Below are 288358 nucleotides of genomic sequence, written 5' to 3'. Positions count from 1 at the left end.
AGGACAGCCATGTGATGAACAAAAAGCAAGCAAGTGAACTGGTTATTCTAAAATGGTAACTGGGCTTCCCAGGTGACTCAGTGGTAAAGAATCCAGCTGAGTGACTGAGCAGTCATGCACAAGCTGGTAACTGATGAGTGTGACCCAATATCATACTTTTGAGTCCTCTCAAAAGAGTTAAGGGCTTCCCAGGTGGCTTGGTGGAGAAGGCAATGGCAACCCACTCTGGATGGAGGAGCCTGGTAGGCTACAGTCCATGGGGTCATGCAGAGATGGACACGACTGAACGACTTCACTTTCTCTTTTCACTTCCATGCGTTGGAGAAGGAAATGGCAACCCACTCCAGTATTCTTGCCTGGAGAATCCCAGGGACAGCAGAGTCTGGTGGGCTGCCGTCTCTGGGGTCACACAGAGTCAGACGCAAATGTTGTGACTTAGCAGCAGTAGCAGCAGCAGGTGGCTCGGCTGGCAAAGAATTCTCCTGCAATATGGAAGACCTAGTTTGATCCCTGAGTTGGGAAGATCCCTTGGAGAAGGGAAAGGCTACCCATTCCAGTATTCTGGCCTGGAGAATCCCATGGACTCTATAGTCCATGGCATCTCAAAGAGTCAGACACGACTGAACAACTTTCACTTTCAAAAGAATTATAGAAATTAACAATATAATCAAAGCCCAAGATGGAAAAATAAAAGGCATTTCAGTGATTCAACTTCCCCCAACATGGTCATGCCTCCCACAAGTCTGTATAATCATTAGAAATCTGACTATAGGGACTCCCCTGTTGGTCCAGTGTTAAGACTCCGAGCTCCCAGTGCAGGGGCCCCAGGTTCGATCCCTGATCAGGGAACTAGATCTTGTATGCTACAACTAAGGCCTGGGGCAGCCAAATAAATAAAATTGAAAAAAAATCTGACTATAGACTTGAAATTGTCATTGAGCTTCCCTCTCTAAAATACTACCTGACAACTTTATAATTCTAAAAGTGGTTTATTCCACTTGCTTGTAGGATTGCTTCAGGTTTGCTCTTCAATATGGCATTCGTGCTTGGTAAACATTAGAAAACTTGATTATAATTGGCTTCCCTGATGGCTCAGTTGGTCAAGAATCTGCCTGCAATGCAGAAGACCTGAGTTTGATTCCTGGGTCAGGAAGATCCACTGCAGAAGGGATGGGCTACCCTATACTGTTTTCCTGGGCTTCCTTTGTGGCTCAGCTGATAAAGACTCTTCCTGCAATGGGGGAGATCTGGCTTCAATCCCTGGGTTGGGAAGATCCCCTGGAGAAGAGAAAGGCTACCCACTCCAGTATTCTGGCCTGGAGAATTCCATAATTAGTCATCTCTTTTATTTTTTAGAAGTGCCAGGAATACATGCATATCTACAATTGTTGAATTGATATAGTTAGACCAGAGTTTTATAAATTAGCCTAGTCCTGTTTTGAAATGACAGTTAATTAGAGAAATGGTTGGAAATAATGAAGTCATGTTTTTTACATCCAAAGCAAATGTGGTTGAGTGGAAGTTACTCACTTTATTATCACCAAGTCCTAGATCCAGGCTTCAGGGAAGTAGCTTCACACAGTCTTAGTGATTGGCTTTGAGTGGATCTCTCCCATTACCGTAGTATCTTCCTCAGTGGCAAGGGCCACTTTGACTATTACAGTAGGAAGAAGAAGATGCTGCTTTGAGAAAGTTATTTCATACAATGTGACATAAATGAATAATGCAGCTAAATATCTAGTTTTCCTGCTAAAATTAAAATGTTAAAACAGCTGCACTGGAAACCATGTTCAGCCACTCATTTTCTGAATGGATAGAATCTTTGTCAAAAGTAGAAATGACTGGACTTCTCTGGTGGCATAGTGGATGGGAATCCACCTGCCAGTGCAGGGGATATGGGTTCTGAGATGCCTGGTTTGGGAAGATTCCACATGCCAAGGGGCAGCTAAGCCTGTGGGCCACAACTCCTGAGCCCGAGTACTGTACTACTGAAGCCCGTGTGCCTGTAGCCTGTGGACTGCAACAAGAGAAGCTACCATAATGAAAAGTAGCCCCCACCCACCACAATCCCATGCAGACAAAACCTTTTTTAAAAAGTAGAAATGACAAAATCCTGGAGAAAGCCTAACCTAGTGTAAGAGAAACTGGAAGGAAAGTGAAAGTTGCTCAGTCACTTGCGACCCCATGGACTGTCCAGTCCGTGGAATTCTCCAGGCCAGAATACTGGAGTGGGTAGCCATTCCTTTCTCCAGGGGATCTTAACAACCCACAGATCGAACTCAGGTCTCCCGCATTGCAGGTGGATTCTCTACCATTTGAGCCACCAGAGAATGGTGTATATTTTGGGAGTGAGGGTAGTTGGGGAGGGCTTCCAAAAACAGGAGAACTTTCACATTAGACAGAAGCAGGAACCTTAAGCTGCCCTTTAGGCAAGATATCTCCAGCTGTAAGAAGAGTCATTTCAATTATGAATGGCAAGAGCTGAACAGTGCCAAAGTTATTAGTAGAGAGATTCTTGCAATGTTTTTCTTTTTATAGATCCATAAAAGCAAACTTAATGTTTTGAGTTACCTGTTTTTAATTTGTGAAAAAAGGCAAGAAATGAAACAGTATAAACTTCTGAACTAGAAAGGGATGAAAGGGAACATTCCCTATCCAGTATGTGTATATATATTTTTTGATGGGGCAAAGGAAAATAAGGACACAAGAATCATAGCATTTGCTTGGAGTTGAAGTGGCAGGAAATAAAAATCTTACAACTAGTAGCAGAGGTTCTTTGGTCTGCATTTTCTTAGAATAGGAATACAAACAGATTCAGAGTTAAGGCTTGTAACAAAGTGTTCCTTTCTTAAGTGGACTTATTTTCAGAAATAACTGTTGAAGAACTGATAAATGAGGAGACTGTACAAAAATTGTTTATCCTTCCTTCATGGATTTTTTCCCCTGCATTTATACAGTTTCATTTTCTGGGTTTTTGTTTGCCATGGCCACTGACTTCTTAACTTGGCCTCTGACTTTCTTTTTAACATTCATTCCTCAGAGTTTTCTAATGTCTCAGTTCTCTACTCCCGGATCTGCCAGTCTGCATGGTGTTTTTCTAGCAGGTAGAGTAGGGCTTCCCTGGTGACTCAGTGGTAAAGAATCTGCCTGCCAATGCAGGAGACTTGGGTTAGATCCCTGGGTTGCAAACCAGTTGGATACAAGTTAGTGACTAAACAACAACAACAAAGAGGAAATAGAGTGACCATACTTCATTTATAGTGTTGTTTAGTTGCTAAGTTGCCTCTGACTCTTTACGGCCCCTTGGACTGCAGCATGCCAAGCTTTCCTATCCTTCACTATTTCCCGGAGTTTGCTCAAAGTCATGTCTGATTGAGTCAGTGATGCCTTCCAACCATCATTTAACTTAAAAATTGTTTCTCTTTCTTTGATAGTATTCCGTTTGCTTAAAGGGTCTTTTTTCTTTTGTTCTATCTCTCATACACTTGCTAAAATGCTCTTCATTCCATATGATACATCTCCTATATGAAAAAACATCCAGACTTCTCAGAATTATTCTCTTTTGATGTACACTTCATCCACCTGCTATAGGAATAATTATATTTTATCTTACTGTTTATTTTTTTGCTTATTGAATGACAGCATAATGTCCAATGCAATAAAAAAAGTGGCTCCTGCCATGGCTGTTTTTATTTTGCCTGGAAGATAGAAACTTATAGGATCAGGACAGAATTAGGGATGTTTGGGCTTCAAGTTGGTGAATACCTTTAGTCTATGTCCTGGAAAGAAAATAATTACCAAATCAAACAAAAATATTTAAATATTATATAAAACCCCCACTTTGTGTTAAAAATCATAATACCTAATAAGTGAATTACATTATTGTTTTACATAACCAAGAAGAGTTCAAAATACTCAGTGCAGCAGTGGAATAATAAAATTTTTCCAAATTTTGTCCCTTGTATACTTTTGCATAGCAAAGCTGAGTATTGTAAAGTTAGTTGTAAAGCCACAGACCAGGTTAAAAGGAACACAGCCATGTGAACACACATTCCTAATCAGCCATGTGTCCTGCCTTGGCTCTGTTACAATGAGCTATGTTCCTTAAGCAAGTCCCTTAACCTCTTTATGTCCCTGTTTCCTCTGGAGAAAACCAATGATCCAGACTGGGAACTTTCTAGTATTTTTTTTTTTTTTTTTTTTACTTTCTAGTATTTTTTATTCATGCTGCTGCTGCTGCTAAGTCACTTCGGTCGTGTCCAACTCTGTGTGACCCCATAGACAGCAGCCCACCAGGCTCCTCCATCCATGGGATTTGCCAGGCAAGAGTGCTGGAGTGGGGTGCCATTGCCTTCTCCAATTTTTTATTCATATGGTGTTCTATTAATCCTAAACAATTCACAAGGCAGACTATTAATGGATATATGGTCTTTATTGTCCTCTGACAATTCCTTCTTTTTTATTTTTTCATAATTGGGGGTGACTGTAGATACTTTGGTGAGAAAGGTCCTGACCAAATGAGTTTGTTTTGTTTGAACAATTTTAATTGAAAGGCATTGGTATAATATGCATATAACCATTAGGACAATTATTAGTGTTATAATTTCAGATCCAATACTGTGTATAATGCTTTGTAACCATCCTTGAGGGTCTAGCCCAGATAATTGATCAGACAGTTGTTCAGCTAGTTTCCAAATTAGTGGAAGAGGGAAGACTTTTAGAAAAGGTTTCAAAGATTTCTTTTTGTAGTAATTGTACATTCAGAGAGGCATTATCATGTATGTTTTGTAAATGAAATTTGATCCATTCCCTGTTGTAGGCACGATGATTGAATTCAACAGGAGTAACACAAAATTGAGTAGACCTCCAATCACATTTTAGTATTATTTGTTTTTGTAAATCTGTTAATTGATCTCCAACCCATTTGATGGCTGTTTTTAGTTCCTGTATTTCATCTTGAAATTCCTCATCTATCTGAGCCTGAGTGGCCCACATCGTATGAGCATCTTTAGTCCAATTTTGGAAAAAATTATGTGTTTGAATTGAAGTTTGTAAAGCAACACCAGTGAGGGCGGCAGTTGTGCAAATAGCTATTAATTCCCAAATGCCAAGAATCAGCCATCCAATGAATCATTTAGATCATCAGAGTATTTTAGTAAGTAACTGGGAAGCGAGCCCAGCCATGGGGCCTTCTTTCCAGGGCTGTTGGAGATTTACTGGGAACCATAAATTACGTTGAGATCGAAGAAATCAAAAGGTGCCAGAGTCCAGCTCCAGCAGCCAGGGAATCAGCCTGAAGGGATGGGTGGTGTCGGCGAGTCACAATGCAGCCTCTCATTTAGTTTTTTTGGACTTCATCTTTATTTCAAGGTTAAGATTCTCTTTTATACTTTTACAAAAGCATTAGGTCAGAGGTTTGACAGTTTCAGTTCCCCATGACCCAGATTTGTTGTCTCCATAAATCATTGTTGCCCCTCAAAAGGAGTTCCTGCCTCAGCGATTCTATCTACTTCTTCTCATGTGTCCTTGTGAATACATTGTAACTCATGCTAATGCCTGGGCTGCATACCACATTCCTCAATTTATTTCTTATCTTTCTAAATCGTGTTTGCCTCTAGTATCCTGAGCTCACTTTCTCTAAAAAGGCTTCTAACCTCTAATATCTCCAAAATTACTGATCTCTATAAGCTATAATAAAATATGCTAACATTACAACATTCCTTAAATCTTTAGCTTCTAACTATTTAAATTATTCCTAAGCCCCACCCAAATTCAGCAAACTCCTTTGCCATAAATATTTCCCTCACAAATAGGTTTCAGATAGCAATCCCTCCCATGGCCTCAAGCTGCGGCCTATGTGCTCATCCTGGAACACTCTTTTGTAAAGGTCCTTGAATGAATGTCAATGATTAACTTTATGAATTATTCTCTGAGCACAGCTGCAGAAGGCTTTGTGTCTTCTCATGCTCCTCTCAAGAACAATAAGCACCTTAATATTCTTTTCAGTCAACCCAGCCAAGGAGAGGGAAAAAAAGTCAGAATCACAAGGCCTAACTCCTTCATCCTGGGTCCGTGCCTGCGGGACAAGGAGAGGGTGTTGGGGCCACGCCTCCACTTTGTCAGTAATGCCTAATGTGGCTCCTGACAAAAAGGGATTCATTTCTTAAGGAAATAGAAGAGTTAAGACAGGTATATAATTTGCAATTTATAGAAGTTACAAAACATAAAATCTTGTTGAATTGTAAGTTTCCTATAGCTATAACAAAAGGAAGGGGAACACAGCTTGTATGAAATATGGCTGATTCCAATGAAAGGAATAATGACTAGAACTGCGACTAGTCTCTGTAAAATACTCAGTCCAAGTTACAAGATTTTTTGGTGCTCGTGGCAAGCTTCCAAATGTCTTATTGTTTAGGTTCAATCCATTTACTGAGGATGATTCAAGGGTGAGGGGGTGCCATTCCTCCATCAAGCCAGCCAAGAAGTCCTTGTTCATGGTAATATTCCATCATAATATTGGTAGTCTTCCATGATACTTGTGCAGCATAATCACATATAGTGCTATTAATATCATCTGAACAGTCAGATAACCACATACCATGGGGTCCCCAATTGACAATGTTGTAATTGGCCACAAACATTAATTTTCCTGATTTGGCTTGACACTTGTACCAATGAACAGGAATATACTTAAAGTTTTTATAAGTAAACCCTTTGCATAATGTTTTTTGTCCTTTTCCTAGAGTTTCGGTAGTGTTGACATGGTTCTCATAAAAAGAAAGGGCAGTAAATAATCCAAGCAATGTCCGAAAGTCCTTTTTTGGAGGCAGGACAAAAGCCCAAGTTTGTCAGCTACCATTTATGCATAATTCTGCTGGGCACATGCATAAAGGAAGGATTTCATAACCTAGAGAGATATTAATTAGTCTCTCTTTCTCCTCAGAGTGTGAGGGCCCTTTCATGCTCCAGGGAGAAGGCATATGTATGGAATCATTGGTTGATATGATCGGTCCCTTTTCTGTCCATTCTACAACCTGTAATAAAGGGGGGTTGTGTATATAAGCCCAATAAGTATGATTCATTAATTCAGCTTGAGCAGGGGAAAGAAAAGCAAGCAAAACAAGCATAGCAACAAAAATATTTTCTGGATTCTGAGGCATTGCCTGTTGAGAAACCAGATTTTTAGCTTGATTAGTAAGGGTTTTTATCTGTCCCCAAGAAGGGAGATCATAAGGTTGATACCACCAAGGACGGTGCTTTCTGGAGATCTTTACAGCCTCCATGGTTCGTATTGGAATTTCTTCCTCCTGGGGTTTTTGCTGTTTCATCTCTAGTTTGAATGCTGTGGGCCCCCTTAGGTCAAATCTTCCGAAGAGGAAGCCATGTGAGTTCGTTGGATCCATCTGGAGAAATACAAGCATACCCCTCTCCCTGTAAGATTAGTTTCCCAGATTTCCATTGATTAGTTAACCCATCTTGGTACCAAATGGGCAGCGGAAGAGATGTGACCTTCAGTTTCTTGAGATGTTTTTCTCCCTGCAGTAAGTTTAAAAAGTTTAAAACAAATAAAGCTGTATTAACAATAGTTATAGGTTTAGAGAATAGCTTATTTTGGAATCTAGTAAAGTCTGTTTTAGATAAGGAAGGTAGTAGTGTTCCTGTGTATTCTCTCCTTTTTAAATTAATTTTTTAATTTGTAGTTTCAGTGTGTGATGTGCTTGTTTGATTATATCTTGTGCTTGTGGATTAAAAGGAATACCTGTAACATATTTAATAGAAAATGATTGTAAAAATTGTTTGAAATAACTTGAAGTATAGGAAGGGTCATTGTCTGTTTTTATAAAACCAGAAGTTTTTATTATAGCAAAACAAGCTAATAGGTGAGTTTTAATGTATTGTGTAGCTTCACTGCGAAGAGGTGTGGCTCAGATAAAAGAAGAATTTATGTCGATACAGACGTGTAGGAGAGAAGAAGGAGAAAGTTTAGGGCAATGAGTTACATCTATTTGTCATAGTTTATTAGGTTGTAATCTCTGAGGATTAATACCTTGGGTAATGGGTCGAAGATGTAGGGGTCTACAAGTAGAGCAATTATTACTATATATATATATATTTTTTTTTCTTTTTTTCTTTTTTTTTAGCCTGGTGGTATGGGATTTTTTATAGCTGGTGTAGAGAGCCAGCATTGTTGTGTAACAGAGCATGCTGTTTTTCTGGAGTAGCAAAGGAAACAAATTTATCAGCCTATTCATTACCATGAGTCATAGGACCAGGAAGACAGGAATGTGCTCGAATATGTGTAATATAAACGGGAGAAGTGTGGCTTTTAATAATGGATTGCAGTTCGAAAAAAAGTTGTTGAATAATAGGTTGATTGGAGTTTATGGTGGAGGTTTCTATATTTTTTAATAAAAAAACTGAATATAAGGAATTAGAGACTATATTAATGGGGTAGGGATGTAGGCAAATAACTTTAATAAGGGCATATAATTTGTTTTGTTGAGCAGAATGGAATTTAGTGTAAAAGACTTTATATTCTTTGAGAGACCAGAATAAGGCTTTAGTGTTTTTAGTCTCATCTATGTAGAAAACTTTAGCTTGAGGTATAGGCTGTGGGCTGATAATGTGGGAAATAATAAATTCAGTATTTTTGAAGAAATTTCATAGCTTGTTAGAGGGATAATGAAATGAAAATTTCCCGAAATATTCTAGAAAAGCTAGTTGGAAATCGGTAGAAGTTTGTAATGTATTCTCAAATTGAGATTTATTAATAGGTATTACAATTTTATGGGGATTGGAGCCAATTAGAGTTTTAGTTCTAGTCTATTGATAATGATTAGAGCAATTAAATCAAGGTAAGGTATAAGTGAATTTATTTCTCTAAAATGGGTATAGATCCATTTTATTGGGTATTCTTATTGGGCAAGAAGTCTCATGGAAGAATGAAGAGAGGGGAATACAAATAATTTTAAAGGTAAATCTAGTCTAATGCAGGTAAGAACAAGTTTCTGTAGTTTGTTTTGCACTAAATAGAGTTTCTCTTGTACCTCTTGAGAAAGTGATTGAGGGCTATTTAGATTAGGATCGCCTTTCAAAGTATTAAATAGATTAATTAGTTGATAATTAGCAATGCTGAAAGAGGGCCTAATCTAATTTATATCACCTAAAAGTTTTTGAAAATCATTCAAGGTTAATAATTTATCAGTATGAATCTGTGTTAGTTGAGGAGTAATGTGTTGTCTACTAATAATAAACCCTAAGTAATGGTAAGGTATAGAGGTTTAGATTTTTTCAGGGGCAATGATTAATCCAAAGTTGTTTAAGCATTGTTGAGCTATATCAAACATGTGTTGAGTTTTTAAAACAGATGGAGCCGAAAATAATATATCATCTATATAATGAATAACAAGAAAGTCAGGAAATTGTTTTTTCATAGGCTCAAGGGCTTTAGTTATGTAGTACTGACACATGGTGGGAGAATTTATCATTTTTTGAGGCAGTATAGTCTATTGATATTGTTTATGAGGCCCGATGTGATTAGGAAAAGGGAGGGAGAAAGTGAATTTTTCTCAGTCTAAAGGGTGTAGAGGTATATTAAAAAAGCAATCTTGTAAATCAATGATAATAATGCATCAATCTTGAGGAATAGCGGTAGGCGATGGGATCTCCGGTTGTAATGTACCCATTGGTTTCACAGATGCATTAACTTTTCTAAGGTCTGTTAAGAGACACCATTTGTTAGATTTCTTTTTTATAACAAAAATAGGAGAGTTCCAAGGAGAGCAAGATTTCTCAATATGTTGTAATTCTAATTGTGCTTCCCTGGTGGCTCAGAGGTTAAACCGTCTGCCCGCAGTGTGGGAGACCTGGGTTCAATCCCTGGATTGGGAAGATCCCCTGGAGAAGGAAATGGCAACCCACTCCAATATTCTTGCCTGGAGAATCCCATGGATGGAGGAGCCTGGTGGGCTACAGTCCATGGGATCACAGTCAGATACGACTGAACGACTTCACTCACTCACTCATTCAAATTCTTTAGCAGCCTGTAATTTTTCTTTTGTAAGGGGCCATTGCTCTGTCCAAATAGGCTCGTCATTCTTTCAAGTTATTTTAATAATTGTTTTGTTTGTTAAATAAGCAGTGGCCCCTAGGAAAAATGTGGAATGTATATCTGAGTTTGTCATTGTATAAGTAAATCCCTTTTTATTAGATTAAGGGGTGTATCTATCACATAAGGTTGTAATGTAGCAGGCTGGCCTTCTGGTCCCTCATAAGGATAAATTTGAATACTTTGATAAACTTCTTGTATTTTGGTTTGAGAAACTCCTGTAATTTGGCAAGAAACTTTCAGTATAGGCCAAGATGTGGGCCGTAAGTGTTTTGAAATAATAGGGAGGTCAGATCCAGTATCGAGGAGACCAGAAAATCTTTTATCATTAATTTTGATATTTATATTTGGTCGGGTATATTCAGATACCAATGATATTCATAAGGATTGTTTTTGATCTGTATTACTTGACCCATCTGTCTGTATATCATGAGAGGAGTTAATAGCAGTATAAGGTCAAAGAAGTAATTGAGCAATTTTGTCCCCCTTTTTGAATTGCCATAGAATCTGAGATGACATCATAATTTGAATTTTTCCTTTATAATGTGAATCAATTACTCCAGGGTGAACAGTAATTCCTTTAGAAGTCAAACTAGATCAGCCAAGTAAAAGGCCGAAAGTTTGTGGAGGTAGGGGTCCAAAAAGTCCAGTAGGTATTTTAGAAGGGATTGTTTGACGGAAAAGGAGAAAATCATTTAGGGTTGATATATTGATGCCAGTACAGCTGGATGTTGAGGATTTGAGGGAAAAGATGGAGTTTGTCCCTGATTTTTGTTGAAAGGGACCCGGGGAGTCCTGTTTGAAGTTTCCCGAAATAAGTTTTCTTTCAACATCATATTTAGATTGGCAGTCTTTAGCCCAATGCATCTCTTTATGGCAGTGAGGGCAAAGTTTTGAAAACCTTTTATTATTTTTGTTTTTTCCTGTATGTTTCTTAGGGCAATCTCTTATATGGGTCTTATCCCCACAAGTAAAATAGCCTTCATTTCTCTTTTTAAAAGCAGCAGCCATTGTTTTAGCTAACATTTGCATTTTCTATGTCTTAGACCCAAGATTGTGGCAAGCCTTCAAATAATCAATAACAGTCCGGTCTCACATATTGGAGTGATAGCCCTTTGACATTCTTGATTTGCATTCTCAAATGCAAGCAGTTTTCCTAGTTGTATATTGGCTTCTTTTCCAATCACAGTATGGGAAATAGCAGTTTCTAGTCTAGCTAGAAAATCAGCATATGTTTCATTAGGTCCTTGTAATATCTTAGTGTAAGTACCTTTAGGTTCTCTTGAGGAGTAATTTGATCCCAGGCTTCAAGGGTAACTTCTTTCAATTATTTGTGCATTAAGGAGGGCATAGTATTGAGCTTCTATTGCCTCAAAGAACAGAGAAAGCTTCTGTCATAGATATCAAAAAGGGGCTAGAAAGAGTATTTGTCTCATTAGTTTAAGTGGAACCTTATATATTTTTCAATTAGTTGTTGAGACTAAGTAAAAAGAATACCTCAATGTTGTAAGAGTTCTGTTAGGCCCTTTCTCAAGACATTCATCTGGTGATAACTTTGGCACAAAATTAGCCAGGGAGAACAGTTTCCAGATAATGTCTCTGGGCAAGATATTTTGTTGTTGTGTAATCAGGGGTACAAGTGTTGAGATACAAGTTCTTAGGCAAGATTTATTATAATTATAATCATTAACATAGAGCCTAAGAAAAGCATTTCCATGAGTAAGACATTGTGCTGTGTAAATCATTAGTTCTGGACCAAAAGAAAGGTCAGTTTTCCAGCAAGATTCATTGTTGCATAGGGTTTAAGGAAAGCATGAGTGAGAATGTTTGTTTCCTCTTTATAGGGCCCTGGACTGTCTGCTTAAGTTTTGAGTCTTTGATTTCCTCCTGCTTTTAGGAGAATATGGTTGTCAGGGAAAGGGGTGGAGAAGTCATTCTGTAACCTCTTCCTGCTGGGAAGGGGCATAGGCCTTAAATTGTTGAGGCAATATATTCTCCTCATCTTTATATAGAGGGTCTCTGATCTAGGGGTCCTGAGTAATAGCTAGAGGAGGCAGTGGAAACTGCAGGAGCATGAATAATCATTTGTAACTTAAATGACTAAGCCATTTAGATATAAAAATCATTATATAGTTACAGATATAAAAAGCAAACAGCAAGAATAAGATGACTACAATTATTACAGTCAAGATAGTTTCCACCATTTGGAGATAAGCCTCTATTTGCTGATGTGAAACTGAACCGTCCCTGAACTTTAAACAAATGGTGAAGTAAAGTAGAGAAACAATGGGGTTTTCCAGCCGTTTGACCTGTGTCTTAGTACTTACCAGCCTCAATAGGTCCTGACCTCAATAGGTCCTGAGTCACTCCGTCCGAAATGCCACATATACCAGATCCCTGTTTGGGCGCCACTTGTTGCGGTCCTTTAATGGACTGGAACCGGGTGGTCCAGAGTCAACGATAAGAAAGCAAAAGAGAGAAAGAGGCTAGTATTCCCTGGGTTACGCAGAGAACCAGTAAAGCCCTAGGACAGGGCTTGTACCTAGGAGGAACAGGGGGTCCTCTCGAAGAGGTCTTGGAAGCCCGGGCAGGAAAGTGAGCTCAGCAGGTTTCTGCACGCCAGAGAATTAACCAGAGGGAGAGAGAGAAAGAAAGAATGACACGGGGACCCAAGTCTCTAGTGGAACGAGGGTATTTTATTAGCAGAAATGTAGGCTTATATATCTTTTGTAAAATGATTACTCAGCCATTACAAAGCCTGCTGCTGCTAAGTCGCTTCAACTGTGTCCGACTCTGTGCGACCCCAGAGACGGCAGCCCACCAGGCTCCCCCGTCCCTGGGATTCTCCAGACAAGAACACTGGAGTGGGTTGCCATTTCCTTCTCCAATGCAGGAAAGTGAAAAGTGAAAGTGAAGTCGCTCAGTCATGTCCGACTCTTTGTGATCCCATGGACTGCAGCCTACCAGGCTCCCCCATCCCTGGGATTTTCCAGGCAAGAGTACTGGAGCGGGGTGCCAGAAATCCCATCAATTGCAACAAAGTGGATAGTCTAATAGACACAAGGTCGCTGATGCTGAAAAGAGTCATTGAAGGGAGCTACTGAAAACAATCCAAGTAGGTACCCTTTCGCATGATCTCAGTCCTGAGAACTGTGTGTGGCTCTACTCATTCCCAGAATAGGGACTGCTAAGGAATAGAGAATCCTTGAGAAATGGCAGACAAAGGAAGAAAAGTGCAGCATATTGATTCCTTAAATTTGAATGTCCCCTGAACAATTTATATAACTAGGTCCTTCCCACACTCCCAGTGTTGCACCAGAATGGTGACAAGTGTAGAAAGAAGGTATTAAGAGCATTACAGATACTAGACCCTGTGACTCTGGGAATTTGAAGATGAAACAAACCATTCTTACATGGAACCCCGAGAAAACATTTTCTGAGACAGGCAGATAACTGTGTAAGTGCCAAAATTAATATTTGATTTTATATCTTGGGGAGCAAACTCCCATGAAGTGCGTTCTTTAGTGTAGCTCCATAAGATTTCTCTCTTACTATTACAAGTTTTAGTATTGTCTCTTGAAATCACTGCTATAATTTGCTAAATCATTCCACTATACTTAGACATTTAGATTTATTTCTATTGCTATAAATTATAGAACATTTAACATTTTATTTGTACTTATTTTTCCTTCTTTGGGGTTATGTCTATGCTAATTTCTAAGGAATAAAAATGTTAAATCAAAAAGAATGTGCATTTTAGAATTTATGTACATGATCACACAATTTGTGATAAGTTGAAACTTGACTATAATTATTTTGATTTCCAGGAAAGTGGTTTTTTATTTGTATCCAGTGGACACTGCACATTCTTATTTATTGCCAGTATGTTTATTCCTACACCAGCTTTCTGGGGTGCTCTGCTTGAGAATGGGAAAACAGGTTAAGAGCATTAAAACAATATTAAAAATCTCTTTACAAAAGTATTGGTGGTAGTTTAGTTGCTAAGTCGTGTCAGACTCCTGTCACCCCACAGACTGTAGCCCTCCAGGCTCCTCTGTCCATAGGATTCTCCAGCCTAAAATACTGCAGTGGGTTGCCATTTTCTTCTCCAGGAGAAATACAAAAAGGATTACATGCTCATTACAGGAATTAGAGAAACTATGAGAGCAGATCGGAGAGGGCGATGGCACCCTACTCCAGTACTCTTGCCTAGAAAGTCCATGGATGGAGGAGCCTGGTAGGCTGCAGTCCATGAGGTCACGAAGAGTCGGACACGACTGAACGACTTCACTTTCACTTTTCACTTTCCTGCATTGGAGAAGGAAATGGCAACCCACTCCAGTGTTCTTGCCTGGAGAATCCCAGGGACGGGGGAGCCTGGTGGGCTGCTGTCTCTGGGGTGGCACAGAGTCGGACACGACTGAAGCGACTTAGCAGTAGCAGCATGAAAGCAGATATAATAAAATAAAACCACTAATAATTTTACAACATGGTGATCATCACTAAGTATTTTGACATATTTTTGCTTTTTTGTACTGACTTTACTACAAATACTTCACTGCTGCTGCTGCTACTAAGTCACTTCAGTCGTGTCCGACTCTGTGCGATCCCATGAATCGCAGCACACCAGGCCTTCCTGTCCATCACCAACTCCCGGAGTTCACTCAGACTCACGTCCATCGAGTCAGTGATGCCATCCAGCCAACTCATCCTCTGTCGTCCCCTTCTCCTCCTGCCCCCAATCCCTCCCAGCATCCGAGTTTTTTCCAGTGAGTCAACTCTTCGAAGGAGGTGGCCAAAGTACTGTAGTTTCAGCTTTAGCATCATTCCTTCCAAAGAAATCCCAGGGCTGATCTCCTTCAGAATGGACTGGTTGGATCTCCTTGCAGTCCAAGGGACTCTCAAGAGTCTTCTCCAACACCACAGTTCAAAAGCATCAATTCTTCGGCGCTCAGCCTTCTTCACAATCAAACTCTTACATCCATACATGACTACTGGAAAAACCATAGCCTTGACTAGACAGACGTTTGTTGGCAAAGTAATGTCTCTGCTTTTCAATATGCTATCTAGGTTGGTCATAACTTTTCTTCCAAGGAGTAAGCGTCTTTTAATTTCATGGCTGCAGTCACCATCTGCAGTGATTTTGGAGCCCCCAAAAATACAGTCTGACACTGTTTCTACTGTTTCCCCATCTATTTCCCATGAAGTAATGGGACCAAATGCCATGATCTTCATTATCTGAATGTTGAGCTTTAAGCCAACTTTTTCACTCTCCACTTTCACCTTCATCAAGAGGCTTTCTAGTTCCTCTTCACTTTCTGCCATAAGGGTGGTGTCATCTGTGTATCTGAGGTTATTGATATTTCTCCCGGCAATCTTGATTCCAGCTTGTGCTCCTTACAGCCCAGGGTTTCTCATGATGTACTCTGCTTATTTAACATAAGCAGGGTGACAATATAGAGCCTTGACGTACTCCTTTTCCTATTTGGAACAAGTCTGTTGTTCCATGTCCAGTTCTACCTGTTGCTTCCTGACCTGCATACAAATTTTTCAAGAGTCAGGTCAGGTGGCCTAGTATTCCCATCTCTTTCAGAATTTTCCACAGTTTATTGTGATCCACACAGTCAAATGCTTTGGCATAGTCAATAAAGCAGAAATAGATGTTTTCTGGAACACTCTTGCTTTTTTGATGATCCAGCGGATGTTGGCAACTTGATCTCTGTGAAAAGAAGAGAAGGGAAAAGCAAAGGAGAAAAGGAAAGATATAAGCATCTGAATGCAGAGTTCCAAAGAATAGCAAGAAGAGATAAGAAAGCCTTTCTCAGCGATCAATGCAAAGAAATAGAGGAAAACAACAGAATGGGAAAGATTAGAGATCTCTTCAAGAAAATTAGAGATACCAAGGGAACATTTCATGCAAAGATGGGCTCAATAAAGGACAGAAATGGTATGGACCTCACAGAAGCAGAAGATATTAAGAAGAGGCGGCAAGAATACACAGAAGAACTGTACAAAAAAGATCTTCATGACCCAGATAATCACGATAGTGTGATCACTCACCTAGAGCCAGACATCCTGGAATGTGAAGTCAAGAGGGCCTTAGAAAGCATCACTATGAACAAAGCTAGTGGAGGCGATGGAATTCCAGTTGAGCTATTTCAAATCCTGAAAGATGATGTTGTAAAAGTGCTGCACTCAATATGCCAGCACATTTGGAAAACTCAGCAGTGGCCACAGGACTGGAAAAGGTCTGTTTTCATTCCAATCCCAAAGAAAGGCAATGTCAAAGAATGCTCAAACTACCACACCATTGCACTCATCTCACATGCTAGTAAAGTAATGCTGCAGGTCATGGGGTCACAAAGAGTTGGAGATGATTTAGAGGTTGAACAACAACCACAATCCTTTCCTTCCTTCCTTCTCTTTCCCATCCACTTTGAAAAGATGGTGCTGATGAATTTACTTTCAGGGCAGCAATGGAGAAGCAGACATAGAGAACAGACCTATGGACACAGGGGTGGGGGGTGGGGCAGAGGAGAAGGAGAGGGTGAGATGTATGGAGAGAGTAACATGGAAATTTACAATACCACATGTGAAATAGATAGCCGATGGTAATTTGCTGTATGACTCAGGGAACTCAAGCAGGGGCTCTGTGAGAATCTAGAAGGGTGGGATGGGAGAGAGATGGGAGGGAGGTTCAGAAGGGAGGGGACATGGGTGTACCTATGGATGATTCTTGATGTGTGGCAGAAAATGGCAAAATTCTGTAAAGGAATTATCCTTAAATTAAAAAATAAACTAAAAATATAATGAACTAGCTTATCTGAACAAGTTCAGTTTACATACCCAGATTTCGGATTTTTAATAAAACAAACAGACATATATGATGATCTCTTGTGATTTTAACTGCCCTCTTGTGGTCAAAGTCGATGATTGCCCTGATATAAGAATTGCTATATTGTCACCCTGCTTGTTTAAGTTATGCAGAGTACATCATGAGAAACACTGGGCTGGAAGAAGCACAAGCTGGAATCAAGATTGCCGGGAGAAATATCAATAACCTCAGATACACAGATGACACCACCCTTATGGCAGAAAGTGAAGAGGAACTAAAATGCCTCTTGATGAAAGTGAAAGTGGAGAGTGAAAAAGTTGTCTTAAAGCTCAACATTCAGAAAACGAAGATCATGGCATTTGGTCCCATTACTTCATGGGAAATAGATGGGGAAACAGTAGAAACAGTGTCAGACTTTATTTTCTGGGGCTCCAAAATCACTGCAGATGGTGACTGCAGCATGAAATTAAAAGACGCTTACTCCTTGGAAGAAAAGTTATGACCAACCTAGATAGCATATTGAAAAGCAGAGACATTACTTTGCCAACAGAGGTCCATCTAGTCAAGGCTATGGTTTTTCCTGTGGTCATGTATGGATGTGAGAGTTGGACTGTGAAGAAGGCTGAGCGCCGAAGAATTGATGCTTTTGAACTGTGGTGTTGGAGAAGACTCTTGAGAGTCCCTTGGACTGCAAGGAGATCCAACCAGTCCATTCTGAAGGAGATCAGCCCTGGGATTTCTTTGGAGGGAATGATGCTGAAGCTGAAACTACAGTACTTTGGCCACCTCATGCAAAGAGTTGACTCATTGGAAAAGACTCTGATGCTGGGAGGGATTGGGGGCAGGAGGAGAAGGGGACGACGGAGGATGAGATGGCTGGATGGCATCACTGACTCGATGGATGTGAGTCTGAGTGAACTCTGGGAGTTGGTGATGGACAAGGAGGCCTTGCGTGCTGGGATTCATGGGGTCACAAAGAGTCGGACACGACTGAGCGACTGAACTGAATGGAACTGAAGAATTGCTGAAGTACTCTGTCCAAGGTCATTCAGAGGGTATTGAGTTAAAGACTGCTCTTTCAGGTTTTTGCCTGTTTTATTTTTAAATGACCAATCCTGGGTAGAATCTGTTATCCAATCACTTATCTGGTTTCTAGAAAAATTCTTGTGTCGTTTTGACTTTACTCAGATCCCCGAATAGTGCATTTGTGGTGAATCATTCCCTTTGTCACCAGACATTTTCAAACAGAAATCTAGGATCATTTGATTAGTCAGACTGCTTGTACACTGTATTCAGGTCACTGCCAGTTATCAACTCTAGTCCTGAATGACAGTGACTAGAGTGAATTCACTAGAGTGAATAAGAACAAAAAACCTAACATTAAGTGGCAAGGAAAGTAAAAGTATCAGCAGTAGCACGTGTCAGTAATGAAGAAAAGAACAAAAGAGGATAAAACAGAAACACATCATATTTTTAATAGAAAGGTGACAGTTGATTACAGAAAATGAAGCTTTCCAAAAATTAAGAGAGACAGGAGAAGATGCAGGTAGAATCAAGTGCTAATCTTGGTATCATTTTGGAATGGTTCATAGTCACATGCACTATGTCATTTCACTGTATGGCACAGGGACTTTCCTGGTGGTCCACTGCTTAAGACTCTGTCCTCCCAATGCAGAGGGCCCAGGTTTGATTCCTGGCTGGGGAACTAAGATCCCACATGTCATTCGGATGGCCAAAAGGTAAAAAAAAAGTGCATCTGGTAGATGGCACAGAATTATCATAAAGCCCCTGATGTAGTGCTAGGTCCCCAGGCTTTTTCTGTCCTTAATAAACGAATGTCATCTAATCCCCTACCCCATTTGGAAAGACAAAGCCATGCTGTCCATTTTTCTGTTTAAGTGCCTTCTGTGTTGGGTTATCCAAGTCAGGAAATCTTAGTGTTCTGCAGAGAACACTAGACTGGAAGTCAAGAGCTTTTTCACTATTTGCCTGAAATGTAGCAATGATGTATTTGGAATTTTAGCTAGCTCTTCTGTTCTGTGTCTCCCTCCCAGGCCTACATCTGGCATTCAACATTCCTAAAACTTATTTTCATTAGAGGGCATTTCATCTGAATCGCTTTTTATACTCTGTGTCCTTACGTACATCACGTGGCTGCTGCCAATGCAGCATTTCCTAAAAGAGTGCCTCACCATTGTTTCTGAGATTGGTTGCCAACCAGGTCTTCAAGCTAACACATTTTTGACCTGACTAGGAGTTGTTCAGGGAGGGTTTCAAACAACAACCAGAATTCCAGTTCCTTTTTCAATTGACTCACTGCCTAAAACACTGAGAGATTAAAGCTGTTTAATGGGAAGGTCAATGGGAAAGCAGCCAAGTTCATACATGAAGAAGGAATGTTGACTGCCTGACAGCTATTGTGTAAAACGCTGTGTCAGACTTGTTTCCCAAGATGGCTGCCCGTCTCCCATCAAACATGATCTTTAAAAACAAAGAAGCAAATGCCTTCATTGAGTATAGCTGATGAACCATGAACTACACCTATTTGAAGTGTATATAATAATGAACCACAGGCTCTTTTGTCCTTGCCACTCCCTCATCAAGAACTAGAGTCCATTTTCCCTACTCTTCATTCTGGACTGAATATTTATGGCACTCACCTTTCTTTGTCTCCTCATCATTTATTGAGTTTGTGTACACATGTCTTGTCGGAGAAGGCAATGGCACTCCACTCCAGTACTCTTGCCTGGAAAATCCCAAGGACGGAGGAGCCTGGTAGGCTGCAGTCCATGGGGTTGCTAAGAGTCGGACACGACTGAGTGACTTCACTTTCACTTTCACTTTTCACTTTCATGCACTGGAGAAGGAAATGGTAACCCACTCCAGTGTTCTTGCCTGGAGAATCCCAGGTTTTGGGGAGCCTGGTGGGCTACCGTCTATGGGGTTCCACAGAGTCGGACACGACTGAAGCGACTTAGCAGCAGCAGCAGCAGAGGAAGGAGCCAGAGCAGTAGGAGAAAATTCAGATAATATGGTATCATGAAAATAAAGGAAAACCAAGGCATGAAAATTTAAGAGGTATAAAAATGAATAAAGATTTTTACAAATTTGGGCAATTGTAAAATTTGTTTATTTTCAGTTTGGGTCAGATTTAATGAAGGATTATTTACATATAGAAACTTAGTCCTTTAGTATATAGTTCTGTGTCACTCAGTTGTGTTTGACTCTCATGCAACCCCATGGACTGTAGCTTGCCAGTTCTCCACTGTCTCTGGGATTCTCCAGGCTAGAACGCTGGAGTGGGTAGTATTCCCTTCTCCAGGGGAGCTTCCTGACCCAAGGAGTGAATCCAGGTCTCCTGCATTGCAGGAGGATTCTTTACCTTCTGAGCCATGAGAGTTCTTTTAATTTTTAATTCTTCTAGGGTTAATTATTACTATTTATTATTTTGGTAAAATACTATAAACTTTCCTGAAACAGGAAATTCCTTGCTTGGAATATTGCTCTACCAAGTCAGAACCTTCTTCTCCTCAGGGGTGGAATACACACTGTTCTGAGTACCACACTGAACTGCAAGACCAAATGGAGTTCTAGTCCTGTTTTTACACTGGATAGTTTATTGAACTCTATTTGAACTCTTATGGTATGCTAGGCTGTGTTATCTAATTTAACACTTCCAATTACCTCACCAAGTGGGTCTTATTATTGCCCCCACTTTAGAGATGGAGTACCCAGAGGTTAGGTCACCTACTGGGGACTCACAGCTAAGCGCAGCAAGAAAATCTGAACTCAGGTGTTCTGGGCCCAGGGCCCCAGCTTTTCTTCACCACTATGCAGCATTGCCTCTTTCGTGTGCTTCTGATGAAGTCACCTTTGCTTCTAACCTAAGCTACAGCTTCCTGAGCACTAACACTGGGATAAGTAGATTTTCATGAGAAGAAGCCTTAGAAAGAACACTGAAGAGTTCAAGACTCGCATGATGATTGAGAATGTCTGGAGTTAGAATGCCAGGGTTCAAATCCTGAGTTCTCTGGTTTACTTAAGATTGCAAAGCCTCACTTTTACATCCTTAAAATGTGGATACTAGTAGTATCTGCTCATAGGATTACTGTGAAAGTGCAGAAAGAAAGCTGTGTAATATGTTCATGACAGGGCAGGATGCAAGGTGAGCAAGGATAAGTGTTAGAGCACCTCCCTTTTCCCCACCCTTAGTAATAATAATAAAACAATAACAATGATAATAATCACTCTTCCCAAGATGTGTTAAGGGAAACAGTTATAAGTCTGCTACTGATATGAATGATGTAGGGAAGAAATTTATCAATCTTTAGACAATACAGCTACTAGATTATCTTTGTAAAGATTCTGTGAGGAACAGAGCTGCTATGACTTTAATACAGATTCTACAGCTTTTCAATACTTATTTCATCATGTAGTTTCTATAGTTAAGAGGAAGAGAGAAAAAAGGTGGAAGGAAAGAAGAAAGGGAAATCAAAGACAAGAAGGCAGGGAAGCCGGAGACAGGAAAATGCACAATATTTTTTCACCTTTTACAAGTTGCTGCATAAAAGTGAGGCTCTCCTGGAGGCTTTCCTGTTTAGAGATGTAATCATTTTCCATTTATACTCGCACCTTCTTCCCCTGTTTTGCTTCCCATAGTGGGAAACATTTCTTATACGCAATTTAGCTTCCTCATTTATCTTGCTTTTTATCTTTCTCCTCACTCTAGAGCATAAGCTCTCTGTTGTTCAGTTGTTCAGTTGCTAAGTCTGTCTGACTCTGTGATGTCAGGCTTCCCTGTCCTTCACTGTCTCTCGGATTTTGCTCAGATTCATGTCCACTGAGACAGTGATCATATCTAACCATCTCATCCCGTCACGCGCTTCTCCTGCTCTCAATCTTTCCCAACATCTGGGTCCTTTCCGATGAGTCTGCTCTTATATCAGGTGGCCAAAGTATTGGAGCGTCAGCTTCAACATCAGTCCTTCCAATGAATATTCAGGGTTGATTTCCTTTAGGATTGACTGGTTTGATCTCCTTGCAATCCAAGGGACTCTCAAGAGTCTTCTCCAGCACTACCATTGGAAAGCATCAATTCTTTGGCGCTCAGCCTTCTTTATGGTCCGACTCTCACATTCGTACACAAGTACTGGAAAAACCATAGCTTTGACTAGACAGACCTTTGCTTGCAAAGTGATGTCTCTTCTTTTTAATATGCTGTCTAGGTTTGTCATAGCTTAAGCGCTTTAATTAAGCTCTCTGAAGGTGGGGATTTTTGTCTGTTTTACTTCCTAGTGGGCCAGAGTGTAGTTGCTCAATAAATAATGGTTGAATGATTGATGGACATGAAACAGAAAGCAAAAGCATTTGCAATTGGAGACAAAATAGGGATGATGAGCTAGAAGGCTTGAACCAATTTTATAAAATGTTAATTTCCTATAACAGTTACGGTATGACTGAAGAACTTACCTGTCTTCCCTTGGCATCCCACAAGTCTCCTTCTTGTATTTGCACTCTATCCAAATAAATTACACAAGAGTACATTTAGCTGCACTTTGCCTGAGTCCCACACCTTCTGAGGACATTTCTTTTGCTTAAATATTAACCTGCTTCAAGTACAGGAAGCCCAATTACTGGATATGACCAATTTTTTCTTCTCAGAATCTGAGCCCAACTATGTTTTGACATAACTCTTTTTACTAGTTTTTAATCAGAAACTAATCAGAATACACAAAGTGAAAAACATAACAAAACACTTTAAAAACTATCATTATCCACAAAGTTATAATTTGTTTCTTATTTTTAGCTGAACTTGATAGTTTAGGTAATTTTTTCATTTTGAAAAATGACCTGAAGAATAAAATACATTGATAATAACTGTCAACATCTGAAAATTAAAATCTTGATCCTTTAATGTTGTTCCAGAAAGGTCTCCAGCTCATTGTCCAGTGAAAATAATGGCTCATTTATTTTCCTGCTAAATTTCTCTCTGTGGGGATTCTGATGTCTCTGCCATCCTGCATTTTTTAAAAGGATACTTGAAGGACATCTTTTAAGACAGTCAGTCCACAAACATAAAGCCAGTATAGAGGAATTAAAGAAAAAAAACTGGAATCCAAATGCAGGCTTTACTATTTTTTAAACCGTTTTTTTCTAAATTGTAAATCAAATTGACTCAGTGAACCCTTTAAATGAAAGTCAATTTTTTATTGCCTAAGGGGTTGTATCTCCTCTTGGCCGCCACCCCTAACCTCGGACTCTGGGTAGCTCCTCTTGGCTGCCACCCCTGACCTCGGACATGGGGTAGCTCCTCCAGGCCGCCACCCCTAACCTTGGACGTTGGGTAGCTCCTCTCGGCTGTTCCTGCGCCATCGCAGCCTGGCACTCTCGGCTGCTGCCCCTGACCTCGGACGTGGGGTAACTCCTCTTGGCCGCCTCCCAATTGCCAACATCCGCTGCATCATCGAAAAAGCAAGAGAGTTCCAGAAAAACATCTATTTCTGCTTTATTGACTATGCCAAAGCCTTTGACTGTGTGGATCCCAATAAACTGTGGAAAATTCTGAAAGAGATGGGAATACCAGACCACCTGACCTGCCTCTTGAAAAATTTGTACTCAGGTCAGGAAGCAACAGTTAGAACTGGACATGGAACAACAGACTGGTTCCAAATAGAAAAAGGAGTACGTCAAGGCTGTATATTGTCACCCTGCTTATTTAACTTCTATGCAGAGTACATCATGAGAAATGCTGGACTGGAAGAAGCACAAGCTGGAATCAAGATTGCCGGGAGAAATATCAATAACCTCAGATATGCAGATGACACCACCCTTACGGCAGAAAGTGAAGAAGAACTAAAAAGCCTCTTGATGAAGGTGAAAGAGGAGAGTGAAAAAGTTGGCTTAAAACTCAACATTCAGAAAACGAAGATCATGGCATCTGGTCCTATCACTTCATGGGAAATAAATGGGGAAACAGTGGAAACAATGTCAGACTTCATTTTTTTGGGCTCCAAAATCACTGCAGATGGTGACTGCAGCATGAAATTAAAAGACGCTTACTCCTTGAAAGGAAAGTTCTGACCAACCTAGATAGCATATTGAAAAGCAGAGACGTTACTTTGCCAACAGAGGTCCATCTAGTCAAGGCTATGGTTTTTCCTGTGGTCATGTATGGATGTGAGAGTTTGACTGTGAAGGCTTGAGCACCGAAGAATTGATGCTTTTGAACTGTGGTGTTGGAGAAGACTCTTGAGAGTCTCTTGGACTGCAAGGAGATCCAACCAGTCCATTCTGAAGGAGATCAGCCCTGGGATTTCTTTGGAAGGAATGAGGGTAAAGCTGAAACTCCAGTACTTTGGCCACCTCATGTGCACAGTTGACTCATTGGAAAAGACTCTGATGCCGGGAAGGATTGAGGGCAGGAGGAGAAGGGGACGACAGAGGATGAGATGACTGGATGGCATCACTGACTCGATGGACGTGAGTCTGAGTGAACTCCAGGAGTTGGTGATGGACAGGGAGGCCTGGTGTGCTTCGATTCATGGAGTCGCAAAGAGTCAGACACGACTGAGCGACTGAACTGAACTGAAGGGGTTGTATAAACTTCCATTGATTTTGCTGCAATTTTCTCCTTCCTTGACCCAACTGGGTAAAATCTGCCATTTATCTGTAAAGGATTAAGAATTTTATCTAGTGGAAGAAGAGTTTTTGCATGTTCTAATTCAGAGCCAGTTAATTTATTTTATCTGCTCTATAGTATTTTATTGCACAATACCACATTTTATTCTGCCCTTTTAATATTTAAACTGTGGTTTCTAGGTTTTTCTGATAACAATGCTGTAATGAGTGTTCTTGCATAGGCTCCTTATTTACATGTGGGGATTTCTTTATGGTAGATACGCAGAAGTGGAATTGTTACCATACTGTATGTATATTTTAGAATCCTAACAAATTAGCCTTCAAGGTATATATTCCCCTTCTGCAATCTTGCCCAATTATAACAGTGCCAAACTTAAAAAATTTTTCCCAATGTGTATAAATAATGTTGTTTTAATTTGTATGTTTCTGATTACTAAACAGGCTAGGTAACTCCTGTGTTTACCAACCACTTATATTTCCTTTAGTTGTTTCATGTCTTTTGTCGATTTTTCTATTGATTTGTCTTATTCATGGTGATTTATAGCCTTTAAAAGATATATTCAAACACTAATATTTTTAAAATTGAAATACAGTTGATTTACAATGCTGTGTTAATTTCTGCTGTACACAGTGATTCAGTTATATATAGTTTATATATATGTGTGTGTGTGTATCTATCTATCTTTTTATATATGGTAAAAGGCATGGCAACCCACTCCAGTATTCTTGCCTGGTGAATCCCATGGACAGAGGAGCCTGACGGGCTACAGTCCCTAGGGTTGCAAAGAGTGGGACATGACTGAAGCGACTAAGCAGGCAGGCACACACACACACACACACACACACACACACACATATATATGTTCTTTTTCATTATAGTTTATCCCAATAGGTTGGATACAGTTCCTTGTGCTGTACAGTAGGACCTTGTTGTTTATCCATTCTATGCATGTAACAGCTACATCTGCTAACCCCGAACTCCCACTCCATCCCTCTCCCATCCCATCTCCCTTGGCAACCACAAGTCTGTTCTCTGTTAGAGACGAATACTTGTTTATTTGAATTAAAAGTATCCTCTCCCAGTATGTCTTTTGTTTACCTAAAAATTTTTTGACCCTTGTTTGTAAGTTAGCTAGGTATATATTTTTAGATTTGAAGATATTTTCTCTCAATATTTTGAGATATTTTGTTATCTTCTGGCTTCAAGTACTGTTTTTGAGTAATCTGTTCCTTCTAATATATGTTCTTTGTCTTTGTTTTCTGAATTTCACTCTGATATGCCTAACATTGGATTTTTTTTGTGTGTTTTTACTATACTGAAGTATATAAAGTATAAAAATTGTCATTTCAACCATTATTTAAATGCATAATTCAGTAGCTTTAAGTATATATGCAATGTTGTATAATCATCACCACTATTTTATCTCCAAATCCTTTTTGCCACTCTTAAGAGAAGCGTTGTACCCATTAAGCAATAGCTCCCCAGTCTTCCACCTATCCCCTGTCCCTGGTATCCTCTAGTCTACTTTCTGTTTCTAAGACATCTTCTCTTTTAGATATTTCATATAAGTGGAATCATACAATATTTGTCCTTTTGTTTCTGGCTTATTTCACTTAGCATAATGTTTTCAAGTTTCATCCATGTTGTAGAAATGTCAGAACCATATCCCTTTTTTATGGCCAAATAATTTTCCACTGTAGGTACATACCACCTTTTATATATCCCTTCACCATCTGTTGATAGATTTTTGATTACCAGCTTATTGTGACTAATGGTGCTGTGAACAATGGCATACAAGTATCCATCTGATTGAGTTTTCTTTTCCAATTCTTTGGAGGTATATTCTTAGGAGTGGAACTGTCAAATCATATAGTAATTTTATGTTTAACTTTTTGAGGCTCCACCACACTTTTTCACAGAGGCTGCACCATTTTACATTCCTGGTAGCTGCACAAAGGCTATAATTTCTCTACATCCTTGACAACACTTGTTAATTTTTAAAACAATTATAGCCATTTTTGTAGATATAAAGTGGTATCTCATTATGGTCTCAATTTGTGTTTCTCTAATCAGTAATAGTATCAGGGTTCCTTCAGGTCAGTCAGTTCAGTCACTCAGTCATGTCTGACTTTTTGCGATCCCATGGACTGCAGCACACCAGGCTTCCCTGTCCATCACCAATTCCTGGAGCTTGCTTAAACTCATGTCCATCGAATTGGTGATGTCATCCAACCATCTCATTCTCTGTTGTCCCCTTCTCCTTCTGCCTTTAAAATCTTTCCCAGCATCAGGGTCTTTCCCAATGAGTCAGTTCTTTGCATCAGGTGGCCAAAGTATTGGAGTTTCAGCTTCAGCATCAGTCCTTTCAGTGAATATTCAGGACTGATTTCCTTTAGGATGGACTGGTCTGATCTCCTTGCAGTCCAAGGGACTCTCAAGAGTCTTGTCCAATACCACAGTTCAAAAGCATCCATTCTTTGGTGCTTAGCTTTCTTTATAATCCAACTCTCACATCCATACATAACTACTGGAAAAACCATAGCTTTGACTAGATGGACCTTTGTCGGCAAAGTAATGTCTCTGCTTTTTAATATGCTGTCTAGGTTGGTCATAGCTTTTCTTCCAAGGAGTAAGCATCTTTGAATTTCATGGCTGCAGTCACCATCTGCAGTGATTTTGGAGTTCCAAACATAGTCTCTTACTGTTTGCTTTGTTTCTCTATTTGCCATGAAGTGATATGACCGGATGCCATGATCAAAGTTTTCTGAATGTTGAGTTTTAAGCCAGTTTTTTCATTCTCCTCTTCCACTTTCATCAAGAGGCTCTTTAGTTCTTCTTCCCTTTTTGCCATAAGGGTGGTGTCATCTGTGTATCTGAGGTTATTGATATATCTCCTGGAAATTTTGATTCCAGCTTGTGCTTCATTCAGCCCGGCATTTCACATGATATACGTCACATTTAAGTTAAATAAGCAGAGTGACAATATGCAGCCTTGAGGTACTTCTTTCCCTATTTTGAACTAGTCTGTTTTTCCATGTCCAGTTCTAACTGCTGCTTCTTGACCTGCATACAGATTTCTCAGGAGGCAGGTAAGGTAGTCTTGGTAGTCCCATCTCTTCAAGAATTTCCCACAGTTTGTTGTTCTTTCAGGTACTTATATGTCATTTATATATCTTTGGAGAAATACCTATTCAAGTGCTTTGACATATTTTAACAAGTCTTCTAGGTGATTCTGATGCACACTAAGCTTTTAAAAATCAAGTGACTAGAAACTAATAAACTACTACCACAAATAATGTATTAACATAATCAGAACCAACTGGAATAAAGGTGTTAGTTTTTTTTTGAAAAAATATTTATTTATTTGTGCTGAGTCTTAGTTGTGGCACACGGGATCTAGTTCCTTGATCAGGGTTTGAACCTGGGTCCCCTGCATTGGGAGCTCATTGTCTTAAGCACTGGAGCACCAGGGAAGTTCCAAGTGTTAGTTTTTTGTTGTAAGACTATTTAATAGATCACAGTGAATATGTGCTATTCAGTTTTCAAAAGCTTGTCTCTTGTCTTCTTAAGTAGACAAAGGCTGAGGAGAAATAGATAAACATTTGGGGAAAGGAAGAGGAGAAATCGAATAAGTGGTGGATAAACAGAAACAAGAGCAGGAAAATACTTTCCACAAAACCAGATATGTGGAGTATTTAAAACCCAATGAGGATTATGAAGTAAGATGTCTTTAATTGTACTTTATATAGTAAGTATTCTTTTTTCTTGTACAGAAGGGCAGGTACTGAATTCAAGGACTTCTCTGTAGCTCAAATGGTTAAGAATTTGCCTGGGATTCAGGAAACCAGGGTTTGATCCTGGGCTGGAATATCCTCTGGAGAATGGAATGGCAATCCACTCCAGTATTTTTGCCTGGAGAATTCCATGGACAGAGAAGCCTGGCAGGCTATAATTCGTGGGGTCGCAAAGAGTCGGACATGGCTGAGCGACTAACACATACCTTGAAGTGAAGTGAAGTTGCTCAGTTGTGTCCGACTCTTTGTGACCCCATGAGCTACAGCCTACCATGCTCTTCCATCCATGGCATTTTCCAGGCAAGAGTACTGGAGTGGGCTGCCATTTCCTTTCCAGAGGATCTTCCCGACCCAGGGATCAAACCCCGGTCTCCCGCTAGGTAGGCAGACGCTTTACCATCTGACCCATCGGGGAAGTCCAATAGTAAATATGCTCATGTGATTCAATAGTCAAATAATTTTAAATGGTACTCACTAAGTGGTCTCTTCCTATCCTTGAGAACTTCTGCCTACTTTTTCCTGTTCCTGTAGGTAGGTAAGTGCTTCCCCTTTTGACCGTGCTGGGTCTTCATTGTTATGCATAGGCGCTCAGGCTTAGTTGCCTGGTGGCATGTGGGATCCTAGTTCTCTGACTAGGGATCGAACTCGTTTCCCCTACATTGGAAGGTGGATTCTTAACCACTGGACCATTGGGCAAGTCCCAGGTAAATACATTTTTAGTAGCTTTTTTTTTCCCTTTCTGGTGGACATCATTCGAGTCTTAGTTTATGTAAGCGCAAAAAAAAAGGACACTTTATTTCCTTCCCCTCCCATTATTTAAGAGCCTGTTTTATGTACCCTGTCCTTTGCTCTATTGTTTTCTCATAACAGTATAATCCTGGAGATATTTCTGTATTGATATGTAGAGTGCTTTTTCATTCTATTTCCAGCCACATATTTTGCCATCGTTTAGATGTTTCCTAATATATTCTGAATTCTTGTGACCACTTTCATACAGTAAACTGTTATACCCTCACCTCCCAGTATTAACTTTTGATTTTTCAGTGGCGTTTACATGAATATAAAAGACATTTATTCTTCAGAGGTAGATCAAGTATTCTTTCTCTTTGAATTCCTGCCATAATCATGCAATCAACCTCTGACCTCTCTATCTCTTTTACTGTCATGTCTCCAAATACTTTTACAGAAAGAATAAATAGTTCACGAAATTTGATGTTGTCAAGGTATATCATTCTTTAAAAGTCTGCTGAATTTTAATTCCATGATTCCCAACCAGTAGGCTGGTGGCAGATCTATTTTCAATTATAATTAGATCTTTTCTTCAGGATAAAGAACACGATGTAAAAATTCATGACTCAAGAGCGTCCAGGTCTCTCTGGTTACGAAAATAATGTCCAAAATCCTCTTACAATGAAAGGAAAAGTGAATCGAATTATAAAAGAATTCATACAGAGTGCCTGGTAATTACCAGAATATCAGAATTTGAATGTAGTATGTCAAAACTTGAGAAGGTCATTGTATCTGGAGTCCATCCTAGTAATAAATAGTTTGCAATATTTATCATGTAGTATTACAATAAGCCAAATATGAATCTGTTTGTTTTATTCTTCAATGTAATTTCTCTAAGGAAAGAATTCCAATGTATTCAATTTTGCATCATAGCATGGAATATACTGCCTGACACGCTGGAATGAATGAATAAATGTTTCTTGAGTGAGTCTGCTTGGTCCAAGGAGATACAGTGATTGATTTGCAACAAGCATACCCTTCAAGTACATTTGCAGTCATGACTTCCATAAGAACAAAGGACTAGACTAAGTGATAGAATTTATTATAATCCTGTTAGTTTATTTCCTTTAGTCATACATAGCATATTGAAAAGCAGAGATATTACTTTGCCAACAAAGGTCCATCTAGTCAAGGCTATGGTTTTTCCAGTGGTCATGTATGGATGTGAGAGTTGGACCGTGAAGAAAGCTGAGTGCCAAAGAATTGATGCTTTTGAACTGTGGTGTTGGAGAAGACTCTTGAGAGTCCCTTGGACTGCAAAGAGATCCAACCAGTCCATTCTGAAGGAGATCAGCCCTGGGATTTCTTTGGAAGGAATGATGCTAAAGCTGAAACTCCAGTACTTTGGCCACCTCATGTGAACAGTTGACTTATTGGAAAAGACTCTGATGCTGGGAGGGATTGGGGGCAGGAGGAGAAGGGAACGACAGAGGAATAGATGGCTGGATGGCATCACTGACTCGATGGACATGAGTCTGGGTGAACTCCAGGAGTTGGTGATGGACAGGGAGGCCTGGTGTGCTTCGATTCATGGGGTTGCAAAGAGTTGGACATGACTGAGCGACTGAACTGAGGAGAAGGCAATGGCACCCCACTCCAGTATTCTTGCCTAGAGAATCCCGTGGACAGAGGAGCCTGGTGGGCTGCTGTCCGTAGGGTTGCACAGAATCAGACATGACTGAAGTGACTTACCATGCATGCATGCATTGGAGAAGGAAGTGGCAAACCACTCCAGTATTCTTGCTTGGAGAATCCCAGGGACAGAGGAGCCTGGTGGGCTGCCATCTATGGGGTTGCACAGAGTTGGACATGACTGAAGTGACTTAGCAGCAGCAGCAGTCATACCCCTAATTTCTTTTATATTTCATGACTTAGTTTGATCTAATTATAACATTTATTCAGCTCTGAAATGTTGTTTTCTTGGCCTTGTTGTCTGGTGTGGGTTGGAGAGGCAGAATGGTTTGAGGTTATGAGTGTAGACTTGGAAGCCAGACTTCTTGATATTGAATTCTGGTTTAGCCATTTACTCCCTGAATAACTTGGGGAAATTACACCTCTCTGTGCCTCAGTGTCCTCACTTGCTATGAAAGTGAAAGTGTTAGTCACTCAGTTGTGTCCCCAACTCTTTGTGACCCCGTGGACTGTAGCCCACTAGGCTCCTCTGTCCATGGGATTCTCCAGGCAAGAATACTTGAGTGGGCTGCCATTTCCTCCTCCAGGGGATTTTCCAAACCCTGGTATCCTGCATTGCAGGCAGATTTGTTTATTGTCTGAGCCACCAGGGAAGCCTCAATTGTTATAATAATACCTATTTCATAGGGTTGATATATTAATACCTATGAAGTGCTTAGAGTAGAATCTAGCACAAAGGTGATTAACTTCCTTAAAGATTTTTTTGATGTGGACCATTTTAAAAGTCTTTATTGAATTCGTTATAATATTGCTTCTGTTTGATATTTTTTGGCTAAGAGGCACATATGATCTTAGCTCCCTAACTAGGGATCGGACCCACACCCCACTGCATTGGAAGGCAAAGTTAACCACTGATAGCCAGGGAAGTTCCAGGGTGATAGCTTTTAGCTTTTACTTTTGCCTAGCCTGGAGACAAAGCTAAGGGTGCTTGAACTTCAAAGACCTTCACAGTTCTTTGTTTATAGCATCCAGGCTCTGTCAGACTCAACCAAATGAAGGCTAGGACACCTAGGACTTTCCAGGGACCTTCTCTTCAAACTGTGGAAGCTTCTACTCCTCCATCCACATGATGGATGATTTAATGCATATGAGTATCTCCTTGAGTTTGTATTCATCCTTTGATTCTGGCTCAAAGTTCCAAAAAAAGAGATGTTTCAATGTAACACTCTTATTTAGGCTTTGAGCCCTATGTATTCTTTCTTCTAGGAAAACTCACTTCTCTTTGAATCACCTCTTCAGTATTTTCAATCTGTCATCCTTCACTGAATCTGATACCCAAGGTTAACTAACTGATCACATATATTGATCAATGGCAGATTTGGTTCTCAGGACACATAACTTTCAATTCAAATCAAGTCCCAATTAATATGCTGCCTCCCTATGTTGGACAGTCAACTTTCTATTTCATTACTTCCCTTTAATGTGGAGTCTTTCTTTCTCCAGACAGCCTTTTGTTCTCTCATAAATCCACTCTTTGGCTTTTTCTTAGAGTCCTGCCATAACCAAACACACTTTAAATGCTCCTAGTATATAATCCAATACTTTCTTCTTTTCCCGGCAACCTTTAAATGAAGCCTACTCAGACTACCATCTCTGTAATGTTTCTCATTTTTGAAGTCCCTTAACCCTTGACTTTTTAAACAGTAACTGTATTTATTTATTTTTGGCTGTGCTGGGTCTGTATTGCTGCACAAAGGCTTTCTCTAGTTGTGGTGAGTGGGGGCTACTCTCTACTTGCAGTGTGTGGGCTTCTCGTTGCGGTGGCTTCTCTTGTTGCAGAGCATGGGCTCTAGTGTGTGCAGACTTCAGTAGCTGCAGCGTGTGGGCTCAGCAGCTGCAGCTCCTGAGTGCTAGAGCACACACTCAATAGTTGTTGCACATGGGCTTAGTTGCTCCACAGGATGTGGTATCTTTCCTGATCGGGGATCAAATCCTTGTCTCCAGCATTGGCAGGTGGATTCTTTACCACTGAGCCAGCACGGAAACCCCTTTCTATGAGTTTTTATCTCAGGAGTCCATGGGAATCACATGGAAGTGTAATAAACATTTATTGAGTAAATGAGAAAACAGTGATAGAGACCAGAAAAAAAAAAAAAAAAAGGTTTATTCAACAAGCCTTCAGAGATGTTAAAAATTGTCTTTCTTCCACGGAGATCTGAGTCTGTGGAACAGGGAATCCAGCAAAGCAGTTTTCATTGACATGGTCTTTAAGCATTTCCAGTATCTGTGATAGTGGAAAGGACAGAAAGTTCAGATGGACATGGGTTTCTGGAGCAGTGGAAATTCCTTCCCTGAGATCTGGGTGGCATATTGCCAGAGAAAATCCAGTTAGTATAGTGGAAATGAGATTCATTACTTAAAATGATTCAACTTGCAGTTCTATGAACCGTCTGAGATTTGACTATCAGGGGCCCCTTTTCAATAAAGGTTTTTTTTTTAACAATAAGTTGCACCTTGAGCAGTATGATATCCATGAAAAATATTTAGCCAGAATTTTATGGAGGAGATTTGAGGGGAGACAAAGTGGTTCTCATTCCATCTGGAAGGAGGTTTGCTTACCTTTGCTGCAAGGAGCACTGTACTCAGCAACTGCAAACTCATCTGAATAAAAACAAAAACAGTCAAACAAAGTGAGAGGGAAAGCAAACATCGATGGGATATAGGTTAGTGAGAGAATCTTTATTGTGGGAAGAATTGTATCAGAAACACCAGCATCATTCATTTGATGTGTTCTCACTGCCTTGTGTCTTCAAATACTTTATACTTTATGTTATGCTTTCCTTTACCCTAAACTCTTGAAGGGCAGCAGTTTAGATATCATACTTATTTAAATTTCATATTGTCCTATAGTTGATTTTAACTGAAGAAAAAAGAACTAGATATCCTACAGGTGCTTTGTATTAGGAATAGTACAATTATACAATAGGTAATTTCTACAATGTTTGTGTAGAAGATAAAGACAGGAGAATCAGACTTGGTGGAGACAAAATGAACTGATGAGAGCAGTTAGTTTAATGAACTGGCCCAACACATCTTTCAAATATAAATCTCTGATCAAGAATTTAATTTCTGTGTGAACGTTGCTCTCACTCACCTGTCTCATAATAGTCATAGACTTTCACTATGGCAGGTTTCAGATCCCTTACTGGGATGTCTTGCAGAACTGTGAAGGTCAAGGTCAGGGTCTCATTTGTCACCTATAAAGCAAAAAGGAATTAAATGACCCTCCAGGGAGCTTCCGTCTCTCTTCTTTGAGTGAGTTTAAGTATTCACCTCTTTTGGGGAAAAACTTTTTGTCAACTAACAGGGTCCTTAAATTGGGTTAAAAGCTCTCAAAGTAGATGAAAACTTCCCCAAACTGTTTCTTAAATAGCTAAAACTATTCATACACTCCCATTAATATGAGTTCATGGCTCTGTTTATTGGGGTGAATGATGTATGCTTTTTATTGTTTGAATACCTATGTTTATTTTTAAGTATCAGAATTCAATATTTTCAGTTCTCTATCATGCAGAAATACTTGTTAACTCAAAATACGTGTATATATATATATATGGCTGAGTCCTTTCGCTTTTCACCTGAAGCTGACACAACATTGTTAATTGGCTCATGTATGCGTGCTAAGTTGCTTCAGTTGTGTCTGACTCTTTGCGACCCTATAGACTACAGCCCACCAGGCTTCTCTATCCATGGGATTTTCCAGGCAAGAATACTGGAGTGGGTTGCCATGCTCTCCTCCAGGGGATCTTCCTGAACCAGAGATTGAACTCTTGTCTGTTATGTCTTCTGCATTGGCAGGTAGGTTTTTTACCACTGAGCCACCTGGGAAGCCCAACTGGCTATACCCCTGTATAAAATAAAAAGTTTAAAAAAAAAGGAATATAAAAGGCAGATCGCTGCAGACTTAAGGTTCATAAAATTGTAAGCTATAATATCCATCAATATGGGAACAAATAAACTATGTAACACACAACTACAAAACCAGATTGGTTTATTGATGGACTGATCTTATATTTTATGGTCTAAGTCCTTCCTGAGATTGGTATTACCCTTTTGTCTTACTGATGTGATGTTGAAATGTGTGTGTGCTGAGTCATGTCCAACCCTTAGCGACGCCAAGGACTATAGCCCACCAGGCTCCTCTGTCCATGGGATTTCTCAGGCAAGAATACTGGAGTCGGTTGCCATTTACTTCTCCAGGGGATCTTCCTGACCCGGGGATCAAACCCTTGTCTCTTAAGTCTCCTGCATTGGCAGGTGGATTCTTTACCATTGGTGTCACCTGGTATATGATATTATGTTGATTATGTTGATATAATAATTGACTAACCCCAATGGTTGCTTCCTTCTATTATGCAGTATTTGCAAAATAACTTGTGCACATAAGTCAGCACCTTTTGTGGAGAATTTCTTGCTTTTGGGGGGTCCTAGAAATATTCATATCCCAATATTATATATAAGTCATTTCTTCCCATAGTCCCAGATGAAATATAAATAGAGGAGAGGAGAATATTTATTGGAACTAATGTTAGAATTCTCAAATTTTTAGTATGGAGATGATGTCTCCAAAAATGTCTTATCTGTATATTTTGCAACTAGACTGGCAGGGCACTCACCTTATCCAGATAAATCAAAACATGGTTGTTGCTAACTTCTGTTCGGCTCACGTTAGATCTTTCTAGCTGAAGAAAATTAAGACATTGTAAATGTTAATAAACAGGTGAAAACCCTGGGGAACCAGATAAAAGAATGTTTATTACCAAACTAAGCCTGAGGGTGAAATTTCTTGAAATGCTTTTTATAAGCAAAGACAATAATGTGGCAAAATTAAAGAGGAAAGGTAATTGGGATGCAGGGTTTAATATTAGTATGATACAGGACCTATGTATAAAGTTGATTTATTTGAGGAACAGGGAACAAAAAAGCTTAGAAATTACCCATATCTCAAGGTTCAATTCACATTCCATTCCTTTATGGAGGCTTTTTTTTTTCTTTACTTTTTCTTATTCTCAGTTTTCTCTGTACTTCTGCAATAGTTCTACTTTGTTAATCTTTTTCATATTTTTTCACTGGTTCATGTGCTTATGCTTTATTTTCTGAAGATTCTAAGCTCCGTTAAAGTAAGAGCCTGCCAACACTTTTTTTCCTAGTAGATGGGGCTCCTACCATAGTGCTGTTCATGACAGGAGACAGACTGCTGCTGTGTCACTAAAGCAGTGGACAGGAAGGATGCTGGAGCTGGCATCCAGCATCCAGGTCTGCCCAGGAAGCTCAGAAGACTAAATTAATATGATCCCTAATAGCTGCCACCCCAGTATGATCCATGGTGGAATAACAGTCTCAAAATTGTCTGAGTTGACCACTGAAGTTAGTAGTGAAAGACTAGTTAATGATAACAATGCTTCATAAAACTAGAAGAAAAGGAGAAAGTTTTACAGACCATTTGTTTTTCATGGGTGGCAGTTTTGGGTTATTAGTACTTAAAATTAATATTTCAAATTAATATCTTAATGGAAATGTGACCAAAAAATCCATCACAAAATTTTGAGACCCATTAAAGCAAAGTTTAATGGGAAAACAAACAACTCCCCATACAAACATACTAAATTATATTTCTGCATTTGGTGAAAGTAATGTCTTTGGTAGGAGTTGATTTAATAGTATTTTATATTAATGTCTTAGTCTAGAGATATATAAAACATTAAATAAAATAGAGTCTCCTTGGCTTATTGTAAACCTACCATTTTCACTGTTGGTTTCAAGGGAATGAAGCCAGATACCATCTTCACGTCAACAATTGCCATATTGGAGGCTGGACGGCTTCCAATATAACTAAAAATCCAGGGAAGAAAGGAGTTAGGATTTTCTGTGTCATTAAATATTCTTTTTCTATGTCCATTAAGCACATAAGAGTCCTGAAAGGTACCAGAAATCTTCCTAAATTTCTTATCAAGGAGCTAAAAAAACTGGCTGTGCATTAGAATCTTCAGGGGAGACTGTTGAAGCCACAGAGACCAGGCCTTACTCCAGACCAGATGAATCAGAATTGCATGGGTGTGACCTCTGAGCATCTGCCTTTTAAGAAAGCTCTATAAGTGCTGTATAGTTGGGCAGTTCAGTTCAGTCGCTCAGTCATGTCTGACTCTTTGTGACCCCATGGACTGTACCATGCCAGGCCTTCCTATCCATCACCAACTCCCGTCCAACACCATACTCAAACTCATGTCCATCGAGTTGGTGATGCCATCCAACCATCTCATCCTCTGCCGTCCCCTTCTCCTCCCACCTTCAGTCTTTCTCAGCATCAGGGTCTTTTCATATGAGTCAGTTCTTCATATCAGGTGGCCAAAGTATTGGAGTTTCAGCTTCAGCAACAGTCCTTCCAATGACTATTCAATACTGATTTCCTTTAGGATGGACTGTTGGATCTCCTTGCAGTCCAAGGGACTCTCAAGAGTCTTTTCCAACACCACAGTTCAAAAGCATAGATGGGCATGAGATTGCTAATCTATCCAGTTATTTGTTACATGTACTTTGTCTTTTTTCCTGAATAATATCCCCAACCAGGTTATAATATTCTTGTTGTTCAGTCACTAAGTCGGGTCTGACTCTTTGTATCCCATAGACTACAGGATGCCAGGCTCCCTTGTCCTTCCTATCTGCCAGAGTTTGCTCATAATATCTTGTGGACAGATACAAATAGCCCAGTAGTTATTTGAAAATGGCTGCATATGTATATATTTCCCCCAGATTGATTATTTTATATATAATCTGAGATTTAATTATCACCAGTAGGAATTTTAACTAGAGAGTCACTACTCCCTTCTATTCATACTTTGCAAGAGGTCTCCACCTTTGTCCTGGATAAAGCAAGAATAATATCGGATTTCATGACAATAGAATGAAATCAGGATGAATCATTATATTAGAATAAAATCAGGAATTCAGGTTAGAGGCAAGGGGTAATGTTCTTTATGTAATTATTATTGAGGGGGTTAATAAGCTGTAAATAAGGAGATTAGACATTAAGAGATCCTGCAGTGGGGGATATACAATGTAAACTTCATCACTGAGAAATTCTGTGTCAACATGGGAACAGGTTGCTTTTTCAATAAATGCAGAACAGACATTCACCGTCATGCTGCTCTGCTTAATGCGGAGTTCTAGTGAGAAGATTGGCTGTTATACCCAGAACTACATGATGCAGTCAGAGGTCTTACCTGACACTCAGTGAGATCTGGAAGCTGGTGTGGGCTTTGGGTCCATCACAAGTTTGGGGCAGAGTCTGCACCTCCAAAGCAAATGGGAACTCGTCTTTTTTCGGGAGAATATTGTATTTCAAAGATGTCTGTGGAACAGAGAAAAATCTGTGATTTTTCCTTCTCCAGGACTCCTCCCAGATACCTCAACCCTTTCTCTCATTTGCGCCATCGTTCACTGAGTTACGACTTTTCATTGACCGTGGTGACTCTGGATCTTCTGTGCCCAGAATCTCACCTGGAGGTAAACACATCCTTCTCCTGTGACTGACATGCTGTACTCTCCAGGCACCTCTGGCAATGAAACCTGCTGTAGTAACAGGCGGTTGCTGTTTTCCACTTGGAATTTTGTGGAAAATGTCCCTGAAGACTGGATGGTCACCTGTGCAGCCTTCCTAGCGCCGGTGAAAGTGGCTGCTCCGTATCTGGACAAGGCGTGGAGAGCTACCACTGTGTCCTGGAAGAGACAGGTGAGAGGACCCACTTAGGCATGACAGCCCTTGAAAGACCCATAAGTCCATGTTGTTAATAGTGAAAGTCACTCAGTCATGTCTGACTCTTTGCGACCCCATGGACTGTAGCCCGCCAGGCTCCTCTGTCCATGGAATTCTCCAGGCAAGAATACTGCAGTAGTTAGCCTTTCCCTTCTCCAGGGTATCTTCCTAACCCAGGGATTGAACCCAGGTCTCCCGCATTGCAGGCAGATTCTTTACTGTCTGAGCCACCAGGGAAGCCCAAGAATACTGGAGTGGGTAGCCTATCCCTTCTCCTGGGGAACTTCCCAACCCAGGGATAGAACCAGGGTCTCCTGCATTGCAGGAGGATTCTTTACCAGCTGCATTACCAGGGAAACCCAAAATCCATGTTAGTTGCCACAAAAGGAGCTTCGGTTTCCTATTTCCTGTTCCCCTCACTACTTTAGTAGTAGAATCCTCATTTTAAGATTGATTATAATCCTTACATAGATGACAGAACCATATCCTTTGCGTATCTACCTTGGACTGTATGGTTCTGTCATGTATCTATCCTTATTTCTCACCATCCTTGAATACTAATAACATTTTTCCTCATTTCAAATTATTCTTATCTTCATTTTCTTCTTCTTATACATGTTTGTATCTCGTTCAAACATTTTGCTACCTGAAGGTGAAGTGAAAGGTTCTGGCTAAGCACGGACCTGGGTGGAGGAGAAGCCCCCCTGGCAATTCTGCTGCTTTGAGATCCACTTCACGATGCTCGTGGCACGTTTGAGGTCCTCTGGGTTCGGGGCCGGCTGGGCCGTGACGTGAGCAAGGATCACGTAGGCCGTCATCTCCACCTCCGCAGACGGAGCCCTGGGTTGGTAAATGTCCTCCGTGAGCACCCTGGGTTTCTGAGGTCGTGTCCAGTGGATGGTATTATCTGGATGTGAGAAAAAGATTTTTTCATGTGGTATGTAAGTGACCACATACTCATGTTCAACTTCAAGTAAAAGTACAGGAGCCAGACCTGCAGTGAGGGTTTCCTTCCAATGATAGTCTGTTAAACCTTATCTGGATGCTTTTCCTTATGGGACAAGCTGAACTTAACTTCTCATAGAACTTGGGCTAAGGCGGTCATGTTGTTGGAGTCCAAAGCCTACAGCCATCCAAGTTGTGAAATGGTTGCTGCAGTTGTATTGGTGGAAGAAATAGCCGACCAAGTTCTCTGATTGGTTGTAGTAATTTCCTGTATCTGATGTTATTCTAACCTTGTCTAGGGTTTGTTCCCGGAGAAGGCAATGGCAACCCACTCCAATACTCTTGCCTGGAAAATCCCATGGACAGAGGAACCTGGTAGGCTGCAGTCCATGGGGTTGCCAAGAGTTGGACACAACTGAGCGACTTTACTTTCACTTTTCACTTTCATGCATTGGAGAAGGAAATGGCAACCCACGCCAGTGTTCTTGCCTGGAGAATCCCAGGGACAGAGGAACCTGTTGGGCTGCCGTCTATGGGGTCGCACAGAGTTGGACACGACTGAAGTGACTTAGGAGCAGCAGGGTTTGTTCAGTTTTCTATAAAGCCTGTCTTTGGAGATTGCTTATGAGGATCACAAATCACATGAGATAATGGAGTTTTCACTGATTAGATTAAAAAAGTAGAGTAATTCTCAAAATACCAAACGCTGACAGGGTGTGAAATAACAGGTTCTGATTTATACTGCTGTGGGAAGTAAACAGCTCTTTGGAGAGTATTTGGCAGTAATCCAGCAAAGGGGAAAATGTACTGAGCTCACGAATCCACCGGTTATGCTTTCCAAGTTCAAGTTAGACAAACTCAGGTACTACCCCCTCAAGGAGAATATGAGTATTCATTGCATCATGGTTTGCCACAGAAGTAAATAAACAAGAAAAGATCCATGAGAAGAGACACTCTATATAAGTTACGACCTTTCAGTATATTGTAATGTATTATGCTAGTCAATCTAATAACACGGACCATAGCCTTGTCTAACTCAGTGAAACTAAGCCATGCCCTGTGGGGCCACCCAAGATGGGTGGGTCATGGTGGAGAGGTCTGACAGAATGTGGTCCACTGGAGAAGGAAATGGAAAACCACTTCAGTATTCTTGCCTTGAGAACCCCATAAACAGTATGAAAAGGCAAAATGATAGGATACTGAAAGAGGAACTCCCCAGGTCAGTAGGTGCCCAATATGCTACTGGAGATCAGTGGAGGAATAACTCAGAAAGAATGAAGGGACGGAGCCAAAGCAAAAACAATACCCAGCTGTGGATGTGACTGGTGATAGAAGCAAGGTCCGATGCTGTAAAGAGCAATATCGCATAGGAACCTGGAATGTCAGGTCCATGAATGAAGGGAAATTGGAAGTGGTCAAACAGGAGATGGCAAGAGTGAATGTCGACATTCTAGGAATCAGTGAACTAAAATGGACTGGAATGGGTGAATTTAACTCTGATGACCATTATATCTACTACTGCAGGCAGGAATCCCTCAGAAGAAATAGAGTAGCCATCACGGTCAACAAAAGAGTCCGAAATGCAGTACTTGGATGCAATCTCAAAACGATAGAATGATCTCTGTTCGTTTCCAAGGCAAACCATTCAATATCACAGTAATCCAAGTCTGTGCCCCAACGAGTAACGCTGAAGAAGCTGAAGTTGAATGGTTCTATGAAGACCTACAAGACCTTTTAAAACTAACACCCAAAAAAGATGTCCTTTTCATTATAGCGGACTGGAATGCAAAAGTAGGAAGTCAAGAAACACCTGGAGTAACAGGCAAATTTGGCCTTGGAATACGGAATGAAGCAGGGCAAAGGCTAATAGAGTTTTGCCAAGAAAATGCACTGGTCATAACAAACACCCTCTTCCAACAACACAAGAGAAGACTCTACACATGGACATTACCAGATGGTCAATACCGAAATCAGACTGATTATATTCTTTGCAGCCAAAGATGGAGAAGCTCTACACAGTCAACAAAAACAAGACCAGGAGCTGACTGTGGCTCAGATCATGAATTCCTTATTACCAAATTGAGACTTAAATTGAAGAAAGTAGGGAAAACCACTAGACCATTCAGGTATGACCTAAATCAAATCCCTTATGATTATACAGTGGAAGTGAGAAATAGATTTAAGGGCCTAGATCTGATAGATAGAGTGCCTGATGAACTATGGATGGAGGTTCATGACATTTTACAGGAGAAAGGGATCAAGACCATCCCCATGGAAAAGAAATGCAAAAAAGCAAAATGGCTGTCTGGGGAGGCCTTGCAAATAGCTGTGAAAAGAAGAGAAGCGACAAGCACAGGAGAAAAGGAAAGATATAAGCATCTGAATGCAGAGTTCCAAAGAACAGCAAGAAGAGATAAGAAAGCCTTCCTCAGCAATCAATGCAAAGAAATAGAGGAAAACAACAGAATGGGGAAGACTAGAGATCTCTTCAAGAAAATCAGAGATACCAAGGGAACATTTCATGGAAAGATGGGCTTGATAAAGGACAGAAATGGTACGGACCTCACAGAAGCAGAAGATATTAAGAAGAGGCGGCAAGAATACACAGAAGAACTGTACAAAAAAGATCTTCATGACCAAGATAATCACGATGGTGTGATCACTGACCTAGAGCCAGATATCCTGGAATGTGAAGTCAAGTGGGCCTTAGAAAGCATCACTATGAACAAAACTAGTGCAGGTGATGGAATTCCAGTTATTTCAAATCCTGAAAGATGATGCTGTGAAAGTGCTGCACTCAATATGCTAGCACATTTGGAAAACTCAGCAGTGGCCACAGGACTGGAAAAGGTCAGTTTTCATTCCAATCCCAAAGAAAGGCAATGCCAAAGAATGCTCAAACTACCGCACAATTGTACTCATCTCACACGCTAGTAAAGTAACGCTCAAAATTCTCCAAGCCAGGCTTTAGCAATATGTGAACTGTGAACTTCCAGATGTTCAAGCTGGTTTTAGAAAAGGCAGAGGAACCGGAGATCAAATTGCCAACATCCACTGGATCACTGAAAAAGCAAGAGAGTTCCAGAAAAACATCCATTTCTGCTTTATTGACTATGCCAAAGCCTTTGACTGTGTGGATCACAATAAACTGTGGAAAATTCTGAAAGCAATGGGAATACCCAGATTACCTGACCTGCCTCTTGAGAAACCTATATGCAGTTAGAACTGGACATGGAACAACAGACTGGTTCCAAATAGGAAAAGGAGTACGTCAAGGCTGTATATTGTCACCCTGCTTATTATTTAACTTCTATGCAGAGTACATCATGAGAAATGCTGGGCTGGAAGAAGCACAAGCTGGAATCAAGATTGCCGGGAGAAATATCAGTAACCTCACATATGCAAGTTGTGGCTTTCTTTGTGGCCTAAACGGTAAAGCGTCTGCCCACAATGCTGGAGACCTGGGTTCAATCCCTGGGTTGGGAAGTTCCCCTGGAGAAGGAAATGGCAGCCCTCTCCAGTATTCTTGCCTGGAAAATCCAAGGATGGAGGAGCCCTGTACACTACAGTTGCAAAGAGTCGGACATGACTGAGCGACTTCACTTCACTTCAGATACGCAGACTACACCATCCTTATGGCAGAAAGTGATGAGGAACTAAAAAGCCTCTTGATGAAAGTGAAAGTGGAGAGTGAAAAATTTGGCTTAAAGCTCAACATTCAGAAAACTAAGATCATGGCATCTGGTCCCATCACTTCATGGGAAATAGATGGGGAAACAGTGGAAACAGTGTCAGACTGTATTTTTGGGGCTCCAAAATCACTGCAGATGGTGATTGCAGCCATGAAATTAAAAGACGCTTACTCCTTGGAAGGAAAGTTCTGACCAACCTAGATAGCATATTGAAAAGAGAGACATTACTTTGCCAACAATGGTCCATCTAGTCAAGGCTATGGTTTTTGCAGTGGTCATGTATGGATGTGAGAGTTGGACTGTGAAGAAGGCTGAGCACCAAAGAATAGATGTTTTTGAAGTGTGGTGTTGGAGAATACTCTTGAGGGTCCCTTGGATTTCAAGGAGATTCAACCAGTCCATTCTAAAGGAGATCAGGGCTGGGTGTTCATTGGAAAGACTGACGCTAAAGCTGAAACTCCAATACTTTGGCCACCTGATGCGAAGAGTTGACTCATTGGAAAAGACTCTGATGCTGGGAGGGATTGGGGGCAGGAGGAGAAGGGGACGACAGAGGATGAGATGGCTGGATGGCATCACCGACTTGATGGACATGAGTTTGTGAACTCCAGGAGTTGGTGATGAACAGGGAGGCCTGGCCTGCTGCAGTTCATGGGGTTGCAAAGAGTCGGACATGACCGAATGACTGAACTGAACTGAATGTATTATGCAGCAGTGAAAATTAACACACCCGTACAAGGGACTCCTTTCAGCCTAACATTGAACTTAAAATACAAAAGGTAAGCAGACAGACAAGGATCAAGTAGAAATACTTAGAAGGATGATAGCTCTTATCTAAAGATGAAAAATGTAAACATTCTGAATATTATTTAGGATTACACATGCAATAAAAAGATAAATCTATGGAGATTGTAATGACAAATTCTAGATCAACTACTTTTTAGAGTAGGAGTGGTACCCTGAGGGTTTTTCCAGCATTGGTAATATTCTGTTTCTTAAGCTGAAAGGGAGGTATTAAAGGTATTTGCTAATTGTTCTTTACACATTTTTGTATATCTGAAATGTTTCTCAGTGCATTATAAGAGTAAACAACTAATAGCACTGTCAAGGGAGAAAAGAAGGATATGTTTTATTGGATATCTTATTATTTGCATTTTATTTTTACTTCTTCTACCTCTCATATAGACCATTACATATACAGAAATATTGTGTGGATAATGAATAGACTTGTCCAACATCATCAGTTTTGTGAAATGAGCATAAAACACTAGAATTTATTCATGGGATTACTTCCTTCAGTCTTATGTTTAAAATGATATGATACACTGGGTGTGGGTGGGGCATATATTGAGAACTGATATCTTAACCAATAGCTAATACTTGTACAGCACTTGCTCTAGGCCATATACTTTTTTAGCACTAGTCTTCAGAGGCCAAGCTTCTTACTATTACAGTCTACTGCCTTTTAATCTTTGGATGTGTAACTTGAGTAAGAAACTTCGAGTCTATAATGATATAGAGGGACTTCGTTGCTGGCCCAGTGGTTAAGACTGAGCCTTTCAATGCAAGTGGTGTGGGTTCGATCCCTGGTCAGGGAACTAGGATCCCACATACTGCATAGTGTGGCCGAAAATTAAAAAATAAACAAAATGTAAATATAAGATATAGTTAAAGAAGAGAGGGAAAGGGATCCTGAGAGGTAGTCATGGGAGACCTTTGGTGTGGAATTCTTGATCCCGAGAATATGGGATGGGAGAAAGTTCTCGGGTGTGCTCTCACCTTCCTTCACGGCTTCCTCATACAGTGACGTCAGTACCTCTGTCCTCCTTTCCTGGTTACCCGCCAGGGCAAAGGCATAGGCCAACAGTGCCTTGGTGTAGACGTGGCTGCCTTGGGATCCTTCCTTGGCTGACTTCCAGGCTGAGTCCAGGCAGAACAGGGCATTGCGGACGACAGGGTGCTGGCGAGAGAGAACAGGAAGGGGGTGCGCTGTGTGAATAGGGAGGTTGGGGCCCCCAGGTAAAAACGGACCACAGCACAGAGGTCAGGTTGTTCAGCATTTATCCCTCTAGCCTCATTCTTAGGGAGGGAGAGAATAGTATTTTTTAATCTGTTAGTCTACATTCATAGTGCAAGAATATAATCCATATCTTTAGAATTTTAGATTCTATGTGTGTGTGATGCTGGTGGTGAGGTTGCTAGGGAAGAAATAGACAAGGGCCATCACTGGGAAAGTGTAAATGTATCTTAGTGGTTTGATCAAATTCTCTAATGATCTGGGAAGCACTGGCATTGCGTAGTGGGAAAGCTGAGTAAGGTGACATTTCAGACAACATGTCAGCAGTTTCATGGCATCCAGAGCAATGCTTTAGCCAGGACACGTACTGTAACAGGGAGAGGCATCTCTAGAAGGGCGATGGTGATGTAGGCAGAGAGGGTCACTTCATCGTCCACCCCACCCTGTAAACATGAGACAGAGAGAGATTTGAGTAAGAAGGACATTTATAGTGATCCAGCTTACCTTAGGAAACAAGAAAAATCTCAAATAAACAATTTAATCTTATGCCTGAAGCAACTAGAACAAGAAGAACAAACAAAACCCAAAGTGTGTAGAAGGAAAGAAATCATAAAGATCAGAGCAGAAATAAATGAAATAGAAACTAAAAATTAAAAAAAGGGTCAGTGAAACTAAAAGCTGATTCTTTGAAAAGACAGACAAAATTGATAAACCTTTCACTTGACTCGTCATGAAAAAAATAAAAGGGAGCGGGCCTAAATCAATAAAATCAGATGGGAAAAAAGGAGAAGTTACAACCGACACTACAGACATACAGAGGAGTACAAGAGAGCGCTATCAGCAACTGTATGTCAATAAAATGGACAATCTAGAAGAAGTGGACAAATTCCTAGAAGGTGCCATCTCCCAAGAAATTGAACCAGGAAGGAATAGAAAGTTTGAACAGACCAATTACCAGTACTGAACTTGACTCAGTACTGGTCAAGTTCTGAGTCGTTTAAAACTCCCAATTTAAAAACTCCCAATAACTAATTGAGTTTTTAAAATAATTTAAAAACTCCCAATAACTTCTGAGAATGCTCTTCATCAGCTCCTTGTATTCTGTTGTCAAGGGATTTGTCCTAATCCATATTTATCACCGTGGGGCAAAGTATCACATTCACCCTAAGTTCCATCCCCTCTTTCTGGTGCTGCTATCCAGGTTTTATTTTCATCTGATTTCCTTAAGGAATCCTTAGGTTATCACTTCCTCTCCTTATCCTTGTGGACAGTATACTGGACAAACAAAAACTAGCTCTGGGAACACTTCACCTTGATGGCATTGTTAAGCAGAGTCCCAGTACTCCTGAAACAGCCATTGCTCTTCTGCTTTTGGGCCAGCCAGGTGAGAGCTTCAGTAATATGTGCTTCATCAATGAAGATATAGCCTCGAGCCTGGGCAAAACTCTTCAGTACAAAGGCCGTGAGCCTGTGGGGGAGAGGAAGTGGTGATCACATCTATGTTGGTACAGTGGTTTCATAACCACTTCACAGCAGCAGCCTGCACAGGACACGTCTCATACACTGATGTGAGTCATCTAATAGACATACTTGTGTACTCAGAGCTTCCATTGCCTTTACTTGATGAATCTGCTGGATTTAGTACGGTTGACTCTTGAACAACATGGTTTGAACTGCATGAGTCCACTTACTCAATGGTTTTTTTGTTTGTTTTTTTAACAAATACGTACTGCAGTACTACATGATCCCCATTTGGTTGAATCTGTGGATGGACAACTGGGTTACAGAGGGCCAACTGTAGAGTGACAGTGTAGAATTTTCTACTGCTGAAGGTCAGCACCCATAACCTGCATGTTTTTCAAGGGTCAGCTGTACTCCTAATGTTACTTCTTTTTTTTTTTCTGTTTGATTAAGGCTTTAAATCTTTAGTGATTTTCCTTTGTAGATGGTAGAATTTTCTCATATACAGCTCTTACATGTGGTACCTTTTGACACTGTTTTGCCTGAGGTATCTCTTTTTTTGATTTTTTTTTGATGTGGGCCATTTTAAAGGTCTTTATTGAGTTTGTTACAATATTGCTTCTGTTTTATAAGGCTTGTGGGATCTTAGCTGCCCAACCAGAGATCGAACCTACACTGCCTGTGTTAGAAGGCAGTCTTCACCTCTGGACCACTGGGGATGTTCCTACCTTAGGGATTTTAAAATAATGTTTGATATCACTGGGACCATCTCATTTCTTTCCTCACTATTAGTTCGCTAGTGATCAAAATGAATCTGATCTAAAAAACATAATCTGAAGTTAACACAGTTTATTTGGAAGTTATGTGATATGGTCACTGGCTATCTCATTTAAAAAGTCATGGTTATGGAGGCTGTTTTAAAAAAATAGCTATTTCAGAAAGAATACCTTGGTGTATTATGAACAGGATGAATTCTGGGGACAAGTCTAACATATGTGTATTCAAATCTCAGCTTTTTTGCTTGTTGCCTTGCTAGTCTTGTATATTTATCCAGTATAACTATAGGCTTAATGATAATATCTGATAGGGTTACTGGGAATATAATTTTGATTATATATGTAAGAGAGCTGACACAAAAATAGAAGCTTGAAAAAGCTTTCTTTCCCTTACCAAGTATTGCCCTCACTGTTGCCACGATGCTCCCCAAAGGTGCTGTAAGAGCCATCGAAGTGCTTGTAGAGCAGCTGTCTCTGGTAACCTGGAGTGAAAGGTTCATAAGCAACATGAAAGATTGTACATTGCATGCCCAGACAAATCATCAAAACGCCCTGGCATCTTGTGCTATTCCCTAAATTTTGCTGCAATATGTTGGATGGTTCTGAGTCCTAAACATTTTATTGGAGGTTGGACACTGGATAGGTCCCATGAAATTGACCGTCATAGTAGTCTTATTATTGTAAATATCCTAGAATGATACATTTACATATCATAGAATGGATAAGTAACTCAAGCCTACTGGATAATCCAGTCTGTTATTAAAATAACACTGCAAAGTTTTCATGCACTTATTCAGTCACTCACCAGTGTTGAGGTAGAGGATAGCCTTGGACTTGAGCTCTGCAGTCAGCTGCTGTGTCTCATTTAGATAATCCAGAACATAGATGTTAGGGGCAAAGCGGGCCATATTCTGTTCTCCACAACCATAGGGCATTTGGAGGAGATTTTGGGTGTTTCTCATGGCAGAGCCTAATATGTCTCCTAGGAAATGGGAGAGATGGGAAGTCATAAAATTTATAGATTATGATGTATCAGAATCATTAGGAACAAATGAATAATTAGCTAAGGTAAAGAAAGGAGGATTTTTAGGAAGGGTGGGTCTTTTAAGAATAGAAGTATGATTAAAAGCAATAAATAAGTCCAAAGGAGAAGAGAACAAAGAAGTTAAAATTAGCTGTTATTTTCAGAAAATATTTATGGAAAAAATAGTAGCTATTGTCTAATACCGTTCACTAGTCCCCTATAGTCCCCTAGAGCTGGAGACTCACCTAAAACTGAGAAGGAGGCTCGGGCAGATTCTTCCACCACATTTGGTGGCAGCTTCAGAGATAATGATTCAGACACCTTGGCACCTAGAGAAACAAATCAGCCATGATGAAAATGACTTCTACTGTGCATCTTCTTAAAGATCTCCAAGACCCAGAAGCCAGAACTATGCCTTGAACCTAAACTTCTTCTGAAAAGTTGTCCCTTTTTTAATATTCCAGTTTTTTAATATCTTCAACATACATGAATGGGATTCTGAGATTTCTAGAATCTTTCCTTTCCCGGCCTCTTTGTATGTGAAATTGTAGCCAAAAGAAGGCTACACATTGACAAGAACCTGACACATCGTAATTCTGTGTAATTCCCCACAAGGGAAGCCCAAAATCTGTTTTTTTGGGGCTTTCCTGATAGCTCAATTGGTAGAGAATCCTCCTGCAATGCATGAGACCCTGGTTGGATTCCTGGGTCGGGAAGATCCGCTGGAGAAGGGATAGGCTACCCACTCCAGTGTTTTTGGGCTTCCCTTGTGGCTCAGCTGGTTAAGAATCTGCCTGCAATGCAGGAGACCTGGGTTCAATCCCTGGGTTGGGAAGATCCCCTGGAAAAGGGAAAGGCTACCCACTCCAATATTCTAGCCTGGAGAATTCCACGGACTGTGTAGTCCATAGGGGTGCAAAGAGTCGAACACAACTCAGTGAGTTTCATTAAGACCAAACCATGGCCAGAATATCTTGGTGGTGGTTTCAGCTGTCACTCAAAAGTTCCTGAATTCTACCTTAATGCTCAGTCTTTACTTCCATCAAATTTCACCAGATATAAAGACAGTATTTTTATGGAAACCCTAGACATGGGGCAGGGGGTGAAGATGAACAGTATTTGACTCACTGAAAAGAAATTAATAGTTGCTGATAAGCATACATTTGCTGGCCTTTTAATTGGTGAATGACATGAAGAAGAAAAGAAAAAATTGTAGTATTTATCATCATACTGAATCCCATCTTTATAGACTAATAATGAAACTTTGTCAAAGGGCACAAAGTATCAGTCATACAAGATGAGTAAATTCAAGAGGTCTATTGTAAAGCATAGTGCCTAGAGTTAATACTGTATTGTATACCTGCTGCTGCTGCTGCTAAATCGCTTCAGTCATGTCGGACTCTGTGCGACCCCAAAGATGGCAGCCCACCAGGCTCCCCCATCCCTGAGGTTCTCCAGGCAAGAATACTGGAGTGGGTTGCCATTTCCTCCTCCAATGCATGAAAGTGAAATCTAAACATTTGCTAATAGGATATATCTTATATTACAAAAACATAATAATAAGAGAGTGAGAGGAAACTGTTGAAAGTGATGGATAAGTTTATGGTATAGATTGTGGTGACAGTTTCACAAGTGTATACTTCCTCCAAACTCATTAAGTAGGATATATCAATTATGTATATACTATCAGTTATATTAATTACATAGTCATGTAGTTAAATTTAATCCTGTAGTTAAATATATAATTGTGTGCTAAATATAGTTATATTAATTATATATTACTTGTATATGAATTCTCTTACATTCAAAAAACTTTTTGTAAGAAAACATGACATAAGCAAAGCAAAAAGACAAATTACCAGGTCGGGCGGGGTCGTGGGCGTCGGCAGCAGTGTCGGTGGCGGCGGCGGGTGGGAAATGGCGGAGTACTTGGCCTCCATCTTCGGCACCGAGAAAGACAAAGTCAACTGTTCATTTAAAAAAAAAAAAAAAGACAAATTACCAAATGAAAGGAAATATTTACAAATTACTCAATAGATATGTATACAACTGAATCCAAAAAACCCCAAACTACTCCAACATATTGAAAATGGTCAAGGATATGAAAGCAATTCATAAGTGTGCAAAAATAAAGTCATCCTAATTTTCAGCTAGAGAAATGTAAATTAAAGCAACAATGCTTTTTTTTTTCATCCACATTTTTGGTCAAAATTTAAAAACTTTGATGGTAACAAATGCTGGTGATCATGCAGGAAAATATAAACTGGTGGAAATAGAAGCATATTTAGGTAATAGACTTTGTTTAGTTCTATTAAGACTAAGAATATACATTACTGGCTCTTAATTAGGAATTTCACATTTTGGTATCTACCTTAAGCATCTATCTATCTAGTCCAGCAAATAGTTGGAAAAACCAATTTGGGAAATGCTATAAAACCAAGCAGAACTGTGATAGTTTGAAATTAAAAGGAATTATCTAAATCTATAATTTAACATGGAGAGTTTTCTAAGCTAAAAGTCCTTGAGTGAAAAAGAAAGCAAGTTATATGATTAAACTTATCCATTTATGTAAATCACACATACAGAAACAAATTTATCAATGTGTTATTTAAAAATGCACATTGATAATCATTAAAGTATTGAAAAAGATTTCAAAGTGATGACAATAGCCTTTAATATGAGGTTTTGGTTCTTTTTAAGGAGAAAGTATTTTTTGCATTATGTGAGTAATTAAAATTAATTTTAATAAAACTCTGATGATTATCCCTAGACACATGAGAGAGAAATCAAAATGAAAAGCTCAGAAATAGAGGAAAATCTATGATGGATTTGGTAGTAAGCAGTAAGTTCACTTAAATGTATAAACAAGGCTAAATAATAAGGCAATTATGTTTTTTAGAATACATTTCATTTATTAATATATTAAGTCTTGACATGACAAAAAATAAAGGGAAGTGAGTATGAAGAGAAAGGCAAGAAATGATGTTGATTAGACATTAGTTTGAGATAAGAACACATTGCATTGATAAATTTCTTATGTACTAAGTTTCTATAAATGTTTTTATTTAAACTAGGGAATTCTCCACAAGGATAAAGCTATATCTTTTACTGTAAGCTTCTTTAGTTCCTCCTTGGAATGACTGATAGGATGTCAGAATCGACACCAAAAAAATATTGACAGGACAAATGGTACAGGCTATGGAAACCTTTTCTCAGGAAGTACCGTAGCCTCATTCTCTAATGTGGTTAGCTATGCAAAACTCGGTGTTGCAGTGGCTTGAATTCAGCAATTCAGCTACTTGTATTGTATTGTATATTATAATTGTATTATATATATGCATCCCATGTTGTATTAGTAAATATCCAAGAAAATATCCCCTTTGGCAATATTCGTTTTGAATCTACCCACTTTCTATTAAAACCTATAACCACATCATACACTAGTCAGAAGGTCATTTTGATAGTTGCATAGGTGCTTAAGAAATAAAGACTCAGAATTCATGGGATAAGAATAGTCCCCTGATCAAATTACTTGGCCTCTTTAAGAAGCAGTGTCCTCACTTACCAAATGGGTTGATGGTTCTTCGGGTCTTACCTCATAGGGACAGTGTAGGAAGGGTTTATATAAAATACTTTGAACTTCAAATATTATACTCTAGTCAATGTCATTTTAATTATGATGAATGAGTCTTACCTGATGGACAAAGCAGGGAGTTGAATATTACTTCCTTCTCTAGTCCTTCAGGCTTTAGGTGGAAAGAAAAAAAGTTAGAAATGAGAGACTTTCAGGACATAGGGGAACTAAAGGTTTCTTCATGAAGAAAAGTATTGGAACTGATTTTCAAATGTATTATATAAACAAATTGTTTAAGTGTAAGCAAAAGCCTCTTGATGAAAGTGAAAGAGGAGAGTGAAAAAGTTGGCTTAAAGCTCAACATTCAGAAAACTAAGATCATGGCATCTGGTCCCATCACTTCACGGCAAATAGATGGGGAAACAGTGGAAACAGTATCAGACTTTATTTTTTGGGGCTCCAGAGTCACTGCAGATGGTGATTCAGTTCAGTTCAGTTCAGTCACTCAGTTGTGTCCGACTCTTTGCGACCCCATGAATTGCAACACGCCAGGCCTCCGTGTCCATCACCAACTCCTGGAGTTCACCCAAACTCATGTCCATTGAGTTGGTGATGCCATCCAGCCATCTCATCCTCTGTCATCCTCTTCTCCTCCTGCCCCCAATCCCTCCCAGCATCAGAGTCTTTTCCAATGAGTCAACTCTTCGCATGAGGTGGCCAAAGTACTGGAGTTTCAGCTTTAGCATCATTCCTTCCAAAGAAATCCCTGGGCTGATCTCCTTCAGAATGGACTGGTTGGATCTCCTTGCAGTCCAAGGGACTCTCAAGAGTCTTCTCCAACACTACTGTTCAAATGCATCACTTCTTCAGCGTTCAGCTGATTGCAGCCATGAAATTAAAAGATGCTTACTCCTTGGAAGGAAAGTTATGACCAACCTAGATAGCATATTCAAAAGCAGAGACATTACTTTACCAACAAAGGTCCGTCTAGTCAAGGCTATGGTTTTTCCAGTGATCATGTATGGATGTGAAAGTTGGACTGTGAAGAAAGTTGAGCACTGAAGAATTGATGCTTTTGAACTGTGGTGTTGGAGAAGACTCTTGAGAGTCCCTTGGACTGCAAGGAGATCCAACCAGTCCATTCTAAAGGAGATCAGTTCTGGGTGTTCTTTGGAAGGAATGATGCTAAAACTGAAACTCCAGTACTTCGGCCACCTCATGCAAAGAATTGACTCATTGGAAAAGACTCTGATGCTGGGAGGGATTGGGGGCAGGAAGAGAAGGGGACGACAGAGGATGAGATGGCTGGATGGCATCACCAACTCAATGGACATGAGTTTGGGTGAACTCCGGGAGTTAGTGATGGACACGGAGGCCTGGTGTGCTGCAATACATGGGGTCGCAAAGAGTCGGACATGACTGAGCGACTGAACTGAACTGAACTGAAGCAATATATGAAGGAGACAAATTGATAGATGGGAAAGGGAGGGGAATTATAAAGTTAAATCAAGAGAGGTAAAGATGAGAGAGAGAGAGACAAAGAGAGAATCATATTGTGAAATATCACATGATCATATATTATTTAGTCCTTCTTACCCAAAATCAGGAACTCCAACTGGATTCACCACTGTTTTTCCTGACTCATTGTGACCCATCCAAAAAAAAAAGCAGGCTTACTTACTTCAACCAACAGGGGCTTGATGATTGTGTCTTTCCTTCCATGCTCAGGGACCACAGGCACTTCACTCCCACATAGCTCTTGAGACTCCACTGCCTCTGCACTCACTGTGAAATTCACATTCCCTAGAAAATGGGGACCAGTAGAGATGAGCCCCATCTCTGTCTTCTTCAGTGACTCCAAACCCCAAGGTTTATACATGTTTAATGCTATGTGACTTTTTATTTTGGTTTATAAAAATATAGGAACAGGAATGTAAGTAGCATAGACTAGAGGCTAATGATACTGAGAATCCAAGGTAGAGATGGAGGTGAGGGAAAGGGGGTATCCTTCTAGACATCCTAGAATGAAAGAGAGAAAAACATTCTACCATCTGGTGGAGAGGGGGCACATTCTTTGCTTGGATATAAGGATCCCATATATACATACAATCTTTAGGTACAGAATTGCCTATGAGAGGCTGTCTCTCACCTAAGGACTTTGGAGTTACCGCCCAGGACACAGTCTGCCGGCCATTCCCACAGATGCAATAAGTCTCTTGTTCCTTTTCTGGAACAGCTAGGAATGCAGGAGAGGCTTCTAGTTGCACACTGACCTGAAACCATGGGTGAGATAAAGAGACAAATGAACCAGAGGAAAAGGGAACCAAAGAGGGAATGGCTTAAAATAAAGCACATTGGGGGATTAAGTAGATTTCAGGTTGCCTAACACTGAAGATAATATAAATGAGGACTGTGCATCTTATGGGTGGATCTGACACCTAAATCTTAGTATTTAGGAGTAATCTGCTCTTTCACGTGGTAGGAGCAGAGTTGAAGAAAAGTCATGATAGTAGGTTTGTTGCCTGTGGAAGCTCTACTCCTTTGGCTTAGGATTTTTTTTTAAAATTTATTTTTAATTGGAGGATAATTGTTTTACAGTGTTGTGTTAGTTTCTGCCGTACAACAATGTGAATGAGCCTTAAGTGGAATCCCCTTCCTCCTGAACCTCCTTCCCACTCTCTTGGCTTAGGATCTCAACCACACCTTCAGGTCTCCCAGCAGAGTATATAAGATTTATAAACAGTTATGGTGAGATTTAAAAATTAAGTTTAATATAATTAATCATATATGAAAAGTTAAATATTAATATATAGGAATGCATAGGTTGAAATCTTTGAGAACAGAAGACATGAGGATTATGATAAGGTCAGAACCTTGTCTTACATTGTCATTTGGTATTTGGAGCTATCAAAAACTGCGGTCATATAATACCTGAATATTTCTGACAGTATTCTCTCCTGGTGAGCCCATCTTATAAATAGGAAGTTTGTCAATATTCCCAGGAATGCAGTTTTTAATTTATTGGATGGTTATCCTGTGTTCAATTTAAGAAAGAGAGGTCATTACCCGGATGCATTTGGGAAGGTAGTTTAACACTGTGGCCTTGAGTGTGAAGGCCTCTCCACGGATCACAGAGTAGGGCATTGTAAGCTCCACAAAGAAGGGCTGGAAGACTCGGAGAGAGGCGGTCGGAGAGAGACCAAGTCCGGTGTCTCTGGACAGGCAGAGGGCCCCTGCCTTCCATTCAGTGATGGTATCAGGGACTGTTACTTCTACTTCATGCACACCTGAAGAGCTGGGGACGATGGCCATGTGAAAAACAAAAAGCAGGCAGTTAAAATACAGGCCTTGTTGTTGTGTTTAGTTGCTAAGTTGTGTTCAACTCTTTGAGACTCTATGGACTATAGCCCACCAGGCTCCTCTGCCATGGGATTCTCCAGGCAAAAGCACTGGCGTGGGTTGCCATTCCCTTCCTCAGGGGATCTTCCTGACTCAGGGATTGAACCTGTGTCTCCTATACTGGCAGGCAGATTCTTTACACTGAGCCACCAGGGAAGCCCCAGTACAGGCATACCTCGTTTTATTGTGCTTTACTTTATTGTGCTTTACAGTTCTGTGTTTTTAAACAAATTGTGGCTATCCTGTGTCAAACAAGTCTATTGGTGTCATTTTTCTACCAGCATTTGCTCACTTCAGGTCTCTGAAGTAATTCTCTCAATATTTCAAACTTTTACATTATTATTATATTTGTTATGGATCTGTGATCATTAATTTTTGGTGTTACTATTTTACTTGTTTTGGGGTACCATAAACTGTACCCATATAAGACAGCAAACTTAATAGATAAATGCTGTGTGTGTCTGACTGCTCCACTGACCAGCCATTCCCCCAACTCTCTTACTCTTTTCAGGCTTCTGTATTCCCTGAGATATAACAATACTGAAATTAGGCCAATTAATAATCCTAGGATGGCCTGTAAGTGTTCAATGAAAGGAAGAATTGCACACCTCTCACTTTAATAAACCAAAAGCTAGAAATAGGGTTTCCTTGGTTTTCCAGTGGCTAAGAATTCACCTGCCAATGCAGGGGGCCCATGAGTTTGATCCTAGTCTGGGAAGATCCCACATACCCCAGGGCAACTAAGCCAGTGCGCAACTACTTAAGCCTATGTTCTAGAGCCCATGTTCCACAACAAGAGTAGCCATTGCAATAAGAAGCCCACACATCACAACAAAGAGTAGCCTCCACTCGCTGCAACTAGAGAAAACCTGCATGCAGCAATAAAGACCCAGTACAGCCGAAAATAAATAAATGCAATTTTTAAAAAAGCTAGAAATGATTAAGCTTTGTGGGGAATTCAAGTTGGAAGCTAGGCCTCTTGCACCAGTTAGCCAAGTTATGAATGCTCGGGAAAGTTCTTAAAGGAAATTAAAAGTACTACTTGGGTAAACACTTAGATGATAAGATAGAACATCAGCCTTACTGCTTGACAGAGAAAATTTGAGTGATTTAGAGAGAAGACCAAACCAGCCACAACATTTCCTGAAACCAAAGCCTGATCCAGAGCAAGGCCCCAACTCTCTTTGGTTTAACTCTCTTCAATTCTTTGTGGGGTGAGAGAGGTAAGGGAGCTGCAGAAGAATTTGAAGCTGGCAGAGAATGGTTTATGAGGCTTAAGGAAAGAAGTTAACTCTATAACATAAAAGCTCAAGGTGATGTAGCAAGTGCTGATATAGAAGCTGCTGCAAGTTATCCAGAAGATAATTACTGAAGGTGACCACACTAAATGACAGATTTTTAAATGTAGATGAGACAGCCCTATATTATAAGAACATGCCAACTAGGACTTTCATAGTTGGAGAGGAAAAGTCAATGTCTGACTTAAAATCTTCAAAGGATGGGCAGACTCCCTAGTTAGGGGCTAATGCAGGTGGTGACTTGAAGTTGAAACCAATGCTCATTTATCATTCTGGAAATCTTGGGGCCCTTCAGAATTATGCTAAATCCACTCTGCCTGTGCTCTATAAATGGAACAACAGAGCCTGTATGATAGAACATCTGTTTACAACATGGTTTACTGAATATTTTAAGCCCACTGTTGAGACCCACTGCTTAGAAAGAAAAGATCCCTTTCAAAATACTACTGCTCATTGACAATGTACCTGGTCTCTCAAGAGCTCTGATGGAGATGCTCAATGAGATTAATGTTGTCATCATGCCTGCTAACACAATAATCATTGAAGTCCATGGATCAAGAAGTAGTTTTGACTTCCAAGTCTCATTCTTTAAGGAATATACGTTGTAAGGCTTTAGCTGCCATATATGGTTGAGTCCTCTATGGATCTGGGCAAAGTCAATTGAAAACCTCTTGGAAAGGCTTCACCATTCTAGGTGCTATTGAGAACATTCATGATTCATAGGAAGAGGTCATACTATTAACACTAACAAGAGAGTGAAAAAAGTGGATTCCAACTCTCATGGATGACTTTGAGGGGTTAAGACTTCAGTGGAGGAAATAACTGCAGATGTGGTGTAAATAGCAAGAGAACCAGAATTAGAAGTGCAGCCTGAAGATATGACCAAATTGCTGCAATCTCATGTTAAAACTTGAATGGATAAGGAGTTGCTTTTTATGGATGAGCAAAGAAAGTAGTTTCCTGAGATGGAGACTACTCCTGTGGAAGATACTGTAAATTGTTGAAATGACAACAAAAGAGTTAGAATATTACATAAACTTAGTTGCCAAAGCCATGGCAGAGTTTGAGAGGACTGACTCCAATTTTGAAAGACATTCTACAATGGGTAAATGCTATCAGACAGCATTGCAGGCTACAGAGAAATTGCCTGTGCATAGCAAGGAAGACCCAGCAGAGTCAATAATGAATAATAAAATGAATGAAAAGTGAAAATAAAGTAAATAAAAAATAAGTAATTTAAAAGAAGTTGCTTACCTTACAACCACCAAGTCCCAGATCCATGTCTCAGGGAAGTACTTTCGTACAGTCTCTGTGGGAGGCTCTGAAGTATCATCAAAATGCACAAAATCACGATTTCTTCCCATTTCAGCTCTGACTGTGGAGGAAACAGTAACAGTATCTATAAAGATAAAGCTTATGAGAGATTGTAATAAGTGCAACAAAAGAAATAGGGTGATGAAAAAGATAGGAACTGGGAAAGGACACTTGGGTTAAGGGAAAGCTTCTTGGAGGAGGTGATATTTTTAGGTGAATTCTGAAGTATTACAATAAGCTGTAAGTGAGCTGGGGGAAGCGAGTCCCAGTCAGAGAACAGTGAGACCCAGAAGCAGAAAGAGTCTTGGATAGTCTGTGAAAGGAGACCTAGAAGCAGAAAGGACGCTCTGCAGCTACTGCATGTTGTTCTAAGTGGTGAGGGTTATGACTTGAGATCTGGATTTGGTCTGCTCCTCTGCACGAGCAAAGAAAAACCATACTCAGACATTATGACAGTGTCTTTGAGAAATAGTTTATAGGAGTGAGAGGATCAAGAATTTTAAAAGTTCTTCATTCCCCAATTTTTATCCATCCTATATATAATAGTTTGCATCTACTAACCCTAAACTCCCAGTTCACCCCTCTCCAACCCTTCCTTCCCTCTTGGCAACCCAAGTCTGCTCTCTATGACTTGAATCACAAGTTCTTTTTGGTTAATTTCATCACATTTTACCTTTTTTAAAGAATTATTTTATTTGGTTCAATATATTAGGCAATTAATTAATTTTTTACCTGGAGAAGCTAATAGTGTGTGATGCTGTATTCTATGTTCTTCAGGCTGTGGACATATCTTGGGTTTATGAATCTTTGAGTTGGTAAATGCCTTCAAGCCCATATCCTGTAAAGGAAATCATAACTGAATCAGTACATCCATATTTTATACCCATTCTTCTTTTCATAGAATTAAACAAATAATCCAACTAGGTTAATACTAATTTTTATTTTAATTAAAAAATTTTAATGTTCACATAGTAGAAAGGAAATTGATAAACAGATAATTTTATTCTGGCTTTAAACCTCTTTCAAAGGTAATTATTTTACATATATGATATTTATAAATATCACAAGGCAATGAATTTCGGTAAAAAGACAAAACAAAATTTGCTTAATAGTCCCAGAAGTTCCAGTCCTAGTTATGTTGCTCTTGCAGATCTGCTACTATTAGTAGATGTTGGAGAAGTTACTTGACCTCTCTATGTTCCATTGCCCTCAACTATGATATGGAAGCATTAAAATAAATATTCTTCCTATGGATAATATTTTGTGAACCTTAAGAAGTGACCATCAGCAGTATAAGGGACTTACCTGCAGGAAGCTATACATATCTTTTTCATTTGTATTTGATACTGGGAAATACATGATTCCATTGATATAGACATTGTCATGACTGATGCAGTCTTCATTGTCTTCCTCCTGTTGACTTACACTTGAGGGGAAACTGCTGAGGTCCTTGACTGGTAGCAGGTTATAAACCTGTACAAATGCAAAGGACAAAAGGACAAAATTAAGGACTTCCGTGGAGGCCCAGTGGTTAAGAGTCCATGCTTCCAAGGCAGGGGGCTCTAGAGTTTGATCCCTGGTTGGGGAGCTAAGATCCCACATGCTGTGCAGTATGGGGTGGGGGGCACCATCTCCCCACAAAAGGATTAAACAATTAAAAAAAAAAAAAGGCCAAAATTATTTGTGGCTTATTTTTCTTAAGTTCAAGGAGAAAAGAAAAGACTAATCACTGCCAAACTTTCTTTGAGTGGCTCTGTTGCTTAGACAATTTATAGAGAAGATGATTTTGAAGATGTTTAACAGTGTTAGGGGGAAAAAAACCCCAAAACATTCCTATCTAAATACCCAAAGATCATAATCCTTTGTTACATAATTCAGAGACAAACCCTAGACTCTATGTTGGAATGAAATAAAATTTAATTAAGAGAAATTGAGGTTTGCTGTACTTGAGAGATTGTGTAACACTTTGGGATGAGAGAATTAAGTAATAGTTTTTTTCTCTACCTGGTGGTTAGCAACAGACTCAGTGTATAACAAAGTAATGGATGCATGTTCCAAACAGGCACATGGATAAGCCTGTATCCTCTATATAGGTCAGGATGGTATTTTCTTAGTATTAATGATGGGAACAAAATGCTCCATATCTTTATAAAATACATAAACTTTTATTGTAGAATACTGAAAATGATACTTTGAAGAATAAAACAAACATGAAAATCCTGACAAAATTGTTGACAAGACTAAATTAGCAAAGTGAGTAGCACAATGAAATGAAACACTTTCTCAAGGGCAGCTCCCTCTTAGCATCTCTGTCTCCTTGCTCTGCTTTATTTTTCTTGAAAGCGTATAATGTAATTATTGTCTATCTCATCTACAAAAATGTAAGATCCATGACTGCATAGATTTTTTACTTTCTAGTAGTTCACTATTGAGATCCCCAGAATTTAGGCACACAGTAGGCACATCCAGAACTCAGTAGGCACTAAATAAGTATGTGTGGACTGAATGACTTATGCTACTGCTGCTGTTGCTGCTAAGTCGCTTCAGTCGTGTCTGACTCTGTGCGACCCTATAGAAGGCAGCCCACCAGGCTCCCCTTCGCTGCAGGCATTTCAATACTGAAACATTATCACAGATTGAGAGGAACTCTTGTTCTAACCCAGGTCTGCTCCTAAATACCTGAAAGCGCCTGGTTTATTATTAACAAACTAGTAGAATCTTCTGCCTTATCTATCCACTGAGGTTGTTGTAATTTAAAAAAATTTTGAGAACTATGAAATTATGTTATATAAGCTTAACACAGTAATTTAATTTGCCCACATATTTCTTGCTTCCACTATGCATTTAAAATTTCCTTTAGAAGTATCTTAAGATTTTTAATTAAATACCGTTGGAAGGACCAAAAAGTCCTTTACTTATAAGTTTCTCTTGTAGGGAAGAAAAAACATAACTTTCCCTTTATAAAATTTTGATAGTAAAAAAACCTTCAGTAAGAGGTATTCCAATTGGCCTCATTGAAAATTTGAAGAAATGGGCAAACTACTATTAGGACATATTAAGTAGTTTCTTGTTATTACACTCAGCACATTCTTTTGTTATTTTTCCTATTAGCCCAATATTTTATTTCATTTAATTTATTTATCTATGTATTATTTTCTTTTTTAGTATTTATTTGGCTGCATTGGGTCTTAGTTGCGCATGAGGGAATCTAGTTTCCTGACCAGGGATCAAACCCCAGACCCCTGCTTTGGGAGGTTGGAGTTTAGCCACTGGACCACCAGGGAAGTCCCCTAACTCAATATTTTAAAAGGTTTCACTTATTAATGTCGTTTGTCACACAGCAATTAATTTTTCCTAATTTGTATTCATCAGAGAAAATATAGCTCTTCCTTCAGAAACTGTGTTCATCTTGGAAAATGCAATGTTACAACAGATACAATTCTTTTTTTTAAATTTAAATTTATTTATTTTAATTGGAGGCTAATTACAATATTGTATTGGTTCTGCCACACATCAACATGAATCCGCCACGGGTGTACACGTGTTCCCCATTCCGAACCCCCCTCCCACCTCCCTCCCCGTACCATCCCTCCGGGTCATCCCAGTGCACTAGCCCCAAGGATCCTGTGATACAATTCTTATAAAAATTTGATATTTCATTTAGCCTGTGCAGTCTTAGTGCCCGTATATGTACCACTTATGTTAAGACTTTTTGAAATATTGAAACTAGTTTGAAAATTCTTATTATTGGGTTCATAAAGCTCTTCAATATCAGGGATTTTGGATGGTACATCATTTATACCTATATATTCATATGTATTATCTTCCTTACCAAAAAAAAAAAAGGTGCACATGAAAGAGCTCAAAATGATTAACTCCTAGATAAATATAAGTTTAATAGAACCCACCCCACTCTCCTTGCTCTGAGTTGCCCGTGGGGCCCTTCCTGGCCCCTGGGGCTCACAGAACTCACCGTGGCTGCTGAGAGCTCAGCTTCGGGCCTCATGAGCAGCACACTTTGGTCCACGGCGCGGAGGGCGCAGAGGGACTGAGGGGAAGCGGTGACTCGAAGGTGGGCCTGGGAGGCCGGGAAACTTTGTCCGGGGCTGAAGTTCAAACCCACCTGTGGAATTGGGGACAAAGTCAGAAGAAGAAATTTCCTGATTGATCCATGGATTCACCAGCCTTTCCTGGCTGTTCCTCAAATTTGGTGCAAAATCACTTTGACTTTGTTGATGTTTGGCGCCACGTGAGTCTTGAGGCCTTTGATTCCCTATGTGTCACTCTGATATTCATCAGTTGAGCCATTATAGTGATATCTATTTTTATAAGTTATTAAATTTGAGACTCCACTGTCCACCTTTGATACATGATGAGGTGTTCATTAACTGTGGCTAGAATGCAAATGGTTCTAGACACTCTTGTATTTTTCTTTGGCTCTTTTGTAGTCTTAAAACTTGGTTGCATATTTCCCAACACTTCACCATAAAAGAAGGGAACAAGGTACTGTGAACTGGGTAAGAGATAATGCATGGGGATTTTGTGCTAGGAGTCAAGTGACATGGCTTCTTTCTTTCTTTTTTTAAATTGTGGTATAGTTCCTTTACAATGTTGTGTTAGAGTCTGTTGTGCAATGAAGTGAATCACCTATATGTATACATATATCCCTTCCCTCGTGTACCTCCCTCCCATCCTCCTCCTCCAACACCCATCCTGGTCATCACAGAGCACCAAGCTGAGCTCTCTACCTTACAGAAGCTTCCCACTATCTGTTTTACACATGCTAGTGCGTATACATCAATCCTAATCTCCCAATTCATCCCACCCTCATTACCCCCTCCTTGTTCACACATCTGTCCTCTACATCTGCAAATCTCTATTCTTGCCCTGCAAATAGTTCATCTGTACCATTTTCCTAGATTTCAAAAATATGTGTTAATATATGATATTTGTTTTTCTCTTGACGTGGCTTCTTAGTGTGATCTGCCATTACCTTGCTGAAAATTTCTGGAGAATTCATTTAACCCCTTTGACCCCAATGCGCAAGTGTAGAAAATAATTGATAGTGATAGTAACTTCTAGTTTTAAATGTTGAAAATTTTACCATATAAAACACTCACCTTGTTGTCCAGACAGTGTTCAACTTCATATCTTGCAGAATCCCCTACCACTTCTCCGTCAGGTAAAATGGCATAGATGAGCAGCCTAGCGACAGGAGCAATGTCTGACTCCACGGGGACTGACATGGAAAAATGGCCTTGCACTGGAGCACAGAGACAATAAGGAAGTGATCATGGGTGAGAATTCAAGGCTAAAATAATGCTTTTCTGTTGTATCAGTACAAAGTCATTTTAGAAGCCTGGTTTGGCTAATGACTATTAGTAACGTTATTTAGTCGCTAAGTCCTGTCTGACTCACTGCAACCCCATGAACTTGGTCCCACCAGGCTTCTCTGTCCATGGGAGTTCCCAGGCAAGAATACTGGAGGGGGTTGATATTTCCTTCTCCAGGGGATCTTCCTGACCCTGGGATTGAAAACAAGTCTCCTGTTTGGCAGGTGATTTCTTTACCACAGAGTCACCAGGGAAGCCCAGTAGATGTACCAGATATAAGAAATAGTAGATGCAATAAATGGATGACTACCTCTAAGAACTCTGGCTTAAAAAAACTTTATCAAAGTCTTCTCGTCTCTGAAAATCACAAGATGATTTCTCCCCAGGTTTAAGCTTGAGTTAAGCTTGAGTTCATCTGTATAAAATTCTGATGTTATCTAAGGATGTGGAGACATCTGCTTGGCTTCCATTTGATCTAGACTTCACAGTGGAGAAGGAAATAGAACTTGAAGTTGTGAGATATAATAGTAAGAGTTTAATGCATTGTGTTTACCCTTATATCCTCTAACTTTCTATGAACCAAATATTCTATTTTTTCTTCTTAAGAGGAGTACTGAGCTCCTTTGAAAGTTGTTTTTTGACACATACATAGATTTGTTTGGAGAAGGCAATGGCACCCCACTCCAGTACTCCTGCCTAGAAAATCCCATGGATGGAGGAGCCTGGAAAGCTGCAGTCCATGGGGTCGCTGAGGGTCAGACATGACTGAGTGACTTCACTTTCACTTTTCACTTTCATGCATTGGAGAAGGAAATGGCAACCCACTCCAGTGTTCTTGCCTGGAGAATCCCAGGGACGGGGAAGCCTGCTGGGCTGCCATCTATGGGGTCGCACAGAGTTGGACACAACTGAAGTGGTTTAGCTTAGCAAATAGATTTGTTAGAAGTTACATTAAGCTTCTCTAAGTCTACTGTAGCGCTTCTACGTTGCTACAAAGAAGCAACAAAAGAGTAGTTCACTGATAATTTTCTAGTAAGGGATCTTTTAGATTCCCTTGGGCTGCCGTCTATGGGGTCGCACAGAGTCGGACACGACTGCAGCGACTTAGCCACTTTATGTAAGCGAAAAGTTCAGAGATTATATTGTTTCATATATGTTCCTGTGGAAAGACCAATTCAATGTTGGAAAAACTCAATTTATCTCTTCATAAGTCATAAATATCTTCAAAAGGGAAATATAATGTGAAAATATAAATAACTCAGCACAGGACCCAATATATAAGAGACACTGCAAAGTTTTAGCTTCTTTCCATTGTCTAAAACAATTTTGAAATGTCGTTTTGAGAAGGTTCATGAGTATTTATTTTGGGAAATTTGGAATAAGCATAGATTATGAACCAACTCAACATTTTAAATCTGAACAGATTAACCTGAAGGAAAAGAAAATATTTGATAAAGGGTTTTTTAATCGCTTTCCCCTTTCAATTTTTTTTTTTCTTTTAAAGATTTTTTTTTTGGGGATGCTTACCATTTTTGATGTCTTTATTGAGTATGTTACAATATTGCTTTTGTTTTATGCTTTGGTTTTTTTTGGCCATGAGGCATGTGGAATCTTTGTTCCCTGATCAGGGATGAAACCTAAACCCTCCACATTGGAAGCATGGAGTCTTAACCACTAGACTGCCAGATAAGTCTCCCTTTTCAGCTTTTTTCTGAGGGTAAGATGAACAGTCTCTCTCTATTTGAGACTATTCCTGGTATTTTTGCAGCATAAGGCTGCATGTGACAGAGGAAGGCAAGCATGAGGAATTATAGAAATACTCACTGTCTCCCTGCTCCACGGGCAGTGTGTGAGTCCCAGATCGGACAATGCCTCCTTTTGCCATTATCTGCAAACAAGGAAATGAAAAGGGATTTAATTTGCCTGAAAGAGCTCTTAGCTGAAGTTCTTGCCCTCCATGTAATATGCCTGTTTCATTAAGCCACTACTGGCAATAATTAGATTGGAGAGAAGTCAAACTTTCAAAAGGAACGTGCATAAGAGGTCAAAGAAGTGATATGTAAAAGTGGAAGTTGCTCAGTCATGTCCGACTCTATGAGACCCCATGGACTGTAGCCTGCCAGACTTCTCTCTCCATGGAATTCTCCAGGCAAGAAGACTGGAGTGGGTTGCCATGCCCTCCTCCAGGGGATCTTCCTGACCTAGGGATCAAACCTGGGTCTCCCGCATTGCAGACAGATTCTTTACCATCTGAGCCTTCAGGGAAGGAATGTAAAGAGCTTCATAAATGCTTGCCCACACAGTGCTTTTATCTACAGACAGTGAAGGTGGCCCTCCTTCTCACCAGGTAATAGAACACGAGCTCCTTTAGATCCTTTAGGACCTGTCCCTTCAGCACATAATGTGCTTGGACTGTCTGAGTTTTGCCACAGGGCAGTTCACGAGGCAAGGGCTCCAGGTAGACAAAGCTGTTGCTTTGGGAGAACACAAGATTAGCACTGTGATAAGCGTCTTGATGCTCTTCTGACAGCCACTGGTAGCCGTAACAGGGGCTGTGATCCTTGTATTTGACCTGATGAATTAGAAAACCAGTATTAGCTTATAGATTATATATCAGAGAGAATGGCAGTGTGCTCACAGAATTGGTTTAGTTTAGTATCCTACCTTAACTAGTGTACCCAGAAATCTTTTGCTCCACACTAAAAAGTGAGAGAGAAGTGTCCCTTATTTTGTTTTATCTATATTGCAGACCCTTTACATGGCAGAGGCTTCCTGGGTTGGTATTTATACTTCTGAAGAGCATATGAGGAGGCATCCTTGACTCTGATTAGCTCCCTTGCGTTTCTGTAGCCACTTTATGTATTCAGACAGAGATACTGGAGCTATGAAACCTCACTGAGGAGACTAACTGATTCTCAGAAACTGAAGAATTGCATTTCGGAGAGGAGATGCCTCATTTAGGATGGGTTTCAAATGGATACTATGAATAAATGTAATATTGCAAACTTAGACGTCTGAGAACACTTTCTGTAACTAGCATTTGTTCAAGAGTTGAGTTTATGTTTGTTTATGTTCAGTCACTCAGTCATGTCTGACTCTTTGTGACCCCATGGACTGCAGCACGCCAGGCCTCCCTGTCCTTCACCATCTCCCAGAGCTTGCTCAAACTCATGTCTATCGAGTCAGTGATGCCATCCAACCATCTCATCCTCTGTCGTCCCCTTCTCCTCCTGCCTTCAATCTTTCCCAGCATCAGGGTCTTTTCCAATGAGTTGGCTCTTCATATCAGGTGGCCAAAGTATTGGAGCTTCAGCTTCAGCACCAGTCCTTCCAGTGAATATTCAGGGTTGATTTCCTTTAGGATGGACTGGTTTGATTTCTTTGCTGTCCAGGGGACTCTCAAGAGTCTTCTATAGCACCACAATTTGAAAGCATCAATTCTTTGAGTGAAGTAATTGATGCCTGCCTCTCCCAGGCTGTCTTAGGCTCCATGTGTCGAAACCCCACCCCCCACCGCCACCACTTTAACCACAACTCTGTGCTGCCTCCTTTTTAATAAACTGTTTCAAAATTGACCTAAAATTAGTTTCTAATTTCTCATTTTTTCCCTGTCTTCTTTAAGACTAAACACAACTTGGAAATGCCATCACTTTCGGTTGCAACCCTTTTTCCTAAGACTTCTTCATGTCATTGGTAACTTCCTTACAAACTTACCCTGATACTGAGGGAGGTGCCCTTGATTTTGGTGGTGGTGATGGAGAACTGTGCCAGGCCGTGCTCATCAGTGGTGGTGTTAGAGTTGTGGTTGGCTTCATTTGCTGTGATGAAGATGACTTTATTTGGCATGGGGACACCTTTCCCGTCCACTAGGAGCACCTGAAGATTAAAAGCTGTAGATCAGTTTTGTGGCTAATATCCAATAGGCAGCAAACATTCATTTTAGCACAGATATTTATTGTGTCCAATATGTTGAAGGTGGTTCCAGGCATTGAGGCTACAGCAGTGAACAAAACAAAGTTCCTTCTGTCTTTGAGCATCCAGTCCAGGAAAAGAGATAGCTGCTAAATAAATGTGTAAGTAATGGGTTTCCCTGGTAGCTAGGCTTCCCTGGTGGTTCAGTGGCAAACAGCCCGCCTGCTAATGAAGAAGACGTGGGTTCGATTCCTGGGTCAGGAAGATCCCCTGGAGAAGAAAATGGCAACCCACTCCAGTATTCTTGCCTGGAGAATTCCATGGACAGAGGAGCCTGGTGCACTATAGTCCATGGGGTCACAGAGTCATACACGACTGAGAAACTAACACTTTCAATTTCAACAAAATCTGAGTTTGCCAATGAAATGTCAGTTGCATGTATGAAGACCAGAACACCAAAATTCTTTCTCTTTTGATTAGAAATGGGACTAATGGGATAGTTATTTAGCAGGAATAAAATCTCAAAAAGTACAATATATCTCTGAGAAATCTGAAAAAGTGAACTTTCATTTTAGGAAGTGACCAAAGTTTCTGAACATGTGTGCTGTCATAACAAAATCAAAACATTCTAAAATTTATTCCACCACTCCTCTATAGCCTGATCCTTCTGTTTTTTACACTCTCCACAGCTGACACAACGTTTCTATTGAAGACGAGATGCATGGTGATTATACTTGGAGGTACATATGACTGTCATCTTAGACTTCCGTAGTCTGAAAACTCCATTAGTATTTTTACATATAATAGAAAAATAACAGGAGAAGTTTTTTTTTTTTTTGTAGATTTGAGAGAAAGAATTTGTATCTTTAAAATCTGGTGAAAGTGAAAGTATTAGTCACTCAGTCATGTCTGACTCTTTGCAACCCCATGGATTGTAGCCCGCCAGGCTCCTCTGTCCATGAAATTCTCTAGGCAAGAATACTGGAGTGGGTTGCCATTCTCTTTTCCAGAGTATATTCCTGATCCAGAGATCAAACCCGGTTCTCTTGCATTGCAGGCAGATGCTTTATCTTCTGAGCCACCTAAGCAAATATTTTATAATATTTCATAACTCCAGGGGATCTTCCCAACCCAGGGATTGAACCTGGGTCTCTTGCATCTCCTACATTGGCAGGTAGATTCTTTACCACTGGCACCACCTGGAAGGGTAAACCTTAAATAGCAGTATTTTATCCCTCTATGTAGTGTTTTTAAAATATACTTGCTATTATAGAAAGAGTAATATAAATACAAAATCCATGAAAGAAACAACAGGTACAGTGATTGCCATGTGCTCAGTCATGTCCAACTCTTTGCAACTCCATGGACTGTAGCCTGGCAGGCTCCTCTGTCCATGGGATTCTCTAGGCAGGAATACTGGAGTGGGTTGTTATTTTCTCCTCCAGGGAATCTTCCTGACTCAGAAATCTAACCCCGATCTCCTTCTGCATTGCAGGTGGATTCTTTACCTGCTGAGCCATCGGAAAACAGTAGAACCTCTTATATTTCAAAATAAAAATAAAAGCCACCTACCCATCATTTCCATACAAAATTAATGTTGGAAAGATAATGTAATTGGCCAGCATGAATTTTGAGATGCTTATGGAAAAATATAAAAATCTGAGACTGTATGGTAAGCCATGGGAAAGAGTTTGAATGGTAACACACAGGGCTGTTTTAAAAACCTTCTAATTTTAGCGTGGTTTTTATAGATTTGATATACAAATTTACCAAGGAACAAATCTATTTTATGCAGTTTTATACCTTTGACTAGGGGCTTCCCAGATGGTGCTAGTGGTAAAGAACCCCCCTGCCAGTGCAGGAGACATAAGAGATGTAGGTTCGATCCCTGGGTTGGGAAGATCCCATGGAGGAGGGCATGGCAATCCACTCTAGTATTCTTGTCTGGAGAATCCCCATGGAGAGAGGAGCCTGGCAGGTTACAGTCCATAAGGTCTCAAAGAATTGGACACAACTGAAGCGACTGAGCACACACTCACGCATGATTTTGATTATACTGATCAATGGATAATACCAGCCAAATGTGGTTTTAGCAGAATATGTTGTGTGTATTAGGGGAGACTATGGTTTGACACGTGAATTGAAAAATACTTCACCTTCCCCGTGAAAGGAATTCCTCGTCTAAGGTTCGAGTCCACTGTGACAAATGAGAGTTTGGTGATGGTTGTTGTTATTTCAGTGGCCCCCTTTCCAGTTAATTCCACCTCTGGAAAAGACGGAAAAAATACATTCTCATTTGGAAGGATTTTCTCCCTGAACTTACACCACCACCTCCCTTTCATAATTTGGCAAAGGAACTAAATCAGTGTCCGTTGTTCTTTTCCCATACCCAGGAGGTATACACACCTGTTCCTTCTTCTTGGATCTTGGCTTCCACTTCGATTTTCATTTCAAACTCTTGTCTCTTCATCTGGAAGATCTTGGTGTTTACTTGCTGAGAGAAGCAGCCCTCATTGTTCAGCTAGGAGGGGATGAAATAAAACACATAAACGTAAGACTAGACAAATGAGTGGTCAGGCAGTCTGGAGGGATTTTTTTTTTTTTTTCGAGGCAACAAGACTTAGGAACTTTGCATAATAAAAACACAATAAATATTCTCTAGGAATTAATTATTATTACATCTCACAACAGTCTCTGCCTTATAACTGACAGGTGTATTCCTTAGTACCTGATAACCTCTAGAATGAATGAGGTATAGAAATTTAAACCGTTAAAATTGGAGTTTGATCCCTGGGTCAGGAAGATGCCCTGGAGAAGGAAATGGCAACTCAGTTCAGGACCCTTGCCAGGGAAATCCCATGGACAGAGAAGCCTGGTGGGCTATAGTCCATGGGGTTCCGAGAGTCAGACTCAACTGAGAAACCAAACAATAACAACAATCTTACTGCAGGAGGCAGCTAACTCTTCACTGAAATCTGGCTTCCCTTAGTTTACAGCTGTGGCTGGGAGGTAGCTGCCCATGTGGGGACTGTATTTCCTCCCTTCCTGACATCTAGGTGGGGCCATGTGACAAGCTCTTGCTCAAAGAAAGAGGGAAGAACTGAAGCCCTTCTCAGCCAAGGTGGTTAAGATGGGTATATTCTGTCTCCTTCCTTCCTGCAGATACTCAAAGGGGTTTTAGATACCAGGTTCTGGGTCCCTGGTGCACAAAGAATACCTACAATTGACAAGAAATAATTCCTATTAGGCTAAGTCACTGATTTTTATCAATAAAAACTACTATAGCTAGCATAGAATTATTTTATAGATTGGTCTGTTCTTGCTTGAATTGTCACCATGCTATAACTCACTACTTGTCAATGGTGCTTAGGCTGTTAGTCCTTAGGAGTGGCTTCCCACGTACCTGTCCACTGAACTTCTCACAGACAGCATTGGATTCTTCACCATAACAATTAGAAGGGTTCCTGTACTTTCTGCACATGTTCATAGTCACACGTCCTGGGACAGGCTTCCCATAAGTGTATCTGTCATAAAAGCATTGCCACAAGGATCAAATCAGACATTGAACACCCTCATTTTTGACCTGTTTATATTTCCCCTTTAGCTATAGCATATTTTTACTCTATGTATTTCCTTCTAACTTCTGCAGGGCTCATGTAGTGTTGAGGGCAAGTAAACTAACTGGTTTGAGCTCCCTAACATACATACAGCAAATTCGCACTGGCTATCTATTTTATATATGGTAATGTAATTGTTTCCATGCTGCTCTCTCAATTTGTCCCACCCTCTCCTTCTCCCACTGGGTCCACAAGTCTGTTAAAACCTTCTCTTTTAGAAATTTACAGTGCAGTGTGCTGAAATTTACTACCATCTTCTTTTACCATGTCTTTTTCCCCCCTGATATCTAATTTTCAGTTTCATCTTTTAAAAAATATTTTTCTTATTGTCAAAGCTACACCAGATCTTAAGAGAAACAACCATACCAACAAAACAAAGATAAGCAATGAGTGGTTTCAATTCTACATGGGAATATAAACTATTAACATGATGGTGTCTTTCCTTCTGTCATCCTCTTTCTATGGGCAGCTATCTCTGTTTATGTTGAATTTTACTTGTTTACTTTTTACAAAAACTGTGGTGTTTAAACAGTGGTGTTGGAGAAGACTCTTGAGAGTCCCTTGGACTGCAAGGAGATCCAACCAGTCTATCCTAAAGGAAATCAGTCCTGAATATTCATTGGAAGGACTGATGTTGAAGCTGAAACTCCAATACTTTGGCCACCTGATGTGAAGAGTTGACTCATTGGAAAAGACCCTGATGCTGGGAAAGATTGAAGGCAGGAAGAGAAGGGGACAACAGAGGATGAAATGGTTGGATGGCATCACCGACTCAATGGACATGAGTTTGAGTAAACTCTGGGAGTGGGTGATGGACAGGGAGGCCTGGCATACTGCAGTCCATGGGGTTGCAGAGTTGGACACGACTGAGCGACTGAACTGAGCTTTTTACAAAAATGGGATCGTGCCATAAATATGTCATTGGTAATTGCTGTGGTTTTGAGAGTGTTTTCTTCCCAATTTAAATATCCTCAGGACTTCCCAGATGGTATAGTGGTTAAGAATCCACTTTCTAGACATACAGATGGCTAACAAATACATGAAAATATGCTCAACATTGCTCATTATTAGAGAAATGCAACTCAGAACTACAGTGAGGTATCACCTCATTTTGGTCAGAATGGCCATCATCACAAAATCTACAAACAATAAAAGCTGGAGAGGGTATAGGGAAAAGGGAACCCTCTTCCACTGTTGGTGGAAATGAAAATTGATACAGCCACTATGGAGAACATTATGGAGATTCCTCAAAAAACTAGTTATAAAACTATCATGTGACCCAACAATCCCACTACAAGGCATATAACCTGAGGAAACCACAAATGAAAAAGACACGTATACCCAGTGTTCACTGCAGCACCATTTACAATAGCCAGGACACGGAAGCAACCTAGATGTCCATCGGCAGATGAATGGGTAAAAAATCTGTGGTGCATATATACAATTCAATATTACTCAGCCATAAAAAGGAACACATTTGAGTTTTATATATATCCTTTTCCTATTATACAGAGTGAAGTAAGTCAGGAAGAGAAAAATAAATATCACATGTTAATGCATATATACAAAATCTAGAAAGGTGCTACTGATAAACCTATTTGCAGGGCAACAAAGGAGATGCAGGCATAGAGAACAGATTTGTGGACCTAGTTGGGGAAGGAGAGTGTGGGACAAATTGAGAGAGTAGCATGGCAACAATTACATTACCATATATAAAATAGATAGCCAGTGGGAATTTGCTGTATGACTTAGAGAGCTCAAACTAGTACTCTGACAACCTAGAGGGGTGGGATGGGGTGGGAGGTGGAAGGGAGATTCAAGAGGGAGGAGACACATGTAAACTGATGGCTGATTTATGCTGATGTATGGCAAAAACCAGCATAATTTGTATAGCAATTATTCTCCAGTTAAAAATAAGTAAATTAAAAAAATAGAATCTGCTTTCTAATGCAGGCAGGGTTCCCTGGTCAGGGAACTAAAATCCCACATGCCTCAGGGCAGCTAAACCTGTATGCCACAACTACAGAAACCTGCAACGAAGGCCCAGTGCAGCCAAAATTAAAAAAAAAAAAATCCTCTATCTCTGTATTTGTAAGAGTATTGGTTCATTAGCTCTGTGGATCAGGAGCTTGGTGGCCTTCCTCTGAGAGAGTGCTGGAAGGGACTGAAGAGGGACCCAGCTAAACAGCTGCTGCTGCTGCTGCTAAGTCGCTTCAGTCATGTCCAACTCTGTGCAATCCCATAGACAGCAGCCCACCAGGCTCCCCCGTCCCTGGGACTCTCTAGGCAAGAACACTGGAGTGGGTTGCCATTTCCTTCTCCAATGCATGAAAGTGAAAAGTGAAAGTGAAGTCGCTCAGTCGAGCCTGACTCTCAGCAACCCCATGGACGTAGCCCACCAGGCTCCTCCGTCCATGGCTCCTCCGTCCATGGGATTTTCCAGGCAAGAGTACTGGAGTGGGGTGCCATTGCCTTCTCCGGCGAAACAGCTAGTATATTACAAGTGTGGTCTTTAGGCGGGACTTGTTTCTTCACTGCCTGTTCTTTCTGTTACTGCTGCTGCTGGGCTGGCTACTGGAGATGGGAGCATAAGATCCTAGTAACATTAATTCTCAAGGTTGGAAAAGCCTGACTGAGAGACCATGTCCAGTCTCATCAGTGACAATGGCAGTGCCAAGAAGTATGTGACCTGCCTTAGGTAGATGGATGAGTTAGATGAGATTTCTGTAACACGCTTATCTTTACAAATTCTGAATCTAAGTTATTTTTCCACTATGTCTGCAAGGTCAGGTAAATGATCTGTTGATGATTGACTTTCCTGTACAACCTGGTAGAGTGAAAGTCACTTCCCTTCAACACTCTGTTATTTGTGTGCATGTGTGCGCGAGTAGCTTTATTACTTTCAGAATCAACCCTACTAGCATAGCTTCTCTAGAAACAGTTGCCTATCCCATGATAGTTACAATAATTCTGGTAAGGACAGGAAAGAAATTAAGAAGGAAAATAGAAAAGCAACAGGAAAGTTCTAGAGATGGGAATGTTCCCATGTATTTAAGGTGTTTGTGAAGCACTCCTCATAGACAAACTAGCAAGATATCCCAAAGGGTGAGTCTCTTTTAAATAATACACCCACCCCAAAAGAAGATTTTTGGAAAGTATAAACTCACAGGCCGCACACGGACACTTGCACCTCTTCTTCCAAGATGGTGATTATCTTTGGCATTCTTACTTGTACTTCAAACTTAGGAAGCACTGTTGATTGGAGAAAAGGAAGTTGATGATTGGCTTTCAACTTTTGGGGAATTGGCATTTCCAGATTCTCAATAATAATTCCCTGATAATATTTTAGGGCCCTGAAAAGGTAGCCCTCTTCTCCAGTATATTCACCTTCCTTTCAACTGGAGATCTTGGTTAAAGGACTGTGATGGATCAATGTAATCCTGGTGAATTATGGGAGACCCCACTAGACTATGAATGTTTTACATTTTTTAAGGTTAAAATTGTTACAAAAAAGGCTATATGGCATCCTATTCACAAATCCCTGATAGTCCTCACTGGATTTAGATATAATTTGGTCCACTCCAAGTCTAATCTCACCCATGGGAAATAGGAGGATTCCAAAGAAACTTGAATTCTAGGCCTTAGAAGTTCAAATATGAAAAAAAGAACTGCTTGGTGATTTTTCTTAATGGCATACCGAATTCCTCCACGGTGAAGGGGTGCTCTGCAGTCCCACCTGATCCCTTCTGTACCACCACCTTATAGGAGCCCTGAAAGGGCTCTGATGAGAGGGGGAAGGTCAACTGCTGGAGGCCATTCTCTACCTCGAGGTTCTGCCACTGTGCGATGCGATTTCCTTTGGGGTCCTACAGGCACAATAATCGTAATTTACAAAAGAGCCTAGGGTGTTAGACAGTACAGGAAATCAATGGGGACTCCGATGTTATCCACAAAGAGGAATTCTGATGTTATCCACAAAGAGGGGTGGGAGGAGATGACTTGGAACAAACCAGTGTTACATGAATTTGAAGGCTTCTCCCTTAATGATAAATTTCTGAAATACTGTAAGAATCTCTTAAATAAGAACATTTCCCCTAAGTTTATTATAATTATGGAATGTTTCACGTTGCTTACCTCAACATATACTAGTGGAACCTGAAAGACAAAAGGATAGTCAGCAGTTTAGAACTGTTCTCACATAGCCTCAATTCTGATTTATAAGCAAAATAGTTTTATGCAGATTAGTTTTATCTGTAGTAAAACACAGAAAAATTCTAGATTAAGTTTTGTAGAAGTTTAATCCATTACAAGGAATTAATGAGTAATGTTAAGTACTTACTGGACTGTCAGCAACAAATGCATGTGTGCCATTCATTAGGAATGGTATTTACTAATATTACTTAAATGCTTATAGCACCCCAGTGAAGAACATTCCTTTGTTATGCTATTTTACAGATTGAGAAATAAACACCAATGAAACAATGAGTAAACATGTTCAGATCCAAATATTAGGTGGACCACAGAATTCTTAAGTAGTTCTAAGAATAAGAAGGAGTGGGAATAAATCCTCTACTATTAATGCATATTCATTTTAAAAACTTGGGGCTGGTGCACTGGGACGACCCAGAGGGCTGGTATGGGGAGGGAGGAGGGAGGAGGGTTCAGGATGGGGAGCACATGTATGCCTGTGGTGGATTCATTTTGATGTTTGGCAAAGCTAATACAATTATGTAAGGTTTAAAAATAAAATAAAATTAATTAAAAAAAAACACAAAAAACTGATATTTATTAAGTGCCTACCAGGTGCCGTGTATAATCCTAGTGTAAAGAACCCACCTACCAATGCAGGAGATGTAAGAGATGTGGGTTCGAGCCCTGGAGGAGGGCATGGCAACCCACTCCAGTATTCTTGCCTGGAGAATGGCATGGACAAAAGAGCCTGGCAGGCTATAGTTCATGGGGTCTCATAGAGTCGGACACTACTGAAGTGACTTAGTATGCACATTAAGTGCCTACCAAGTGCTGTGTATCATCCTAGGTGCTATAAATACAGCAATCCACAAAAGAGCAATAGATCTGTGTCTCATGGAGCTTGCATTCTAATAGGGATGGATATATGAAAAACAGACATATATGCAATATATATTTTTGATATGTATAGATATACATTTGATATATATGTTTGGTGTATGAGATACACATATTTGACATATATATTTAAGTTATATATATATATATATATATATATGTTTGAAGTAGTGTCAAGAAATGAAAATAAAGCAGAGTTCAGCTGACAGAGTTATGGAAGAAGTGTTTAATTTTAGATAGAAAAGTGTAAGTAGAAACCAGGAGACCCATTTCAAGGCTACTGCAATAGTGTCATTTAGAGGTGATATTGGTGAGAACAAAATTGTAGCAATTCAGGTGGTAAAGCACAGTCTGGATACATTTTAAGCTAACATGATTTTCTGATAAAATAGGATGTGGCTGTAAGAGAAAAAGATGAAGGATTATGCCTTAATCTTTTGCTTTAGGAGCCAGAAGGAAAAAATTGCTCCCTCCCCGCCAGTCCTCCCTGCTCCTTCCGCCAACCCCCTCCCCCATTCCCACCCCATTCCCCAGCAGAGATGGATTTAATCAGGATCAGCAGGGAATTGCAACCCCTCCATGGCCTGGGAAAGCTAGTGTTTTTAAGAGGGGAAAAGGAAGTTGGGAGGGGGAGGGACTATAGTAAACAGAGTCTGTGGCTTTTAATTGAAAAGTGTCTCTTTCCAAGATTAAAAAAAAATGTGGTTGAGGACTAGATTTGGGAGAGAAAAATTAAGACTTTGGTTTCTTGTCTACATCAAAATTGAGCGTTAGTCTTGAGGAACAAACATCGATTATACTCTCCTTCCCTTATAGGAGAGGTTTTGGTAGGTGTGTTTAGAAAAATTTTGGATCTTTGAAAAGTTATTTAAACCTAAGTTTTTTGACAGTTTATTTATTTAGTGTATCTTTCTAGTTTGCCTAACTGAGAATTTTTCAAAGAGTAAGTTTAATTGTGTGACAGTCAAGTACCAGTAACAAGAAAGAATCAACAACTCTCTTGACCCAGGGTACTGTTTTAAATGAGGATTTTGCACAATGGCCATGCCAGAAAATATTGTTATCAGCAGATTCTTCCTTTCTCTGGCCCTCCTCCAACACCAAAAACAGACTCCAAGCCTGTTTATACAGATAATAATAATTCTAGATAGATATTAGGAGACTTACCAACTCATTCAGGGGGTGAAAGCTTTCGTCCAACAAGACAATACGAAATTTCACTGAAATAGAAATATTTTCCGTGAGGCCCAGAAACCTTAGGCCAGGTCCGTAGGTTAGTAAGACAAGCTATTAAGGAACCAGAATTCCTTTGACTGGGAAACATGCAAGAGAGGAAGATCTTTCTTTTGGGAAGTTGTCCTGACTACAGGCCTCTGTACCTGTCTGCTCTGGTTTATAGATGGGTTTGTCTGTCTGGACAAAGACCAGGCTCTCCTCGTTTTTAACCAACACTGTGGTCCGCTTCTTGAATTCTTGGGTTGGTCCTTTCACTTGGATGGTAAGGAACATTACCTCTTGACTGGTTGGAGATCTTGGGAGCTGAAATAGAAGACAGACCCTGAAAACCCACTCATTTCCCAAGTTTCCTCTCCAAGTCCCTCTCCTACTTCTCCCTAGGGGTCTTGCCCCTTTTAATTTCACTGGCCCATTCTCATCGGAGAAAGCTGTCATGGACAGAAATTCATGGACAGGATGACCTCTGTCACTTGTGAATGGGAAGACAGAACAAAAGGTGGAGGAAAACATAACAGTGAGTGAGGTCATAAATGAGATTCACATCTCCTTGTAGATCAGCCAGAACAGTTTTTAAAAAATATTTTTGCTCAATTTATTGTTTTTAATTTTTATTTATATTGGAGTATAGTTGATCAACAATTTTGTGTTAGTTTCGGGTGTACAGCAAAGTGATTCAGTTATTCATATACATGTATCTATTCTTTTTCAAGTTCTTTTTCCATTTAGGTTATTGCAGGATATTGAGCAGACTTCCCTATGCTATATAGTAGATCCTTATTGGTTATCTATTTTAAATATGGCAGTGTGTACATGTCAGTCTCAAACTCCCAATCTATCCCTCTGCCGGTAAGTCTGTGAGTCTGTTTCTGTTTTGAAAATACGTTTATTTGTATGATTTTTTTTTAAGATTCCACATGTAAGCGATATTATATGATATTTGTCTTCCTCTGTCTGACTTTCTTCACTTACGCTATGAGAAAGGAAACTGCAATATTTTATTGGCTGGATGCTGTAAGGATTCTATACAACTCTGAAGAGATACTGGCTGTACATTCATGGTGATTTCCACAGTTTCACGCTTAGAAAGAGTATGGGATGATGTGTTCTGTGTTCCAGTCAGCCCACCACTGGGGCTTATGTTGAACATTGGCCTAGTATGTTTTATTAGTCTTTTTTCCATTTTCATTTTAAGGAGAAGTCACACTTTCCCTTTGTCTAGTTTTTACTGTTTTTTTTTGTTTTGTTTTGTTAAGAGGAATTTTCTTCAATCATTAAGCTCATTTTAATATCTCTATAAATATTTGTCTACCGTGGTTGGAAATTCACATGTGGCTTCTTAATTTCTACACTTGGTCGTTACATTTAGATTCCTTCGTGAAGTCCATGCCAGCCTCGCAAAGTCTTATCTTAACTGAATTCTAGATCCCTGTGCTCCTGACCCATAGAAACAAGTGTATTAATTCAAACTGTCATACTCACAGTGAAGGAGACACAGTGGAATAAGTCCTTCTCTGCCACCACGTCAGTGAAGAGGCTCCTGTTCTCTCTGACGGACTCCAAGGAGGCGCTGACGGTCACCGTCTCATTCAGGTGGCTCAGAAGGAGGCAGCCCTTCTCAGGGGTCTCCGTATGGAGCAGGGAGGGGACCAGCACCATGTATTGCCTGGGGTTGGGGGAGTCCAGTTAAAGGAGAGTGTAGGAGGTGAGGCATTGTTATCAGCAGCACTATTTTCTGCTGTAATTTTTGTTACTATCCTTAGTTCTATGCCAAGAGAAGACATATTGATAAGCAGGAAATTGATCCCTGCCACTGAAAGGCATGCAAGAGAATTATTCTCCTTTCCATAGTCAGTGCCATGTCAGTGAACATTTTACTTGAAGTGAGCCTTAATGAGGAGAACATTTGCAGGCATATCTCATGCTGAGGAACTCAAATCTGAATTCAAATAAAGACATGATAATTATACTTAGTCAAGCTGTCAATCTTTTTTACATTAGGATTACTGAGGAAAGCAAGCAATTCTCATGTGAGACATTACAAAAGCCAATCCACTTATAGAACTTTTTGTTGAATACATAGCAAGCCTGTAAAAATGGAATGGCATGTTCTTGCTTTCCACTTTATGGATATGGAACCTGAGGCTTAAAGAAAGTCATTAGTTTAAAGTCTCAGTGTGTTAAGCAACTAATGACATCTTGGTGTGTTACCTAACCCTGAATGTTTGTACATTAAATATTTGTCTTTCAACTCATGGCTGGACAAAAATGGTGTACTCAAGGATGGTCTTCTAAAGATTGAATTTGGAGTCCTGGTAACTCATGAGCAGAAAAGAAACTTTCCCAATACCCTCATATATAATTTTATTGACTCTCAAATTTTCAAACATTTTTGCTCACAATATCCCTAACATAATTCTTAGACACTATGCACTCCTTACATATACTCAGGTAAACATCTATTTTTTTCCCCACAAGTTTAAGTAATAGCAAAATATATTATTTTTGATGATACTTTAAAATAAAACTTACATTACTTTTTTTTTTTGCTACCTGGATATAACTCAGTTGGTAGAGAATCTGCCTGCAATTCAGAAGACCTGGGTTTGATTCCTGGGTTGGCAAGATCCTCTGGAGAAGGAAATGGGAACCCACTCCAGTATTCTAGCCTGGAGAATCCCATGGACAGAGGAGCCTGACTGGCTGCAGACCATGAGGTCACAAGAATCAGACACGACTTAGAGACTAAAGCAAACCACCACCACCACATTACTTTTTTCTAACTTTCTCATGGAATCTTAAATATCATATTGATAAGATATTCAATATGATCTATTTAAAAAATACATCAAAATGTTCTTTTTGTAATGATCAGAAATTTAGCAGCTTTCTCCTTTTCCCTCTTGAGCTTGAATTTTCATGTCACCATACAGAAGTCTGTCCTAACATTTCTATGCTTTAAAATATTTTATGAATCACTCTAGTGTCTTTATTTTGTATGGACATACATATGCATATGTATGTGTGATGTGTGTGCATATGTACTGTTTGCATATGTACATGTATGCATGTACTGTTATGTGTGGGTATATAAATTGAATTTTAACTCTTAAATTTAATGTGATCATAAAGTTGTAAGTGTTAAACATTTTCTTCTGAATTGTTTTCAAAAGCCTTAGTAGTATACAACAGATCAAAACAAAATAAATATATTACAAGCTATGATTCATATATTTTACATATTAATATAAAATCAAAACACTTTTGAAGCACATCTTTGATGAAAATGATGAACTGTTCTTAAATATTCATGGACAGATATTCCTCACTGCAAGAATTAAACAAAGGTCTACCATGAACTCTGTTGCTAGTTTTGGTTTGTGTATATGCAGTGCTGTGAAAAATTGTTCACATAAAAGTAAATAAATTATATCATTTTTTTATCAGCTCTTGTAACTTCTGCATTACGTGCCAAAAATCACAGTGCCCTATTATCAAGAGTTGCTTCTTATCATCTATCAACTGGTATTTCCCTTAAATCCTCCTTCAATTCTGTTGAAACAAAGAATTCATCACCACACTATCTGCAAAATGATTTTCTCTTCTGTCATTTGAGTCTTTTGTTTTCTCAACATCAACATCAGTTTTTCAAATTGCTCCTTTATTTGGAACTCTAGAGACTTTTATATTCCAGAACAATGTTCCATGGTAACAACTAATTGAGGGAGGTTTGTCTCTTTTAAAGTGGAAGATGGGAAATTAAAAAAGGGGAGGTAAGCAAGGGTAGATAGCATGGTCTCAAGCTGATCAGCATGAGTGTGAGGATCTAAAAGCTGATTCTTTTCAAAGTATCAATTTCCAGTGCCCTTTAGAACCTCTTTGTATATCCCCAGAGAATTTAGAGATTCAGAGATCCAGGAAGTTGGAGAGAAATGTTTAAGAATAAGTAAAGATTTGTAAAATCTCATTATTGAAAGAGACCTTAAAGATAAGGAGATGACAGTTCCATAGGGGGGACAAATAAATGAATGGTAAGCATTTAAAATAAAGGAAAGGACTCTTCAAGTTTATGTTTTATGTGAAACTCACGGTTTTCCAGAGACTGAAGCATCTGACGGCAGCAAGAGCAGAAGAAGAAGAGTAAGACTTTGATAAAGGAGTTTGTTCTTCCCCATGCTGCAGGGAGAAGGGACCGGAGGAGACCAGACTGTGTTGCACCTTTCTCCCTGCAGTTGGTCTGGTCCCAGACTTTCCTCAGAGCAAGTAGGCTTTATGCTGCTCTCTGTGTAAACAGGAAGTTCCACCCACACAAGGTGTCTAAACAAAGTAGAGGTCTCTGAACATTCTCTGGAAGGGTCATTGCTCTAAGGGACTTAATTACAGTCAAGGTTAATTCCTGGCAAGCTAAATAGGATTCCGGGAGGGATACAATCCACATTCCCATTAGTGCTCATTTTCCCTGGGTTTTCCCGTAAAGCAGCTAATCGGCTTTTCAATCCCTTCTCTCTCTTGCTCCCTCCTTCTGCTTCCTCATAGTGCCTTTTAAGGCTTTCCTCTCATCTCTTGCATGAATAGCTGGCAGGGGAAGCTATAATTTAAGCAACACTGGAAGGCTCAAAATAGATATTTCACTACAAGTCCGTCTCCTGCAAGTCCTCCATCAGATATGTCTACCTCAGATATTGAAGCAGTTTCAGAATTTAGTTGTCCTCTATGGAAATGACAATGGATTAAAAGAATACCTTTTTGTCTGGAAGATATTGCTGGATTGCAGATAAAGAGCTAGGTTCTGGAAGAATGATAACAGAAATATTTCCCTGTATTAAGTAAGTGAAAAGATGAAAGGAGAAGTAGCAGGACCTCAAAAACAAGTTTGATTTACTCTGCCCAAGAAAGACCTTAATTGCCTTTACCATCTACTTACGTGAACATGAACACATTTTGTTCCTGCCTTCTAAATATGCAACTCCCCTCCAGTCTATATTATCCTTCCATCCATCCATCCATCCATCCATCCACTCATTCATTCATTGATCCAATTGATTGATTGTTTTGTAAGTTTTATTGAGCCCAATTGGTCTAGGATCATACAAAATCATGGAGATGGAATGGTCAAATATGTAGAAACAGATTGCACATTCTTGAGGGTATGAAAGCAGACAAATAAGCAATAAAAAAACAGTAGCCAGACATTATTATTGGAGAAGTTCAGGTGCTCTGGGAGCACAGGATTGGGGCACACAATTTAAACTTGGGTCTTGGAAAGGAAATCAAAGGGAAAGAAAAAAGCAAATTAAGCACCCACCCACACTTGTGGGTGGTGGCTAGCCAGGGGAAAGAGGAGGTGCAAAGTGCATTCGAAGCACATAAGGAATGACATAAACAAAGACACAGGAGGTGATAACCATCATGACACATTCATGATAAACATCATGACAGTAAAATGAAAAATTTTTGGAATGGAGAAAATGCTTGTCCACTTAGAAAAGTGGTGAAGTAAGCTTGCTTCAAATAAAAAAGAAACTTGCTGGCAGTACTAGGGTACTTGGGGGGTAATCAGTGAAATGACTTCCCCAGATTTATTTCTTGAAAAGATCACACTCACTGAAATTTAAGAGAGTGATGGGAAGGAGACAATCCAGGAAGCAGGGTGGGAGTTGGCACAATTATATGGATGAGAAATGATGGTATTTGAGCTAGGGTTGGGGTTTCCCAAGTGGCTCTAGTGGTAAAGAAACACCTGCCAAGGCAGGAGACATAAGAGATGTGGATGCGATCCCTGGATTGGGAAGATCCCTGGAGAAGGGCATGACAACCCACTCCAGTATTCTTGCCTGGAGAATCCCCACGGACAGAGGAGCCTGGTGGGCTACAGTCCATGGGGTCACAAAAAGCTGGACACAACTGAAGTGACTTATGCATGCATACATGCATTTATAATGATATTGGTTAGAGGTTGACAGATTAATATCATATTTAAGAGCTAAAATTACAGTACACAGTGAACACATGAATGTGGTGGGTAAAGGACAATGTGCCTTCCAATTTTCCTGGCTATTAACTGAATGACTTGTGTTGCTTTTAAGTGATTGAGTGAAACACAGGACACAGGCTGAGAACAGAACGAGAACAGAGGGCTGAGAGTTGGGAAGATAGAGTCTCGTTTTAGAAAGTGCTTGTGCTTTAAGTAATAACATTTGTAGGGAGTTTTACATTAGCTTTTGAACTGTGGTGTTGGAGAAGACGCTTGAGAGTCCCTTGAACAGCAAGGAGATCCAACCAGTCCATCCTATTGGAAATCAGTCCTGAATATCCATTGGAAGGACTGATGCTGAAGCTGAAACTCCAATACTTTGGCCACCTGATGCAAAGAACTGACTCATTTGAAAAGACCCTGATGCTGGGAAAGATTGAAGGCGGGAGGAGAAGGGGACGACAAAAGATGAGATGGTTGGATAGCATCACTGACTTAATGGACATGAGTGTGAGTAAACTCTGGGAGTTGGTGATGGGCAGGGGGGCCTGGTGTGCTGCAGTTCATGGGGTCGCAAAGTGTCAGACACGACTGAGCGACTGAACTGAACTGAACTAATATTAGCATCTAGAACTTAGAGCATTGTTGTCTAGAAGAAATGTAAGGTAAGCCTAAGTAATTTTACATTTCCCATATTGAAAAACAAAAAGCAGCAGATTAAATTAAATTAATTTTATTTTTATACTGATTTTTATCATTTTTATTTTTAAATGAATTTTTATTGGAGTATAGTTGCTTTACAATGTTTTGTTGTATTCTACTGTAGAGCGAAATGAATCAGCCATATATATACATGTATCCCCTTCCTTTTGGACTTTCTTACCATTTAGGTCACTGCAGTGAATTAAGCAGAGTTCCCTGTGCTGTACAGTATGTTCTCATTAGTTATATATTTTTAAATTAATTTAATAATACCATTTATTTACCTCAGTATTGCCCAAATATTATCATTTGATCATTATAAAAATTGTTAATGAGATACTCTAAATTTGTTTTTCATACTAAGTCTTTAAAATCTAAGGTGGATTCTACACTTACAAGAAATAGCAATTTAGAATAGCCACATTCAAATGTTCAACAGCCCATGAGGCTACTGGTTACCATATTAGACAGCAAGCTTAAAGAAACGTTTTTCAAATTGTGGATCACCATCTAAAATGAATTATAATATCATGATCAGTGAGTCATGACCAAGATTTTTAAAAACGTAATAGAATACAATAAAATAGAAAGCACAGTGTACCAAACAGAATACGTGAAACTATTGAGTTTGGAAATATTTATTTCACTGTTGTGCACTAGAAACTTTGGTCATGTCCTATTACCCCTTCTCTGACTCTACCTTTATTACTCAAACATCTGAGTTCTTGCTGGGCATAAACTACCTCACTGAAAACTTTTATTTCCTAGTCTTCTCCTTGGAGGCTGGGTATGGTATACGGCTAAATTCTGGCAACTGGAGTGTAAGTGCAAGTTCGGTATGCAACTTTCAATTCATGACTTCGAAGGGTTAGGTTCTGTCCTTCCCTTTTCTCCCTTACTACTGTCTGGAACGTGGACACGTTGATGATAGTCAGATCTTTCATTGCAGGTGATAAGATGGAAGCCATGTGTCAAGGGAGGCAGAACAAAAAACAAGACATCGACTGAGCCTCTGAGTCATCCAAAGGCCATTTTAGCTGGCACTTTCATGTAAGAGAAAAACATTTTCTCTTATTTAAAGGCCTTTGTGTTTTGAGATATCTTTGTTCAAGCTAAAACTTGTATCTTAACTCATATAATTTCTCTTTTCTCATTACAATCTCTATCATCTCTAAGTGTCCTGAGTCACAGTGTAAAAGTTACATTGTGAAATGTGATTTCATTGTTACCTTGCAAACTGCCTAATGAAAATATACAAAATTTCTTATTGTAGGTTAGAGTTAAAGCAATCTGAACACCACCAGTTAATGGAGATCTGGCCTATTTATTACAGATTAATAATTTATCAATTTATAGGGAGACTTGATGCCATGGAAATAGATAATATGGGATGAAAATAGAAAAGAGTCCACAACAGACCTCCGAGAAACACTAGTATCTAGGCGATGGACATCTAAGTGGAACTGGAAAGGCCAGAGAGAAAGAGAAACATGGGAGAGAGTGGGATTTCTGAGCCCAAAGAAGAGACATTTTAAGAAAATAGTTGAGAAGGTTTTTACTAGTCAGAGTGATTGGGGTTTTATAATGAAATATCAAGGCTTGTGATTGGGCTTCCCTGGTGGCTCAGATGGTAAAGAATCTGCCCGCAACGTGGGAGACCTGGGTTTGATCCCTGGGTCAGGAAGATCCCCTGGAGAAGGAAATGGCAACCCACTCCAGTATTCTTGCCTGGAGAATCCCACGGACAGAGGAGCCTGGAGGGCTACAGCCCTGGGGTCTCAAAGAGTCAAACACAGTGAGTGACTAACACTTTCATTTTCTCTTGTGAAATGACTCTGTGCTATTACACACATATGCGCACACACACACGTTCTTTATTCACCAAAGGAAAAGAAACCCTGCAATATATTCCCTATCGAGTCTCATATTCAAAAACAAACTACATAGAGTTAAAGACAAAAATATAAAGCACAAATATTTAAATTAGGAAAAACATGTAAGAGAATAATTTTACCATTTTGGGGGGTACAAAAAGACTTCTTAATCAGAAAATAAAATCCCAAGACAAAGTAAAGTATAAGCAGCAGAGTTCCTACAAGTAACAATGATACAATACATCACTAGTAATCATACATTTGGAAAAGAAAAAAAGATATGCAATGCTGTCTATCAGACTGGGAAATTCTTTTAAAGGCGTGGGAAAAATGCAGTCTTGGGCACTGCTGGTAGAAGATAATTGGCAAAGTCATTTTAAAAAGGTAATATGACAGGATGTATAAAAGCTTTAAATGTGTACACTCCTTGACATAGCAAATTTACAGTACAAGTTAATCATACAAAACAATAAAGTAACTGAAAAAAAAATCAAGTAACTGAATTTTAAAAAAATGAGCAAAAGGTAAGCATGTACAGTTGACTGTTAAGAGTAGGTTGAGAGGTCTTGGCACTGTTGAAGATCATTTTATCATATACATGAGGAGTTTCTTTCTGGGCTCTCTATTCTCTTCCATTGATCTATTTGTCCATCTTTATGCCAGTACCACTGTATTTTGGTTACTTCAACTTTGTAATGTTTTGAAAATAAGAAGTGAGAACCCTCCAGCTTTATTCTTTTTCAGAATTGTTTGGCCATTCAGGGTCCTTCAAGATTCCACATGAATTTTAGTGTGGGTTTTCTTTCAAAAGTATGATTTTACTATACCATACATTTTCCCCTTAAAGTATACATGGTATTGAAGATGCTTTTCATGTCAGCATAAGGATGTATATTAAAAGAGATATATTCTCTTGAATAATTACCTTATATGTACATGCTGTGATTAATCAATACCATAAAGATAACTAATCAGTTTTTTGTTTTCTAGATATTGCATCAATGAACATGCTTGTCTTGGCAAAGTAGTCCATATGGTAAATTGTTCGAAGTAGAAATATTGGATCAAAAGGGCAGGCTGGGATGGTTTCACAAGGGGAAGGATTTTGTTACTGTTGTATCCCCAGTGCTTAGAACAGGGTCTGGTGTGTATGAGGTGCTAAATAAATAGGAAACAAACAGTAAACCCAACAAGCAAACAAATAAGCAAATAGATAAGATAACTCTTGACCTATGTGTCAAAAATTGAGAAGATATTTGCCAAACTATGATAGACAATGCTCATTGGCTTAACTACTCACACAGCGTCTTTCTCCCTAACCATCTTCAAACTATGGGTAGCTGTTTGATCTAGTCTGGCCAGTGACATATAAATGGAAAACTTCTGGGTGGGGCTTGTAGAAAACTTTTGGTTTCTTAACAAAAAGAAAAAGTTTCAGAAGACACAGCAATGAACGTTTTTATTTATTCTTTCTGCATGCAAATTGAATGTAACACTTAAAGTTTCAATGACCGTCTTGAGTTGACAAAGCAACGAACAGGATGATCAAGGTCTGCGTGCTAAGCAGGTCCAAACGATAGAAAGGGCCTTGGTCTCTGTCAGTATTATTGGGTAATTGTGTCAACCTTGGAATGTCAACCTATGGACTTCTTCCCTATTTGTTCAGCAATTGCTAGTTGCTTTTCTGTTATTTATTGCCAGAGAAATCCCTAGCTGATTCACAGACAGGTGCAAAATGCATTTTAAAAATATAGAGAAAATTAGAACTTAAAGTAACATTGCAACAGTGGGGAGAGGATGAAAAATGTGGATTTTAAGTGTATTGGACATGACAATTACTAGTTTAATATTGATGAACGTACGAAAAGAAAAGTTACAGTACTCCTTTTTACCTTGTTTGATGCAATATTGATATAAAGGACACAATTATTTAATATATTACTTAAAGAAAAAGCTCTTCCAATTAAATTATGTAAAATATGTCATGATATGAAAAGATGTGTATGTTACAATCACTGAATGCCAGAAATAGCTAATAATTGTAGGTACTATATGTTAGGCATTGTGTTAAGTACTTCATTTCATTTATTTTGCTCAAAAATGTATAAACTAGTTATGGACTTTTCCATTTTGGAGATGATAAATAGAGAATGACTCTAGGTTTCTCACTGGGGCTCTCGTGGGTGATCTTGCTAATAAGAGACAGGAAATTGTCAGGTAGAATCTCAGGTGTGTTTGTTGGCTTTGAGGCTTTCTTGTGAAATTCAGGGAAGCTGTTCAGTAGGGAGTTGGGGGTAAATTTCAGAAGTGAAGGAAAAAAAAAGAGATTGATTAGTTGGCTCCTTCGTCTGTTCAGTTAATATTTAAGCCTACTATGAACCAGGCTCTGTATTAAGTACTGGGGATATTGTGAAGCAAAGCAGTCAAGTGGAGAAGATGGATATTATTTAGTCAGTCCACATATATTCTAATGCATATTTTGTACCAGACACTGTCCTGTGGTTAACAAAAACCATATGTTTCTGCCATTGGGGAGTTTACATTCCTTTGCATCGAAATTAAGAAGGTGACTGGTGAAACACATGTGACCATGCCAACAGATCCACTTTAAATTCACGACTGCAGACTTGGGTGCAAACACAGTCTCCATGCAGTGCAGCTGCCTTGCTCAAGTGATTTTATTTCCTCACTCTCCCAGTCATCGTTTCTATAAACAATGCCCTTTCTCTCTTTTCTCTCTACTGATGACATAGCTTCTTATTTCACTGAAAGAATAGAAATGATCACAAGTATAATTCTGATCATCTGTCTCCAATTCTGAAATGGCCAGCTCGTCTGCATCTGCACCCATGGACTCTGCATTCTCTTGTGTTGCACCAGATAAACTTGTGTGCATCTAAATGCAAACCACCATTAAAAAAAATTTTTTTTTTCTTAGTGTAACTTACTTTTTTCACATACTCAAAAACTTTTTTTACTAAATTGATTTACCTCTCTCTGTGCTGTGCTTAATCACTCAGTCGTGTTTAACTCTTTGCAACCCCATGGACTGTGGCCTGCTAGGCTCTTCTCTCTGTGGGATTCTCCAGGTAAGAATACTGGAGTGGGTTGCCATGCCCTCCTCCAGGGGATCTTCCCAACCCAGGGATCGAACCCATGTCTCCCATATTGCAGGCGGATTCTTTACTGTCTGAGCTACCAGGGAAGCCCTTGGCTCTCTCTACTATACCATAAAAATCTCTCCTCTCAACCTCATTATTCTCATCAGCATATAAATATATATTTCACCTGTGAAAAAAACAAAATCTTTGACTATACATATCCTTCTACCAATCCTCCTTCCCCCACTATTTTTTGGTTCCTTTTCCCACAAATCTCCTATCAATATTTGTCCAAACTTACTACTTCCACTTCTTCTTCTCTCATTATTTCATTAACCCACTCCTAAGGCTTTATCTCCATCTGTCAGTTACCAGCGATCTCCATGTTGCCAATTTCAGTGGTTAATTCTCAGTTCTCATTTTATTATGTCTTTCAGAAGCAACTGACTTAGCTGCTCACTCTGTTCTTGAAATTCTTCTGGAAGTCATTTCTTACTTGAATTTCAACACCCTGCCCTTATTTGATTCTGTCAATCATTTTCAGAATCCTTTATTATTTGTTTTCCTGACACTTAAACATTGCCGTGTCTCAAAGTCCAGTCTTCTAACTTAATCTCTTTTCAAGTCATATTGTCTCTAAAGAGTCGCTTTTTGTCCTAGAGTTTTAAATGCTGTATTTAGAGAGTATTTAAACTCTCATTCTCAAACAATTTCTCATTGCAAAGCATCTATCCCTGATTGCTCCCTTCTGATTGAAAATTGTATTTATAACTGCTTCCTCTGACTCTCTACTGAAGTCTTACCGGCACCTCAAATTCAACACAGGATTAAGCATCTGATTCCTCTTCCCTTCCTGGGACTTTTCCTCTAAGTGGTATCTCCATTAAACCGATTGCTTGGGCCAAAAATCTGTGGATTCATCCTTGGTTTCTTTTTTTCTGCTATTTCCAATGTTAAGTTTAACAACAATCAGAATATATCTTTAGTATGCTGATGTCATTTCATCTACCACCGTCTAGTCTAGACCACCACCATCCTTTGTCAGTCCCATGCAAGACTAGTTTAACTTGTCTTCTTGATTCTCCCACTGTTCTCTGACAATTCACTGTCTCACACAAAAGTAAAAATAGATCCTTTAAAAGAAAAATCTATTTATGTCACCCCCTGGGAAACTCCTCTGACAGCTCCGCATGATCCTGAAAATAAATAAATCCAGATTTTTTACCAAAGCCTAGAAGATGTCCAGGACTTGGTGATTCCCTCCCATGTTCTGATCTCATTTTTATGGCTTCACCCATCCTGTTCACTCTGCTGAAGTCATGCTGGTCTCTTTCCTGTTCCTGGAATACACAAAGTCTTTTTGCTTCAGGGCCATGTACTCCCTGTTTGCTCTTCTTGGGGCACTTGGAATATACATATGGCTTTCTCTTATAATTCATTTCTCTGTTCCACCTCACAAAGGCCTTTCTTGACCATTCTACCAGAATAGCAATCCTCCACATATTGTCCTCTGTTTCCTTATGCTGCTTTTTATTGTTCCTAGCGTATTTCATTTGGAGAAGGCAATGGCACCCCACTCCAGTACTCTTGCCTGGAAAATCCCACGGGCAGAGGAGCCTGGAAGGCTTTAGTCTATGGGATCGTGAAGAGTCGGACACGACTGAGCGACTTCACTTTCATTTTTCACTTTCATGCACTGGAGAACGAAATGGCAACCCACTCCAGTGTTCTTGCCTGGAGAATCCCAGGGACGGGGGAGCCTGCTGGGCTGCCGTCTATGGGGTCGCACAGAGTCGGACACGACTGAAGTGACTTAGCAGTAGCAGCAGTAACAGCATATTTCATTACACACATATATGTGATCATATGACATTACATAAAAATATAAATGACCCCTGGTGGCTCAGATGATAGAGAATCTGCCTGCAATGCAGGAGACTCAGGTTTGATCCCTGGGTTGGGACGATCCCCTGGAGAAGAGAATGGCAACCCATTCCAGTATTCTTGCCTGGAGAATCCCATGGAGAGCATGGACAGAAGAGCCTGGTGAGCTACAGTCTATGGGGTTGCAAACAGTTGGACACAACTGAGCAACTAACACAGAGTGTACATATGACAAAATATATTACATGTAACCATATGATGCTATGTATATGTACATACAATTTTTACAGTATATATACATATTAATGCCCAGAACAGTGCCCATTTGTTCATATTAGGTGCTCAATAAATAACTGTTGAAAGAACAAATGACTAAAATTAATATGTAAAAGAATACTATGTTGGCAAATATTGGCCTTTATTTTCAGTTTTTCAAAAGTGATTCCAGTGTTCATAAAGTTGTCTTTTGCAGTACTGTTATTTACAAAATTGATAAGCATTCCTTTTAAAAAATTATTTTTATTTATTTATTATTTTTTGTTGTGCTGGGTGTTGGTTGCAGTGCAAAGGCTCTTTGCTGCTGGGAGGGTTTTCTCTAGTGGGGAGTTGGGGCTGCTCTCTAGTTGCAGCTCACGGGCTTAGTTGCTCCATGACATGTGGAATCTTCCTGGATCAGGGATCAAACCCAAGTCTCCTGCATTGGCAGATGGATTCTCAACCACTGGACCACCAGGCAAGTCCCTGATAAGCACTCCTTTTGTGACAGAACATGAAGAGCTGAAAAGGCTAAATATTAAAGACTTAATGTGTTCTCAGTTCAGTTCAGTTGCTCAGTTGTGTCTGACTCTTGCAACCCCATGAATCGCAGCACGCCAGGCCTCCATGTCCATCACCAGCTCCTGGAGTTCACCCAAACTCATGTCCATTGAATCAGTGATGCCATCCAGCCATCTCATCCTCCGTCGTCCCCTTCTCCTCCTGCCCCCAATCCCTCCTAGCATCAGAGTCTTTTCCAATGAGTCAACTCTTTGCATGAGGTGGCCAAAGTACTGGAGTTTCAGCTTTAGCATCATTCCTTCCAAAGAAATCCCAGGGCTGATCTCCTTCAGAATGGACTGGTTGGATCTCCTCGCAGTCCAAGGGACTCTGAAGAGTCTTCCCCAACACCACAGTTCAAAAGCATCAGTTCTTTGGCACTCAGCTTTCTTAACAGTCCAACTCTCACATCCATACATGACTACTGGAAAAACCATAGCCTTGACTAGACGGACCTTTGTTGGCAAAGTAATGTCTCTGCTTTTGAATATGCTATTTAGGTTGGTCATAACTTTCCTTCCAAGGAGTAAGCATTTTTTAATTTCATGGCTGCAGTCACCATCTGCAGTGATTTTGGAGCCCCCCAAAACAAAGTCTGACACTGTTTCCAATGTTTCCCCATCTATTTGCCATGAAGTGATGGGACCAGATGCCATGATCTTAGTTTTCTGAATATTGAGCTTTAAGCCAACTTTTTCACTCTCCTCTTTCACTTTCATCAAGAGGCTTTTTAGTTCCTCTTCACTTTCTGCCATAAGGATGGTGTCATCTGCATATCTGAGGTTATTGATATTCCTCCTGGCAATCTTGATTCCAGCTTGCGCTTCTTCCAGCCCAGTGTTTCTCATGATGTATTCTGCATATAAGTTAAATAAGCAGGGTGACAATAAACAGCCTTGACGTAACCCTTTTCCTATTTGGAAACAGTCTGTTGTTCCATGTCCAGTTCTAACCGTGGCTTCCTGACCTGCATATAGGTTTCTCAAGAGGCAGGTCATTTTCCAAGTTAAAATGTATTTATTAACATTCTAGTATAGTAATTTGACAGTGAATTAAGCTATGAATTTACTCACAACTGTGTAACTCACATTTCTCTATTTTTAAAAATGTATTTATTTATTTATTTGGCTGTGCTGTTAGCTGTGACATGTGGGATTCAGTTCTGTAACCTGGGATTGAGACCAGACCCCCTGCATTGGGAGTCGTAGCCACTGGGCCACCAGGGAAGTCCCTCTCTATTTTTTTAAAGGCACTTTCTACCCTCCTCTGCCTTTGTCAGTGGTGTTGCCCAGTGCCATTACTGTCACTGCTCTTGTTGCATCCAGGATTGTGGGTACCTTGCTGCTCCAGTGTCACCGGCAGCACCACCTGGGGCACCAGGATGACAGGTGCCTATGCCTCGTCCAAGGCCTCCTGGGGCATAGGCTCTGGTGCTGTGTGCTGTGTGTGTGGGGAATCCAGAATCATGAGTGTCTCTACCATGACCGGAGTTGTTGGGTCATGGATGCTGCCACTGTGTGTGTCAAAGGTGGAGTTACAGGTACCTCTGTGGCTGGAGGGAGAGGATCTCAGGCCCTGCTGCCATGCTGTTCAGTTCCCTGTGGCCATGGGCGCATCTGCACCCAGAAGGTCAGTGTCATGTGCACTTCTCCTGATGCTACCAGCTTGTGTGGGGCTGTGGGCTCAGCCACCAAGTCTGGTGATCCAGAATGGCAGGCACGGCTTCCAGTGGTCTCCTGGCTTTGCCTCCTCTATGTGCCCCAGCCCACCCACCTTTAACGTACAGATGTGTGAAATCCTCTGATGTCCTGGTGTATTGGATGGAGGCACCTTTGCTGAGTTGCAGATGTTTTCCTGGTGGTAGACTGAAGGGGAGCGATAAAGAGAGCATCTCAACCACCATGATGCTGATGTCACACCAAAAAGATTATTCTTGCAGTGGTGGGAGACAATGGTGCTTCAGATTAGGATTTAGAAGGAGATAGGGAGAGCATATTTAGCTAAGTGATGATAATGCCATTGCCAAGACAGTTCATACGTGAGGAGAGGAAAAGTGAGGAGGCGGCAAGAGTTTGACGTGGTTGTAAGACATCCAGGTAGAGGTATCCAGAAGGCATGTACATCTTCAGATGGGATATCCCAGGGTGGTGCTGTGTTCTTATTATAACCCTGTCAGGTAGCACATGGTTAAGTTTCTTTCATTTGGGGCAATGTTAAATCCAATCACTTGATTAAGGTGTTATGTGCCATACTTCTTGTCTGTGAGTTTATGTTTTGCCTTGTAACTAATATTTTATGGGGATACTATCAGACTGTATAAACGTCCTGCTGTGTGCTTAGTCGCTCAGTCATGTCCGACTCTTTGCCACCTACCTACCTACTTCTCAGGGACAGAGAAGCCTGGCAGGCTATAGTCCATTGGGTCACCAATAGTTGGACACAATTGAGCAACTAACACACACATACCTACTTCTCATCAAAATTTCAATGTGTTTGTTTCTGCCAGAAGAGTCATGTTTTCCTCTTTTGTATAATGGGTTATAATCTATTATTTCATTGTTTATTTTGATGCTCAAATAGTCTCAGATTTGGCGAGTAAAAATCCATTTAAGCTGACTCCTGGGTCCTATTGGCATGTCCTCAATTAATCTTGGGCAACTACTTATCTTCTGACCCAAGATATTTCAAGCTTATCTTATAATTTTCCTTTACTATGTTTTTTTTTTTTTTTTTCTTTTAGCGAATGGCATTAGAAATCAAGAATTGGGATGTAGGTATGCCCTTTATTTTTAGGGTGCCCCTACTCCTAGACTTTCTTAGCAAAAGAGCTATGGAGTTATGCATGTTTAAACATACATACACATGTAGATAAATTGATACATACTCTGTTAGGCTTCTGATGCCCCACACGTAGACTAACCCTCCATAAGGACACCCACCTCATCTTGCTCCAACTCTAATATCACAGGAGTGATATTTATTCTTTCTCAATCCGTGTAATTTTAATTTCCTTTTATTGTCTTATTGCATTAGCCAGAACTTCTAATATGCTATTGAGCCAGGCTACTTTCTTTGTGAACATTCTTTTCATCCTTTTAGGAGCTGTACACCGTACTATCTACTATCTTAACTCTCTTCAACTCAGTGTGACATGTCTTACCTATCTCTATCTACTGGTGTTGGGCTGACTTATTCAGAAAACAATGGAAGAGGTAGAGACATGATTTTCACTGGCCAATCCAATACTTCTTTAGTGGTTTGCTACATTTTTCAAATTTACTTTAGGAACCAGTGCTGCTTATAAAATAAACACAATTAAGGAAAAATAAACAGACAAGTCTAGACAGATAAATAGGATTATCTTGCTAAAATGCTATTTATTCTGTGAGGATAAATTCCTTCAGGGGTTGCTTAATTAGTATTATATCTAGTTAAAATAAATAGATAGGTCTGTTTGTAGCTTGTCTTCTCATTTTCTTGACAGAGTCTTTCACAGAGCAGATTTTTAATCATAATGAAGTTTAGCTTATCAATTATTTCTTTCATGGATAATGCCTTTGCTTTGTTATCAAAAAAGGTCATCAATATAACTAATGTCACCTAGATTTTCTTCTGTGTTGTCTTCTAGGGTTTTGAAGTTTTGTATTTTACATTTAGGTCTATGATACATTTTGAGTTAATTTTCTTTGAAAAGTGTGTAGATTCCTTCATTTTCTTTTTTTTTTTTGCATGTGGATGTCCAGTTGTTCTAGCATCATATGTGTTTATTTTGTTAAGTTTATACCTAATTATTTCATTTTGGTGGGGTTGTTAATGTAAATGGTATTGTGCTTTTAAATTCTAAAGTTTACTTGTTCATTTCTGGTGTATAGGAAAGCAATTGACTTTTTATATTAACTTTGTATCCTGCAACCTTCTTATTACTGCTGTATGTAGTGATCTGAAAGAAATAACAACAACAACAACAAAAAAACTCCCATGACTAATATCACAGGAGTGATATTTATTCTTTCTCAATCTGTGTAATTTTAATTTCCTTTTATTGTCTTATTGCATTAGTTAGAACTTCTAATATGATATTGGAAAAAAGTGATAAGAGGGAATATACTTCCTTTGTTTCTCTTAGTGGGAAAATTTTAGTTTTGCACCAGTAAGTGTGATATAAGTTGTAAGTTTCTAGTAAATTTTTTTTTTTTTTTATCATGTTGAGGAAGTTCTCCTCTGTTTCTGTTTTGCTGAGTGGTTTTGTTTTTTAGGGCTTCCCTGATAGCTCAGTTGGTAAAGAATCTGCCTGCAATGCAGGAGACCCTGGTTTGATTCCTGGGTCAGGAAGATCTGGAGAAGGGATAGACTACCCACTCCAGTATTCTTGGGCTTCCCTTGTGTCTCAGCTGGTAAAGACTCTGCCTGCAATGAGGGAGACATGGGTTCAATCCTTAGGTTGGGAAGATCCCCTGGAGAAGGGAAAGGCTGCCCATTCCAGTATTCTAGTCTAGAGAATTCCATGGATAGTCCATGGGGTTGCAAAGAGTTGGACACAACTGAGCGACTTTCACTTTTGTTTTTTTTATCACGAATGGGTGTTGGATTTTATTAACTGCTTTTTTCTGTATCTACTGATACCATGTAATATCAATTTCTTCTTTAGCCTATTGATGTAATGGGTTACACTAATTGATTTTCAAATATTTAACCAGATTTGCATAACTGTGATAAATTCCACTTGGTTATTGTGTATAATTCTTTTATACACTGTTGGATATGATCTACTATTTTTTTTTAAAGATTTTTGCACTTATGCCCATAAGAAATATTGTTCTGTAGTTTTATTTTATCGTATTGCCTTGGTACAGTTTTAGTATTATGTTAATCCTGGGCTTATAAATTGAGTTAGAAAATATTTCCTTGTCTATCTTTTGAAAGAGACTGAAGATAATTGGGATAACTCTTTCCTTAGATGTTTGATAAATTCACCAGTGAACCTATCTGGGCCTGATGGTTTCTGTTTTGCAAGGTTATTAATTATTGATTCAATATCTTCAATAGATATAGGTCAGTTTGAATTGTCTATTTCTCCTTGTAGGAGTTTTGGGAAAAGTGGCCTTTCAAGAAGTTAGTCTATTTCATTTAGATTATTAAATTTGTGGGCAATGCATTGTTCATAGTATTCCTTTGTTATCCTTTTACTGTCCTTATAATCTAGCAATTCCATTCCTGAGTATTTATCTATTGAAAACAAAACCACTAATTTGAAAAGATATATGCTCCCCTATGTTCATTGCAGTATTATATACAATAGCCAAGATATGGAAGCAACCCAAGTGTCCATTGACAGGTGATTGGATAAAGAAAATGTGACATACAAATACAAAGGAATATTACTCAGCCACATTAAAGAATGAAATATTACTATTTACAACAACATGGATGTACCTGGAGGATATTATGCTAAGTGGAATGTGTCAAACAGAGAAAGACAAATGCCATATAATTTCACTTACATGTGGAATTTAAAAAAAGAGAGAAGTGAACAAACATAAGAAAACTGAAACAAATTCATTGATACAGAGAGCAAACAAGTGGTTGCTAGGGGAGGGGAGTAGGGGGAATTAGTGAAGCAAGTGTGGGAGATTAAGAGGCACAAACTTCTAGTGAGAAAAGAAATGAGTCTTGTGGATGAAATGTACAACATTTATGGGGAATATAGTCAATAATATTGTAATATTTTTTTATGGTGACAGATGGCAAGTAGACTTATTGTGGTGATCATTTTGTATAGAAATATCAAATCACCGTGTTGTGTGTCTGGAACCAACATAGCATTGTAGGTCAATTGCACTTCAATCACAAAAAGAAATATAACATTGCTTTACTTGCTTTGTGCGTTTATGCTAAGTTGCTTCAGTTGTGTTTGACCCTTTGCTACCGTGCAGATCCTAGCCCACCAGGCTTCTCTGTCTGGGATTCTCCTGGCAAGAATACTGGAGTGGGTTGCCGTGCCCTCCTCCAGGGGATTTTCCTGACCCAGGGATCGAACCTGTGTCTCTTAAGTCTCCTACGTTGGCAGGCAGGCTCTTTACCACTAGTGCCATTTGGGAATTGAATTAAATCTGACTCTGCTTTCATTCTTCTAAAATTCTTAATGAGACTTAATCTTCATTTTTATTAGAGCCTTCCCCACACTGGGGTTTGTCAAACAGAATATTTGGGAAGCTGCTTTTGTCTTTGCATGAAACTGGTTACTCCTCATATGACCACGCCATTGTCCAGCCCTTCAGCCATTTTGAAGCCTGGCTACTTGGCTGCTTCTATGCTCTATCTGGACGCGGGAATATTTCCTGAGACTGAGAGCTCTGTGGTCCAGAATGTGCCTCACACAGCTACTTAGCTCAGAGGTCCTGTCTATTACCCTGAGTGCAATGATGGAGGTGACCCAGTGCCCACTCCCCTGGGTCCCATGAGCTCCACTCACGTCCTGGTTTTGATTTCTTTCTGCCAGTGGGGCTTCTCTCTCTCTCTTTTATAAAAAAAAAGAAAGATTTTGATTTTGTATTGGGATATAGCCGATTAACAATGCTGTGATAGTTTCAGGTGAACAGCAAAGGGACTCAGTCACACATATACATATATCCATTCTCCTGCAAACTCCCTTCCCATCCTGGCTGCAGTGGGGCTTCGCTTTAACGTCTCTGCAAAAGACTTCTTTTTCTTCTTCCTCAGGAGCACCTCGAGTGATTTGCCCAAGTGCCAGGGCTTTTGCATAGTATCTTTAAGCAACCTCTGCTTCTAAGCTTGAAAATTCTTAAGGAGAAAGGCCACAAGGACGTGGCTACACTTGGAAATAGGGAAGGGGAAAAAAAAAAAAAACCATAGGATAAGAATCAGCACAGATTACAATCTTTTCAAATCCTTTGCAGTCGTGAAACCAAAATAGTCTTTAACATTTTCGTAAATTATTCTTCCACATTAAGAAGGGAAAAATGCTGGGAAAACAGAGGTATTTTGCTTACTTTGGGAAAAGAAATGTGAACTTGTATAGTTTCAGTTAAGATTTGTCCATGTAACTGTTTGGGGGGAAAAAGAAAAAAAAAAAAAGATAAAGGAAAGGGGAAAAGCAGGCTCATCTTGTTATTATTTGAGAAATTCCTGTTTTCATATATATAGTTCCATAACCTCGTATTATTGAATAAAAATTAGTGTAGAGACTTCTGCTGATCTGTGTGATTTTCTTGTACAATAGTTAAAATGACCCTTCTTCCAATTTCTTCTTTGGTTCTTGTTTGGAAGTGCTGTTACTGTCCCACACACATATCTTTCCTGCTTCTGCAAGCAAACATATGGTTCTGGAAATCTGGAATTTTAATCCCAGGATTCAATAAAGAGCACTAGTATTGAAACCTAACTGTTCCGCCCCACCACCCCCGCCCCCACCACCTGGGGAGTAGTGATATGTTGGGAGAATGTGACTATCTTTGCTTCCTGTTTCTACCATTTCTACCATTCCTTATGAAAAAATACATGAGCAATCTTTCACCTTATGAGAAAGGGATCAAAATGCGTAGTAATAAGTGGTATTAAACACATCATTTGAGGAAAAAGACCAGAACACAGCTTCTTCTCTCTTTGGAAAATATGAAGACGAAATTTAAAAAGTGGTCTGGATTAGGGAGAGAATTCTTAGACTTCTAACTGCCCTGCCCTCTTACCCTGTCTCTTGTCGGCCTATGTATTCTCTATGATTGAGAAATCCCTTGTTTCAAACAAAATTCTTTCTTACATTCTAATTCAGATCTTTTGGATCATTTTCAGAGATTTCTTTCACGTTTCCCATTGTGAAATTCTGTGTCTTGTGATTATGGTCTACAATAAGGCTAAGTAGAACAGTTTCTCATGCTGCTGCTGGCTTTTTCTCTGCAACAGTTTAGAAAAAAAAATGAGATGTATAGAAACATCTCTGAGATGTTTAAAATACCATGCAAATATAAAATTATATCAATATTTTATTTTCCTACCAAAAAAGAAAGAGAAAGAGAAGACCTCACATAAAAATAAAAAATGAATGGACAAAATTCCTTCACAAGTATATTGTGTAGGTTAAGAATTCTCTGACCAAAAGGCCTGCAATGGAAACAAAACTGAGTTTCTGAATCAAGTGAAACTTCTCTCCTTTCCTTTGCTTAATGGGTCATTTAAAGGATGCTGAAAACAGAGATGGGCTTCCCCCGTGGCTCAGCGGTAAAAAAATCCACCTGCAATGTAGGAGCCACAGGAGACTCGGGTTCGATCCCTGGGTCAGGAAGATCCCCTGGAGGAGGGCATGGCAAACCACTCCAGTATTCTTGCCTGAAGAATCCCATGGACAGAGGAGCCTGGTGGGCTACAGTCCAAAGGATCGCAAAGAGTCAGACACAACTGAAGTGATTTAGCACGCATGCACGAAAATAGAAACCCACAGTAGGGCTGAAAAGGAGACACAACCAGCTCAGGTTGATAGATGATTCTTGCAAATTAAATGCAATTAACGAGGAATTATACATACATAAGGATGAAACAGCAGGGGGTGTGGCAGCCCAGAACACTGAGATGTAGACAGTGAAGCCATTATTTTGAAGGGAAATAGATTCTAATCATGGTTTTCTCTTTCTGGTGCCCAGCTCCCATTCTGAAGCTATCCAGGAGCCCACCAACAGTTGCCTCTTTAGAAGAAAATATCTCTTATCTAAAAAATCCCAGTGGATTTAGGAGATCTGTGTCAGGAACTTGGGTCAAAGGGCAAAACTTCAAATAAAACATGCTCTAAGTACTCTTATCACTTAGGAAATTCCAAGGGGATTTTTAGGAGTGCTATGCTGGGAACCAGGGGTAGACAGATAGACACATAGGCAGACAGACACACATATATAAAATGTCACCTATCTTAATGGGGTTTTTTTAATGTGGATTTTAGAATCAGCATCTCTGATCCTAATGGTTTTTGAGCTAAGATTACATAAAATGTAAATAAATTTAGGGAGTATTGACATTTGACATTTTCATGATGCTGACTTTTAACCTATCCAAAAATATAGGATGCTTTATTAAATAACATTTGTTCAAGTCCTTTTTTTGTGTTCTTCATTACTATTTAAATTTTTTTCTTATATATATTTTAAACATTTCTTTCACATTTATTCCTGGGTATCATGAGAAAAATCAAACCCAAAATAAAAATCAAAGTACAGAATCAATGTACTTTGGGATAAAAATAAAGTCAAAGTTTTGACTGTAGCATCCAACATTAAGGTTCAGAACTAAATAAAGTTATGCCTAGCAGTTACTTTTGAATAGAAAAAAATGATTTCTGAGAAATTTAAGGGTATTCCTCTCTGACTGTATTTGCTAGACAACAGGAATTCTAATAATCTAGTTCATAGGAGCCTTGTAGGTGACCTAAGGAAGAGATATGCCTTTTGGAGAGGTTTGTGGGTATTGGTTTTGTCTCATGGAATAAATCTCATTAAAAGTAATATGTAACCATGACATTTAAAAGAATTGTACTAACAGAAGCACTTCCAGATGGGACTTCAAAGGACAGAGATGGTTCAAAGGGAAAAGGAGATTTCAGAGCCCTCAAACATCTACAGACTAGAAGAAGACTGAGAGCATATCTCAGCTGAAAACATATGCCTTTTCTCATGGGAAATAAAGGATGAATTAGAGTGTAGAGTGGATTCCAGAGTCACAGAGAACCACTCTGAGGAAGCAAGACAACCCTAATCAGAGAACTGGTGACAACTGCCTGGTCAGATTTCAGAGTGCTATGGACCATGAACTGGAGTGGCCTCCCGTGCTCCACCTTTTTGAATAGAAGTATCTGTCACAGTTGTCCTGGGATTGTCCCCAGAGTGGTGGTAGATAACTAACATTTCTGTTTAGTTCACAGAAGCAGCATGAGAAACTGTTCTACTTAGCCTTATTGTAGACCATAATCACAAGTGTAGTGAGAACTACACTAAAGGAACTGAAATTGAGCAGATGACCCCCAAGGAGTCTCATCTATAGCTGGACCTAATTTAGATGCTGGATTTCAAGCCTGAGGCTGATGTCATCATATGACAAGACATCAAGTGTTGGAGGGGAACATGGATGAGTTTTTTTTTTTTTAACATGGAAGCAAGATGCAAATCAGTGGGGGGCTTATGGAAGATTATGAAAGCTTAGTGGTTAGAGATTGTTCCTTAATAAACCATGCCTTTCAGTATTCTCAGGCTTATGTGGGTCCCTCTCCTTGCCCTATGCCTTGCTTTTGAAAAAGGGTAGTGACGGAAGTGGTACTATGTGACTTCCAAAGCTAGGCACAAGAAGCTCTTCAGGTTCTGCCCCATTCCCTAGAATGCTTATTAATACATGGGACACAGTCTCCTGGAATCCCACTCCAAGTCCTGAGCCATTTGGAGAGGACATGTGCCAACACTCTGGGCAGCATTTCTAGATGAGCCACCAGGTGATGGCCAGCACGAACTGCATGCCATCTGAGGAGCCATCTTGGATACCCAGTCCAGTTGAATCTTCAGAGGACCAAAGCCCTAGCCAACATCTGACTTCAACTGCAAGAGAGAACCAAAGCAAATAATGCCCTGTTGGGTGAACCTGGTCAAACCGTAAAACCATGAGAGAAAAATGATAAAGTATTGTTTTAATTCATTACACTCTGGGTAGATAACTGGAACACATAGCAACACAGCACACATACCCACACACACATGACTTGTAGCAGAGACTGGCTAGTGTTGCACTGAGTTTCTTTCCTTTTCCTCCTGAATACACAGAAAGACTGTCTCATCATGCAACTGAGTTCTGGCTAATGGAGCATAAGTAAATGTCATGTATGTCATATCCAGGTTTGCTGTATTAAAACTTCCTGTGGGCACCTTTATATCACTGTTTGATGGATAAGTATTTGGAAGTGACACACATGAAAATGACAAAGTTAGGTTATTGTGCTTTGTCACTGAGTTTTAGGGTTTATTGTTTTAGCAGCTAATGTAAAATCAACTAAATACACAGCTGTAACAAATTGGCAGTCCATACATGAGATTGATATTTAATTTTCTTTTTTGTGTGATTCTTATGATATTAAACTTAAAATAATTTATATAGGTATTCTTTTTCTGCTCTCTAAATATTGTTTTTAGGATTGGGATTATCATTTCCTTGAAAGTATGATGAAATTTTTCTGTAAAATATTGTTATGCTGTCTTTTGTAAGTGAAGGATTATTTTTTACTCCTAATTCACTTTCATTTCTGGTTTATTCAATTTTTCAAAATATTCTGTCCTCACTTTTGATAATTTGTATAATTTTTGTTCTTCTCAGTTCAGTTCAGTTCAGTCGCTCAGTCGTGTCCGACTCTTTGTGACCCCATGAATTGCAGCGCGCCAGGCCTCCCTGTCCATCACCAACTCCTGGAGTTCACCCAAACTCATGTCCATCGAGTCAGTGATGCCATCCAGCCATCTTATCCTCTGTCGTCCCCTTCTCCTCCTGCCCCCAATCCCTCCCAGCATCAGAGTCTTTTCCAATGAGTCAACTCTTCACATGAGGTGGCCAAAGTACTGGAGTTTCAGCTTTAGCATCATTCCTTCCAAAGAAATCCCAGGGCTGATCTCCTTCAGAATGGACTGGTTGGATCTCCTTGCAGTCCAAGGGACTCTAAACATTATATTTTTCATTGAGGCTTTCAAAATTTACCATTTATATGTTTTATTAATCTTTAGAATACAGACTTTTGTTTTCTTGATTCTGTCATTTTGTTGACTTTCATTTTATTAACTTCTGTTCTTCACAATTCGCTGTCAACACTCTTTATATATTGCTTTCCCCCCCATTTTTCTAGCTCATTTCATTCATATAACAACCTTTCCTAATTTTTTAATTCATATAATGTTTAGGTTTTATAAAATGTACTTCCATGTGTACTAGATATTTAAACAAATAAATCAGGTATTTTGACATAAAATGTTTTAATTCTTGTTCAGTTCTAAATGTTTTGTAACTTTCATTGTTACTTCCTTTTAATTTTAAAGTTTTTATGATGGAGCATTTCAAACATACATAAAATTAAACAAAATAATAAATGAATCCAAATATATACACAATGTTATTATTTTTATAATATGTTTTTAATAGGCTTTTATCCTGCTCTCCTGACATAGGTTCCACTCAGAAAAATAGTAGTCTTTAAAAGTAGTGGTAGTAGTAATAGTTTTTAAAAGCATCATTTGAACAGAAATGCTAAAGTTACCCTCAAAAATAATCCTAATGATTGGCTACCAGTCACCCATGACCACATTGAAAATCTTTCTGGTTTATAATTTATCTGCAAGGCATCTTTTATATGTAAAGTGAGAAATCACCAATCCCGTGTAAATTTTAATCGGGAATATTTTTTGTAAATATATAAAACTCTCCATGTATATATGTACACATATTCTTTATCTGTTTATCTAACTGTTCTAAATATACTAAAAGTCTATACCCACAATATTGTATTAATATAATGAACCACTAGACTCTCAATACCCAGTTCTAACATCCAAGGACATCTACGTGAACTCTTGCCTTAGCTATACCATATCCACATTCCATCTACATTCACCTCCTAACCACCTCACCTTTCCCATTATCATTTTGAAGCAAAACTCCAAAATATTTCAACATATATTTCCAGAAGGAAAGGATTATTTTTAAACTAAAACATGCTACATTATGGTACATAAACATTTAACAAAATTTTTTAATATCATCCGTATTTAAATATTCAGCCAGTGCAGATTTATAATTCTTTATTAAAATGTCATGTTTTTTTATTGGAGTAAATTGCTCTACAGTGTTGCATTAGTTTTTGTTGTACAACAACATGGATCAGCCAAATGTGTACATATAACCCCTCCCTCTTGAGCCTCCCTCCCACGCCCCCATCCCACCCCTCCAGGTCATCACAGATGTCATTATGTTTTAAAAGATGTCTTTGAAATCATTATCAAAATTAGGCCTATACATTGTGATTGATTAATTGATTGATATGCCTTTTAAATCTTTCTAATTTTATAGGTGGTCTCTGCTTCTGATTCTGAGACAATTTATTTGTTGGAGAAATCAAATTGTCAGTTTTCCATGGTATGAATTGTGCAAATTATATGCCTGTGATATAATTTAACACGTTCCTTACCTTCTGTGTACATATAATCTGCAATATGAGTTTAATTACTCCCAACTGTACATTTTAAATATTTTTATAGTCCATACCTTTCACCTGAAAGAATGATTCTGTGAGGGTGGGGTCTGAGGTTTGTCATGCTTCCTAATGACTACTTATTGTGTTTATGACTATTATTGACCCCATGAAAAACATGACTTCAAGAATATAGAATAAGTGAAATAAAAAATATAATACTTTCTTATAATTTTAAGGTATCTTAAGGATTGAAAGGGTAGCAATAACTAGGAAAGGCAAAGCAAAGATATAAGGGAGAGACTGAAATAAAAAAACAGATTATTGAGGAAGAGATGTTGGGTGAGACTTACGGTTCCACAGAATCTGAGGCGCTGGTAGCAAACTGAATGATGAGAAGTAGCAGGAGACATGAGTGAAGAAGTCTGCCTTCCCCCATAGTGAGGGACAAACCGCAGGCACCGTGTCGTGCCCAGCTCCTGCCCTCAGCCTGGTCCTTGAGACCTTTCAAATTTAGCAGACTTTATATGCTATTTGCAGACAAGCTCCACCTAGTGCCTCCAAATGGAGTTCATGGTTGGACACAGATTTCCCGAAAGGGTTGATGCTCTCAGCGATTGCTTCATTAGTCTCAAGGCTAAACTCTGTCTGACAGGCTCTGAGTCATTTCCAGACAATAAAAATTTATGTTCCAGGGAGAATTAACCTTCTTTAACTTTGACAGCAAAGCTCCGGAGGAGGAACTTTCAACCCATCCTTCTTCAACTCCTTCAAAATTCTTGCAAGTAGGTGTCAAAGAAAGCTACCTTTGAAGGTCAAGGGATGTGTCATTATGCCAGTAACTCATTCAATGACTTTAGGGGGACTTCTTGACAGAGGATTGAGTAAGCAGCTCTGGAGAAAGTAATTCAAAAGAAATGCTTGTGCTTGACTAAAATTGCAGGTGTTCTCCCCGTCTTCTCCATCCCCCTCACTTCATCACGACCCACCCATCTACCACTCTCTTCTAGCCTTCCTCAAGCTGCAGCCAAGCCCTGCTCCCAACATACTTCCCCTGTATCACTAACACTGTGGATCCACCCCACCCTCAACATTTTTCTGCAGACTTGCTAGGGCTGGGCAGTAGACACAGTTCACACAGGGCACCTCTTGATCACCTGGTGCTGGTGGCCAGAGGGACTAACCTCCCCGGGCCTCACAGGTCTGTAATGGTTGGAAAGATAGTTCTAGGCAGGCTGTCACACCCAGGGCATTGCGCAGACAGCAGAAAAAAAACTACCCGTAGTCTGCCTGTGAAAAAGACATTTACTTGTCCCGGAGCTTCAACCTTAGGGACAGGCTTCAGCACTGCCGCTCATCTAGGGGCTGCAGACGCACTTGTAGGGAATATAGGCAGGAAGATGCAGTCTTTGCACCCTCCCATTGTTGCATTGTCCCCTGACCTTGCCATGGCTTGCTGGGATCTTCCAGCAATGAGCTTATAAACTCAGAGGAAGGCTTAGTTCTGGCAACTATTGCCCAGAAACACTCCCGGATCTCCTGGTCTGGAGGTCAGCAGGGATTGCAGACCCACAGGACTGTATGTACTTTAACAGCTGTTGCCTGAGGATCTGGCTTTCGATCTGTCTGAAACTAGGCACTGACTCTGGGAGCAAGCTTTCTGGAACACTGACAGGTCTTAAAACACCCTCAACAACTGGGACCCGTCAAGAATAAATCAGCCTGCTTAACACACTGATTTGAGACAACCAAGAGCTAGGGTGAGGATAAATGATGTTTCACTTCATACGCAGGACACTCTTTCAATGGGAAAGTGGGCTGTTTTACTTAGCATGCAGACTCAAACACAGAGAGTCAAGCAAAATGAGGAAACAGGGGAAGATGCTTCAGATGAAAGAACAAAACAAAACTTCAGGAAAAAAACTTAACAAAATGGAGATACCTATGGCTGATTCATGTTGATGCATGACAAAAATCATCACAATATTGTAAAGTAATTATCCTCTGATTAAAATAAATAAATAAAATTTTAAAAATGGAGATATGTAAATTATCTGGAAAAAAAAGTTCAAAAGAATAGTTGAAAAATGCTCACTGAACTTGAGGAAGAATGGATGAACACAGCGAGAGCTTCAGCAAAGATAAATAAGAAAGTGCTGAACAGAAGTCATAGAGCTGAAGAATATAATAACTGAACTGAAAATAGGCTCAAGAGGTTCAACGGAAGATGAAGTGGAGCAGAAGACAGGATCAGTGACCTGAAAGAGCAGTGGAACTCATCCAAATAGAGCAGCAAACAGAAAAAAGAATGTCGAAAGAGTGGAGGCAGGTAAAGAGTTCCTATGGGACAACATCAAGCAGAATGACACTCACATTAAAGGAGTCCCAAAAGGAGAAGACAGAAAGAGCTTGAAAACTTGAGAAATAATGGCTGAAAACGTCCCTAACAAAGGGGAAGAAACAGATATTCAGGTACAGGAAGCACAAAGAGTTCCTTACGAGAGGAACCAAAGAGATCTCTATCAAGGCATGTTATAATTAAAATCAAAAGTTGAAGAGATAATCTTCAAAACAGCAAGAGAGAGAAAGAAAAAAAAAGACCTTGTTACATACAAGGGAACTTCCATCGGACTATCAGCTGAGTTTTCAGCAGAAACTTTGCAGGTCAGAAGGGAGTAGCAAGATATACTTAAAGTTGTGAAGGAAAAAACTCACTAAGAATCTCTACCCAGCAAGGCCACCATTTAGAACTGAAGGAGAGAGAAAAAGTTTTCCATAGAAGCAAAAGCTAAAGGAGTTTATCACCACAAAACCAGCTTTACAGGAAATGGGTTTCTTTAAGCTGAAAATATACTAATAACTTGAAAACGTATGTAAGTAAAAATCTAACTGGTAAAGGCAAGTAAATAGTAAAGATAGTGGTTAACTGTGGTTATTTGTACTAGTACAAGACAGGTTTTCTAGGACATGTTTAACTTTAAAAGCAAATATACTTCATGAAAAAGAATGCTTCGCCTAAGATCAAGCAGAATAAGAATTACTAGGATTGAATGAACAAGGAGGGAAATTAAAATGTGGATATTTATTTAGAATATGATAAGTCTTTATCCCCCTGGAGGAGGAAACAGCAACCCACTCCAGTATTGTTGCCTGAAAAATTCCATGGACAGAGGAGCCTGGTAGGCTACAGTCCAAAAGCATTGCAAAGAGTTAGACACAAGTGAGCAACTCAACACACACACACACACACACACATACACACAAAGGTATTTTTTAAATGTATTTTTAACAAATATTGGGGAAAGTTCTTCCTCTTTCTTTTAAAAAAAACTTTATTTATTTTTGGCCGTGCTATGTGGGCTTCTCTTTAGTTTCAGTGAGTAGGGGCTACTCTTCTGCTTGAGATGCTCAGACTTCTCTTGTTGCAGAGCACAGGCTCTCAGGCATGTAGGCTTCAGTAGTTGCGGCTCCAAGGTTTTAGAACACAGGCTCAGCAGTTGTGGCACGCAGGCTTGGTTGTTCCTCAGCGTGTGAGATCTTCCCGGACCAGGAACTGAACCCGCGTCTCCTGCATTGGCAGGCGGATTCTTTACCTCTGAGCCACCAGGGAAGCCCTTCCCCTTTTTGCTCTATATCTAGCACCCAATTTAGTAGATTCTGTTTCTGTATGTAGATGGAGACAAAGCCTTTAAAAATGGTATCTGATTTGCACTAACTCTCTTAAAATTCAGAACAAAAACTTACTGAAAAAGTAAAAATATATCCATAATTTTCATGGCAACATAGTTAATTGCATTAGTTTAATAAGAATATGTCTTTTTAAAAAATCTAGACATAATTTAGACAGACTGATTGTGTAATTAAGGCCTACCAGAAAAATAATTTTTGAAAATAATTCTTATTTAATCAGTCATGACAACCTCACAATAGAGAAATATGGGTGGAGTCAATATTTACAAAGTCCTCAAAGGAAACTGACATGGTGTATGACATATAGGGTGCCAGGCTCATACACAAAGAAAATTGTTTCCTGGCAGGCCAAGGATCTTGGGAATTTGGGCGGGGGAGGCTTCTAGAGGAGAGGAATTCCTCTGACTTTGTAGTTACTGCAGGTAATAACACAAGTTTTCAGTTCAGTCGTTCAGTCGTGTCCAGCTCTTTGTGACCCAGTGGACTGCAGCATGCCAGGCTTCCCTGTCCATCAGTAACTTCTGGAGCTTGCGCAAACTCATGTCCATAGAGTCAGTGATGCCATCCAACCATCTCATTCTCTGTTGTTCCCTTCTCCTCCTGCCTTCAATCTTTCTCAGCAGAAGAGTCTTTTCCAGTGAGTCAGTTCTGCGCATCAGGTGGCCAAAATATTGGAGCTTCAGTTTCAGCATCAGTCCTTCCAATGAAAATTCAGTACTGATTTCCTTTAGGATTGACTGGTTTGATCTCCTTGCAGTCCAAGGGATTCTTGAAAGTCTTCTCCAACATCACAGTTCAAGAGCATCAGTTTTCCGTGCTCAGCCTTCTTTATGGTCCAACTCTCACACCCATATATGACTACTAGAAAAACCATAGCTTTGACTAGACGGACCTTTGTCAACAAAGAAATGTCTCTACTTTTTAATATGCTTTTAATCTGTTTTTAAATACGTCATAGCTTTTCTTTCTTCCAAGGAGCAAGAGTCTTTTAATTTCATGGCTGCAGTCACCATCTGCAGTGATTTTAGAGCCCAAGAAAATAAACTCTGTCACTGTTTTCAAATTCTAGAGGTTCTTAAAAGTTTAAACCAAAACACTAATTTGAAAAGATATATCCACCTTCATGTTCACTTCAGCATTATTTACAATAGCTAAATTATGGATTCAATCTAAATGTCCATTGATAGATAAATGGCTAAAGAATGGCATATTACTTGGCTAAAAGAAAAAATGAAATCTTGCCATTTTGACAACATGAGTGAACTTAGATGTATTATGCTAAGTGGAATAAATCAGACAGAGAAAGACAAACACTGTATGATCTTGTATGTGTGTGTTTGTTGTTCAGTTGTGTCCAACTCTTTGTGACCCCGTGGACTTAAGCCTACGAGGCTCCTCTGTCCATGGATATTCTCCTGGCAAGAATACTGGAGTGGGTTGCCAATTCCTTCTCCAGGGCATCTTCCTGACCCAGGAATCAAACCCAGGTCTCCCACATTGCAGGCAGATTCTTTATTGTCTGAGCCACCAGGGCCAATCCAGCTTGTATGAGGAATCTAAAAACTCATAAATACAGAGAGGAAACTGGTGGTTGCCAGAAGGGTGGGTGGGGGGTTGGGTGAAACAGGTGAAGGAGGTTAAGAGGTACAAAACTGGTTATAAAATAAATGTCATGGGGACGTAATACATAGCATAAGGAACGTAGTCAATAATACTGTAATAATTTTGTATGGTAACAGATGGTTATGAGACTTACTGTGGTGATCATTTTATATTTAAATGCCAAATCATTATGATGTATACCCGAAACTAACATAATATTGCACATCAATTATACTTCAATTAAAAAAGGAAGATTTTCAGCAATACTTCTGCTTTGTATTAAATACTAATAAACGTTCTTTGAAAGGCTGTACTAGAACAGATTAAAATTTATAAATCAGTCTGTTTACCCACATTTGCATTGAAGTCTAGCAATATTCATGACTCATAGATTTATTAATTTATATCATGAATTATTTTATTTTCTGGAGTGGGTTGCCATTTCCTCTTCCATGGGATTTTCCTGACCCAGGGATCGAACCCGTGTCTCCTTCGTGTCCTGTATTAGCAGATGAATTCTTACCACTGAGTCACCTGGGAAGCTGGCAAATTTTACCTCAAGTCCTAATAAATAACCAAAATTCCTTCTTCTTATTTCTCTGACTTTGGAAAAGTATGAAAATCTGTTTTATGTGTTTGTGAAACAGTAAGCAATTCAAGTCAGGTTTGAGTGAAAATGGTCTTTCTGGCTCATTTTCTCTACTGGTATGTCCTAAAACCTTTGCATTATTCCATTTCTCCTCTATCTCTCTGCTTGAGGGAATATGCTCACTCAGCACTGACCCATTTTTTTCACTGTCTACTATATTCCCAGAACTGTGTTCGGTGAACAGGTGGCAGACATGATTAAGATACAGGTCTGGCTTTCAAAGAGCTCTGACTGTACAGAAGATGGGGAAAAAACAATTTTTTAAGGTGTGGAATTGTACAAGTCAAAAGAGAGATATTTGTGCTAAACCATCAGAAGCATGAAAAGAGAACAGTTCTAAACAAATGACTCTACCAGAAATCAGAAAGATCAGAAAAAAAAAAACTTGCTTTCTTTTTCCTGCCATGGCCTAAAAGATGGACTACCTATAATACAACTCTGAAATAATTCTCCTTTTAAAAACCTTTCAGTGGTTTTCATAAAAAAATGACAATTATTGTTCTAGTCTTTACTTATTTTGTAATTTTATTTTTGCCCTTATCTTTTAATTTGTCTATTTGTATACATTTTATCAGGTTTCCCAGATGGCGCTAGTGGTAAAGAACCCACCTGCCAATGCAAAAGACATAAGAGATGAGGGTTCGATCCCTGGGTCGAGAAGATCCCCTGGAGGAGGGCATGGTAACCTACTCTAGTATTCTTGGCTGGGAAATCCCATGGACAGAGGAACCTGGCAGGCTAGGGTCCACAGGGTTGCAAAGAGTCAGACATGACTGAGGGAACTTAAGCACACATGCATGCATACATTTTATTATTCTTTCAACTTATTTTTGCTATTTATGCCCATGAAATTAATCTTTAATTTTCATTTTGTAGTTCAGTCCAAATTCAGAAATTAAGTCCGAATTAGAATTCACAAGTGAATTCAGAAAATGTGTCTGACTAAGGAAGCCTAAATATTGTAAAAAAAATTGACATTCATAATCATTATACATTTATTTGTATTCAGTGAATCTCCAGACAATACCCAATGTGACTATAGGGATAATTCACATCATAAAAAAATTTCAAAATTTTACCTGGAATAAATGATAAGCTTAGTATTGCAAAGAAAAGGTGAGAACTGAACAGCTGAATAATTACAACATTTCATTTAGCCACATTGATTCAAATATTTTAGCATGTATGAAAGAATAAACTGGTTAATCAGTGAAATAGAATAAATCATTTAGAAACAAATCTAAAATATATATTTTAATTTGTGATAAATGAGTCATTCTTATTAGCAGGGAAATATTGAATTGGTTAATAAATGATAATGGGACTATTAGAAGGCTACATAAGTGAGAAAAAAGTCAATTTAGATATCAACTCATATAGCACACAATAGACAACAAAACAACTTGAGATGGAATTAAATGTAAAAATTCAAACCAGGACTTTTGCTTCCACACATGCAGGATTTCTTCAGCACAAAGGTCTCTCTAATGCAATCCCTTTGTAAGTCACACCCCTTTTCCCATTTCCCTAGCACCCATAACCCCTGGAAACCATTCATTTATCTTCCATTTCCATGGTTTTGCCATTTCAAGAATGTTTTATGAAAGGAGTCATACAGTGTGCCTTTGGAAATTGTATTTCTTTTCACTCAGTGTAAAGTTTTTGAGATCCATCCAAGTTGTTGTTTGTATCAGTGCTTTGTCTGTCTTTATTAGTGAGTAGTATTCCATGGTATGGATGTACCACAGCTAGTTTGATGGACATTTTGGTTGTTTCCAATATTTAGAAATATTGTTTTCTTTCCCCCATCTTCTGGGAAAGCAGATTTTGGAATTTAATTTTTAATTATCTGCAGATTTTTTGGTGTACCTCTTTGTGTAGTTTTTCTGTATTTTTAAAAACACTATAGGGACTTCCCTGGGGTCCAGTGGTTAACATACTGTGCTTCCACTGCATGGGGCAAGGGTTAGATCCCTGGTTGGGGAACTAAGATCCTGCATGCTATGTGGAGTGGCCAAAAAAAAAAAAAGAAACCAACAAAACACTGTGGAGAATAGATACATAAGAAGGAAAATATAATATTGATAAAAAGAGTTATAAATGTCATAAATTTATTCAACATACAAATTTAGCATACTTCCAATTCCTGTCCCTTCTTTCTCCCACTGGCCTCTCTTCTAATAAGTCTTTGTTCTTTGTTTCTGGAGCAGTTCATCTGATGAGGTCCACAAGTTACCATCTTCAATCATTTCCATGTTCAGATTCTAAACAGTAAAGAAAAGATAGAAATATTAGGAAAATTTTGTGATCTAATAAATGAATAATTTTTCATATTTTAATGATAAATATTTGAACTTAGTATGCTTATTTATTTTTATTGATAAGGCTGTTCTCAGTTTTTCCATGTTTTAAAGTGGAGAGTGGAAAGTCCCATAGCAAGTGTTGTATTGTCAAGATGAACCCTGTCAATCAGCCAAAAGGAACATCTTATAGATCACATCTCTTGTGCAGTATTATATGGACAATTTTAGAGTGAAAAGTTGCCTGACTTTAACTTGTGTAAGTTTAGAAACATCTCAGAAAGGCCATGGGTGATAAATATATCACCACTGAGCACAGAAATGTAAACTAAATATTAAATGATTTAGCTTTTATATGTGGCAAATATGTGATTCATCCTCAAACAAGTCAACCTAGATACATGTAATTATATTTTACTTACATTTTTTCCTACTGTGAAAGTCTATAATACATCTGAGATAGTTCAATTCATAAATGATTCACCAAGGAGTTTTATAATATGGTAAGGGAATGCTCAAGAAGCAGCTTTACTCAAACAACAAATGCTTATTTATTTTCTTTTCATTGGCATCAGATTTTACTGTCTATACTTTACCAGCACTGCAGGGAACACTGTACTCTTCAATGGTGAATTCCTCTGAAATGCAAAAAGAATGAGACAGAGTGAAGACAGACATGCAGTAATAGGCACATGAGTAGTTAACTGTAAATAAATTGTGTAAGTTATGAAAGAAAGTATAAAGCATAGTTATAGAGCCAATAAAAGGACTTCTTTTGTACTAAGCTACTTGGGATTGTTTGGTGGGAAGTAACAGAAAGTTGGGCTTGGATACAAAGTTCATAAATGGATAACTGTCTTTCTGTAGGACACTGTATAGCTCTTTTTCACAATTATGTTTTTCTTATTGGAGTTGTACCTTCTGCTGTGAACCTTTTCTTTTCTAAGAAAGAGTTAAGTTGGAACACCACCAGCATGCTAAGATGCTGGTAAGTTTCTAGTTCAGAGTCATGAGCAAATCAAAGAATTTCCTGATATATTACAAAGTTTCCCCAAATTTGTGACTCTCCAAGGCCCAGGTGAAAAATAGATCAAATTTTGGGTCTCATAGCACACATTAGTACTGAGAAGTATTTTTTTTTAAGTTATTGCTGCTTTTCTTTCCTTTCTAGAATAATTCAGTGTAGAACAAACAACTTCATAGGAGAATTTAGAAAGAAATGATCCCCTTATTGCTTTATGATCAGTTTATAAGAATGACTCTAATACTTGTTTGGGGACAAGTATTATGAATAAGATTATCCTGTGATCATAAACTCACTCTTTCTTCCAGTGAGAGATTGTGGAGTTTTCTTTCAGTTATGGTGACACTATCCTAGGTTAGTCATCTTTTTCCTTTCAAGGCTTGGCATGTCTGACTCTCACTCACCTGTCTCATAGTAATCATATGCCTTTATAGTGGCTGGTTTTAAATTCTTTACTGCGATGTCTTGTTCCACTGAGAAGAAGAAACTCAGGATATGATGGGTCAGCTGGAGAGACAGGAAAACTGAATTAGAATCAAAGATTAACTTTGTCTCTCTTTCTTTAAGATATTATCAAACACTGTACTTATGCTATTCTCTGTACCAAAACCTATGGAGAGAACGAGATGGCTTCGGACTTGTATAATACATTCAAGGACAGATAAAAGAAGGGCAAGAAGACAATTCTACAGACAGTTAAATGTAGTAAATGAAGCCTGTTGACTTGGCCAGGATTCATTTTCCTCTATAGCTTTTTTCTCCCCTTTCGTAAATGAAATACCAGGGAGTTTTATAATACAGGCTTCCCTAGAGGCTCAGATGGTAAAGAATCTGCCTTACAATGTGGGAGACCCGGCTTCAATCCCTGGGTCAGGAAGATTCCTCTGGAGAAGGGAATGGCAACCCACTCCGGTATTCTTCCCTGAAGAATAGTTAGTTAGTCACGACTGAGTGACTAACACTTATACCAGAGACTTTTGTAATATGGTAAGCTGTATATGTGAAGTACGTTCTTTGGAACCTGGGTTGGCTTGTTTGTTAGAACCTCTAATGGCTCTCCTGGATCTAGCAGAGTCACAGAGAATCTTACCTCTTCAAAGTAAATCAGGACATGGTTGGTGCTCACTTCAGTCCTCTGAATCTGAGCCATTTCCTGGAGCTGTAGACGCAGAGGATACACCAAAGGGTATGAGATGAGGGACTTTCAGGCTGAGATAGTCTTCAGATATTTATGTTCTAAATGGCTTCTCAGAGACATCACACTCTAATTTGATCTCCTCAAGAATAATAGCAATAGTAATAAAAATAACATTGACTCAACACCCTCCCTATCTATTATCTACATATAGAGACAGGGAATTATCTTCTAACTATATTTAAAAAAAAAGGGGGGGGGGAGGTTAAAAGACATTTCTCCCCGTCTTTTGAGTCTAGCATAATTTTGATACCAGAAGCCAGTAAGAATAGTGTAAGAAACAAAAAATATAGCCCAGTGTTGGTCACTGGGATGACGTCAGTCACTCGGAGAAGGGGACGGCAGAGGATGAGATGGTTGGATGGCATCACTGACTCAATGGACATGAGTTTGGGTAAACTCCAGGAGTTGGTGATGGACAGGGAGGCCTGGCATGCTGCTGTTCATGGGGTCGCAAAGCGTCGGACACGACTGAGTGACTGAGCTGAACTGAGTGTCAGTCATGATATTAAAAAAAAAAACAAAACACAACCATCTATAAGCAAATAGAATCCAGAAATCTATTTTAAAAAATAAACACAACGAGCAGGTCCAGTTAGTCCTAAGAATGTAAAGTTGCTTCAGAATTTAAAAGACCAATGTGATTTATTATACTAATTAAAAATAAAATCACTGTCATCTAAAATACAGAAAAAGATTTGAACTAAAGCACAGGGCCCATTTGCTACAATAACTTTTGTAAATTATAATTGGAAACTTCCTTGAACCAATAAGGAAAATGATCAAAACTCTAAAGCAAACATTTGTTCAATGATAAAGAGATAAAAAACTTTCTCTTAATTTAAAAATGGAGAATATATGTACATACATGCATATGATGTAGTCTCCCTTTTCCTTTTTATACATAATGGAAAGATAATTCAATGAACTGTGCATTCCTAGAAGTCTCAAGGTTAAACGTTATTAACCATGTTTATGATTTATATCTTATAGTTGAGACCATATAACTAGGATGCTCACTGTTCGAATAATGGAAACACACACTAGAGACACAAGTTTGAGAGACCTCTTGAAGAACTGAATCAAAAAAATAAAATTTACAGCATTTATTTGCCATGACTTTGCTATCTGTGAGGGATTTAGGGCTTACCTTTCTCACCGATGATTTCACAGGTATGAAGCCTGATACCATCTTCACATCAACAATGACCATGTTGGAGCTGGGTCGTTCCCCAGTGTAACTATGAAGTCAAGGTGTACGGACAAGGCAGTCAAACAAAATCCTTTGGACTTCATTCAAGACAGAAGTCTCTCCTTTTTTATTTCTAGTGTTTCCTATCCCTGGATACCATTCAACTTCACCATCTACTCTATTTTCTTCTGTTATAGTTGTCTGGGGGGCTGCCCAGGTGGCACTAGTGGTAAAGAATCTGCCAGCCAATGCAGCCAATGTTTGATCCCTGGCTTGGCAACAAGACCCACCTCGGGTAGGAAGGAAGTGGCAACCTACTCCAGTATTCTTGCCTGGAAAACTCCATGGACAGAGGAGCCTGGTGGGCTACAATCCATGGGGTTGCAAAAGAGTGGGACATGACTAACAACTGAGCATGTAGTTGTTTGGAAAACTCATAAGAAGTCATACTCTGCAGGTATAGTGACATCATATTCTCAACATTACGGCTTTTTGGCTAAGAGTGAAGAAAATTTTCTTTTGAATAAATATTGCAAGAATTTCTTATTCATTATGTATGACCCTGGACAGTGAAGATCCTCTGCATCAGAAAATCAGTTTCACCATACTCTATCTATTCTAAAAGTCAGGTATCAATTTACAATTTACCTAATATTGACGTGAATCTGGACTTTCCTGTGAGTGCTGACTCCATCACAGTTTTTGGGAAGAGTTTCAACTTTCAGAGTAAAGGGAGCTTTTCCTTCTTTCTTGGGTAGGATATTATATCTCAAGGATGTCTAAAATGAATGGGGAGAAAAAAAAGCCTTTATTTTTGCACTCAATCTATTGCTTCTAGGTAATTTATATTTCCCCTTGGTACACGTTTCTTTCTCTGTTTTGGACTTCAGATCTACTTCTTGAGACTTGATCTCCCATTTGTGACACTTCTGGAACCCTGGCAAGTCTCACCTGGATGTACACACATCCCGACCCTGTCACGGCTGTGCTGTACTTCCCCGGGATCTCTGGCAAAGCCACCTCCTGCAGCAGTAGACGTTTGGCTTCATCTACTTGGAATTCTTCAGAGAAGGTCCCTGCAGACTTGACGGTGACAGTAGCTGCTTTCTCCCCTTTAATAAAAGTTGCTGCTCCATATTTGGAGAGTGCCTGAAGAGCCACCACTGTATCCTGAAAAAAGATGGGTGCAGAAATTATAGGAGAGGAAGGTGGCCAAATCATACTGGATATAAACCATATCCATGCTACTCTCAGAGTTATCTAGTCATAAACACTGTTCATTCACTGAATTTCAAGTCTATTCAGAGCTCGTTATTCATCATGAACTATTCTAGGTTCTTTGTGTGTGTTAGTCACTCCATCATGTCCTACCCTGAGATCCTATGGACTGTAGCCCACAAGGCTTCTCTGTCCATGGAATTCTCTAGGCAAGAATACTGGAGTGGATAGCTATTCCCTTCTCCAGGGGATCTTCCCAACCCAGGGATTGACTCCAGGTCTCCCACATTGCAGGCAGATTCTTTACCATTTGAGCCATCTGGAAACCCTTAGGTACTTTGGGGAAATGCAGTTTCCTCATTCAAGTAGTTTACAATATATGTATGGGACTAAGACTCAAATAGTTGACATAAGGTAGAACACATTTCAATAATCTATACAGTTCTGTGTATTTCTACGAGCTTCACAGGTGGCAGAGTGGTAAATAATCTGCCTGCCAATGCAGGAGATGCAAGAGACTTGGGTTTGATCCTTGGGTCAGGAAGATCCCTGAAGGAGGAAATGGCAACCTACTCCAGTATTCTTGCCTGGAGAATCCCAAAGACAGAGGAGTCTCATGGGCTACAGTCCATGGGGTCACAAAGAGTCAGACATGACTGAGCATGGACACATGTAATATATACATTTCTATAACAATATTTGTTGGGAAAATTCAGAGAAAGGAGGAGTTGGAGCTAGTATACATAATAAGAGAAGGCTGTGAAGAAGATGAGAAATAAGATTATCTGTGAATAGTGAGAAAGACTTATGCAGACAGAAAAGAGGCATCAGGCAGTAATACGGAAGGACATATTGGAAGTTAAGACCTGGAGAAGAGTGAGCCAATTTCAGGAAAAGTGAAGAGATCAGCCTTATTAGACAAGATTATTCATGTTTACCGAGGAGAGGAAATAGTTAGGGCAAATTAATTTTAGGCTTTGGATGAAAAATGCCACAAAGCATGTGGGATCTTAGTTCCCCCACAAACCAGGGATGGAACCTGAGCCCCCTGCAGTGGAAGCACAGAGTCTGGACCACCAGGAAAGACCCTAAAGGAAGTAATCATATGAAAACACTGCTTTAGGAAGATTGGTTACTTTATAGAAGAGGATCCACTAAGAAGAGAAAATATGAGAGATTGTATAGAGGACAGAGAAATAATCCAAGTGTAAAATAATGAGGCTGAAACCTTTTTGGTAATGCAAGAATAAAATATAAATTAGAAACACTATTCACTTACTCAACTCTTAGAATATGGTTGAGTCTACATAGGTATTAGTACATTTATTTTTCTTCCTAGAGTCTTTTCACAGACCTGAGTGGAGGAGAAGCCCCCATTGGGGTTCTGTTGCTTGGTGAGCCATTTTACAATCTGTGTAGCCACAGACAGATCTTCTGAAGATGGGGCAGGCTGGGCAGTAAGATGGGCAAGGAGGCAGTAAGATGTCATCTCCACGTCAACAGAAGGAGCCCGGTGTGGACTGTAGAGTTCATTAACTTCTTGAGGCTTTCTAGGACGTTGCCAGTGGATTGAGTCCTCTTAGAAATAAAAAAGGATATCATCTTCAGCTTAGAGAACATTTTCAAAAATCTAATTCATGAATGATCCCTGTAATTACAGCTCACCCAGTGAATGGACATACATGAAGTGAAGTGAAAGCCTCTCAGTCATTTCTGAATTTTTGTGACCCTATGGACTATACAGTCCATGGAATTCTCCAGGCGAGAATACTGGAGTCAGTAGCCTTTCCTTTCTCCAGGGGATCTCTCCAACCCCAGGGATTGAACCCAGGTCTCCCACATTGCAGGCAGATTCTTTACCAGCTGAGCCTCCAGGGAAGCCCAAGATTACTAGAGTGGGTAGTCTTTCCTTTCTCCAGTGGATCTTCCCGACCTAGGAATTGAACCGGGGTCTCCTGCATTGTGGGCAGATTCTTTACCAACTGAGCTATCAGGGAAGCCCAGACATACATGAAGTGAAAGTATTATGTAATCACCAATAAACCTAATCTTTGCCAAGAAAGTACATTGAGGTTCCAGTAAATCACCTCGTATCTTTATTACATCCTTGTGTGATATTAGAAACTGGACTGTTTCGAGGCTTATAATGTGTGAATTGATAAAATCATCCATGTTACCTAGAGATGTTAGGTCAGTAATAATTAATCTTCTTATAATAATAAAATGGATATAATATAATATAAGCATGATGTGAAAGTGAAAAGTGAAAGTTGTTCAGTCATTTCCAACTCTGCAACCCCATGGACTGATTATATACAGTTCATGGATTTCTCCAGGTGAGAACACTGGAGTGGGTAGCCATTCCCTTCTCCAGTGGATCTTCCCAAACCAGGGATAGAACCCAGGTCTCCTGCATTGCAGGCAGATACAAGCTGAGCCACCAGGGAAGCCCAAGAATACTGGAGTGGGTAGCCTATCCCTTCTCCAGGGGATCTTCCTGACCCAGGAATTGAACCGGGGTCTCCTGCATTGCAGGTAGATTCTTTACCAGCTGAGCTACCAGGGAAGCCCAAAATAGATGTGAATAAAATAGGGTCTCTCCCTTTGATCATTGGTGATTTTTGGAAGTCAATTCTTACCTTCTTTTACAGCCTCTTTGTGTAGTGACTCAAGCAGTTCGTTTCGTTTGGCTTGGTCTCCTGCTAGTGCGAAGGCATAGGCCAATAACGCCTTGGTATAGACAAAACTTCCTTGGGCCTCTGAGGCAGATTGCCAGGCCCTTTCCAGGCAGAAGAGAGCATTGCGGACAATTGAGTGCTATAAAGAAGATAAAGACCCTGCTTCTGTTTTCCCTTGTTCCAGCCATTTACTTATTTATTTAATTGGGGGGGTGAGCAGGGAGGGTATAGCTGCTTTACAATGTGTTAGTTTCTGCTGTACAGCTAAGTGAACCAGCTCTCTGTATACATATATCCTCTCCCTTTTGGATTTCCTTCCCATTTAGATCACCACAGAGCACTGAGTAGAGTTCCCTGTGCTATACAGCAGGTTCCCATTAGTTATCTATTTTATACATAGTAGTGTGTATATGTCAATCCACATCTCCCACTTCATCCCACCTCCACCTTTCCCCTTTGGTATCCATGTGTTCTCATTTTCCACATCAATCCTGTTTCTGCCTTGCAAAGAGATTCATCTGTACCACTTTTCTAGATTCCACATATATGCATTAATATATGAAATTTGTTTTTCTGTTTCTGACTTACTGAAAATGAAGGAAGACCTTAGGCTAGCTGAACCAGGCTAATGAACTGTCCCCTGGCTAGCCACAGATATAATGCCCCAATGTGCTTGCACAACACCACAGTCCTGACCAGAGGGTAATTTTCTTTGCAGCTTCCCAAGGGATCTATCGTCCTTTATGCGCCAGTGAAATATACTAATATTAAATAATGTGAAAATAACAACTCATTTTCCTCAGAGATTCATAGCTCCACGAGTTTCATCCTTACATTAGAGGGAAGTACAGGTTGGGAGTGGCGGTACATACGGTGACAAGCAGTGGCATCTCCAGTAGAGCGATGGTGATATAGGCAGAGAGCGTTACCTCATCATCGACCCCACCCTGTAGGATCAGAGGCAGAGACACTCAAACACTCCAGTAGCCATCACCCAGAGTCAGCTAACTCTAACTTCCCCCTTGGTTAATCTTCACCAGAATGTATCTTTTCTAGGGCAATATTATTGTTTCCTCTGCTTCCTCCTTCACCCCCAAATTCTGAAATCTGTCCCAAATAACTTTCCCTCATTTTTAGTGACATAGTGGAGTTTTTTGGACATGCTATTTTCTTAACCATAAGAAACACCTAATTTATCGTTAGGTTTCAAAAGCTTTTGCTTCTGCTGTCCTTCTCAAAGTTATATCACCAGGACTTGAGGAATCCATAGGAGCATCACAACTCATACATTTCACTCTTCTCAGGGACCAGAACAAATTTAAAGGCATCACCTTAATAGCATTGTTTAGCAATGATCCAGAGCGCTGGAAACAACCATTTTCCTTCTGCTTCCGTGAGAGCCAGGTAAGGGAGTCTGTGATGTGCGAGTCCTCCACAAAGATGTGTGACTGGGCTTGAGAAAAAGACTTGAGCACAAATGCAGTAAGCCTGTTCAGCAAAGAAGAGAAGGAGACCTGCGGATCATCTCCTTTTGAAAGCTCACTGTGTGTCACTGCCTCCAGATAGCTTCACAGTTCCGTGGAGAAAATTGGTGGCGAGATGACCCTTGAATACTGAATATACTCTTATTTGTCCAACAAACTTCTGAATCTATTTAAAAATCTCTCAACTTTATTGGTTTCTCCAGAGTTGATACTTTTTTTCTCATAAAATGTTTTTTGGAGACTCCAAGCCTTCACCCAAATTGCCATTTTCTGAATGATTTTACTACATCACAGTGTCTTTCTGTTCTTCGCCTCCTCTCCTTCTTGAATGCACAATATAGAAACTTCTTCCTCTCTCATTTCACGTTGTGACACCTTATGCCTTATATTTCTGCTTGAGGGGACCCTAATTTTACTATTATCTATTGTACTATCTGCCTGCAATGCAGGAGACACAGGTTCTATCCTTGGGTCTGGAAGATCCCCTGGAGAAGGAAATGGCAACCCACTCCAGTATTCTTGCCTGGGAAATCCCATGGACAGAGAAGCCAGGTGGGCTACAGTCCATGGGGTCCCAAAAGAGTCAGACATGACTTAGCGACTAAACAACAACTGTACTATCAGAACTGTACTATCAGAACATTTCATACATGAAATGGTGAGAACTTCTGCTAGCAATGATGTGCATGTGGGTTTTAAAAGGATAACAAATTTCTACACAGTAAGTCCAGGTATCAGATAAGAGCTATTTCCAGTTATCTGAAACATCTTGGATCTACAGAGAACATATGGAAATAATTATCTTACCAAGTGTTTCCCTGACTTCTACCATCACGATCCCCAAAGGTGCTGTAAGAACCATCACTGTGCTTATAGTTCAACTGTCTTTGGTAACCTGAAGAAGAAGAATGTTTGCATAGATTTAGGAAATAACAGAGACACTGGAGAAGGAATCAGGCTTTTCCTTAAAACTCATTGAGAAATCACAGGGAAGCTACTATTTTACTACAAAGTCTCCAAGATTTGATGATGCCATTTAATTCTGTGGTTGTATTGTGAAACATCTTGTTGGATGTCACAGCAAAGGTAATTACTAAATCTTAATTGAAGGGACGTAGATTTGAGTTCAATGGAGGAGATATTTAGGAAATCAACTAATGTTTTTCCTTTGGGGGTAATCTCTCACCACTGATGAGGTAGCTGATGGCTTTGGACTTGATCTTCTCAGTGAGCTGTCCTGTCTCATTTAGATAGTTCAGAACGTAGATGTTAGGGGTGAAAAGGACCATATTCTGTTCTCCACAACCATAGGGCATCCGAAGAAGATTCTGAAGATTTTGCATTGCAGAGCCTAGTATATCACCTGAGGAATGAAATACAGAAAAAAAATTTAGAGGAACTCAGTTGATTGATGTTAGGGTAGGAAAATAAATGACTAGCTAAGTGAGAAGCCAAATCATGTATAAAGGGGAGGATCAGAAAGCATAAGAGGTGAAGAAAAACAAGAATAGAAAGAGAAATGTGGGAACAATAAAGTAGATGTTCAAAGATGGGAAAAATAGTAAAAGACCAAAATGGCAGGATATACCTTTCTGATGAGTCACACATCTGGTAAAAAAGGATTAGTTTCATCTCTAGTAGAAAGCATCATTATCTAGCCAATATCTTGAAGGTGAGAGCACAAAGAGATGACTCTCCTTACTCTTTAGAGTATATCAAGGTTTAAGATGTAGCACAGCATCGATTCAGCCCCTCTTTCCCACTAATACACAGTGTGGTTCTTGGTGCTTTCTCTCAGTCCAATGCCTAGACACAGGGACTTCATTAGGAAGTGATGATGAGACCCCATGTACTAGAGTTAAAGGGATGGACAGATGCTTCTTTTGGGATGGGAGACTCACCCAAAACTGAATATGTCGCCCTGGCAGAACCTTCAACCACATTTGAAGGAAGTTTTAATGACAACTTTTCAGATCCTCCAGTTTCTAATGAAACAAGACAAATACACATAAGGGAGGGAAAAATGAGAGAAATGTTCTAGCTCTGTTTGCATTTTTTCCCGTCTCTATGATCAAGATCCAACATCACGTTTTTATTAGTTATTATTTAATTTTTTTGATGCAATCCAAGTTTCTGCTACAGCCACAATTCATCTCACAGTGAAGTTCATATTAATCATATATATTTGTGCTAAATCTCTATAGATCTCTGTATAAGCATATACCTTGTTATACTTATTTCCTTCTTTTTATTGTTTATCTTAACTTACACTATAGCTAGTGGTTGTAAAAAAATCATATTTACTCCATAAATATGTATTAAGTGTGTGCTATGTACCAGATTCTGTATTAAGTGCAGTGATATAGCAATTTTTGGAAGACATTTCCTGACATCATAATAAGTTCATTTTGATGGGAGTAATAAAATAACAAATTTTTAGTATGCTAGATACTGATAAGTTCTATACAAAAAATAAAGCAGAGTGTTTATATGAGTGAGCTAGTGAGGCAAGGTAAACTAGGAAGTGTAGGGTGTGGGGATAAAGTTGCCATCTAAATACTCATTGATTAAAAAATCAGGTACTTCCCTGGTGGTTCAGTGGCTAAGACTCCATGCTCTCAAATCAGGGGGCCTGGGTTCAATCCCTGGTCAGGGAACTAGATCCACATGCCCCAATTAAGACCTGGTATAGCCAAAATCAGAAAGGAACAGGGAATGTTAGGTCTGTGAATTAAGGTAAATTAGAAATGGTCAAACAGGAGATGACAAGAGTCAACATTGACATTTTAGGAATCAATGAATTAAAATGGACTGGAATGGGCAAATTTAATTCAGATGACCATTGTATCTACTACTGTGGGCAAGAATCCCTTAGAAGAAATGGAGTAGCCTTCATAGTCAACAAGAGTCCAAAATGCAGTACTTGGGTGCAATCTCAAAAATAACAGAATGATCTCTGTTCATTTCCAAGGGAAGCCATTCAGTATTACAGTAATCCAAGTCTATGCCCCAATCAGTAATGCTGAGGAAGCTGAAGTTGAATGGTTCTCTGAAGACCTACCTACTAACACTCAATAAAGATGTCTTTTTCATCATAGGGGACTAGAATACAAAAGTAGGAAGTCAAGAGATACCTGGAGTAACAGGCAAATTTGGCCTTGGAGTACAAAATGAAGCAGGACAAAGGCTAAGTTTTGCCAAGAAATTGCACTGGTCATAAAAAACACCCTCTTCCAACAACACAAGAGAAGACTCTACACATGGACATCACCAGATGGTCAATGCCGAAATCAGATTGATTATATTATTTGCAGCCAAAGATGAAGAAGCTCTATATAGTCAGCAAAATAAGACCAGGAGCTGACTGTGGTTCAGATCATGAACTCTTTATTGCAAAATTCAGACTTAAATTGAAGAAAGTAGGGAAAGCCACTAGACCATTCAGGTATGATATAATTCCTTACAATTATACAGTGGAACTGACAAATAAATTCCAGGGATTAGATCTGATAGACAGAGTGCCTGAAGAACTATGGACAGAGGTTTGTGACATTGTACAGGAGACAGGGAGCAAGACCATCCCTAAGAAAAAGAAATGCAAAAAGGCAAGATGGCTGTCTGAGGAGGCCTTACAAATAGCTGAGAAAAGAAGCAAAAGACAAAGGAGAAAATGAAAGCTATACCCATTTGAATACAGAGTTCCAAAGAATAGCAAGGAGAGATAAGAAAGCCTTCCTCAGTGATCAATGCAAAGAAATAGAGGAAAACAACAGAACGGGAAAGATTAAAGATCTCTTCAAGAAAATTACAAGGGAACATTTCATGGAAAGATGGGCACAATAAAAGACAGAAATGGTATGGACCTAACAGAAGCAGAAGATATTAAGAAAAGATGGCAAGAATACACAGAAGAACTATACAAAAAAGATCTTCATGACCCAACTGCAATGGTGTGATCACTGACCTAGAGCCAGACATCCTGGAATGTGAAGTCAAGTGGGCCTTAGGAAGCATCACTGTGAACAAAGCTAGTAGAGGTAATGCGATTCCAGTTGAGCTATTTCAGATCGTAAAAGATGATGCTGTGAAAGTGCTGCACTGAATATGCTAGAAAATTTAGAAAACTCAGTAGTGGCCACAGGACTGGAAAAGGCCAGTTTTCACTCCAATCCCAAAGAAAAGCAGTGCCAATGAATGTTCAAACTACTGCACAATTGCACTCATCTCACACACTAGCAAAGTAATGCTCCAAATTCTCCAAGCCAGGCTTCAACAGTACATGAACCATGAGCTTCACATCTTCAAGCTGGATTTAGAAAAGGGAGAGGAACCGGAGGTCAAATTGTCAACATCTATTCTATCATTGAAAAAGCAAGAGAATACCAGAAAAATATCTACTTCTGCTTTATTAATTATGCCACAATCTTTGACTGTGGGATCACAACAAACTGTGGAAAATTCTGAAAGAGATGGGAATACCAGACCACCTTACCTGCCTCTTGAGAAATATCTATGCAGGTCAAGAAGCAACAGTTTGAACTGGACATGGAAGAACAGACTGGTTCCAAATTGGGAAAGGAGTATGTCAAGGCTGAAAATTGTCACCCTGCTTATATGCAGAGTACATCATGCAAAATGCTGGGCTGGATGAAACACTACTTGGAATCAATATTGCAGGGAGAACTATCAATAACCTCAGATACGCAGATGACACCACCCTTATGGCAGAAAATGAAGAAGAATTAAAGAGCCTCTTGATGAAAGTGAAAAGGGAGAGTGAAAAAGCTGGCTTAAAACTCAACATTCAAAAAACAAAGATCATGGTATCTGGTCCCGTCACTTCATGGCAAATAGATGGGCAAACAATGGAGACAGTGAGACACTTTATATTTTTGGGCTCCAAAATCACTGCAGATGGTGGCCGCAGCCCTGAAATTAAAAGGCACTTGCTCTTTGGAAGAAAAACTAAGACCAACCTAGGCAGCATATTAAAAAGCAGAGACATTACTTTGCCAGTAAAGGTCTGTCTAGTCAAAGCTATAGTTTTTTCAGTAGTCATGTATGGATGTGAGAGTTGGACCATAAAGAAAGCTGAGTGCCGAAGAATTGATGGTTTTGAACTTTGGTGTTGGAGAAAAGCCTTGAGAGTCCCTTGGACTGCAAGGAGATCCAACCAGTCCATGCTAAAGGAAATCAGTCCTGAATATTCATTGGAAGGAGTGATGCCGAAGCTGAAACTGCAATACTTTGGCCAACTGATGCAAAGAACTGACTTGTTCAAAAAGACCCTGATGCTAGGAACGATTGAAGGCAGGAGGAGAAGGGGATGACAGAGGATGAGATGGTTGGATGGCATCACCGACTCAATGGACATGAGTTTGAGCAAACTCTGGGAGTTGGTGATGGACAGGGAAGCCTGGTAGGCTGCAGTCCATGGGGTCACAAAGAGTCAGACATGACTGAGTGACTGAACTGAACTGAATAGCCAAAATAAATAAATATATAAATAGTTTTAAAAAATCATAAGTGATGAAGACTAAGTAAATCAGGGAGTAAAAAAGCAACAGTTAGAACTGGACATGGAACAACAGACTGGTTCCAAATAGGAAAAGGAGTACATCAAGGCTGTATATTGTCACCCTGCTTATTTAACTTAAATGCAGAGTACATCATGAGAAATGCTGGACTGGAAGAAACACAAACTGGAATCAAGATTGCTGGGAGAAATATCAATAACCTCAGATATGCATATGACACCACCCTTATGGCAGAAAGTGAAGAGTAACTAAAAAGCCTCCTGATGAAAGTGAAAGTGGAAAGTGAAAAAGTTGGCTTAAAGCTCAACATTCAGAAAATGAAGATCATGGCATCTGGTCCCATCACTTCATGGGAAATAGATGGGGAAACAGTGGAAACAGTGTCAGACTTTATTTTTCTGGGCTCCAAAATTACTGCAGATGGTGACTGCAGCCATGAAATTAAAAGACGCTTACTTCTTGGAAGGAAAGTTATGACCAACCTAGATAGCATATTGAAAAGCAGAGACATTACTTTGTCAACAAAGGTTCGTCTAGTCAAGGCTATGGTTTTTCCTGTGGTCATGTATGGATGTGAGAGTTGGACTGTGAAGAAGGCTGAGCTCCAAAGAATTGATGCTTTTGAAGTGTGGTGTTGGAGAAGACTCTTGAGAGTCCCTTGGACTGCAAGGAGATCCAACCAGTCCATTCTGAAGGAGATCAGCCCTGGGGTTTCTTTGGAAGGAATGATGCTAAAGCTGAAACTCCAGTACTTTGGCCACCTCATGCGAAGAGTTGACTCATTGGAAAAGAGTATGATGCTGGGAGGGATTGGGGGCAGGAGGAGAAGGGGACGACAGAGGAAGAGATGGCTGGATGGCATCACTGACTTGATGGACGTGAGTCTGAGTGAACTCCGGGAGTTGGTGATGGACAGGAAGGCCTGGCATGCTGCAATTCATGGGGTCGCAAAGAGTCGAACATGACTGAGCAACTGATCTGATCTGATCTGATATGAAGGGAAGAGACTTGCTGGAAGAAGGAACAAAACATGAAAAGACACCAAAGATGATAGCATGCTGGATGTGTTCCAAGATCAGATTAGGAGACCAGTGTGATTAGACTAGGAAGAGCAGGGTGAGTGGAGGACAGGGTAAGAAGGTATGAAGTCTCAAGGGTAGAAAGGCTTTGTAGGTGAGGTTGGAGACATGCTCTAACTTTGAGGGACATGGGAGACTCTTGGAAGATTCTGAACAGAGGAGGGACATGGTGTGAAATATGCTTTGCAATGATTCTCTTGCTATAGAAGAACAAGGGAAGATGACCAGGAGACCAGGTAGGAGGTGGCTGAGATGATCCAAGAGAGAAAGGTCTAGAGCAGGAGTGGACATGATGAGAAGTGGGAAAATTCTGAATAATATTTAAAGGTAGAAACAACTAGATTTGGAATTGAATGGGTGTGGAGTAAAAGAGAAAGAATATAATTAAAGGACAACTCCAAAATTTTTATCTCCAGCAAGCAGAAGAATAGGATTTCCATCACAGCAGCAGCGTCTGAGATGAAGAAAACTGTAGGAGAAGCAGCGAGTCCTGCAGGGGTTCAGTTTTGAGGAAGCTAGTTTTGAGAAACCTCTTAGACCTCCAAGCCTGCAAGTGGAGATGATAAGTGAACAGTTGAATACATGAGTCTCAGTTCAGGAAAGAGGTATGGACCAAAGATATATACATTTTGTCATCTCTGGTACAAAGTTATTAAAGTTCTGTGACTAGCTGAGATTATTAGGGGATACTTAAATAGAGAAGAGAGGCCATTTGTACACTAAGCATTGTTCTCAAGATGATTTTAGATAGGGCAGAGTTGAACATTTTAATAGTCATTTTCTAAATGAATGGATGAAAATTTAGATGGTAATTTTAAGGGTTCATTAAAGATTGTTTTTCTCTATATGTTAGTGACCTAAAATTCTTCAAATAATTTGTTTAAACAAAAACATGAATACACTTAAACTATTAACTGAATAACCAAGAATACCAGTGCCACAAAGATATTTCAATATTTGGAAAATTGTGTAGGAAGAAGTTTGGGAAGCAAGGTGTATTGGAAAGAATCCTGTCCGATAGTCATCAGCTTTAGTCCTCATTATTGGCCAAGAATTTTTAGGTGAATCTCTTTAACTTTTCGATGCCCTCATCAGGAAAAGATTGTTCTCCATCAAATGTTCTTTGATTTGCACATGGGATAATATACGTCTTTCCTTTTTTTTTTTCCACCAGAGAAAACGTGCCTCCAAGGGCATTTCACATCATATACTTTGGCAAGTGGCTTAACATAAAAATTTTATCTATTTCTGACACTTACCTGATGCACAGAGAAGTGTGTTGAAAGTTTCTTCTCTTTCTATTCCTTCAGGCTTTGTATTGAAAGAAGAAAATTAAGAAGAAAAGTTATCTGTATACATATGGAATCTAGAAAAATGGTACTGATGACCCTATTTACAGGGAAGGAATAGAGAACAAACTTGTGGATACAGGGAGGAAGGAGAGGGTGGGGCGAATTGAGAGAGTAGTTTTGACATATATATATATTACTGTGTGTGAAATAGATAGCTAGTGAGAAGCTGCTGTATAGCATAGGGAGCTCAGCTCAGTGCTCTGTAATGACTTAGAGGGATGGGATTTGGGAGGTGAGTGGAAGGGAGGATTCAGAAGGAGGGGATACATGTATACATATAGCTGATTCACACTGTTGTACAGTAGAAGCTAATACAACATTGTAAAGCAATTATTCTTCAATTAAAAAATGAATTAAAAAAAAGAGAAGTTATAATGTATCCGAGAAGAAGCAATCACTTTAGAAGAGAAAATGTTAGTGAAAGCTTGAGTTGTGGACATATTCATATTCATGGGAATGAAATGTCACTGCCACATACATGTTAGATAATGCGATTTCCATAATAAAGCTTCTGAGACTCAGAGAGATTAGACCTTCATACCTCAACTAGTAAAGGCTTGATAACGGTGTCCTTCTGTCCAATTTCTGGGAAGTGAGGCACCTTATTGCCACATAGTTCCTGAGACCGCAAGGCTTCTGCAGTAGCTGTGAAATTCACCTCTCCTGGGGAATAAAATTCTTAAGGAGTTAAACAGTGATCCTATATTGAATGGTTTCTTCTTTTTAAGCCTCTCCAATATATATAATTGTTTTCCTTCCATTGATCATTGTCAAAAGAGGAGAGAAAAGCATGCATCTGAGTGGGAGTGGAAAGCAATCATTACAACAAAAGAAGTAGGATTTGTGAACACCATTATCACTCACCCAGTGACTTTGGGGTCACAGCCCAGGACACGGTTCTCTGCTTGTTTCCACAGACACACTGAGATTCTTCATTCTTCTCTACTGGGATGGCCAAGAAGGCAGAAGAGGCCTCCAGCTGTATGCTCACCTGTCCCCCATTCCCACCCACAAGTTGGACAAAGAACACAGGGAAAAGGTCAGTAATGGGGTGTCAGGGCGGGGGGAGGGAAAGACGCTTAAAGGGACAATGCATACTAATGAGAGGCTTTGAGAAGCTGTTCAGTCAAGGTAAATCCTGTCAGTATTTTGTAGTTTAGATGTTTGCCATAAGGACATTGAAAAACTGATGGGAATCAGGATAAATACTCAGGATTTAGGCTTGTGCCAACACAAGGAAGAAATATTTTTCTTTTGTTAGAGTGAAAAAATAATCAGGTGGGAGTAATATCTGAATTCAGGAATACACAAACAGAATACAGTCCTGGATGACTATAACCTTACCACCTTGGATCTGCTGGGGAGCTTTGTTCTTAGCACTTGAAAGTGGAAGTCTTATTCACTCAGTCGTGTCTGACTCTTTGTGACTCCCTGGACTGTAGCCCACCAGGCTCCTCTGTCCTTGGAGATTCTCCAGGCGAGAATACTGGAGTGGGTTGACATTACCTTCTCCAGGGGATCGTCCCAACCCAGGGATTGAACCCAGGTCTCCCACACTGCAGACAGATTCTTTACTATCTGAGCCACTAGGGAAGCCTGGATGGTTGTAACCTTACCACCTTGGACCTGTTGGGGAGCTTTGTTCTTAGCACCTATTCTAGTCCAAAATTAGGCCACATCGTATTCAATTATGATTTACTAGGAGATGACCTGGGAGAGATTTAGGAAATGCATGGTGTGTTCCTTCCTCCTAGCTTCACTTACATCCAGACAAGTGCCCTTACCCGAATGCAATGGGACAGATAGTTGAACACAGTGGCTTTGAGTGTGAAGGCTTCTCCTCGAACCACAGAATAGGGAAGAGTGAGTTCCAGGAAGAAGGGCTGGAAGGCTGTGAGAGAGATGGTGGGTGAGAGTCCAAGCCCTGCTGTTCCAGACAAGCAGAGGGCACTGGCCTTCCACTCCGTGATGGTGTCAGGGACCTTGATTGCCAACTCATGTTTGCCCCACATACTAGAGAGGGGAAAAAAGAAGACGAGAGTAAATGAATTCCTTTTCTTAAAAGCATGGACCACAGCTGACTCTAGAGCATGACACTTTAGAAACCCAGTGTGATAAATGCTAAACTCGATATAAAGTTTGGTGCTCCTAGAGAGGTTTCTGATTTTTTTTTTTTTTTTTCTTTTTAGGGTCAAGGGTGGCTTTCTATTGTTTTATCTCAGGACCAAATTAGAAAAACAAAATTGCATTGTTTAGCTATGAGATAAATGAACTATGAATCTACACATCTATCAGAAAAGAGTGGGGCAGAACAGAAAGGACTGGGAGCCCTACGATTACACCAGAATCGTAGAGGAGGATTCAAATTCTCAGTTCCAAGCAGCACACAACTTACTCGAGTGGTATCAACTCCCAGATCCAGGTCTCAGGGAAATACTTCCGGATTGTTTCTTTCACTTTCATGGCTGAAGAGTCTTCTCTCGAACTCGATGGATAAACTCCCCTTGCATCTATACCTGCTAGAGGAGTGGCCATTCCATGTATGGGGCCTGGTAGGCTTCGTGAACTTGCTAGACCTGGAGCTGTGGAGAGACAACAAGAGGGCTTAATGTAAGCCTGAGTTTTATCATCAATTTCTCAGAGCTGCCTTATGTATCAAGTAGAACAAGACCACATGCTCAGGGAATGTCTTTTATTAGAACAATTTACCCTACCACCTTCGTACTTTGTTTACTCATCTATTTGTCTTATTGGAAGGTTAATCCTGCTGCTTCATCAAATAGTTTAGAGGCAAATGTATTTTTCTCTAGAAATGAAAACAAATGTAACTCTCCCTAAGCTGATTTTTCAACTGGTGAAAGGAAGAATAAAGAGTAGTTTAACACCCCTATACCGCTCAGATGGTAAAGAATCCGCCTGCAATGTGGGAGACCTGAGTTTGATCCCTGGGTCGGGAAGACCCCCTGGAGGAGGGCACGGCAACCCACTCCAGTATTCTTGCCTGGAAAATCCCCATGGACAGAGGAGCCTGGCAGGCTACAGTCTATGGGGTCGCAAAGAGTCAGACATGACTAAGTGACTAAGAACAGCACAGCACATACTGCTTATGGGCTTCCCGGGTGTCACTAGTGGTAAAGAACCTGCCTGCCAATGTAGGAGCCATAAGAGACATGAGTTCAATCCCTGGGTCAGGAAGATCCCGTGGAGGCGGGCATGGCAACCCACTTCAATATTCAAGAATTCCATGGACAGAGGAGCCTGGCAGGCTACAGTTTATAGGCTCACAGAGTTGGACACGACTGAAGCGACGTAGCTCAGCACACAGCACAGGGGGAAACAGGATTTGTAGGCATCTCAGCATGGCTAGAGAAATGTCTCTGTTAGCAGCAGAAGAGAAAATAGAATCTTTTTGACTTTTCCTCTTTTCTATGTATACTTGAGATACACAAGGAGACTAACAGTATGTCTTCCAAAAGCTGAATTATTTTATTCTATTATTCAATTTGTCAGAATCACTGATTTCCATAAAAGAACGACAGAGGCAAATAATATCCATGTAATCGTTCACATTTCTCAGATCCCTTGCAGGTAGGGCACTGTGATTTGTGCCACTTCCACAGCTGGCTGTAAAGTCATGTGCATATCTACTCCTTCTCCCCCAAGATAGTAACCTTGAAAGGCATGCTGGAGATGGAGTCACAAGAGGAAAGCTGAATGAATCTCTTGACAATGATTGGTCAGTGTTCTGACCAATGGAGGTGTTTTGAACAGCTCCTGGCCTCACAAGAAGTTTTTGTGAGAGCATTAAAATAAACTGTTAGGTGCTTAGACTCTGAGATGTGGGGGTTTGTTTGCTAAGATGGTATAATTTATCTTATCTTGACTAATTCAGATACTGAAGGCACAGTAGATAAAGAGGATTTAAAGTACCAAGACTGTATTTAATTTTGATCAGAGAGAGATAGAGAAATTATAATGTTTCATTTTTTTTTTCTAGAGAAAAAAGTTGTTTGAGGAAATTTTACCAAGAAATTGCTGCAGAGTCATAACAGTCAGTACTTAAAAAAATGGCTTTTTATCCCAACCTAGCAAAACGTTACTTTTCTTCTATTATTTTAGCGGATAAATAACTTTCACCCTTACCTCCATAGTTCATAGACATTCCTGGATATGGAAGCGGCTGACAAAAATGTGGCTTGTGGATTTTTGAGTTGGTAAAAATATTTAATCCTACAGACTGGAAGAAAAATAATTATTAAAGCATATTGGCAATCCAGTCTGGAGACTGGGATATTTTCTTACATCTGTATTATATACCCTTAGTATTATACATAGAACTCATAGGATTATCGTGAAAATTCCACCCAATGGAGAAGAGAGGTATTTTATAAAAATGAAAATGGGGTCACAGAGAGTTCAGATCATCCAGTTGATGAATGGGAGTTGGGATTAGAATCTACTTCTGATTCCTATTTCTGAATTTTGTCTCCTATATGCTTAGTGCCCCTTTAATTATCTTTTGCCTCCAAGAAACTGAGTGTTTCAGCTTTGGATGTTTTTCTTCCCTTCCTCCCCCTGCCTCAAACCACACATTAACTTTGTTGCAGAGAATAGTTTTCCGTTTCTTTTCATTTGAAATTGTAGGGTTGCATATTGGAGATTTTTCTTCATAGTCATTATACTTTGCTTTGTTTTTATTGGGAAATATGCCTTTGCCTGAATATCTGTGTTCAACTCATCCCTTTTGTGATTTATCCTTTCGTTTTTTTCTTTCTCAGTTTTAAGTATACTGAAAGTCTGCATGCAAAACACCCATTCAGACATCCACAGTAGCTTGATTCCTTGATTCCTGCTACAGACTTCCTCTTCAATATTAGTCACAGTTAAATACTACTTGCTGTGCTCTAGAGTGCTCGGGAAGCTGTGGGACTCTGAGGCACCGTTGTCAGTGGTGCCAGTGGTATGGAACAGGGAGAAAGAAGTCAGAAAGAAACATTTAACAGTTAATAAAGAGCCTTCTTTTTCTCCCTCCACCACCAACTGATTCCGGAGGCTCCAGAAAAGGGAGGTTTAAACTGCTCTCAGCTAAGCTGCAGACCTCCACAGCAGTAGGACACATGGCTTCCTCAAGGTATAGCGAGTGTTTTCAGTCCTTTTTGGTGGAGCTAAGATTTAATCTCACAACCCGGAAAAACTTCCCTTTCATAATTCTGCCTAACTGCAGTTAAAGATACACATTTGCTCTAATGTACCTAAGGCATGCTAATGTTTCTACTCCAAGTTTTGCAAATTCTTCTCTATGAACAGCTACTTTCAATTCACCTGAAATTTTACTGCACTGAAACTGTTGGCCGCAGTATTTTACTTTATGTATTCAGTCATTTGCTGATTCATTTATTGTGAAATGACTGTTACAGTGGTTGCCAACAGAGTATTCACTTTTTTTAAGGATGTCAGAGGCTCCGTGGGAAATGTTTGCTTTGTTTTTCTCACATATTGGAACCTCTGAGAATCACTGAGAGGATATATGATGGTGACAACTAGCTTTGGGATCAACTTGGTTAAAGTTGTGGGCCCTAAAAGTATACCCCTTGCTCTTAAAGTGCCAGAGAAATTCATGACTGACTGTCTGTGTGTGTACAAAGTTCTCCATGCCTCTGACCTTTCAATATTTTTCTGTTAATCATAGCTTTGTCTTTTGGTGGTTGAGAGGAAGATCAGATTCTAGAGCTCTTCTCCATCTTGATGATGAGGTAGAGATCAATTTAGGTTGTGTTTTTAGGAAAAGGAATTACCTCAAAGATACTGTAAGCATCGTCATCACTGATGAACTGCTTTGGAATGTAAATGATTCCATTGTGAGTTATGTCTTCCGCGTTGATGCATTTTTCCCCATCTTCGTTCATGGGGCCTCTATATCCCATGCTAAAGATTCTCTTTACCGATAGCAAATCATACACCTGCAAAGTAGAACAAAGGAAAAACTGTTATTTATTTTATAAAGTGAGATAATGTTCAATCTGGAGTTTAAGAGATCTTGGTGTTTATTTAACACTCCCATAGCAACATTGTAAAACATGACACAGAAATCATGGAGCGATATCAAAGGTTATGGATCCCAATCCTGTTGTTGTATGAAAGAAAATAATGTATAAAGAAATCAAATTCATTGATGAAAGACTCAGAGGTCATTTAGCTTGAGTAAGTCTAAAACTCAAGTTACTTTGTCTCCCAGCCCAAATGCCTACTTTTTTTTTTTGAATTTATCTTTTGAATTTTATTTATACTTATTGGTGTATAATTGCTTTACAATGTGGTGTTAGCTTCTGCTATACAACAAAGCGAATCAGCTATATATATACATGTATCCCCTCCCTCTTGGAACATCCTCCCACCTCACGTCCCATCCCACCCCTCTAGGTCATAGCAGAGCACCAAGCTGGGCTTCCTCTGCTTTACAATAGGTTCCTGCTAACCAACTATTTTACACATGGTAATGTATATATGTCAGTCCTAATTTCCCAATTTGTCCCACTTTCCCTTTCCCCACCCTGTGTCTATATGTCATTCTCTCTATCTTCGTCTCTATTCCTGCCCTGGAAATAAGTTCATCAGTTCCATTTGTCCAGATTCTACATATATGTGTTAAGATATTTGGTTTTCTCTTTCTGACATACTGCACTCTGTTTGACAGACCCTAGGTCCAACTTTTAAAAGAAAGCAAAAAGATAGAGAGTACAGAGAAGCATTATGAAACAATAGAAGTCCTTCATATCCATCACCTAGAAACAACCTCTGTAAATACTTAATATATTTCCTTTTCCCACTTTATGTGATTACATTCTTACCAAGTGTTTTTTTTTTTTTTTTTCCCCACTCTACTGCTTTAGGACCAAGTTTAACTCAGGAGGAAACTAGATGCAAACGTAACCTAGAAATAAATTCATTCTAGTTCAGTTTTTGCCCAGTGCGTGCATGCTAAGTTGTTTCAGTGGTGTCGGATTCTTTGTGACCCTATGGACTGTAGCCCACCAGGCTCTTCTGTCCATGGGATTCTCCAGGCAAGAATACTGGAGTGGGTTGCTGTGCCCTCCTCCAAGGGATCTTCCCATTCCAGGGATAGAAGCCGCATCTCTTATGTCTTCTACATTGGCAGGCAGGTTCTTTACCTGGGAAGCCTCATAATAAGGCCACCTGCTCAGTCGTACAGTATTCAGGCTGTTAAAGACACACTGACTCCATGCGGACCTGTTGTCATCTCTTATCTAAGCTGCTACCATAGCCTCCTATTTCCGCGCTTTCATTCTTGCTCCCATACTCTGAACAGCAAACAGGATCTTCATAACTAGGTAAATCTAAATCGTTGCTCTCCTGCTTTAAACTCCTCACTGATATATCACTGCCTTTGCTGTCAATTCAATTCCTGGGTTGGGAGGATCCCCTGGAGAAGGAAATGGCAACCCACTCCAGTACTCTTGCTTGGAAAATCCCATGGACGGAGGATCCTGGTAGGCTACAGTCCATGGGATCACAAAAGAGTTAGACACGACTGAGCAACTTCACTTTCACGTTTCACTTTGCTGTCAATGCCTAATTCCACTCCAAGTTCACAGTCCTCCTCATGATCTTCCTGACTTTTCATTCCACCTACTGCCTCTACCATCCTTTTCTCTCACCACTTTATGTAAGGTCATTACCATTTCCTTTGGAAACACTGTTGTTCTGGCCTCAGGACTTTCATGCTGCTTTCATTCTTTGCATTCCCTGCCCCTGCCCCTGTTATCTGACGATGCAAGAAGATATCCCCAATCACTACATTAAAACTTGTTCAACTGTTTTCTTCATCTCAACATCCTGTTTATTCCTTAAATGATACTTACCAACACTTAGAACTACTATATGTTGATATGTTTTTGTTGCTTGCTTGCTTAACACATGAGACTATGAATCTAAAATGGTCAAAGACCACATCTATTTTTCACCATTAGAACTCTTATTCTCAGAGCACTATGCTGTAGTCAAGATGCCATGGATATTTGTTAAATAAATAAATGGACAATGAAGACTGTAAAACTACTGAACTCTTACAAGTTTTTCATTATAAGAAACGTCTCTTTTTTTTTTTTTTTTTTTTAGCTGTGCTGCGCAGCATATGGGATCTTAATTCCCGGAGCAGGGATCTGAGATCCCCGCAGTAGAAGCAGAGTCTGATCTATGGGACCACCAGGGAAGTCCCAAGAAACATGTTTAAAAGACAAGTTTGATTGGAATCTCTTTTGTCCATACTTAAAACAAATAAGTGCCTGGACTTTGGAGAAGATTTAAAAATTTGACATTTCACATACTATCTGGAATTGTAGTGTGTTAGACATAGCATTGAATAAAATTTGGTTCAAGTTCTACCTTTAAAATATATTTTTTGGTGCATTGTTTCTATAGTTGCTTAATCTAACTCTGCTGTGTTTTCTTAGTTCATAAAATGAAGGTAATAATGCTCTCCTTAAGGAATTATTCATTTCTTTACTCATTAAAAATGTGTTGAGCATCTTTTACATGTGAGGACTGTGTAAGGCACAGGTGAGCAAGACTGCTCAGTCTTTGATACATTGTAGCAGACAATGAAGTGAGATTATCTGTGGAAAGCATCTTGTGCAATGTCTTTTTCAGAAACAAGTAGAATTCAAACTCTTATGTGACTTAGTGCACTATTCCTGACACTCTAAAGAACTTGTCCTTTGCAGGTATAATTTTCAGCTTCCAGAAATGGTCATATCATGTGTGCATTTTCTGATATCCAAGACTGAGATGGGACTCACTGACTGAGGTGAGAACTCAGCTTCAGGCTTCATTAGTAGGACACTCTTGTCCACGGCTCGGAGGCCACAGAGAGAGTAAGGAGCGGCTGTGATCTTCAGGCTGGTGTTTGAGGCTGGGAGGCCTTGGGCTGAGGAGAAGCTCAGATTTACCTGTAAGGAGGATATAATTATAGCAATGAATTTTCCAATTGTTTCAATCTTAAGACACTCTTCTACCCCAGGCTTCCCATGTGGTGCTAGTGATCAAGAATCTACCTGCAATGCAGGTAAGAGATTTGGGTTTGATCCCTGGACCAGAAAGATCCCCTGGAGGAGGGCATGGCAACCCACGCCAGTATTCATGCCTGGAGAATCCCATGGACAGAGGAGCCTGGTGGGCTATGGTCCATAGGGTCACAAAGAGTTGGATATGAGTGAAGCAATTTAGCACACAGCACACACCCCAGGAAAGTCCCTAGAATATATTTTGAATTCCTCATGAATTTTCAGATAAAACAAGAGACTTGCAAGAAATCGTGCCAATGGCCACCTGCTTTGAACTTCTCCATTAGACTGCTCAGGTTTTGTTATCATTCTCTGCTGTTAGAGATCCTTTGGCAGAAAGTTTTAGAAGCACTACCTGACAGTCTTTTAATGAACATAAGTTCCTTATTTTCCATGCTTCAAAAAGAGGCGATGAAGAAAAGGACTGGGCTTAAACAAAACACCCACCTTATTGGCAAAACAGTTTTCAATGTCGAGCTCCTCAGTATCTGCGATAACTTCTCCATTAGGTAAAATGGTATAAACAAGTAACTGGGCTATAGGAGCAATGTCCGATTCCACTCGGAAGGAGAAGGAAAATACCCCTTTTACTACAAAGTAAAGAAAGTTCAAGATAATAGATTAGGAAGAGGGAAGAGCTTCAGTTTTATAAAGAGGAGCCTCTCAAATTATTTTACTTATTTACATGTGGAGTGTACTAAAGTTACAAAAAGACTTGCCTTTATGCCATTGTGCTTGCAGTGAAAGTGAAAGTGTTAGTTTCTCAGTCATGTCTGACTATGTGACTCCGTGGACTGTAGCCCTCCAGGCTCCTCTGTCCATGGAATTCTTCAGGCAAGACTACTGGAGTGGGTTGCCATTCCCTTTTCCAGGGGATTTTCCCCACCTAGGGATTGAACGTGGATCTCCTGCATTGCAGGCAGATTCTATGCAGTAGTATTCAGTAAACATATGCTGAACCACTGATATTAATATTTTCCTTAAAGATGTAGATTACATTGTTAATTTCCTCTGCTTAAGAAGGAAAGAACATTTAGTAAGTCTCTATTTTTAAATAAAAAAAAAAGACATTAAGAAGTCAAGAGAGAAGAACTTCTAGACATCTTTAATGATCTCTATGATCAAGTCAGCACAAGTTTTGTCATATGAATGTGCTTAGTCGCTCAGTCATGTCCAGGAAAGCCTGTCATATGCATGAGGGGAAGTCAAAGAATGCTACACAATCTTTACCTTCTGGCCATTTACAATAGAGCAGAGATACAGGTTCAATTGGTAAAGAATTGGCCTGCAATGTAGGAGACCCTGGTTCAATTCATGGGTCGGGAAGATTTCCTGGAGAGGGGATAGGCTACCCACTCCAGTATTCTTGGGCATCCCTAGTGGCTCAACTGGTAAAGAATCTGCCTGCAATGTGGGAGACCTGGGTTCAACCCCTGAGTTGGGAAGACACCCTGAATGAGGGCATGACAACCCATTCCAGTACTCTTGCCTGGAGAATCTCCATGGACAGAGGAACCTGGCAGGCTACAGTCCCTGGGATTGAAAAGAGTCGGACATGACTGAGTGACAAAGCACAAGCAGAGGTACACATAATCATGTACAAAATATAGTATGCCTCTGATTTTTTAATGCATCTATTTTAGTTGTTTTCTGTGTGAATTACATAGTGTTTAATTCACGCACCTTTAATCTTGTTCTGTCTGATCTTTGTAGCTTAAATTTATTTTAAAGCTGTTGTCCTATACATCTATAGAATATTTGAGGGCAACTTGTGGCAAAATACACAAAACAGCAGGGTTAAAATAAATGTGAACTAGTGGCTGATTCATGTTGTTGTATGGCAGAAACCAATACGCCATTGTAAAGCAATTATCCTCGAATTAAAAATAAATTTAGAAAATGAATTAGTAAAAAAAAAATTGAAGTAGTAAAACTAAAACCATATGGAATTGAATTTCTGAAGCAGGGTTAAACATAAGCAGGAATTAATTATTAAGAGGCCATAACAAATGATTAAACAAGAGTACTTAAATATAACAGTTTCCCAGAAATCCAAGACAAATGGAAAAACAACCATTTACATAGCTATTGTTAAAATAAAGTATGCTTTATCTTACGGAAAGAGACACTTCCTTCTCCCCATTTCACCTCTCAAGATACTTATGTAGGATTTGCCTGGAGGGTCCCATGGACAGAGGAGCCTGGTGGGCTGCAGTCCATAGGGTCACTGGGAGTCAGACGCGACTGAGTGACTTCACTTTTACTTTTCACTTTCATGCATTGGAGAAGGAAATGGCAACCCACTCAAGTCTTCTTGCCTGGAGAATCCCAGGGACGGGGGAGCCTGGTGGGCTGCCTTCTATGGAGTCACACAGAGTCAGACACGACTGAAGCGATTTAGCTGTAGCAGCAGTGAAAGTTAAAGTCTCTCAGTTATGTCCGACTCTCTGCGACCCCATGGACTATACAGTTTATGAAATTCTCCAGGCCAGAATACTGAGAGGGTAGCTTTTCCCTTCTCTAGGGGATTTTCCTAACCCAGGGATCAAACTTAGGTCTCCTGCATTGCAGGCAGATTCTTTACCAGCTGAGCCACAAGGGAAGCAGGAACTAATTTTGAAGAAATTTCCTCATGAGGAAATTTGGTTTTTGATACGCTATTGGGAACAAACTTACCTGCTCTAGAAAAACCAATATAATGTTCAGTCCCATAAAAATCCATGATAAATGGAAAATTAGAGGGACTGTTCCATATTTGAGTACCTGAATTAAATTTTTTTAAGCAATAAAAAAATTTAGTAAGAGAGATTTTTATCTAGATAAGACATTTTATGGACCTAAGGAGAATCTATGGTGAGCAGGGTTTAGAGTGGTATGTCTTCATTATGGCCTTGGTTGTCTCATGCTGCTGGGAAAATGGATAGACTAGAAAAAAAAAGCTTTCATTTAGTGATACAGTTAGTAGAAATTTAATAACAAATGAATTTGAAATTCAAAGAATCACAAGATTTTAAGCACAATCTAAAAGTCATGATTAATTATAAAGGTCTTTTTAATCCAGCTTTTTATGATTAGTTCAACAAAGGTGGTGAATAGTAGAGTTAGGAGATTAAATAAAAATCAATCTTCATTTGGAAAGTTTTGAAGAATGTTGAAGTGCAATGCTGGCTTTATGTTGTGTTGAACTGCTTGAATAAAAAGAGATAAAGGACCACTAGAGAAATAGAGTGAAAATTCTTGGCACAGTAGTTTATCTTAAGCAAGTTGAGACTTTTTTTTTTGGCTAGCAATTTTTCTACTTTACAAAATAAAGAAATAGTACTTAGTTCTAAGTTCTTCCATTAGAATTTTTAATAAAGCATGGGATTTATTTAAACACATAAGCAGAAGAGTGTACAAAAAATATAGCATCTTGAGGGCAATGACCATGTTTTATTAATGTTTTTATGCAAAGCTCCTATTATGAGCTATATCAAGATAGAAAGATAGACTCTCTTGAAGTATAGTTTTAATGGGGAAACTTTTTTCCCCAAAAATTTAACAGTTGTAAATCATAAAGAAATATCTTAACTTTCATTTATGAATTAGTTTAAAAATATGTATTGCATACCCACTGTGTGTCAGGTACTATTGTGAGAAATGGTGTGTCAAAAATAAAAGACAAATATGTTCTAATCTTTATAATATGTATTCTTTATTTTTCTTGAAAATATTCACTCACCTTGGGTGAATGGACTTTTTAATCTTTCCAAATATGCTTTTGTTAATAAAAATTGCTTTAGTAAACTGATAGCCTATAATTCAAATGAACAGGAAAAAAGGGACGCTACTTATGAGATTTAGTCTGGGGATATGTAACAAAGAGACTGAACATACGTATCTTTGGTAATAGAGTCTTTCTTGAAAAGTTAATTAACAGATATCAATGGATATTTATGATTCAAGAAAACCCAGAAGGAAAGTATGATCTAAAAGAGAGAGGCAGGAATACAAGCGAGAGCCTTGAAGATGGTGTGTTGCTAGCATTTAAGACAGAAGAGGCCATAAACTAAGGAACGCAGGTCTTTAGAAGCCGCAAAAGGTGAGGAAACAGGTAATCCTCTAGAGTTCCAGAAGGAATTTCATTCTGCTGACACCTTGATGTTAGCCCAGTAAGACTTCTTTCTACAGAACTACAAGATAGTAAATTTGTGTGGTTTTTAGCCAGCCAGCTTCCTACAGAAGCAATAAGAAACTAATACAAAATCATACAGAGTAAAATATTTCTTTGGTGATTATTTTCATTTTTCAGTTATTTTCTGAATTAAAAAAATTTAATAATAAAATGAATATATTTTACTTTAGAAATAAAATTTAAAATATAGAAACACTATAAAAAGGATTTTAAAAAGTACTAAAATGAATCTAGTATTCTTATTTTTAAAATTAGCTTCCCCATCTTTGGTTGATGGAAGAAAGTTGGTAGCCATTTGCTCTGATGTAAGAAATAGCTAAAGTGTTTAGGGCAATTTAAGAGAAAAAAAATAAGAAATCCTGAAAATACTTACACTCTCCTTGTTTAATGGATAACACATGGGTTTCTGATTGAGCGATGCTTCCTCTTGCTTTGATCTGAAGACAGAGGGAAATACGTTTATTATCATTTTAAAGGGTAGTCATTAAACTTACATATTTATAATATACAAATAACATATTTATAATTTACAAACAACAAGAATCTTACTACTTCAACCCCAAAGTTACTTTTGTTTACTAAATTTCTCTTCCAATATTTTCCAATTTGTGTAGTTTAAGTAATAAACTTCAAACAATATACTTTAAATAACAAACATGTAATTTTACAATGTTTTAGAATTTTCTTACTATTTACTACTTATCTTAGATATTGATATTTTAAATTTACATATTCTTTCAACATTTATTTTAAGCATCTATTATATGCAAAGCAATATATAGTGAAGGGAGGTATAAAATATTGGAGAAGGCAATGGCACCCCACTCCAGTACTCTTGCTTGGAAAATCCCATGGACAGAGGAGCCTGTTAGGCTGCAATCCATGGGGTCGCTAAGAGTCGGACACGATTGAGTGACTTCACTTTCACTTTTCGCTTTCATGCATTGGAGAAGGAAATGGCAACCCACTCCAGTGTTCTTGCTGGAGAATCCCAGGGACGGGGGAGCCTGGTGGGCTGCCGTCTCTGGGGTCGCACAGAGTTGGACATGACTGAAGTGACTTAGCATTGCATAGCATTATCTATTGCTGCCTTTATTTAAAAAAAAAAAAAAAAAACAGAAAAAAATTAAAAGTACTTACACTCTCCATGTGTCTGGTACTGAACTAAATAATTTTAAGATTTTTCTTTTTTTCTGGCAATAACTCTAAGTTGTTATTATTCAGTTGCTCAGTTGTGTCTGACTATTTGCAACCCCACGAACTGCAGCACACCGGGCTTCCCTGTCCTTCACCATCTCACAGAGTTTGCTCAAACTCACGTCCATTAAGTCGATGATGCCATCCAACCATCTCATCCTCTGTTGCCCTCTTTTCCTCCTGCCCTCAGTCTTTCCCAGCATCAAGGTTTTTTGCAATGAGTCAGCTCTTTGCATCAGGTGGCCAAAGTATAGGAGCCTCAGCTTCAGCATCAGTCTTTCCAATCAATATTCAGGGTTGATTTCCTTTAGGACTGACCAATTTGATCTCCATGCTGTCTAAGGGACTTTTCAAGAGTCTTCTCTAGCACCATAGCTAGAAGGCATCAATTCATTGGCGCTTAGCTTTCTTTATGGTCCACCTCTCAAATCCGTACATGACTACTGGAAAAACTAGAGCTTTGACTATATGCACCTTTGTAGGCAAAGTGATGTCTCTGCTTTTTAATACACGGTCTAAGTTTGTCATAGCTTTTCTTCCAGGAGCAAGCGTCTTTTAATTTCATGGCTGCAGTCACCATCTGCAGTGATTTTGGAGCCCAAGAAAATAAAGCCTGTCACTGTTTCCATTATTTCCCCATCTATTTGCCATGAAGTGATGGGACTGGATGCCATGATTTTAGTTTTTTGAATGTTGAGTTTTAAGCCAGCTTTTTCACTCTCCTCTTTCAGCTTCATCAAGAGGTTCTTTAGTTTCTCTTTGCTTTCTTCCATTAGGGTAGTGTCATTTGAATATCTGAGGTTGTTGATATTTCTCTCAACAATCTTGATTCCAGCTTGTACTTCATCCATGCTGGCACTTCACATGATGCACTCTGCATAGAAGTTAAATGAGCAGGGTGACAATATACGGCCTTGACATACTCTTTTTCCAATTTTGAACCAGTCCATTGTTTCATGTCCAGTTCTAACTGCTGCTTCTTGACCTGCATACAGGTTTCTCAGGAGGCAGATAAGCTGATCTTGTATTCCCATCTCTTTCAGAATTTTCCACAGTTTGTTGTGGAAAACTGTGTCAAAGACTTTGGTGTAGTCAGTGAAGCATAAGTATTCAAGAAAATTAAATACACTAAAAAGCCTCTTGAAAGTGAAAGAGGAGAGTGAAAAAGTTGGCTTAAAGCTCAACATTTAGAAAACGAAGATCATGGCATCTGGTCCCATCACTTCATGGGAAATAGATGGGGAAACAGTGGAGACAGTGTCAGACTTTATTTTGGGGGGCTCCAAAATCACTGCAGATGGTGACTGCAGCCATGAAATTAAAAGACACTTACTCCTTGGAAGGAAAGTTATGACCAACCTAGATAGCATATCGAAAAGCAGAGACATTACTTTGCCAACAAAGATCCATCTAGTCAAGGCTATGGTTTTTCCAGTGGTCATGTATGGATGTGAGAGTTGGACTGTGAAGAATGCTGAGCGCCGAAGAATTGATGCTTTTGAAGTGTGGTGTTGGAGAAGACTCTTGAGAGTCCCTTGGACTGCAAGGAGATCCAACCAGTCCATTCTGAAGGAGATCAGCCCTGGGATTTCTTTGGAAGGAATGATGCTAAAGCTGAAACTCCAGTACTTTGGCCACCTCATGTGAAGAGCTGACACATTGGAAAAGATTCTGATGCCGGGAGGGATTGGGGGCAGGAGGAGAAGGGAACGACAGAGGATGAGAAGGCTGGATGGCATCACTGACTCGATGGACGTGAGTATGAGTGAACTCCAGGAGTTGGTGATGGACAGGGAGGCCTGGTGTGCTGTGATTCATGGGGTCGAAAAGAGTCGGACATGACTGAGTGATTGAACTGAACTGAACTGAACTGAAGGTAGAATTTCATGCAAAGATGGGCACAATAAAGGAAAGAAATGGTGTGAATCTAACAGAAGTAGAGGATAAGAAGAAGTGGCAAGAATATACAGAAAGTGAAAGGAAAGGAAAGTGAAGTTGCTCAGTCGTGTCTGATTCTTTGCAACCCCATGGACTATAGCATACAAGACTCCTCTGTCCATGGGATTTTCCAGGCAAGGGTACTGGAGTGGGTTGCCATTTCCTTCTCCAGACGATCTTCCCGACCCAGGGGTCGAACCTGGGTCTCCCACATTGCAGGCAGATGTTTTATCGTCTGAGCCACCAGGAAAGCCTCTAGAACATACAGAAGAACTGTATAAAAAAGGACTTCAGTTCAGTTCAGCTCAGTTGCTCAGTCGTGTCCGACTCTTTGCAACTCCATGAACTGCAGCACACCAGGCCTTCCTGTCCATCACCAACTCCCAAAGTTTACCCAAACTCATGTCCATTGAGTCGGTGATGCTATTCAACCATCTCATCCTCTGTCGTCCCCTTCTCCTCCTGCCTGACCTTGATAACCACGATGGTGTAATCCTTCACCTAGAATCAGACAACCTGGAGTGTGAAGTCAAGTGGGACTTAGGATGCGTTACTATGAACAAAGCTAGTGGAGGTGATGAAATTCCAGCTGAGCTATTTTAAATCCAAAAGATGATGCTGTGAAAGTGCTGCACTCAATATGCCAGCAAATTTGGAAAACTCAGCAGTGGCCACAGGACTGGAAAAGGTCAGTTTTCATTCCAATCCCAAAGAAAGGCAATGCCAAAGAATGCTCAAACTACACCACACAGTTGCACTCATTACACATGCTAGCAAGGTTATTCTCAAAATCCTTCAAGCAAGACTTCAGCAGTATGTGAACTGAGAACTTCCAGATGGTCAAGCTGGATTTAGAAAAGGCAGAGGAACCAGACATCAAATTGCCAACATCCACTGGATCATTGAAAAAGCAAGAGAATTCCAGAAATACATCTACTTCTGCTTCATTGACTACGTTAAAGCATAAATACTATCTTCAGTATTCAGGTGAAATGATTGACATTATTCTTTACAGATGAGATAAAGTAAATTACCTGAGGTCACATAACTAGGAAGCAATAAAACTAGGATTCTAACTTACTGTCAATTATTCTACTTTTTTTAGAATTACAAAAATACTATATATAGTTTATGTTCCTATACAGAATTTTCTACACATAAGGTTTTTTTTTTTTTTGTTCAAAAGTCTTACTTGGGTAACTACCAGCTTTGAATATTTCTAATTTTTTGACATAAATAGGTATACTGACCCCAAAAGTATCATACCAATTTATAATATGCCTGTCAATGTACTTTTCCCTATAGTCACACACAAGTTCTTCAACTTGTAAATTATTTAGAACTTTTATAGAAGTAAAAGTCTACTGCTTTATTTTTAAAATTTTCATTTCTCCCAATTAAGGTAAAATTCAACATTTTTTTCCTAAAGATTGTTTATACATTTTATTTCCTATTGACTGTTTTGATTTTTATCTTTTGTCTGTTGATCTACTGAGTTCTATGATAAAACATTCTTTTTGACTAATATGTCACCTAAGTGCTTTCCTCTTCTGTTAAATAATTTTCCAATGGAACTCAGAAAAAAAAATGAAAAAAACAAAGTTTCAGGGGAGACTAGAACATGAATGAAAAATTAAGGGATTAATTTGTTAGGAAGCAACTTCTTTTCACTCATAAACACAGAAATTATATCGATATAAAGGGCATTATTTAGATACAAATTCTATCTTTTTAGTTGGAACTTCCCTGGTGGCTCAGTGGAAAAGAATCTACTTGCAGGCAGGAGACCTGGGTTCGATCCTGAATTGGGAAGATCCCCTGGAGAAGGACATGGCAACCCATTCCATTATTCTTACCTGGGAAATCCCAGTCACAGAGAGTCAGACATGACTTATCAACTAAATAGCAATCTTTTAGGGTTTATATAATTAGGAAGAGCTACAGTGGCTTTTAGTCTTACCAAATAATAAAAGGTTAATTCCCTTTCATCTGTCAGAATCTGTCCATTCAGGATGTAGTGCACCCGAATCTCCTGTGTTTTCCCACAGATCACAGTATCAGCCACAGGTTCAAGCTGAATGTAACTCTTGCTTGGGGAGAAAATATGACTTGCAGTGTGCGTTGCTGGTATGTGAGATTCTTCAAGCCACCTGCTATCAAAACAGTGGCTATTCTGTTTGTAAATGACCTAATGGATAGAATAAAGGTCTTAAGTAAGTTATTTTTATTAACATTTTATATATATATATATATAAACATTTTATATATATATATAAACATTATATATATATATATAAACATTTTATATATATGTAAAGTCACTCTGTCATTAGCTGAAGATTTTTTAAGACCCATGCTTACTTGATTTCATTATAGGCTGCCTTCCAAAATAAAATATAATCTATAAACAACTTTCCGTTAAGTTTATTTAAAGCTACACTGTATGAATTTAGTCACATTCACTCATAATTAAGATCAATAACTTTTTCTTAATACCCTTATGGTTGTACATTGCATAAGGACATTAGAATATTTCACACAAAATGAAAATAGTGGTTTACCAAAGAAACAACTAAAATCTAGTTTGTAATAAAGCTATAAAAATGTTGGATTTTCAAGGGACTATCAAGATGGTTTAATAAATGTCTCCTGAAACTAGATCATGTCATAAAGTCTAAAATGAAAGCTTTCTGAGAGAACTTTTTGTGTCTTATTTTGTATTTAGATTTCCACTTACCCCAACTGAAATGAAAGAAGATGTGAAGTTACTGGTATCAATGGAAAAGTTCACCAAACCGTGCTCATTTGTAGTAAATCTGGCACTATACTGAAACATATCCACATTGACCACTACAGTCTCATTGGGGATTGGCTGATCCTTCTCATTGACTAGAAGAACCTAGAAGTAGAAAAGAGAAATAAGAAAGTGAAAGCTGATTTCAGGTGGTATATCGCAATAACATTTTCCACTCTATTGTGTTCACTTCTTGGCCATTGTCATCTAATGAAGATCTTAGAATATAAAAGTAAGATTTGTTTTCTGGGCTGTAAAATATTTTTCTTTTTGATGTTTTTGTTTAGATAACTTATGAGTGTTTAATTGAGAACTGCCAACAGTAGATTCATGGTGTTACCTTCCCCAGTTTTCTTCATCTTTGTTGTTCTGTATCTCATTATAAGGCTTCTTTTTGTGTTTGTTGTCACTGTTTAGTTTCTCAGTTGTGTACTACCTTTTGCGACCCCATGGACTGTAACCTGCCAGGCTCCTCTGTCCATGGGATCTCCTGGAGTGGGTTACCATTTCCTTCTCCAGGGAATTTTCCCGACTCAGGGATCAAACCTAGGTCTCCTGCTTGGCAGGTAGAGTCTTTACTGCTGAGCCACCAGTGAAGCCCTATATAAGGTATTTGCCTTTTAAGTTTTTATAATTTCTTTACTCACTCTAAATAAATGTTTGTTTTTATAATAAATTTTGCTTTTGTATAACAAAAGAATTTTGATGAATTTAAAAGATAAGTTTTGATATAAAAATTGGTTTTCCTAGAAGTCATATGCCCCCAAATATGTTTAGATTGAAAAGAAACTTTACCTGCCCAAAGAAAGGAAGCCCACGTCTGTAATGTGAATGCACTTTCGTAAATTTCAGTTTGCTTAAGGTGTTTGTGATTTCACTTGATCCATGTCCGGTTAATTCCAACCCTGAAGAATAATTCAGAGAAGTTGAACTGTTCTATATGTTCTATTCACCTCACCTCCTATCCCATCCCAGCTTCACTCCATTATAACAAAAAAACGTCCATATACTCTTATTCTTTCATTGAGATCTATAATTCCTCAATTCTCTGGCTTCACAAATATCCTGCTTGTTCCATCCATGTTCTTGAGGAGATTTTCTCCTCATTTCCTCAGAGATCTTGCTCTGTCTTGCTCCTCCCCAGCAACCATCTGGGAACAACTTCATTCTTCACACTGGCCTAAAAATATTCTTAAATTTCTGTCACAAACCCCTTCCCCAGCAAAAGCCTTCTTTTCAGCACATGGCAAGAAGTATAGCCAATACCCAGGGCTTTTTCATTCAGTGAAGTGTGATCTGTATATTATCTCCATTATCTAAAGCCTTCCTCCTGTCAAAAGAAACTATTTTTTCATTCCCCGCAACTCTAACCCTATGTGTGTTCAATCACCTAGTCATGTCCAGCTCTTTGTGATCCCATGGGCTGTGGCCTGCCAGGCTCCTCTGTCCTTGGGATTCTCCAGGCAAGAATACCAGAGTGGGTTGCCATTTCCTTCTCTAATCCTATGTCTTCTAGTTTTATTCTACCTATTTACCTAATCTTCTGACTGTAGTTGTTTCAGTTTTTGAGCCCCTCCTTGTCCACCTCTAGCCTCAATTTAGCAATGATAATTAACTTACTTTCAGAACACTTGCTTTTTCTCTTAGGACGATCTGAATACAGTAAGAATGGTTTCAGATTTACATTTCGAATCCTGATTTTGCTCAGACTTTTCTTTTGAAATTGTCCATTGAGTGAATCAACTGACATTTTGATATTCCAAGCTATGATGAATTGTCTTAGACAAATCCTCATCACCATAATTCTTTCTCATCTTTTCTTTATCTTGGTTAATGATATTTCCATTTCCCAGACCCCCAAAATTGTAGTCTTTGGGGTCTTTTTGGATAGTATTCTGATTTAACACATTGTAATATATTTTTCATCTAGCCTGTCCTTTTCATGCCTGCTAAAATTAACTTTTTTTTCCTGTTCTTATATATTTTTTTAAATTGAAATAACAATAAAAAAATAAAAGTGACTATTTTAATCAAACTTTTACTTTACAAATATAAAAATATAACCAAAGCCCTCTTTTGCATTGTATAATTATAATATATGCCATGTTCTTTTCTCTGAGTAGTCTAAGTAGTGTATGTTCTATATAAAACTACTAAATGGCAATTGGAAAATATTCAATAGCTTGAGGGGAAAAAACTAAAAAATTTTACTCAAATGTTTCAAATCACATTTAGGATTGACATCCCTTTGAAGAAAAGTGAAATTTGTGTTTTTCTCTATGTAATGAAAACATGATTTTTAAAAAGTGGATAATATTCAAAATAGCATTATGATAATTCTGGGTATGAACTCATACTTTTAATAGCATTAACAGATTTTTTTTTTTTTACTTTTTATCATTGCCTTCCCTTGTAATTAGCATTGTATGGTTCAGTTGCTTTTTTTTTTATATTTAAGGGTTCTGTTAAGTTAGCATTTTATTTGGAATTAACAATTATTTTATTTATATGATAGTTTTTTTGGAATTAACTTAAAAAATAGTTTATTAGGTCATTCTCCTTAAATATAGCTGAAGATATCCAATGCTTTCATAATAAAGTCTAATCTCTCTAGTATACAATTTACTTTTCTAAACACCTTAGCACCAACCTACTTTTAAAGATTCCTTTGGGACTGAAGACATTTGTTTTATGCTTATTATGCTTTTCTGGTGAACTGTTTCAAAGTGGGCTTCCCTGGTGGCTCAGACGGTAAAGCCTCTGCCTGCAGTGCGGGAGACCCGGGTTCGATCTCTGGGTTGGGAAGATCCCCTGGAGAAGGAAATGGCAACCCACTCCAGTATTCTTGCCTGGAAAATTCCATGGACTGAGAGGCACCTTAGAGCCTGGTAGGCTACAGTCCCTGGGGTTGCAAAGAGTTGGGCAGGACTGAGCGACTTCACTTTGACTGTTTCGAAATACAATCCATTCTATTCAAATCTGCTCAAATGCTACCTTTTAGAAGTTTTTTTTTTTTTTGGTCTATATTAGAATAACCTATCTCTTTTCACACTCATTGTGCCCTTATTTATTAACACTTCCTGTGAAAACTTTATGGTGCATGCCAAGTCGCTTCAGTCATGTCTGACTCCTTGCAACCCTATGGACCATAGCCCGCCAAGTTCCTCTGTTGATCCAGGCAAGAGTCCTGGAGTGGGTTACCATGCCCTCCTCCAGGGGATCTGGTAGGGGGTTTCTTTATCACTAGTGCTACCTGGGAAGCCTCCAAATTTTATTATGGTTATATATAATACATAGATACATATATACATAGCCATTTATATGTATAATTTCTTTTTAGATTCCTAATTCCTTGAGGGGAGAGACCATATCACTAACACAGTCCCCAGAAACTAGAAAGTATTTTACATGGATTGAATATTTGATAAATGTTCAACAAGTTAATACACATTTAATAATGATACAAACCTGTTCCCTCCTCTCTGACCTTGGCTTCCACTTGTAATGTCCTCTCATATCCTTTTTGTTTCAGCTGAAGTGATTTAGCATTTACTAGTTGTGTGAAACAACCTTCATCATCTGCCTGAAAAGAAAGGAAGAGAAATCCTGGGTTCTCTGATTTGTGATTTAAAAGAGTCAGTTTTCAACCAATGACGATTTTGTGTTGGCCACAGAAGAAAATTTACAAATGTTTTGTTCACTTTTTGGGTTCTTATCTTTTCCCCCAGGTGATACAAAATTTGTTCACTAATCATTTCATCAAATCATTGCCAACCTTTGCTTTCTCCCCTTGCTTCTGAAAGCCTATCCCATTTCTGTCATATTAAACTTTCCTTCCTATGTGGCGCTAGTGATAAAGAACCTGCCTGCCAATGCAGGAGACACAGGAGATGCAGGTTCAATTACTGGATTGGTAAGATCCCCTGGAGGAGGTCATGGCAACTGACTCCAATATTCTTGCCTGGGAAAGCCCTTGGACAGAGGAGCCTGGTGGGCTATAGTCCATAGAGTCGGAAAGAGTTGGACACGACTAATGCAATGTATGACCAACTGAGAGAGTCATTTCCTAGGCAGGTTGATAGGGAGTCTAGGGGTCCCCAAGGAGAGAGGGGTCTGGAATTCTCAAGGAGGAAGAAAGAACAAACTTTTTTCTTTCTCCACATTCCTTAGGATTATATAACAATAATGTATCCTGCCTAAGGACAGTCTCTGGATTAAACCTTCTGTTATCTTAAAATGTAAATTATGGGAGTAGGTCTGGTGAGGTCTTTACAACCTCCAGACATTCTTTGGATTCACTGGAGAGTATATAACTTCATTGCTAACACTAGCAAGTGGCTACTCTTTTTGCCCGCTTCTGATGCCTATGTCAGAAGCTTTCTCTATCTCCTTTATACTTTAATAAAACTTTATTACACAAAAGCTCTGAGCGATCAAGACTTGTCTCTGGCCCCGGATTGAAGTCTTCTCCTCCAGGGGCCAAGAATCCCAGTGTCTTCGCGTGATTCAACAACAACCTTTCACAACCTAGATAGCATATTAAAAAGCAGAGACATTACTTTGCCAACAAAGGTCCGTCTAGTCAAGGCTATGGTTTTTCCAGTAGTCATGTATGGATGTGAGAGTAGGACTGTGAAGAAAGCTGAGCGCTGAAGAATTGATGCTTTTGAACTATGGTGTTGGAGAAGACTCTTGAGAGTCCCTTGGACTGCGAGGAGACCCAACCAGTCCATTCTAAAGGAGATCAGTCCTGGGTGTTCATTGGAAGGACTGATGCTAAAGCTGAAACTCCAGGACTTTGGCCACCTCATGTGAAGAGTTGACTCATTGGAAAAGACTCTGATGCTGGGAGAGATTGGGGGCAGGAGGAGAAGGGGACGACAGAGGATGAGATGGCTGGATGGCATCACCCACTCGATGGACATGAGTTTGAGTGAACTCCGGGAGTTGGTGATGGACAGGGAGGCCTGGTGTGCTGTGATTCATGGGGTGGCAAAGAGTCGGACACGACTGAGTGACTGAACTGAACTGAACTGAAGGCAATGTAGCTCAGTGTTTCCCAACATGCCATGGTATTTTGTGATTTTATCTCTTTGTGTACGTTGTTCCTTAAATATCTTTTCTTGCTTCCACTCTCATTGTGGCCAACAGTTACAGCTCTTCTAAACACAACTCAGACATACTATGTTCTAAGAATCCTCTGTAATGATCTCCACCTAAATATTGACTGTAGTTGTTCAGTGGGTCAGTTGTGTCTGACTCTTTTGCCACCCCACAGACTGTAGATCGCCAGTCTTCTCTGTCCATGGGATTCTCCAGGCAAGAATGCCGGGTTGCATTTCCTTCTCCAGGGGATCTTCCTGACCCAAGATCGAACCCACATCTCCTGCATTGCAGGCAGATTCTTTACTGCTGAGTCATCAGGGCAGCCTAAATATTGACTAGGGATTGTTAACTGTGTTTTCTTGATATCTAGGACATTAATGAAAGCACATATATTTATTGACTAGATGATTCATTTTAGAAATTAGATTTCTAAACTAAACATTGGGATCCATATTATAATAAAGATTTGTTTTCATTTTTTACTTGTTTACATGATATTTATTGCATAGTAAAATTTAGTCACACTTAATTTGGGCTTCCCTGGTGGCTCAGATGGTAAATAGTCTGCCTGCAATGCAGGAGACCAAGGTTCCATCCCCGGGTCCAGAAGATTCCCTGGAGAAGGGAATGGTTACCCATTCCAGTATTCTTGCCTGGAAATATTTATTGCACAACTTTAATCAATTTAATTTACTTATATACAGATGTCATGACTCATTTGAAAATGAAAATGAATCTTAGTCTCCCTGATTTGATAAAGATTTTGACAGCTATATTTCTCTCATGTTTATCTTGCTTATCAGTATTCATCTTGACCTTCATCATCATGTTCACCACCTTAGCCTTTCATTCTGCAACTTAGATAACTTGCTTTTCCACACCTGACAATGTCTGCTCACACTGCCTCACCCTGACCTTTTTTGTACTCTTCCTCTGAAATTAGTAATTCATACATTTCATTTCTTTTTTTTTTTAACATTTCATTTCTTAATACATGTCCTGCTGCTGTTTCCTTTACATCTTTGATGTAATCAAGGACTCTCATCCATCTTTTCACTTGGTCCCCCTCTCTTCAACCTGATGCTGATCTCATAGACTCCCACATGCAGGTTAGATTCCACAGTGTCATTTGATTCTCCACTGGCCCAATTCTTAACATTTGCCATATTTTTCTTCTCTTTTCTGTTTGATTAAAGTCAACTTTGGAGACTTCCACATCCTTTTATGCCTGGACACCTGGCATTTTGATTGCTATCAGAAGGAAATTGCAAAACTGGCAATCCATGAGCCCTGTCTTCAAGTGGGTTTTTATTATTGCCAGGCAATCTTAAAATATTTCCCTTATTCCACAGTTTTCCTAGGTGACTAATTCAAATACTACTCTCATATCGCATGGTATTATGTTGCATTGTATTGTGTTCTTTATTGTATTATCAGTTGCAAGAAAGCAAGATCTGGTGTTAGTGTCCTGGGGAGAGTAGTTTCCATATACCTGTTGACTGAATTCTTCACAGATGCTTTTTGGATATTTTCCATTACAGGAAGAACTGTACTGTAAATATTTTCTGCATACATTAATCGTCACCAGGCCACGGACAGGCTTTCCATATGTGTATCTGTAACAATAAAGTGGTCATACAAAAAGATATTTAACATAAATAACTTACATTTCCTACACATGATTTGATCCATTCATCTTACTCATCTACAGCAATTGCATTTCCTTTCATAGCATTAGCACTTTAGAAGTACTTATTCTGAAACTGTCTTATCTATACCTCTAAAAGAAAATACTTATGAGTACTGAATTGTTTTTTGAAACACCTCCAAATGGAAAAGTAACAGTGTGGTTTTTCTCAGATCTTACCTTCCTCTCAGTTGAGGTTTGACTATAAAACTGCCTATTTCCTTCTTTCTCTGCTGTCATATTATCTAGGTTATGATTCTAACTTTGTCAGCACCTCCAAAGTTGTCTTAGGGAAAGAAATTAGGGAAATATAGAGAGTGTATTTCTTTTGTTTGTTTGCTGGTTTTATTTTTTAAGATTTTTGTTGTTGTTGTTGTGGACTTAAAAATCTTTCCCGAATTTGTTATAATATTGCTTCTGTTGTTTGTTTTTTTTTGGCAGCAAAACATGTGGGATCTTATCTCCCTAACCAGGGATTGAATCTGCACCCCCTGCCTTGGAAGGCAAATTTTTAGCCACTGGACCATCAAGGAAGTCCCAAGAGTGTATTTCTAAGTCCTCCCTAACTTTTATATGTTTTAAGAGGATAAGTGAGGAATTAAATGGGAAAGCGCTAGCTACAGAACAAAAATATTACAAATGAACTGTATCATGATAGTCGCTGCTGCTGCTGCTAAGTTGCTTCAGTCGTGTCCAACTCTCTGTGACCCCGTAGATGGAAGCCCACCAGGCTCCCCCGTCCCTGGGATTCTCCAGGCAAGAACACTGGAGTGGGTTGCCATTTCCTTCTCCAATGCATGAAAGTGAAAAGTGAAAGGGAAGTTGGATTCTGCCAAATCTGATGGAAGGATGTGATGTATGGCCTGAATATTATGTCACCTTGAAATTCATGTTGAAATTCTAAATCCCAAAGGATGATAGTTTAGGAGGTGAGGGTTTTGGGAGGAGGGTGAAGTTTTCATGAATGGGTGAGTGCCTTCATAAAAGAGGCTCCAGAGAGATCTCTTGTCCCTCCTCCCATGTGAGGACACAAGAAGATGCTCTGAACCAGAAAGAGGACCTTCACCAGAATGTGACCATGCAGGCACTTGATCTTGGATTTCCCAGCCTCTGGGACTGTGAACAGGAGGAGAAGGGGCCGACAGAGGACGAGGTTGTTGGATGGCATCACTGAATCAGTGGACATGAGTTCTAGCAAGCTGTGGGAGACGGTGAAGGACAGGGAAGCCTGGTGTCTGCAGTCCATGGGGTCACAAAGAGTTGGACACGACTGAGTGATAGAACAACAGTAGAACTGTGAACAGTGCAGTTCTGTTGTTAATAAGCTCCTCAGTCTGTGGTATTTTGTTATGATGGCCTGAACAGACTAAGGCGTGATGTGAAGCTGAACTCAGTCTATTGTTTCTTAAAGTATGCTTTCTGGACAACCTCCATGGACATTCCCTGAGACATGCAGTGAGATTCAGAGTACCAAATCCTTCCTCAGATTTAGAGGTGGGGCCAAGGAATCTACATTTGAAATAAGCACCTCCATAGATTCTGATGCATACTTAAATTTGAGACCCTGTCCAAACTGTTAAGTAGGTGAAGTTCGGTCTCAGAAACCCCAAGCTTCCTCTTTTTAGTGTCTCCTCCCCTTCAAATTTCTATACGTGCTGATAAAGTAATACATTATTTACTAAATTTAGTCACTTTGTTGAATCTTCTCTTTAAATCTGAAGCAAAAGGCTTTCTCCCTGATGAAAAAATGTGAAGCATCAAAGCTGGTGAGAAGGAGGAAAACACATGTTTTTCATGTTGTTTTTAAAAGCAAGCAGTAAATCCAACCTCCTTGATGTAACTGGAGGGGACTTTACTGCCCAAAGGCAATCATGGAAGAAATAAATAGCATGCACTTTGTTTATTTCTTTTTTAAAATTTCATTTTATTAAACCAGAGTATAGTTGTTTTACAATATTGTGTTAGTTTCTGCTGTACAACAAAGTGAGTCAGCTATACAGAAACATATATCCCCTCTTTTTTGGATTTCCTTACCATTTAGGTTACCACAGAGCAGTGAGTAGAGTTTCCTGCACTAACCAGCATGTTCTCATTAGTTATCTATTTTATGCATAGTATCAGTAGTGTGTACATGTCAATCCCAATCTCCCAATTCATCCCACACCCCTTTCCCCTTTTGGTGTCCCTACATTTGTTCTCTATGTCTGTATCTCTATTTCTACCTTGCAAAAAAGTTAAATGACATGCATTTTTAATTCTATATTAATATATCCAGCATTTAAGATAGAGGGTCTGCTTAACTTCTTTCTAGCTTCCCAGAGTTTAAAAAATGCGGGACAATACAAAATAGGAGATAATAAGACATAGAATAACATGGAAGCTATGGGCTCCAGAATTAGATGGTTTGGGTTCACTTTAGCCCAGTGTCTGGGATATAGAAATGCTTCATGGAGCTATATGTATTTTTTTTGTTACTTGCCGAGGCAATATAGAATTATGGAGAAAGGTTCAGGGTCTGGAGCCAGACTGTTGGATTTAAATTCCAATCTGCCATTTATTGTCTGCAGGAACTTGAACGAGTTAGTTTATTCTTTATATGTCATAGTTTCCTCATTTGTAAAATGAGAATTATTATCCTCGTCTCACAAGGTTAGTGTAAGAACAAAAACACAAATAAGTGCAAGGCACTTTGAACATTGCCTGGCATATTTTAAATGCTCAGTTAATAATTTTACTAACAGTAGTAAACATATTGCATGCTATCACCCCTGCTCCTTGGTCTAAGCTCAGACAGTTGGAGAGACTCGTTCCTTCTTTAATTAAAACAGTTGGAAGGTCAGTAATCGTTACGTGCAATACAAACAGGATAGGGAAATAGAAATAAGATAAAAAATGTAACTCACAGGCTGCAGACAGAAACCTCAAATTCATCCTCTAGGAAACTAATCTTCTTGGGCATTTTCACTTGGACCTCAAATTTGGGCAAAACTGTTATCAATAAAAGAAAAAAAAAAAAAAAAACAAGTGTGAGAGCAGGCAGAAAGTCTTGCAAGAGTATTAGTAATGATTCTATTACAGAATCTTGTAACAAAGAGTCACATGAAGTGATTTCAATTACAATAAGGAGCAGCAGGTCACTACTGGCAAAAAAGAGATGCCATTCATACCCATCGGCAGTTAGCACCATGGTAACTTAGGCTGGTATTATAGTTCCTAGACTCTCCTCAGAATTTGTCCAGCATTTCAAAGGTGAGAGGGAAACAGCTCCATTAGTCTCTGAAGGTCACCATGATTAGACAATATTGCATAGGAACCTGGAATGTCAGGTCCATGAATCAAGGCAAATTGGAAGTGTCAAACAAGAGATGGCAAGAGTGAATGTCGACATTCTAGGAATCAGTGAACTGAAATGGACTGGAATGGGTGAATTTAACTCAGATGACCATTATATCTACTACTGCAGGCAGGAATCCCTCAGAAGAAATGGAGTGGCCATCATGGTCAACAAAAGAGTCCGAAATGCAGTACTTAGATGCAATCTCAAAAACGACAGAATGATCTCTGTTCGTTTCCAAGGCAAACCATTCAATATCACAGTAATCCAAGTCTATGCCCCAACCAGTAACGTGGAAGAAGCTGAAGTTGAACGGTTCTATGAAGACCTACAAGACCTTTTAGAACTAACACCCAAAAAAGATGTCCTTTTCATTATAGGGGACTGGAATGCAAAAGTAGGAAGTCAAGAAACACTTGGAGTAACAGGCAAATTTGGCCTTGGAATACGGAATGAAGCAGGGTAAAGACTAATAGAGTTTTGCCAAGAAAATGCACTGGTCATAACAAACACCCTCTTCCAACAACACAAGAGAAGACCTTACAGAAGGACATCACCAGATGGTCAACACCGAAATCAGATTGATTATATTCTTTGCAGCCAAGATGGAGAAGCTCTATACAGTCAGCAAAAACAAGACCAGGAGCTGACTGTGGCTCAGACCATGAACTCCTAATTGCCAAATTCAGACTTAAATTGAAGAAAGTAGGGAAAACCACTAGACCATTCAGGTATGACCTAAATCAAATCCCTTATGATTATACAGTGGAAGTGAGAAATAGATTTAAGGGCCTAGATCTGATCGATAGAGTGCCTGATGAACTATGGATGGAGGTTCGTGACATTGTACAGGAGACAGGGATCAAGACCATCCCCATGGAAAAGAAATGCAAAAAATCAAAATGGCTGTCTGGGGAAGCCTTACAAACAGCTGTGAAAAGAAGAGAAGTGAAAAGCAAAGGAGAAAAGGAAAGATATAAATATCTGAATGCAGAGTTCCAAAGAATAGCAAGAAGAGATAGGAAAGCCTTCAGCGATCAATGCAAAGAAATAGAGGAAAACAACAGAATGGGAAAGACTAGGGATCTCTTCAAGAAAATCAGAGATACCAAGGGAACATTTCATGCAAAGATGGGCTCGATAAAGGACAGAAATGGTATGGACCTAACAGAAGCAGAAGATATTAAGATGAGATGGCAAGAATACACAGAAGAACTGTACAAAAAAGATCTTCACAACCCAGATAATCATGATGGTGTGATCACTGACCTAGAGCCAGACATCCTTGAATGTGAAGTCAAGTGGGCCTTAGAAAGCATCACTATGAACAAAGCTAGTGGAGGTGATGGAATTCCAGTTGAGCTATTCCAAATCCTGAAAGATGATGCTGTGAAAGTGCTGCACTCAATATGCCAGCACATTTGGAAAACTCAGCAGTGGCCACAGGACTGGAAAAGGTCAGTTTTCATTCCAATCCCAAAGAAAGGCAATGCCAAAGAATGTTCAAACTACCACACAATTGCACTCATCTCACACTCTAGTAAAGTAATGCTCAAAATTCTCCAAGCCAGGCTTCAGCAATATGTGAACCGTGAACTTCCTGATGTTCAAGCTGGTTTTAGAAAAGGCAGAGGAACCGGAGATCAAATTGCCAACATCCACTGGATCATGGAAAAAGCAAGAGAGTTCCAGAAAAACATCTATTTCTGCTTTATTGACTATGCCAAAGCCTTTGACTGTGTGGATCACAATAAACTGTGGAAAATTCTGAAAGACATGGGAATACCAGACCACCTGATCTGCCTCTTGAGAAATTTGTATGCAGATCAGGAAGCAACAGTTAGAACTGGACATGGAACAACAGACTGGTTCCAAATAGGAAAAGGAGTTCATCAAGGCTGTATATTGTCACCCTGTTTATTTAACTTATATGCAGAGTACATCATGAGAAAGGCTGGACTGGAAGAAACACAAGCTGGAATCAAGATTGCTGGGAGAAATATCAATAACCTCAGATATGCAGATGACACTACCCTTATGGCAGAAAGTGAAGAGGAACTAAAAAGCCTCTTGATGAAAGTGAAAATGGAGAATGAAAAAGTTGGCTTAAAGCTCAACATTCAGAAAACGAAGATCATGGCATCCGGTCCCATCACTTCATGGGAAATAGATGGGGAAACAGTGGAAACAGTGCCAGACTTTATTTTTTTGGGCTCCAAAATCACTGCAGATGGTGACTGCAGTCATGAAATTAAAAGATGTTTACTCCTTGGAAGGAAAGTTATGACCAACCTAGATAGCATATTGAAAAGCAGAGACATTACTTTGCCAACAAAGATTCATCTAGTCAAGGCTATGGTTTTTCCTGTGGTCATGTATGGATGTGAGAGTTGGACTGTGAAGAAGGCTAAGTGCCGAAGAATTGATGCTTTTGAACTGTGGTGTTGGAGAAGACTCTTGAGAGTCCCTTGGACTGCAAGGAGATCCAACCAGTCCATTCTGAAGGAGATCAGCCCTGGGATTTCTTTGGAAGGAATGATGCTAAAGCTGAAACTCCAGTACTTTGGCCACCTCATGCGAAGAGTTGACTCATTGCAAAACACTCTGATGCTGGGAGGGACTGGGGGCAAGAGGAGAAGGGGACGACAGAGGATGAGATGGCTGGATGGCATCACTGACTTGATGGACGTGAGTCTGAGTGAACTCCAGGAGTTGGTGATTGACAGGGAGGCCTGGCATGCTGCGATTCATGGGGTGGCAAAGAGTTGGACATGTATGAGTCACTGATCTGATCTGATGATTAGACATGGTCACAGGTACAGATGGGCCAGAAACTTTCAGTTTGTCCTTATTTTTTTCTCTGTCTGTTCTAGCTCTTCTTCCCAACTTCTAACCCTGCTGACTCACAGAGACCCTGGGCCCACTACCAGACACCTGGTTATAGAAATACAAAGTGGGAGGAGGGAGAGCTAACATCCTCCCATTGATTCTTCTGCCAGTTTCCCTCAGTGGTCCACTCTGGAATCTGAATGTGCCCTTGTAAGTTCTGATCTGTACATCCTCAACCTTGCTTCAGGAGGCCTGGTTAGTGATTTCCTCAGATCCACCAACTCCTCCTGCGGGACTCTGACTTTTCCAGCCTCTCCCACACAGTTGTATATAAGGTTAGTCGTTCCTATAGTTAATCCTTGTTCCATAATTCTCATGGCAGTTCTGGTGAGACTGGAGAATCCTGTTTTTGTGATAAGTCTCCTATTCATGGCAAACAGATGGAGAAAACGTGGAAATAGTGGCAGATTTTATATTTTTGGGCTTCAAAATCACTTCAGATGGTGACTATAGCCATGAAATTAAAAGCTGCTTGCTCCTTGGAAGAAAAGCTATGAAAAACCTAGATAGTGTATTAAAAAGCAGAGACATCACTTTGCTGACAAAGGCCTGTATAGTCAAAGCTATGGTATTTCCAGTAGTCATGTATGGGTTTGAGAGTTGGACCATAAAGAAGGCTGAGCATGGAAGCACTGATGCTTTCAAACTGTGGTATTAGAGAAGACTCTTGAGAGTCCCTTGGACAGCAAGGAGATCAAATCAGTCTGTCCTAAAAGAAATCAAACCTGAATATTCATTGGAAGGACTGATGCTGAAGCTGAAACTGCAATGCTTTGTCTACCTGATGTGAAGAGCTGACTCATTGGAAAAGGCTGTGATGCTGGGAAAGATTGAGGACAGGAGGATAAGAGCAGGCATAGGATGAGATAGTTGGATGGCATGACTGACTCCATGGACTTGAGTCTGAGTGAGCTCCAGGAGATAGTGAAGGACAGGGAAGCCTGGCATGCTGCAGTCCATTGGGTTACAAAGAGTTGGACATGACTTAGCAGTAGAACAACAACAACTCCTTATCCACAGCATGATGTATTTAACTTACATTAGAAATTCTACATAATTGATAACTAATAAGATGGTTTCAATGTCTGAGAACTATTATTAGCGTAAATTACATGTAGGTTACAGACAGCAAGGATGCAATCCCAGAAAATACATCCTGTTATAAGATATAGATCAAGAGATGCATGTAGATAACACAATATATTGGTTAATAATTTATGTTTGAATAGGGTCAGTTGGAACTATTAAAATCTCTTATGCTTCTTGGCTCCATGATTTTGGTAAATTTTTCACTTCTCTAGTATCAATACACTCATTTGTAAAATAGAGATGGTATAGTATCTGCCTCAGAGGGCTATTGTAAGGATTTAATGAGATAGTGCATGAAGTGTTTGGCAAATATTTAGATAAATAAAAATTCTTGCTACTTTTTGATTGATATATGCTAGATTTTTGCTTGTCACTACATATAAAAATGATCCAATCTTGTATTCTTTAATGTCATACATGTGTTTGACGTGTGTAGAATTCTTACCGTATTCATCCACTTCAAAAGAGTGCTCTATTCTTTTCCCAGGCTCCTTCAGCAGTACCACCTTGTAGGGACCCAGTGCGGGCTCCACTGAGAGTGGGAAAGAGAGCTGACTGAGTCCCCCTTGCAATTTGAAACTGGGCCATTGGAAAATCCGGTTCCTTTTGGGGTTCTATATGTAAAAGCATCACAAGTATATTGAAGCAATTGAAATATATAGTTTTGAGTAGAACAGCTTTTCAGGGAGGATGACATGGGAAGCAGGCTAATTAGCTGGTTGGTAAATTGGCACCAGAGGTATTAGCAAAGGTTTCTAAGAATTCTAGACTAGAAAAGGGCAACTTGCCCAGCTGAGATATGACAGGTGATAGTACCTCTTTTTGTGATTATGCATACTATCTCAGTCAGAAATATTGGAAGAGCCACTACGTTGCATCATCTCAGGGTATTTTGTTATTTCATTGACATCTTATCCACTCTCCCCAGGATTTATGAGAGACAGGGAAAACAGTATTTATTTAGTTCTGAAGAAGTGGCAGTGGGGAAGGAGAAAGTGGAAAGAGGAAAGTTAATATAACTCACAGTGAGGCCTCATCCCAAGAGAGAGACACAAGATATTACCTACCTCAATATAAACCACCAGGAACTGAAAAGAAAACAAATAGGGTGAATGTGAGACAGAGTATAGAAAGACAAAACTGTGACACCAGCATTAAAACAGTATTTGGACCAGAAGGAAGTTGAGCCTATTCAGTTCTTGTCTGGATGAGGAAATGTGGCCCTGTTTGAGTCATAACACTTCATATGTTCGGTCTGGGACATAGTCTCTGAAGAAATGATGGGGGCTTCCCTGATGGCTCAGTGGTAAAGAATCCACCCGCCAGTGAAGGCGACAGTTTCAATCCCTTATTTGGGAAGATCCTACATGCTCTGAGGCAACTAAACCTGTGTGCACCAACTACTGAGTCTGTGCTCTAGAGCCTGGGAACCATAACTACTAAGCGCATGCACCTTAAAGCCTGTGCTCTGCAACAAGAGAAGCACCGCAATGAGACGCCTGTGCACTGCGGCTAGAGAGCAGCCCCCGCTCTCCACAACTAGAGAAAAGTCTGAGCAGCAGCAAAGACCTAGCATAACCAAACATGGATAAATTTTTTTTTTTAAGAGATGGAAAAAAAATTCTTAAAAAAAAGAACAAACAGAAAAGAAATCATGATTTCCTTTTATGAAGTAATGTAACCTAGATTTGTGTAAAAAGGTCCAAATAATGAGTTTTATTTGGCAGCTGACTTGCATCTGTGAGAAATTCTCCATTTCTCTTAAGAGAGATATCAAATGCATTTATTTTCTTTTGTTCATTTAGAATAATTGAGTCTTTAAGGAGATAATTTCAACCGAATATTTAATTAACTTTAAGAATGTAGTTGATGAACTTATCTCCCTTATCCTCCAGTAGCCATATGCTTTGGAGAACTTTCTGTGGTAGGTTTAAGTATCTCATATTGGTCTCAGGTTCTCCAAAGAACAGATTTTACATTTTGGCTTTTTTTTTTTTTTTTTTCTGCCAGTCTTACTGCTGGGAAAGATGGAAGGCAAAGGAGAAGAGGGCGACAGAGTAGGAGATGGTTAGCTAGCATCACTTACTCAAAGGACATGAACTTGAGCAAACTCTGGGAGTTAGTGCAGGACAGGGAAGCAGGTGTGAGGCAGTTCATGGGGTTGCAAAGAGTCAGACACAACTTGGTGACTGAACAACAACAAAATAGCCATTGCTATGAGACTTACCGTTTCATTCAAAGGGTGAAAGTTGACATCCACAGAGAAAATGCGGAATTGCACTGAAACACAGAGATTTTTCTCATGAAAGCCGCCAATGGAAATTCAGGGTGGTAACACAAATAACAATGTGCCAGGATTTCCAAAAGGTAACAGAGAACTACACCTCCAACCCTTCAGATTGCCTTTGCTTGTTTAGTTCCTTATACCTGTTTGTCCTGGCTTGTAGATGGGTTTGTCTGTCTGGACAAAGACTAGGCTTTCTGCTTTTGTAATGTATATTGGCTTCTTCTTTATGAAGTTCTGGGTTGGTCCTTGCACCTGCACGGTTATGAATGCGAAGGGAAAAGAATCCGGAATCTGTAAAACAGAAATGAGCTGAAGAATCTGTCCAGATCCACTTCTGAGGGTCTCAGCTTTTGTGACTTTCTCATTTCTCTAGTTAGTCCCATGGGAATTAGTAAGGGCTAGGCTTCCTTGGTGGTTCAGACGGTAAAGAATCCACCTGCAATGCAGGAGACACAGGTTCGATCCCTGGGTCAGGAAGATCTCCTGGAGAAGGGAATGGCTATCCACTCTAAGATTCTTGCCTGGAGATTCCATGGACAGAGGAGCCTGGTGGGCTACAGACCACAGGGTCACAAAGAGTCAGCTGGACATGACTGAGAAACAGATACTTTCGCTTTCATTTTTTCAGGGTCAAATGGAATGTGCCCTGCTTTATAGATTAATATGAGTGTGTAACATGAAGGCAGCAATTTATTAAATTGATTAAAGGAGAAATGTCATTGCAATAAAAATGAAGTAATTCTTCAACTAGTCATGACAATGAAGGAAATAACAAGTTCTCATTTTGACAGTAATATGGTAGTATTAAAATAATTTTTAAAATTTATTTTCTAACAGTCAAAAGTAGCACTGTATATTATCATTGGTAGTAAGCTGGTATGATTAACTTTTTAATACTTTAAGTTAGTAAAAGGTTACAAGGACAGTACATTAACCGTCAACCATCTGGGAGAACTTAGATAAGTCACTAAACTTTATGAATCTGTGTTTATATCTATAAAGGCATGAATATGATTTACCTTCAAAGTTTGCTTTAAGAACAAACAAAATCCTTCTTATAACCATTGTTATCTTTTGTATATTGTACCAGTTCTGTTTGTAAATATTATGAAAGTATATTCAGTAGAAATTTTATCTTTAGACTTGTTTGAAATTCACTCTGTACTCCTCATTTTTCTTTTTTGTATTTTATTTTTTATTGGAGTATAATTGCTTGATGATGTTGTGTTAGTTTCTGTTGGGCAACAAAGTTAATCAACTATATACATACATATATCCCCTCTCTCTTGGACCTCCCTCCCACCCCTATCCCACCCATCAAGGTCATCACAGAGCACCAAGCTGACATTTTTTAATTGTTGGGGGTCAGAACCTAAGGCATCAACTAATGTGCTCTCTCTGTAATGATTTCCCTTCCCCCGAGGAGGAATGCTGACCGTGAAGGAGCTGCAGTAGAAGGAGTTTTTCGCCTCCAGGTCTGTGAGGAGATTCCTGCCCTCCGTCTCAGATTCCAGAGTTACTGTCAATGCCACTGTCTCATTCAGGTGATTCAGCAGGACACAGACCTTCTCAGGAACACCAGCATACAGCTGTGACGGGACCAGCACCAGGTACTGCCTGTGGAGAAGAGGGGTCTGGGTCAGCCATGGAGGGGTTATTGTGGTTGTTTTCTAGATAATCTTTGCTATCTTCATCAGTCACAGAACCAAGTTAGATTTCAGCAGGAGTGGCAAGGAGTATAGACCTTAGAAACTCAGAACCCCCCTACCAAGTTAAAACACCCATACATTTCTCCAGTATTGTGGAAATTTACTATTTCCACATTAGTAAACCTATTTGTAAGCTATGGATAAGCACTCCATAAGTTGTTATACATTTTGGATAGAGGTAATTTTCTAAATTAGAAATTTTCAATGAACCAAGAAAATGTGATCACACATACACACACATACACGAATAGTATTCGACCTTAAAAAAAGGAGGAAATTCTGCCCTTTGTGACAACATAGATGGCCCTTGAGGGCACAGTGCTAGGTGAAATAAACCAGAGAAAGACAATTATGCCTGGTATCACTTACATGAGGAATCTTTTTTTTTTAAAGTCAAACTTAGAAACATAGAGTAGAAAAGTGCTTTCCAATGGCTGGGAGGTAGAGGGAAACAGGAATATGTTGGTAAAAGGGCATACACTGTCATTTATGAGGCAATAAGAGCTGAAGATATAATATCTAACATGGTGACTATGGCTGATAACTGTATTATGTAACTGCAATTTGCTCAGAGATCAGAAATTAAATGTTCTTACCTCTCCCTCAAAAGTAGATAGCTGAGAGACAGATGTGCTAGATAAATCATTAATCTATGTAATAGATTAGTTAGGTCAATGGGGAAAATCCTTTCACAATATATATGTGTGTTGTACACTTTAATACAACTTTAATTCTCAGTTATATGTCAACAGTCCTCTCAAAACACTTTGCCATTTCCTTCTCCATTTAATTTATTAACAAATGATATTATTAATTAATTAATTATTATTGCAACCAGTAAGAGAATCTGTCTGTATGTGGTCTTGGGTTTTGTATGATGGTATCAGAGGTCACTTTGTTTCAGGAAACATTAAAGAGGTAACAATTCATGGAGAGGAACTGAATCTATTTTCAATACTGTTTCGGATGCAACCTTAGCTCTTTTCTTTCTTCCACTCTCTGCAGATAGAAGACAAACTAGGCTAATCATCAGATGTGTTACCACGTACACCCAGAAGAAAATATCATCCCTCTGTTGCTGTTTATCTATCATTTAGAAAAGCCCAAAATACTGAACTCTGTGATGCTCTGGTGGCTCATGCTTGTCGGTCTATCTGAAGTGTCCTGGTCTAGCTGGAAAACTTCTATTTGCTTCATAAGACTCATCTCAAAAACAACTTCCTTATGTAGACTTTGGTGATGCCCCTTCCTTTATATACGTTCCCATGAGGAGTTAGGTATTATTTGTCAGTATTCCCACAGAGGGCTTCCCTAGTGACTCAGGAGATGAGGGTTTGTTCCCTGATCCAGCAAGATCCCCTGGAGGAGGAAATGGCAACCCAGTCCAGTATTCTTTCCTGGAAATCCCCTTGGACAGAGGACGTTGGCGGGCTACAGTCCATGGGGTCGCAGAGTTGGATACAACTTAGCAACTGAACAACAACAATTCCCACAGAATCCTGGTTCTGTTTTTGCATTTTATTTCATTCTCTGTGCACCATCTCTTTCTCTCTCTCTTTTATACTATGAGGTACTGAGGTCACAGCCCACATTTTGTTGATCTGTATGTTCTCAAAGTCTAATGCTAGCCTTTAAAGATTTGGTGAAAGATTGAGTGACTTAACACACAAATCCTGGCTTGTCTTTAGGTCTCATCCATCTTGGGAACCCATGACTTGGAGGAGACAAAGATACTATGTCACTTTGCAATGACAAAGACAAGACACTGCAGCCTTTTTCATTAGCCAATAAAGAATTTATCTCTTTTTTGGGTAGGAATTATATATTTTTATTTGGTGAATATTGTAGAATTCCATCATCTTGGATGATGGAATATTTGCTTCACAAATATTTCACAAATATTATTACCTTGTGTCTCTGAGTTTTCTGGACCTGGAGTGTACCTTTTACCACCTGTGGTAATCATTTTTCAATGCTTTTCAACAGCAGATAATTTCATAGAGAATTAGGAAATAAAAAGGCAGACATCAAGAAATGGATAACAGAATGGGAGAGAGGAGGGGAATAGAATTTTCTGGAAATGTTGCTTACGGTTTGGAGGTAGCTGAAGCATCTCTGGGAAGGAGCAAGAAAAGCAGAATCAAGACTGGATTAGGCAGTTGATGTCCCCTCATGGTGTAGAGAGGAACAGGAAAGAATGGGAGTCTGAGTCTTTGATTCCTTGAACTCTGTTCTTATTCCAGAATCCCTGGTTTTTATTTTACCTGATGGGTAGTGAAAGTAAACGGCCAACCATTTATTTTTGTAACATATTAACTACTTCCAGTATAAAAAAATCAATTGCAGATCACTTCAATCCACTTGCTCAGATTTTCAAAGGGCATGAAAAATAGCATGTTGAGACTACATTAGTTGTGGTCATTAATCAGCAACTTTAAACATCTTTAAGAAAATAAATCAAAATAAATGATATGATTTGATGAAATTAAGAGCTACTTATGTAAATACATAACACAGATCTTTTCCTGGAAGTCCAGGGAACAGCACACATTCCCTGAGTGTCAACCGATAGAGTTCATTAACGAAACAAAGGAAAATTTATCCCAGAATTTTAAACAAAATAAATATAAAGATAATCTCTCCATTGTTTGAAAGCTTAGTTTTCACTTTTTATAGCTATCTTTATACTTATTTATAAATAAAATGAACCCATGTAATACATTATTATAGTTTCTTAGTTCATTTAACGTCTAGAATATAAAGCCAATCAATTAATTTTATCTTCTAAGAAAATAACCTTTAGAATCTTTAAAAAGATGGTACAAATGAACTCATTTACAAAACAGAAATAGAATCACAGATGTAGAAAACAAAGTTACCAAGGGGGACAGCACAGGGGGAGGGGGAAGGGATCAACTGGGAAATTGGGATCGACATACACACTACTGTATATAAAATAGGTACTAATAAGAACCCACAGTGTAGCACAGGGAACTCTACTCAGTACTCTGTAATGATCCATGAGGGAAAAAAAAATCTAAAAAAGAGTGGATATATGTATATGTAAAATTGATTCACTTTTGCTGTGAACAGAAACTAAGACAACATTATGAATCAACTACACTCCAATAAAGATTAATTTAAAAAATATAATTCCAATGATGATAATAAACTATTAGTGATATAATGCTAGGTTAAATAAACTGTAATAATACATTGTGTGAGGCCTTGGTACCTGGCAAATGCTTGCTGAATGAAGATAAAATGCTTTAGCTTCATTTGGTTTCTTTTCTCATTAGAAACTATGCTCTTTCCATTTCCATCCTGCATTCCTACACTGCCATAAATAAAAAGCTTCATTCTCTGCCAGCTTAATATGGAATAAAGTAATTTACAATAGATAATAAATGATTTTTAAGAAGGCTCCTAGTAACTTTTCATAGGCATAATTGTACTTTTTTGGATATATACCAATCCCTTACTTTGGCCAAATGCCTAACGACTAAGTATAAAAATCTGCATTTTGATGAAGCAAAATCACCATTACAGTTTAAATTTCTAGAGTAGAAGAATAAATCTGAAGTATTATAAAACTTTATTGTTGTGATTTTTAATTGAAAATGATAGTAGATACATTTAAAATGTTTATCATAGAGCATAAACAGTATGTTCTCTACATTCTCTGCTAATGCTTATATTACATATTTTTGTGGTCTTCAATCTTTTTCCTCCTTATATTCCCAAAAGAATTTTATTAAGCATGTAACCTTTCACACATGCTTAGCTTCTAAAACTTCTCATTATGAGTAAGATAACAAAAAATATAAATACTGATATTTTAAAAATAAAGTGAAATACCATTTTGAAAATGTATTCAGTGAAATGTAAATACTGCAGTCATTTATTGCCTACCATTATCCATTTAAAACAACATGATCTATTCTTTTAAAAGTTGGAAATTTTAGCATCATTCTTGTTTCTGTTAAATCTTGTATTTCCATTCTTATTTCCCACATAATTTTACCTTGTTATTTTATGCTTCAATATATTTTATTTTTTAAAAGATTTTTTTTTGATGTGGATCATTTTTAAAGTCTTTATTGAATTTTTTATAATATTACTTCTGTTTTATACATTTTTCTGGCCTCAAGACGTGTGGGATCTTAGCTCCCTGGCCTGGGATTGAACCTGCACCCCCTGCGTTAGAATGTGAAGTCTTAACCACTGGACCACTGGTGAAGTACTGCTTCAATATATTTTAAAGATCACTCTATCATACATTTCTGAAACTAAAGATAATCAAAACTATAAAAGACGTTCTTGTACCTATCCAGTTCTGAGTAGTAATAGATTTTTCTAGATCAAGCTATCATTATAAGTATGGTCAATATATTCTTTATCAAAACTATATATAGCTACTATAATTTCAATAATATTAAACACAAGAAAAATTTTGTTTGAAAGTCATTTCTAAAAAATGAAATTAATTGTATATTCCATCCATCTGGGTCCTCCAATCGGATCATGTGTCCTTGGATGAATATGACTTACTGCTAGATTGACACACATCTCACCTATCCTCTTGCTATGTTTTCTATTCTCCTATGTTCTACTCTCCTATATTTCTATTCTATACTATTCCTATTCTACTTATTCTATAGATGCAAGCACCAAGAAGTCTTGTTCACATAAAGAGAGATAGAGGTCTTCCTTGGTGGCCTGGTGGCTAAGACTCCATGCTCCCAATACAGGGGGCCCAGATTCCATCCCTGGTCAGGGAACTAAGATCCCACATGCTGCAACTAAGATCCAGTGCAACCAAATAAAATAAATATTTTTCTAAAATAGGAAAAAAACACAAGAAGTTCTGTTATAATATCATTTGAATATTTAATTATCTAAGTTAAAAGCCAAAGGTCACATTGTAATCATCATTGAAAAAGAATTTTAATTACCTGTGCTGTGCTGTGCTTAGTTGCTTCAGTTGTGTCCAGCTCTTTTCGACTGCATGGACTGCAGCCCGCCAGGCTCCTCTGTCCACTGGGTTCTCCAGGCAAGAATACTGCAGCTTAATTACCTATCAGCTGATGAATCAAGTATGACTTTCTTAATTCTACTGAAAGCACACCACTGGGAACTAGGTCAATTGCAAAAGGATTTGGATTAGTTATTAGTCATTCTCGTTCTCATTGTCTAGAAACATTGCAAAAAAGGCACTTATAAATGGTTACTAATTGCTATTTTCTACTTAGAATCACCTGATATAACTTTGGCAAAATTGAAATATTATTAATTTAAATATACTTTTATCAATATAAAACCTCAAAGTGCTTTTTTATTATTGTCAAAACTATGACTTGCATAATTATATTTCTAGAAAGTGCCTACAAATAATCTGATTTTCAAAGCTAGGCTTCATTGTCAAGATAAGCAGTCAAGTTAGATTTATGACTATAGGAAAAATATTATTTCACTTTTAAGTCTAATAAACTCATAAATGTACATTTGTATGACAATTATCCCACTTCCAAATTCTAAGATAAGTTAAAATCCCATTTCTGAATTCTAAGATGAAGAGTTTTGCTGGGTATTTGTTTCCTGGATTCAGTGTTTCTTTCTATGCTCTCTCCTTTGTTCTTATGCAACTCTCAGGGGCAATATAAACACTAACAAGAGTTGAGGAAGAAAGAGGTGAGGTTTAAAAATGAAAACTTTTATTACTTTTACCTCCCACCACTATAATAAATGAGTAAAGAAAATTTCAAAATGAGTCAAAAGTACCCATTTTAAATGGCATACATTTTTAATACCAGAAATATATTTAAGACAGTTGGATGTATGAGGGCTTATGAGCTACAATGGGTTCATGATTCCTTGATTTAAGAGACTTTGCGCAAATATCAATATTTTGGATTTGTTTTTGTAAAAGACAAACAAGCTTTTCACTCTAAGATATATCTAAAACACATATTATAAGTAAATATCATAATATTAAAATAAACCCACAGATCATGTGTCTTGATTGAATTATCAACATTATGGTAGAGATTTTATAGACTTATTACCTACAAAGATCATAAGTTTATTGGTCATGCACAATTTCAGGGGTTTCAAAATGATGTTGAAATACATTGAGGCCAAAACCGAACCTTATGGCAGATTCTGTCTAGCCAAATGTCAAAGCCAAAGATCAATGTTATAGTATTCCAACTTTTAATAGTAGGTAGCCATGTAACTCACATGAATGAAAATAGAGTAATGAAATTCCAGTCATCAGTTTAATAGACAGTAAATATTTGTTGAGTGAAAAAATAAATAAAATAAGCTGGTAAACTTTCTTGGCTAAAGTGTTGTTGTATAAGCAGGAAAAGCATTTGGAAAGAAATACTCTGAAAATACAATATGAGAATATTCTAACTGACCTTAAAGCAGGATGACAAAGTACTTAAGAGAATAGACTCAATTGTCAAACACCTTGGAAAGAATCCCAGGTTCCTCACTGTTACCTCTTGAACAAATTACTTAACCTCTCAGGGCTTTAGTTTATCTATAAAGTTGCTTAAGAGTAGCCCTCCAAGGATTAGATTTAGTTTGACATACTTAAAAGTACTTAGAAAGTGTCTGGCATAGAGTGAAAGCTATATACATGTTTGTTATTATTATTAATAGTAAAACTGTCTTTCCAGGTTTTCTTTTAAATCTTAGAAACTCTTTTTTCTTTTGTGCCTAGAACAATTTGTTTTACATAACTGATATTTAAAATTCATAGTTTCAAACACCAAGTGTAATTGACTCATCCAAGAAATTCCCACATAAAGAGTAAAATTGCACACAACTATCCAATCACTCTTGGCTTCCCTGGTGGCTCAGATGGTAAAGCGTCTGCCAGCAGTGCGGGAGACCCGGGTTTGATCCCTGGGTTGGGAAGATCCCCTGGAGAAGGAAATGGCAACCCATTCCAGTACTCTTGCCTGGAAAATTCTGTGGACTGAGGAGCCTGGTAGGCTACAGTTCACAGGGTTGCAAAGAGTCGGACATGACTGAGCGACTTCACTTCACTTTACTTCACCCAATCACTCACTAAGGGCTTCCCAGGTGGAGCTAGTGGTAAAGAACCTGCCTCTCAAGGAAATGGGATTGATCCCTGGGTCGGGAAGATCTCCTGGAGAAGGGCATGGCAATCCACTCCAGTATTCTTGCCTGGAGAATCCCATGGACAAAGGAACCTGGCAGGCTCTATGGTCCATGGCGTCGCAAAGAGTTGGATCTGACTGACCTGGCATTTCCTCTAGTCATTCACTAAAGCAAAAATTAATATTCATAAAACTTCAGATGAACTGCAATGTTTGATAACTGAAGACACATGCTATATATTGCCTTGGTAGAATCTATCTTACACATCCACCAAAATAGGAATACCTTATCACAACATAAAATCTTTAATTACTTACTGTTAGGTGAAAAGGAACAAAAGCTAACTTTTGACTATAATAATAGCATTAAATTTTGACATAAACTAGGAAGAGAGGTGAACACATAGATGTGAAAAGAGTTAACTTTGTAATTGCTGATAATTCTCATGCTAATTGTACGGAAAACAGATTTTTTAAAATCTCAAAGTTATTTAAAAAAAAAACCTATGAAAGACATTATAACCTTTGGACATATTTCTAAACTGCTGCTTCCCATGAAAAATATGTTTACAGAACATTGAGCAACTATGAGTGGGTGAGAGTGGAGGTGTCCTTGTCACTTAGTGTACACTGGGGGAGGTGCTGTTAGAATCACAGGCATAAGCAGAATGAAATGAAAATTCACATTAACAGAAATGGGACATTCAGAGCAATATTTTTTAAAACTGTATTTTTAATTGGAGGAAAATTGCTTTACGAAATTGTGTTGGTTTCTGTACAACAATGAGAGTCAGCCATAATTGCACATATTTTCCCTCCTTCTTGAGCCTCCTTCCCCTGTCCCCATCCCATCCCCTCTAGATCATCACAGTGGGCCAAGCTGGGCTCCCTGTTATACAGCGACTTCTCACCAGCTATCCATTTTACACATGGTAATGTACATATGTCAAGGCTACCTTCTCCATTCATCCTACTTGCTCCTTCCCCAACTGTATCCACAAGTCCCTTCTCTATGTCTGCATCTCCATTCCTTCCCTGTAGAGAGATTCATCAATATCATTTTTATAGATTCCATGTATATACATTAATATATGATATTTGTTTTTCTCTTTCTGACTTATTACATTCTTATACTTTGTTTTTAAAAGCAACAGGAAGCCCAGAGGTAAATCCACGCACCTATGGACACCTTCGGAGAAGGCAATGGCACCCCACTCCAGTACTCTTGCCTGGAAAATCCCATGGATGGAGGAGCCTGGTGGGCTGCAGTCCATGGGGTCGCTAAGAGTTGGACACGACTGAGCGACTTCACTTTCACTTTTCACTTTCATGCATTGGAGAAGGAAATGGCAACCCACTCCACTATTCTTGCCTGGAAAATCCCATGGACGACGGAGCCTGGTGGGCTGCCGTCCATGGGGTTGCACAGAGTCGGACACGACTGAGTGACTTCACTTTCACTTTTCACTTTCATGCATTGGAGAAGGAAATGGCAACCCACTCCACTATTCTTGCCTGGAGAATCACAGGGACAACGGAGCCTGGTGGGCTGTCATCTACGGGTTTGCACAGAGTCGGACGCGACTGAAGTGACTTAGCAGCATGGACACCTTATCTTTGACAAAAGAGGCAAAAATATACAATGGAGAATAGACAATATCTTTAACAAGTGGTGCTGGGAAAACTGGTCAACCACTTGTAAAAGAATGAAACTAGAACACTTTCTAACACCATACACAAAAATAAACTCAAAATGGATTAAAGATCTAAACGTAAGACTGGAAATTATAAAACTCCTAGAGGAGAACATAGGCAAAACACTCTCTGACATAAATCACAAGAGGATCCTCTATGACCCACCTACCAGAATGTTGGAAATAAAAGCAAAAATAAACAAATGGGACCTAATTAAACGTCAAAGCTTCTGCACAACAAAGAAACTATAAGCAAGGTGAAAAGACAACCTTCAGAATGGGAGAAAATAATAGCAAATGAAGCAACTGACAAAGAATTAATCTCAAAAATATACAAGCAACTCTTGCAGCTCAATTCCAGAAAAATAAACTACTCAATCAAAAAGTGGGCCAAAGAACTAAACAGACATTTCTCCAAAGAAGACATACAGATGGCTAACAAACACACGAAAAGATGCTCAACATGACTCATTATCAGAGAAATGCAAATCAAAACCACAATGAGGTACCATTTCACGCCAGTCAGAATGGCTGTTATCCAAAAGTCTACAAGCAATAAATACTGGAGAGATGGCTGGGTGGCATCACCGACTCGATGGACATGAGTTTGAGTGAACTCCGGGAGTGATGGACAGGGAGGCCCGGCGTGCTGCGATTCATGGGGTTGCAGAGAGTCGGACACAATTGAGCTACTGAACTGAACTGAACTGAAGGCTGATCTTCAGGCTGTTTTCATCATGGCATAATTCCCTATCTACAGAAAACAGCTCTTCAGTTCCATAGCTTAGACTTTCCTGTAACTCTTCTATTCACTTGAACTTATTTCCCTCCCTGCTGCAAATAAGTCTATGCAACTCTCATCTTAAGGCATGATTTTGAATTAATTCCACCTCTGTGCTTTCTCATGTGCCATTCATCTCGTCAGAAATGTCTTCTTTTGAGACATTTCTGTAGTAACCTATGCCTAAGAACTGCTTCTTGACCATGGAAATGAGGAGAGATTTCTCAGCTTAATTCCGTGTCATGCTGATCATTCTATCACTGGGCAATTCTCTACTCACTAGGGTTCTCTTACTTGATATACTTTTTTTTTTCTTTTATTTTTTTTAAATTTTATTTTATTTTTAAACTTTACAATATTGTATTAGTTTTGCCAAACATCGAAATGAATCCGCCACAGGTAACTTTACAATATTGTATTGGTTTTGCCATATATCAACATGAATCCACCACATTGATATACTTAATTGCTGTTTTACTTACAGTTCAGCTGTTAGCTTATACATTTATACAAACTGTCAGTGATTTTAAAACTTGATTATTATTAGAATCACCTAAGGAGCTCTTTAAAAATACAGTTTCCAAGGTCTCCCACTCCATACTTACTGAAACTAAATATTTTGCCTTTATGATGCATAATCTATATTTTCAAGTTCCTTTTTTTTTAGTATGATTGACATGAAGAATGCCATATATTTAATGTACAGAAAAGAAGCATATATCTGTGAAAAAATGAAATGTTTCATGAATTTGTGTGTTCTCCTTATCTAGGGGTCATGCTAATCTTCTCTGTATTGTTCTAATTTTAGTATGAGTGAGTCAGAGTTGTTCAGTCATGTCTAACTCTTTGCGACCCCATGGACAGTAGCCTGTCAGGCTCCTCTGTCCATGTGATTCTCCAGGCAAGATACCGGAGTGGGATGCCCATTCCTTTCTCCAGAGGATCTTTCCAATCCAGGGATCGAACCTGGATCTCTCATATTGCAGGCAGATTCTTTACTGTCTGAGCCACCAGGGAAGACCCAAATCTGGGCTTTAGAGGGGCACACCCAGATTTTAGTGTACATGCTGCTGAAGTGAGCACTTTAATCTGTATTTTTATTTTATATTTTAAGCAACCTTTCTAATGGATTTTAATATGACTGATTTGCTAAGCATGTATTGGTGGTGGTGGTTTAGTCATTGAGTTATATCTGACTCTTGCGACCTCATGGACTGTAGCCCTCCAGGCTCCTCTGTCCATGGAATTCTCCAGGCAAGAATACTGGAGTAGCTTCCCATTTCTTTCACCAAAAGTTCTTCCCAACCCAGGGATCAGACCCAGGTCTCCTGCATTGCAGGTGAATTCTTTACCAACTGAGCCATCAGGGAAGCCACAAGCATGTGTTGAGTACCATCAATTTAGATATCCTATAAATGATAGTAGCTGAGCATAATGAAACTTAGATACACTCAGTTTCTTCCCAAGCTTGTAGATGGATACCTGTCTGCACAAGGACCATGTTTTCTCTGGGCCTGATTGCTATTGATCTTTCCTTCTGGTTGAGAGTTGCTCTTTTAGCAAAGAATGTAATGAAAGCTGGTCTGGTCTGGAGAACCGAGGGAGCAAATAAATATGAGATAGCTGTCTTATCAAAAAATCCCTCCCTGGGGAGAAGGGGGCTTTGGGGTGACAGCAAATGGGTACAGATTTTTGGAGGGGATAATGAAAATATTCCTGCGGTGATGGTTACAAAACTCTGGATATACTAAAAGTCACTGACTTATAGTCTAAATGGATGAATTTTCTAGTGTGTAAACTATATCTTGATAAAGCTGTTAAAAAAATCCCTCCTACTAACTAGGTGTTGACATCACTCAAAATTTTAATTTATCATTTGTCATATCTTTTCCTGGAAAAGCCAATCTTGTTTATTTCTCTCATTTTGTCACTTTCTTATATCATCATATAAATTCTTTTTTTTTTTTTCTTTCTTAAAACTTTCCTTCTCTGTATGGGAATGTTTCCTTTTCTTTATCTTATTCCATTTGACAAATTTCTGTCCTCATTCCCTTGTCAGCATTTATGACTGTACTTACATCATCATAAACTGAGAACTATGTTATTCTTTTAAAAATTAAAAGACATTTACATACACTGTAAAATAATCTGATATCTGTCCATAGAAAGTCAGTTATATGGGTACCTTTTGTGAACCTGCAATATTCTTATCTCTACAAACTAGAATGAAATATTTAATTCAAAGCTAATGCATTTGAAGAAATCCTGTCCAGTAAAATTTCTCTTCAAATATTTTGGTCTGGATCTCACTATAGTTGAGAGAGACAGTCAAGAAAACAGATTCTGTTTTGTAGATTGAAAAGCTTTGCATAAGCTTTAGCTAAAGAGCTTTCTTGTAGAATGGAGGGATGAATAGAGCATACTGCTTACAAAATTTAAGCCAGAGCATTAAAATTGAAAGCATCAAAGCAATACTTAGCTACTTAGCAATCATTTTGATAACTGAAGGATTTTGGAGTTTAAGAAAATTGCAATACATCAAAAGACTGAATCTGAGGAATTAATGTAACAGAAAGATGCTGGCCTATGTATCAGACTTTGCAGCCCCAACAAAGGAAACCTCAATAACAGAGAAGCAATTAATTAAAGTAATTAGTTCTATAAAGGCTATCAAAGTCAGTATTTTCATTACAATGCTTTGCCTCCAAATTGATACAACAAATTTCATTTCAAATTTTCCCACTCTTAGTCCAGCTTCTTTCCTCAGCTTCCCATTGATGCCTCTTCTTTAATATGGATACAACAGTGTTAGAGCTCTTGATTACATTCTGGATATTTACTAGGCAAACATGATGGTGCCATTAAAATTTGGAATTTAATGTATGAATTAACGGGCTTCCCAGGTAGTGCAGTGGTAAAGAATCCACCTGCCAATGCAGGAGATGTAAGAGACTTGGGTTCAATCCTTGGGTCAGGAAGATCCCCTGGAGGAGGAAATGGCAATCCATTCCAGTATTCTTGCCTGGATAACTAGACGAACAGAGGAACTTGACGGGGTACAGTCGATGGGGTTTTAAAAAGTGGGAGATAACTAACTATGCTGCTGCTGCTGCTAAGTTGCTTCAGTCGTGTCCGACCCTGTGCGACCCCATAGACAGCAGCCCACCAGGCTCCCGCGTCCCTGGGATTCTCCGGGCAAGAACAATGGAGTGGGTTGCCATTTCCTTCTCCAATGCCTGAAAGTGAAAAGTGAAAGGGAAGTCGCTCAGTTGTGTCGGACTCTTCGTGACCCCATGGACTGCAGCTACCAGGCTCCTCCGTCCATGCGATTTTCCAGGCAAAAGTACTGGAGTGGGGTGCCATTGACTTCTCCGTGACTAACTATACATTTCCTCTAATCATTCACTAAAGCAAAAAAAAAAAAAAAAAAAGATATTCATGATCTTTTCTTTCTCTTGCTGTATTTTTACCCACCCCTTTCTACAAGGACAACCTGGTATTGTGTGTTTCTTTACTGCAAAGGTTTTGGCCAAATCTAAAGAAAATTGTCCCTGTCATTTGACCAAGACTGTGTCTTTATGCCTTTAATTAATGTCTCTACATCACAAATGGAAAACAATGTCATAGTGGTGATCACTTACCTTATCCTTTATGAAAAGCAACAACAAAAATCTACTTCTCTCCATGCTTCTCCTCCTTTACTGATTCCATGGAGTTTCTTTGTCCCTTGTCATAACACTCACTTCAAGGTGTGACCCTAAAACAATCACTTAATATTTGAAGAACATTCAAATAGTTTTATACTTACACTTAGAACATCTTTGTTAATCAAAATGTAGAACATAAATTTACCAGAAATGGGCATAACTGGAAGTCAAATGTTTTCTAAGACTTTATTAACATGATACAACTTGGAAGCCTAAATCTAATATCAACAAAAGGAAGTGTAACATGAGGAATTTCAAAAACACAAATTAATTGTTATGCATGTTGAAATTTGGTGAGTGGGAGAAGCAACTTGCATTAACACTCCTTTTTACTAAGGTGAATTGAGTTTATATTTTCAAACAAATGTAATCTGATTTATCTGATTAGGAGGAGACAAACATAAATATCTGAATACATATCCCTCTGATACATATACTTATGTATGTGCTATGCTTAGTTGCTCAGTTATGTCCAATGCTTTGTGACTCCAGGGCTGTGGCTTGTCAGGCACCTCTGTCAATGGACTTCTCCAGGCAAGAATGCTGGAGTGGGTTGCCATGCCTTTCTCCAGGAGAATCTTCCCAACCCAGAGATCGAACTCAGGTCTCCCGCTTTGCAGTCAGATTCTTTACCATCTGAGCCACCAGGGAAGCCCATATATATATAAAGTATATATATATATATACATATACTTTAAGTTCATTAAGTTGACTCACCCATATGAGAATTCTCTAGATTGTCAATTAGCAGCTAAAATTTGTTGTATCTATCCTTAGAATTGTCTATCTAGTTCTCATGTTTGGAATTTATATATTTGAAGTTAATACTCATACTTTAATACATAAAACACTTTATATCCAGATAATTTTGTCTATGATGAAAAAGTGATTGAAAATTATATAGGCAATATATACTCTTAAAAAGTAAATAGGTAGCACATGCTGGTGAAAAGTAAAAATAAGAAAGATAAAAAATAAATTATTTCCAGTCTTGTGAAAATACATCCCAAATTCCAAAGTCAAATTTGGAGTATAACTTCCGTATAGTTCTATATCCTTATCCTCTTTCAGGCTTCACTTTCTTTAAGATATGGTTCCTTGGGAAGTAGTTATAATTCATTGTTAAATTAATTTTTTAAACTTTTTATTTTTTATTGGGGTATAGCCAATTAACAATGTTGTGATAAGTTTTAGGTAAAGAGTGAAGGGGCTCAGCCATATGTAGACATGTAACTATTCTCCCCCAAACTCCCCTCCCATCCAGGCTGCCACATAATATTGAGCAGCGTTTCATGTGCTAAACAGTAGGTCCTTAATTATCCATTTAAAATATAACAGTGTGTACATGTTCATCCCAACCTCCCTAACAATCTCTTCCTCCCACCCTTCCCTCCCTGCAACATAATTTTTAATATTAAGAAAGTAGAAAACTTCTGGAAAGAACCCTAACCCTTTCACAATCTTTGATGATAATCACTTTGATGATAGTGACATTGCTTTGCACAATATTCAGTGTTATGCAATTATTTCCTGTTAGATAAAGGCTTAGGGCAAAGGGAAAATGTGCCAGGAATCTATCATGACTAGTGTCATGAATGAGAACTTGTTCCTTCCTCAGAACATGTTCTTGATGAGAATTCTACCCACAACCCCACAGGCAGTCACGTCCTGCAGCAGATGGTAAGCAAGGTGCCTCTGTCTTCTCCCTTCAAACCCTTCTTTGTGTGAATGCTCACAGGATTATGCACCTGGGGTAGGGCTGAGGGGGAGCAAGCTCACAGTGTTCTCTTTGGAATTACCATTACCTCAAATAATAAGGTTTCTGTCAACTTGTTTTGGTTTTGGCAAGTCATAAAATTTTCCAGACTCTTTTTGCCTTGAGAAGTGGACTTTCTTTTAGGCAGAGTGAGTCTGGGAACCAACGGATCCTGCTGGGAAATGGGTGCAGCCAGTGCAGCCCCTTTGCATCCAGTGGCTTAAGACTCTGAGAGACAAAAGCAGGGGGCACAGGTTCGATCCCTGGTTGGGGAACTAGATTCGACATGCAGCAACTAAGACCCAGGGCAGCCAAATATTTTAAAAACGAAAGCCTTCCCTCAAAAAAAAAAAAAAAAAATTTTTTTTTTTTTTTAAATTTTGTTGTTGTAAAAAAGAAACTACATTTACTCACCCGGTACTTTAAATATCATTATATTAAGAATGGGGTTTGTATGTAGAATTTTCTTTCCTTTTCCTGGGTGGAAACTCAAAGCCCATGTTTGGATTCTGCTTCTATGACTTAGAGACAAATAGCCTCTGATGGGTCACTGAAATTCCCGATGCTTCTCTTTCTTTGTCTATGAATGGGAATAATTATAACAGCAATGATTTATAAGGTTATTGTGGGAATTAGGCGGTGCTGGAGTGGCGAGCGGTGGCTGTGTGGCTCTGGAGGGGCAAACGGCAGAGAAGAGATACCCCACGTCCAAGGTCAGAAAAGCCCCAGTAAGACGATAGGCACTGGAGCAGCTGTGAGGAGCTACTCCACGTTCAAGGGCAAAGGAGAAGCACCAGAAAGACGGTAGGAGGGGCGAATTCGTATTTAGAATCAAACCTCGGTTCCACCAGAGACGCTCAGAGGGCTCAAACAAACCTTGTGCGCACCAGGACCCAGGGACCACACAGAGATGGAGACAGAGACAGAGACAGAGACAGAACTGTGTTTGAGTGTCTCTGGTGGAAGTACATGTTGGCAGTGGTCTGCTGCAGGGACAGGGGCTCTGGGTGTGGGTATGGCATAAACCCTCTAGGAGGAGGTCGCCATTAACCCCACTATAGAGCTGCCAGAACTTACATGGGACAGGGAAATAGACTCTTGGAGGGCACAACAGAACCTTGTGCACCTGGACCCAAGAGAAAGGAACAGTCACCCACAGGAGACTTGCCTGTGGGTGTCCGTGAGTCTCCGGCAAAGGCGTGGGTCGGTGATGGCCTGCTGCAGAGTTGGGGACGTGGAGTGTAGCAGTATGTGCCTGGGTTCTTTTGAGACAGGTCACCACTATCTTCATTAGATCAGATCAGATCAGTCGCTCAGTCATGTCCGACTCTTTACAACCCCATGAATCGCAGCACGCCAGGCCTCCCTGTCCATCACCAACTCCCAGAGTTCACTCAGACTCACGTCCATCGAGTCAGTGATGCCATCCAGCCATCTCATCCTCTGTCGTCCCCTTCTCCTCCTGCCCCCAATCCCTCCCAGCATCAGAGTCTTTTCCAGTGAGTCAACTCTTCGCATGAGGTGGCCAAAGTACTGGAGTTTCAGCTTTACCCTCATTCCTTCCAAAGAAATCCCAGGGCTGATCTTCAGAATGGACTGGTTGGATCTCCTTGCAGTCCAAGGGACTCTCAAGAGTCTTCTCCAACACCACAGTTCAAAGGCATCAATTCTTCAGTGCTCAGCCTTCTTCACAGTCCAACTCTCACATCCATACATGACCACAGGAAAAACCATAGCCTTGACTAGACGAAACTTTGTTGGCAAAGTAATGTCTCTGCTTTTGAATATGCTATCTAGTTACCTCCACTATAGTTTGAGTGAGTGAGTGAGTGAAGTTGCTCACTTGTGTCCGACTCTTTGCGACCCCATGGGCAGTAGCCTGCACCAGGCTCCTCTGTCCATGGGGTTTTCTAGGCAAAAGTACTGGAGTGGGTTGCCATTTCCTTCTCCAGGGAATCTTCCTGACCGAGGGATTGAACCCAGGTCTCCCGCTTTACCATCTGAGCCACCAGGGAAGTCCCAGGTAAATAGCAGGGAGGGAACACAGCTCCACCTATAAACAGAAAATTGGATTAAAGATTTACTGAGCATGGCCCTGCCCATAAGAACAAGACCCAGTTTCCTCCTCAGTCAGTCTATCCCATCAGGAAACTTTCATAAGCCTCTTATCCTTCTCCATCAGAGGGCTGCTCCTGCTGATAAGTCACTTCAGTCGTGTCTCTTAGCGGCTTATGGACAGAGCCTACCAGGCTCCTCTGTCCATGAGATTTTCCAGGCAAGAGTACTGGAGTGGGGTGCCATTGCCCTCTCTGCCATCAGAGGGCAGATAGACCGAAAACCACTATCACAGAAAACTAACCAATCTAGTCACATGGACCACAGCCTTGTCTAACTCAATAAAACTGTGAGCCATGGTGTGTAGGGCCACCCAAGACGGACGGGTCATGGTAGAGAGTTCTGACAAAATGTGGTCCACTGGAGAAGGGAATGGAAAACCACTTTAGTATTCCTGCCTTGAGAAACCCATGAACAGTATGAAAAGGAAAATAGATAGGACACTGAAAGATGAACTCCCCAATTTGGTAGGTGCCCAATATGCTACTGGAGATCAGTGGAGAAATAACTCCAGACAGTATGAAGAGAGGGAACCAAAGCAAAAACAACACCCAGTTGTGGATATGACCGGTGATGGAAGCAAGGTCCAATGCTGTAAAGAGCAATATTGCATAGGAACCTGAAATGTTAGATGCATGAATCAAGGCAAATTGGAAGTGGTCAAACAGGAGATGGAAAGAGCAAATGTTGACATTTTAGGAATCAGGGAACTAAAATAAACTGGAATGGGTGAATTTAATTCTGACGACCATTATATCTACTACTGTGGGCAAGAACCCCTTAGAAGAAATGGAGTAATCATCATAGTGAACAAAAGAGTCAAAGTGGAGTACTTGGATGCAATCTCAAAAATAACAGAATGATCTCTGTTCACTTCCGAGGGAAACCATCCAATATCACGGCTATCCAAGTCTATGACCAGACCAGTAATGCTGAAGAAGCTGAAGTTGAACAGTTCTATGAAGACCTACAGACCTTCTAGAATTAACACCAAAAAAAGATGTCCTTTTCATTATGGGGGCCTGGAATGCAAAAGTAGGAAGTCAAGAAACACCTGGAGTAACAGGCAAATTTGGCCTTGGAATACGGAATGAAGCAGGGCAAAGGCTAATTTGCCAAAAGAATGCACTGGTCATAGCAAACACCCTCTTCCAACAACACAAGAAAAGACTGTGCACATGGACATCACCAGATGGTCAACACTGAAATTCGATTGATTATATTCTTTGTAGCCAAAGATAACGAAGCTGTATACAGTCAGCAAAAACAAGACCAGGATCTGACTGTGGCTCAGATCATGAACTCCTTATTGCCAAATTCAGACTGAAATTGGAGAAAGTGGGGAAAACCACTAGACCATTCAGGTATGACCTAAATCAAATCCCTTATGATTATACAGTGGAAATGAGAAATAGATTTAAGGGACTAGATCTCATAGACAGAGTGCCTGATGAACTATGGATGGAAGTTCATGACATTGTACAGGAGACAGGGATCAAGACCATCCCCATGGAGAAGAAATGCAAAAAAGCAAAATGGCTGTCTGGGGAGGCCTTAACAAATAGCTGTGAAAAGAAGATAAGTGAAAAGCAAAGGAGAAAAGGAAAGATATAAGCATCGGAATGCAGAGTTCTGAAGAATAGCAAGGAGAGATAAGAAAGCCTTCCTCAGCAATCAATGCAAAGAAATAGAGGAAAACAACAGAATGAGAAAGACTAGAGACCTCTTCAAGAAAATTAGAGATACCAAGGGAACATTTCATGTAAAGATGGGCTCAATAAAGGACAGAAATGGTATGGACCTAACAGAAGCAAAAGACATTTAGAAGAGGTGGCAAGAATACACAGAAGAACTGTACAAAAAAGAACTTCATGACCCAGATAATCATGATGGTGTGATCACTGACCTAGAGCCAGACATCCTGGAATGTGAAGTCAAGTGGACCTTAGTAAGTATCACTATGAACAAAGCTAGTGGAGTTGATGGAATTCCAGTTGAGCTATTTCAAATCCTAAAAAATGATGCTGTGAAAGTGCTGCATTCAATATACCAGCAAATTTGGAAAACTCAGCAGTGGCCATAGGACTGGAAAAGGTCAGTTTTCATTCCAATCCCTAAGAAAGGCAATGCCAAAGAATGCTCAAACTACCACACAATTGCATTCATTTCACACGCTAGCAAAGTAATGATCAAAAATTTTCAAGCCAGGCTTCAGCAATATGTGAACCGTGAACTTCCAGATGTTCAAGCTGGTTTTAGAAAAGGTAGAGGAACCAGAGATAAAATTGCCAACATCCACTGGATCATCAAAAAAGCAAGAGAGTCCCAGAAAAACATCTATTTCTGCTTTATTGACTATGCCAAAGCCTTTGATTCTGTGGATCACAATAAAGTGTGGAAAATTCTGAAGGAGATGGGAATTCCAGACCACCTTACCTGCCTCTTGAGAAATCTGTATGCAGGTTAGGAAGAAACAGTTACAACTGTATGTGGAACAACAAACTGGTTCCAAATAGGAAAGGTAGTATGTCAAGGCTGTTTATTGTCACCGTGCTTATTTAACTTATATGCAGAGTGCATCATGAGAAATGCTGGGCTGGATGAAACACTAATTGAAATCAGTATTGCCGGGAGAACTATCAATAACCTCAGATATGCAGATGACACCACTCTTATGGCAGAAAGTGAAGAAGAACTAAAGGGGCTCTTGATGAAAGTGAAAGAGGAGAGTGAAAAAGCTGGCTTAAACCTCAACATTCAGAACACTAAGATCATGGCATCTGGTTCATCACGTCATGGCAAATAGATGGAGAAACTGGAAACAGTGGCAGACTTTATTTTTTTGGGCTCCCAAATCACTGCAGATGGTGACTGCAGCCATGAAATAAAAAGGCTCTTAGTTCTTGGAAGAAAAGTTATGACCAATCTAGACAGCATATTAAAAAGCAGAGACATTACTTTGTCAACAAAGGTCTGTCTAGTCAAGGCTATGATTTTTCCATTAGTCATGTATGGATGTGAGAGTTGGACTATAAAGAAAGCTGATCACCAAAGAATTGATGCTTTTGAACTGTGGTGTTGGAGAAGACTCTTGAGAGTCCCTTGAACTTCAAGGAGATCCAACCAGTCCATCCTAAAGGAAATAACTCCCAAATATTCATTGGAAGGACTGATGTTGAAGGTGAAATTCCAATACTTTGGCCACCTGATGTGAAGAACTCACTCATTGGAAAAGACCCTCATGCTGGGAAAGATTGAAGGCAAGAGAAGAGGACGACTAGGATGAGATGGTTGGATGGCATCACTGACTGAATGGACATGAGTTTGAGCAAACTCAGGGAGTTGATGATGGACACAGAGGCCTGGCGTGCTGCAGTCCATGGGGTTGCAAAGAGTCAGACCCGACTGAGCGACTGAACTAAACCGAACTGTGGGAATTACATTGTTGTTGTCCAGTTGCTAAGTTTGTCCAACTCTTTGCGACCCTGTGAACTATAGCACACCAGGCTTCCCTGTCCATCACCAACTCCCTGAGTTTGCTCAAACTCATGTTCATTGAGTCAAGTGATGCCATCCAACCATCTCATCCTCTGTCACCCCCTTCTCCTCTTGCTCTCCATCTTTGCTACTATCAGAATCTTTTCCAATGAGTCAATTAGTATACTTAAAGTGATCAGCAAAGTGCCTGACATGTAGAAAACATTGGATAGGTCCCCTTTAAGACTAAATATTACACACACACACACACCTTCAAAGTCCTACTCATGGAGACTATTACTGTGAGCATTGGATGTTTCATGTCAGCCAGGCACCTATACTGACCGCTCCAAATGAATTTTCCTGGGATTAATAATCAGAAAGAACTTTAAAAAGGAGGCATCACAGGTTCTATATGAAGACGAGACAGGAAAACAGAGGCAAAGAATTGGGGAAAAAATGAATCATAAGGAACTTTATCAGTGGCAAGTAAAAGAATGTCTTACTAGCAGAGATTTAAAAATACCAAACATTTATTATCTCATTTGGCACAAATTCTGAGGAACATGGAATCAGCATTAATTCAGCAGCTCACCAATGCCATCAAGAAGTTTCTTCCATTGTTTTTGCTTTACTTCTTAGGTATATCAGTATCATTTGCCTTTTTCATCACAGTTTGGCTCCTAAAGTACCAAAAATGATTTCTTCCCAACAATATCCCAATCTGGGGAAGAAAGGAGTCAGTAAAAAACAAAATTTTCTGCTCCAGAATCTCTCTCTTTCTTTTCCTTTCTTTTTTCCTCTCTGTCTGCTTCTTTCTCTCTTCTCTACCAGAGAGCAAAATCACTTTGGTTGCTGTATCAGGAGACACCCCTGTATAGGTCCTTAGTCAGATTCAATTTCAATTTCTCATTGTTAGATCAAAGTATAGTAATCGCAGGTGTGCTCCTTAGAAATTCTACTCCATGGCTGAAGTACTCGTAACTGCTGGGAATCTGGGTGGCTGTTAGTTCTTGAATGAATTCACACTGAGAATTTCTGTGAATATCAGAAAGACTTTTTACACAACTCCCCTCTTCTTCCTCCTCTTCCTTAGAGGCATCTCTGTATTCAGTAATGTTTGCTGTGATGGTATAAATACAGTCCATGGGGTCACAGAGTCAATCCCATGGACTGAGCACATGATACTTATGTGGAAAGTTAATTGCGATAATTAGGAAGCATGTAAATAACTGTTTTTTTGTGTGTCTCTTATTTATCCATGATGATATAAAGACTTGGCTCCCTTGCATTAATGTGCATGTGCATGCTCAGTTGCTCAGTCATGTCTGATTCTTTGCAGCTCCATGGACTGTAGCCCACCAGGCTCCTCTGTCCATGGAATTTTCCAAGCGAGAATACTGAAGTGGGTTGCCATTTCCTTTCCAGGGGATATTACCGACCTAGGAATTGAATCTGGATCTCCTGCATCTCCTGCATTGGCAGGTGAATTCTTTACCACTACACCACTTGGAAGTCCCTTGCCTTAAAGTAGGAGAAGCTCTAAAAGACAGCCCCAGCATCAAAGCTCACTACGGGCTCAAATTTTATTGTGACCCATTGCAGCTCAACTCTTTCGTCTGTACAATCCTGATCCTTTATCCTGTACTGGTGTTGATCTTCAAAGTTGTCCCCAATAAACACCCTCACACATATCTCCATCCTGGGTTTGCGTTCCAGGGAACCTGACCTGTGAAAACCAGTCACTGTCAGAGGAGACTGTGATAATGTGATTGGCTTAAAGGATTATGCTCCATCCAAAAGTACCCTGAGGCCAGAGTTTTCATTTTACTCCTCTGGTTTCTCCTTCATAGTCTCCTTTATTCGTTCTTCCTCAACCTTCTCCTGCCTTGTGTTTTAATATTTGAATGCCTCACAGTAAAGTCCTTGATTTTCTTCTCCATACAGACTCACTGCCTGAGTGAACTCCTCCTATCCATGATCTGTGTGCCAGCATCACCCACATTTATTTATTTATTTTTTTAACCCTGAGCTCTCTCTCAAATTTCTAACATTTTTTTTTGTTGTTGTTGTTCAACTTCCAACCTATTATCTCCATTTGAGTGTATAAAATCACAAACTCCCTACATCCAAAGACAAATTTCTACTTTCCCATTCAAGCTTGCAGCAGCTCAGGGAATCTATTTTTCAGTAGCTCAACTGGTAAGCATGGGAACAATCTCTGTGTCCAACTCTTTGCGACCTTATGGACTATAGCCTGCCAGGTTCCTCTGTCCATGGGATTCTCCAAGCAACAATACTGGAGTGGGTTGCCATTCCCTCCTCCAGGAGATCTTCCCAACTTGAGGATCAAACCCACGTCTCTAAAGTCTTTTGCATTAGAAGGTGGGTTCTTTACCACTAGCACCACCTAGGAAGTCCCCATTTTCCTTATTCCTTGGATCCAATCCATCAGGAAATTCTACTGATTTTACCTTCAAAATATACCTGGAACTTGATATCTTCTATGTTCACTGTTGCAACCCTGGTCCAAGTCCCTGAATGGGATCCTTGAATATAATATGTATAGATTCTGGGATGTGTGTGTTTGCTGCTGCTACTGCTGCTAAGTCGCTTCAGTCATGTCCGACTCTGTGCAACCCCATAGATGGCAGCCCACCAGGCTCCCCTGTCCCTGGGATTCTCCAGGCAAGAACACTGGAGCGGGCTGCAATTTCCTTCTCCAATGCATGCAAGTGAAAAGTGAAAGTGAAGTTGCTCAGTCGTGCCCAACTTAGCGGCCCCATGGACTGCAGCCTACCAGGCTCCTCTGTCCATGAGATTTTCCAGGCAAGAGTACTGGAGTGGGTTGCCATTGCCTTCTCTGATGTGTGTTTCAGATCAGATCAGATCAGTCACTCAGTCGTGTCTGACTCTTTGTGACCCCATGAACAGCAGCATGCCAGGCCTCCCTGTCTATCACCAACTCCCGGAGTTCACTCAGACTCATGTCCATCGAGTCAGTGATGCCATCCAGCCATCTCATCCTCTGTCGTCCCCTTCTGCTCTTGCCCCCAATCCCTCCTAGCATCAGAGTATTTTCCAATGAGTCAATTCTTGGCATGAGGTGGCCAAAGTACTGAAGTTTCAGTTTTAGCATCATTCCTTCCAAAGAATCCCAGGGCTGATCTCCTTCAGAATGGACTGGTTGGATCTCCTTGCAGTCCAAGGGACTCTCAAGAGTCTTCTCCAACACCATAGTTCAAAAGCATCAGTTCTTCAGCACTCAGCCTTCTTCACAGTCCAACTCTCACATCCATACATGACCACAGGAAAAAACCATAGCCTTGACTAGACGGACCTTTGTTGGCAAAGTAATGTCTCTGCTTTTCAATATGCTATCTAGGTTGGTCATAACTTTCCTTCCAAGGAATAAGCGTCTTTTAATTTCATGACTGCAGTCACCATCTGCAGTGATTTTGGAGCCCCACAAAATAAAGTCTGACACTGTCTCCACTGTTTCCCCATCTATTTCCCATGAAGTGATGGGACTGGATGCCATGATCTTCGTTTTCTGAATGTTGAGCTTTAAGCCAACTTTTTCACTCTCCACTTTCACCTTCATCAAGAGGCTTTTGAGTTCCTCTTCACTTTCTGCCATAAGGGTGGTGTCATCTGCATATCTGAGGTTATTGATATTTTTCTCAGGAATCTTGATTCCAGCTTGTGTTTCTTCCAGCCCAGCGTTTCTCATGATGTACTCTGCATAGAAGTTAAATAAACAGGGTGACAATATACAGCCTTGACATACTCCTTTTCATATTTGGAACCAGTCTATTGTTCCATGTCCAGTTCTAACTGTTGCTTCCTGACCTGCATATGGGTTTCTCAAGAGGCAGGTCAGGTGGTCTGGTATTCCACAGATTTCCACAGAATTTTCCACAGAAAATTCTTGCAGAATTTTCCACAGTTTATTGTGATCCACACAGTCAAAGGCTTTGGCGTAGTCAATAAAGCAGAAATAGATATTTTTCTGGAACTCTGTTGCTTTTTCCATGATCCAGCGGATGTTGGCAATTTGATCTCTAGTTCCTCTGCCTTTTCTAAAACCAGCTTGAACATCAGGAAGTTCACAGTTCACATATTGCTGAAGCCTGGCTTGGAGAATTTTAAGCATATTATCTACGTATGTGACATACGATGTTTTGGTAAACTAGTTATAAAGGAATTCTTAACACAGTGAAATAAGCTTTTGTAGTCCTTCACATGGGCTGACATAAGCAATTTATCTAGGATGATTCAATAAATAAACATTTATTACGGGCCCAGTTCTAGCTTAGGTACTATTTTTGGGGTACATTGGGCAGAGACAGTATAAAATAAATAAGCCTAGCCATCTTTTACTGTCACTCTATTATTAATTTAATACTGATAGACCCTGGGACACTTTGTTTCCAATATTTTGAACTCCACAGCTGGAGAATTTATCTCTAGCTTCTTCCTGTCTGTAACAGAGTCTCAGCAGAGTCAAGGCCTGCATCGAAATCAGTAGAGAAATGAATTAATTTCCACCCCTCTTGCCTCCAATTTTGCCCTGCCTCCATCTTCTCAATATTAATTCATTGCTTCAACCATAGTGTTAGGTAAAGGGTAGACAATGAGTATTCCTTTTCAGGTGTAAGTGATAAGCTCAGACCAATAAAATAATTTTTAGAGAAATAAACTGTCCTTGGATTACCCTCTCGATCATGTGTGTGAATTCAATAAATCTATCAGTTAATTTGTGACTAAGTATACTCTGCCCTCCACACATGCTTTGTTATTTTATTGGGAAGAGTGTTTTATATCTCCTGTGTTTCTTTTTATATCATCAAGCTCACGTGAAGTCCTCTTAAATGTGGTCTCCTCCTCTGCCCCTCCGGGAATCTGGGCTCTTGCTTTCCCTGGATGCTGGAAGATTTCATATTTAGTACTCTGAATTCTGTCTAAAAACTTGAATTCAGAATTGACAACAGTAAAGCAAAATTGTTAGCATTGGTATCAAACAAAACCTTGAGTTTTTTAGGATGAAAATTATGAATGATGTAATGAAAAAAAGAAAATCAGAGACTCGAATGCAAAAATCACAGCATTTATTGAAACGAACTCTGATAAGAACTCATAGCAGAGTGAACTCTATTCAGAATGTGAGGTGGTTCATGGATTTCTTCCAGGTTTGAGACAGGAGAATGAGTTCATTCAAAGTAAATTGTTTTCTACCTGGGATTTAAAAACAGTTCAAACAATAAATAAATGTGTGTATGTACATATAAATACATACATAGAGGTGGATAAACAAATACATATTTACAGACATCCACAAATACACATTAGCATACACATGATGTGTATAAAATATGTACATACATATTAATAACATAGAAATTCAAAAAACAAACATGAGAGTTTTTAAAAATGAAACATTTATGAAAAGCACACATATAGTTTCAAATTCTTTAAAGTTATTTTAAAGACATTAATAAAAATCTTAATGCTGTCCTATCAGAGTACTTACCTAATGTGCATAATTGTACAGACCGTGTGAAGCACCAGAGACTTCTCTTTGCTTCATCTATTGTTTTATCTTCCTAGGTTTTCATTTTCTCACAAGATGTTTTTAATAACTCATGATGCATATGATTTCCTTACCTTTTTTGTGTATTTTGTTTTGTCTCACTGAGAAACAGGAACACTGTTGATATTGTAAGAAGCATGGGCATATTCATCTGGAAAATAAAAAGAAAGTTCATCCTTATTACATCTCCAACTTTCTATAACCAGATGATGTCAGATATAATTATACTAGGTCTAACCCTTCCAGTAATTCTGCAAGAAAGTCAATTCCTTCTATTTTCTAAATCCAGGAACATTGTATTGAAGTTTAAGGTACTTGACAAAGTACATTCAATTAGTAAATGACAGAGTCAGAATTCAAAGACTGCTTTACAGGGGTTTCCCTGTGATCCAGTGGTTAAGAATCTACCTTCAAATGCAGAGGACGCAAGATTGATCGCTTGTGGGGGAACCAGGATCCCACATGCTATAGGGTTATTGAGTTTGCGTCCTGCCACGAAGACCCAGCACAGCCAAAAAAACAAAAGAATGACAAAAAACCCCCACCCAAAATCCCCAAAGACTTGTTGACAAACTTTTCATGACATTCAACAAGAAATTAATAGCACTAACCTTCCAGGGAACTTTTTTAAAATCTTCTGAACAGCCTCTTAGTAACTGCTTTGAAACCTAATCTATCAAGATTTGCCTATAATATTTCAGAATATTTCTCACTCTTCCTCTCAAATTAAAGTCCATAGATATAGCATGGAATGGTTAGTCTCGGCCATTAACAACAAAAATAACAGCAACAAGACCTGGAAGCTTAGCTGGTTTGTATTTCAAATTAAGGGAGTGCCTTTTCATTATATCAAAAGGATTCTAGGTGTTGAAAAATTCTGGCAAATAGAAAAAGGCCCAGTAAGAAGTTTATATATATATATATATAAAATGGAATAAAAAAAACAATATGTAAAGTAAACCCAGATATGAAGACCAAGGATGATTTTCGAAAATTAAGTAGTTCAGGGAATCCTAGATACAGATATAACTTCCAGTAGTTTTAAAGCATGGTTGTTGCCCACCTACCTTTTTCATAATAATCGTAGACAATGACTGGGGCTGGCTGAATGTTTGCCACATGGTTGATTTCCTCAACAGAGAAGGTGAAACTCTTTGCTGTATCTGAAACCTGTAAAGATACAGATTATAAATACACCAGAGCAGGCCTGCAAAAAATAAAACCACAGAGCAAATTATTTCCAGAAGTTTATGATAAATCCAGGGTGTCATGATCTTACATAATGGCAAAATAATGAGTTGCTGCTGCTGCTGCTAAGTCACTTCAGTCGTGTCCGACTCTGTGTGACCCATAGACGGCAGCCCACCGGGCTCCCCCGTCCCTGGGATTCCAGGCAAGAACACTGGAGTGGGTTGCCATTTCCTTCTCCAATGCAGGAAAGTGAAAAGTGAAAGTGAAGTCTCTCAGTCGTGTCTGACCCATAGCGACCCCATGGACTGCAGCCCACCAGGCTCCTTCGGATTTTCCACGCAAGAGTACTGGAGTGGGGTGCCATTGCCTTCTCCAAAATAATGAGTTAAGTAACATTAAATTGTGTAAAATGTTGTTTCACCGATTATATTGAAGTACAAGAAAGTTGAAAACGTTATAAAAATGTAGGCATTTGTGTGGATATTAATGATGTATACACAGAAAGGATGAGTCTGAAACTCATCCCAGCCTCTGCTGGAGTTCAAGTCAAATTATAAAAGAATTGTACATCTTTGACTAGACTATGTTAGATGCTGTGAGGAATAAAAGAATGGGGAAATGATGCTTCTAAACTTGAGAATCATCCAGTTAGCCAAGGTATGTATGAAATAGCATAGTATTTAAGAGGGAAAAGATAATTAGTGGGGTGGAAGTACACTGATCACCTTTAACATCTCACATAGTTTTGACAAACCCTATCATGTATATTTAGGAGAATTTGAAGCATTCAGTTACCCTCAGAAGAAAAAGAAAGCCGTGGATAAAAAAATTATTGTCAACTTACATTTTCCAGGTAGAAAAGAACATGGTCATTCTTGAATTCACTCTTCATTACTTGGCCATTGTTTTCAAGCTTTAAGGAAATTGGCAGGGAGGGATAAATATGAAAAAGCATCATTCCAGAATTGAATGTTTCATGCTTTTTCTCTAATCAGTATCAAGAAGTTATTTTATGCAACATTCCCTTGTGCCATGATGTTTTCATAAATACAAGTCAGAACTAAATTTAAAAAATAGGTTACGAACTATTGGAAATAATGACTTCTAATTGCTATAAATCAAGAATCCATTCCACCACTGTTTTAGCAAAAATATGAGTGTGAACTGTGAATGTTTGTTTAAGTGAAGAATTACACAGCTTGGCTTTGCTAACCAATTGTTTCATCAACACACTAGTGCTTTCTGGAGATTGAAAGACTGGGCTTCTCTTACTTACCTCTTCAATGGATGACATGACTGGAGTAAATCCTGATAGCATTTTTACATCAACAAGGACCATGTTGGAGTTACTGTGAGTTCCCGTATATCTGAAATTTAAAAACAAAACACTAACTTAGACATCATTTTAGAAGAGTGACTTAACCTTATGGCAAGGATATGAGTACATTGATGCCAATTGGCTTTAAGCCTGGAGGAGAGGCAAAAGCTGGAGAAAAAACATCTGAAGATAGTCACTCTCATACATCTGGAAACAAGCACAATTAGAGTGATCGTGGCTGAGGTGATTCAAAGCAACATAAATTGGAGTAAAGAATGAATGGACCTAATCTCCCCAAATCCTGCTTTTAAACTTACTTGAGGCTTTAAAGTCAGAACTTATAGACAAAACCTTTAAACTTATATTACACATGTGGTGGCTCAGTGGGTAAAAATATGCCTGTAATGCTGGAGAAACAAGGGACACAGATTCCATCCTTGGGTCAGGAAGATCACGTAGAGAAGGGCATGGCAACCCACTCCAGTATTCTTGCCTGAAGAATCCCGAGGATGGAGGAGCCTTGTGGACTGCAGGCCACGAGGGTGCAAAGAGTTGGATATGACTGAAGCGACTGAGCACAGCACACATACTTATGTCAGCTTTAGATTCTGTGCAACACTTAGAAGAGACTCGCATCTAAAAAGCAGGATGTTGGCAAAATCATACAACAGACATGCCCCCAAGAGACCTTCTAGGTTATATTCACAACTTGGGATAAGATTGTTGGGACATGAAGTTGAGGGCTGTGTATTATATTATTAGCATTAGTGTTCAACAGATTTTCATTTTGAAATCCTGAGAAAAACCCCAAAACTAATTTTACTCAATGTTTCTCCACACATTAACCAAGACTAAAACTCTTCGGTGCCTATAAATTATATTTTAATTCAAGAGAATTACTTTGCTTTTCTACACTGAAAAACATCTAAAATTTTGCTTTGTATACAGTTATATTAATGATTAAATAAATGTTAGCAGGTTTTCTCTTTTTGACACACCCATGCTTGTCTTTAGAAAGAAAACTGTATCTCTGTTGTGCAAAACTGACACACAAAAAGGTGGAAGCACTGCTGAAGGATTAATGTGGCAGAAGCTTTCCAACTGCAAATCAGTACAGATTATATTTGCATAACTCTAACTTTGATTTAGTTGAAAATGTACTAAATTTGATGTGGGCACAGAGAGTACCATCAACATGTGATTATTGTCAATAATATATAAATATCTTTTATACAATTTAAAGATTACTTTCCATTTATAGTTATTACAAAATATTGGCTATATCCCCCAGGGCTGTACAATACATCCTTGGGTCTATCTTACACCCTCCATGGTTTGTACCTCCCACTCCTGCATCCTCAGACTCCCCCTCCCCCTTCTCCCCACTGGTAATCATTAGTTTGTTCTTTATTTCTGTAAGTCCACCTCTTTTTTGTTAAATTCAGTAGTTCATTGTATTTTTTAGATTCCATATGTAAGTGATATCGTACAGTATTTGTCCTTCTCTGTCTGACTTATTTCACTTAGCATGTACTTTGTGCTTAGTCTCCCAGATATGCCCGCCAGGCTCCTTTGTCCATGGGATTCTCTAGGCAAGAATACTGGAGTGGGTTGCCATGCCCTCCTTCAGGGGATCTTCCCAACCCAGGGACTGAACCCAGGTCTCCCACATTGCAGGCGGATTCTTTACTGTCTGAGCCAGCAAGGAAGCTCTTCATTAGGCCCTCCAAGTCCATCTATGGGCTTCTTTATCCATTCTTTCGCTGATGTACACTTAGGTTGCTTTCATGTCTTGGTGATCGTAAATAATGCTACTATGAACATTGGAGTACATGTGTCTTTTCAAATTAGTGCTTTTGATATTTTGTTAGTGTTTAAAATAATTCTTTTCTGATGCACCACTTTCTCTCTAACCTGAGAGTTGACATTAAAATGGGACACTTACCTGAGGGTTACTGTCAGGTCAAAATTACTCTGGAATACATCCGAAGAGTTTTTCTTTACTATTTGTAAGGAAAGGGAAAATCCAGATTCCTTTTTAGGTAGTAGCACATTATACTTCATGGTAGCCTAGAAAGGATCAGATCAGATCAGTTGCTCAGTCGTGTCCAACTCTTTGCAAAGTGTAAAAAAAAAAAAAAAAAATGCATCTATCTATCCTGTAGTAAAAATTGAAGCACTTATTGTTTTTTCTTATTTCCATTATTGCTGTTGTTATTTAGTCACTAAGTTGTGTCTGACTCTTTGCAACCCCATGGACTATAGCTCACTGAGCTCCTTTGTCCATGGGATTTCCTAGGCAAGAATACTGGAGTTGATTGCCATTTCCTTCTCCAGGGGATCTTCCTGAACCAGGGATTGAACCCCTGCCTATCCAGATGGATTCTTTACCACTGAACCACCAGGGAAGCCCTCATTTCCATTATTAATGCACTTTATTTTATAACTTCATTATCAGGGAATAAGGCTACATCTAATCATTTGATTGTCAGAAGACACAAGAATCTTTAACAATGTAATCTAATTAAAATATTAGAACACCCTCAAACGCTGACATTCCTTAAGAAACTTCTCAGTTATCCAGTTATGTTTAAGAATAGGTAGCCTTTTACAAAATAACTTTAGTTTTCAGCTGTTGAGTGGAAAATATCAATGAAGGAAAGTGTAGTCATGAAAATATGCAAGAGTAAAATAGTACTTCATACATAACTGAAAAGATAGTCTGTGTTTTTTACTGGCAAACACTCATCTTCCTCACAGAATTCCATTACCTGGATAAATGCACAACCTCGTCCTTCCACATCTACTGTGTATTGTCCACCTGCTTTTGTTAGTTCTGAACGTTGAACCAGTAAGTGATTATCACCATTAACCTGGAAAATCTTGTTGAATTCTTCACTGCTTAAGCTGACAGTGACTTGATCATCAGAGAAGATTAAATTCATGTAGCGGGTTATGGCAAGAAGGCAGACGGGCGTATCCTGCACAGAACAGTACAAGCAGCATTCCAAGCTCTGTTATGATGCAATATTAGTCATCATGTGGCCATGAACTTTAAATCAACCCATAGAAATATTTCTGACATGTCAACAGAACACCAAGAAACAGTATTCTAAACAACAGGAAAAACAGATTTGCTTGTGCTAATTGTTGTCACTTTCTTCAGCAGTTCTTAATTAGATCTAAAAGTCTTCTCAATAATTTTATAATATCCATGTGAAATAGTGCTCAATCTTTTCTAAAAATTAAGGTGTTATGTAATTTGGTTGCCATAGATAATGTTTATGTTCAACTGTCTTCAAAGATGGGAAGTCAGAATCCAGAAAGGATGTTGGGAGATTCACTAACATATGGTTTTACTCAGAAACTAAGACTGAAAAAAAGAAAGGAAGGAAGGAAATGATTTTCCTTGTGGGAATAAAACTTGCATTTCTTTGCAATAAATTTTTTTGCCTATTAAAGAAGGACATAAGCCATTGTTTTTGATACCCATTTCTTTGGCTATTCATTCATTTGCTTTTTCCAATGTATAGACCACAGAAGTAGGGAGAAATATTACTTCTTGGCTGACGTGAAGTAACGGTTTGACCAAAGTATTCTTATTGTCAGGGCTCTTGTGTTTTTAACAACCATCCTTTCTAGACTTTCGTTCTATTTTTACTGTGTAAATGGAGATATAAATCAGGCATACATTCCCTGAGAGGGGATTTTATTTTATTCATTTGTACACAGAAAATTCCTAGTAGAGTTCCTGGTATACAAGAACTGCCCAATAAATGCTTGTTGACTAAATATTGGGTCACCTGTAGAGACGTGGATGGACCTAGAGACTATCATACACAGTGAAGTAAGTCAGAAAGAAAAAACCCAAATATTGTATATTAATGCATACATGTGGTATCTCGAAAAATGGTACAGATCAACCTATGTGCAGGGCAGGAATAGACACACAGATGTGGAGAATGGATGTGTGGACATGGGGTGGAGGAAGAAGTGGTGGAATGAATTGGGAGATTTGGATTGGCATAATTACACTACCATGTGTAAAATAGATAGCTAGTAGCACAGGGAGTTTACTCAAACTCATGTCCATCGAGTCAGTGATGCCATCCAGCCATCTGTGATTCATGGGGTTGCAAGGAGTTGGACACGACTAAGCGACTGAACTGAACTGAGCACAGGGAGATCAGCTCGGTGCTCTGTGATGACTTAAAGGGGTGGACTGGGGTGGGGGTAGGCGGGAGGTCTAAGAGGGAGGGGCTATATGTATACATATAGCTGATTTGTTTCATTACACAGCAGAAACCAATCCATTGCAAAGCAACTAAACCCCAATAAAGATGATTTATAATAGCAAATATTCCTTGTCTCAGAAGGTATTTCCTACCTTTGGCATTTTTATTATATATATCTATATAATATATTATCTACATTATTATAGAGTGGCATCTTTTGCATTGAACATATTGTGGTTATGTTAGTAGATCCACACCAATCACCTGAGGGGAGGAGAAGCCTCCGTGAGAATTCATCTGTTGGGCAAGCCACTGAACAATCTTACTAGCGTAGGTCAGGTCAGGGTTTTTCTGGGAAATGATAGCCAACAGCACATAGCAAGTCTTCTCTATCTCAGCAGAAGGTGCCCAAGGAATAAAGAGTGGAAATGCCTCTGTCTTGAGTTTCTTCGCTTTTCCCCAATATATCACATTATCTGGGAAGAAAAGAAGAATTTTCACACAATCCCTATGAAAAGAAAGATGCAAATGCCATCCTTGACCTCTGTTATGGGTTCATTGTGCCCCTCAAAATCCATATGTTCAAGGCCCTACTCCCTAGAACCTCAGAATGGAACTGTATTTGGATATAGGGCTTTTAAAGGGGTGAATAAGTTAAAATGAAGCCATTTAGATGGGTCTTAGTACTTAGCAACTAAACAACAACAACAACAAATGTATCCTTATCAGAAGAGATAATTTGGACTCATGAAGGGGGCACCAGGAACGTGTGTACATGGGAAAAGACATGTGAAGATGGTTAGAGAAGATGGCCATCCACAAACTAAGCACAATGGCCTCAGAAGACATCATACCCGCTGACATTTTGATCTTGGAATTCCAGCTCTAGAACCATGAGGAAAATAAATCTCTGTCATTTAAACCACCCACTATAGAGTATTTTATTGGGCTGGTCAAAAAGTTCATTCAGGTTTTTTTTTTTTTCTTTTTTTTAAAACCTTACATAATTGTATTAGTTTTGCCAAATATCAAAATGAATCCACCACAGGTATACATGTGTTCCCCATCCTGAACCCTCCTCCCTCCTCCCTCCCCATACCATCCCTCTGGGTCGTTCCAGTGCACCAGCCCTAAGCATCCAGCATCGTGCATTCAGGTTTTTATGGAAAAACTCAAATGAACTTTTTGGCCAATCCAATATTATGGCAGCCCTAGCGAACTAATGCAACTTCAGATAGCAACTTCCTAAGGTCAAAGTTTTTGACCTTAAGTTCAAGGCCAAAGTTTCATAAGCAGTTTTTATTATCTGCAGTCACTCCACTTGATTTTCTTTACTTCACTCACTTGAGAAGAAATGAGCAGAAAAGAAAAAGAGGAAACTAGAAAATATATAATGTTTTGTTTTTTTAAAAAGTCACTCAGAAATTTCATAAGATAAATAGAAATATTCTAGAAAAGAGAGGGTTCCTATGTGATTGCTCAGTTTCATCAGTTTATTCTTAGGGTCATCTCCACTAACAAAGAAGTGAAGTGAATTGAAGTGAAGGTTGCTCAGTCGTGTCTGACTCTTGGCAATGTCATGGACTGTAGCCCATGAGGTTCCTCTGTCCATGGGATTCTCCAGGCAAGAAAACTGGAGTGGGTTGCCATTTCCTCCTCCAGGGGATCTTTCCCACCCAGGGATCAAACCCTGGTCTCCTGCATTTCAGGCAGATTATTTGCCTGAAAGCCCCTCCATTAGCAAAAATGAATAATAATACTTACTTAATTTTGTAGCAGATTGATCCAGGGTCCGGAGTAAGGATTCCACTTTCTCCTCTTTTCCAGCCAATGCAAAAGCATAAGCTAGAACTGCAAGGTTGTAGCCATTTCTGACACCATTTTCCAAGGCCTCTTCTAAGCAAAAGAGCCCATTTCGTAGAGCGGGAAACTAGTCAAGAAGAAAAATTCATTTTAAGATGATGCTTGAATACTTACTTGTAAGCTTGACTGTTTAAACTAATCATTCTTTATAATGTATATAATATACCCTTGAAGTATATTTTACATGCAAACCTGTTCATTTCTGTACATGTGAATTATATTTTATAAATATCATTAAAATTCATTTTTAATGGATTATCAGTATTTGAAAAAATTTAAGTAGTATGAAAATGGCAATCTCTGTCTGACTGGTTGTAATTTAGTTAATGATGTAAATGTTTTCTATGGGTCAAAGTATACATATTTATTTTTAGATCTAAGATATTTTACACTAATGCCCAAAATAAGAGCTCGTATTTCTAAAGATGGTTTTTGAGGTATACCAATGACCCTGAAAATTCCTAGGATCTTATTTCAAGAATAGATTTTGCAATTGGATAATCTGAACTTTGGATTGAGAGGCAGCCAAGATGAACCACACTTAAGCTGAAAATGTTTACATACTGAGTTGGTTAGACAAATAGAATATCAGGTTATAGTTATACTTGGAATAAGAGTTCTTAATCTGAAATTAATAGCTGAACTTCAGGAGATATATGGATACTGAAATGGTATGAAACACTTGTATAAGTGTGCATATGTATATCTTCTCTAGGGAAAAACTCAATAGTGTTCATCAACGGTTTCTATGAATCAAAAAGGTCATGCTAGTGGTAAAGAACCTGTCTGCCAATGCAGGAGACCTAAGAGATGTGAGTTTAATCCCTGGGTCTGGAAAATCCCCTGGTGGAGGAAATAGCAACCCACTCCAGTATTTTCGCCTGGAAAATCCCATGGACAGAAGAGCCTGGCAGGCTACAGTCTATAGGGTCTCGAAGAGTTGGACATGACTGAAGCAACTTAGCATGCGTGAATAAAAAATTTGGGGAGTGTTAATTTAAAGAGTGGTGGTGAATTAATTATTCTTTTGATGTTTCACCCAGTCCAGGAATTTTAAATCACTCTGAATTGATAGTCAAATTCATGTGCATTCAGCTGACTGATACTAAAAGACAGTGGGACCCATACAGTGAAATTGAGTCCAGCTTCAAGGAATGCAGCAACGATATAGGCAGTGAGTACAACGTCCTCTTCATCTCCAACCTAAACACAAAGGAACCATGAGTCATATAGGACAGCAGAGCACCAAAGAACGGCTATGCTTCTGAAGGGAAACTAGATAGGAAAGAAACACTGGGACAGATATCATTAAATTTTTTTTTTTTTTGGCCACGGTGCAGCATATGGAGAATACCAAGTGATATATCTAAATATGGACAGGAAAAGGAAAGAACAGGTCTATCAAGGACAGACTTCATTCTATTTGCATTTTGACCTGAGGCAAGTGAGGTCCTCATGCTTTGATTTAAGGAGGTATTGGATCAGTGCTCCATTAAAACAATATAAATTATGAGATCCTCTTCCTGAACTGGCTTACCATCCATACATAGAAATAAATAATGTTTGCTTCAAATTTATAAACTGTTTCCTCTCTAGGTTATTTTTCAGTCCCCTCTCTCCTATTCTCAGTTTATCTACTCAAGGAGACTGGTTCTAAGAAAGGACTGAGAACAGTAAGACAAATAATAGATTCAAGAGGAATTCAGTGTAGGCTGAGGGTAACATGCAGGCAGCAGTAATAATGGCTTTGATTTACACACCACAAGCCTATCAAGGCAGCAGAAGGAATAATATTCATGAGTGTACTCATGGTCCCAAGAGCTGGATAAGGCAGGTAATGCAAAGGAGAAAGAAAAGCTTACTTGTGTGAATCACTCACCTCCCAGGCATTGCTGAAAAGCTTGCCATCACTTTTAAAGCAACCATCTATTTTCTGTTTGCTTGCAAGCCAGATCAAGGTCTCCCTTTGAACCAGTTCATCAATGAAGACATATTTCTTCATTCCCGCAAATGTCTTAAAAGTAAGAGCACTGAGCCTGTAAAGCCAATTGTCAGTTAGACAGAAATTAGATAAGAAAGAAATGGTGTCAGCTTCCCATCAGGTCCATCATCACTGATTGCTTTGGGTCATGGGTGGATCTGATCTGGCTGAGAGCGACTGTAACAAGTCTTGATTGACAGCAGTTCTTTCCTTTGGACCAGTAAACTGTTATGAACAGCAATATGTGAAAGTAAGAGCATGTAATTTCCAGCACGTTTATGCACAAATTTCTATAGAATCCATCAGATTGTCCATACATGAAGAAAGAATGGAATGGGTGTAATTAGGTGCTTTGGAGCCTTTTAGTTTTACTTTCCTCAGTCTACATGGGGCCGAGAGAGGCAGACTAAGATGTGCCATTTACCACAGACTGGAAATATTGGTGGGGGTGTCATTAAATGACCAGACATCTAAGCAATCTATTATGAGACTTTCAGTACATTGTTGCTTTAAAGTTGGAATAATCAAATATTTTAGTTTTAACTGATTCACCTCTAGGAATTCACTTTGAAACACAAAAGTGTTGCTTTCAAATCCCCACCAAACACAGTTCCCCTCAGCCCCTCACACGTCCTCTTCAGATCATTCTTGTATTATTTAAAATAAAAATTTCATCTCTTACCGTATGCTTCCTTCCTGATTCCTCTGCCAAAACACACTATAGGAACCATCCAAGTTTTTGAAAGACAACTGCTTCTGATAACCTAAAATACAACATGGTAGGAAATTATTCTTTAAGAAAGTTAGAAGAAAAATAATGGTGTAGTAACAGCCCCGTGTTTTGGTAATAGACGGACATAAATGACTAGATGATCATTTAAATTTTAATTTCTGAAACTCAGGTTCTCCATCCATAGGGAGAAAAGATAGCTTCTACCTTATAGGGTTTTAATTACAAGTAAGATATTCCATGTGACTATATCTAACTCAATAGTTGTCTGATATTACTAATTGTTTAGTTTTTTTCCTTGGGGTTATTTCATTTCAGTGTTATTTTTCTGAAAAAAAGAATAAAATAAATTATACTCCTGAACTTTTCTTTGATATCACATTTACAAGATCTTTCTAAATGCAAAACGAATCACTTCATCTCAGTGGAATGCAATTGAGCAAACAAATACAGAAGTTGATAAATGAACTGTTTATAGCTACCATTAATAACAATAACAAAACCCACTAACAAAGTAGCTTGGCAAAATATTAGGCATTAAAAAAAAACCCTGAGCTCATAATGTGAAACAGTACCGGTCTGAATTGTGAAGCCAAATGACCATACAGATATTGAATTCCAAAAAAGCCCCCAAACAAACAAAAACACCGCAAAATAGAGCTAGGACTCAGAGTGACTCAGTTCTTCAGATATACTTTTTCCCCATGCGACTACCTCATAATAGCAGCTTTATGACATCTTGATATTAGTAATAATTTATTTAATCTATTATAGGCAGAAATTACTTCAATCTTCTCACCATTAGATAAGAAGAATAAAGCTTTAGATTTAACTTCCTCTGTCAGTTGTTTAGTAGATTTCAGATAGTCTAGGATGTAGGTATTGGATGCTAGCAGGGCAATATTCTGTTCTCCACCTCCATAGGGCATTTGGAAAAGATTCTCCAGATTCTGTATTGCAAGTCCTAGAATATCCCCTAAAAACAGGACAAACAAGGTTACTGCTCGTTAAACTTGGCATCTCAGCATTAATGACAATAGGTGAAAGAGGCATAGTGGAAGGAAAGAACATTTTAAAATAGGTCTAAAAGGTGGAAACAAGGAATGTTTTCATGAAGTAATTCTAAAGAGGGTGAAGTGAAAGAGGTTTCTGGTATGAAAAATGTTTTGGAAAATCTCCTATTACCACAGAGACAAGGAATTTAAGAAACTGTGTTTGTTCACTTGATTGCTTGCTGGTTTGTTTTTTTGAGAAGCTGACCCTGTGAATTACATAATGTAATCTATTTCTTTCCCCAAAATGTAGATGTTAATAATAGACAAAGAAAGCTGACTTCTCTGGAACAGTTTTCTCCTTTACTGAGGAAATTTCCAGCATTTCTAACAAAGTGTATTCTGATCTCCAAAGGTATATTTAATATTTCAGATGGACAGGCTATAATAGGACTCTTTGTTTTCTAAACACCAATTATCATTCAGCAGAAAAAATATCTTCTAGGGACATAGATTAAAAAAAAATTTTTTTTTTTTGAAAGTAGAGAAGGTGACTTTTTATTTTTTTTAAATTTAATTTTATTTTATTTTTAAACTTTACAATATTGTATTAGTTTTGCCAAATATCGAAATGAATCCGCCACCAGTATACCCGCGTTCCCAATCCTGAACCCTCCTCCCTCCTCCCTCCCATACCCTCCCTCTGGGTCGTCCCAGTGCACCAGCCCCAAGCATCCAGTACCGTGCATCGAACCTTAATTGAAGTATAACTGCTTTACAATGTTGTGTTACATGAATCAGCTCTTAATACATGTATACATATATCCCCTCCCTCTTGAGCCTCCCTCCTACCCACTCCCCCATCTGACCTTTCTAGGTCATCACAGAGTACTGAGCCGAACACTCTGTGCTGTACAGCAGGTTCCCACTAGCTATTTATTTAACCCATGGTTGTCTATACCCTCTCAGTTTGTTGCACAGGGGCATGGATTTAAAAATGGTGCTGTAAGTCCTTCAGATCCCATGCAGAAACAAACATAGGAGATCATCCTCAACAATAATTCCCTCCAATTGATACTGTAAGAAAAATATCTCCATCCTTTGACGTTTTTTTTTTTTTTTTTTTTACCACCTCAACTAAGATTTTCAAATCACTGTGAAACAAAAAATTTAACCAACTTACCCACAACAGTGAAAAAGGCCCTGGTTGATCCTTCTACGACATCATTTGTCAAATTCAAATCTACCTGCCTGGAGACTTTGGTGCCTGGAAAGAAAAAATATCAATAAAACAAATAATGTTTGGCTTTCTTTCATAAACAATAGCAGCAGGTTTGTGGGACAAACATATTAGGAAATATATTCCATTATTTGTATTTATTTTATAAGTTGCTTGTTTGAAGAGATGAACTTGAGGTTTTTATCTAGTTTAGAATAACAATACATTTAGAAAATGGCATATAAATCTGCAAGTTAGAGATGGCCTCTATTATCTATCAGTTTAGTGCCTGAACTACTTATGTATGGAAAAAAAAAGTAAAAACTACTGACTATGACATATGGAACATTACACACAAAAGGTAAAACTTGGAGACTCTTACTAGGCATTAAAATCAAATCATCAGGAAATCCTCTGGCAGTCCAGTGGTTAGGACTCAGTGCTTTTACTGCTAAGACCTGATTTGATCCCTGTCTAGGGACTAAGATCCTGTAAGATGTGCAGTGTGGCCAAAAAAAAAAAAAAAAAAAAAAAAAAAAATTATGTTAATAAGAAATTAAAAAAAAAATCAGATCATCATCAACCACATAAAGCAATACTCATGAGGCCCATAAAACTGGCTATTGAAGGTCAATGATTTTCTATGGCTGTTTCATCCCAGGAGTACAGAAGCAAATGTTACATTATGGACTGCTTACATTATGTGCTGTTTGGGCATAATCTTGACTTCCCTCTGCCCAAAATTGTGCCATGTTCACATGCAAGATGAGCTCCACCCACCCTACCCCCCCAAAATTCACAAGATGGAAGAAGTAGGCTGAGACAGATCGATGTCACAGATGGACAACAAAAAATAACCTCATAAATGTCCTTTATATTTACTAAAACTATACAATGAAGACTGGGCCTGAAATGAAATAATCCTCCATTGGATATTCAGAATAAAGTCACCGAAGTCCTCAGTATAGCAATAAAGTAGAAGAAGAGGAAATAAATAGACCTGTGGATAGATTTCCTTTAGGACTATTTTGACCGTGTAGAAGATCCTACAGCACATGGGAATCTGCTCAATGTTACATGGCAGCCTGGATGATGGGAATTTGGGGGAGAATGGATACATGTATATGTATGGCTGAGTCTCTTTGCTATTCTCCCAAAACTATCACAGTGTTGTTAATTTGCTATTAGTTCAGTTCAGTTGCTCAGTCGTGTCCGACTCTTTGTAACCCCATGAATTGCAGCACGCCAGGCCTCCCTGTCCATCACCAACTCCCAGAGTTCACCCAAACTCATGTGAATCAAGTCGGTGATGCCATTCAGCCATCTCATCCTCTGTCATCCCCTTTCCTCCTGCCCCCAATCTCTCCCAGCATCAGAGTCTTTTCCAATGAGTCAACTCTTCTCATGAGGTGGCCAAAGTATTGGAGTTTCAGTCTCAGCATAAGTCCTTCCAATGAACACCCAGGACTGATCTCCTTTAGGATGGACTGGTTGGATCTCCTTACAGTCCAAGGGACTCTCAAGAGTCTTCTCCAACACCACAGTTCAAAAGCATCAATTCTTTGGAGCTCAGCTTTCTTCACAGTCCATCTCTCACATCCATACAGGACCACTGGAAAAACCATAGCCTTGACTAGATGGACCTTTGTTGGCAAAGTAATGTCTCTGCTTTTGAATATGCTATCTAGGTTGGTCATAACTTTCCTTCCAAGGAGTAAGCTTCTTTTAATTTCATGGCTGCAATCACCATCTGCAGTGATTTTAGAGCCCCCCAAAATAAAGTCTGACACTGTTTATACTGTTTCCCCATCTATTTCCCATGAAGTGATGGGACGAGATGCCAAGATCTTTGTTTTCTGAATGTTGAGCTTTAAGCCAACTTTTTCACTCTCCACTTTCACTTTCATCAAGAGGCTTTTAATTCCTCTTCATTTTCTGCTATAAGGATGGTGTCATCTGCATATCTGAGGTTGTTGATATTTCTCCCAGCAATCTTGATTCCAGCTTATGCTTCTTCCAGCCCAGCCTTTCTCAGGATGTACTCTGCATATAAGTTAATTGGCTATACCCCAGTACAAGATAAAAAAGTTAAAAAAGAAAAGATCCTCTTACCTTGTGTACAGATAAGGAAACTTTGAGTCATCTCTTTTTCAATACCTTCAGGCTATCAAAGAGTAAAGTAAACAGAAAGAAGCATAAAGTCAGGGGTCTGGGTCATCTTTCCACACAGAAAAAGCAACCACGTGTCAGCTTACATAGGCACGGCTGGCTCATGGTTGTCGCTGGAGAAGATCCATTCATTGTCCCCTTCTGTTTATATCTGCAAGTCACTGTATGTTACCAACACCCACTTTGGCTCTGTGTTCCCATAGTTCTTTGAGGGATGGAGATAACTTCAGTGTCTTAGTGGAACAAACTCAGTTTCCCTGGCACTGTCCAGCTTCTCCAGTAGACAAACAAAAGTGTTTTGCAAAGTAAGAACATGCCAAAAGGTGAGGTGAGAGGATGCCATTGACAAGCAGTGATTCCTTTAGAGGATGATGAGGCCTGCACAGGCATGTAGATTTGTCTCTTGGATTTGAGAGTCAGTTAAAGGAAGAGAGGGAAGAGGATCAGGTGTATAGGAAGCATCATGAGTCAGGAGCAAACAAAAAATCTAAGCCTGTTTCACAAGTTACACTTTTCTATCCTGGGTTAAGTGTTGATTAAAGAATGGATGAATTTTATTGCCATTTTAATTTATTTAAAATGGCATATCTTGTGTCAATAGTGAGAGTGAAAGTGTTAGTTGCTCAGTCATGTCCAACTGTTTGTCAACAGCAATTACGGTCAATTAAGTCTCTTTACAGAGAATGTCCTTTATTATTTAACCTATTGCATGCATGCTAAGTCACTTCTCGTGTCCATCTCTTGTGACCCTATGGACTGTAGGGTAGCCCGCCAGGCTCCTCTGTCATTGGGATTCTTCAGGCAAGAACACTGGAGTGGGTTGCCATTTCCTCCTCCAGGAGATCTTCTCAACCCAGGGATGGAACATGAGTCTCTTACGACTCCTGCATTGGCAGGTGGGTTCTTTCCCGTTAGCACCACCTGGGAAGCCCATGGTACTCTCTATTTTGTACTTGGAAGGGCTTGATAGTTTTGCATGTGCTTACCTGTACCAACAGACTTTTGATCACAGTATCTTTCCAGTTCATGTTCTGCCTCTCAGGTGCTTCATTTGGGCAAGCACTATTTTGCCTGGACTCAGCAACTACAGTGATATTCACTTTACCTGAAAAACATTCCCAAATATAAATTACATTGACCACTGGCCCCTTCTGTGAAAGGACATGATTAAAAGTCTATAAATCACTTCTTGAATCAGACAAACCAAATCTTATCATCATATTTATGCTTGGACCAAAATAACTCATTCTTTCTCCTGCCTGGAGATAATATGATGTCCTTTTCTATCTCTTTCAAGATTCCTTACATGAAGTAATTGATTCACTTACCTAACTAGAACTTAAGAAAGTGTGGAAAATGTTGGCTTTGCAGAATATTCTCTTTTTTTGTGGAAAAAAAGAGAATATTCTGCAAAGCCAACTGAGCAAATTCCTTGATATGGATTGCTTTTAAAGTTTACATATGACAATATAGGGGCATAAAATCAGAAAACTAGGCCTTCTAACTTTTTTTTTGAGATTGAACAAACAAAAACAGTAAACTACAACATAGTGGAAAGGGCATTGAATTAAAATCAAATGTTAACAGGGCATCTATTGTTTTTAACTCCCTGTGGCTTAGACAGTAAAGCGTCTGTCTACAATGCGGAAGACCTGGGTTCGATCCCTGGGTCGGAAATATCCCGTGGAGAAGGAAATGGCAATCCACTCCAGTACTCTTGCCTGGAAAATCCCATGGACAGAGGAGCCTGGTAGGCTACAGTCCATGGGGTCGCAAAGAGTCGGACACGACTGAGTGACTTCACTTTCCTTTCCTTTCCTTACACCATACGTGCGTGCATGCTAAGTCGGTTCAGTTGTGTCTACCTCTTTGTGCCCGCCATGGACTGTGTAGCCCACCAGGCTCCTCTGTCCATGGAATTTTCCAGGCAAGAATACTGGAGTGGATTGCCATTTCCTTCTTCAGAGATATTCCTGACCCAGGGATAGAACTTACCTCTCTTATGTCTCCTGCATTGGCAAGTGGATTCGTTATTACTAGCACCACCAAGGAAGCCCTATCTGGGAAACCACCTGGGGAGTCACTGGGAAGTGATATCATAGGTCATAATTAAAATGGATCTCCAATTTTCCTGTGAAAATTAGAGAAATAAAAAATACAATACTTTTAGTTTCATATTATCTGTATGCCTATTGTGAAGTTGCTCAGTCGTGTCCAACTCTTTGCGATCCCATGGACTGTAGCCTACCATGCTCCTCTGTCTATGGGATTTTCCAGGCAAGAGTACTGGAGTGGGTTGCCATTATATACCTATGTATAACCAATACACTGTTCTTATTTTTTGTTAGTGTGTTTTGTTTCTTTTTTAAGATAGATTTTTGACACTCCACTCTTAGAACTGTGTCCTCCTCTTAAAGCCATAAAACCATACAAGTCAGTACAGTATTCTATCTCAATTGCCAGCGGAAGATTTTTGAAAACCTTGTATAGCTACAGAAATTGAGAAACTTAAAATCTAATAGGAAAACTAGTCTTATGCAGACCAATGTCAGGTGAATTAAAGTGATCTCATAAATTACTCTGTATTGCTAAAGGAATATAATAAATATAGGATATGAAATAAAGGAAATTTTACTTTTTGATATTAGTGATAATGATGAGAATGTGTCTACTACATCTATAATTCTTGTTTACTAGATTCTTTTTAACTTTTCCCTTCCCTTGTATTTTTAACAAGATATTGTCAAATTTAGTTTTATATATTGCAGATAATCTATGCATTGAGACTCTAATCTTCTCTGTGTTTAATTCCCATCTGAGTGTTCAGTGTTTTGGTTGTCTCATAACACATCTAGTAGATTTACAAATCCTGGCAATCATTGAGATTGAGGAGCAATTTTTGTCTAGGTAACATGAGTTCCTGATGGCAAGTGAAGAAGCAAATGAGAAGGGAAGAAACTGAGCAGCATTAATGAAAATATGGTTTTCACTTGGGTTATGATACATGGACTTGATGGGTAATGCAAATTAGCCTTTGCATTGTATTTCAATCACATTCTGCTTTTAAACAAATGGAGGATGGGTTTGCTCCACATAAGCATTAGCAAAACCAGAAATTAGATTATGAAAATAGGATTTTAATTGAGACCCTAAAAAAATGAGAATTTTTAAAAACATAAATTTCAAATGTGAGGGATAAAGTTATCTCTGTATAGAGGATTTAAGGGAAACAGCTGCTGCTGCTGATGCTAAGTCTCTTCAGCTATGTCCGACTCTGTGCGGCCCCATAGAAGGCAGCCCACCAGGCTCCGCCTTCCCTGGGATTCTCCAGGCAAGAACACTAGAGTGGCTTGCCATTTCCTTCTCCAAGGCATGAAAGTGAAAAGTGAAAGTGAAGTCGCTCAGTCGTATGGGACTCTTAGCGACCCCATGGACTGCAGCCTACCAGGCTCCTCCGTCCATGGGATTTTCCAGGCAAGAGTACTGGAGTGGGGTGCCATTGCCTTCTCTTAGGCAATAAAAATAGACTGGTTTTTCAGGAGAGATTGGCATGGACACATAGTTACTTACCCAGCTTCTTAGGAGTAACAGTCCAGACATATGTCTTTTTCTCTGAAGCTTGGATAATCTCACTGCTGTTGTCTTTAGGGGTACTGATATCTGCCTCAAAATCCTGAGATGCTTCTAGTTGAGTGAAAATCTAAAATAACAGTCATGAAGTGAGAGCGGCACTTTAAATATTTTGCTGTCACTATTCCTCCTCCAATCTTGAGAAAATTCTACTTTACTTGTTTTATATCATCAAAAATAAACGATACAAATGACTCCTCTCATAAGAAGATAAATCTGGCATAACACTTACTATAAAATGACTTTCTTATAGCAGTATTTAAATCACTGCTGTGAATTAAAGCAAATTTTTGTTTGCTTTTCAAAGATTTTTTTTTTGATGTGGACCATTTTTTAAAAGTTTTTATCGAATTTGTTACAACATTGCTTCTGTTTTATGTTTTGTTTTTTTTGGCTATGAAGCATGTGGGATCTTCTCTCACCGACCACAAATTGAACCCTTACCTCCTGCATTGGAAGGCAAAACCTTAACTACTAGACTGCCAGGGAAACCCTAGCAACTGTTTTTGTTTGAGGAAAAATCTTATGACTCTATAGTACCATTTTGTATTTGAGAAAAAAAAAGAATATGGCAACATTCAAGAAATCTCTTGGCCTTGTTAGATTTTGACTCCAGATCAAAGGGAATAATTTACCTCTACACAGGTATTCAGGTAGCTGAAGACACTGACAATCAGATCAGACCGTTCATTCCGAACAACTGAAGAGGGGGAGGTTATTTCAACAAAGAAAGGTTGGGAGGCTTCCAGAGAAGCTATTGATGAAATGCCAAATCCAGCCTCACCGTTCACACAGAAGCCACTTGCTTCCCATTGCGTTATAGTATCAGGGATGGTGAATGAAAGATTTGCTGAACCGGAGGAGCTACAAAGAGAGATTATAGGTAAAATGCATCCTTTGTCTAAACCAGGAACCTAAATTTAATCCAGAGCAAACAAAAAAGTATTAACTGAAGGTTAAAAATGAGCCATAGATCAGTATCATTAGATCTTTGTCAGGGTGTTAGATCAGTATTTTGAGAGCTGGATTTCTAAATCCAGCTAAAATTTAATCTTAAAAAGGTCACATTTCTCTAAACACATTATTTTTTCTAATTCATGCAGCTTGCATCTATCTGCATGAAATGAACAGACAAGAAACAGTACTAGAGGAAAAGTAAAATAAAATATGTGGTCAGTACATATAAGTGAATGGTGTTTTGTATTTTACCGACATGGTTCTTCTTTATATACTCAGAAATAAAGTTTAGGAAATAAAGACAAAAAGAAAATAGAAATAAAGATATATAGGAAAGAAAACTTAAAAGCTTACTCAATGCTGACCAGGTCCCAAATCCATGTTTCTGGAAAGTTTGTTCTTACTGTTTCAATTATAACCCGTTCTATGGAGTCAAAATTCTCCCTTGTGACTTCACTAGCTAAAAGAAAAGAGAAATGTTTTAAAGAGAGAGAATAAAAAACGTTCCAATGACACATCCATAAGCTATGTCTCTGACCGCACATGCTTAGTGGGACATGATATAGGGGTTGCTGCTGGGTCTCAGTGTCAATAAACGTACATCTCAGCCTAAATGTCAGTGTTTTGATGCTCAAATCAGTCCCGTTATTAAAATAAGAGCAACACACACACACACACACACACACACACACACACACACACACACACACATCATCCAACATTTTTCCTCCAGGGTCAAATTTAGAGAAAGTCATGTCTATTTATTGAATGGTGTTTCTCGTCTGACATTCTGGTGTCTGCCAGGAAACAATTTGGTATTGGCCAATTCCATCATCCTAATGACTAAAGTTTCTAATGACATTAACATTGCTAATTTCTTTTTTTTAAATTTATTGAAGAATACGTGCTTTATGGAATTTTGCTGTTTTCTGTCAAATCTCAACATGAATCATCCATAGGTATACATATATCCCCTCCCTTTTGAACCTCCCTCCCCTCCCTCTCCCCATCCCACCCCTCTAGGTTGATACAGAGCCCCTGTTTGAGTTTCCTGAGCCATACAGGAATTTCCCATTGGCTATTTATTTCACATACGGTAATGTAAATTTCCATGTTCTTCTTTCCATCCATCTCACCCTCTCCTTCCCTCTCCCCGTGTCCATAAGTCTATTTTCCATGTCTGCTTCTCCACTGCTGCCCTGTAAACAAATTCTTCAGTACCATTTTTCTAGATTCTGTAAATATGTGTTAGAATATGATATTTATCTTTCTCTATCTGACTCACTTTACTCTGTATAATAGCTTCTAGGTTCATCCACCTCATCAGAACTGACTCAAATGTGTTTCTTTTTATGGCTTAGTAATATTCCATTCTGTATATGTACCACAACTTCTTTATCCATTTATCTATTGATGGACATCTAGGTTGCTTCCATGTTCTAGCTATCGTAAATAGTGCTACAATGAACAATGGGATACATGTGTCTTTTTCGATTTCGGTTTCCTCAGAGTATATGCCTAGGATTGGGATTGCTGTTTCATATGGTGGTTTTATTCCTAGTTTTTAAAGGAATCTCCATACCGTCTTCCATAGTGGCTGTATCAATTTACATTCCCACCAACAGCAACATTGCTAATTTCTGAAGAACATTTTTTTTGTTTCCTTGGCCTCTGGGCTATATTTGGCATTAAAAAAACTTCTGTTTTTAAATTGAAGTATAGTTGATTAACAATGCTGGGTTACTTTCTTCTATACAATAAACTGACTCTTTTATACACACACAAACACATATACATTCTTTTTTATATTTGGCATTCTTTTTTCCTATTTTTTGGCCATGCCACATGGCTTATGGGATCTTAGTTCCCCCATCAGGGATTGAACACATACCCCCTGCATCACCAGGGAAGCCAAAAATGGATGGGTATTTGAACACATTTCTCTGATGCCTGCTGTTTGGTCATCTGAGAATCAGAATGCTCTCTGCCTTGAACTATGTATTCTGATCTACACATAATAAGGGCATCTCCTCCTATCATTATGATTGCCCTCCTGTACATTTCTGCTGTTGTGTTCTATCATAAAAATAAACTTCCTCTCATACCTGAAGTGAATTCTTCCTTTTAGCTAATATCATTCCCACTTACCTTATTCTGCTTTATTCAGCTGCAGGATGTATGTGAAGTGAAGTCGCTCAGTCGTGCCCGACTCTTTGCGACCCCATGGACAGTAGCCTGCACCAAGCTCCTCCATCCATGGGATTTTCCAGGCAAGAGTACTGGAGTGGGTTGCCATTTCCTTCTCCAGGGAATCTTCCTGACCCAGGGATCAAACCCAGGTCTCCCGCATGGTAGACAAACGCTTTACCGTCTGAGCCACCAGGGAAGTCGGATGTATAGTCGTAGACAAACACATGACATATTGCACATGTAAAAATCTCAGTTTTGGATAGTCATACAAAATACAACCAATTCCATGAATCCTTTTAACCAACCCCCCCCCCCCCCCAATTCCAGGTTACCTACATGCAATTTTCAATGGGGCACTGTACATGGGTGCATATCCTCCCGATTCTAGATAGAGCGGCCCACGGTATGGCATGCTTGTCTCTGTTGAACATACTTCTGGTTTCCGGTAATGGAGATTGGTGAAGACTTTCAGACCCATATCCTTCAAAGAAATAAATAGCAAAGGAAAAGTTGAGCAGTCTCTTTATACAAGACCTTAAAAAAAGTCATCAACTGTATTATAATTAAAAAAATATATGATAAATATACATGTTTTCTTTGCTAGCAAGCAAGGGTCTGGTATATTACAAGTCAAGTCACCTGTCTTTGATATGTGAAGTCTCTAAAATTGGAGGAAACATGATAATCATTATGATTATTCAGCACTTGTGTTCTGCGATTTTGCTAAGGGTTTTACATTATTCTCCATTTGATTTTAAGGGACAAATATTTATGAGATGTTATCGTTGCCTTAATTAACATCACACACACACATGAACATATGTGTATGAGACACAGCCAGTAAATTGGAGCTCTGGGACTTGAAAGAAAATGTCTGATTCTATTCCCCTTTCTTTCTATAGCTGTGGTGGCAACCCATGCTAGTATTTTTGCCTGGAGAATCCCAGGGATAGAGGAGTCTGGTGGCCTGCCGTCTATGGGGTCGCACAGAATTGGACACGACTGAAGCGACTTAGCAGCAGCCCCAGCAGACTTCAATCATAAAGATTCCTTTAGGGAATTCCCCAGTGATCCAGTGGTTAAGACTTTGCCTTCCAGTGCAGGGGGTGTCAGTTTGATCCCTGGTTGAAGAGCTAAGATCCCATATACCTTGTGGCCGAAAAACCAAAACATAAAACAGAAGCAGTATTGTAACAAATTCCATAAAGACTAAAAAAAAAGGTCCACATTAAAAAAAATCTTTTAAAAAAATACCCTTTTAGGAAGCCTCAGAATATTCCAGTGATAGCCTTTGTATAAATGGAGCTGAGGCTCTGTGTTAACCTCCTGATTTGATGATTTCTGCATAAAATTTATTACAATACCTTGAAGATTGTCTCATTGCTTCTAACATCAAGTTTTAACTTTAACATCAACATCATTTCAGCCACCCCATAATTTTTTTTCCACAGAGAAAAAAAATCAACAAAAATGAATATCTTCTTTATAAGACAATTTCTGAGTGATGTAAAGCACATTACTGACCTCAATCTCAAAGAAAAGGAGGTGTTAGTCACTTGGTCATGTCTGACTTTTTGGGACCCACCCCCCCGGACTGTAGCCCACCAAACTTTTCTGTCCATTCTCCAGGCAAGAATAATGGAGTGGGTTGCCATTCCCTTCTTCAGGGGATCTTCCCAACCCAAGGATCAAACCCAGGTCTCCTGCATTGCAGACAGATTCTTTACTGCACAAATAATAAAACATAGATTTGCATTCGGTGCATACATACATGGTCATGTCTGACTCTTTTGTGACCCTATGGCCTGTAACCCACCAGGCTCCTCTGTCCACAGAATTTTCCAGGCAAGAATACTGGAGTGGGTTGTCATTTCCTTCTCCAAGATATGCATTAGGAAAACTAAGATTAAAATTGATGTGCAATAATTTTTTTAAAGTATTTTTTTGATGTGGACTATTTTAAAAGTCTTTATGTACTTTGTTACAATATTGCTTCTGCTTTATGTTTTGGGGTTTTATTGGCCTCAAGGCATTTGGGATCTTAGCTTTTCAACCAGGGATTGAACCCACACCCCTGGCTTTGAAAGGTGAAGTCTTAACCACTGGACCACCAGGGAAGTCCCCTCATGCAGCAATTTTAAAGCCTAAAATGATCTTACCTTGACAATATCATAGATGTCTCCATCCCCATGGTTGCTTACAGGTATATAATACAAGCCATTGTAAAACATATCTTTCTGAGGAATGCAAGGGTCTAGCTTGCCATCATCAAGGTTGAGACCACGATAGAAATAACCATACAGTTCTGTATTTGGGAGCATATTGTACACCTGGAAGAAAAATATCATGGTTTCTAATTATTTGAAATATTGTTTTTGTAGTGGCAAAATTGGCAATTTTTTGTGCTATAACCATTTATTCTTCATTTAAAAATACATCAACACATAATTATTTTATAATCCTTATACATTTTAATTTATTTTCAGTTTTATATTTTGATATGGTTTAAGGGAAAAAGAGTCCATTAAAAAATTTATTTACTAAAAACAAATAAAAAATTTAAAATCAAGTAAAATGAAGTAAATAAACATGTAAAACAGACAAGTTGCTATGTTTCCATGAATAAGCATAATAATCAAATCTGAATCTGTTTCCAGGCAGCCAAGGCAAAAAAGAAACTATTCAATATGTAAATTTCATTATCAAAAATAGAAAAGCATATATTCTAGTAACACATAATATATAATTGCTCATATATGATTTAAAAAAATTTTATTGGAGTATAGTTAATTTACAATGTTGTGTTAGTTTCAGGTATATAGCAAAGTGATTAAATTACACATATACCTATATTCACTTTTTTTTCAGATTCTTTTCTAATATAGGCCATTACAGAGTATTGAGATGCGTTTCCTGTGCTATACAGCAGGGTCTTATAAATTACCTATTTTATATATGCTATGTTATGCTATGCTAAGTCACTTCAGTCGTGTCTGACTCTGTGTGACCCCATAGACAGCAGCCCACCAGGCTCCCCCGTCCTTGAGATTCTCCACACAAGAACACTGGAGTGGGTTGCCATTTCCTTCTCCAATACATGAAAGTGAAAAGTGAAAGTGAAGTTGCTCAGTCCTCTCCGACTCTTAGCGACCCCATGGACTGCAGCCTACCAGGCTCCTCCATCCATGGGATTTTCCAGGCAAGAGTACTGGAGTAGGGTGCCATTGCCTTCTCCGATTTTATATATAGTAGTGTATATATTGAACCGTGAACTTCCAGATGTTCAAGCTGGTTTTAGAAAAGGCAGAGGAACCAGAGATCAAATTGCCCACATCCGCTGGATCATTGAAAAAGCAAGAGAGTTCCAGAAAAACATCTATTTCTGCTTTATTAACTATGCCAAAGCCTTTGACTGTGTAGATCACAATAAACTGTGGAAAATTCTGAAAGAGATGGGAATACCAGAACACCTGACCTGCCTCTTGAGAAACCTATATGCAGGTCAGGAAGCAACAGTTAGAACTGGACATGGAACAACAGACTGGTTCCAAATAGGAAAAGGAGTACATCAAGGCTGTATATTGTCACCCTGCTGATTTAACTTCTATGCAGAGTACATCATGAGGAACGCTGGACTGGAAGAAGCACAAGCTGGAATCAAGATTGCTGGGAGAAATATCAATAACCTCGGATATGCAGATGACACCACCCTTATGGCAGAAAGTGAAGAGGAACTCAAAAGCCTCTTGATGAAGGTGAAAGTGGAGAGTGAAAAAGTTGGCTTAAAGCTCAACATTCAGAAAACGAAGATCATGGCATCCGGTCCCATCACTTCATGGGAAATAGATGGGGAAACACTGGAAACAGTGTCAGACTTTATTTTTTGGGGCTCCAAAATCACTGCAGATGGTGATTGCACCCATGAAATTAAAAGACGCTTACTCCTTGGAAGCACAAGTTATGACCAACCTAGATAGAATATTCAAAAGCAGAGACATTACTTTGCCAACAAAGGTCTGTCTAGTCAAGGCTATGGTTTTTCCAGTGGTCATGTATGGATGTGAGAGTTGGACTGTTAAGAAAGCTGAGCGCCAAAGAATTGATGCTTTTGAACTGTGGTGTTGGAGAAGACTCTTGAGAGTCCCTTGGACTGCAAGGAGATCCAACCAGTCCATTCTGAAGGAGATCAGCCCTGGGGTTTCTTTGGAAGGAATGATGCTAAAGCTGAAACTCCAGTACTTTGGCCACCTCATGCGAAGAGTTGACTCATTGGAAAAGACTGATGCTGGGAAGGATTGAGGGCAGGAGGAGAAGGGGACAACAGAGGATGAGATGGCTGTGTAGACACAACAACTAAACAACAACAACAAGAAATATCAATACCATATTCCAACAGAGCTCCTACTGTTGAGAAGTTGGAGAAGGAAATTTTAAGAAACTACATGAAGGAAAGAAAAGACTAGCATGGAGAAATTGGAGGATACACACACTAGTCAACTCCAGATGAAAGAAAGTACAACATTAAGTGTCAAAGCATGAATCATGGCCTTTGGATTTAATAAGAGAGGGGCTTAAAATATATGGGCCTGGAAGTGGCAGCTTCCAAACCTTGCGGTTGATGGGACATAATCAGATCTTTAGAGGAAGGAAAAGATGCAACTTCAAAATGTGAGAACGTACTTGCAGGGCAAGAATAGAAACACAGACATAGAGAACTGGGATGATTGAGAGAGCAGCACTGACAGATATATGCTACCATGTGCAAAACAGAGAGCTAGTGGGAAGATTCTGTACAGTCCAGGGAGCTCAGCTCAGTGCTCTGTGAGGGATGCTCTGTAGAGGGATGGGATGGGGACACCAGGGAGGGAGTATATGTACACATATAGCTGGTTCACCTTGTTGTATACTGGAAACTAACATTATATTGTAAAGCAATTCTATTTCAATTAAAAATAAATTTTAAAAAAGAGTGATGGGAAATATATATACATATAACTGATTCACTTTGTTGTATAGTAAAAACTAATATAACATTGTAGAGCAATTATACTCCAATTAAAAAAAAAGTAAAAGCAAATGAAAGAAAATGGGAAATTAAAATATCCAATAGCTTTTAATTGAGATGACTTTGATGAAATATTCTGAAATTGCTGGTTTGGAAATGCTTATGAAAATATAAGATCTATTAACAGATAACAGAATGTCCAAGCATACTCTTTGATACTGAGATTTAACTCTAGGTTTTCATATATATGGTTACATCTACAGTTGTATAATCCCTAACCCATTATAATTATCCATAGAATTCTTTATTGTTGTGAGTCCTGAGCCATCCAAGAAAAATAATTAAGTGTGAAATCCATAGAAAGACAAAGAAAGACAATGTTTGACATTTTTAACCTGATCCATTTCAAATAAAAATATAATCTGGAGCGTAAGACTTGAGGAAATCTGAGAACTTACACTTTCCGCCGACAGCTGTTGTTCTGACTTCAATAGGAGAACGCTTTTATCCACAGCCCGGAGGGCACAGACCGAGTCAGGGGATGCCTGAAGATGGAGATCAGTGCTGGAGCCCGGTAGTCCCTGCTCCTTCGAGAACTTTATGCTAACCTAAAATTAAGGAAGAAAAGGAATGAGTAAGATTATTTTACATGAAAATGTTGGGTTCACCAAGCATTTCATTCATGGTTTTCCATAGCATCTTATAGAAAACCCAAAAAAATTTTTTGGCCAACCCAGTGGTTGGACTATGTCTGATCTTTTCCAAGTAAATCTTTATAGATTTCTGTACCTTTATTTCTCTTGCCCACTCTCCCCCTTAATTCTCCATCCTCACATGCACACCACCTTCACCAACCCTCGTGCCATCTCAGGATTGGCACTGCTGTCAAAAGTGGTTCATTCTGTTTGATGATTCATCACCTAATAACTGAGCTGTACCAATGCTGATTGTGAGATGACCGTGTAAAGGTTATAAGCAGTCAAAAAACAAGGAGACACCAGGGAGTAAACTGCCCACCCCTCTCACTCAGAACATGCAAGAAATAGAAGAGACCTCACCTTGTTTTTAAAGCATTTTTCCACCTGGAATTTGACACTGTCAGCTACGATTTCCCCACTGGGGTGAAGAGTGTAGACAAGCATGACAGCCACAGGAGCCAGATCAGCACTGACATTGATGGGGAAGGAGATGTTTCCCTTCCAGGCTGTGTAAATATGAGAGATGAGCAGCAGACACAGTACCAGAAGTTTCCTGACTCACTGGGTACACTTAGATAAAAAAGAATGGCTTATGGATAGAAAGAGCAAATTGGACTTTATTTTAAAGGAAGATCAATTAATCGATAAATTGTGTGCATTCTCACTTGCTAACTCATGTCCAACTCTTCGAAACGCCATAGACGGTAACCCACCAGGTTTCTCTGTCCATGGGATTTTCCAGGCAAGAATGCTGGAGTGGGTAGCCATTTTCTCCTCCAGGGAATCTTCCCAACACGGGGATCGAACCCACATCTCCTACATTGACAGGTGGATTCTTCACTATTGAGCCATCTGGGAAGCCCCAATCAATCAATGAATGGGAAGTACATATATGAAAGAAGACTGCATAATTTAGACAATAGCAATGTTTGAGTTTTGGACATCACTTTTTCCATATTGTACCTGGTAGCCTAGCAATCATAGAAACAAGTTGAAATCTCTTTCACTGAAATATTTAGCAGGTTACCCTGGGCCTCTATCCACAAATTGTAATGCTAAGTGCCCTTCCTAACTGCTTGACTAGAATCACAGTAACATTTCTTTAAAAGACAGAAAAATGAAGGTAGAGCGCATGTTTAAAAAAAAAAGTCAATGCTTTATATACACCTTTGTTTCTGATCTCCTTCTGTCCACTGAGGAAGATTGCTCCTTTCACCATAACCTGTGCAGAACAAAGAAAACACAGCATGTGATAGCATGTTAGATAATATGGAATATGGACTTAAAAATATATTCACAACCTAAAAGTTGAGAGTTATACCTTATTTGCTGGGAATTTTTAGGATTTCAATCCTGGGAGAAAGCATTTCAAGTAAAACTGAGAGACCTGCTCTGAGGAGCTGAGGGAAATCTTGCAACAAAATGCAGGTACATCAAAAGGTTATTGTTAATTAATGAAAACCAGATATCCCAAGTTAAGGAATTTAGCACTTTTCGATGTATGGGAAGATGCAAGATCTGGGCTCACTGAAATCATTCCTCTGATAAGTACCCAACTATCTGGGTCTAATATCCTGTATTTTCATTTCTCAGGTTTCCTCAGGGCTCACTCACTTCCTCAGTCACTTCCTGCAGTGAGTGACTACAGTCTGGTGGCTTCTCAGTTCAGTTCAGTCGCTCAGTCGTGTCCGACTCTTTGCAACCCCATGGACTGCAGCACACCAGGCCTCCTTGTCCATCACCAACTCCCAGTATTTTTTCTTTACCAAGTCCCCTCAGGGCTCACCAGCTCACTAACTATGGTGGCTACAGCTGCTTATGACTGTGACATTCTTTGTTTACTGATATGGCAGGAAATATTCAATTGCTCAGGTATCATGTTGTTATTATATAATGAATGACCTAATCATAATTCTATAAGATAAAGTAGTTTTTACAAACAAATATGAAAAACGGGCTCTTTCACAACTTGGGAAGGAACAGAGCAAGTGACCACAGTTGACTGAGAGCTGATTATGGAGGGGTGAATAAAGCCCTGAAACCGTTGAGACTAACTGGTTTCAAATAAGCCAAGTTGTTTCACCTCTTTGCCCCTGTCCCCTTATTTATAAAAAGAAGATACTCATAGGGCTAATTAATGAGTTAATTAAAAAAAAAAAAACCCTTATAACACTGCCTGACATGTAATACTTACCCTTGGAGCAAAGTCTTTTGTTTTTCCTTCCAGTGACAAATATATAGCTGGGGAAGTTAAGGCTTAGAGAGTTTAAACAATCTGCCAAAGATCAGCTAGCTCACCTAATACATAGGAGAGGGAAGAGGATTCCAGTCAGGAGTCCTAATTCCCAAGTTTGTAGCTTTTCACCTTTCCATAACCTTATAGAGACAAAACGGATAGGGCCAGAACCAAAAGGGCTAATTCTTTTATTGCTCATCAAAGTCAACCTCCTACTTTGCTCTCTGGTAGCTGTAGTAGCTGTGTAATACTTCATTTTCCTGAAGGGTATGCATTTACTTAATGTGAGTTAGAACTGAATGCATAAAATAGCAGACTCTGAGTAATAAAATTTTCCAGGAACAGATTCACAGACTTAAAGAATGAATTTATGGTTGCCCTGGAAGGGGGAAATGTTGGGGGGAAAGGGATAATTAGGGAGTTTGGGCTGGACATGTACACACTGCTGTATTTAAAATGGATAACCAATAAGCACCTACTGAACAGCATAGCAAACTCTGCTCCATGTTATGTGGCAACCTGGATCGGAAGAGGATTTGGGGAGAATGGATACATGTATATGTATGGCTGAGTCCTTTCGCTGTTCACATGAAACTATCACAACACTGTTAATCAGCCGTCAGTCAGTTCAGTTCAGTTCAGTTGCTCAGCCGTGTCTGACTCTTTGCGACCCCATGAATCGCAGCACGCCAGGCCTCCCTGTCCATCACCAACTCCCGGAGTTCACTCAGACTCATGTCCATCGAGTCAGTTATGCCATCCAGCCATCTCATCCTCTGTCATCCCCTTCTCCTCCTGCCCCCAATCCTTCCCAGCATCAGAGTCTTTTCCAATGAGTCAACTCTTCGCATGAGGTGGCCAAAGTACTAGAGTTTCAGCTTCAGCATCATTCCCTCCAAAGAAATCCCAGAGCTGATCTCCTTCAGAATGCACTGGTTGGATCTCCTTGCAGTCCAAGGGACTCTCAAGAGTCTTCTCCAACACCAGAGTTCAAAAGCATCAATTCTTTGGTGCTCAGCTTTCTTCACAGACCAACTCTCACATCCATACATGACCACTGGAAAAACCATAGCCTTGACTAGACGGACCTTTGTTGGCAAAGTAATGTCTCTGCTTTTGAACATGCTATCTAGGTTGGTCATAACTTTCCTTCCAAGGAGTAAGCATCTTTTAATTTCATGGCTGCAGTCACCATCTGCAGTGATTTTGGAGCCCCCCAAAATAAAGTGTGACACTGTTTTCCCATCTATTTCCCATGAAGTGATAGGACCAGATGCCATGATCTTCGTTTTAAAGAAAAAGTTTAAAATAAATACATAATTAAGCTTTTTGACCTTGGAAAAACTGAAATGACCTTGGATATTTTTATGTGTTTATTTCTGGGTTTGTTCTTCGTGGACCCAGTGGTACTCACCAGCAAAAGAAGAAGCTTGGTTCAATCTGATTAACATGGCCCAACTGACGTACAGGTTCTGAGCTGTACTGGGCTAAGCAGACAATTAGACAAGATCCATGAATCGACCCACTGAGACTTACCAAATAGAAGAAGTTGATGTTTGCATTATCCCTGTATGCGTCAGTGTTTAGAGAGTAATGTATAGTAACAATCTTCTCTTGATTGCATCTAAGTTCCTTGGGTTCAGGCTCAATCATCAGGAAGCTGCTGGTTCGCGAGTAGAAGCGTTGGACTGAGAAATGGCCATCCATGTACTCTGGAATTAACCAGCTTGGAAGGTAGCAGCTTTGTGGTCTGATATATACGGCCTGAGAAGATAAAGGAAAGCAAATGGGTTGTAGAGGTATAAAGATCTTCCAGGGACAGTCATTATTATAGAATGGAAAGCCTCTTATCTCTTCAGGACAGGGAAGAATCTTAGCTTGTGGTTAACATTTCAGAGTTGTTACTGGCAGTAAAATAATAAGAGCACTCCCCTCTTTTCATATATAAAACATGACCTTAGTTGTATGTCTATTTCATCAGGCCTACAATGAGTTGTTTCTCTCACTTTGTCATTGAAGTCAACATTAGGCCTTGTGTCTTTCAGCTACATTTGAACACTAACCAATTGTTTAAATGCAAAATTCTGTTTAAACAGAAGAGGAGAAATCATAGTATCTCTCTTATCTATGCACAAAATGGTCAAAGGAAAGAAGCCAAATCATCTTTATGAGCTATTTCTACTTTCTCAGAGGAAAATATTGGTTATTGGAGAATTTGTAATAATAGTAATTGGCTGTTATCTTGAATAAGTATTCTTATGTATTATTTAATGAACAAACATAAAATACACTAAACGTTAAAGTGTATTAAAATGTATTTTCAATGCGAAGTATCTTTTAAGAGATTTCTAATCTCCAAAATTCCTAACATTCATTTCTTCTGTGGGATCTCATCCACTCTGATGTCTTACTTTCAGACGAAACTCCGGATCAAATATATCAGAAGTATCAATGGAAAACTGAGCTTCACCATTCTCATCTGTGGTGTAGTTTCCTACCAATCTGTCATTAAGCTCCAACTGCAATAACTTGTTCACCACTGGAACATTATTAGGGCCGGAAAATTTAAGCTGCACACACACAAAAAAAGAAGCATTAATTTTTTAAATTAAAATGTCCTATTTCTACCAAGAAAGCATTTTCTATTTGCAAATGTGATTGTTTATTTGTAATTATCTTAAATTCCATTAGGCAGAAAGACGTTCTATTAAAAAATTTTTGATATGGAGATACCTATAATTGTATCTATTGCTTTCTTTCAGCCTAGGACTTTTTCCAATATATCATATACAGTCATGCTACACATGTGTTCTGAAAGTAGGAAAAAAGTGTTCAGAAATTTTCAAAAGGCAACCTATGACCTAAGAAAATCAAATGAAAACACTTTTTTTTTCAAACCCACAGTTCCAAAATAAGAAATTCCTCTTCTATAGAAAGGGTCCATGTTCTCGAAGCTCACACTTCCAAGCACTGGAGTGATAAAAATAGAAGACTTTTCGCTGATCTGCACACCTGCAAGAAATGAAAAGCAGTGTTATGGGAAATATATCATTTGATCAAGAATTTCAGAAGAACAAATAACTTCGATTTTGTTTGTATATGTGCAAATGCATATACACAAAATTATATTCTTGTTGTACATTAAAAAGGAGGTGTGGGTGCTAGGAACAGGCTACAGAGTACTATTAGGTTATATAATTCATCAAGCTGAATAATGTAATTAGCATGAAAATATTTGAATCAGAAACAGGAGAGAACACTCAATGTCCTTCCTCCTACCATTCTAGTCATTTCTGGCTTGGAACTCTTCTTATGATGGAGAATACCATAGCAATTTCAAAAATAAGGCTTTCACTTCCAAAATTATTATTAGCCGGCAAGGTAACTGTTTTCACATTTTTTCCAGATTCAAAAAAATATATCTGATAGCAAAGTAAGTAGAAATGTGTTGTGATACCAAAAAAGCATGTCATAAACAGAGGCAAGCACATGTAAGTTACAATATAAATGTGTCAAGCATCTATTATGAAGGCCATTATAATATTTATCAAGTAGATTCACACAAAGAAGTTTATAAATAATATTATCTCAATCATTTTTAGGAGAAGGCAATGGCATCCCACTCCAGTACTCTTGCATGGAAAATCCCGTGGACAGAGGAGCCTGGTAGACTGTAGTCCATGGGGTCGCTGAGAGTCGGACAGGACTGAGCGACTTCACTTTCACTTTTCACTTTCATGCATTGGAGAAAGAAATGGCAACCCACTCCAGTGTTCTTGCCTGGAGAATCCCAGGGATGGCAGAGCCTGGTGGGCTGCCGTCTATGGGGTCGCACAGAGTCGTACACGACTGAAGTGACTTAGCAGCAGCAGCAATCATTTTTAAGTAACAAGAAATAGTAACTGAATCTGGTTTTACTACCTCAAATTAAATCTCGCATTCCTCTTTTTCTGTTTCATTTTTTAAACAAATATTTATTGTACCCTCACTATGTGCAGATTTTTCACTAATGATTTTTGCCTTTGCAAATGTATCCAGTTGTATTAAATTGGAAGTTGGCAAAGTTCTATAAAGGTTCTGATAGTTATTATTCTAAGCCCACGATTCACAAGCCCCTCTCACAGCTACTCAATTTTGTTGTCACTCTTATGCAAGGTGAGTAAATATGGTCGTATTCCAATATAACTTTATTTATGTAAACAGGCAAAGAGCTGGATTAGACTTACTAGATGTAGATTGTGAAATATGCATTAAATAAAAAACTAGGCCCTGGCAGTTGATTATCACACAAAATTATAAACAGACACCTAATTTTTTCACCTGTCAAGCCCCTCTGTCTTATTGATGCAAGCACAGATGAGATATAAACGTAGAGCATTTACTTAATAATTTTAAGTATTATTAGGAAAATCTTATTCAAAAGCAACACTCAAGTTGACCTATTGGCAATGTACTCCACATGTTGAACAATTATTGATCTGTATTTCGTGAACATTGTTAACTCAGTAAACATCTCTCAGGAAGCTGCATATAGCCCCAGATTGCCCATAAAACAGGAGCATTACCTGTCCCAATTTCTGTAACAGTTGTGGTGATATAAAATGACATGAAAAGTCCAGAACGGTAGAGTTGGAAGACTTTTGTATTTACAATTTGAGAAACACAACCATTTTTCAACTGAAAAGAAGAGAAAGTGTAATGAAAAGGTTAGGGATTTAAAAGTCTCTAAAAATATATGGAGTTTCAGCACAGATATATAGCTCCCTCAATTGCTCCATGGCTCCATCTCACAAACTTGGTGAAGTGACCAAGAATTACAGAACAAGGAGGAGGAGGTTGGGGGGAGTTTCATCAGTAATGAAAACAAAGTGGAAGTAATGCACATTTTACAGATTTCAGGGATATTCTCCTGGAGACATTGATGGGAACAAATTTAAGAATGAAAAATGGATCTGAATAATATTTTAGGATTGAGAAATTAAAATCTCCTTAATATTTGAGAAGTATTAAGAACAGAATATGTGACACCAAAACACTTCAAGGTAAATTGTTCATTTAAAAAAGGAAAAATCTGGTGCATGTATACAATGAAATATTACTCAGCCACAAAAAGAAGCAAATAATGCCATATTCAGCAACACGGATGGACCAGGAGATTATCATACTAAGTGACGAAAGTTAGAAAAAAGATGAATATGTGATTTCATGTGGAATCTAAAAAAGAGAATACAAATGAACTTATTTATGAACTAGAAACAGACTTACAGACATAGAAAATAAACTTGTGATTATTAAAGGGGAAGGGGGGAGGGGTAAGAGGTTTGGGATTACAATATATACACTATTTATATACAGATAGTTAATCAACAAGGACCTTCTGCATAGTATAGGAAACTATACTCAGTATGTTATAATAACCTATAAGAGAAAAGAATGTAAAAGAAGAATACAAAAGAAATAATACATGTATTTATATATACGTGTGCAAGTGAATCACTTTGCTGTACATATGAAATTAGCATGACATGGTAAATCAACTATATTTCAATAAAGATTTTAAAATTGCTACCAGTGTAAAATGAAATGAAATAAAGCAAAATCTGTAGATAATATTTCAGTAGCGACAAGAGTAATTAGAGAGATATAGATTTAACTCTATTTTAAAATATAGTGTTTATTAATTTCAAATGTAAAACATTAGAGGTATATATCAATTCATTGAACCTCAGAACCATGATATGAACAAGTCACTATTATCATCTCCTTTATATGGATAAATGAACGAAGCCCAGGTTGGCTATATAATCTGCCCAGTGTTACACAGTTGGGAGGTGGTGGAGCTAACCAGGCATTCTGATTCCAGAGTATGTGGTGCTCTGAACTATCAGCTATAAAATCAACAACAACAGAAAAGGTCAAGTTTGTCTGTTTAAAATACAAATGAAAAAGAAATAATAAAAAGTAATCAGAAGAACTTCAATTGCTTTGAAATTATAAGGAAAAAATTTTCAGTCATCCCTGAGTCAAAGAGACCACGTGAAGTAAATCAATAATAATCTAGATGTTGCCATTGTCAAGGGACGAATACTTTGCATCAAAATCTTTGCTGTTATGTTGTGATTAACTGAAAATGTAAAAACACTGAATTTTTTTTTTAAACAAGAAGCAACTAACATTTTTTGAACTAATAAAATAAACTAAAATTTTAAGGAAAAGAGTAACATGAAAATGAAAATAAGTTATACAGAAACAGAAAGTACTGTTAGGAAAAAGGTGAAAGCAGAAGTTAAAGACCAACAAAATAGATGAACATTTTTATGAGATGATTTAGGAGGGCAAAATTGTACAAGAGGTAGATACTAACACAGATGAAAATCCACCTGGAAGAAAAGAAAATTATTTTAGAACTTAATAAAAATTATATGTTGATTAGATACATTTTTAAAATCTTATAAGATAGCTACATGTATAATACAATGGCAGGTAAGATATTTTTCTAGGGCTGAGAGCCCATAAACATTAGGAGCTCTGGTATTTCAAAAATACCACAAATATTTAAATAAAAACTTGAAAAAATTTTGCTTTGAGACTAGAGGGTACTTTTTTTTTGGCTGCATTGGATCTTTCTTGTGGCATGCAGGTTCTTCGTTGCTGTGTGCAGGCTTTTTCTAGTTCTGGCAAGAGGGTTAGAGGGCAATATTCATAAAACAAGAAAGTTTCCATTTCACAGCAACAGGAAAAACAGGTATCATTAAGAGTTCTCAAACAAGAAGTCCAAACTGATAACAAAAATATGAAAATATGCTCAAACTCATGAGTTATTGCTGTTGTTGATTAGTATCAGTCATGTCTGACTCTTTTGTCTATAGCTCACCACGCTCCTCTGTCCACGGGATTTTCCAGGCAAGAATACTGGAGTGGGTTGCCATTTCCTTCTCCAGGGGATCTTCCTGCCCAGGAATGGAACCCACATCTCCTGAATTAGCAGGTTGGTTCTTAACCACTGAGCCACCAGGGAAGCCCAAAACTCACTAGTAATGCAAGTTAAAACAAGCTAAATTTTTGTCTACCAAAATGGCACAATTCATGTATGGCTGGCAGTAATATTTTTTAAAAATTAAATCTATAAATGATTATATCTATCCACCTATTTATCTACTTTGACTCAGGAAATCTGCTCCTAGGGATCTATTTCAAATAAATAAAACTTCTCATACATAAAAATATTTTTAGCAGATTATTTATTGTTGCATTTTTCACACCGGGGAAAAATTAAACACTAGTTGAATGAAATCCCCATCACTTGGGTAAAATGGCTGACAAAATTATAACCACACCGTAGAATAATGTTCTCTGATGTGAAAGAATTCCATTCAGTCTTTTTTAGTCTGCAATCCCTACCTAAATATAGGTTTCTGTCTGTATTAACCAAATATCGATATTCACCAAAAAGACTAAGTAATTTTCTGTTCAAAAATTCAGTGAGATTAGGACAAACAATTAAAATACAAACTGTATGCTGTAAACACATTTCGCTTTTGAAGTCTAAAGGTGATCCTCAAAGGGATGCTCATGATCATTAATGTTATGATACTATAAACTGAAAAAGCAAATGGTGGCTTCAAAAGTGAACTTCAAATCTAAGGTAATCAAATAGATACTCTGAATTACAGCTATTTGCAAGTGAACTTTTTTCATAAAGACAATTCTAGGTGGCATGGTGAGTGCCATCAGGGATTTATTTATGTAAAGGATAGTTTATGATACTCCAAAGAAAGATCAGAGAGGTCACCTAAACAGTATACACAAAAAAGACAATAAGATCTTTCAAATTCTAAAAATTCTATGAATATATAGGTGAAGCGCAATGAACTTGGCCTAGAGAATGAATTATACCTTAAATTTTCTTCTCATTCTTTACCTCACCCATGTACAACCTCCATTATCCACAACATGAAAATAGTGTTGTTCAGTCTCTTTTATAAATGGAATCAAAGAAAGAATAATATTGAAAATGAGCAAGAATTAATTTTTTGGAGTAAAGATCATGATCTGTACCTGTGCAACAAACTGTTCACATATTTCATTCTTGTCTTTCTCACAAGCCACAGAGGAAAAAAATCCCCTGCACACCTGAACTTGGACTTTCCCATGTACAGGTTGGCCAAAGGTATACCTAGGAGGATAAGACATACTGGTAATATGAACAATACCACGGTCATATTTCATGGTCTCTTATTCATAAGTTATATATGAAATCTCTAAGCTATGTCTACCCAACAACCAAATTCAATTAGGAAGCTCATCTATTTGCACTCTAATTTAGATTAAATTAGACATTTAATCTGTTAGGAAGATTCAGTTGTTTTTTTTAAAAATCAAATTCAAAGTAATGTAAAATTCAAAATCTCAGTGACTTGGACTTAATGATCAAATTGAGTTTCAAAAGTTATATTTTAATCTGATAAAAATATTTTAAAAACTGCTTGCAACACTTGCTCTAGCACAAAAGATATATACACATAAATAAATTACTCAGGATCATGAAGTACTTCTTGATTAATATTTTAAATAACACTTCTCATTTCTCACTCAGTAAATATAAAAGGATTGGCATATACTGGATATGCTCTGACCAAAAGTATAATGTCTTTTGGGTGCATGTGTTGGCACCCCACTCCAGTACTTTTGCCTGGAACATCCCATGAACGGAGGAGCCTGGTAGGCTGCAATCCATGTGGTCGCTAGAGTCGGACACGACTGAGCGACTTCACTTTCACTTTTCATTTTCATGCACTGGAGAAGGAAATGGCAACCCACTCCAGTGTTCTTGCCTGGAGAATCCCAGGGACGGGGAAGCCTGGTGGGCTGCCGTTTGTGGGATCGCACAGAGTCGGACATGACTGAGGCGACTTAGCGGCAGCAGCAGCAGTGCTTAGTTGCTCAGTCATGTCCGACTCGTAGCAACTCTAGGGACTGCAGCCTGCCAAGCTCCTCTGTCCATGGAGATTCTCCAGGCAGGAATCTCCAGGAGTGGGTTGCCATGCCCTCCTTCATGGGATCTTCCCAACCCAGAGACTGAACCCAGGTCTCCCACATGGCAGGCAGGTTCTTTACTGTCTGAGCCACTAGCAAAGTCTGTCTTTTGGGGTGGGATTAAATAAATATTTCATTTTCTCCCCAAACACACAAAAGACTATAATACAAGCTTTTTAAAGACTCAAAGGCAAATATGTTGATTGTTTGAGCTTTGGCTTATTTAAGGATCCCTTCTACTAGTATTTAGAAAAACAAATATAAAATCAGTATACAGTAAAACTGAATATTATTAAATGTATTGATTATAATATTTTTTTTAGTAGTTGGACATTGGTGTTTACATATATCATTTATTTTTTCCAGTGATCCTAAGATGTAAGTGTGTTATCTCATTTAATGGATTAGTAAATTGAGATCTAGTATCTCTCTTCTCCACATTGTAACTGATGGAACTAAAATTCAAACTCAGATATTCCTTAGGCCACAATCCATGTTCTTTCTCTTCCACTAATCTATTTAAAAATTCTCAATGCTTCTGATATTTTAACTCAATCCAACTCACTATAATCTGTCAACTCTAAATATCAATTACAAGTAAAATAGAGTCAAGACTCTAAACAGGTCACAAATGTTATACCCCAGCATATCTTATTTCCTTCTTTTTACTGTCTTTTATTTATCAGATAAAACTTATTGCATTATCACCTACAAATTGACATATACCCACAAGATATGTAGCTTAAGTTTACATACAGATCAGAATAAACATTTTCCTTTTATAATCTGAAAAGTTTTTGGTGAATACTAATGCAGTTTATTAAAATACTTTTGCCTGTGGGCGATTTTCTTCCTTCTTAAAAGCTTAATTCATCTCTGAGGTGGTTTGCTGAAATAATCTAATTTGTTGTTGTTTCCTCTGGCTGTTCCAAGCTAAGTCCCAGAGAATGGTTAAGAAACAATGATTCAGTATTGTGCAATCTTAATTGTTGGCAACTCACTGACTGATGTTATTTTCTGGACACAGTGATTCATTCATCATGTTCTCTTAGCCTGCACAGAAATAACCATGGAGAGCAAGCTTAGCTCTGCTCTCAACTCTCTAGTCCTGTTGCAGGATTTGATTATTGCTGATACTGACAACACTGTTTAATGTCAGATCTGAGTAGAATATAACATTAAGGAAGTTTTAATAAATCCTAATTCCATATCAACATTTCAATAAATCCCAGCTCCATGTCAATAAATAAATAAATCTCAATTCCATATCAACATTTAGCTTTTAGGAAGTCTTTGGAAGGTGATACTTGATAAATATTTTGACTACCCCGATAAAATGCATTGCAGTTTTTCAACATACCATTTAGCAGATAAATTATAGACGTTAATCCCACTGACAATTCTGGTTTTCTGTGTGATTTTTCTAGTGAAACCAGTTTAGGATCCTTATATTGATTATCCCATTATTTTTAACACAGATAATCTATAATATCTCATACATTACATTTACAAAATTCTGGCACATGATCAGCTATTCTTCACTGAAACTCAGAAAAATATGATTGTTTTCCTAGAGTCTAAAGAACATTTTTTTTTAAAGACTAGAAACTGTTTCTAAGATTCTTTATGGTATTCTCAGCAAAATCCCCATGTTTCTACCAGGCTGCCCTTTACCAATGTATCTTTAATATACTACTGAAAATATTCAAAGGCAAGTACTTTTCATGTCATTAGTTAAATAAACAATATTTAACAAATATGGCAAATATTAACATTTTCAATTGTTTATATAAAGTATAATAGAGGTCTTGGTTAGGAGAGAAACTGAACTTAGATAGCCTAGGTCTAAATTGTAGTTCTTCCATCAAAAAACCCCATTAATGTTGATAAGTTATTTAAATTCTCTGTCTCATTATCTTTCTTTATAACATTGAATTGATAATAGCTCCTTTCTCACAGTGACATGGTGAGAAAGTTAACAAATGTAATGCTTAGCACATTCATTGGCATTCAATAAATATTAGATCTTTTTTTTTTAACTATAATTAGAAATTTGAGGAAAGGCAAGGCATTAGAAATAATCCCCTCAAAAGAAAATAACAATTTCTCAAGTCACATAGGAATTCCTTTTTTACATCAAGTGGATTCAAATTAGTTAAAATTAAATTGATAAAATGCCTTTTTCTCCACTATGATATTTTCAGTATTTCTTTCTTTCTTTTTTTTTTTAGTGAAAACATCCACTGATGGTGAAGATTCAATGAGGCAAGGTGCTTTAGACAAGCTGTCGGAATCGTCCTTGGGCACAATATACTTAGTGATCAATATGGCAGTCAAAAAACTAAAAGAATGTTGCACATTTGTCAGAGTATTGTTACACTTTTGTTGTAGTGAATCCAATTCTGGAAATTGTTCTTAAGTAAATAATTTTTAATTAAAATGCTATATTTTATACACAAAGACATTACTATAACTTTATTTGTCACTGGGAAAACAAAATTAAACAGGCTGCATGTCATATAATAAAAGAGTGGTTAGATAAATTTGGTATAGCCACATAGAGATATGTTTATGCAGAGAGGAATTGGAATACATGAAAAGCCTGGCACTATATAGTGACAGGTTTTCTTAACTGGAGTGGGTAAAAAAGTATAATTGTTGAAAGTTCTCATGAAAGACCACAGAAAAATAAAGTGTTAATGGCAGTTAATGTAATTAATTTTAGGTAATATCTCACATTTTTCAATATTTTTCAAATATTCTACAGTGACAATCCATAACTTCTTTAATACTTTTAATATAAGCAGATACATAAGTTTACACGGTTGATCTCATTTTTTTGTTTCCTCTAAGCCTTGTATTGACAGGTGGAGTTAAATCTCTTGAATACTTACTTAGCACATGCACTGACTTGGAATTCATCGTCTGCAATAGTTATTGTTTGTGGTGCACTGACCTTAACTTCAAACTTGGGCAACACTGGAAACAAAGAGAAATATAATGTGACTTCAGCTCTCACACACTGCTGAGCAAAAATGACTACAACCATGTAAATGTGTTTCCACACATGACATTTTTCTATGTATGCCTCTGTATAGATCATGGTTCAACGCCTCCAAATTCCATCAGTGGGTGATGGTGTCTCATTAACTAATAATTCCCCTTTCCTTTCTTTGCCTTATTCTTGGAACTTCACATTTTGTTTGCTGTAGTCCTTTAGATCCTTTCTAGATGGTTGTCTTTATTCTAAAATAATGGGATATTTCCTCAGGAGAAAAGGAAGGGTTCAGAATAAGGATACAGGCAATGAATGATGAGCAAGAAAGCAGAGACAATAAAACATAGAAGGACAAGAAAGGAAAATGGCAGAAAACCAAATCAAACTTAATGTAATTTGTCTAATTCTAACATAAAAGTTATTTTGTTGAACAGTTCTTTGGACATTTCAATTATATAAGACAACAATCATAATTAGCAATTGGTTACCATTTCTATTAACAGTAAATTGGTGTGTCAATGTCTTTCCTGATTTTTCTTTCACGACAATAGAGTAATCTCCAAACACTGGTTCTAAAATCAATTGGAATGAGAGTTCGGTAATATTTTGAGAAGAGGTCACATTTTGCCATTGAAAAATCCTATTGTTTTGAGGATCCTAGAAAATAAAGAAGAAATAAAAGCACAGGATGTATGAGAATATTATCCTTTTCTTTTTAATTTGTGATCCTTTATATAGTTGGGGCTTCCCTAATGGCTCAGAGGGTAAAGGATCTGCCTGCAGTGTGGGAGACCTGGGTTTGATCCTTGGGTTTGGAAGATTCCCTGGAGGAGGGCATGGCAACCCACTCCAGCATTCTTGCCTGGAGAATCCCATGGACAGAGGAGCCTGCCGGGCTGAAATCCATGAGGTCACAAAGAGTCAGACATGACTGAGTGACTAAGCACAACACAGCAAGGTGATGCTAGTAGTAAAGAATCTGCCTGCCAATACTGGAGATGCAGAAGACATGGGTTTGATCCCTGGGGCAGGAAGTTCCCCTGGAATAAGAAATGGCAACTCGCTCCAGTATTCTTGCCTGGAATATTCCACTGACAGAGGAGCCTGGTGGGCTACAGTCTATGGGGATACAAAGGGTCAGACATGACCGAGTGACTGAACACATGTAGTTCAGGGAAGTAAAGAAAGTTCTATCATTTTATTGCACTTGTATCTGAAATTGTGAAAAGAATTACAGACTGTTAAATGGAAGTCCCACAATAAGAAAGCATCCTTCAAGCCACACTTCCTCCATCATTTGCTTTTAGCAGCTTGTGTGAGCCTGCTTCAATAAATGTATTGATATTATCCAGCCATAATTAAAGAAATTATGGGTTGGAAGCCTCCAAGCCAGGCTTCAGCAATACGTGAACCGTGAACTTCCAGATGTTCAAGCTGGTTTTAGAAAAGGCAGAGGAACCAGAGATCAAGTTGCCAACATCCGCTGGATCATCAAAAAAGCAATAGAGTTCCAGAAAAACATCTATTTCTGCTTTATTGACTATGCCAAAGCCTTTGACTGTGTGGATCACAATAAACTGTGGAAAATTCTGAAAGAGATGGGAATATGAGACCACCTGACCTGCCTCTTGAGAAACCCATATGCAGGTCAGGAAGCAACAGTTAGAACTGGACATGGGAACAACAGACTGGTTCCAAATAGGAAAAGGAGCACATCAAGGCTGTATATTGTCACCATGCTTATTTAACTTCTATGCAGAGTACATCATGAGAAACGCTGGGCTGCAAGAAGCACAAGCTGAAATCAAGATTACCAGGAGAAATATCAATAATCTTGGATATGCAGATGACAGCACCCTTATGACAGAAAGTGAAGAGGAGCTAAAGAGCCTGTTGATGAAAGTGAAAGAGGAGAGGGAAAAGGTTGGCTTTAAAGCTCAACATTCAGAAAACGAAGATCATGGTATCTGGTCCCATCACTTCATGGGAAGTAGATGGGTAAACAGTGGAAACAGTGTCAGACTTTATTTTTTTGGCTCCAAAATCACTGCAGATGGTGATTGCACCCATGAAATTAAAAGGCGCTTACTCCTTGGAAGAAAAGTTATGACCAACCTAGAGAGCATATTCCAAAGCAGAGACATTACTTTGCCAACAAAGGTCCATCTAGTCAAGGCTATGGTTTTTCCAGTAATTATGTATGGATGTGAGAGTTGGACTGTGAAGAAAGCTGAGCGCCGAAGAATTCATGCTTTTGAACTGTGGTGTTGAGGAAGACTCTTGAGAGTCCGTTGGACTGCAAGGAGATCCAACCAGTCCATCCTAAAGGAGATCAATCCTGGGTGTTCATTGGAAGGACTGATGCTAAAGCTGAAACTCCAATACTTTGGCCACCTCATGCAAAGAGTTGACTCATTGGAAAAGACTCTGATGCTGGGAGGGATTGGGGGCAGGAGGAGAGGGCACGACAGCAGAAGAGATGACTGGATGGCATCACCGACTCAATGGACATAAGTTTGAGTAAACTCTAGGAGTTGGTGATGGACAGGGAGGCCTGGCGTGCTGCGATTCATGGGGTCGCAAAGAGTCGGACACAACTGAGCGACTGAATTGAACTGAACTGAATTAAAGAAATCTGGATTAAAAGATATCTACAAAGGCACAGAAACATTTCTCACTACTCATCTTTTTTGTTATTTTTTTGCTTTCCTCCACAGTAAAATCTAGAAAGTTAAATTAATTTTGTAAACTTCCTTTCAGTAAGGAAATTACTCATGTGATTGAGTGTTGGCTAATGACACGTAAATAGAAGTCACTGGGTAGAGAAGAATCAATGCCACTGAAAATAAAGCAAGATATTGAGGATGACATAGAGGTTAAATAGAAGTCTATTGAGCAGCTTCAGCTGCATGCATCAAATTCTGGGAAATTCTCTTTCATTTTTTTTCTATTATAAATATTTTCTAATTTTCCTTGCTATGGCTTCTTAGATACATCCATCATTTAAAAGTGGACATTTAATTTTCAAATACATGGGATTTAAAAAGTATCTTGATAATTAATTTCTCATTTAAATGCTTGTTTCTCTGCAAACACCTGCTGTGTTCTATCATTCTTGCAATTTTATCGAGGCTTTCAATGGCTAAGTCAAAGATCTCTCTTGGTAAATGTCACATTGCACTTGAAAATATATGGGTTATTTTCAAATATCTTTTGATGTTGATTTCTAACATCATTCCACAGTGGTAAGGAAGAAGACTCTGTATGATTTCAGTTCCTTTAGATCATGAAATTCTTGCACCTTGTTCTCCATCCCTGGATATGTTTCAGTGTCTCCTAGTTCATAGTCTATGAGAACTTGAATAGAGTGTGTATCCTACTGTTGTGTCAAAACTGCATAAATCTTAACTATGTTGAATTGGTTCATGGTGCTTTTCATGTTTCCTATAATCTTCTACTTTTCTGTATATTCATTTTATTAATTTTGAGAGTTTGATATTGAAACTCCAACTAAAAATCTTAATTTATCTTCTTAAAAAAACAATTGCACTATATGTAACTTTGTTCTGTATTTTCCAAGTCTCCTGTAAATGTGTTATCATACTTTTAAAATTTAAAAAATAAAAAAGAAAGAAAAAAGAGTAAATAGAAGAAGCCTTAGTAACATTGTGCTATTACTGCCCTAACCTTGAACCTACTACACTCAAGGGTAGCAGTTTCTGAAAACAATAAATCTTTTACTCATTTAAAGCGATGTTACTTAAGTTTGCTGTTGCTTTCCATGGAACACAACATTATCTGCATGAAATGTTTAAATGTGGAGATAATATTATTTACAGGTTACTAATAATGCAGAAAACATAAAATGGCCAACCTTATATTTATTTATCCCACTAGAATGACAAGTTGTCACCCATATAACAAAATAAAAATCATTTATAGACTATATTTACATACATGATCATTAATGAAGAACTAAATCTCAATGTATTAACCTTTAGAACTAATTAGTCATGGTATCTATTATATGTAGAGATTAAAATACATACTGTTGGAGTTGATTGATACATACATGGAGTTGATTGATACAAGTTATTTACTGACAGGCATGCAATTTCAATTAAATTTGAAAGCCACATTACACTACACTAGAGATCTGAACTGGTAGAAGGAGATGCAAACTGGTTTCTTAAAGTGGAGTCCGTTTTATAATATCACCTTCTGTGTACTCCTACATTTTTAGGTGCTTATGATTTCTATTTTCTTAAAACAAAATGTGGCTAAATTAAAACTGAGAAGAGCCAGCAGCCAAAATCAAGCAATTTGAAACATAAGCCTCCCTTAGAAAGAGCCGGTGTGTTGCATGTTCAATTGCTTCAGTCATGTCTGACTCTTTGTGACCCTATAGATTGTAGTCCTCCAGGCTTCTCTGTCCAGGGGATTCGCCAGGCAAGAATACTAGAGTGGGTTGCAATGCCTTTCTCCAGGAGATCTTCCCAACCCAGGGATCGAATCAGTGTCTTTTGAGTCTCCTGCATTGCAGGTGGATTCTTTACCCCTGAGCCACTGGGGAAGCCCCTACAAAGAGCCTAATCTTATTTTTTCCATGAGGATCCACCATTGCCCCATTTGGCCCACAGCAGACACTAAAAGTGGCAGCCCTTTCTTTGGTTCTTCACATGGTGCCTTACACAAATGCATGTACAAATTTCTCTTCCCCCATATTTCAGTTATCTTAATTTCTCACTGTGCGTAATGAGAACTACACACATATCACTATTTATCTAAACATTTTAAATGGTGGGTTTGAAAAAGATCTCTTACCTGAAGTGTGATCAAGGGATACTGAAAGAAGAAAGAAAAATTCAAGTTAATATTAAAACAGTTCATTTGGGGGCCAGATATTGCATTATAAAGATTATCTGACTTAAATGTTGACTTATTCCCCCCTGTTCCAGATGGCAAAGTTTCTAGAGCCAAAGATGCCAGGAAAACTAAATCTGAAACAGACTCAAACTTTCCTCTGGGAAGTAAAAAGCAAGTTCTATGGAAGTCATTTTTTCTAATAGGATGAAAAGACCTAGAGAAGTAAAAATCAATCCACTGCATAGGAAAGTTTTTTGTTTAATATTGAGGTTTATCTTTGAAACTGTAGTTACAAGTATCTCCATAGTTATGGAAAACTTCCCAGTGACACCTTATAGAGCAATGGAGTAATTTGTTTAGATTTCATTGTGCCTTTGAAATGACTGAACTCACCACATCGTTGATAGGTAGGAACTTAGTATCAAGTGTCACAATGCGAAGTTTAACTAAAAGAGGAAGAGGGGACAATAATGTTTTCTTATTATTTATTAATTATTAATTTTCTTATAGTTATTAACAAGAATTATTACTCTTGTTATTTTCTCTCCCAGATATGATTGCTTATAAATAGACAGTGAAATTAATTGCCTTACTTTCATAGAACACTGCACTTCCTTCTCCTCTAGCTCTGATTTAGACCTTTGAGATCTGGGTTCTTTTCGGAAAGATTTTTTTATTGCACATTTATAATTCCTCTGTTGATCATGACCTGGTGTTACCAAAGTTGGCATGAGCTTCTGCCACCACTAGAAACTTTTTCCATAACAGCCCATAGGGAAGTCTCAAAACTTGGTGGCAGAATTAATCATAGAAAGTCAAATGTGAAATACCTATGATAAGAGTTACACACGAACTTTTGATGTGGCGCTAGTGGTCAAAAAGCTGCCTGCCAATGCAGGAGACAATAGAGACTTGGGTTTGATCCCTGGATCAGGAAGAGCCCCTGGAAGAGAAATGGCAACCCACTCCAGTATTCTTGCGTGGGAAATCCCATGGACAGAGGAGGCTGGTGGGCTACAGTTCATGGGGTTTGCAAAGAGTCAGACCCAACTGCCCACATGCACATATATACACACATGTGCACATGAGTTATATGTAATTTTTATGGAAAAATATATTAATGTTGGCAAATATTGATTTTAGCAGAATTCCAAAAAAGCCATATTAGCTATTTTTGCACCTATAATTGTTATCATAGTATTTTAATACATCCAGAAGAGAAAACATAATGTAGCAAAAGAAAAAAAAAACCTCAGTATAAGATAAATTCTGTTTTAGTTCTTTTACTTTTTTTTAGTAAGTCATCTGTGTGCTCAGATGTTCAGTCATATCCAACTCTTTGCAATCCTATGGACTGTAGCCCGCTAGGCTCATAGAACAAAGTGTGTGGATGCTCTTATCCAACTTCTAATTTTATAAATGAGAAAACTAAAGATCTCAAAGACCATAACTGACTTGGCAGAAGTTGATAATTTATTCTCAGAGCCAAGACAAAAATCATATCCTTCTGAATCTTAGTTTGGTGGCCTTTCTGCTTTCTTCTACTTACAACAATAATGAAGAAGGGCTCTGCCTAAGTTATCAGATTTATGATTCCTTTTTCTGGTATGAATAATAATGATGATGATAATAAATGCCATTTACAAATTACTTACTGTGTGCCAGGGACTGTTTTGGGCTTCCCAGGTGGCACTAGGGGTAAAGAATACACCTGCCAGTGCAGGAGGCATAAGAGACAGAAGTTTGATCTCTGGGTCTGGAAGATTCCCCAGAGGAGGGCATGGCAGCCCACTCCAGTATTCTTGCCTGGAGAATCCCGTGGACAGAGGAGCCTGGTGGGCTGTAGTCCATAGGTTCGCACAAAGTGGGACACGACTGAAGCAACTTAGCACACACGCACACAGAGAGACTATTTTACATTGACCACAGGGTGGCCTGGCGTGCTGCGATTCATGGGGTTGCAAAGAGTCGGACATGACTGAAAGACTGATCTGATCTGATCTGATCTGATCTCATTCTCACAGTAAAAATGAGATACTTTTACTATTTCCATTCTGTGGATGAAAAGAATTGAGTCAAAATAGAGATTTAATTAGTTTGCCCAGATGGTAAATTATGAAGTAACACACCCCTAGCTTGCAGCCATTGTATTACGCAAGCCTGTCATTAGAATTTGTAAACAGTGAGATAGACACAAAACTGTAAGGAACAAAGCACTCAATAATTGAAACTGGAGGGCACTGTTTCATAACTGACCTAGACAACTGGTCAAAATTCTAAAAATTCTTGATCTGAAGAGTTAAGACCAAATTAGAACTTGGATTTAAATTTAATAATGTGTTTGGATTGCTTAAAATTAGAAGAAAGAGTTTCTGAAATCAACAATAAGAAGGAAACATAAATATTGACTTACCATTCTCTCCAGATTTATAGATGGGTTTATCTGTCTGCACAAAGGTCACTGTCTCTTCTGAAGAGAGTGCTACAGATCTCCTCTCAAAGATTTTAAGAGTATCTCCCTTAACCAACAGAGTCACAAAAGCCATCTGTTCAGAAGACTTGTGGGAAACCTATTTAACATAAAGAGCAGAAAATGGGAAAATCATTCTTATACATTTATATGGTAAACAATGCCTTAATTTGCTTCTGAGGCTGAGAGAGCCATGTGAATCCATTATGTCTTAATGGGAGACTTATTGATCACTTGTTCCAATTCCTTTATTTAGCCTGAGGACAGTTTCCAGTAAAGTTATTCCTACGTTTTCTTATCTATTGTTTTCTATGTTCCTGAGTTCCAATCTCTCATTGCTTTACCTAATTCTCTATCCTCATTTTTAAACAGTTCTACTATCTAAAAGCCGTTGTTTGGTCGCTAAATTGTGTCCGACTCTTTTGCAACACGATGAGCTGTAGCCCACCAGGCTCCTTTGTCCGTGGGATTTCCCAGGCAAGAATACTGGAGTGGGTTGCCATTTCCTTCTCCAGGGGATCTTCCTGACCCAGGGATCGAGCCCATGTCTCCTGTATTGGCAGGCGGGTTCTTTACCGCTGAGCCACCAGGGAAACCCATCAGAAAACAGTTATATTGTTTTATTACCATTCCCTGCAAGAGAAAAGTGCAGTACCTCACAAGTTTTATTGTATATATAACTTGTCTTTTTATTTGCCTCTCAAAATTTCTCCAATTTTCCTTCTCAGACTCCACAGCTTATCCAAATCAAGTTTTGTTATTTCTCTAAAACTAATTTTTTAAAGATTTATTTATTTTTAATTGAAAGATAATTGCTTTACAGAATTTTGCTGTTTTCTGTCAAACCTCAACATGAATCATCCATAGGTATACATGTATCTCCCTTCCATCTCCCTCTCCATCCCACCCCTCTAGGTTGATACAGAACCCCTGTTTGAGTTTCCCGAGCCATACAGCAAAGTCCCGTTGGCTATCTATTTTACATATGGTAGTGTAAGTTTCTATGTTACTCTTTCCATACATCTCACCCTCTACCTCCTCTCCCCATGGCCATTCTAACACATATATACGGAATCTATAAAAATGGTACTGAAGAATTTATTTACAAGCCAGCAATGGAGAAACAGACACAAAACTCATTTTTAAGTAGTAATTCCATTTTCTCATCTGAAATTCTGAAATGTCAAATTCTGCACATTACCTCAAAATTTGCACAAGAATGGAAGTTTTCCTCTTCTACAGTCTGGTCAAAAATAGTGCTATTGGATCCATCATTTTCTAAGACAACACTCAAGGACACAGATTCATTCAGGTTTAAAAGGTGGAGACAAGCTTGTTCTGTAGAATGACTTTGAATCACAGAGGGGACCCATAGGATATATTGCCTATGCAAACAAAGTAATCAACACTCTAAACAAGGGTAAGAGAAATGCAGAACATGCATAAAACAATTTTAGCTTATTGACAAATTTCTGAAACATACACACTTTTCATGATATTACAATAAACTTGAGTATATAGAAAGCTATCAAGAAAAAATAAAGTCAGTTCCTTTCATACACCTGTTTAAGATTTACAAGGTAAATCAGCACTCTGTCTCAGAAATTGAAATGGCAAAATACAATCTAATTTTAACACAGCATATTTCATAAGGTCACTTTGCCAGTACTTTCATATGAATAGTAATATAATATTCCTTACGGGTTCAAAGTCTCAGAAACAGTAAAATGAAGCAAAAAGGTGCTCATAAAAATAATGGGCACCATTTTACCCCAGTGCCTGAACAATTAAGACTTCAAGATATTGTCCTCTTTCTGTCTGTCTTTATTAGAAGTCAGCTGTCTCAACTCTTTGCTTTCTTTTCTTCCTTCTACTCTGCATCTCTCTGTATACTGTTGTTTTATATAGTCACACAATGAAGGATCAATTGCTTTTTGGAGCAAATATAATGGGACTCTCCAATCACATTTAGATCTCCTCTCCCATTACGTTTCTGGGAGGTGGGGGGTGTCACTTTACCTACAACTTCCTTCTTAAGTTCACCAGATGCTGATCTGTTTTTGGAATCAGCAGTACAGGTGGACAGGAAGAAAGAGGAAAACAAAGAAAGCACTTGTGTGACACTTAGGATTCTATTAATTTAGTTCCTCACTCCCAGGGCTCACTGCAGTATCAAAAGCATTAATCCACAGGAATCAGCACTTGGAAGAATACCTGTCCAAACAGCTATTAATCATTTCAAATCCCCAAAGGTAAATATTCGAGGCTTCTGAGAGAAGCAGCATTATCTGATATTGCCAAAATCCAGATGCAAATAAATATCTCAATATAGGCTCATTTTACAGATAATTGAAATTCATTTTTCTATAATTTCATGATATGGAATACAACTTTTAAAATGTTGATATATGTGCAACATTCACTATAATTTCCTGTTGTTGCTGACTTTTTTTTTGCCACATCGTGGCATGAGGGAACTTAGCACTTCCACCAGAGATGGAATCCACCCACCTTGCATTGGAAGTGTGGAATCTTAACCACTAGACCATCAGAGGAGTTCCTACTATACTTTTCTTAGGTTTTTATAATGGTCAATATCCTTTCCTACCCTAAATAGGAAAAAAAAATGCAAGAAAATGTGATAAATATGTGTGAGTGTATACACACACATTGAGCTTCCCAGGTGATGCTAGTGGTAAAGAGCCTGCCTGCCAATGTAGGAGACATAAGAGAGGAAGGTTCGATTCATGGGTGGTGAAGATCTCCTGGAGGAGGGCAAGATAACCCACTCCAGTATTCTAGCCTGGAGAATCCCATGGATAGAGGAATCTGGTGGGTTGCAGTCCATAGAGTCACAGAGTCAGACATGCACAACTGAAGTGACTTGGCATGCATGCACAGGCGTACACACATACTAGTCACTTCTTGACACCCCCCTCCCCCAAATAAATGCTTTACCATCATTATTGCAACATATTTCTACAAGGAACATGAGTCATACCAGAGAAACTGGTGACCTCTTACCCTCAGTGTGTTAATTCCTCTATTTGTCTTCTTTTTTTGGTTGTTGTTGTTAACATCCTTTTCATGTCAAGTATTGATGGAGTTAATGCATCTGGCTTGAAGAATGATGCATTGGGTAATGAAAGATTGAAATTGATTTCAGTCTTTTAGAAATAGATCTACAATACTGCAAGAGCAAACACAAAGGAAAGAACAACAAAACCAACTATAATCCATGAGGAGGTGGAATGGGGCTCTGAGGCCAGGGAAGCTCAGAACAGGGTCCTCAGCTGACCACATTTCCAATTTCAGCACAGTACTGTGTGCTTGAAAACTCGGATCATGTTCTCTCAGTAGAATTGCAGCTTCTCTCGACTCCCCATTTCAATTTAAGACTTTTGTTTTCAGTCTGCCTTTTCTCTAACCCTGCTTAAGATGCCAACTCTTTTAAAATCCCTGCTACAAACGGGGCTAATCTTCAACTGTTATTCGGCCCTGCCAGTTTTAATATTTAATTTCTTTCCACTGGAATCTCAAACTGTTGGTCTCTGTGTTTGACCAATACCCTTTCCTCTGATCGCCCCTTGGGCTTATTATTAGAACCACTCTCTGCACTCTGTTTCTCCTATTCACAAATCACTAGTTTCCAAAACAAGTGAAGCTCAACTCATCAGTGTTCAAGTTAAACAGAACCACGAGGCAGACTGTTTGTAACTCAAAGCAACCAATTCTTTATTCCCAAGGCTGGTGAATCTAAAATCATGCAACTTCTCTAAAATATTTGTGTTTTTCCAAATGTGAATATTTTATGCTGAGTAAATGACTCTATTTATTTTAACTTTAATCAAGGCTAGTTATTGATGAAAAACATATGTTTTGCACAATTCTTTTAAATCTCCTTGGAAACTAGAATTTTTTATAATATCTTTTTCCCCAAACATGACTTTATTTGATTAACATATCCTTAAATAAATTTATCTGATTTACATGGTTAATGGGTCCTTATTCCAAAAAATTCAGATAGGAATCCAGCATCTATTGCGTACTTGCTACGTATCAGCAAGGAAATAGTGAGGTTCTAGAGATAACAAGATGAGTAAGACACAGCTCTTTAAAGTAGTTTACTTCTAGTAGAGAAGGGAAGAAAGAAAAAGAGGAAAGAAGGAGGGAAGATGAGAGAGGGCAGGGAGAAAGGAAGTGAGAATGAAGAAAGTGAGGATCTATTGAAGAGGGGGATATTATAATTTCTTAATAATTAACAGAGTGATAGGCACTGATATTGATAGTATCTCATTTAATTCTCAAAAATACAATTTTGGGTTCTTTATTTATTCTTATTTTATAGATAAGAAAAATCCAGTATCAGAAAAAAACACAGATTTTCATAGGGTCACTCAGAGAGTAATTGGAAGGAATTTCTTTTAATAATCAAATTAAGTGAGATCAAACAATGTTTATGTATAAAAATATGAAAGGACATGGATTAATGTACTATGCTCTAAATTCTCTTTATGTTTCTGCTGAATAAAGGGATATATGATGGATATTATTTCATCATCACGTGACAGACTCAGTGTTATTTAGGTCATTGTTGTTTGCTGCTATGGAACTATCTCTAGTCACTTGTTTATTCAGTACGTGCTTACTGAGTATCTATTATTTGCTAGAAATATGGTAGATGGTGGGAATTATGAGGCGAACACAAATTTTTGTAGTTATTCTATTAGAAAAGGTGGAGGTTAAAGAACTAATTGTACAATTAATTATTTCATTACAACCATAGTAAATGTTACAGAAGAGAAGGAACTACAGGCTGCTAAGGAAATGTGTTCTGGTTGGTTAGAGGTGGGGTGTGACACAGTATTGAACCTGGCCTCGATGATAAACAGATGAATAAGACTATTTCTTTTCCTAGAATAGATCACTGTCCACTCAGCACAATATTTAAACATAAATTACAATGCTGTGTGATACAAAGACTATCCTATACTGAAACTATGAGCAACGCTCAGTGGAATCATGTTAAAATGACAAATGGGAAGTTGAAAAGAATTTGATTAGGAAGTTTTGAATTGGGACTATTAACATGATTAGGAATTTTCTAGGTAGCATAGCAACTGAAGTAACAGCTCAGGAAAGAAAATGATGAAATTATTATCGAACATTGTGTGTATTTTAAAAATAATAGTAAGTTCTCCTTTATTGAAGAAAAGATAGTGTATGAAATGACATTCAACAAGCCTATTGAAAACATTGTGATTGACTTGTGAAAAGTTTTTTCTTGCACTAAGGAGTCTGATGTTAGTTTGAAGAGTAATGGACATAACAACTCTGTACTCCACGAAAAACATACGGGAATGAGAGTAAAGTAGTGGAAACAGAATCATATATGTTATCAATACTATGCTTGATATTTACTGTCAAAGGCAGAAAGAAAGAGCTAGAAAGAAATTTAGACTGGCCTCTAGCAAAATAGACTGGGAGAAAGTCTGTTTGAAAATATAACTAAGGCCATAACAAACAACATATTTCTTTTAAACATATCATCACTTTATTCTGTGATATTAGAAAGTGGCAGGAAGTCTGATGTAAAATTATATGAAATAATGTGGCTAAAGTCACATCTAAATATATCCTCTTAAGTATCTTCATAATTACCACAGTGAGTTTGCTCAAAGACTACCCTAGGTTAAAGAGGTAATACCCTGAACAATGGCAATATGTCTCAAGATACATGTTTCTTTACTCTTGTTGTTAGAATTTGAAGCAATTTTGATTTGGGGATTAAGGAGAGGGAGAGGGTGAGATGGACACTAGGAGTAAATACTATTGCAGTTCCCTGCAAGACAGGGAAAACAAAATAAATATATAGACGAAGTGATAATTTGATATATATTAATTAAGAGGTGACATTAGTATTCCAAAGAGGTGATACACAGTAGAGGGCTGAAATAATAAATCTGGTGCTCTGAAAAATGCTGGAGATGTGGATATCAATTTGGGAATCAAATACAAATACAAATGATGTTTAATATTTTGGATGTTGTTGTTGTTTAGTTGCTAAGTAGTGTCCAACTCTTTGTGACCCCATGGCCTGTAGCCCGCCCAGTTCCTTTGTCCATGGGATTTTCCAGACAAGAATAAAGAATACTGGAATGGATTGCCATTTCCTTCTCTGGGTGAATCTTCCTGACCCAGGGATTGAATCCATATCTCCTGCATTATCAAGTGGATTCTTTACCATTGAGGCACCAGGGAAGTCCATAATATCCTGGGTATTGCTAAAATTATACAGGAAAGTAGTTAGGGGTTGGCCAAAATATTTGTTTGGGTTTTTCCGTAGTATTTTTCAGAACAAACAACTTTGGCCAACCCCATACAAAGGTAAAGAAGACAGCCAATAGCAAGAGAAATACAGGTGAAGATCTGGCTACTCTGCTTTTCCGGCTGGGTGACTTTGATCAGACATGGGGCAATATTGGTTTAGTTCCCTAGAACCATTGGGTTGAATCTGAAGCCATGCCTTGAAAGGCCGTTTTGGCTTTATATGATTTATATATTACAAGTTTTCTCTAAACAACAATAAAACATTTTCTTGATTTTCCCAGCTGCATAATTAATGATAGTCCATTTAAAGGGACAGATGTTTAAAGTGTATGTCAGTGTTCCTGAGAATATCTTGAACTTCTAGTCCACGTCTCTGAATTGTTTAAGCCAACACTACAAATCAGAGGATTGCCCAAGACTAGCAATGTATAGGCAGTGAATTATGTTTTAAAATAAACAAAACTCTTCAGTTCCTGATGTTGCAATCCACTGAAAAGGAAATCATCTTTTCCTCAGAAGGGAACAATCAACTTGATAAGTGACACTGCCCTTCTTATTCTCAGATGTTTGTCTCCTGCATCACTGACTGATTGTTAGAGTTGCCAAGAAATTTCTAATCACACAATGCCCACCTGTAGATGAGTGATTTAAAAGAAAAAAATAGTGGGGGGAGAAACAGATGGATAATAAAAAGGCCAAGTGAATACATATGACTTGACAGGGCATTTCTTTAGTCCTTTGATACATTAGAAGAGAATATATCAATCTTAGCACTATTGACATTTGGGGCTGGATAATTCTTTACTGTGTGAAGCGGCTGGTGTATTTCAAGATGTTTAGCAGAGTTGTCGTCTCTATTCACTAGCTGCTCGCAGCATATCCCCCAGTTATGACTGCCCAGAATGTCTTGAGCCATTGCCAAATGTCCCCTGGGAGAATTCCATAACATTCAAAACTGTTTTGCAAGTTGCAGTGCTCTTTTAATAGTTTTCAATATACATTTAAAGTGAAGTTCATAGGGCATTATATCTTTTTAAGATATTAGTGAAACAAAAGCAAAAATGAACAAGTAGGACCTAATCAAACTGAAAAGCTTCTGCACAGTGAAGGAAATCATCAACATAATGAAAAGGGAACCTACTAAATGGGAGAAGATATTTCCAAGTTGGATTAATATCCAAAATACATAGTGAACTCATATAACTTAATATCAAAAAACCTAACAATCCAATTAAAAAATGGGCAGAGGATCAGAATGGGCATTTCTCCAAAGAAATACACATAGTTAACAGACATGTGAAAAGATGCTCAACATCACTAATCACCAGGGAATTGCAAATAAAAACCACAGTGAGGTATCACCTCACACCTGTCAGAATGGCTATAACCAAAGAAATAAGAAGGTGTTAGTGAGGATATGGAGAAAACGGAGTCCTAGTAAAATTGTTGATGGGAAGGTAAATTGGTGAAGCAACTATGGAAAACAGTATGGAGATTCCTCAAAAAAAAAAAAAAAAAAAGAGCTACTGTATGATCCAGCAACTCCATCCCCAGGTATTTAATCAAGGGAAGTGAAAACACTAATTTGAAAAGCTATATGTACCAGATACTCATATTGACATTATTTACAATAAATAAGATGTAGAAGCAACCTAAATGTCCATTAGCAGATAAATGGATAAAGAAGATGTGGTTTATATATACAATGGACTATTACTCAGCCATAAAAAGAATGAAACCTTGCCATTTGTGACAACATGGATGGACCTAGAAGATGTGAAAGAATAAGTTAGAAAGAGAAAGACAGATACTCTATGTTGTCACTTAAATGTGAATCTAAAAAATAAAAAGGAGGAATATAACAAAAAAAGAAACAGATTCACAGATAACAAACTAGTGGTTACCAGAGGACAGCAGTGTGGGGGGATGACCAAAATATGTGAAGGGGGTTAAGAGGAACAAACTATTAAGTATAAAATAAATGTTACAAGGATATATTTTGTAGTACTGGGAGCATATTCAATATTTTATAATACCTTTACATGACATATGATCTATGAAAATTTCATACTATGTTGAAGCTAATATAATATTGTGAGTCAACTATACAGCAATAAAAAAGATGCTAATATATTTCAGGGCATGATAGAAGATAGGAGACTATGATTTATCAACGTAAAGCAAGCATGGTGATTGGACTTCCACCTCCTGTGGGTGAATCCAACTCCCAGGTCTATGCAGTTGCATGATTTTTGACAAAGCACCAAAGCCCTGTGTCTGGCCTAGTCTGTAGCATCACATATTTCTCTGTCCTTGAGTCTTCTGTTTGCTTATTCACCCTTCCTTCCTTATTTCTTCAGTATACAAAAGTCTGCTTATTCTCTGCAATGCCAACTTGGAAAGTTGTTATATGCTCACAAAGCAGCATCTGAATCAGAAAGAACAGACATTGTGCTGAGACCTCTCCTAAAATCCCCTCAGATCCCTGGAGTGCTTTCATAAGTCTAGTTTGAACAGACTTCAAAGCTACAGTGACTGTTTAGACAAACTTAAAAGAAGGCTGTCTTGGGGAAGAAGGAATCTTTGTTCTAATACTTTAGCAAAATCCTGATTGTGACCGTCAGAAGCCCAGCAATCTTCTCCAGGACTCTAAACAGATTATGTGGAATTCTCTCATATCCCTACCAGCCTACATGACACCTTTGCAAGAAGATCCAGGTAGATGCAGACAAAGTATATTGCTGGCTCAGCAGAGCTTAAGTTGGGTTTCTGGCCTTTGGGTCCTTTCATTTTATTCATTTCTATTTAACAGTAAACATATGGAGCGCTTTAAATTTTATACAGCCTGTATTATAAATGTTCTGTTGACTCTAATTTTAATTTTCTGTACTGCAGAAGCCAATCAAAGTTTGTAGGAGCAAAAAATGGGACCAAAGCCTGATCTATGAAGCCCTAAAAGGCTGGACACTCCCTAGCTATGAAAACTCAACTTCTTTCTCTTTGACTGTGAAGGGTCTGAGGAAGCCTCCACCTGCAGCATACAAGCTAACACATCAGCTTACCACAATTTCATGTACCCTGACTAAACCTAGACTCTTGTTTCAGAGGCAGTGGACCTTATTATCCTCAGAACAGCAAACAGTATGTTTCACGTTTGAGCTTCCCATGACATTTACCATCAATGCCCTAGTTCTGCTGGAGCTGGCTCAGCCAGTCACGTGACTGCTGTACATATAGGGAATTGGAATCAAAAGCTTATGAAACACATTAAAAATATTGGGCTGCAAGGAAACTTGCCTGATTTTTGCCCTAGAAGGTCAGATTGTCTTTTTTTTTTCTTTTAATTTTATTTTATTTTTAAACTTTACAATATTGTATTAGTTTTGCCAAATATCAAAATGAATCTGCCACAGGTATACCCGCGTTCCCCATCCTGAACCCTCCACCCTCCTCCCTCCCCTACCCTCCCTCTGGGTCGTCCCAGGGCACCAGCCCCAAGCATCCAGTACCGTGCATCGAACCTGGACTGGCGACTCGTTTCATACATGATATTATACATGTTTCAATGCTATTTTCCCAAATCTCCCCACCCTCTCCCTCTCCCACAGAGTCCATAAGACTGATCTATACATCGGTGTCTCTTTTGCTGTCTCGTACACAGGGTTATTGTTTCCATCTTTCTAAATTCCATATATATGCGTTAGTATACTGTATTGGTGTTTTTCTTTCTGGCTTACTTCACTCTGTATAACAGGTTCCAGTTTCATCCATCTCATTAGAACTGATTCAAAGATTGTCTTTTATAATGGAAAACAAACAAATCAGCTTCCTGCTCCTAAAAAAAGAAATACCCTCTATGTCCAGGTCTGTTTTTTCTACAAGTGCCCTTGAAAAGATTTTTGTTGTTGCTTTTCAGTTGCTAAGTCATGTCCGATTCTTTGCGACCACATGGACTGCAGCATGCCAGGCCTCTATGTCCTTCACTGTCTCTCAGAGTTTGCCCAAGTTTGTGTCCACTGAGTCGGTGATGCTATCCAAAGATATCCCAGAATGAAAGTTGATATTCATCTGACTATTAGACATGCAAAAACACCAAGGACTTAGGCACAACTGTCTCAGCAATATCCATCCCTTATTTCTATACCATCTTAGTTTCTGATGAATTTTCTCACAAATATGCTACTTTAGTGGGCCACTCTGATTAAACTGATCACTAGGAACTGGGACCAAATTTTTCTCTTCAGTATTTAATTAAATAGTCATTTATTTAGCAGCATTAGGTCTTAGTTGTGGCCTGTGGGATCTTAAACTTTTGTTGGAGTATGTAGGATCTTTAGTTGCAGCATATGGGATCTAGTTCCGTGACCAGAGATCAAATCCAGGCCCCCCTGCGTTGGGAGCTCAAAGTGTTAAACAGTGGACCACTAGGGAAGTCCCCTGCTACTGCTAAGTCACCTCAGTCGTGTCCGACTCTGTGCGACTCCATAGGTGGCAGCCCACCAGGCTCCCCCATCCCTGGGATTCTCCAGGCAAGAACACTGGAGTGGGTTGCCATTTCCTTCTCCAATGCATGAAAGTGAAAGTGAAGTCGCTCAGTCCTGTCGGACTCCTCACGACCCCATGGACTGCGGCCTACCAGGCTCCTCCATCCATGGGATTTTCCAGGCAAGAGTACTGGAGTGGGGTGCCATTGCTTTCTCCAGGGAAGTCCCCTAGTATCTAATTAACACATCTATCAACAGAGCGCCAAGCAGTGAGATGAGGCCAATTTAAAGTACTGATCTCATCTATGCCCTTCCCAGGGTTTTAGATCCAACGAACTAAACAAATCCATAGACCACCAGGATCTTTCTTAGGAAGCCAGAGTCTTTTTTTCTTAAGTTCCTTTACAGACTTTTGTATTATACTTGCCCTAAGGCATCAATCCAGGTATAAGAGGATGTGTTGATGACTGCACAGGTTCACAAGGAGGAAGGCTAAGGCAATTCTCACCTTCTTTTAAAAAAATATTTTATTGCAGTATAGTTGATAACTCTAACTTTCTTAACAGCCTTGGCCAGTGAGCTGAGGCTGATCTGAATGCTTTCCAGGGTGAAGGTTTGTGATATTGATCAATTCAGGTAAGTCTGGGACAAATTTTGTACCAACTTATCTAATTGTATTCTTCTTCTTTAAAGACTATGGAACTGAATCAACTTCAGTTTTTTTTCTAAAGTAGATGTCTATTTTACTTTTACTCATTTTTTGGCCATGCCATGTGGCATTCGGAATCTTAGTTTCCCAACCAGGGATGGAATTCATACCCCCTACAGTGGAAGCACAGAGTCCCAGCCACTCTTGGGAACAAATTTCTTCATCTGCAAGATGAGGAAAATAATAGTATCAATCTTAGAGCAGTCTTATGAGGATTAAATGTGTTATTAGAGACAAAGTGCTTAGAACAATCTTTGGTACATAGTAAAAACTCAATAGACACTGAGACATGCAAGGTGAGGTAAGAGACTGGACTTTAGTAAAATTCTCCTGGCCTCATCTCTGCTTTTGTAGAATATGGTCATTGTATAATACACACTTTCTATGAGTCTTTCTATGTTTATACATCTTATCTCTGTAGTTAGATTAACTGATATTCCTAGAGACAGAGGGGATCGATTGTTTAGGGAAACAAGAGGCCATTTACTTGTTACTGGGTCAGTGACTTGCATTGTTCCAGGAAGGAGAATCAGTTGTTTGCTGCGGCTTTGACTCTGGCTAATTGGCCTGGAATTGTGTCCATTAGTACAACTATATTTGATTAATTTATTCCAACACAAACAAGGGGAAATTTCTTCCTTACCAACTCCATGTAACAGGATTAAAAAAAAAATCCAAGTGTAATCAAGGTCTTAGGAAGCCAGGCATTTTGCTTTATAAACTAAAGATTGTATAGATAAGCAAGCACTTATTTGGGATTAGAAAATATTCTAGTGTCAACAAATCACTAAGGTCCTTTATTGAAGGGCTTTTAAAGATCTGTACTTCCTTTTGTCTTTTCGAGACCTGTGATGTGTTTAAAGTAATATAAAGAAGTAAAGAGAAAAGGTAACAACCTATTCTCCCACATCAAACAAAGAGAAAGAAACAGGATATTATTTTTTCTTATAAAATCCTTATTTTTCTAGTTAGCCCTGGCCAAGAAAAATGGACTCTTATTTTTAATCATGACCTAGTTTTGAAGAAATAATACTACACAAATTAATCCCTTGAAGAGCAAGACTTTTTGGTGCCCAGCTTGGCAAGTCACTGAGCATTACATGTGAAATGATTTTACTTTTTCAAGATTTTATCCTTTTGCATCAAAATTGAGAATATCACATATAATTTCACTCCACATCTCTCATAAACTTTCAAATTTATTTGCATTCATTTTCCCTCAACTTCTTCTTATGTCAGAAGATTAACTGTCCCTCCTCCATTTAAGTCAGTTTTTCCTCCATGTACATTGTAGACTCCATCTGTCCACATCCTTTATAAAAACTTTTTATTTTGTATTGGAGTATAGTCAATCAATCCTAAAGGAAATCAACCCTGAATACTCATTGGAAGGACTGATGCTCCAATACTTTGGCCACTTGACTTGAAGCACTAACTCACTGGGAAAGACCCTGATGCTGGGAAAATTGAGGGCCAGGAGAAGAAGAGGGTGACAGAGGATGAAATGGTTGGATGGCCTCATTGGCTCAACGGACATGAATTTGAGCAAACTCTGAGAGATGGTGAAGGGTGGGAAGTCTGGTGTGCTGCAGTCTATGGGGTCGAAAAGAGTTGGACACAACTGAGCAACTGAACAACAACACAGTCAACTAACAGTGCTGTGAAAGTTTCAGGAGAATAGCAAAGGGACTCAGCCGTACATACTCAGCACAGAGTTTCCTATGCTGTGCAGTAGGTCCTTGTTGGTTATCCATTTAAAAAAATGTGTGTACATTTGTCCATCAATAGAGGAATGGATAAAGATGATGTGGTACACATATACAATGGAATATTACCCAGCCATTAAAAAGGGTAAAATAATGCCATTTGCAGAAACATGGATGTACCTAGAGATTGTCATACTGAATGAAGAAAGTCACAAAGAGGAGAAATATCATAGGCTATCCCTTATATGTGGAATCTAAAAGGAAGTGATACAAATGAACTTATAAAACAGAAACAGACTCACAGACTTAGAGAGTGAACTTACTATTGCCTGGGGGAAGGATGGGAGGAACGGATAGTTAATTTGGGATGGATATGTACCTACTGTTTATATCTTTGAAATCTTTCTTAAACAATTGGTCTGTGGCTGAAATAAGCTAATATTTTGAAACAATTAGTTTTTGCTTCATCCTATCTTATATAAACCCTGATCCTGACAACGCCTTTGCAACATGCAGCCAAACAAAAAATGTTAGCCAAAACCAGATAAAATTATTTCCTCTTTCAATATTAAGTCAAATCACATTTATTTCCCTCTGTATTATAACACCTGGGGCTATTGACTTTTTTCTACTTAAGTAGCAATGTCAAGATTAAATTAATTAGCAATGTCAAGATTAAACGTGAAGGTGGTAGCTGCTGAGCAGGAGGGAGTTGACCTTGCACGGAGCCAGTATAACTGAAAGAGGTCAAGATTCTAAACAAGCAAATTGTGTCCCTTTGAGGTCGTGGAGAATGGACACTCTGCTTTATATGTATTTCATTTACATTGTTTTAGAATAGAACTTGCTTGTCTTTCAAGATCTGATTAATAATAACAAAATCTGAACTCAACAAAATTCTCTAGGAAAAGCAAATGGATTTTAAAAGACTTCAGACCTGCTGGACTTATTTCAGTTCCTCAAATGAAAATATCTTTGTCATCACAAGACTTTTATCCATCCTGTGTTCTATAACTAAGGTGCCTTTATCCCTCATTCTCTAGAAAACCTCTACATTTCACCCAAGATATAAAATGATATATTGTTAAACTAAATCTGCAAGTTAGCATAATCCCCTACCACTCTATGTTTTTTGTTTGTTTCTTTTTCTTCTCTTAAAATTTATTTTAATTGGAGGATAATTACTTTACAATATTGTGATGTTTTTTGCCACACATCAACATGAATTGGCCACGGGTACACACATGCCCCCCATCCTAAATCCCCTTCTCACCTACCTCCCCACTCCATCACTCTGGGCTGCCCCAGAGCACTGGCTTTGGGTGCCTTGCTTTATGCTTTGGACTTGCACTGGTCATCTGTTTTACATATGGCAGTGTACATGTTTCAATGCTGTTTTCTCACATTGTCCCACACTTGCCTTCTGCCACTGAGTCCAGAAGTCTGTTCTCTACATCTGTGTCTGTCTTGCTGCCCTGCATATAGGATCATCATTACCGTCTTTCTAAATTCCATATATATGCATTAATATATATTTTTAACCACCCAGGACACCACCTATGATTTCTCCTCTGTATTGCATTGAGTTGCATTGAGAGAAATACAATGCTGTATTTCTCTTCTCTACTTAAATATAACCTTCATGAGGGCAGGCACTAAAAAAACCTACATATTTTTTTTTTTTTTTTACTATATTTTCTGTACCTAGAATGACATAACGTGGTAGTTGCTCAATAAATATTTTTCAATGAATAAATTATGTTATGGCAGAACTGATCAAGCACCATTTTTCAAAATACTTTTATTTATTTTTGGCTGTGCTGGGTATTCTTTGCTGTGCAAGGACTTTCTTTAGTTGCAGTGAGCAGAGACTACTCTCTAGTTTCTGTGCGCAGGCTTTTCATGGTGGTAGCTTCTCTTGTTTCAGAGCATGGGCTCTAGGGTATGTTGGCTTCAGCAGTCCTGTGGCTTATAGAATCTTCCTTGACCAGAGATCAAACCCATGTCCCCTGCATTGACAGGTAGATTCTTTACTACTGGACCACCAGTAAAGTTCCAAATGTATTGTTTCTTGACATTGGTATGCGTTATGGGCTTCTCCAATGACTCAGCAGTAGAGAATTCGCCTGCAACACAGGAGACACAGATGTCGTATGGATCCCAGGGTCGGGCAGTTACCCTGGAGGAGGAAATGGCGACCCACTGCAGTATTCTTGCCTGAAAAATCCCATGGACAGAGGAGCCTGGTGGGCTACAGCCCATGGGGTGGCAAAAGAGTCGGATACAACTTAGTGACTAAACAACAATGGCAACCATTTTGCATCTAGTCCAGTGAGTTCATCCCACCAATCAGGGAGCCAAAGGACTAATTTTAGTCTAAATACAAACAATGTTCTCTGGAAAATCTGATTTATAGAATTTTAGCAATGGTTATCATGATCTGGATATAACAGATTAACATCCTATGACTTACATTCATCTCAGTTCAGTTAGTCAGTTCAGTCGCTCAGTTGTGTCCGACTCTTTGAGACCCCATGAATTGCAGCACGCCAGGCCACCCTGTCCATCACCATCTCCCTAAGTTCACTCAGACTCACCTCCATCGAGTTGGTGATGCCATCCAGCCATCTCATTCTCTGTCGTCCCCTTCTCCTCCTGCCCCCAATCCCTCACAGCATCAGAGTCTCTTCCAATGAGTCAACTCTTCGCATGAGGTGGCCAAAGTACTGAAGTTTCAGCTTTAGCATCATTCCTTCCAAAAAAATCCCAGGGCTGATCTCCTTTAGAATGGACTTGTTGGATCTCCTTGCAGTCCAAGAGACTCTCAAGAGTCTTCACCAACATCACAGTTCAAAAGCATCAATTCTTCGGCACTCAGCTTTCTTCAAAATCCAACTCTCACATCCATACATGATCACTGGAAAAACCATAGCCTTGACTAGACGGACCTTTGTTGGCAAAGAAATGTCTCTGCTTTTTAATATGCTATCTAGGTTGGTCATAACTTTTCTTCCATTTACCTTTAACCAAAAGCAGGGAATTAAGTTAGAAAAATGTGTCCCTGAGACCTCCTAGCTGGTGTTCTCTGCTAACCATAATAACTTCATGGAATGGAAACATTGCACAAGGTCACTCATTAATCATCTCTAAGTACAAACAGAACACTGCTTAACTACAAAAATAACCAAATGTGTTCCCTTCCCACCTCCCTTCAGTGACTGCAGCTTCTTTCCCATTTACAATTTAAGTTTTGAAATGCTGGTCTTATCTCTTATATTAAAACTATTAAGAAACCTTCAGTGATTACACAATTCAGTTCAGTTGCTCAGTCGTGTCCGACTCTTTGCGACCCCATGAACCACAGCATGCCAGGCCTCCCTGTCCCTCACCAACTCTCGGAGTCCACCCAAACCCATGTCCATTGTGTCGATGATGCCATCCAACCATCTCATCCTCTGTCGTCCCCTTCTCCTCCCACCTTGAATCTTTCCAAGCATCAGTGTCTTTTCAAATGAGTCAGCTCTCCGCATCAGGTGGCCCAAGTATTGGAGTTTCAGCTTTGACATCAGTCCCTCCAATCAACACCCAGGACTGATCTCCTTTAGGATGGACTGGTTGGATCTCCTTGCAGTCCAAGGGACTTTAAAAAAAAAAAAAAGAATCTTCTCCAACACCAGAGTTCAAAAGCATCAATTCTTCGGCACTCAGCTTTCTTCACAGTCCATCTCTCACATCCATACATGACTACTGGAAAAACCATAGCCTTGACTAGACGGACCTTTGTTGGCAAATTAATGTCTCTGCTTTTTATTATGCTGTCTAGGTTGGTCATAACTTTCCTTCCAAGGAGCAAGCGTCTTTTAATTTCATGGCTGCAATCACCATCTGCAGTGATTTTTTACACATATAAAGAGAATTTTAACTCTCCAAAAAGTGTACTTAACTGAAGTTTAAAAAAATTTTCTTTTATTGGAGGATAATTGCCCTACAATGTTGTGGTGGTTTCTGCTGAATGTCAGCTTGAATCAGTGATAAGTATGTATCCTTTCCCTTTTGAGCCTTCCTCCCCCCTCTCTATTCCACCCCTCTAGGTCGTCACAGAGCACCAGGCTGGGCTCTCTGTTTTATACTGCAGCTTCCCGCTAGTTATCTGTTTTACGCATGATAATCTATATATGTCAATGCTATTTTCTCACTTTGCCCCACCCTCTCCTTCCCCTCTGTGTCCACCAGACCATTGTCTACATCTGTGTCTCCTCTTCTCTGTAAGTAGGCTCATTGGTACTTTTTTTTTAGATTTCATATATATGTACTAATATACAAAATTTATTTTTCTCTTTCTGACTTCATTCTGTATAACAGGCTCTTGGTTCATTCACCCCACTACAACTGAACTAAATTTATTTCTTTAAAATGAAGTTTAATAGAGGCAAAAGAGCTGATCCCGCAGGAGAAAGAGAACATGGGCAAATATCAGAAAGGTCCTAGACATCCAGGCATATATCTCAGGGTCCTCTTTCCATCATGAAGGACATGCTTTGTCTTTAGAGCATGAACCACCAAGATATGTGTGGAAATCTCAGTCTCTGGGAAATCAAGGCACAAGTTTGCTAAAAGACTTTTCTTCCCCCACTGGTCACACAGCCAAATCCTACCTGTGTAACCAGGGAAGCCTGGTATAGACCATCAGTCTATACATTTTTAGCAAAAAAAAAATATAGTCAAACTGACATAGGCCACATACATGTGTTTCTGGCACATTAAACCTCACCTTATAAGTCACTAGCTCATCCGTCTCTTTCCTGCCCATGTTTTCAGGGGCCCCTGGATAAAATCATTGTTGTTTAGTCACTAAATTGTGTTCAACTTTTTTGCAACATGCATGGACCATAGACCACCAGGCTCTTCTGTCCATGGGATTTCCCAGAAAGGAATACTGGAGTAGGTTGCCTTTTCCTTCTCCAGGGGATTTTCCTGACCCAGGGATTGAATCTGTGTCTCCTATATTGGCAGGCAGTTTCTTACCACTGGACCACCAGGGAAGCCCAGAGGTAATAATAGAGTTACCATAAAATAGCTGTAAGTTAGCACTCTCCAATATTCAGTAACCTATACAATATTCATGGAGAAGGAAATGGCAACCCACTCCAGTTCTTGCCTGGAGAATCCCAAGGACGGGGGAGCCTGGTGGGCTTCCGTCTATGGGGTTGCACAGAGTCGGACATGACTGAAGCGACTTAGTAGTAGTAGTAGTAGTAGTACACAATATTCAATAACCCAGTGAACCAAATTTCCCAGGGAACCAAAATTCTGGTTTATGACTGCATTCAATCCAGAGTAAGACCCACTTTGTCAAACTCTCCCCCAAGTATCCAAGCACAAGGCCAGATCCTGTGACTGCAACAGACCCTTCCTAATCCCTTTCTACTGATACTGTCTGCTGTGTGGGATAAAGCTGACTTATAGCTGAACAGGACCAGACAAGACCAGGTAAGATGCAGCCTTATCTTTGGCAATTCTTGGTTATCTGTCTTTGAATCTTGGTTTAAAAAAGGCAATAGAATTTATAGTGTGCTAAAAATGAAGGGCAACAGAATTTATAACTTGCTATTCAAATATGAAACTCTTATGGTGACCCTTAGACCAGTTCATTGATGGACAGTTTCCGACTGGCACAACCAGTTAGACAGCCTGACCTGACATGTGTGACTGTGGGAATAAGAACCCAGAGGGGAACTTCTGCCTTGACCTTTCCCAGAGCTATGATTTCTTGCATGGATCCTGGTACAGCAAGTCCCCTACATACGATCTTTCAGGTTGCAAGCTTTCAAAGATTCCAAGGGTCCGTTCACATGTCCAATCCCATAAGTTAGTTCATGAGTCTGGCTTATGCTGTCATGAGTGTACATCCTCTACAAGTGGTTGTGCTTTTATGTACTTTTTGTACTGGACTGTACAGAATACAGTAGTACAGCATCTTTATTCCTTGCCTGTTCACTTGATGCTGGCCCCTGTACGCCAGTCATTGTGCTGTACTACTGTACTTTCCAAGGTACTGTACTGTAAGACTTAAAATGTTTTCTTTCTTTGTTTTTGTTATATATTCTTTGAGTGAAAAGTATTATAAACCTATTATGGTATAGTGCTATATAGCTGATTGTGGTAGCTGGATACCCAGGCTAATTTTGTTGGACTTACAAATGTGCTTTTAGAATGGAACTCGTTTGTATGAAGTGAACTTACTGTAGTTCAGTTCAGAGGCAGGACACAGACCATGTGTGAAGAAGAACCCTGGGTGATTGCCCCTGGAAGTCTCCAGCAACCCAGATGCTTGCCTGCATTCTCTCCCTCGTGCTCCACTGTTATCTGTAATCTTTAGATAAAAGCCTTCCATGAGGATGCTCTTTGGAGTCTTGCGATTGCTTGCAAATATCCAAGCTGGCAAAAACTTTGCACATGTGGATTCCCATGGTGTGTAGCATCCCTTGTAAACCCAGATTTAGGGGCTTCCCCAGTGACACACTGGTAAAGAACCTGGCTGCAATGCAGGAAACTTGCAAGAGAGATGAGTTCCATTCCTGGGTTGGGAAGATCCCCTGGAGAAGGAAATAGCAACCCACTTCAGGATTCTTGCCTGGGAAATTCCATGGACAGAGGAGCCAAAGTCCTTACAATGATCTACAAGTATTACCTAGTTACTTGTCACCTTGCTGTGTCATTTACTCAGCTCCAGTCATTTTCACCTTCTTGCTATTTCTGGAACATACCAGCCATACTTTTGTTTTTTCATTGACTCTTCCTTCTCGAGAGAACGCTCTTTCACTGGGGGTTATAAATTGCCTAACTCTCTTATCTTTTTTATATTCTGTTGACTAAATCTTTAATCCACATCTAACCATTGCTTACTATGTCTGATCTTGACCATTTTATTATAATACAGCAGTTCACACCTCGATTCTTCACATCCTTTACCTTTTCTTACTTCTTTTTCTCTCCTTAGTACTTATTACTTTTTACACGCTTACTTATTTTTATTGTTTATTATTATTCTGAGTGTTTGAGAATGTAAACTCTATAAAACCCAGGATCTTCCTGTATTTGCTTTACTAATGTATCCTAAGAGATAAAAATATTAGTGGGAATTGTAGGTCAATAGCTATTCAATGAATAATTGCTTCTGAATTTTAATGGAACAAAAGTATAGAGAAAGAACATGTAAAGAAATGTTGTTTTAAAATATATGTGATTGTTAGCCATCTGTATGTCTTCTTTGGAGAAATGTCTATTTAGTTCTTTGGCCCATTTTTTGATTGGGTCATTTATTTTTCTGGAGTTGAGCTGTAGGAGTTGCTTGTATATTTTTGAGATTAGTTGTTTGTCGGTTGCTTCATTTGCTATTATTTTTTCCCATTCTGAAGGCTGTCTTTTCACCTTGCTAATAGTTTCCTTTGATGTGCAGAAGCTTTTAAGGTTAATTAGGTCCCATTTGTTTATTTTTGCTTTTATTTCCAATATTCTGGGAGGTGGGTCATAGAGGATCCTGCTGTGATGTATGTCGGAGAGTGTTTTGCCTATGTTCTCCTCTAGGAGTTTTATAGTTTCTGGTCTTACATTTAGATCTTTAATCCATTTTGAGTTTATTTTTGTGTATGGTGTTAGAAAGTGGTCCAGTTTCATTCTTTTACAAGTGGTTGACCAGATTTCCCAGCACCACTTGTTAAAGAGATTGTCTTTAATCCATTGTATATTCTTGCCTCCTTTGTCAAAGATAAGGTGTCCATATGTGCGTGGATTTATCTCTGGGCTTTCTATTTTATTCCATTGATCAATATTTCTGTCTTTGTGCCAGTACCATACTGTCTTGATAACTGTGGCTTTGTGGTAGAGCCTGAAGTCAGGTAGGTTGATTCCTCCAGTTCCATTCTTCTTTCTCAGGATCGCTTTGGCTATTCGAGGTTTTTTATATTTCCATACAAATTGTGAAATTATTTGTTCTAGCTCTGTGAAGAATACTGTTGGTAGCTTGATAGGGATTGCATTGAATCTATAAATTGCTTTGGGTAGTATACTCATTTTCACTATATTGATTCTTCCAATCCATGAACATGGTATATTTCTCCATCTATTAGTGTCCTCTTTGATTTCTTTCACCAGTGTTTTATAGTTCATCGCAGCACTGTTTATAATAGCCAGGACATGGAAGCAACCTAGATGCCCATCAGCAGATGAATGGATAAGAAAGCTGTGATACATATACACAATGGAGTATTACTCAGCCATTAAAAAGAATACATTTGAATCAGTTCTAATGAGGTGGTTGAAACTGGAGCCTATTATACAGAGTGAAGTAAGCCAGAAGGAAAAACATAAATACAGTATACTAACGCATATATATGGAATTTAGAAAGATGGTAACAATAACTCTGTATACGAGACAGCAAAAGAGACACTGATATATAGAACAGTCTTATGGACTCTGTGGGAGAGGGAGAGGGTGGGAAGATTTGGGAGAATGGCATTGAAACATGTAAAATATCATGTAGGAAATGAGTTGCCAGTCCAGGTTCGATGCACGATGCTGGATGCTTGGGGCTGGTGCACTGGACGGCCCAGAGGGATGGTATGGGGAGGGAGGAGGGAGGAGGGTTCGGGATGGGGAACACATGTATACCTGTGGCGGATTCATTTTGATATTTGGCAAAATTAATACAATTATGTAAAGTTTAAAAATAAAATAAAATTAGAAAAAAAAAATATATGTGAGACATATGGAAACAAAATTATGGTGGGAAGCTTTGCCCTGGCACACATTATACCTGAGAGGTTCACTTGATTAAAGATTTATTAGGCTATAACAGACTATACAAATAGTAGGGAAGATTTATGAGCTTTATAAATTATGCACCTCATAGAACACATAATTTCTTTTTCAAAATAAAGAGTAAAATATTTTGTCATTATTTTAGAAATTACTAGAACATTTTAAACCCAAAACTCAGTAGTTGGAAGAAAGAAAAATCACTACTTTAAATATTTCTTGAACTTAGAAGAATTTCAAACAATAACTACAGAGTTCAATTCAGTTCAGTTGCTCAATTGTGTCTGACTCTTTGCGACCCCATGGACTGCAGCACGCTAGGCCTCTCTGTCCATCATCAACTCCCAGAGTTTACTCAAACTCATGTCCGTTGAGTCGGTGATGCCATCCAATTATCTCATTCCCTGTCATCCCCTTCTCCTCCTGCCTTAAATCTTTCCCAGCATCAGGGTCTTTTCCAAAGAGTGAGTTCTTTGCATCAGATGGCCGAGTATTGGAGTTTCAGCTTCAGCATCAGTCCTTCCAATGAATATTCACGACTGATTTCTTTTAGGATGGGCGGTTGGATCTCCTTGCAGTCCAAGGGACTCTCAAAAGTCTTTTCCAAGACTTTTTAAAAAGTTTAAAAGCATTAATTCTTTGGTGCTCAGTTTTCTTTATAGTCCAACTCTCACATCCATACATGACTACTGGGAAACCCATAGCTCTGACTAGATGGGCTTCATTGGCAAAGTAATGTCTCTGCTTTTTAATATGCTGTGTAGGTTGGTCATAACTTTTCTTTCAAGTAGCAAGTGTCTTTGAATTTCATGGCTGCAGTCACCAACAGTGATTTTGGAGGCCCCCCCCCCCCCCAAAAAAAAGACTGTCGCTGTTCCCATTGTTTTCCCATTCTTTTGCCATGAAGTGATGGGACCCGATGCCATGATCTTAGTGTTCTGAATGTTGAGGTTTAAGCCAACTTTTTCACTCTCCACTTTCACTTTCATCAAGAGGCTCTTTAGTTCTTCTTCTCTTTCTGCCTTAAGGATGGTGTCATCTGCATATCTGAGGTCATTGATATTTCTTCTAGCAATCTTGATCCCAGCTTATGCTTCATCCAGTCCAGCATTTCTCATGATGTACTCTGCATATGAGTTAAATAAGTAGGGTGACAATATATAGCCTTAATGTACTCCTTTCCCGATTTGGAACCAGTCTGTTTTTCCATGTCCAGTTCTAACTGTTGCTACTTGATCTGCGTACAGATTTCTCAAGAGGCAGGTCAGGTGATAAGGTATTCCTATCTCTTTCAGAATTTTCCACAGTTTGTTGTGATCCACACAGTCAAAGGCTTTGGCATAGTACATAAAGCAGAAGTAGATGTTTCTGTGGAACTCTCTTGCTTTTTCGATGATCCAATGGATGTTGGCAATTTTATTAAAAATGATAGTGTCAGCATAATCTAAATGCATGCAGTTTGGCCTAAGCCCTAGCCAGAGCAAACATCACGGTCTCAAATGCTTTTATTATTGATGAGAAAGTTAAATTTCTAAGAGATCTACTCACTTATTTAGGATCACACATGTTCAGGTGGCTGGATTAGGACTTTAACCTTCTTATTTTCTCATTGCATGAATTGTATGATATTCACGTTTAGAAAAGACTTTCAAAGAAAAAAAAAAACAAACAGCTGACCAACAGCCTGTCAGAGTTGCTGTCTCATTTTATTATTATTCTAAAAAATAAAAAAATGAATTAGTGCTCATATTAAAAGTCATATAGTGTTCCTGTACAGACTGAAACAAAATTTCATAGGTTGATACTTTTCCTTGAAAATGTAAATACTATACTCACTTTAAAAATGAGGATAGGAACCCCTCCAGACCATAAAGTTCTTTTTTTTTTTTTTTTTTAGATTGCTGTTTTTATATACATAATTTTTATTTCTTTATTTGGGTCTTTGTTCCTGTGCTGGCTTTTCTCTAGTTGCAGTAAGTGGGGTTACTCTTCACTGTGTTGCATGGGCTTCTCATTGCAGTGGTTTCTCTTGTTTCAGAGCATGGGCTCTAGGGTACTCGGGCTTTAGTAGTTGTGGCATGTGAGATCAGTAGTTGTTCCTGGGCTCTAGGGCACAGGCTCAGTAGTTGTGGCGCATGGGCTTAGCTGCTCCATGGCATGTGAGATCTTGCCTGAGAAGGGATCAAACCCATGTCTACTTGCATTGGCAGGTGGATTCTTCACCACCGAGTCACTAGGCAGGCCCTGTTTTTTTTTTTTTTTTTAGGAAAACAAAGAACAGGTGGTTATAATGAGACATCATTAGTGGTATCAGCCTCATGATATGAAGCTGGGGATGGAAAATCAATGCAAATTACAATATCACAGTTATCTATGGTTGAAACAGAATTCAGTTCAGTTCAGTCATGTCCGACTCTGCGACCCCATGAATCACAGCACGCCAGGCCTCCCTGTCCATCACCAGCTCCTGGAGTTCACCCAGACTCACGTCCATTGAGTCAGTGATGCCATCCAGCCATCTCATCCTCTGTCGTCCCCTTCTCCTCCTGCCCCCAATCCCTCCCAGCATCAGAGTCTTTTCCAATGAGTCAACTCTTCCCATGAGGTGGCCAAAGTACTGGAGTTTCAGCTTTAGCATCATTCCTTCCAAAGAAATCCCAGGGCTGATCTCCTTCAGAATGGACTGGTTGGATCTCCTTGCAGTCCAAGGGACTCTCAAGAGTCTTCTCTGGAAAAACCATAGCCTTGACTAGATGGACCTTTGTTGGCAAATTAATGTCTCTGCTTTTTATTATGCTGTCTAGGTTGGTCATAACTTTCCTTCCAAGGAGTAAGCGTCTTTTAATTTCATGGCTGCAGTCACCATCTGTAGTGATTTTGGAGCACCCCAAAATAAAGTCTGACACTGTTTCCACTGTTTCCCCATCTATTTCCCATGAAATGATGGGACCAGATGCCATGATCTTCTTTTTCTGAATGTTGAGCTTTAAGCCAACATTTTCACTCTCCACTTTCACTTTCATCAAGGGGCTTTTTAGTTCCTCTTCACTTTTTGTCATAAGGGTGGTGTCATCTGCATATCTGAGGTTATTGATATTTCCCCTGGCAATCTTGATTCCAGCTTGTGTTTCTTCCAGTCCAGCGTTTCTCATGATGTACTCTGCATATAAGTTAAATAAACAGGGTGACAATATACAGCCTTGATGAACTCCTTTTCCTATTTGGAACCAGTCTATTGTTCCATGTCCAGTTATAACTGTTGCTTCCTGACCTGCATACAAATTTCTCAAGAGGCAGTTCAGGTGGTCTGGTATTCCCATCTCTTGAAGAATTTTCCACAGTTTATTGTGATCCACACAGTCAAAGGCTTTGGCATAGTCAATAAAGCAGAAATTGATGTTTTTTTGGAACTCTCCTGCTTTTTCCATGATCCAGCAGATGTTGGCAATTTGATCTCTGGTTCCTCTGCCTTTTCTAAAACCAGCTTGAACATCAGGAAGTTCACGGTTCACATATTGCTGAAGCCTGGCTTGGAGAAATTTGAGCATTGCCTACTAGCATGTAAGATGAGTGCAATTGTGCGGTAGTTTGAGCATTCTTTGGCATTGCCTTTCTTTGGGATTGGAATGAAAACTGACCTTTTCCAGTCCTGTGGCCACTGCTGAGTTTTCCAAATTTCCTGGCATATTGAATGCAGCACTTTCAGAGCATCTTCTTTCACGATTTGAAATAGCTCAACTGGAATTCCATCACCTCCACTAGCTTTGTTCGTAGTGATGCTTTCTAAGGCCCATTTGACTTCACATTCCAGGATGTCTGGCTCTAGGTCAGTGATCACACCATCGTGATTATCTGCGTCATGAAGATCTTTTTTGTACAGTTCTTCTGTGTATTCTTGCCATCTCTTCTTAATATCTTCTGCTTCTGTTAGGTCCATACCATTTCTGTCCATTATTGAGCCCATCTTTGCATGAAATGTTCCCTTGGTATCTCTAATTTTCTTGAAGAGATCTCTAGTCTTTCCATTCTGCTGTTTTCCTCCATTTCTTTGCATTGATAGCTGAAGAAGGCTTTCTTATCTCTTCTTGCTATTCTTTGGAACTCTGCATTCAGATGTTTATATCTTTCCTTTTCTCCTTTGCTTTTTGCTTCTCTTCCTCTTTTGGCTTCTCTTCTTCTTCTCTTCTTTTCGCTTCTAAGCGCTGGCAACTGTGACCCGAGCGCTGAGTGCAGGCGGCTGCGACCGGCGCACTAAGTGTGGCCGAGAGGAGCTACCCCACATCCGAGGTCAGGGGCAGAAGCCGGGAGGACCCCATGCCCGAAGAGCAGTGGCCAAGAGGAGCTACCCCGTGTCCGAGGTCAGGGGCGGCGGCTGGGAGGAGCTACCCCACACCCAAGGCCAGGGGGCGGCCAGGAGGACCAGCCGCACGTCCAAGGAGCTGTGGCTACATGAGCGCAGGAGGGCCTAGAGGAGCTATCCCACGTTGAAGGTCAGGAAGGGTGGCGGTGAGGAGATAACCCTCGTCCAAGGTAAGGAGCAGCGGCTGTGCTTTGCTGGAGCAGACGTGAAGAGATACCCCACGCCCAAGGTAAGAGAAACCCAAGTAAGACTGTAGGTGTTGCAAGAGGGCATCAGAGGGAAGACACACTGAAACCATACTCACAGAAAACTAGTCAATCTAATCACACTAGGACCACAGCCTTGTCTAATTCAATGAAACTAAGCCATGCCCGTGGGGCAACCCAAGATGGGCGGGTCATGGTGGAGAGATCTGACAGAATGTGGTCCACTGGAGAAGGGAATGGCAAACCACTTCAATATTCTTGCCTTGGGAACCCCATGAACAGTATGAAAAGGCAAAATGTTAGGATACTGAAAGAGGAACTCCGCAGGTCAGTAGGTGCCCAATATGCTACTGGAGATCAGTGGAGAAATAACTCCAGAAAGAATGAAGGGATGGAGCCAAAGCAAAAAGAATACCCAGCTGTGGATGTGACTGGTGATAGAAGCAAGGTCCGATGCTGTAAAGAGCAATATTGCATAGGAACCTGGAATGTTAGGTCCATGAATCAAGGCAAATTGGAAGTGGTCAAATAAGGGATGGCAAGGGTGAATGTCGACATTCTAGGAATCAGCGAACTAAAATGGACTGGAATGGATGAATTTAACTCAGATGACCATTATATCTACTACTGCGGGCAGGAATCCTTCAGAAGAAATGGAGTAGCCATCATGGTCAACAAAAGAGTCCAAAATTAAGTACTTGGATGCAATCTCAAAAACGACAGAATGATCTCTGTTCGTTTCCAAGGCAAACCATTCAATATCACAGTAACCCAAGCCTATGCCCCAACCAGTAATGCTGAAGAAGCTGAAGTTGAACGGTTCTATGAAGACCTACAAGACCTTTTAGAACTAACACCCCCAAAAGATGTCCTTTTCATTATAGGGGACTGGAATGCAAAAGTAGGAAGTCAAGAAACACCTGGAGTAACAGGCAAATTTGGCCTAGAATACGGAATAAAGCAGGGCAAAGACTAAGAGCGTTTTGCCAAGAAAATGCACTGGTTATAACAAACACCATCTTCCAACAACACAAGAGAAGACTTTACACATGGACATCACCAGATGGTCAACACCGAAATCAGATTGATTATATTCTTTGCAGCCAAAGATGGAGAAGCTCTATACAGTCAGCAAAAACAAGACCAGGAGCTGACTGTGGCTCAGATCATGAACTCCTTATTGCCAAATTCAGACTTAAATTGAAGAAAGTAGGGAAAACCACTAGACCATTCAGGTATGACCTAAATCAAACCCCTTATGATTTTACAGTGGAAGTGAGAAATAGATTTAAGGGCCTAGATCTGAAAGATAGAGTGTCTGAACTATGGACTGAGGTTCGTGACATTGTACAGGAGATAGGGATCAAGACCATCCTCATGGAAAAGAAATGCAAAAGAGCAAAAAGGCTGTCTGGGGAGGCCTTACAAATAGCTGTGAAACAGAAAGTAGTGGTTTAAAACCACAATTATTTTTTCGTTGAATAGATTTGACATATAACATTGTGTAATTTTAAGGTGTACAATATATTACTTTGACAGACTTGTATATTGTAATATCATTGCATTGATCATAATATTCATTACATAATTCAAACACAGTATTGTTGTCTATATTCATTATATGAGACCAGTTTAGTTCAGTTGCTCAGTTCTGTCTGTCTTTTTGCAACCTCATGGACTGCAGCACACCAGGCTTCCCTGTCCATCACAAACTCCTGGAGTTTTAGAGGGAAAATGGGTGAATAAACATGAGGCAAGCTCAGTCCAGTTGCTCAGTTGTGTCCAACTCTTTGCAACCCCATGGCCTGCAGCACACCAGGGCTCCCTGACCATCACCAACTCGAGTCAGTGATGCCATCCAACCTTCTCATCCTCTGTTGTCCCCTTCTCCTCCTGCCTTCAATCCTTCCCACAATCAGGGTATTTCCCAATGAGTCAGATCTTCGCATCAAGTGGCCAAAGTATTGGAGTTTCAGATTCAGCATCAGTCCTTCCAATGAATCTTCAGGACTGATTTCTTTTAGGATGGACATGTTGGATCTCCTTGCTGTCCAAGGGACTCTCAAGAGTCGTCTCCAACACCACAGTTCAAAAGCATCAATTCTTCAGCGCTCAGCTTTCTGTATAGTCCAACTCTCACATCCACACATGACTACTGGAAAAACCATAACCTTGACTAGACGGACCTTTGTTGGCAAAGTAATATCTCTGCTTTTTAATATGCTATGTAGGTTGGTCATAACTTTTCTTCCAAGGAGTAAGCATCTTTTAATTTCAAGGTTGCAGTCAACATCTGCAGTGATTTTGGAGGCCCCCAAAATAAAGTCTGTCACTGTTTCCATTGTTTCCCCATCTATTTGCCATGAAGTGGTGAACCAGATGCCATGATCTTAGTTTTCTGAATGTTGAGCTTTAAGCCAACTTTTTCACTCTCCTCTTTCACTTTCATCAAGAGGCTCTTTAGTCTTGGCTTTCTACTAAAGGGTGGTTTCATCTGCATATCTGAGGCTATTGATATTTCTCCTGGCAGTCTTGGTTCCAGCTTGTGCTTCATCCAGCCCAGTGTTTCTCATGATGTACTCTGTATATGAGTTATATAAGCAGGGTGACAATATACAGCCTTGACATACTCCTTTTCCTATTTGGAAACCAGTCTGTTGTTCCATGTCCAATTCTAACTGTTGCCTCCTGACCTGCCTACAGATTTCTCAAGAGGCAGGTCAGTGGTCTAGTATTCCCATCTCTTGAAGAATTCTCCACAGTTTGTTGTGGTCCACACAGTCAAAGGCTTTGGCATAGTCAATAAAGCAGAAATCGATATTTTTCTGGAACTCTCTTGCTTTTTCAATGATCCAGCAGATATTGGCAATTTGATCTCTGGTTCCTCTGTCTTTTCTAAAACTAGCTTGAACATCTTGTTCACAGTTCATGTACTGTTGAAGCCTGACTTGGAGAATTTGAGCATTACTTTACTAGCATATGCTGCTAAGCTGCTAAGTTACGTCAGTCGTGTCCAACTCTGTGCGACCCCATAGATGGCAGCCCACCAGGCTCCGCCATCCTTGGGATTCTCCAGGCAAGAACACTGCAGTGGGTTGCCATTTCCTTCTCCAATGCATGAAAGTGAAAGTGAAGTCGCTCAGTCGTGTCCGACTCTTCAGAACTCCATGGACTGCAGCCTACCAGGCTCCTCTGTCCATGGGATTTTCCAGGCAAGAGTACTGGAGTAGGGTGCCATTGCCTTCACCATACTAGCATATGAAACGAGTGCAATTGTGCAGTAGTTTGAGCATTATTTGGCATTTTGGCATTACATTTCTTTGGGGTTGGAATGAAAACTGACCTTGGCCAGTCCCGTGGCCACTGCTGAGTTGGCCAAATTTGCTGGTATATTGAGTGCAGCACTTTCACAGCATCATCCTTTAGGATTTGAAATAGCTCAACTGGAATTCCATCACCTCCATTAGCTTTGTTTGTAGTGATGCTTCCTAAGGCCCACTTGACTTCACATTCCAGGATGTCTGGCTCTACGTGAGTGTGAGTGATCACACCATCATGATTATCTGGGTTGTGAAGATCTTTTTTGTACAGTTCTTTGGTGTATTCTTGCCACATCTTCTTAATATCTTCTGCTTCTGTTAGGGTCATACCATTTCTGTCCTTTATTGTGCCCATCTTTGCATGAAATGTTCCCTTGGTCTCTCTCATTTTCTTAAAGAGATCTCTAGTCTTTCCCATTCTATTTTTCCCTCTATTTATTTGCACTGATCACTGAGGAAGGCTTTCTTATCTCTCCTTGCTATTCTTTGGAACTCTGCATTAAAATGGGTATATCTTTCCTTTTCTCCTTTGCTTTTTGCTTCTCTTCTTTTCACAGCTATTTGTAAGGCCTCCTCAGACAGCCATTTTGCTTTTTGACATTTATTTTTTGGGGGATGGTCTTTCTCCCTCTCTCCTGTACAATGGCTGTAGTTCATCAGGCACTCTATCTATCAGATCTAGGCCCTTAAATCTATTTCTCACTTTTACTGTATAATCATAAGGGATTTGATTTAGGTTATGCCTGAGTGGTCTAGTGGTTTTCCCTACTTTCTTCAATTTGTCTGAATTTGACAATAAGGAGTTCATGATCTGAGTCACAGTCAGCTCCTGGTCTTGTTTTGCTGAGTGTATAGAGCTTCTCCATCTTTGGCTGCAAAGAATATAGTCAATCTGATTTCGGTGTTGACCATCTGGTGATGTCCATATGTAGAGTCTTCTCTTGTATTGTTGGAAGAGGGTGTCTACTATGACCAGTGTGTTCTCTAGACAAAACTCTATTATCCTTTTCCCTGCTTCATTCTGTACTCCAAGGCCAAATTTGCCTGTTACTCCAGGTGTTTCTTGACTTCCTACTTTTGCATTCCAGTCCCCTATAATGAAAAGGACATCTTTTTTGGTGTTAATTCTAGAAAGTCTTGTATGTCTTCACAGAACTGTTCAACTTCAGCTTCTTCAGCATTACTGGTTGGGGCAGAGGCTTGGATTACCATTATGTTGAATGATTTGCCTTGGAAAAGAACAGAGATTATTCTGTCTTTTTTGAGATTGCATCCAAGTACTGCATTTTGGACTCTTTTGTTGACTATGATGGCTACTCCATTTCTTCTGAGGGATTCCTGCCCACAGTAGTAGATATAATGGTCATCTGAGTTAAATTCACCCATTCCATTCCATTTTAGTTAGCTGATTCCTAAAATGTCAGTGTTCACTCTTGTCATCTCGTGTTTGACTACTTCCAATCTGCCTTGATTCATGGACCTAACATTCCAGGTTCCTATGCAATATTGCTCTTCACAGCATCAGACTTTACTTCCATCACCAGTCATATCCTCAACTGTGTGTTGGTTTTGCTTTGGCTCCGTCTCTTCATACTGTCTGGAGGTATTTCCCCACTGATCTCCAGTAGCATATTGAGCACCTAACAACCAGGGAAGTTAATCTTTCAGTGTCTTATCTTTTTGCCTTTTCATACTATTCATGGGATTCTCAAGGCAAGAATACTGAAGTGGTTTGCCATTCCCTTCTCCAGTGGACAACATTTTGCCAGGGCTCTCCACCATGACCCGTCCATCTTGGGTGGCTTTACATGGCATGACTCATAGTTTCATTGAGTTAGACAAGGCTGCAGTCCATGTGATCAGATTGTTTAGTTTTCTGTGACTGTGGTTTTTTAGTCTGTCTGCCCTCTATTGGAGAAAGATAAGAGGCTTATGGACACTTCGTGATGGGATAGACTGACTGAGGGAGAAACTGGCTCTTGTTCTGTTGGGCAGGGCCATTTTCAGTAAATCTTTAATCCAATTTTCAGTTAATGGGTGGAGCTGTGTTTCCTCCCTGCTATTTACCTGGGACCAAGAGTCAGACAGGACTGAGCGACTTCACTTCCACTTTTCACTTTCATGCATTGGAGAAGGAAATGGCAGCCCACTCCAGTGTTCTTGCCTGGAGAATCCCAGGGGCAGGAGAGCCTGGTGGGCTGCCGTCTATAGGGTTGCACAGAGTCGGACACGACTGAAGTGATTTAGCAGCAGCAGCAAAGACAGCTCAGATGGTAAAGCAATGATCTGCCTACAATGCAGGAGACCCAGGTTCGATCCCTGGTTTGGGAAGATCCCCTGGAGAAGGAAATGGCAACCTACTCCAGTATTCTTGCCTGGAAAATCCCATGGACCGAGGAGCCTGGTAGGCTACAGTCCATGGGGTCACAAAGAGTCAGACATGACTGAGCAATTTCACTTTCACTTACAAACTGTAGTGGAGGTAGTGAAGATAATGGTGACCTCCCTCAAAAGTCCCATACATGTACTGCTACACTCAGTGGTCTCAACCCTGCAGCAGGCCCCAGCCAACCCACGCCTCTGCAGGAACTCCTGGACACACACACACAGGCAGTTCCGGGCAATTCTGTGGGGTCACTGATCCTTTCTCCTGGGTCCTCATGCACAAAGTTCTGTTGTGCCCTTGAAAAGTCCATTTCCCAGTGCTGTGTAAATTCTGGTAGCTCTATGGTGGGGTTAATGGCAACCTCCTCCAAGAGGGCTTATACCATACCCATGTCTGCTACACCCAGAGCCCTTGTCCCTGCAGCAGACCACTGCCGACTTATACCTCCACAGGAGATGCTCAAACACAGTTCTGTCTCAGTCTCTGTGGGGTCCCTGGGTCCTGGTGTGCACAAGGTTTGTTTGAGCCCTCTGAGCGTCACTGGTGGGAATGGGATCTGATTCTAAATGTGAATTTACCCCTCCTACCATCTCGCTGGGGCTTCTCCTTTGCCCTTGGACATGGGGTATCTCCTCACAGCCACTCCAGCGCCTACCATCTTATTGGGGTTTCTCTGATCTATATGAGATCACCATGGCTTATTTACTATTCATTACGACTTTGTACCCTTTGAATACCATCAGTCTTATCTCTCAGCCCCATTCCCTGGTAACCACCACTTTAGTCTCTTTTTGAAAGTTTAGTTTTTTAGATTCCTCATGTAAGATCATATGGTACTCGTCATTCTCTTCTGATATCTCACTCAGCAAAACGTGGTCAAGTTCCATCCATATTGTTGCAAATGCTAGGACCTCAACTTGTCTTGTGGCAGAACCACATTGATCATGTTACTTCTTACAGTTCTCACAAGGCTCAACCAAGGGGTTCTCCTTTAGGGTTACTAGGACATTTGCAACCTGATGATGACTGGGTCTGGAATCGTTGCAAAGCCTTCCCCACCTACATGTTTAGCTGTTGAGGATGGCTTTCACCTGGATCTTCAGCTTGGACTGTTGTCCAGGATACCTCTATATGGTCTTGGAACCAAAAGTGGGATTCAGGGGTTCGATCCTCAAAAGTCAGTAAAGAAGCACGTTTTGTTGAAAGGGAAGTTTGTTTTATTTTGGAGGCTAGCTTCTGTGGGTGGGGTGGGGTGGGGAGGAAGTGCAGACTCCTGTTCAAAAGCTGACTCTTTGCTACTGACCGTCATAGGACAAGGGCTTTTATAGATAGAGGGAAGGTGCTACATGTAAGAACAACAAATTCAGCTTTGACAGTCATCTTGAAATTGGTCATAGATTGTCTGATCAGCATCATCTTGACTGTTTTAAGGACAGTTAATCTCCAGTTCTAGGGCTGGTTTGTTCCCATTTCCTTGAGGCCAATTTCCAGAATAGTGGCAGCTTATGTCATGACTACAGTCTGGTCCTCATGTAGTTAACTTCTCCACTTGCCGTTTCAGAATATGTTACACAGTTCACAGCATATGGCTCAGAATAAAATCTATAGCCTTGGAGGAGAAACTAAGGGTCCTTGACTTTGCTTAATGGCTAAATTGTTATTTGATCCCTGTTGACTGTTTAACTTCGTGTCTGCATTTTCTTACTTCTATGATTAAACTTATTCTTTGGCTAAAGTTTTTCCATAGACAAAAAGGAAGGCTGAGGACCTGATAGGGTGGTGGGGAGGATCATTGGGTTCTGCTCCATTTCAGTCTCACTTATTTTAAGCTTAGAGGTTGACTTCCAACAGCAAGCTTCCCTAGAACTTCTCAGTGTAGGTGGAAGTGACACTGATTTTCATGATCTAGCAAGAGATGCTATTTTGGTTGAAAACAAATTTAAATTTATTTATTTTAATTGGTGGCTAATTACTTTACAATATTGTATTGGTTTTTCCATACATCAACATGAATCTGCCACGGGTGTACACATGTTCCCCATCCTGAACCTCCCTCCCAACTCCCTTTCCCTACCATTCCTCTGGGTCATCACAGTGCACCAGCCCCAAGCATCCTTTGTCCTGCATCAAATCAGGACTGGCAATTAGTTTCTTATATGATATTATACATGTTTCAATGCCATTCTCCCCAATCATCCCACCCTCTTCCTCTCCCACAGAATCCAAAAGTCTGTTCTATACATCTGTGTCTCTTTTGCTGTCTCGCATACAGACTTATTGTTACCATCTTTCTAAATTCCATATATATGCATTAGTAAACCACTAGACCCGGAGCAGGCAATGACACCCCACTCCAGTACTCTTGCCTGGAAAATCCCATGAATGGAGGAGCCTGGAAGGCTGCAGTCCATGGAGTCGCTGAGGGTAGGACATGACTGAGCGACTTCACTTTCACTTTTCACTTTCATGCATTGGAGAAGGAAATGGCAACCCACTCCAGTGTTCTTGCCTGGAGAATCCCAGGGACAGGGCATCCTGGTGGGCTGCCGTCTCTGGGGTTGCACAGAGTCAGACACGGCTGAAGTGACTCAGCAGCAGTAGCAAACCACTAGACCATTCAGGTATGACCTAAATCAAATCCCTTATGATTATACAGTGAAAGTGAGAAATAGTTTTAAGGGACTACATCTGATAGATAGAGTGCCTGATGAACTATGGACTGAGGTTCGTGACATTGTACAGGAGACACAGATCAAGACCATCCCCATGGAAAAGAAATGCAAAAAAGCAAAATGGCTGTCTGAGGAGGCCTTACAAATAGCTGTGAAAAAAAGAGAAGTGAAAAGCAAAGGAGAAAAGGAAAGATGTAAGCATTTGAATGCAGAGTTCCAAAGAATACCAAGGAGAGATAACAAAGCCTTCCTCAGCGATCAATGCAAAGAAATAGAGGAAAACAACAGAATGGGAAAGACTAGAGATCTCTTCAAGAAAATTAGAGATACCCATGCAAAGATGGGCTTGATAAAGGACAGAAATTGTATGGACCTAACAGAAGCAGAAGATATTAAGAAGAGATGGCAAGAATACACAGAAGAACTGTACAAAAAAGATCTTCATGACCCAGATAATCACGATGGTGTGATCACTGACCTAGAGCCAGACATCCTGGAATGTGAAGTCAAGTGGGCCTTAGAAAGCATCACTACGAACAAAGCTAGTGGAGGTGATGTAATTCCAGTTGAGCTATTTCAAATCGTGAAAGATGATGCTGTGCAAGTGCTGCATACACTATGCCAGCAAATTTGGAAAATTCAGCAGTGGCCACAGGACTGGAAAAGGTCAGTTTTCATTCCAATCCCAAAGAAAGGCAATGCCAAAGAATGCTCAAACTACCTAACAATTGCACTCATCTCACATGCTAGTAAAGTAATGCTCAAAATTCTCCAAGCCAGGCTTCAGCAATATGTGAACCGTGAACTTCCAGTTGTTCAAGCTGGTTTTAGGAAAGGCAGAGGAATCACAGACCAAATTGCCAACATCTGCTGGATCATTGAAAAAGCAAGAGAGTTCCAAAAAAACATCTACTTCTGCTTTATTGACTATGCCAAAGCCTTTGACTGTGTGGATCACAATAAACTGTGGAAAATTCTGAAAGAGATGGGAATACCAGACCATCTGACCTGCCTCTTGAGAAACCTATATGCAGGTCAGGAAGCAACAGTTAGAACTGGACATGGAACAACAGATTGGTTCCAAATAGGAAAAGGAGTACGTCAAGGCTGTATATTGTCACCCTGCTTATTTAATTTATATGCAGAGTACATCATGAGAAATGCTGGGCTGGAAGAAGCACAAGCTGGAATCAAGATTGCAGGGAGAAATATCAATAACCTCAGATATGCAGATGACACCACCCTTATGGCAGAAGGTGAAGAAGAACTAAGAAGCCTCTTGACGAAGGTGAAAGAGGAGAGTGAAAAAGTTGGCTTAAAACTCAACATTCAGAAAACGAAGATCATGGCATCTGGTCCCATCACTTCAAGGGAAATAGATAGGGAAACAGTGTCAGACTTTATTTTTCTGGGCTCCAAAATCACTGCAGATGGTGACTGCAGCCATAAAATTTAAAGACGCTTACCCCTTGGAAGTGGGAGAAGGCAATGGCACCCCATTCCAGTACTCTTGCCTGGAAAATCCCGTAGACGGTGGAGCCTGGTAAGCTGCAGTCCATGGGGTCGCTAAGAGTCAGACACGACTGAGCGACTTCACTTTCACTTTCAGTTTCACTCCTTGGAAGGAAAGTTATGACCAACCTAGATAGTATATTCAAAAGCAGAGACATTACTTTGCCAACAAAGTTCCGTCTAGTCAAGGCTATGGTTTTTCCAGTGGTCACGTAGGGATGTGAGAGTTGGACTGTGAAGAAGGCTGAGCGCCAAAGAATTGATGCTTTAGAACTGTGATGTTGGAGAAGACTCTTGAGAGTCCCTTGGACTGCAAGGAGAGCCAACCAGTCCATTCTGAAGGAGATCAGCCCTGGGATTTTTTTGGAAGGAATGATCCTAAAGATGAAACTCCAGTACTTTGCCCACCTCATGCAAAAAATTGACTCATTGGAAAAGACTCTGATGCTGGGAGGGATTGGTGGCAGGAGGAGAGGGGGACAACAGAGGATGAGATGGCTGGATGGCATCACTAACTCGATGGACGTGAGTCTGAGTGATCTCTGGGAGTTGGTGATGGACAGGGAGGCCTGGCATGCTACGATTCATGGAGTCGCAAAGAGTCAGACACAAGTGAGTGACTGAAGTGAACTAAACTGAACAAATACTGTATCGGTGTTTTTCTTTCTGGCTTACTTCACTCTGTGTAATAGGCTCCAGTTTCATCTACCTCATTAGAACTGAATCAAATGTATTCTTTTTAATGGCTGAGTAATACTCCATTGTGTATATGTACCACTGCTTTCTTATCCATTCATCTACTGATGGGCATCTAGGTTGCTTCCATGTCTTGGCTATTATAAACAGTGCTGCAATGAATATTGGGGTGCATGTGTTTCTTTCAATTCTGGTTTCCTCGGTGTGTATGCCCAGCAGTGGGATTGCTGGGTCATAAGACAGTTCTATTTCCAGTTTTTTTAAGGAATCTCCACACTATTCTCCATAGTGGCTGTGCTAGTTTGCATTCCCACCAACAGTGTAAGAGAGTTCCCTTTTCTCCACACCCTGTCCAGCATTTATTGCTTGTAGACTTTTTGATAGCAGCCATTCTGACTGGCATGAAATGGTACCTCATTGTAGTTTTGATTTGCATTTCTCTGATAATGAGTGATGTTGAGCATCTTTTCATGTGTTTGTTAGCAATCTGTATGTCTTCTTTTTTTGTTGTTATCTCATTGTAGTTTTTTTTTTCTAATTTTATTTTATTTTTAAACTTTACAATATTGTATTAGTTTTGCCAAATATCAAAATGAATCCGCCACAGGTATACATGTGTTCCCCATCCTGAACCCTCCTCCCTCCTCCCTCCCCATACCATCCCTCTGGGTCGTCCCAGTGCACTAGCCCCAAGCATCCAGTATCGTGCATCGAACCTGGACTGGCAACTCGTTTCTTACATGATATTTTACATGTTTCAATGCCATTCTCCCAAATCTTCCCACCCTCTCCCTCTCCCACAGAGTCCATAAGACTGTTCTATACATCAGTGTCTCTTTTGCTGTCTCGTACACCGGGTTATTGTTACCATCCTTCTAAATTCCATATATATGCATTAGTATAGTGTATTTATGTTTTTCCTTCTGGCTTACTTCACTCTGTAAAATAGGCTCCAGTTTCATCCACCTCATTAGAACTGATTCAAATGTATTCTTTTTAATGGCTGAGTAATACTCCATTGTGTATATGTACCACAGCTTTCTTATCCATTCATCTGCTGACGGATGTATGTCTTCTTTGGAGAAATGTCTATTTAGTTCTTTGGCCCATTTTTTGATTGGGTCGTTTATTTTTCTAGAATTGAGCTGCAGGAGTTGCTTATATATTTTTGAGATTAGTTATTTGTCAGTTGCTTCATTTGCTATTATTTTCTCACATTCTGAAGGCTTTTCACCTTGCTTATAGTTTCCTTTGTTGTGCAGAAGTTTTAAATTTAATTAGGTCCCATTTGTTTATTTTTGCTTTTATTTCCAGTATTCTGGGAGGTGGGTCGTAGAGGATCCTGCTGTGATTTATGTCGGAGAGTGTTTTGCCTATGTTCTCCTCTAGGAGTTTTATAGTTTCTGGTCTTGCATTTAGATCTTTAATCCATTTTGAGTTTATTTTTGTGTATGGTGTTAGAAAGTGTCCTAGTTTCATTCTTTTACAGGTGGTTGACCAGTTTTCTCAGCACCACTTGTTAATGAGATTGTCTTTAATCCATTGTATATTCTTGCCTCTTTTGTCACAGATAATGTGTCCATAGGTGTGTGGATTTATCTCTGGGCTTTCTGTTTTGTTCCATTGATCTGTGTTTCTGTCTTTGTTTCAATACCATACTGTCTTGATGACTGTGGCTTTGTAGTAGAGCCTGAAGTCAGGTAGGTTGATTCCTCCAGTTCCATTCTTCTTTCTCAAGATTGCTTTGGCTATTCAAGGTTTTTTGCATTTCCATACAAATCGTGAAATTATTTGTTCTAGCTCTGTGAAAAACACCATTGGTAGCTTGATAGGGATTGTTTTGAATCTATAGATTGATTTGGGTAGTATACTCATTTTTACTATATTGGTTCTTCCGATCCATGAACATGGTATATTTCTCCATCTATTAGTGTCCTCTTTGATTTCTTTTACCAGTGTTTTATAGTTTACTATATATAGGTCTTTAGTTTCTTTAGGTAGATATATTCCTAAGTATTTTATTCTTTTCGTTGCAATGGTGAATGGAATTGTTTCCTTAATTTCTCTTTCTATTTTCTCATTATTAGTGTATAGGAATGCAAGGGATTTCTGTGTGTTGATTTTATATCCTGCAACTTTACTATATTCATTGATTAGCTCTAGTAATTTTCTGGTGCAGTCTTTAGGGTTTTCTCTGTAGAGGATCATGTTATCTGCAAACAGTGAGTGTTTTACTTCTTCTTTTCCAATTTGGATTCCTTTTATTTCTTTTTCTGCTCTGATTGCTGTGGCCCAAACTCCAAAACTGTGTTGAATACTAGTGGTGAAAGTGGGCACCATTGTCTTGTTCCTGACTTTAGGGGAAATGCTTTCAATTTTTCACCATTGAGGATAATGTTTGCTGTGGGTTTGTCATATATAGCTTTTATTATGTTGAGGTATGTTCCTTCTACTCCTGCTTTCTAGAAAGTTTTTATCATAAATGGAGGTTGAATTTTGTCAAAGGCTTTCTCTGCATCTATTGAGATAATCATATGGCTTTTATTTTTCAATTTGTTAATGTGGTGTATTACATTGATTGATTTGTGGATATTGAAGAATCCTTGCATCCCTGGGATAAAGCCCACTTGGTCTTGGTGTATGATATTTTTAATGTGTTGTTGGATTCTGATTGCTAGAATTTTGTTAAGGATTTTTGCACCTATGTTCATCAGTGATATTGGCCTGTAGTTTTCTTTTTTTGGGGGGCATCTTTGTCAGGTTTTGGTATTAGGGTGATGGTGGCCTCATAGAATGAGTTTGCAAGTTTACCTTCCTCTGCAATTTTCTGGAAGAGTTTGAGTAGGATAGGTGTTAGCTCTTCTCTAAACTTTTGGTAGAATTCAGCTGTGAAGCCATCTAGACCTGGGCTTTTGTTTGCTGGAAGATTTCTGATTACAGTTTCAATTTCCATGCTTGTGATGGGTCTGTTAAGATTTTCTATTTCTTCCTGGTCCAGTTTTGGAAAGTTGTACTTTTCTAAGAATTTGTCCATTTCTTCAACATTGTCCATTTTATTGGCATATAATTGCTGATAGTAGTCTCTTATGATCCTTTGTATTTCTATATTGTCTGTTGTGATCTCTCCATTTTCATTTCTAATTTTATTGATTTGATTTTTCTCTCTTTGTTTCTTGATGAATCTGGCTAATGGTTTGTCAATTTTATTTATCCTTTCAAAGAACCAGCTTTTGGCTTTGTTGATTTTTGCTATGGTCTCTTTTCTTTCTTTTGCATTTATTTCTGCCCTAATTTTTAAGATTTCTTTCCTTCTACTAACCCTGGGGCTCTTCATTTCTTCCTTTTCTAGTTGCTTTAGGTGTAGAGTTAGGTTACTTATTTGATCTTTTTCTTTTTTCTTGAGGTATGCCTGTATTGCTATGAACTTTCCCCTTAGCACTGGTTTTACAGTGTCCCACAGGTTTTGCATTGTTGTGTTTTCATTTTCATTCATTTCTATGCATATTTTGATTTCTTTTTTGATTTCTTCTGTGATTTGTTGTTTATTCAGCAGCGTGTTGTTCAGACTCCATATGTTGGAATTTTTAATAGTTTTTCTCTTGTAACTGAGATCTAATCTTACTGCATTGTGATCAGAAAAGATGCTTGGAATGATTTCAATTTTTTTGAATTTACCAAGGCTAGATTTATGGCCCAGGATGTGATCTATCCTGGAGAAGGTTCCGTGTGCGCTTGAGAAAAAGGTGAAATTCATTCTTTTGGGGTGAAATGTCCTATAGATATCAATTAAGTCTAACTGGTGTATTGTATCATTTAAAGTTTGTGTTTCCTTGTTAATTTTCTGTTTAGTTGATCTATCCATAGGTGTTTGTGGGGTATTAAAGTCTCCCACTATTATTGTGTTATTATTAATTTCCCCTTTCATACTTGTTAGTATTTGTCTTACATGTTGCAGTGCTCCTATGTTGGGTGCATATATATTTATAATTGTTATATCTTCTTCTTAGATTGACCCTTGATCATTATGGAGTGTCCTTCTTTGTCTGTTTTCTACTCCTGATTTCTTTTGTTCTCTATTTGCATGAAATATCTTTTTCCAGCCCTTCACTTTCAGTTCTGTTTATGTCCCCTCTTTTGAGGTGCGTCTCTTGTAGAAAACATATATAGGGGTCTCGTTTTTGTATCCACTCAGCCAGTCTTTGCCTTTTGGTTGGGGCATTCAACCCATTTATGTTTAAGGTAATTATTGATAAGTATGATCCTATTGCCATTTACTTTATTGTTCTGGGTTCAAGTTTATACACCCTTTTTGGTGTTTCCTGCCTAGAGAATATCCTTTAACATTTGTTGGAGAGCTGGTTTGGTGGTGCTGAATTCTCTCAACTGTTGCTTGTTAGTAAAGGTTTTGATTTCTCCTTCATTTTGAATGAGATCCTTGCTGGGTACAGTAATCTGGGCTGTAGGTTATTTTCTTTCATCATTTTAAGTATGTCTTGCCATTCCTGCCTGGCCTGAAGGGTTTCTATTGAAAGATCAGCTGTTATTCTTATGGGAATCCCCTTGTGTGTTATTTGTTGTTTTTCCTTGCTGCTTTTAATATTTGTTCTTTGTGTTTGATCTTTGTTAATTTGATTAATATGTGTCTTGGGGTGTTTTGCCTTGGGTTTATCCTGTTTGGGACTCTCTGGGTTTCTTGGACTTGGGTGACTATTTCCTTCCCCATTTTAGGGAAGTTTGCAACTATTATTTCCTCAAGTATTTTCTCATGGTCTTTCTTTTTGTCTTCTTCTTCTGGGACTCCTATGATTCGAATGTTGGAGCGTTTAATATTGTCCTGGAGCGTTTAAGATTGTCCTCATTTCTTTTAATTTGTTTTTCTTTTTTCCTCTCTGATTCATTTATTTCTACCATTCTATCTTCTACTTCTACTAATCCTATCTTCTGCCTCCGTTATTCTACTATTTATTGTCTCCAGAGTGTTTTTTAAATCTCATTTATTGCATTATTCATTATATATTGACTCTTTTTTATTTCTTCTAGGTCCTTGTTAAACCTTTCTTGCATCTTCTCAATCCTTGTCTCCAGGTTATTTATCTGTGATTCCATTTTGATTTCAAGATTTGGGATCATTTTCACTATCATTATTCGGAATTCTTTATCAGGTAGATTCCCTATCTCTTCTCTTTTGTTTGGTTTGGTGGGCATTTATCCTGTTCCTTTACCTGCTGGGTATTCCTCTGTCTCTTCATCTTGTTTATATTGCTGAGTTTGGGGTGTCCTTTCTGTATTCTGGCAGTTCGTGGAGTTCTCTTTATTGTGGAATTTCCTTGCTATGGGTGGGGTTGTATGGGTGGCTTGTCAAGGTTTCTTGGTTAGTGAAGCTTGTGTTGGTGTTCTGGTGGGTGGAGCTGGATTTCTTCTCTCTGGAGTGCCATGAAGTGTGCAGTAATGAGTTATGAAATGTCAGTGGTTTTGGAGTAACTTTAGGCAGCCTGTATATTGAAGCTCAGGGCTGTGTTCCTGTGTTGCTGGAGAATTTGCGTGGTATGTCTTGCCCTGGAACTTGTTGGCCCTTGGGTGGTGCTTGGTTTCAGTGTAGGTATGGAGGTGTTTGATGAGCTCCTGTTGATTAATGTTCCCTGGAGTCAGGAGTTCTCTGGTGTTCTCAGGATTTTGACTTAAGCCTCCTGCTTCTAGTTTTCAGTCTTATTTTTACAGTAGTCTCAAGACTTCTCTTTCTATACAGCACCATTGATAAAACATCTAGGTTAAAGATGAAAAGTTTCTCCACAGTGAGGGACACCCAGAGAGGTTCACAGAGTTACATGGAGAAGAGAAGGAGGAGGGACTTAGATGTGACCCGAAGGAGATGAGGTGGAATCAAAAGAGGAGAGAGCAAGCTAGCCAGTAATCACTTCCTTATGTGTGCTCCACAGTCTGGACCTCTCAGAGATGTTCACGGAGTTATACAGAGAAGAGAAGAAGGAGGAAGGAGACAGAGGTGGCCAGGAGGATAAAAAGGGGGGAATCAAAAGGAGAGAGACAGATCCAGCCAGTAATCAGTTCCCTAAGTGTTCTCCATCACCCAGAACACACTGGTGATTCACAGAGTTGGGTAGAGAAGAGAAGGGGGAGGGAGGAGACAGAGGCGACCTGGTGGAGAAAAAGGAGAGTCCAAAGGGGGATAGAGCAGTCAAGCCAGTAATCTGGCTCCCAAGTAAAAATGGGTATTGAAGATTGGGTTCTTAAAGGTACAAACTTGATAACAAATACCCAAAAGCAAAGATTTAAAATCTAGAGCAGAGGTTGGATTTTCAAAAATACAATATTAAAGAAAAAAAAGAAAAAACAAAACCAAAACAAAATAAGACAAAGTCACAAAAATTATAAAATATATATATATGAAGTTTGCTTTAAAAAATAGGGTCTTTTTTTTTTTCAAAGTAATATTAGGTTATAAAAATGAAAATTAAAGGAGTAATAGAAGATTTAAAAATTTTTAAAAATTAAAAAAAAAAGAATGATCATAAAAATAGTAAAAATACATCTAGGACTTTCTCTGTTGTTGTGGGCAGTGTGGGGTCAGTTCATTTTCAGATAGTTCCTTGGTCCAGCTGATATTTCTCAAGATCTGTAGGCCCTTCCTATGTAGTTGTACTAACTACAGGGTTTTAAACTATTGCACCTGTCACTTCCAAGGCGGTTCCCTCTGTTTTAGCTTCTTCTGTTTTCTGGTCTCTTCAGTGTCTGATTTCCACCCTGATACAAGGGGGGGGGCGGTGGTGGACACTTTTCTTTAGGCTGACTTGTTCAGCTCGTGCTGTGGGGAGGGAGGGACGCTGCAAACAAATAACACTGGCATGTGCTCGCAGTGTCTCAGCCACAGTGGACCTGGCCCCACTCACGGTGCGTGAGCCCTTCCTGCCCACACTGCTTAGGCTGTAGGTTGCTCCACCGGGAACCATCTGAGGCCGGCCCTGGGCTGCATGCACCTCCCAGGTTTAAGCCGTTCAGGTTTAGACACTCGGGTACTCCTCAGAGGCACAGACTCGGTTGGGCCTGCGTTTTGTGCCCTTCCCAGGTCCGAGCAGCTCAGGTGATGAGGTGTTTGGTGAGCGCAGTCGCTGCAACTTATTGCCTCCCCCATCCCTGCCACTCGGTTTTCTGGGTGTACAACCGGCACACCTTCTCAGGCGGATGTTGACCGTCCAGAACCCCAAGAAGTCTTAGTTAGCAAAGAAGCCTGCTTGCAGTTTGGTAGATAATGTCTCTCTGGTGCTGGGATTGCCCCCTTCTGGCTCTGGCTGCCTGTCACCGGAGGGGGATGGTCTGCAGCTGGTTAGTTCTGTTCAGTCCTTTGTTCTGGGCATGGCCTGTCAGTGTCTTAGGTTAGGACTTTTCGCGTGGTAGCTATCCCATAGTCTGGTTTGCTAGCCCAAGTTAATTCCCTCAGATTGCCCTCGGGGCATTCAGCCTGGTCCTTACTCTAAGCAATGCAGCCTCCCTGCCTATCCCCCGCTTGCTAGTGGTGGGTGCAGGCGTCTGCGCTGCTTCTCCACTGGGGGAGTTACCCTTGGGCTCGTAATCTGTGGGATTTAATTATTTATTTATTTTTCCTCCCTGTTATGTTGCCCTCTGTGCTTCCAAGGCTCACCACAGATTTGGCAGAAAGAGTGTTTCCTGACGTTTGGAAACTTCTCTCTTTTTAAAACTCCCTTCCAAGGACGGTGCTCTGCCCCTACCTCTTTTATCTCTTTTTTTGTCTTTTATATTTTTTTTCCTACCTCCTTTCAAATACAATGGGCTGCTTTTCTGGGTGCCTGATGTCCTCTGCCAGCATTCAGAAGTTCTTTTGTGGAATTTGCTCAGTGTTTAAATGCTCTTTTGATGAATTTGTGCAGGAGAAAGTGGTCTCCCTGTCCTATTCCTCCACCATCTTAGGACTGCCTCCCTCTGCCTTTTCTAAAACCAGCTTGAA

The 288358-nt window shown here is 39.1% G+C and overlaps 3 protein-coding genes, 1 long non-coding RNA gene and 1 other non-coding gene across 6 annotated transcripts; 1 reads left to right on the top strand and 4 right to left on the bottom strand.

Annotated features, from left to right (window-relative positions):
• Nucleotides 1-32888: 32888 nt before the first annotated feature.
• On the bottom strand, nucleotides 32889-105366 carry A2M (alpha-2-macroglobulin). 2 transcript variants are annotated; one of them, XM_019961599.2, is made up of 37 exons: nucleotides 105211-105366; nucleotides 78776-78959; nucleotides 77440-77599; nucleotides 77228-77280; nucleotides 75107-75127; nucleotides 74670-74838; nucleotides 74140-74224; nucleotides 70759-70879; nucleotides 69762-69876; nucleotides 69512-69621; nucleotides 67158-67319; nucleotides 65788-66015; nucleotides 65268-65331; nucleotides 63231-63373; nucleotides 62084-62233; nucleotides 59416-59583; nucleotides 58843-58948; nucleotides 58051-58171; nucleotides 55166-55394; nucleotides 54249-54372; nucleotides 53781-53902; nucleotides 52220-52271; nucleotides 50385-50492; nucleotides 48771-48854; nucleotides 48307-48483; nucleotides 47896-47983; nucleotides 46576-46732; nucleotides 45633-45707; nucleotides 45027-45207; nucleotides 39294-39517; nucleotides 38355-38573; nucleotides 38078-38205; nucleotides 36599-36689; nucleotides 35474-35539; nucleotides 33952-34054; nucleotides 33417-33458; nucleotides 32889-33081 (listed from the first exon to the last, which is right to left on the bottom strand). In XM_019961599.2, exons 1-37 carry the CDS (start codon nucleotides 105294-105296, stop codon nucleotides 33065-33067), a joined length of 4533 nt encoding a protein of 1510 aa, XP_019817158.2. In that variant the 5' UTR covers nucleotides 105297-105366; the 3' UTR covers nucleotides 32889-33064. The 2 variants fall into 2 exon arrangements, with proteins under 2 accessions (XP_019817158.2, XP_019817159.2); XM_019961600.2 differs by lacking the exon at nucleotides 105211-105366 and adding an exon at nucleotides 81383-81740.
• Nucleotides 105367-112892: 7526 nt separating this feature from the next.
• On the bottom strand, nucleotides 112893-172263 carry LOC109558586 (pregnancy zone protein-like). Its single transcript, XM_070790176.1, has 37 exons — nucleotides 172097-172263; nucleotides 169233-169405; nucleotides 166869-167049; nucleotides 165573-165723; nucleotides 165373-165425; nucleotides 164213-164233; nucleotides 163591-163759; nucleotides 158737-158821; nucleotides 155639-155762; nucleotides 152509-152623; nucleotides 149836-149945; nucleotides 148984-149145; nucleotides 148207-148434; nucleotides 143485-143548; nucleotides 139385-139527; nucleotides 138674-138823; nucleotides 135653-135817; nucleotides 134001-134094; nucleotides 132253-132439; nucleotides 131642-131870; nucleotides 130722-130848; nucleotides 130399-130520; nucleotides 129765-129816; nucleotides 123791-123874; nucleotides 123076-123252; nucleotides 122697-122784; nucleotides 121737-121893; nucleotides 121278-121352; nucleotides 120367-120544; nucleotides 119082-119305; nucleotides 117461-117679; nucleotides 117158-117288; nucleotides 116468-116558; nucleotides 115213-115281; nucleotides 114527-114629; nucleotides 113695-113736; nucleotides 112893-113062 (listed from the first exon to the last, which is right to left on the bottom strand). The coding sequence occupies exons 2-37, from the start codon at nucleotides 169313-169315 to the stop codon at nucleotides 113040-113042; spliced, it is 4476 nt and encodes a 1491-aa protein (XP_070646277.1). The 5' UTR covers nucleotides 169316-169405; nucleotides 172097-172263; the 3' UTR covers nucleotides 112893-113039.
• Nucleotides 172264-177474: 5211 nt separating this feature from the next.
• On the bottom strand, nucleotides 177475-177581 carry LOC139183322 (U6 spliceosomal RNA). The gene has a single exon (XR_011566922.1). It is a non-coding gene; the product is annotated as a U6 spliceosomal RNA (small nuclear RNA).
• Nucleotides 177582-182025: 4444 nt separating this feature from the next.
• Nucleotides 182026-201066, top strand: LOC139183207 (uncharacterized). Its single transcript, XR_011566757.1, has 2 exons — nucleotides 182026-182136; nucleotides 194834-201066. It is a non-coding gene; the product is annotated as an uncharacterized lncRNA (long non-coding RNA).
• LOC109558584 (ovostatin homolog 2-like) lies at nucleotides 192894-245066 on the bottom strand. The gene is given in 35 exon segments (XM_070790177.1): nucleotides 192894-193042; nucleotides 193472-193548; nucleotides 194465-194567; nucleotides 195433-195501; nucleotides 195865-195955; nucleotides 197852-197976; nucleotides 198678-198887; nucleotides 200406-200617; nucleotides 201906-202071; nucleotides 203133-203207; nucleotides 203884-204040; nucleotides 204668-204749; nucleotides 205515-205691; nucleotides 206891-206974; nucleotides 209039-209090; nucleotides 210082-210200; nucleotides 212666-212795; nucleotides 213361-213589; nucleotides 214037-214142; nucleotides 216209-216353; nucleotides 218032-218202; nucleotides 221336-221485; nucleotides 221936-222094; nucleotides 222097-222136; nucleotides 225334-225575; nucleotides 226223-226381; nucleotides 226714-226823; nucleotides 228377-228488; nucleotides 231870-231987; nucleotides 235742-235826; nucleotides 236334-236502; nucleotides 239147-239178; nucleotides 243095-243281; nucleotides 244383-244566; nucleotides 244883-245066. Coding segments are annotated over 34 exon segments (4368 nt in total). The 5' UTR covers nucleotides 244948-245066; the 3' UTR covers nucleotides 192894-193042; nucleotides 193472-193495.
• Between the last annotated feature and the right edge of the window lie 43292 nt (nucleotides 245067-288358).

The sequence above is a fragment of the Bos indicus genome, chromosome 5 (genome assembly GCF_029378745.1).
Source record: "Bos indicus isolate NIAB-ARS_2022 breed Sahiwal x Tharparkar chromosome 5, NIAB-ARS_B.indTharparkar_mat_pri_1.0, whole genome shotgun sequence".
In the NCBI taxonomy this organism is placed as follows: Eukaryota; Metazoa; Chordata; class Mammalia; order Artiodactyla; family Bovidae; genus Bos; species Bos indicus.
The sequence above is the reverse complement of the archived record's forward strand: the minus strand, read 5'-3'. Positions and strand labels throughout refer to the sequence as shown.

Bases quoted from the DNA above. Each gene is read 5' to 3' on its own strand.
- LOC109558586 (XM_070790176.1), bottom strand. From the start codon at position 169,315: ATGAGGGGACATCAACTGCCTAATCCAGTCTTGATTCTGCTTTTCTTG. The intron at 131,871-132,252 runs GTAAGTTGTGTG...TCCCCTCTCTAG, and splicing joins TGGGAGTTGATACCACTCGA to TATGTGGGGCAAACATGAGT. The intron at 130,521-130,721 runs GTGAGTGATAAT...TTTATTCCCCAG, and splicing joins TGTGACCCCAAAGTCACTGG to GAGAGGTGAATTTCACAGCT.
- A2M (XM_019961599.2), bottom strand. From the start codon at position 105,296: ATGGGGGAAGGCAGACTTCTTCACTCATGTCTCCTGCTACTTCTCATC. The intron at 45,208-45,632 runs GTACGTGTCCTG...CTCTCTCGCCAG, and splicing joins AGATGCCTCTCCCTGTTACA to CACCCTGTCGTCCGCAATGC. The intron at 38,206-38,354 runs GTGAGATTCTGG...TCTGTTCCACAG, and splicing joins AAGGATGTGTTTACCTCCAG to ACATCTTTGAAATACAATAT.